This window comes from Acipenser ruthenus, chromosome 6, assembly GCF_902713425.1.
Source record: "Acipenser ruthenus chromosome 6, fAciRut3.2 maternal haplotype, whole genome shotgun sequence".
NCBI classification, from domain to species: Eukaryota; Metazoa; Chordata; class Actinopteri; order Acipenseriformes; family Acipenseridae; genus Acipenser; species Acipenser ruthenus.
In genome coordinates, this window is record NC_081194.1 from 81,282,069 (window position 1) to 81,487,969 (window position 205,901).

The 205,901-nt window shown below is 41.3% G+C and overlaps 4 protein-coding genes and 1 long non-coding RNA gene across 16 annotated transcripts; 2 read left to right on the forward strand and 3 right to left on the reverse strand.

Annotated features, from left to right (window-relative positions):
- Positions 1–20,088: 20,088 nt before the first annotated feature.
- On the reverse strand, positions 20,089–28,066 carry LOC117410977 (CCAAT/enhancer-binding protein zeta-like). Of its 6 annotated transcripts, XM_059025893.1 has the most exons (8): positions 28,006–28,066; positions 27,706–27,887; positions 25,984–26,122; positions 24,712–24,800; positions 24,243–24,296; positions 23,323–23,391; positions 22,915–22,996; positions 20,089–20,411 (listed from the first exon to the last, which is right to left on the reverse strand). In XM_059025893.1, exons 3-8 carry the CDS (start codon positions 26,086–26,088, stop codon positions 20,166–20,168), a joined length of 645 nt encoding a protein of 214 aa, XP_058881876.1. In that variant the 5' UTR covers positions 26,089–26,122; positions 27,706–27,887; positions 28,006–28,066; the 3' UTR covers positions 20,089–20,165. The 6 variants fall into 6 exon arrangements, with proteins under 6 accessions (XP_058881876.1, XP_033873855.3, XP_058881878.1 ...); XM_034017964.3 differs by lacking the exon at positions 28,006–28,066 and having other exon boundaries at positions 27,706–27,987; XM_059025895.1 differs by lacking the exons at positions 24,712–24,800; positions 28,006–28,066 and having other exon boundaries at positions 27,706–27,986.
- A 26-nt stretch (positions 28,067–28,092) lies between these two features.
- Positions 28,093–36,985, forward strand: LOC117410739 (protein arginine methyltransferase NDUFAF7, mitochondrial-like). Its single transcript, XM_059025892.1, has 10 exons — positions 28,093–28,294; positions 28,704–28,879; positions 29,299–29,379; positions 29,841–29,951; positions 31,791–32,004; positions 33,120–33,178; positions 33,714–33,827; positions 34,669–34,812; positions 35,808–35,981; positions 36,566–36,985. Exons 1-10 carry the CDS (start codon positions 28,225–28,227, stop codon positions 36,776–36,778), a joined length of 1,356 nt encoding a protein of 451 aa, XP_058881875.1. The 5' UTR covers positions 28,093–28,224; the 3' UTR covers positions 36,779–36,985.
- Positions 36,986–38,016: 1,031 nt separating this feature from the next.
- On the reverse strand, positions 38,017–148,866 carry LOC117410737 (serine/threonine-protein kinase D3). 5 transcript variants are annotated; one of them, XM_034017509.3, is made up of 19 exons: positions 148,766–148,866; positions 145,523–146,522; positions 84,137–84,275; positions 79,044–79,175; positions 77,943–78,100; positions 73,350–73,542; positions 71,983–72,060; positions 71,098–71,281; positions 70,254–70,377; positions 68,996–69,073; positions 58,616–58,892; positions 49,553–49,605; positions 48,832–48,904; positions 48,599–48,705; positions 47,932–48,093; positions 47,527–47,625; positions 45,884–46,157; positions 44,765–44,850; positions 38,017–42,949 (listed from the first exon to the last, which is right to left on the reverse strand). In XM_034017509.3, exons 2-19 carry the CDS (start codon positions 145,814–145,816, stop codon positions 42,776–42,778), a joined length of 2,685 nt encoding a protein of 894 aa, XP_033873400.3. In that variant the 5' UTR covers positions 145,817–146,522; positions 148,766–148,866; the 3' UTR covers positions 38,017–42,775. The 5 variants fall into 5 exon arrangements, with proteins under 5 accessions (XP_033873400.3, XP_058881873.1, XP_058881874.1 ...); XM_059025890.1 differs by having other exon boundaries at positions 148,325–148,834; XM_059025891.1 differs by lacking the exon at positions 148,766–148,866 and adding an exon at positions 147,125–147,212.
- Positions 148,867–151,399: 2,533 nt separating this feature from the next.
- Positions 151,400–154,189, reverse strand: LOC117410426 (uncharacterized). Its single transcript, XR_004545687.3, has 3 exons — positions 152,735–154,189; positions 152,213–152,320; positions 151,400–151,685 (listed from the first exon to the last, which is right to left on the reverse strand). It is a non-coding gene; the product is annotated as an uncharacterized LOC117410426 (long non-coding RNA).
- A 22,984-nt stretch (positions 154,190–177,173) lies between these two features.
- Positions 177,174–188,837, forward strand: qpct (glutaminyl-peptide cyclotransferase). Of its 3 annotated transcripts, none has more exons than XM_034921511.2 (7): positions 177,174–177,273; positions 181,197–181,343; positions 182,011–182,292; positions 184,276–184,443; positions 186,613–186,712; positions 187,674–187,790; positions 188,342–188,837. In XM_034921511.2, the coding sequence occupies exons 2-7, from the start codon at positions 181,218–181,220 to the stop codon at positions 188,485–188,487; spliced, it is 939 nt and encodes a 312-aa protein (XP_034777402.1). In that variant the 5' UTR covers positions 177,174–177,273; positions 181,197–181,217; the 3' UTR covers positions 188,488–188,837. The 3 variants fall into 3 exon arrangements, with proteins under 3 accessions (XP_034777402.1, XP_034777400.2, XP_058881880.1); XM_034921509.2 differs by having other exon boundaries at positions 177,189–177,350; XM_059025897.1 differs by lacking the exons at positions 177,174–177,273; positions 181,197–181,343 and adding an exon at positions 181,370–181,435.
- Positions 188,838–205,901: the final 17,064 nt, after the last annotated feature.

The window sequence follows — 205,901 nt, forward strand, 5'->3', positions numbered from 1 at the left end:
TTTTGTAGCAAAGGTTTTGCTTTTGTGGAGGAGGAAAAAAAGTTACAAGAAATAGATGACTAAAATTATTTATTTCAGCAGTTTTTTTGCAAAACTCCAAAAATGCTCATTCAAAAGTACTCATACCCTAACAAGGAAAATTAAATTAATAGCTAGTTAAGGCACCTTTAGCAATAATAACCTCTTTTAAACGATTAGGATATTTGTCAATGAGCTTTTGGCATGATTCTTTAGTGATTTTTGACCATTCTTCAATGCAAAATTGTTCCAGTTCATTCAAATTCCGAGGACTGTGCACAGCGTTCTTCAACTCATACCAAAGATTCTCAGTCGGATTTAGATCAGGACTTTGACTAGGCCATTCCAGAACCTTGATTTTATTCTTCTTCAACCATTCTGAAGTAGATTGCTTTGGATCGTTGTTGTGTTGGAATGTCCAGTTGCACTTTAAACCAAGTTTTGAAGCAGAGGGTTTTAGATGATTGGTCAATATCTTTTGGTATACTATGGAATCCTTTTTACATTGTATTGGAACAAAATTTCCTGTGCCATTAGAGGAAAAAAACAGCCCCATAGAAGGATATTGCCACCTCCATTCTTGACAGTAAGTATGGTGTTCTTTTCTTTGTACACCTCACCAGACTATCAGCATGACCAAATAGCTCGATTTTTGTTTCATCACTCCACAAAACCTTTGACCAGAAATCATATCCATCATTCAAATGCCGTTTAGAAAATTTAAGCGGCTGTCCTTGTGACGTTTTCCTAAGAGTGGCTTTTTCCTTGGCCTGCGACCATTGAGACCTTCACCATGCAATACTCGACCTATGGTTGAAATGGAAACCTCAGTCCCACTTGCAGCCAGTTCACTTTGAATATCTTTGGCAGTCAATCTCAGATTGTTATTAACCGTCCTCACAATTCTTCTACTTGTTCTTGTTGAAAGAACCTTCTTTCATCCAGACCGAGGGAGTGGTGTGACAGTACCATCTTGTGGAGTCTTGTACTCCTTGATAATAGAAACAATAGTTGAAATTGGGATACTCAAATGCTTGGAAATCTTCTAGTATGGAAATTATACATTTCCATTGGGGTATGTAAATTTTCGACTACAACTATATATATATATATATATATATATATATATATATATATATACAGTGCCTTGCAAAAGTATTCAGACCCCTGACCAATTCTCTCATATTACTGAATTACAAATGGTACATTCAAATTTCGTTATGTTTGATATTTTATTTTAAAACACTGAAACTCAAAATCAGTTATTGTAAGGTGACATTGGTGTTGTGTTGGGAAATATTTTTAAGAAAAATAAAAAACTGAAATATCTTGCTTGCATAAGTATTCAACCCCTGTGCTGTGGAAGCTCCCTGTTTACACCGATGAAAGAAATTGCCCTAACAAGGACACAATTACCTTACCATTGGCCTCTACCTGTGAACCATTAAAGTTGCTGTCACATTTTCTGGATAAAAACCCCACTGTTGAAGGATCATTGGTCAGGCTGTGAATCTGAATGGAAATGAAGACCAAAAAGCATTCTAGAGAAGTTAGAGATAAAGTAATACAAATGCATAGATTAGGGAAAGGGTACAAAATAATATCCAAGTGTTTGGATATCCCAGTGAGCACAGTTGGATCAATAATCAGGAAGTGGAAGCTGCATCACACCACCCAGGCACTGCCAAGAAAAGGCCGTCCCTCAAAACTCAGCACTCAGACAAGAAGGAGACTTGTGAAGAAGCCACAGAGAGGCCAACAATCACTTTGAAGGAGCTACATAGTTCAGTGGCTGGGAGTGGAAAAATGGTGCACCAGTCAACCATATCAAGAGCTCTGCATAACACTGGCCTGTATGGGAGGGTGGCAAGAAAGAAGCCGTTACTCAAAAAGTACCATCTGAAAGCACGTCTGGAGTTTGCCAGAAAGCATGAGAGTGACCCATCTGCAATGTGGGAAAAGGTTTTATGGTAAGATGAGACCAAGATAGAGCTTTTTGGACAAAACTCAAAGCGCTATGTGTGGCGCAAACCTAACACTGCCCATGCCTCAAGACACACCATCCCTACAGTGAAGTATGGTGGTGGCAGCATCTTGCTGTGGGGATGCTTCTCATCAGCAGGGACTGGGCATCTTGTTAAAATTGAAGGAAGAATGGATGGAGCAAAATACAGGGAAATACTGCAAGAGAACCTGCTTCAGTCCGCTAAAAAACTGAAGCTTGGGAGGAAATTCACCTTTCAGCAGGACAGTGATCCCAAGCACAAGGCCAAAACAACATTGGAGTGGCTCAAGAACAAAAAGGTGAATGTCCTACAGTGGCCCAGTCAAAATCCTGATCTCAATCCCATTGAGAATCTGTGGCACTATTTGAAAATTGCGGTCTACAAGCGTCGTCCAACCAACCTGGAGCAAATCTGCAAAGAAGAATGGGCCAAAATCACTCTGACACTGTGTGCAAAGCTGGTACATACTTACCCCAAAAGACTTAAAGCTGTTAGTGCAGCAAAAGGTGGCTCTACCAAATATTAATGTGTGGGGGTTGAATACTTATGCAAGCAAGATATTTCAGTTTTTTATTTTTCTTAAAAATATTTCCCAACATAAAACCAATGTCACCTTACAATAATTGATTTAATAAAATAAAATATCAAACAGAACGAAATTTCAATGTACCATTTGTAATTCAGTAATATGAGAGAATTGGTCAGGGGTCTGAATACCTTTGCAAGGCACTGTATATATATATATATATATATATATATATATATATATATATATATATACATATGTACAGGTGCACTTGACTTATAGTGGATCCTGTTACAATGGCGTTCTGTTTATAACATATTGAGGAAGCATGTCCCTGACAAATAACGTGTTTTAATGGGGAATTACTTTGGTTAAAACGGACTCGCTTATAATGTATATACTGTTTAATACATACAGTTTTCAGGTTCCATAAGCAGGTAGATATTTTGCGCAAATAAGGTACATCCGGGACAGTAAATGACAGTCACGACGGCATTTGTGATGTCAGGCATTAAAAACAGTTGCTGTTTACTTTTATTCTATGTTTTTGTTGGCACAGTGGTTGTACAGTTTAAAATGTGTAACATATACTTTTAATTAAATTTAGCAAAAGTATAATTATTGCACTGTACGGCCCACAGGCGTGTTTTGTATAAAGAATAAACTCCTGTTGGCAGTTAAGCTTTCTTGTATTGTTGATATTTAAGGTACTTATGTTTGCAGTTACAGACAGCATTTCAAATTGTGTTTACTGCGTACTTCGTTTATAAAGGACTGATATCCATTGTCCCTTGGAGTCCGTTAAACAAGCAATGTGATTGGTCTAGCAAGGTCTCAACTCCACCCCCTGGTGTATAAGAACATAAGAACATAAGAAAGTTTACAAACGAGAGGAGGCCATTCAGCCCATCTTGCTCGTTTGGTTGTTAGTAGCTTGTTGATCTCAGAATCTCATCAAACAGCTTCTTGAAGGATCCCAGGGTGTCAGCTTCAACAATATTACTGGGGAGTTGGTTCCAGACCCTCACAATTATCTGTGTAAAAAAGTGCCTCCTATTTTCTGTTCTGAATGCCCCTTTATCTAATCTCCATTTGTGACCTCTGGTCCTTGTTTCTTTCTTCAGGTCAAAGAAGTCCCCTGGGTTGACATTGTCTATACCTTTTAGGATTTTGAATGTTTGAATCAGATCGCCGCATAGTCTTCTTTGTTCAAGACTGAATAGATTCAATTCTTTTAGCCTGTCTGCATACGACATGCCTTTTAAACCCGGGATAATTCTGGTTGCTCTTATTTGCACTCTTTCTAGAGCAGCAATATCCTTTTTGTAACAAGGTGACCAGAACTGAACACAATATTCTAGGTGAGGTCTTACTAATGCATTGTAGAGTTTTAACATTACTTCCCTTGATTTAAATTCAACACTTCTCACAATATATCCGAGCATCTTGTTGGCCTTTTTTATAGCTTCCCCACATTGTCTAGATGAAGACATTTCTGAGTCAACATAAACTCCTAGGTCTTTTTCATAGTTCCCTTCTTCAATTTCACTATCTATTTATAATGCACATTTTTATTGCCCGCATGCAATACTTTACACTTTTCTCTATTAAATTTCATTCGCCATGTGTCTGCCCAATTCTGAATGCTGTCTAGATCATTTTGAATGACCTTTGCTGCTTCAACAGTGTTTGCCACTCCTCCTATTTTTGTGTTGTCTTCAAATTTAACGAGTTTGCTTACTATACCAGAATCTAAATCATTAATGTAGATTAGGAATAGCAGAGGACCTAATACTGATCCCTGTGGTACGCCACTGGTTACCTCACTCCATTTTGAGGTTTCTCCTCTAATCAGTACTTTCTGTTTTCTACCTGTTAACCACTCCCTAATCCATGTGCATGCATTTCCTTGAATCCCTACTGCGTTCAGTTTGAGAATTAATCTTTTATGTGGGACTTTATCAAAAGCTCTCTGGAAATCTAAATAAACCATGTTGTATACTTTGCAGTCGTCCATTTTCAATGTTGCATCCTCAAAAAAGTCAAGTAGGTTAGTTAGACACGATCTCCCTTTCCTAAAACCATGCTGGCTGTCTCCCACGATATTGTTACCATATAGGTAATTTTCCATTTTGGATCTTATTATAGTTTCCATAAGTTTACATATAATATAAGTCAGGCTTACTGGTCTGTAGTTACCTGGTTCGGTTTTGTCTCCCTTTTTGTGGATCGGTATTACGTTTGCTATTTTCCAGTCTGTCGGTACAACCCCTGTGTCAAGAGACTGTTGCATGATCTTGGTTAGCGGTTTGTAAATAACTTCTTTCATTTCTTTGAGTACTATTGGGAGGATCTCATCTGGCCCAGGGGATTTGTTTATTTTAAGAGCTCCTAGTCCCTTTAACACTTCTGCCTCTGTTTTGCTAAAGTTATTTAAAATTGGATAGGAACAGGTCGACATGTGGGACATGTTGTCCGTGTCCTCCTTTGTAAAAACCTGTGAAAAGTAATCATTTAATATATTTGCTATTTTTTTTTCTTCATCTATGATTTTGCCATTTGTGTCTCTTAGACATTTAACCTCCTCTTTGAATGTTCTCTTGCTGTTATAATATTGGAAAAATATTTTGGAATTGGTTTTAGCCCCCTTAGCAATATTGATTTCTATCTCTCTCTTGGCCTTTCTAACTTCCTTTTTGACTTGTGTTTGCAGTTCCAAGTACTCTTTCTGTGTACTTTGTTTTTGGTCCTTTTTAAATGCTCTGTAAAGTGCCTTTTTTTGCTAAATATTTTTTTAATTGATCTATTAAACCATTTTGGCCATTTTGTTTTAGATTTGTCTACTTTTGGGATGTAATTGTTTTGTTATTATTTATTATTATGATTTATTTCTTAGACGCCCTTATCCAGGGCGACTTACAATTGTTACAAGATATCACATTATTTTTACATACAATTACATTATTTTTACACATTATTTTTATATACAATTGCCCATTTATACAGTTGGGTTTTTACTGGAGAAATCTAGGTAAAGTACCTTGCTCAAGGGTACAGCAGCAGTGTCCCCAACCAGGGATTGAACCCACAACCCTACGGTCAAGAGTCCAGAGCCCTAACCACTACTCCACACTGCTGCCCTGTTTTGTGCCTCTAGTACTACATTTTTAAAAAAACAGCCATCCTTTTTCTGTGAATGTTTTCTCTATTTTACTCCAATCTACTTCTGTTAGTCTCTGTTTCATACCTTCATAGTTTGATTTTCTAAAATTGTAAACCTTAGCTTTAGTCATTACTTTTGGGTTTTTAAAAAATATTTCAAATGAGACCATGTTGTATCATTTCAATGACAATGTACACAATATAACAAATAAACTTTTGCTTGTTTTAATTTTCTCAGCTTAATTTAGTGTGTAGTTCATAGTTATAAATGGGACTACTTTATTGGTGTAAGGATATTTAATATATATATATATATATATATATATATATATATATATATATATATATATATATATATATATTTTGCCCTAAACATGATTTATGTTTTTTTTTTTTTTTAAATACTGTTTGACCTGGATTATAATGCAATAAGGCCCCTCAGGGTGTCTGTATACATCAGTTATACGTACTTCTTGAGGGTTGGAGGCACTCAACTTCATCTCATGCCTCACAACACCCTGAGGAGTCTGTATATTCAATGTATACGGACATCCTGTCGGGCCTTAGTGCATGAACACTCCCACAAACCACATTAAGAACATGTTTCAACAAGCTGTTTATGGATTATCACATGTCAAATGAAAGAAGAAGAACTTACATACATATTTAGTCATTTCCAGTCACAAAAGCATTATTACAGTCCTGATCAATAGGTCCATGTTTGGAGGGGAAGGTTGCTATAAAGCAGAGTTCATGGTAATATCACAATTTAACGTGAGTAATCATGGTTTTATTTGTAAAGTCATACCAGGTCAGTAGTTCAGAAACAGCATGAATCCAGTACCAGAAATACTCTCTTGAGAGTATTTTTACATCAAAATTTTTTTCAAGTCTAAAGACCCTACACAGCTACAGACATTGTGGACTGAGGGCTTCAGAGAGAATTTGAATCACATCTCAGATAACAACCCATAATGAATAACAATCCATTTTCTGCTGTTTCCCAAATTCTGTCAAGAAGCCTATAACCTGTTGAGTTGTGGCTGCGCTGTGCAAACATGTCAAAATAGCTAATGAAAAGCGTGTGTGCCTCTGATATCTGCTGCTGACTTACCGCATCACCCGTGACGTTTTTGTTCATTAAGTCTTTCTGGCATCTTTCATTTTAGAAGTTGTTTCTGACCACCCACAGGTATAGCAGGCAAAATTATGGAAAATTCCATAACTGAGTGTGTTTTACAATGATAAAGACTATATTTACCATTGACACTGTATTGCCACTTTATTGAAAGCACCCCAGTTCCAAATAGAGGTGGTTTCCCTACTGTGAATCTACACGTAAAATTGTGTATATAGAAGTTGCACACACAGCCGCTGTGTCTATAGACTCAGAGACCAGAAGGGCACATATATAAGTGATGTAAGAGAGATTGTGAGAGAAGAACTTGCTGGCGATCAGAACAACTCTATGAAATAACCTTTTTAAACTGGATAACAACAACATCACAAACACAGTGAGATGCAGGCCACCTGAAACTGTGGATAATTAAAAGAAGAGAACCACGAGGAAAGCATTGTCCAGGCTTCTCCAGGCTGCAGTTGAAAATATTACTGGAACAGGTATGTGTGGGGTCCTCTCTATATTGTCTATTCTGGCAAGTCTTCAGGAGCATTTACATTGTCACATCTTCTGAAAAGGGCATATATATAAAATGAAGAAGAAAAGTAATTGATAAAAACTCACTGTTTTAATAATTAGCTACAAAATTTTGGCTTCTGTCTGCTTCAAATAGTATGGTAGAAATAATCAGGTAGACTGAAGCTGTTTATGTCTGAAAGGTGTACAGCGACGTACCTATATATATATATATATATATATATATATATATATATATATATATATATATATATATATATATATATGTATGTATGTGTGTGTATGTGTATATATATATATATATATATATATATATATATATATATATATACACACACACACACATACAAAGCAGTGTAACTCAGTATTGTAACTGGGCATTTCCTCTTAAAGCTTCAATTTGGATGTAGACATTTATTCTAAAGGGCAAAGACCTTTAGTGTGGGAAGTTTTACCTCCGTTCTGAACATCTTTTTTTAAAGAAGAGAGGGCAATAGGTTAAGCCTGTAACTTGTCTAAGCAAAATTAATAGTAAGCTCCCCTTTCTTCAGAAATCCATGGAAGATGTTTGCTGCCAACAGCCTGCGGTGACAGTAAACATTCCAGACAGGGCTGCAGTTTGGACGTGCCTTTATCTGCCACAGCTGTGACAACTCCAGTTGGGTTCTGGTTTGAGGTCTGCCACAGTGTGTTTACCTGCAAATGAATCTGAAAAGCACAGTGACTGGGAATGCATACAATACAGTTAAATAAAATGAATACAGCTATTCGAAATCCAAAGAAGAGTGCAGTTATTACATAGGAACAGCCAGCCCCAAGCAAAGGCATTGCTTACCTCCATGGGTAAGAATTTCTACAAATAAACATCATTTATATTTAAAGATGTTGTTGTGTGTGTGGTGGGGGGGTGGGGGGCAGGATCCTATATCTTCTATGTGCTTGAAGCAAACAGGACTGGGTCTGAGACACTAGGTTTCAATGCCACTGTTTGTGCATCTGCAATATCTTATGCAAAATGCTGTGTTCCAAAACCCCTGCCGCTCTTTCAGATATTTTGCTGCACATCCTTAGATACGGCAAACAGGTTAACATCAATGCAGGAGCAGAAATCTGGAGGAGCAAGCTGACTGGCTTCTCAATGGCATAAACCACTGAGAAGCTGACTGGCTTCTCATTCAGCATAAACCATCCCAGCAATATCTCCATCAATCCATCCATTCAGCATAAACCATCCCAGCAATATCTCCATCAATCCATCCATTCAGCATAAACCATCCCAGCAATATCTCCATCAATCCATCCGTTCAGCATAAACCATCCCAGCAATATCTCCATCAATCCATCCATTCAGCATAAACCATCCCTGCAATATCTCCATCAATCCATCCGTTCAGAATAAACCATCCCTGCAATATCTCCATCAATCCATCCGTTCAGAATAAACCATCCCTGCAATATCTCCATCAATCCATCCATTCAGCATAAACCATCCCAGCAATATCTTCATCAATCCATCCATTCAGCATAAACCATCCCTGCAATATCTCCATCAATCCATCCATTCAGCATAAACCATCCCTGCAATATCTCCATCAATCCATCCGTTCAGCATAAACCATCCCAGCAATATCTTCATCAATCCATCCATTCAGCATAAACCATCCCAGCAATATCTCCATCAATCCATCCGTTCAGAATAAACCATCCCTGCAATATCTCCATCAATCCATCCATTCAGCATAAACCATCCCTGCAATATCTCCATCAATCCATCCGTTCAGAATAAACCATCCCAGCAATATCTCCATCAATCCATCCGTTCAGAATAAACCATCCCTGCAATATCTCCATCAATCCATAGGTTCAGAATAAACCATCCCTGCAATATCTCCATCAATCCATCCATTCAGAATAAACCATCCCAGCAATATCTCCATCAATCCATCCGTTCAGAATAAACCATCCCAGCAATATCTCCATCAATCCATCCGTTCAGAATAAACCATCCCTGCAATATCTCCATCAATCCATCCATTCAGCATAAACCATCCCTGCAATATCTTCATCAATCCATCCGTTCAGAATAAACCATCCCTGCAATATCTCCATCAATCCATCCATTCAGCATAAACCATCCCTGCAATATCTCCATCAATCCATCCATTCAGCATAAACCATCCCTGCAATATCTCCATCAATCCATCCATTCAGCATAAACCATCCCAGCAATATCTCCATCAATCCATCCGTTCAGAATAAACCATCCCTGCAATATCTCCATCAATCCATCCATTCATCATAAACCATCCCAGCAATATCTCCATCAATCCATCCGTTCAGAATAAACCATCCCTGCAATATCTCCATCAATCCATCCATTCAGCATAAACCATCCCTGCAATATCTCCATCAATCCATCCGTTCAGAATAAACCATCCCAGCAATATCTCCATCAATCCATCCGTTCAGAATAAACCATCCCTGCAATATCTCCATCAATCCATAGGTTCAGAATAAACCATCCCTGCAATATCTCCATCAATCCATCCATTCAGAATAAACCATCCCAGCAATATCTCCATCAATCCATCCGTTCAGAATAAACCATCCCAGCAATATCTCCATCAATCCATCCGTTCAGAATAAACCATCCCTGCAATATCTCCATCAATCCATCCATTCAGCATAAACCATCCCTGCAATATCTTCATCAATCCATCCGTTCAGAATAAACCATCCCTGCAATATCTCCATCAATCCATCCATTCAGCATAAACCATCCCTGCAATATCTCCATCAATCCATCCATTCAGCATAAACCATCCCTGCAATATCTCCATCAATCCATCCATTCAGCATAAACCATCCCAGCAATATCTCCATCAATCCATCCGTTCAGAATAAACCATCCCTGCAATATCTCCATCAATCCATCCATTCATCATAAACCATCCCAGCAATATCTCCATCAATCCATCCATTCAGCATAAACCATCCCTGCAATATCTCCATCAATCCATCCATTCAGCATAAACCATCCCTGCAATATCTCCATCAATCCATCCATTCAGCATAAACCATCCCAGCAATATCTCCATCAATCCATCCGTTCAGAATAAACCATCCCTGCAATATCTCCATCAATCCATCCATTCAGCATAAACCATCCCTGCAATATCTCCATCAATCCATCCATTCAGCATAAACCATCCCTGCAATATCTCCATCAATCCATCCATTCAGCATAAACCATCCCTGCAATATCTCCATCAATCCATCCATTCAGCATAAACCATCCCAGCAATATCTCCATCAATCCATCCATTCAGCATAAACCATCCCAGCAATATCTCCATCAATCCATCCGTTCAGAATAAACCATCCCTGCAATATCTCCATCAATCCATCCATTCAGCATAAACCATCCCTGCAATATCTCCATCAATCCATCCATTCAGCATAAACCATCCCTGCAATATCTCCATCAATCCATCCATTCAGCATAAACCATCCCTGCAATATCTCCATCAATCCATCCGTTCAGAATAAACCATCCCTGCAATATCTCCATCAATCCATCCGTTCAGAATAAACCATCCCAGCAATATCTCCATCAATCCATCCATTCAGCATAAACCATCCCAGCAATATCTCCATCAATCCATCCGTTCAGCATAAACCATCCCAGCAATATCTCCATCAATCCATCCGTTCAGCATAAACCATCCCAGCAATATCTCCATCAATCCATCCGTTCAGCATAAACCATCCCAGCAATATCTCCATCAATCCATCCGTTCAGCATAAACCATCCCTGCAATATCTCCATCAATCCATCCGTTCAGAATAAACCATCCCAGCAATATCTCCATCAATCCATCCATTCAGCATAAACCATCCCAGCAATATCTCCATCAATCCATCCGTTCAGCATAAACCATCCCAGCAATATCTCCATCAATCCATCCGTTCAGCATAAACCATCCCTGCAATATCTCCATCAATCCATCCGTTCAGAATAAACCATCCCTGCAATATCTCCATCAATCCATCCGTTCAGAATAAACCATCCCAGCAATATCTCCATCAATCCATCCGTTCAGCATAAACCATCCCAGCAATATCTCCATCAATCCATCCGTTCAGCATAAACCATCCCAGCAATATCTCCATCAATCCATCCGTTCAGCATAAACCATCCCAGCAATATCTCCATCAATCCATCCATTCAGCATAAACCATCCCTGCAATATCTCCATCAATCCATCCATTCAGAATAAACCATCCCTGCAATATCTCCATCAATCCATCCGTTCAGCATAAACCATCCCTGCAATATCTCCATCAATCCATCCATTCAGCATAAACCATCCCTGCAATATCTCCATCAATCCATCCATTCAGCATAAACCATCCCAGCAATATCTCCATCAATCCATCCGTTCAGAATAAACCATCCCTGCAATATCTCCATCAATCCATCCATTCAGCATAAACCATCCCTGCAATATCTCCATCAATCCATCCGTTCAGAATAAACCATCCCAGCAATATCTCCATCAATCCATCCATTCAGCATAAACCATCCCTGCAATATCTCCATCAATCCATCCGTTCAGAATAAACCATCCCAGCAATATCTCCATCAATCCATCCGTTCAGAATAAACCATCCCTGCAATATCTCCATCAATCCATCCGTTCAGAATAAACCATCCCTGCAATATCTCCATCAATCCATCCATTCAGCATAAACCATCCCAGCAATATCTCCATCAATCCATCCATTCAGCATAAACCATCCCAGCAATATCTCCATCAATCCATCCATTCAGCATAAACCATCCCAGCAATATCTCCATCAATCCATCCATTCAGCATAAACCATCCCAGCAATATCTCCATCAATCCATCCATTCAGCATAAACCATCCCTGCAATATCTCCATCAATCCATCCGTTCAGAATAAACCATCCCAGCAATATCTCCATCAATCCATCCGTTCAGAATAAACCATCCCTGCAATATCTCCATCAATCCATAGGTTCAGAATAAACCATCCCTGCAATATCTCCATCAATCCATCCATTCAGAATAAACCATCCCAGCAATATCTCCATCAATCCATCCGTTCAGAATAAACCATCCCAGCAATATCTCCATCAATCCATCCGTTCAGAATAAACCATCCCTGCAATATCTCCATCAATCCATCCATTCAGCATAAACCATCCCTGCAATATCTTCATCAATCCATCCGTTCAGAATAAACCATCCCTGCAATATCTCCATCAATCCATCCATTCAGCATAAACCATCCCTGCAATATCTCCATCAATCCATCCATTCAGCATAAACCATCCCAGCAATATCTCCATCAATCCATCCATTCATCATAAACCATCCCAGCAATATCTCCATCAATCCATCCATTCAGCATAAACCATCCCAGCAATATCTCCATCAATCCATCCGTTCAGCATAAACCATCCCAGCAATATCTCCATCAATCCATCCATTCAGAATAAACCATCCCTGCAATATCTCCATCAATCCATCCATTCATCATAAACCATCCCAGCAATATCTCCATCAATCCATCCATTCAGAATAAACCATCCCAGCAATATCTCCATCAATCCATCCGTTCAGCATAAACCATCCCAGCAATATCTCCATCAATCCATCCATTCAGCATAAACCATCCCTGCAATATCTCCATCAATCCATCCATTCAGAATAAACCATCCCTGCAATATCTCCATCAATCCATCCGTTCAGCATAAACCATCCCAGCAATATCTCCATCAATCCATCCGTTCAGCATAAACCATCCCAGCAATATCTTCATCAATCCATCCATTCAGCATAAACCATCCCAGCAATATCTCCATCAATCCATCCATTCAGCATAAACCATCCCAGCAATATCTCCATCAATCCATCCGTTCAGAATAAACCATCCCAGCAATATCTCCATCAATCCATCCATTCAGCATAAACCATCCCTGCAATATCTCCATCAATCCATCCGTTCAGCATAAACCATCCCTGCAATATCTTCATCAATCCATCCATTCAGCATAAACCATCCCTGCAATATCTCCATCAATCCATCCATTCAGAATAAACCATCCCAGCAATATCTCCATCAATCCATCCATTCAGAATAAACCATCCCTGCAATATCTCCATCAATCCATCCATTCAGAATAAACCATCCCAGCAATATCTCCATCAATCCATCCATTCAGAATAAACCATCCCTGCAATATCTCCATCAATCCATCCATTCAGAATAAACCATCCCAGCAATATCTCCATCGATCCATCCATTCAGCAATTGCATTTAAAAAGATGTATGGTCAGATGATTCATATTAGAAAATCAAGTACATTCAACAGTAAATATATATTCTATCTGAATGTTCCACAGTCATCTACCATGTTCCTATAATGAAGCTTCCCGATTGGTGGATGAAAGGTTTCTAATTACGTGATAGTATAGTTCCCTTGGAGTTTATGCTAGTGAGAGAGAATTCTCTCTGAATTATGACTGAATTATGGCTGAAAGATTCCAGTTTTCATATAATATGGCATTTCTAACTGGTAACTGGATATATCACTTTTAATTTGTATTTAGTGTGCTCAGTTTTTTATCTTCACAGCAGCAAATCCCCACACAGCTCAGGAGATCTGAAGGTTCAGTGGGCGTCCTCCAATCCCACGACCAAGCCAGTTTCTCGAGAGCGAGAGCTGATGTCAGCGAGCTACCGGCCTCTGAAGGACAAGGGCCAGCCCTGCAGGTGTCTGCTCTGAGCTCACTGGACGCCTAGCCAGCAAGATTCACTGTAGCGTGATGAGGAGAGCCAGAGCCAATGCGATGCTCCCTTCAGAGTCTCCAGTGAAGACAGGCAACTGCACAGAGCCAGGATGTGAACCTGCTCTGTACGACTCACCCTGCACACCATGACGGTGCTTCTACCAGGTGAGCCACTCGGGGACCTCCATGTTTTTAACTTTCAAATAAACATAAGTGAATTACAATGATTGTACAAAGACTCTCAGAGGTACAGTAATTGTGTTTGGTGTTACACCATTTATAAACTAACACATAATGGTGTAAAATAGCATGGATGAAGTTAGTGCTATTTAGTGCTCTGTAATTTGCCCATCAGTAGTACAACTGCTCACAGTATCTAAAATTAAAAAATTAAAAACAGGGAACACAACGTTTTAAAGAAGCAGTGTGTCCATTTAAACAGATACATTTATTGTATTGTGACTGGAACACAAGAAAGAAAATGACTAAAACTAGCAGCGGATCAGAGGAGCATGGTAATAAACAGAATTGTCCTGCACAAATCAACATAGCCATTCCTCTAACAACACATCTGAGACATTCATATGAATTCAAGTGCAGCAGTTATCCATTCCAGTAGTCTATACAATATCATTCATGTTGGCCATTCATATCTGTAACATCAAACACTGTCAAAAATGTTTGGCTACTGCCTCGATTTACACTGATGATGGGCCTATAGCTAAATCAGTGGTCTACTTTGTGTCTCTCATTATTATATGACAAGCAGAGTCTCATTGCCATTGACTTTCATTGATATCCTGCAATATACTGGACACTGTCCACATTTCATTTACAAGACGTCACAAAAGCTTCTACTAAAAAACAGGGCCTTGTGATGTTTGCACTCGGCTGTCACAAATAATAACTTCTTAATAACGGTCTTAATAACGATTCAGGATGGCCCAGGTCAAACTAACAGCACTCCTGTTTGAGTAGTTTGAGAGCTCTGCAGCCAATGGATAAAACGCAGTGTTTTTCAAATAAGTTTATATTCCAGCAGGGAAGAATACTGGTTTGTAAATTCTCCTGGAAAGTGATGTGCTTTAGATATCCAGCCAGTGCTGTCATTTCTGAAAAATGACAGGTTCCCCCAGTGCTGCTATCTTTTCACTTTCAAAAGCAAACAGGATTTTATAGCTTTAGAAGTTGAGAATATGTGCAGAAATATCTTGCATAGGGGATTTTCATAATCGTTTGGCAGCCGTTTCCTTCCTGTGTCAACCTGACAGGAATCCATATGCAGATCGGCAATTTGTAGTGTTTACTGAGAAGCAGCATGGAGCTGGGGCAAATTAGCGAGCTGCTCATAAGCTACGTATGCTCCCTGCCAGGGTGACAACATAAGTGTCCAATCTGTATTTACCTATCAAAGGCCACCCTCTGCTTAGTCTCAGGGAGGCTATACATTTTGGCCTCACAGACCTTGACATCTAACAGGCTAACTGTTCTGTACAGAATGACACAGCCACTCAACAGATTAGCACCTCATCAGCACCCTGGGGTTTTGGACAAGCATCTGGAACACAATGGGCTGCTTGTGATACACAGCTACCCTGCAGGAGAGCTCCAGCAGCTTCCTGGCCTATTCTCCACTGCAGCTGTCTCCCCTTCATTGGGGCACCTGAACCCTGCCTGGTGGAATCTGTGTATTACAGACGAACAAATATTGAGTTAAACGACTCCTTTAGAGGGATGTGTATTGGCCAGCTTTCAGGAAGCGTGTGTGGCCCGCACAGCACATCCACCTGGTTGCAATGAGGCCACATAACAGAATGTGAAGCCTTGGCTACAGCTGCTTCTTTAGCTGGTTAAGACTCAACTTTTATTGATTTTAATTGCATTCACAATTAGAAGCATCAGTAACATGAAATAGTGAATCACAATGACCTCCATCCATTTTGTACACATGCAAAAACAGGAGTTTGACACACAGATGTAGATTCTGACACACTCAGTATCTTCAATGTCCAGACCAGGTTTCATCATGACTGAATAGGCACTTCTCTAAAGGAAAACATAATCTTAGTTCAAACAGGGTAACTCCAACTACCCCTAGATTCTGAGCCTCTTATTAACATGTTCGACAGTATGTCCTCTTCAAGTCTCATCATAATTGAATATGCAGTCTTCTCGATAGGTGTAGTATACAGACAGGCAGGCCTCCTGTATATACTCCCAGTTTATGATAAACTCAATAATTGTTCTAAAGGATGTCTATGTTTCATCAGCATTTGGTAAAAGAAAAACATTCTGCCTGTCATACAGGGAAGCAGCTGGGCAGACAGAAAGGCTCTCACATTATGACGCACTTAATAACGAGAGCCACATTAGTGTTTATCACAATCAGACAAGTCAATCTCGAGACATCTGTAAACATGTAAGTAAGGGTGACATAGAGACAATCAGATGGAAAGACAGCCTCCTTATCATCACAGAGTATGATACCTTCATCTAAAGATCAGGCTTAAGGGTCTAATCACAATTGGACATGCAATTTGATATATATGCTACGGGCAAACCCCGAAACTGGGCAGTTGACGGATTGCCCGAGCAAAGTCCGAAATTAATCACAAATATCTTTAATTCTGGGTTTTGCCCGGGCGGATCTAGGAGTGCCCAACAATGCCCAGTCAAAGCCTGAAATTAATCTCAAAGATCTTTCATTTGATGTTTTCAGGGGACAGAGACAGAGCTACGATTGAAGAGTTTGTTTGACCCGCCTACCTGAGTAGCGTCACTCACTCACTCACTCTACACAGGACGTCCAGTTTCAGAAAATAAGCATATATTTAAAAATGTATTTTTTATTGATGACATGACTATATAAAATATTTAATTACATATTATTATTATTTATTTCTTAGCAGACTCCCTTATCCAGGGCAACTTAGTCATAAACAAAAATACACTTCAAGAATATATAACACTAATTTATTTTAAACACATTATTAAAATCTAGATATGTATTACGTACTTAACTTACACTCTCAGTCACTCCTTGATCAGAACAATGATGCCTTTGGTACCTGCTGTAGTATGCTGATATTTTTCACTATACTTTCTGAATATCACAATAGACTATTGTCACATGAATCACAATGAACCTGTCCTTTGGGGGCTTGGCCACACGTGTTGTCGTGATCTTTTATCTTATGCAGAACATCATATGTCATTAACTTCTCTACTATTGTGGAATACACATCTCCCACGGTTCCATCATCTCCCACGGTTCCATCATCTCCCACAGTTCCATCACGTTGTGCGTTTATCTATTCTTCTGCTCTGATCGTCAAAAGCTCCCTTACTTCTTTCGGACCAATTACTGCATGGGTCACTTGCCATTTTGTTGGAATTATTTCTTCAATCAACATATGGCGGAACAGGAAATTGCATTTACTTGGGGGAAAAAAAAATCCACCTTGAACGCAAAACGTGGTGTCAGTGGCAGCATTGCAGTTTAAACTGAGAAAAAGCTGTTTCAGTACCGGCACAGAGCCGTCTGTGAATCACCTCGAAACGTGGTGTCAGTGGCAGCATTGCAGTTTACACCGAGAAAAAGCTGTTTCAGTACCGGCACAGAGCCGTCTGTGAATCACCTCGAAACGTGGTGTCAGTGGCAGCATTGCAGTTTACACTGAGAAAAAGCTGTTTCAGTACCGGCACAGAGCCGTCTGTGAATCACCTCGAAACGTGGTGTCAGTGGCAGCATTGCAGTTTACACTGAGAAAAAGCTGTTTCAGTACCGGCACAGAGCCGTCTGTGAATCACCTCGAAACGTGGTGTCAGTGGCAGCATTGCAGTTTACACTGAGAAAAAGCTGTTTCAGTACCGGCACAGAGCCGTCTGTGAATCACCTCGAAACGTGGTGTCAGTGGCAGCATTGCAGTTTACACTGAGAAAAAGCTGTTTCAGTACCGGCACAGAGCCGTCTGTGAATCACCTCGAAACGTGGTGTCAGTGGCAGCATTGCAGTTTACACTGAGAAAAAGCTGTTTCAGTACCGGCACAGAGCCGTCTGTGAATCACCTCGAAACGTGGTGTCAGTGGCAGCATTGCAGTTTACACTGAGAAAAAGCTGTTTCAGTACCGGCACAGAGCCGTCTGTGAATCACCTCGAAACGTGGTGTCAGTGGCAGCATTGCAGTTTACACTGAGAAAAAGCTGTTTCAGTACCGGCACAGAGCCGTCTGTGAATCACCTCGAAACGTGGTGTCAGTGGCAGCATTGCAGTTTACACTGAGAAAAAGCTGTTTCAGTACCGGCACAGAGCCGTCTGTGAATCACCTCGAAACGTGGTGTCAGTGGCAGCATTGCAGTTTACACTGAGAAAAAGCTGTTTCAGTACCGGCACAGAGCCGTCTGTGAATCACCTCGAAACGTGGTGTCAGTGGCAGCATAAAGTGTGACTGCTTTTTACCGGCATTTCCCATTTACACTGAAAGCAATACCGCATCGGTGGTGGCACAGACACGGCAATTTGCTTCTGTGTGAACATGCCTTCAGATCGCTTGTCAAACACTATCGAATATGAATCAGCTAATCATTCATGTCAACCCAGTAACTGCATCCATCTCCCCGATTATTATTATTGGTTTTTATTATATTATTAATAATACTGGCCTTTTTATACGCAAGTGTCACTGGGGTTTCTCATGTCCATTCCTTGTTCCGAAGGTCTGCCTGTCACTCAGAACAGGAATGAATGAACAGAGGGAGTGATTCAGACTCTGCCAGTGAAGCAGTGGGCAGACCGTGGTTTGCCCAGGTAAAGCCCAAAATAAATTATTTTCATTTTTATTTTGGGGCTTTTCCCCAAAGTCAGCTTTGCCCGTAATAAATTAAAACAGACATACAGTCAGACTGACAGATAGCCTTCATATAGCCTGAGATTATGATGCACTCAATAATAAATGTCCTTAGCAACCCTCACCACACTCAGTGATTCTCCTGATGCATGGAAAACATTAACATGACATACAGAAAGACAGCTGGACTGACTGATTATGACAAACTGTATATTCGGTACCAAAGAAGGCCAGCCTCTTCAATATCCACCCCCCCCCCCCCCCCCGGTGATAATGACTGATGCTAAAGCATGGCAAATGACATTTCTATCTGTGCAGCAGCTTAGTCATGTGTTTGGTTAACCAGACACACAAGCAGCCAACTACACAACCTTTACATTCAGACCTGTTGTCCCCCCCCCCCCCCATGACCATTCTGTTGTATCGAGCGCCATCTGTTGGTTTATTGGTTTATGCTTACAGATGTGGGGTTGTTTTTACTGCCCTCTGGTGGCTGCCATGAGTTATGCTACACCTGTGCTTATCCATGAAGTGCTGTTTAAATAGTTTTTAAATATTAAAATACTGTATTTAATCGGTACTTCTAAAGGTTTGTATGCCATCTACTGTTCATTTTATAACAAAGCACTATATTGAGGGTACACATTTACCCACCGGTAGGGTCAATGACATCGTTGGCATGTACAGTAGCTCCTAACATTAAACACTATGAAGGCTTTCTTTCAAAATCATTTCATAGACTTGTTTAAATGCAACAACACAAAATACCTTTAAAAAAATTTATATATATATATATATATATTTGAGGCACAATTCAAATTCTACGACTGCACAAATTGTTTATAAATGAAACTGCATACTACGGTTCCATGCTAATTTACTATGTGAACCCAGTATGCAAAATGCTTTAACACAAAGATCAATACAGTGCATTTGACATTGGTGTTGATAGTACTTTTCTAATTACGGTAAAAAAAAAAAAAAAAGAAAAAGAAAAGGAAATTGAAGGAAATACCTGCAGTTAAACATAAGGACATGCACAGCGCTGATCTTTACTGTACCCTTTAGTTTATTACAAGTCGAATGAGTGGGCAGGGATCTATAGGATTAAAAGATCACAAAGCATAGTCAAAAACACTTTGAAAACCGCTCGCACTGTCCATCTGAAATGCATGCAACACACTTTGAGAACCGCTCACACTGTCCATCTGAAATGCATGCAACACGCTTTGAAATGCATGTTTTATTTTCTTGCTTTGAGCTTTCCCAGAGGTTTCTTTCTCTTGAACATCGTCTTCTTCTTCCGTAGAGTTTTGGCATCCCTGCCACACAGCCAGTCATCTCGCTGAGTCTCCCACTTGAGCTGCTTGATGTCTGAAAGAGAAGAGAAACAAAATCAAAATCAAGCAGCCATATCATTGAAATCTGCAAAGGACATCCCCTTACCAAGTCATACAAGACCACTGGTATCGGAGGGTAAGATTGTGATAATTACAGGGTGCATGGAATGTATGAGGAGTGAACGGCTCTTACAAGTGGAGACGGGAATGTGCTTTAAAGTACTACCTCTACCTCGAAATGGAACTGAATTAAAGTCAACGATCTCTACATTTGCACTGACTGCCCCCCTTCCCTCTACATTTCTGTTACCTATCTATGGAAGACATGGATGTTCTAATTCTAATTTGGAGATGTTCTCTTTAATCAGCTCTGGTGATGCTCCCGTCTCTTTCAGCATGACCCCAGCCCAGGTGCTTTTAACTGTAATCATTTTAATATAATTTAATATACAGTTAAAGATAATACATAACCATTTAGTTTGAGAAACTATTACCCTAGTCACAGTGCCTTAATCATACACCATCATCATGTGTTGAACAAAGTGAATGGCAAATCACATGGCTTCAATGCATGTTGATCATGCATTAGTTAATCATACAAATGATTTACACATTGAGATTAAAAAAGGAGAGCAATAGCTTTGCATATGTTTAGATTTTATGCTTGCGAGGAAGACAGGGATAAAAGTATACCTAGGAGTTCTGATTTTTGGTTTTAACTGATAAAACCTGATAAAACACCCCCGATATAAAACAAATGAAATCGGTGGATAGCCAATAAACACGGAAAACACCGGAAAAACTGTGGAAATGGTTTATCTATTCACGTTGACTTCACCCTTTTCACATTTAAAAAAATAAAACCTACAACAAAAATAATAATAAATACATTTCCCAGTGCTGCTGGGCAATGTCCCGCCTGACTTGTATTTATCATTGATTCGTTCTGAATACTTTAAACCCGCCCCAACTACTGAGTGACAGCACATCCCTACATTTCTATTGGAGACTCCGCTTGTGAGATTTAAACACGATTACAAATCAGGATGGAGGCTTGTTAGCAGGATTTAAAGCTGTATTACAGTTAAGAAACAGAGGATTTAAAACAGAATTGTGGCAAAATGTACAGAAATGCCTCCACACAAAAACCCCAGAAGAATGTGCCCGTGAACATAGGGATTATGTTGTGGAAGACAGCAAAGGAAAGTCAAGTTACTATACCTATTCTGACAAAGAAAAAATTACGCTCAAGCATTTTGGAAAGTAACCAAAAACACTAATTTCATACAGTATATCAAAAACGAAAGCCCCGAAAAAAACAATTTACATAAAACTCGAAAATAGCTAAAAATAACCACCGAAAAATAAAATTAATAAAACCCGAAAAACAGAAGCCCTAAGTATACCCTTTAAAATGTTTAGTAAAACGTGGCCTATTTTTTGACCTTGTTGGTACAACCAGCCCCCTTTCCTAATCACATCTTCAGTCTTTTTCTTCTTTTGTGGGGGGGGGGGGGGGGGGGTTGCAACCCTTACTTCAAAAGATACAACGTGTTTCAGTAAATTCAAAACGCCCAATAAACTTCGAATCCTGGGCAGAGGGAGAACACATTCTGGGATCAGTAAGCTACTAACAACCAAACAAGCAAGATGGGCCAAATGGCCCTCTCTCGTTTGTAAACTTTCTTATGTTCTTCTTATGTTCATATTAAGTGAGGTTGGCATTGCAGGGGAGATGAAGTGAGGTTTCAGTTTAATTCCGAGTGACTGTTTTGTAAGCATTATGAATGCTTATTTCACCACTGCTACACCCCGTTAGAAAATGTACTTTTCCTGCAAGACCGTGAACGTGAGAGTATACCTGTACATTTGTTTTAAGTACTCGCCCAGAGGACTGCTGAGACACAGACATCAACGAGTCCTCGTCAGATTTCATTCGCATCGGACGAGCAGGAGTTTAACCCGGTATACCCCATGCACTCTCCAGCTATTCGATGACAAGCGGTTCCTTCCCTGGTTTTGAATTTACATTTTAAAATTCAGTTTTTAAATTTTAAAAAGCACCTTTCATTACAATCAGATTGTAAAGGCCACCACAATGTTTCAAAACCCCCAATTTATTTTACCTAGCATTTACACAATTACACTTTTTTGTCTGTAATGTGGCTAGCATCTAGCCCAGAAAGTGGACACTACAGTATGTTGCAAGCAGTAATGAATATACGTAGAGAGAGATCATGAAATACAGAAACATCTGCTGAGATGTTCCTAACCATAATCCTTTAAGGAAGTGCCAGAGTCAAAATACTAACTGAAGCCTATCAATGGCCACTGGACCAGATGTACAACATGTTTGCACAGATCCGGTAACGGTATGTACTGTAAGCTGGGAGTCAACACTAAAAACTGTCTTGTAAATTTCTGTACAATTGATTCAGATTCCTTCCAAGGTGTATTTGTGTTGACATACAGTAGCCATGGAGTTGGTATTTCTACTCCACAAAAGAGTGCAACCAGTCATGCAATCTGACAATTACCTGCTTTAGCTTGGTTTGCGACTGCATTAATGCCAATATTGTCAAACTTCGATCCTGTATTTTCATCCAGCAGATAACCAAACTGCAAACAGAAAAATGTGTCTTCAGAAACAGTTCAATACATACATAAAATGTATACCATCTATGAATGTGAAGTAGATTGTCTTGATATTGATCAAGCTGGCAGGGAGGAGAGGTGTAATCAGGTCCTCAGGTTACCTGAAAATCATTGAAAGCATGTATGATCCACAACGATCAAGCATCTTAAACACATGCAGAGCAGATAGATGGGAGATGGAAATGATTTACAAATATTTATTAAAACGGCGTAATAACCGATGTCCCCTCCCACACTAGCACACTAACGGCTGCCAATAAAATGTCTTGGAAGAACTAGATTTTCTTTACCTCCTCTGCTGCACCAAACATGCTGCTCTCGTCCTTAAATCCTTTCTTCTTTTTCCATCCTGGTTTTGACTCTGAAACAGCAACAACGATCTTATTAATCTTGTAATAAGCTGACTGATACAACTCAGTGTGTGGGAGCGTCCTGATTTACCTCCTAACCTGGAGCACTTCATTCAATGGGATTTACTTTCATTGAATATATGAATTTTACAAATAGCAGTCTTATTAGTTAGTTATTCTAATTAGTGATGTCACGATATGAAAATTCTCAGGACAATTATTCTGTGGGGTATTATCACGATAATTGCGATACAGCAGGATATTTTACAAAGAACTACAATTTTTTTTTTTTTTTTTAAACTAAAACATGTTTTACAACATTATAAACCTTCAAAATGAAAAAAAAATATGGTGCTTAATTATAATTAGGGCTTCTGTTTTTAGGTGTTTATTCATTTTATTTTTCAGTGCTTATTTTTAGCTATTAAAAAACAGGAAGTGACATACGAGTTCAAGATATGTTCTTTTTATATTCATTCACAACCAAACCACCCTCATATCCGAGGTAAAGCCTTTTCTCTAAATAATTCATAACTATGGCGTGAACAACGACGACCCCTCTCCCCTTGAAATATGAATTTCTAATAGCTGGTACAGCAGTAGCGGGACAGTCTAAGCTCAACAGGGAAGCCTGGAAGTCTGGAAAATGTATTTCTAACCTTGAGGCGTGGCTCAGGAAGCTGTCCCTGAAGCTCATACTGATTGTGATGAAAAGATGCACCATACTGGACAGATGACAATGACAGCAATGCCTGCTTTACATGCAAGCTTGTTAATACATCTTGTGTAACTCTGCCAGTATACATTTTAAATCCGATCGGGTTACTTCAGCGCATGTGTTCAGGGTCTGGGTTTCTTACCTGCAAGACAGTTCTGACAAAAAGCACCACAGAGGGGTGGAAATGTTCAGAGAGCTGGAAGAAAAAGAAAGAAAACTGAATCCAAAACGACACAAAGCAGAATCCAGCAGTTCCACAGTAGTTGTGCGTACAGCATGTGGGTAAATGTTAGGGTTCAACATCCTTTTACTAATACACCACACAACATAAACAGATTGAATTGACCTTTATAGAGAAGATGTACTTATAATTATGCAGATATTAATCTTTAAACACACTAGCTGAGAGATTATTTCCTGGCCACATGGATGAGGAAATTGGAATCTCCCTTAAAGAACGGGATAGCTGAAAGGGTACAGGAAGAGGTGAAGGGGTGCTCAAATTAAACACAAAGACAGGAAGGTACATGTGGCTCTTTCATATTTTGCTAGCCAAGCAGATGCACAATGTGTTAGCAGGTTCTAAAGTTCAGAAATAAAAACTTGTTAACCTTCTTAAGCTCCCAAAGACTGGTGCTGTAGGCCCCGCAGTATAAAGGGTTTCTGTGCGCAGGGTCATAAACCCCCACATTCTTTCCACCTGCAGAACAATAGGAATCTATGTTAACCAATAACTGTGGAAACAGTGGTTGCTATAGTATGTACCAGTTTTTTTTTTCCCCAGGAGTTGGTTATAGCAGATTACTGGAAGACCCAGGAAGATCCTAGTTATGTTATGCAGTTCGATCATAAGGGAAAACTGCCACAATTCAGAGAAATCAGTGACAGCTTCTTAGTAACCAAGTATATTGTGAGAGAAGATGAAAATCCAAAAAGATATGGCTGCTGGCCCTTTCTACAAATAACATTTGCATTTCAAAAGGAATAAAACACACTTTTGAGGTTTTTGTGATGGTCCAGGCCCTGGTACTCTCCCGCCTAGACTACTACAACTCCCTCCTGGCTGGCCTCCCTGCGTCCGCCACCCGTCCGCTCCAGCTCATCCAGAACTCTGCTGCCCGCCTGGTGTTCTCTCTGCCTCGCTTCGCCCACGCTACTCCACTACTCCGCTCGCTCCACTGGCTCCCGATCACCGCTCGCATCCAGTTCAAGACTCTTGTACTAGCCTACAGATGCCTTGACCAGACTGCACCCAGCTACCTCCAGACCCTCATCTCTCCCTACACCCCCACTCGACCTCTCCGCTCCGCCTGCACTAGAAGACTGGCTCTACCTCCGCTACGCTCCCCTGCCTCCCGAGCCCGCTCCTTCTCCACCCTTGCTCCGCAGTGGTGGAACGACCTTCCTACAGATGTCAGGACTGCCCAGTCCCTGACCACATTCCGGCGCCTCCTTAAGACTCACCTCTTCAAAGAGCACCTGTAGAACTTCTCTGTTTGTATCCTGGGACACTACCACCCTTCATTTAAATGTGCTTTATTTTGCTCTTATCTGCCCCCTATTTTACTGCATTTAATCCTGTACTTCAGAATACTGTAATCTGCCAAGTGTTTAACCTGTAGTACTTTGTATTTAATCATATCCTGATGTAACTATCACTATTTAATCATATCCTGATGTGACTATCACTATTATCTGCTGTATTATTGAATTGTGGTTTGTCACACTTGAACAAAAATTATTGTATTTCTTGCTCTTATTGTATTACTTGTATTGTAACACTTGAATGTATTTGTATTTGCTTGCGATTGTAAGTCGCCCTGGATAAGGATAAATAATAATAATAATAATAATAATAATAATAATAATAATAATAATAATACCCATGATGCAGCTGGCTTGGGGCCTTCAGATTTGTCTGCCTGCTTCTTACTTTCTCCTTGACATTTTGTCCACATTCGTAAAGTGTTCCTCTTCATCATCCTCATCTATATATTTAAACTTCTCTTCTTCATCAGTTTCCTGGACACCAAACAAAACCCAGAAAAAGTACACGTATAGTTATTTTAATATCTGCAGGGCATAAGCCAGTAAAACTACAGCAAACAAAAACATGCAAGTTCATTTTGCTATGCGTTAGAATTCTATGGGGGTGATGTAAGTATAGGCACAGTGTAAATAATAGCGGAAGAAAAACTCAAATTGCGCCCTACGTAAGCTTAAGAAAAAAAATAATAATAATTCTGAGAAGGAGCCGAGTGTCCTTACAGCTGAGGGCACTCAGCATGAAATGGAGTTGTTTGGAAAAGCCTCAGCCAACATCAGTTATATGAGTATCCATAGAAAATGATATGTATTGGCCTGCCCTTCTCAGCATGACATCCTGAAATTTGCCGAGCACTCTGGAAAAGGTGGATTGGGCTCTCTCTCCAGACATTCCAGCTGTAGTGTGAACCAGAGGCTAAGTAGTGCAGAGAACACAGCAATTCAGCTATTCGGTAGGATGAGACGATAACGCTTTAGCACCACATACTCCGACATCCCAAACAAAGTGACCCTGGGATTGAATATGCAGGGTCTTCTTCGTCTTGCCCTTCTCCTCCGAACATGTTCCTGCCTCTCCTCAACAAGAGCCAAGTGTCGCTGCATCAGGAAGTGCAACACAGCAGCCATCCTGAAGCCAATGACAGGTCTCTGCAGGTGTGTTCTTTTATACAGCTCTTAGTTACTCACTTCTACAATGGCTTGCACCTTGTAAGAAGAGCTGTAATGTTTTTGGAGGGTCAGCAGTTGCCGAAGTGCAAAGCAAAATCCTCACATCACATTATAATATAGTTATAACATATTTTTAATGTTACACTTTAATGTTATATTTTTGACACACCCTAAACCAATGCCACGTATACTTTAAATTAAAAACAAATCTCCAGAATGTATTTCAATAGGTGTACTTTATTTTCTAACCCCCTCTACACGATCTATGTGACTGAAACGAGAATATAGCCACAATGCTTGTTTCTGTATAGGTAGCTGTAATATCGTACTTATCATTTCGACATGTAGATCCAGCAGTACTTTACCGTCTACAGTGACTTAAAAGCATTTTAGAATTTGCAAAAAACTTCACAATTATATATGGAAACATTTTGTTGCCTGTTTATAAACCCCATACTTCTTTGCAAAAACAGTTTAGGATTTAGGATTTTAAACTGTATATTGAACGTAGTTAGCAATAAGCAACAAACATACTGACTGTTTATATATATATATATATATATATATATATATATATATATATATATATATATATATATTCTACGTTCAAGAAAACGTAAGTATCTAATTAGTACTGTTCAAATAACTCGAACTACACAATGCGCACAGCTCCAGCGTAGTGTCTCAATTACTCTCAGTGACTTACAACTAAATTAAAAATGCTTTAAAATACACTTATAAACAGTTCTATAAATGCAAAGGTTTTCGTTGTTCAATAATGGAGTTATTTTGTATTGCGCTTAGTTGTATGTTTGAAAAGTTTCTGTGGTGTGAGTGAGCGTAGCACTCGCCATGTTCCGTGTAGCTATTCAAGTGAACGCGTTAGTTACCTTAGTTCCTGCCAGGCGTAGAACATCATTCAAATTAAAATCCTTGTCTGGTTCTTCATCTTCTCCACTATCCTCTCACTGTTCGTTTTCCTCCAGCTCGCCCTGCCGTTTCATAGGCATGTTTTTCAAGCATGGGGTTTTTTTTTTTTTTTTTTTAACACAGCAGAGAAACACATCTGCACCTAGAAGGGAACATCTATTAAATTGATTATGACTGTTACAAAACGGAAAAAGCAAAAACAACATTCTTAAAAAAAAAAAAAAAACATTAAAATGTCAAAAGAAAAAAATCAGCATTACCGTTTTTCACAGCATGCAGAGCGTGGAGGTTCTGATTTACTTGTGTTTGAGCGGAAGGGACCTGCATTGTAAGGGGTCAAAGTTCAAGATTGGTTCTTACATCCACGTGATCAATGATCACGGTACACAAGGAACCCAGACCGTTCTGAACGGTGTTAGTTGGAGGTTATTCAGAGGTCTGAAGCGCTGTTTGTTTTACAATCTTAACTGTACATAATAATGAAACCCTTCATGCTATTTCAGCGCTTATTCGGGGCAAGTAAATTGGTGTGTAACTCACGAAATATAGGTAAGTAAAGAAACTGAAAGAAACTCAGACTTCTGTCTTGTGGAGGATATAAGTGAACCATATCCCCATCATTATCACATATAAACTGAAGTCCATAGTGACAAAGGCTCAACTAGCTTCTGAGAGTTGGTAGGTTTACTCTTAAACGTGATAAGCAGTGATATATATGAGGAACGGCAGAGAAGTCCTCTATTCATCCAATTGGAAGCATTGATAATGTTATTACTATAGTACTGACAGCCAATTCATGTTGTGCGTCTTTTGCAGTAATATTGTATCCTAATCCGTCTATATATATATATATATATATATATATATATATATATATATATATATATATATATGTGTGTGTGTGGTTTAAAGTTTACTTAAATTGTGCCTAAATTGATATTCTTTCAATCTTTCCTAGTCCCTGTTGGACTGTGTCGCGGTCAATGGAGACGGATATGCACCTGTACAACACACAATCAAGAGGCACACCATTGCAGTACTCCAGTGTTAAAACACTTGACATCCAAAATCCGATCAACTGGTCCCATCTCCGTGGCAGAGTACATGAGAGAAGTCTTAACAAACCCAGTCTCGGTATGAGACACTTTCAAATATATCAAACTAAATCTACAGCCTTTATTTCAGGGGTCTCCAATCCCAGTCCTGGAGGGCTATTCCACTCCAGGTATAAAATGAGATCATGAACTCCTGCAGGGAGGATTAATAGGTTCAGTTAAACCATTTAGAACAGGGCTGGAACAAAGACCAGGTGTGGCAATTTTGGACACCTCTGCTTGATTTGCATTACAGTTGAAGCATTTTAGACAACAATCCGATCTTAGCACTGTAAGGATGTATAAATAATGTGGTGTCTAGCAAGGAAAGCTACTGACACTTCCAGCTAGGAATGCTCCTGCAGTCAAAGTAAAAAGCAGAAGAAATGTGTGTACTGTACCACCCTGTACAATGTTTAAATCCCTGTTAACATACCTAGCTTTGTTCTTTTTTTCTAGGGTTATTACGTACATAATGATATGCTGGGCGCTGAAGGAGACTTTATTACATCACCTGAAATCAGTCAGATCTTTGGGGAGGTATGGTAGAATGGTGTACTTGCTGTGTCTGTTTGAGAGTCCCTGGAATATCATGAACTCTCAAATGGCAGACTTGCACTCATTCATTTTGTTGAAATGACACCATGTACTTTTACAAATTCCCAGTAATTGTTGCTGAAGTGCAGGATCAATAGATTTCTGTAGATGTGTAGATTTCTAGATTTTTGTATTTTGTGTCGGTCAGGGTAGGGGCAGCAGTGTGGAGTAGTGGTCAATCCCAGGTGGGGGACACTGCTGCTGTACCCTTGAGCAAGGTACTTTACCTAGATTGCTACAGTAAAAACCCAACTGTATAAATGGGTAATTGTATGTAAAAATAATGTGTAAAAAATAATGTGATATCTTGTAACAATTGTAAGTCGCCCTCGATAAGGGCGTCTGCTTAGAAATAAATAATTATAATAATGCAGCTAACATGGTGTATTTTGTTCCATGGGTAGTTGCTTGGGATCTGGTGTGTGAGCGAGTGGATGGCTGCAGGAAAACCAAAGGAGTTTCAGCTGGTGGAGTTTGGGCCAGGCAGAGGTTCTCTTGCCAGTGATGTTCTGGGGGTGAGTCACCAAGAAAGCTGTCTGTGATTGGTACAGGTCTGAGAGGTTTCTGATGCTTCTGTGTCTCGAGGATAATGATGACTAACTAACTTGCAAAACTAACTAACCTGGGACACATTATCTCTCAAAATTCATTACAGTTTAAGAGCTCAGCGTGCTCATTATTTTAACTTCTTGATTGCAGTACAACAGAATTTCGGCAGAGGGAGCCATTGCGCTACAATAAAGTACAGCACAGTGAAGCTAAGAGGATTAAGAATACTTGTCTAAAATGCAGGCTTGTTTTTGAACTGTTCAGGTAAACTATTCAAGCAAATGTTCTTTAACAGAAGTTGGATCATTTTGAGAATTAAATTGAATGCTGTGCTATTCTTCTTTTAGATATGCTACTTGTTTGGCTCTGTGTACCTCTGACAACCTGTTTAAGTGCATGTAAACATGCAAACGGTGTCTCTCCTGGTCCTCAGGTATTGAAGCAGCTGAAGTCAGTGATGGGTTAATGGTGTCTCTCCTGTTCCTCAGGTATTGAAGCAGCTGAAGTCAGTGATGGGTTAACGGTGTCTCTCCTGTTTCCTCGGGTATTGAAGCAGCTGAAGTCAGTGATGGGTTAACGGTGTCTCTCCTGTTCCTCAGGTATTGAAGCAGCTGAAGTCAGTGATGGGTTAATGGTGTCTCTCCTGTTCCTCAGGTATTGAAGCAGCTGAAGTCAGTGATGGGTTAACGGTGTCTCTCCTGTTCCTCAGGTATTGAAGCAGCTGAAGTCAGTGATGGGTTAACGGTGTCTCTTCTGTTCCTCAGGTATTGAAGCAGCTGAAGTCAGTGATGGGTTAACGGTGTCTCTCATGTTCCTTGGGTATTGAAGCAGCTGAAGTCAGTGATGGGTTAACGGTGTCTCTTCTGTTCCTCAGGTATTGAAGCAGCTGAAGTCAGTGATGGGTTAACGGTGTCTCTCCTGTTCCTTGGGTATTGAAGCAGCTGAAGTCAGTGATGGGTTAACGGTGTCTCTTCTGTTCCTCAGGTATTGAAGCAGCTGAAGTCAGTGATGGGTTAACAGTGTCTCTCCTGTTCCTTGGGTATTGAAGCAGCTGAAGTCAGTGATGGGTTAACGGTGTCTCTTCTGTTCCTCAGGTATTGAAGCAGCTGAAGTCAGTGATGGGTTAACGGTGTCTCTCCTGTTCCTCAGGTATTGAAGCAGCTGAAGTCAGTGATGGGTTAACGGTGTCTCTCATGTTCCTCAGGTATTGAAGCAGCTGAAGTCAGTGATGGGTTAACGGTGTCTATCCTGTTCCTTGGGTATTGAAGCAGCTGAAGTCAGTGATGGGTTAACGGTGTCTCTCCTGTTCCTCAGGTATTGAAGCAGCTGAAGTCAGTGATGGGTTAACGGTGTCTCTCCTGTTCCTCAGGTATTGAAGCAGCTGAAGTCAGTGATGGGTTAACGGTGTCTCTCCTGTTCCTCAGGTATTGAAGCAGCTGAAGTCAGTGATGGGTTAACGGTGTCTCATGTTCCTCAGGTATTGAAGCAGCTGAAGTCAGTGATGGGTTAACGGTGTCTCTCCTGTTCCTCAGGTATTGAAGCAGCTGAAGTCAGTGATGGGTTAACGGTGTCTCATGTTCCTCAGGTATTGAAGCAGCTGAAGTCAGTGATGGGTTAACGGTGTCTCTCCTGTTCCTCAGGTATTGAAGCAGCTGAAGTCAGTGATGGGTTAACGGTGTCTCTCCTGTTCCTCAGGTATTGAAGCAGCTGAAGTCAGTGATGGGTTAACGGTGTCTCTTCTGTTCCTCAGGTATTGAAGCAGCTGAAGTCAGTGATGGGTTAACGGTGTCTCTCCTGTTCCTCAGGTATTGAAGCAGCTGAAGTCAGTGGTGGGTGAATCAGCCGTGTCTGTTCACCTGGTGGAGGTGAGTCCCAAGCTCAGTGAAGTGCAGGCACAGAGTTTGACTGGAGAGGACAGTAAGGCTGCAGACAACGAGAACGATCCTGTGTATCGCAGAGGAACCACGAAAACAGGGCATCCCGTGTACTGGTACAGAGGCATGGAGGATGTTCCAAGAGGTATTGTCAGAATGACGATTATTTTCAATGCAAAGCAATCTATAATACACAGTGAGCTTGTTCCTGTCCACTGGAGATTACTATAGATAAGATTCCATTAATAGTACAGTTCTGTTTGCTTCTCACTACAATGTTATGAACAAGGTTGCTACATTTCTGAGGAAGACTGAGATTCGAAGAATGTGTATTCCTTGTATTTCCATATTGGAAAATGTTTCTCTCATGTCTGGCATTTCTTTAATATGAATAATTGAATCCACTTACTTATATAAATAAGTAAACCATTAATTGAATGGTGAGCTGCTCTGGATAACATTCTGAACACTGGAAGCATTCCTCTTGTGTGTTTCTCATGTTTCCAGAATGCTGAGGGGCAATTAGATCTTTACTATGTGGAGCTGGGTTTACACTGTTCTCATGCTTCCAGAATGCTGAGAGGCAATTAGATCTTTACCATGTGGAGCTGGGTTTACACTGTTCTCATGCTTCCAGAATGCTGAGGGGCAATTAGATCTTTACTATGTGGAGCTGGGTTTACACTGTTCTCATGCTTCCAGAATGCTGAGATGCAATTAGATCTTTACCATGTGGAGCTGGGTTTACACTGTTCTCATGCTTCCAGAATGCTGAGATGCAATTAGATCTTTACTATGTGGAGCTGGGTTTACACTGTTCTCATGCTTCCAGAATGCTGAGATGCAATTAGATCTTTACCATGTGGAGCTGGGTTTACACTGTTCTCATGCTTCCAGAATGCTGAGATGCAATTAGATCTTTACCATGTGGAGCTGGGTTTACACTGTTCTCATGTTTCCAGAATGCTGAGAGGCAATTAGATCTTTACCATGTGGAGCTGGGTTTACACTGTTCTCATGTTTCCAGAATGCTGAGAGGCAATTAGATCTTTACCATGTGGAGCTGGGTTTACAGTTTTTGTTTCACTCCTCTGCTTTTGAACTTTGGATATCTTTCATTGTGAGGAAGAACTCTCCCGTTTATTCATTTCCACCGCTTTCAATAGGGATACATTGGGAACAGAATATATTTTACATTAAATAAATGTAAACATTCATTAAGATCAGTAACTGACGTAAACTCATCTTTTTTCTAATTAGGCTTCAGCATTTACCTTGCTCATGAGTTTTTTGATGCCTTGCCTATCCACAAATTCCAGGTACAGATTATTATTATTATTATTATTATTATTATTTTACCAAGCTGATAATGTCCATCTCATTTTCTCCCGATTCATCTTGCCTATAAACATGACTGTTGACGCTGTCCTGCCTCTCCTTACCCTGGTCATATATAGCTGGGATTCAAATCCAATCCATATTCAATATGCATAAACAATTCAAGCAGTAGCTGACTCTGTAAACTAATCCTCCTGCAACTCATTCTATACTGTGCATGGAATGTTTAAAAAACCCAAACCCAAACCCAAACCCGCCATCCTCCTGCAACTCATTCTATACTGTGCATGGAATGTTTAAAGAACCCAAACTCATCATGTACCTTCTGAAAAATGTGGGGCACTGCACCTTTATCTTGTGAATTCCTTTCTTTCTCTAAATAAGTTTGTACAACCACATACAGGAGCAGTATCTTATACATGAAACTAAAGGGGTGGTTGCATTTTCACAGGAAACCGATGTATCCTTGGTATGTCTTTCCTTCCCTGTAAAGGTGACCTGTTTTTGTTTTGTTAGAAAACAGACAAAGGCTGGCGAGAGATCCTGATTGACATCGATCCTGAAGTGGCCAACAAACTCCGCTTTGTTTTAGCACCATCTGCAACTCTGGCTTCCTCCACCCTTCTGCAGGTTAAATATTCATATGATTCATTGCTTCAGTCTTGCAGATTTGAATCATTTAAAAACAAAACATTTGTTTTCCATTAAAGAGTTTTCTGCAGTTCATGCATTAGAGCTCTATTTGATCTAGTTTAACAGACACTTTAAACGGAGTGCCAAGTCTTACATCATGCAGACGTTCTCAGCACAGTTATTAATCCCAGCCCCTGCCTGCCAGTGCTGGTGTTCTCCTAGATGCGTCGAGTTTACCTGATGTTGTTTTCAATTTGAAAACGGGCATTTTAAAATGGTGTTGCCTGAAGACTTGACAGGTCCCTTCACTTGGTTTTGCTTTACACAAAGATAGCAGAATGCTAAATAATAAAGGGAACAGTTCATTTAGCTGCCACTGCTGAAACAAAGGCTGTTGTGAACCGGTTACCACATTCCTCCTTAAGTGTGCATCTGAACCACTCAACAAAAGGGGTTCTAGAGCTTTTCACATTGTGTCTGAGTTTTAGAGCTTTTCACATTGTGTCAGAGTTCTAGAGCTTTTCACATTGTGTCAGAGTTCTAGAGCTTTTCACATTGTGTCAGAGTTCTAGAGCTTTTTACATTGTGTCAGTTCTAGAGCGTTTCACATCGTGTCAGAGTTCTAGAGCTTTTCACATCGTGTCACCTGCAGGGCTCCCAATGGGACGGCAGTCCACACTTTCACACACACAGTGAATTCATAGTCTTCTTTCACACAGTAGTGACACTAAGCTGTAAAGAGCATACATTAAAAAAGCTTACCCTGGTAAAATGTCCAGTGTATTGCTAAACAACTGGACTCCAGATTGTTATAAAAATGTTTATTTTGCTTGTCTAGGCTGATGAAGAGAGGGAGCATGTAGAGGTGTGCCCTGAGGGCGGAGTCCTGGTTCAGAGACTGACCAATCGGATCAGTGAAGATGGAGGTGCGGCTCTGATCGCGGACTATGGACACGCAGGAGACAAGACAGACACTTTCAGAGTGAGCAGAACAGCCCTGTGGCTCCAGATTCACTCCATGGTTAGCTAGTCTGTATAGAGCTGCATATACAGCAGATACACGCCATGGTTAGCTAGGCTGAGTCTGTATAGAGCTGTATATACAGTAGCTTTATAAACAGGAGGTTGAGCACCAGCTCTCACAGTGGACACTGTACATTTGGAAGTGAAGACAGAACATTTCTAGTCTGTATTTGTCATCTTTGGGTTCTGTTAGTATTTCCAAACATATGGAACAAATAACTTACTATTCAACAGAAAGACCATGGGTATACAGAGGGACTGTCTTGATGAATGCGATAGTGACTTGAAGGGGTGAGTGGGAACCAGCTCACTGTACTGTGTGTGAATTGATTTGTATGTTGAGGTTTATTGTTTTGGCCATCAATACTGCCCACGGTTTTAATATAATCAATCATTTAGCTGACTGTATTGTCACCAGTTAATGAAATAGTTAATAGATCATTAATTACATTTCAGCATTACAGTGCATATACTTTTTTTACCATGAGTCCAAAATAAATATGAATAAAGATTGTCTATTAAGGAAGTGTGTCTCGGTTGAGCAGGTGTTATAAAGGCAGAAGATCATCGAGAGGGTAGTAATACTATAACAGTCATGATATCGCAGAGTTTTAATATCGGAGTGGCAGATCTTGACCAGATAAGCTGAGTAGGCGATCGACAGTATCTGTTGTAGTCATAACATCTTGTCAGCTGGGAAAAAATGGGAGAATTTCACTAAGTGTGGTTAATACTCTAAATAGGTGTCTTTTTTAGTATCCCTTTACAAATAGTGGCACAAAGAAATGCATATTTGTGCAAATAAAGCATCTGCAGAAAAAGTTTGAACATGCGCCATGAAAACTGCTTGCGGTCTCTCTTAGTCAACACGGATTCTGCTGAAGGCAAGGGATATGTAAATAGCATCTGTGTCTTCATGTAATTACCTCTTTCATTTTCTGCTTTCTGGCACAGGGTTTCCGTGGTCACAAACTCCACGACGTCCTCGTGGCACCAGGAACTGCAGATTTAACGGCCGATGTGGATTTCAGATACTTAAGGAGGATGACGGAAGAAAGGGTGCTGTCTTTTGGACCAATCACACAGCAGCAGTTTTTGCGGAACATGGGTATTGATGTCAGGCTGCAGGTAGATGTACAGAACCCCTTAACGCTTTCTGACTGAAGTCACTTTAGTGACTTACACTAAAGTGATGCATCAATGTGCTCCAGATTAATAATCCCCATTCTTCCTAAATCTCTACCATATATATTCTACACACCGCCACTGTCCATAAATACGAAGACACTTTAAATGAACAAAATGAAGAAACTGTTTATGCACTAAACATGTTTATATTCTACACACCGCCACTGTCCATAAATAAATATGCTGAAGGCATAAGTAAGCAGTAGCAGTCAAGGCTTGGGGGCATTTTCAGGGGAGTTTGTGGCAGAAGCTGAACCCTGGGGTTTATGAACCACACTGAGATTACTGGAAATTAAAATAAGCATTCTCTCTGTCTTACAGTAAGATTTTAGAATGGTACTGTGAATCATTATTTAATCTTACTGCTATCAATCTGAATGATCCGAACAGCGGCAGATTTAAATACCACCGCACTTCATCCTGCTGTATAACCCGCGCTAGGCCAGGTTCAGGAGACTCAAGTATGGATTCAGAATGGAATTACATTGCAGATCTTTATGAAACGGATTCCCTTTCTTTTCCAGGTACTCCTGAGGAGCTGTACCGATTCATCCACACGGAAGCAGTTAGTTCAGGGATTTGACATGATGATGAACCCTGAGAAAATGGGAGAAAGATTTAAGTTTTTTGCCCTGGTGCCACACAGCAGAATAGCCGTTCAAACACGGGGGAAGAAAGCTGAACAGAAAGGAGGAGCCGCACCTCCTGTGTCAGGTTTCAGTGAGCTGGGGCTCTGAACCGACTCTCCAGCTCTTCCAGGTCTGGTTATCAGTGGAGGCAGACTTAGCTTCTGTTACACAGAGCAGCGGGCTTGTACACTTTCAGTGTAATACCAGGCTGGCTTGTACACTTTCAGTGTAATACCAGGCTGGCTAGTTCACTTTCAATGGAATACCAGGCTGGCTTGTACTTCATTAGCAATGAGATTACATTTTTTTGTGAAAGAGTGTGTTGAGGGCTAATTCACTTACATGTCTTCTGATGCCCGTCATTACCTCATATCTGTCTCAAGTTACAAGTGAAATAAGTCATGGTCTCACCCTAGCCCTGACTGCACAACAGCACATACTATATTATAAAACCATCATGCACATACCAGAATTGTCAGTCTGTGCTTGTAAGATGCCCAGGACTCAATGGGATTCACTGTGATTTTTGTGAAAGGTCTAACAGTATAATATGACCAGGTCTCATGTTGGGGAGTTGGGGAAATTCTTCATGTCTGGACAGGATTGGTCATCTGGATGGGGCTTCCACTTGATAGTGGCTGCCCTACTTTTAAAGAGCTTTGCAAAGCCCCTTTATAAAATGGTTAATCCTGTATTCTGAAACAGTGTCAACAGCACAGCAATGTGATTACAACATTTCAAACATTGCATTTGTGTAGCAGGAATAATAATGACACTCATTTCAGAGAAGTTAAAGTTAAAGGGTCTTTGTTCATGCAAAATGTGCATCTAATATTGTGTTAGATAGTAATAAGAAATGGTACATGTGTCCTACCTTTGGACATGCTTGGGGGGGGGGGCGTGGCTGTGGTCTTCAATTATGTGTTATATTGTCCATAAACTGATCATCAAAGCAACCACAAATGGAAAAATACAAGACTTCTTCATTATGCACCAAGAGGCATCTGGTTAGAGCAGCGCTTCACTTTATTGAGCACTGGTAATACAGTGTTCTTCAACTTGTTGGATCTGCAATGTGCTCAAAGGCTGCCCAGGTTTTGGAATGGAAAACTCATTTTCACCAGTCATTTCCAAGTATCTAAAGCCCCACTTAGACAAAGCAGGCCCTTTGAAACAAATTTATTTTGGGGCTAGCTTTCTCAAGCGGATTCCTGTTTTGGGAGTAGAAGTAACATGCTTTTCCAGCCACTGTGCTCTAGTCCCTGAAAGCCGATTCAGTCAGGGCTCACAAATGAAAGCTTTTTACTGTCATCGTCTTGAATACAAAATGGAACCCTAAAAACATGTAAAGATGCTTAGAGTTTTATTAAATCTGCAAGTACTGAAATATACAAAACACCTGCCAATCCAGTGGCAACTCTGATGTTCAAAAGATTCTCAGGAACAAGTCATTCAGTTCTCATTAACTGTTTTCAGTTTTGCCTATCACATCAGAGATCCTACAAAAAACTAAAATACATTTCCATTCAGACATTTCTATTGGTAGCATTTTGCTGAGCAGTGAAACTGCATTAAATAGCCCTTATTACATTGCCATTCGTTCATCACAGAACTAAAACTTCTTACAAACATTAAATAAAACGAAGTAAAAACATACAGCTCTTTCAATACCAACTCAAGGTTAACCCTTTAAGGCTTTTTTTGGCCTAAAAAATCTATTTTGTTTCAGCCTTTTATAAGACTTCTTACACCTTAAAAGGGGGGGGGTATTTTTTAAAATGGGCATTTTTTACGAGGTTCTAAATCCATTTCCTCAACCCTCCAATTAAATACAATTATTGTTGTGCAAGACCATACATTTCATATATTGGTTACACTTGGGCAGGTTAACAGATGGCAGGGCAGGCCTATGGTATCCTGCTTTCACCGTCAGTTAAGCCAAGCTGTGTGGATCAATGGTTTTGTTTTTAATCACTGGTTTGTACGTGTCTCCAGCTTCTGGTTTTAATGGATAGGGTATTGTATTATTGGGTAACAGGACTTAATAATACAGCAGGGATCATGGGATCAGTGTTGGTTCATGCTGTGCTGTACAAGCTCTATCTTGTTTCAAGATCAGACCTCTTTCACAGCAGATGTGCTACTTTCCACAGCACTGCCTGAAGTTGTATTTGGCATAGGCAATGTCAGAAGATGTTCTGCAGGGTTATGTGCGTGCGTGCGTGCGTGTGGTGGAAGTGGGTTATGTTGGCTCTCATCAGCAGCTGAAGTGTATCAGATGTGTGAAATTTATATACCTTTCTCTTGCCTCAAAGCTTTCGGAGATCTATGCAACTGCTGTGTTTGTAATACAGTAAAGTTAGGGATGCTATGATTCATACAGTGTCTGTGAGAAAGCTTAGCCATAAGCAGTGAAACACACAGTGTGAGAAAGCTTAGTCATGAGCAGTGAAACACACAGTGTGAGAAAGCTTAGTCATGAGCAGTGAACCACAGTGTGAGAAAGCTTAGCCATGAGCAGTGAAACACACAGTGTGAGAAAGCTTAGCCATAAGCAGTGAAACACACAGTGTGAGAAAGCTTAGCCATGAGCAGTGAAACACACAGTGTGAGAAAGCTTAGCCATGAGCAGTGAAACACACAGTGTGAGAAAGCTTAGCCATGAGCAGTGAAACACAGTGTGAGAAAGCTTAGCCATGAGCAGTGAAACACACAGTGTGAGAAAGCTTAGCCATGAGCAGTGAAACACAGTGTCTGTGAGAAAGCTTAGCCATGAGCAGTGAAACACACAGTGTCTGTGAGAAAGCTTAGCCATGAGCAGTGAAACACACAGTGTCTGTGAGAAAGCTTAGTCATGAGCAGTGAACCACAGTGTGAGAAAGCTTAACCATGAACAGTGAAACACACAGTGTGAGAAAGCTTAGCCATGAGCAGTGAAACACACAGTGTGAGAAAGCTTAGCCATGAGCAGTGAAACAGTGTCTGTGAGAAAGCTTAGCCATAAGCAGTGAAACACAGTGTCTGTGAGAAAGCTTAGCCATGAGCAGTGAAACACAGTGTCTGTGAGAAAGCTTAGCCATAAGCAGTGAAACACACAGTGTGAGAAAGCTTAGCCATGAGCAGTGAAACAGTGTCTGTGAGAAAGCTTAGCCATGAGCAGTGAACCACAGTGTGAGAAAGCTTAACCATGAACAGTGAAACACACAGTGTGAGAAAGCTTAACCATGAACAGTGAAACACACAGTGTGAGAAAGCTTAACCATGAACAGTGAAACACACAGTGTGAGAAAGCTTAGCCATAAGCAGTGAAACACACAATGTGAGAAAGCTTAGCCATGAGCAGTGAAACACACAGTGTGAGAAAGCTTAGCCATAAGCAGTGAAACACACAGTGTGAGAAAGCTTAGCCATGAGCAGTGAAACAGTGTCTGTGAGAAAGCTTAACCATGAACAGTGAAACACACAGTGTGAGAAAGCTTAGCCATGAGCAGTGAAACACACAGTGTGAGAAAGCTTAGCCATGAGCAGTGAAACAGTGTCTGTGAGAAAGCTTAGCCATAAGCAGTGAAACACAGTGTCTGTGAGAAAGCTTAGCCATGAGCAGTGAAACACAGTGTCTGTGAGAAAGCTTAACTATGAACAGTGAAACACACAGTGTGAGAAAGCTTAGCCATGAGCAGTGAAACAGTGTCTGTGAGAAAGCTTAGCCATGAGCAGTGAAACACAGTGTCTGTGAGAAAGCTTAGCCATGAGCAGTGAAACACACAGTGTGAGAAAGCTTAACCATGAACAGTGAAACACACAGTGTGAGAAAGCTTAGCCATGAGCAGTGAAACAGTGTCTGTGAGAAAGCTTAGCCATGAGCAGTGAAACACAGTGTCTGTGAGAAAGCTTAGCCATGAGCAGTGAAACACACAGTGTGAGAAAGCTTAGCCATGAGCAGTGAAACACACAGTGTGAGAAAGCTTAGCCATGAGCAGTCACACAGCTTGTAATGTTTTCCAGTTTAAGAGTGCAGATTGACATAGCTATGCCTTTGATAACCTAAACAACATTGGACAGATACATTAAACTAGACGACATGTAATACAACAATCACAAAGCTTAATTCAATGTAATCTACAGACTTTAAAAAAAGCCTTTTACTGAAAAGCGAATGAGCATGTGTTGAGCTCCACTGGCAGGGCCGTGTGAAACGCACTTGTCCATAAGCCAGTCCACGTCACAATCCTTTGCTTAGGTAAGCAGCTTAGCCTCTGTGGTCTACCTGTATTCTACTCATTGTAACTCAGACCAGCTCTTACAAGGTGAATCCGTGCAGTTTGTTTAAGGCACTTTGTTTCAGATCGTTCAAACTGAATGGTTAACCAATGCAATACTCTGAGAATGCAGCAAGTGTGCCATCAGATTCAGGCCTCGATCTACCAGGAGCGTACGGCTTTACTGCAGATGCAAGGTTTTGTAATAGTTGCTATGCTGTGTTCTCATCACGCTTAATGTCGTTTTTTTAATGTAAAATGTATTTGAAGCAAGAGGTCGTATCAGAGAAGACAAGCATTAGAATAGAGTAGAATTTGTCTCTGAATTTCATTTGGTCAGTGAATCTAAATGAAAAAGGCAAACCAGAACCGTATCTTCTGCTTAAGGCAATAATTGGGATTTCTTTTTTTTTTAACCCACTAAATGTTCCAGGCATGAAACAAGTATTACCTTTTATTAATCTGACACTGAGGTTAATTATTATGAAATACTTACTGATTTTGGAATTCATGATACATTTCCACATTTGTTTAATATGGTAGTTTTCCATTTTTTTTTTTTTAAATTACCACAGTGCTCAATGAACGTTCGCAGAGTATTATTTTTATATAACAAGTGTAATGTATGGAACAGAAAGTATGTTTAAGCCTCAATTAAACTGCGCTCAGAGAATTACTTTCCATAGATCAAGCTCTGCATCTCAGCAGCGTAACCTGGAACAATGCTTTTCACGAACATTCTGTCACTGGATTGGAATCAAACACAAGATACACTAGATTCCAAAATGAGACACTGTAAAGAATTACACACACACAGAAGTGTAACCAAAAAAAAACTAGCTTGCTATGTTTTTTTACCAGGTTCTTGTATAATAATTGGGATCAAACAACTGGCTTTATTTGTATGGTTATAATGGGGTATACCTACTGAGATGAATAAGTTTTAGTCTTCCTTTGGTCTGAAAACAAGATGTGCAATAAACAATAAACTTCCAGCACACATGGAATACTGACTGTGCTTCAGGTTAGTCCTTCAGGTGCTGCACTGAGGCTCTCTTAATTAGTTCAGAGCAAATGACCAATGAGAAGAGAGCCCTTACTGAAATGAGTAAAGTGAGCACTCCACTGCATATTGAGTTTCAGACTGACCAATGAGAAGGGAGCCCTTACTGAAATCAAATCAATATAGGATGTATTGAAAACAATAGCATAACATTATGTTGGTGTTCCAGTTTAAACTGTTTGAACTGGAGAAGAAAGCTTTGTCTCTCGTTTAGAAACGACCCAAGATTATTTCAGAAAGACTTGGTATGGCAAAGAATAGACATTTAAACAAGAAAACATGTATTTTTTTTTTTAAATACACATAAAATAACTTATTTATTTCTCCTCACATTCTGCTTATACTACGCTAGATGTTTCTATGGAATGGGACTGTCAATATAAATATCCATGCTCTGACTGTTTCATTTGGTCCAAGCTTTAACCCTTATCTGGCTTGTCCCACAGGGTATATGCACAGATAGAAAATATTTTCCTAGCCTAAAACACAGAGTTCAGTAAACTAGTATTTTATGGCTTGTAAGGAGGCAGTGAGATAAAAGACAAGCTATACCTCAGTTACAAGTTCACACCCACACCTGTGTGACATGCCTGGCCTTACCACACAGTCCTTAATAGCCCAGTTCACACGTGTCTGGTTGCTAGGTAACAGTCTGGCCAGGCAGTCCCAGCTGAAGCAGTGTGTGCTTGGTTCTGGTGCAGCAGTTCCAGGTTGCTTTGTGAGTGTGCAGTGCCAGGGCTTCTGCACTCTAGATTGGCCTGTGAACAGACTGGGTTTCGGTGACTAGGGATCTTCCTCCATGTCGTCGAGGTTGGGTGCCATTATGAAGTGCTTAGGGTGTGCAAGGCTGTGCTCGTCCGCATACTCCTCCCAGCGCGCATCGTCACTCTCGTGTGTGATGTAACGCTCTCCTTTCCGAGTCTCAAACTCCCTGAGATCCAGCCAAGTCTGATAATCCTGGGAGGGCGACGCAAAATTCAATCCATTAACAAACACACATGAAGCTTATATTATTAAGAGTGACATACTGGGGTTACAGTCACCACCACTTATACCGTACAGGGTTATTTCGGACAGCTGTTTATATAAGACAAATAGCGTTTGCCATTCCCATTGATTTCAATAACAAAGGCATCGTTTATACCGTGTTAAGCACGCCGTATATTTCAGGCAAACTCAGCTGTTTGGATCTCGTTATGTGCCATCCAATAACAAACACTGCTTATACTGTAGTAATCACTCTTACTAATCCGCCAATCAGATGTTTTCACGTTGTTACCTTGGCATTCACATAGATTTCAATAAAAAGGCAGCACTTTACTGTAGTACAAAAGTCTGACAGATCGATCAATCAGCTGTTTCCACCTCGTTACTGAGCGATTACCGCTGTACTGTACCTTGGCTATTTAATCCCTGTACGCAGTGTCAGATTTATTTACAGTTTGAAAAAACAGCACTGACTGCAACAGCAAGCAAGCATGACTGGAAAGAGAAAAGCAATGAGCATCAGCACAAAAATTCAGTGTGAATAAAATGTCTCTGTTAGCTGCTGTGCGCTTGCTAAGGCATGCACAGAACTCTGTCAGTCAGCAAACAATGCAACACTGCTTCAAAAAGCTGGGGACAGTGTGGGAATGGACCTGATTACGGAAGGGGATGGGAGTACTCTGTAAATAATGTGTGTTTGTAAACTGTTATTCTTGTACAGATCTGTTAGCGTTCTCTGTGTGACTAGAGCTGAAAGACTGCCTGTGTGTGTGAGTGCGTCACTGAGGGGGGTGGGAGCAGGTCTTACACAAGCAGTCAGAGATAGGGAGTGTTGGACCAATGAGTGAGGAAGGGGGAGGGACTTGGGTGTGTTTGTGAGTGAGAGGAGAGGAATAAGAGCCATCGTTCACTAAAACCTAAAATAATAATAAATACAGCAGTTTCCTACTGCTTTGAACCGCAACTGTTGTCTGTCTCATTATATCCTGGAAACCCCGCAGCTCAGCGCTACAAAATGTAAATAAATCCTGTTTATTTACGGCAGACGGCTACCCTGTCACAGGCATTAATCCCCTGTATCTTTCTAAACAAGGGATTCAGGGGAACTCCTTATTAAAAGCCGAATCTCAAAACAGTAATATAGTACAGTAATTGTTACAGTAATGGTATTTAAAACAAGACCCATCGCAGTCCGATAAGCAAAGGATTTCTGTACTTTATTACATTCATAGGTTATAATACATCTTTTTTATTAGTGTAATGAGTGTCTTAATAAAGATTTTTAACTGCATACATGGGTAACTGTTTTGATTACTGTACTGGTGATTGGGGGAATTTCTGAATGTCGGTATTGTGTGGGAGTTTATACCGTCCATCTCTTACTGCAGGTGAATCACGTTAACACAAACACTCCGGTTCTAAGCGGTGGCAACTGTAACTGAAACAATAGGACCCTTCCTCTGTGTGTGTGTGCGTGTGTCTGTGTGTGGGTGGGTGAGTGGGTGGGTGGCTGGGGGTGTGTGTGTGTGTGTGGGTGGGTGGGGGGGTGTGTGTGTGGGTGGTTGGGTGTGGGTGGGTGCATGTCTGTGTGTGTGCGTGTTTGTGTGTGTGTGTGTGTGTGTGTTTGTGTCTGTGTGTGCATACGTGTGTGTCTGTGCGTTTATGTGTGTGTCTGTGTGTGTATGTGTGCGTGTGTTTGTGTGTGTGTGTGTGTGTGTCTGTGCGTGTGTCTGTGTGTAGGGGGGGTGTCAGTGTGTACACACACACACACACGAGGTATATTACCTGTAGCCAGGGGTGGCTGAGGGACTTGTCCACACTGTACCGCTTCCTCATTTTCACTTGAAGAAGATTGTTTATCAAGTCAGTCGCTATTGAAAGGAAAGGAAAAAAAACATGTGTGTCAACTAATATAAAAGCATAAGAAAAGGATTTAAATTGAATTTTCATTAGTATTAGGTGGCTGGGTGGTCCAGTGGTTAAAGAAAAGGGCTTGTAACCAGGAGGTCCCTGGTTCAAATCCCACCTCAGCCACTGACTCATTATGTGACCCTGAGCAAGTCACTTAACCTCCTTATGCTCCGTTTTTCGGGTGAGATGTAGTTGTAAGTGACTCTGCAGCTGATGCATAGTTCACACACCCTAGTCTCTGTAATCGCCTTGGATAAAGGTGTCTGCTAAATAAACAAATAATAATAATAATATTATCGTCATCAGCCTACAATGGACAAAGTAGAGAAAAACATATTTTATTCCTGCAATCCTTTTTTTTTTTTATCTCATTTTACATCTGGGGGGGCGCACGTAGATTGAAGACGCCCCCAAGAGTATGTAGTGAGTCAAAGGCTAGAATCTCAACCCAGGTGACCTATGTGCTCATGAGAGTGTCCCATGACCTCCCATGACTTCCCACCCCGCTACACTAACAGTACTTTATCGGTACTTTCCACTCAATACATTTCTTATTCTGATTATGACTAAGTCTTGAAATACACACTTCGTGCCACATGGTTTTTTCTCTGCAGGCTTTTAACCGATATTGTCGGCCGCAATCACATTTGGCACTGATGACAAATTCATTTTTAAAAAGGAAATGGGCTTCTACAGCATCCTGCTTTAATATTTTAAATGGGTGATTTCATGTTTAAGAAAATAAGTTATTGGCCATAATATTCAGTTTTTTGCACATCTGTAGCCTAAGAATCCAACTACTTGAAATTTTGGACTTAAAATTTCTTAAGATGTTTAAAAAATTAAAAAGCACAGTTCACCAGTTTGTTTAGTCCTCAAATACACATCCATTCAGGAGGCTGCACAAGAGGAATCTGTATATCTCAGTAGGACAAAAATGTGGTAATAATAATAATAATAATAATAATAATAATAATAATAAAGACAGCGTACCTTTACCATCACCAGAAATCTCTTTCCAGGGATTTGGTGGGTACATGAAGGCTGCATTTTGAATCTGGTCATTGATATCTTCCTCCTCGTTGAATGGGAAGGTGCCACTCAGGCTCACATATACAATGACACCCACAGACCACATGTCCAAGGACCTGTTGTACCCTTTACTCCTGAGCACCTCCGGGGCGAGGTAGGCTGGGGTCCCCACCACGGAGCGCCGGAACGATTTCTCCCCAATGATCCGGGCAAAGCCGAAATCACACAGCTTCACCTGCAAACACAAGGCACACAATAAAGACGTCTACATAGATGGCCAAAAGTTCTGCATCACCTCCATGTTAGGGTTGAGACATCATTTAATTTATTTAACATCATGTAATCAGAGAAACTACAAAATTATATTGTAAAAGTCTACTGGAAGCCATAATAGTAGTACAGTATTTCATGTTAGATTTAGAAATGTCACATTTTTCAATTTTTGTCTGTTTTTCATTACTGTACATAATAAACTGAATTCATACACGGCTCTGTCAATACTGTACATAATAAACTGAATTCATACACGGCTCTGTCAATACTGTACATAATAAACTGAATTCATACACGGCTCTGTCAATACTGTACATAATAAACTGAATTCATACACGGCACAGACATGAAAAAACAACAACACTATTGAATTAGAAAAGGGATAAACAGGTGTGCATGCTTATTTGAAACTGAACCGTCATCTTTAAAACCTGCTGTTGCATCCTGCAAGAGAGAAACCCACTCCATCACCAAGGTCGTACATCACAGAAGAACATTATCCTAAAGACTGTATTTTTAATACCGGTACGTTGTGATTAACATTGTAAATGTAAAATAATAACACATTCCTATGAAAGATACAGTAAGAGTTAGTTCTGAGACCACGCTGGAACTGTTTTTGTGTTTGAAAATGAATAGGTGCACATATGATTTACCAGGACACAATGTGTTACTAACAAGTTGCTAAATTTCATTTTAAAGTTCAGACTTTCTTTCAGTTAAAGAAGAGAAGTGAAAGCGCTTGTTAATATTTTTAAAATGCATTTCATGTGGGGGGAAACATATCCTTTAGCTGGGTTTTAATTATAGTATGCTTAACTGATGAGAGTGGGTATATAAGGTTTAAACCAAGGGAAATTACTCTAGCATTTTAATAAGTGTGATTCAGTTAAATGCAGATACTGTAGCATTTATAAAACTACACTTTAATGAAGGTGTAGTGGGTTAGTCCTGGGGAGGTGCTAGTGATAATGGAGGGTACAAGTATCTGTGTAGAGCTCATTTGAGGGACTAGATTTGAGACTCCAGTGAGGCTGGAGTGACTGAGTGATTGAGTAGATGTGTACTCGGTGTAGAATATCTGTGTTAAATACAGGCTTGTGGATTTGTTTTGTTCATTATTTGTGTTTTGCACTGCCAATTTTCACCTGCGGCCTCAATAAAAGCTTACTTTTGGCATTTTAATCTTGACTTCTGACTGTTTCCTGCAAAAGCCACTTGACCACAATACTTTACGCATCCCTATAACAGGATTGTTATTGCTTCAAGTGAATGCTATGAAGGGAATGTGACAGTCCCTCAGTCTTGCACTACACATGCACAGAACTTACTTGAGGGAAAGGCTCAGCAGAGGCCAGCAGCACGTTCTCTGGCTTCAGATCACAGTGCACGATGTTTTTGAAATGCAAATGCCTCAAAGCCACGAGGATCTGGAAGACATTTAAAAAAGTCATTGTATTACCTTTCGTGAAACGCAGTTAAACCCACTTGACTCTGATTCCAGGTTTGTCCTCAGCCCTGCTACAAAATGAGCCCCCCTCTCCCCTTCATGCACACAAACAGGAATTATATATTTGACAAAACAGTGAAAAAAAAATGTGGCCAAAAAACAGGTATGCTTGTTCATTTAGGTATTTACTATTAAACATGACTATTTCACGGTCAGTGGCAGCATCAGTCTGTTTCATACCCATTTCTATTATAGAATGCACTTGACAATCAAAGAGAGAAGTCACCTGTGTCACTAGAAATTTAGTGATCCGTTCCGGCAGCCTGCTTTTCTCACTGGATAGAATCATCTCCAGCATGTCGCCATGGAGCTTCTCCATGACAACGAAGACCCTCTCTGGAGTTTCAAACATGCACTCCAGGTTCACAATGCCAGGGTGGTGCAGGTTCTGCAGAGTGAAGGAATATCTATCAGTATAGCCTAGAGAAACACAGACAGGGGTCTTTCCATTGCACACATGTGGGCAATGGGCCTGCAAGTCACCCATACTAGAAACTACAGTCAACATGCTTGTCAAAGATTGTATTTGTTTTTATTAGATTTTTTAAATGTTATTATTGTTATACTGTATTTAACAAGGTAATTGAACTAAAAGTTTTCTTAATTGAACTAATAGTTTGCTTAATTAGACGTTTTAGCTTTAAAACAGTTGGAGATTTCAAGTCAAGTATAACATTTTTTAAGTAGCTTGAAATCTGCAACTTTTTAGAAGCTGAGAACAATTAAAAAGGTCTAATTAAGCAAATTAGGAGTTTGATTAAGGGTTTAGTTAAGTAATTGAGAGCTCAGATGGAAAGCAGAAGACACAGGGGGTCCCCAGGACCGGGTTTGGGAATCCCTGGGCTAATGTATACATTGTTCAGGTCATTATATAAAAGGGAGCCTGTCCTTACCTGGAGGATCGCTACTTCATTTCTCAATTGGCTCTCCTGTTTAGTTGGGAACCTCATTTTGTCAATGACTTTGATGGCAACATCTCTCCCAGTCTTCCTGTGCTTTCCTACCCCATGTTCCACAATGCACAAAGGAGAGGGGACAGTTAGTATTGAATGCTGCTATTCATTGCTTATGGTTCATTTGTACATCTGCAGCTTGTCAGTTTTAGAAGTACTGTATTACATCTTACCTCCATATACAATTCCAAATTGTCCAGATCCCAAAACCTCATCTGCAAATATTTGGTAAACTGAGCTTATATCCTGCATTAAAGGACAAGGCTGTTATTAAAAACACATGTTTTTATGAACAGAAGAAACTCTAAACATGTACCCTTCTATTTCTTCAGCTTTGTTTATATTCTCAAACCTGCTGACTTCTCAGTCAACGCACCAATATATTTACAACTGTTACATTTAAGGAACTGGAAGTGCATTTCCAGTATGCATAATAATCAAGGCCAGGTGTATTAGTGTATGTGGTGAACACGCAGCATATTGGCATCAGAGGGCAGGCAATAGAGTCGGGACTATTGAGGCACAGACCAAACAGACTGCATTGTCAGATATATTGTGAATTGAGTGGTCAATATTATTTCAATACAGTACTGGGGGATTTACAATGCTTACTAATAAACAGAACACACATCTCTGAATATTCCTCAATTGTTCGGAGCAGTGCACATATTTTAAATGAATGTATTCATTTAAATTGTTATGATAAAAGGTGAGAAAGATGCTTCACACTTGTATTACCTCTCATATTGCTGCCTCTATTAGGATGAGTGTGTGTGTGCGTGTTACACAATTATTTACACCTAAAGTCATTGGACATCTGCTAAACTGGAACCACCACATCTGCATATTCCGAGCGTATTGCATAATGCTGCCAGTTAAATCAGTCCAACTTACCACATTCTCCTGAATCTGGCAGTTGGAAACAGATATGCTGATAGACAATTCCTCTGTTGGAAGATAGCAGAACTTGATGTTAACTTTATGAAGCCCATTTAAACCAAAGTGAGTGCTGCACAACACAGGTGTATTATTAGTATGTATGTGGGGACGCTAGTCTACCAAAAAACATTAACAAAAATATTGCTGGTTTGTGAAGCAATTGTATCCATCACTCCACTTGCTTATCAAATATCTTGCTATCCCTGAATAAGATAATGGTATACTCTTTAAATATGGAAATGATTTTAATAAGCAAGCCATCTCTGAAGTGCAGTGGTACCCCAAAAATGTATTCATTTCATAGGAATGTCAAAAAGACGGGGGCTGGGGTATTTGTAGCTCATTTAGCTGCAAGCAAATCTCTTTTTCAATACATATCCCTGAATAAATATTCGTCCACTTGTGAAAAATTGGACAAACTATTTTATTAAGCAAGAGCAGTAGTGCATGAAATTGTATCCATGCAATACATCTTAGAGATGAAGGTTAAGAAGTAAAACAGTTGCATTGTGGATTGTTTGACGTGGATTCTCCCTGTCATTCACTTTCATTGGGACAGTTTGGATAAGCGCACATCATCTGCATTTTCACTTTCACTGAAACAGTGACAATTCCTCACACCAAGTTATCAGCAAGAACTGCCAGACACACTATACAGCAAGGATAGTTCACATGTTTCAGGGTATTGGCAAAAGCACCATTTCACTTTTAATTTGTAGTTCCCAACACTCTTAGGTGAAATGTAGAAAAAAAGGTCAATACCTGCCATACAGTAAGAGAAATAAGTCACCAAAGTAAGGTAAAATATCCTTTTCCTTTTTCTCCCCTTTACTGTATTTGCAGACACCAGGCACTTTTATCCATGCATATGTATATTGCAGGACATCCGAGTTTAATGACAATTACCTTGTTTTGTCAACACGGTTCCTCCTCTCGATACTGGCTGATGAGAGTAACGCTATTTGTGGTCCCCACTGGACAAAAAAGAATGTTCATTTTTCTGAGAATTAGCCATGCTGAAGGATAGCCTATATACTTGGTAAAAGTAAAATATTAATATATATTTAAATAAATGAATACATAAATCAATACATAGACATTTCTTTCTTTATGTATCTTGGTATTTATTTATTTATTTTTCACTATCAGATATAAACACTGTCATTTAATACTGTATGAAACGAAAATAAATACTCAACAGTTCTTGTTCAATTGTATATTAGTGAAGATTTTTGTACATAAAGGTCGTCATGCTTTCATATATTTTTACTTTCAAATTAAAAAATATATTGTAACAACCCGGACAATTGCTTTGTTGCAGGACTTGTTGTCTGTTCAGTTTGTCTAGTCTGTCTTTTATGTTACACGTATTGTAAGGGGAACGAGTCATGCTGTTTCTTAGCATGGGAAGGGGGAGTGAGTGAATGAGTGGGGAGAATGTGTGTTGCTGTTCTCGGGGGTTGCAGAGCATGGATGTGACTGGTTGATGAGCCGGACAACAGCGGGAAACGATGGGAGTTTATATAATAAGGGGGTGCATGAGCCTGGGGACTGGAGACAGTCCAGCGCTGAACTTGAATGAGAAACTTTGGGTGTGACTGAGCGAGCGTGTAATCTGTGACCGGAGAGAATATGCAGTGAAAGTGCCTAAAATATAGAGTTATTATTTTGGTGCTGTGAATTCCGGCCCCTGACAGGAATTCTCTGTAGTTTCAAATGAAACAAACATTTTGAGAATTGAACACTGTCCCCCTGAGTACTACTTCCTAAACATGAAAACGTTACTATATACTAAATGAATGGATTAAGCTTATTATGATAGTTTGCAAAATCAGATGAAAGCTTTCAATACAATCAGGATAATACATAATCATTATTTATGAAATCTTGTTAATCTTGTTACTTGTTAAAAACTTGCTATACTACTTGCAATGTTGTAAAATGGAAGGACGTTTAAGTGGAGATATCAAAAACAAAAGCTAAGGTAGAAGAAACCATTGGGGCAACCTTGGCCAGCACCAAGCAAACAGGCACAACTGTAAAAGCAGTGGGGGTCAAGGTTGCCCCAATTGTTTCTACTAACTTGGCTTGTGTTTTTCAGGCACAATAAAAGCGGATCAAATGTATGAAAAACACAAGCCAGGTTAGTTTTCAATTAAAAGCGCAGGGATTCCCCAAACAGTAAACTCAATTTCGGCTGATCCGTGTTTTTCTGGACGGATTAACGAGGGTCTACTGTAATTCATTTTACAATCAGTTGTTAACTCCTCAACCCATACCCAATTTAGTTATGAAATATAATTTCTGAAGTGTGCCTTCAAGCGGGACTTCACTATCTAGCTGCTTTTCTGTATTAGGTATTTTATTAATGTTTGTATGTGATAACATGCATGCCAGCACCTGGAACATGAAAGAGTTTCTTCAATGTGCAGTACTGTGTGATTAGAGGATGGTGCAGGGTGATTGACTAACACCTGCTGTGGCATATCATGTCATTAGGGTTGTAAATCAGTCCACGCTGTGTCAGGTGGAGGTGGGGGTGGAGGGGTGTATGTATATTCCACACACCGCATACTAAAGACAGTGTCGGATACAGACAGTATCGGACACAGACATCTTCACATGGCCTTCAAATGTGAAAGTATAAAAATGTGCTATTTGAAGCATTGTAACAAATAAATGACAGAAATGCTGCTTAAAGACACATGAGTAAATATAACACTGCATTTCTGTACCTCTACCAGCTTGCTCTTAATCATGTGGCTGCATTAGTTGTGCAAATACGTTTAATATCTACAAAGATCACAGGCTGAATTATCCAGATTTAAAAGGGACACAGTGTTGAGAACAAATACTCACTAGATTTATCTTCTAACCAAGGTCCCCTTAATTATGCTGTACAATGTGTGTTTAATAACTCATGACCACAGTCACTGGTATAGACGTGCCATTACACTGGCGAGGAAAAAAAACAGTAATTAATAACCTTGTCCTATATTTATATTGGACATAAATACTGTAATGTATTTGCATTTCATTCATTTGAGCTAATCTTGCAGTTTGTTTAATCGCTTATCTTAATGGCTGCTAATTTCACAATGCACTGTATACTGAAGCGGTAACTACAGGGCACAGCAAGTGTAAAAGAAGAGAACTGTCTTCAGCTATAGCTATTAGAGGAGTGTATCCAATCAAAGACAAAGTCCAGGATGCTGTACAGCACTAGTGAGGGAGAGCACTGCATGCTCCCTGCAGCTATAGCTATTAGAGGAGTGTATCCAATCAAAGACAAAGTCCAGGATGCTGTACAGCACTAGTGAGGGAGAGCACTGCATGCTCCCTGCAGCTATAGCTATTAGAGGAGTGTATCCAATCAAAGACAAAGTCCAGGATGCTGTACAGCACTAGTGAGGGAGAGCACTGCATGCTCCCTGCAGCTATAGCTATTAGAGGAGTGTATCCAATCAAAGACAAAGTCCAGGATGCTGTACAGCACTAGTGAGGGAGAGCACTGCATGCTCCCTGCAGCTATAGCTATTAGAGGAGTGTATCCAATCAAAGACAAAGTCCACGATGCTGTTACAGCACTAGTGAGGGAGAGCACTGCATGCTCCCTGCAGCTATAGCTATTAGAGGAGTGTATCCAATCAAAGACAAAGTCCACAATGCTGTTACAGCACTAGTGAGGGAGAGCACTGCATGCTCCCTGCAGCTATAGCTATTAGAGGAGTGTATCCAATCAAAGACAAAGTCCACGATGCTGTTACAGCACTAGTGAGGGAGAGCACTGCATGCTCCCTGCAGCTATAGCTATTAGAGGAGTGTATCCAATCAAAGACAAAGTCCAGGATGCTGTACAGTACTAGTGAGGGAGAGCACTGCATGCGCCCTGCAGCTATAGCTATTAGAGGAGTGTATCCAATCAAAGACAAAGTCCACGATGCTGTTACAGCACTAGTGAGGGAGAGCACTGCATGCTCCCTGCAGCTATAGCTATTAGAGGAGTGTATCCAATCAAAGACAAAGTCCACGATGCTGTACAGCACTAGTGAGGGAGAGCACTGCATGCTCCCTGCAGCGATAGCTATTAGAGGAGTGTATCCAATCAAAGACAAAGTCCACGATGCTGTACAGCACTAGTGAGGGAGAGCACTGCATGCTCCCTGCACCTATAGCTATTAGAGGAGTGTATCCAATCAAAGACAAAGTCCACGATGCTGTACAGCACTAGTGAGGGAGAGCACTGCATGCTCCCTGCAGCTATAGCTATTAGAGGAGTGTATCCAATCAAAGACAAAGTCCAGGATGCTGTACAGCACTAGTGAGGGAGAGCACTGCATGCTCCCTGCAGCTATAGCTATTAGAGGAGTGTATCCAATCAAAGACAAAGTCCACGATGCTGTACAGCACTAATGAGGGAGAGCACTGCATGCTCCCTGCAGCTATAGCTATTAGAGGAGTGTATCCAATCAAAGACAAAGTCCAGGATGCTGTACAGCACTAGTGAGGGAGAGCACTGCATGCTCCCTGCAGCTATAGCTATTAGAGGAGTGTATCCAATCAAAGACAAAGTCCACGATGCTGTACAGCACTAATGAGGGAGAGCACTGCATGCTCCCTGCAGCTATAGCTATTAGAGGAGTGTATCCAATCAAAGACAAAGTCCACGATGCTGTACAGCACTAGTGAGGGAGAGCACTGCATGCTCCCTGCAGCTATAGCTATTAGAGGAGTTTGTGGATTTCTTATCTAAGGTCCGGAATTTTAATTTAAAATATTTTGCTTCCACTCTTAGTCTGACTTTAATCACAGTATTTATGATCTGAAACAAAACAAAAACACATTGGAAATGTGAAAAAAATGCCAATAGTTTCTACTAACTTGGCTAGTGAGCAACTTTTGATGCAAGCTCGATCCGCTTTTACTGTGCCTGAAAAACACAAGCCAAGTTAGAAGAAACAATTGGGGCAACCTTGACCCTCACTGCTTTTACAGTTGTGCCTGTTTGCTTTGTGCTGGTCAAGGTTGCCCCAGTAGTTTCTTGAAACTTGGCTTCTGTTTTTGATATCTCCACTTTAAATGGCTGGGCACTTTTGAGAACTTGCAGTTTTTTCACATTTCCAATGTGTTTTTGTTTCAGATATCACTTCTTTTTTCACACAGAAATTACGGGAATAGCAAAATTGTTCAACCTATATTGAGGCAATGTATTGCCGTTTGGATAGGGTAAATGTAAACAGTAGCCTAGTTTGTTGAAAGAGTTAAGATGTGAATCTGTAGCGTAGCGGTTATGAGTGAAAGTATGACTAGTTGGGGTTCAAATCCTGCCATTATATATATAACGATGGGACCGCTAACCTAATATTTTGTTGCACAACCTTGAGAGGCAATCACTGCAATCAAACGTTTTCTGTAGCTCTCAATGAGACTTCTGCACCTGTTAACAGGTAGTTTGGCCCACTCTTCCTGAGCAAACTGCTCCAGCTGTCTCAGGTTTCATGGGTGCCTTCTCCAGACTGCAAGTTTCAGCTCTTTCCATAGATGTTCGATAGGATTCAGATCAGGACTCATAGAAGGCCACTTCAGAATAGTCCAATGTTTTGTTCTTATCCATTCTTGGGTGCTTTTAGCTGTGTGTTTTGGGTCATTATCCTGTTGGAGGACCCATGACCTGCGACTGAGACAGAGCTTTCTGACACTGGGCAGTACGTTTCGCTCCAGAATGCCTTGATAGTCTTGAGATTTCATTGTGCCCTGCACAGATTCAAGGCACCCTGTGCCAGGCGCAGCAAAGCAGCCCCAAAACATAACCAAGCCTCCTCCATGTTTCACTGTAGGTATGATGTTCTTTTCTTTGAAAGCTTCATTTTTTCGTCTGTGAACATAGAGCTGATGTGACTTGCCAAAAAGCTCCAGTTTTGACTCATCTGTCCAAAAGACATTCTCCCAGAAGGATTGTGGCTTGTCAATATGCATTTTAGCAAATTCCAGTCTGGCTTTTTTATGTTTTTCTTTCAAAAGTGGAGTCCTCCTGGGTCTTCTTCCATGGAGCCCACTTTCGCTCAAAAAGCGACGGATGGTGCGGTCAGGAACTGACGTACCTTCACCTTGGAGTTCAGCTTGTATCTCTTTGGCAGTTATCCTTGGTTCTTTTTCTACCATTCGCACTATCCTTCTCTTCAATCTGGGGTCGATTTTCCTCTTGCGGCCACGCCCAGGGAGGTTGGCTACAGTTCCATGGACCTTAAACTTCTTAATAATATTTGCAACTGTTGTCACAGGAACATCAAGCTGCTTGGAGATGGTCTTGTAGCCTTTACCTTTACCATGCTTGTCTATTATTTTCTTTCTGATCTCCTCAGACAACTCTCTCCTTTGCTTTCTCTGGTCCATGTTCAGTGTGGTGCACACAATGATACCAAACAGCACAGTGACTACTTTTCTGCATTTAAATAGGCTGAATGACTGATTACAAGATTGGAGACATGTGTGATACTAATTAAAGAAACTAATTAGTTTGAAATATCACTATAATCCAATTATTTATTATCTTTTCTAAGGGGTACCAACAAATGTGTCCAGGCCATTTTAGAATATCTTTGTAGAATAAGCAATAATTCATCTCTTTTCACAGCTTCTTTGCTTTATTCTATGACATACCAAAGGCATGCAAATATACATGATAAAATAGCTTTTAATTTCATCACTTTTCAGGAGGAATGAAGCATTATTTCAATGAGCTGTAAGGGTACCAACAAATTTGAGCATGTCTGTATATACTGTATATATATATATATATATATATATATATATATATATATATATATATATATATATATATATATATATGCACATTAAGCTATGTGTGCAAAAGTATGTATGTTCAGGGGCTCCCCAGTGGCGCATCTGGAGTGCAGGATGCGCCCTATAGCCTGGAGGTCGTCGGTTCGAGTCCGGGCTATTCTATTGCCGACAGTAGACGGGAGCTCCCAGGGGGCAGCGCACAATTGGCCGAGCGCCGCCCGGGGAGGGGAGGGCTTAGGTCAGCCAGGGTGTCCTCGGCTCATTGCGCACCAGCGACCCCTGTAGTCTGGCCGGACGCCTGCAGGCTCGCCTGTAAGCTGCCCTGAGCTGCATTGTCCTCCGACGCTGCACGGTGAGTCTGCAGCATGAAAAAAAGGAGGACAGCCTGTGTTCATCTTTGCCGCTCCCGAGTCAGAGGGGGTCAGCCAAATTGGGAGAAAAGAATAAAATAATAAAATAATTTTTTTAAATTACTAAATTTAAAAAAAGTATGTATGTTCAATGAAAGTGTCATTCATATCAACTGAATTTTTTTCACATAAAGAATGTGTTTGTTACACATAAATAAAACACATTTCATTTTATTTTAAGTTTGCAATATAAACCCTGTGTGGGAATCGAACCCAAGACATGCTTCCAATGCAGACGCCCTAGCTTTCACACCACAAGGTTTGTCCTTCCATTTCACAACATTTCCAAGTAGTATAGCAGTAAAGTTACAGTTTTTAACAAGTAACGAGATGACCAAGATTTGGTAAATAATGATTATGTATTATCCTGATTGTATTGAAAGCTTTCATCTGATTTTGCAAACTATCATAATAAGCTTAATCCATTCATTTAGTATATAGTAACGTTTTCATGTTTAGGAAGTAGTACTCAGGGGGACAGTGTTGAATTCTCAAAATGTTTGTTTTATTTGAAACTATAGACAATTCCAGTTGGGGGCCAGAATTCACGGCACCAAAATAATAACCCTATGTTTTAGTCTCGGCACTTTCACTGCATATTCTCTCCGGTCACAGCTCACATGCTCGCTCAGTCGCACCCACAGTTTCTCATTCATGTTCAGTGCTGGACTGTCTCCAGTCCCCTGGCTCATGCACCCCCTTATTATATAAACTCCCATCGTTTCCCGCTGTTGTCCGGCTCATCAACCAGTCACATCCATGCTCTGCAACCCCCGAGAACAGCAACACACATTCTCCCCACTCATTCACTCACTCCCCCTTCCCATGCTAAGAAACAGCATGACTCGTTCCCCTTACAATACGTGTAACATAAGACAGACTAGACAAACTGAACAGACAACAAGTCCTGCAACAAAGCAATTGTCCGGGTCGTTACAATATATTTTTTAATTTGAAAGTAAAAATATATGAAAGCATGACGACCTTTATGTACAAAAATCTTCACTAATATACAATTGAACAAGAACTGTTGAGTATTTATTTTCGTTTCATACAGTATTAAATGGCATTGTTTATAGCTGATAGTGAAAAATAAATAAATAAATATCACGATACATAAAGAAAGAAATTTCTATGTATTGAATTATATATTCATTTATTTCTATATTTATTAATGCATTTATTTATTTGTTTTACTTTTATCAAATATATATAGGCTATCCTTCAGCTTAGCTAATTCTCAGAAATGAATGTTCCTTTTTGACCAGTGGGGACCACAAACAGCGTTACTCTCATCAACCAGTATCGAGAGGAAACCGTATTTCCTTGTGCAAATAGGGACCACAATAAGCATTACACTGACAAGAAACCAACATTTTTCAGAGATCAAGATCAGAATCTCAGAATGAAGAGATGACTTAAAAAATGTCCCTGGCAGTTCTCGCTGATAACTTGGCGTGAAGAACTACCGTAGGAAACTTACCACGAACACGTCATGCTACAGCACCAGCAAGCATATCTTTGAAAGAGATGATAAATAAATATAATGCCCTTTTTCTTGTACCAAACACAGTGTTATTCACTGCCTTAAATCTGTCTTTATAGCAATAAAAGGTTCCCCTTACAAAAAAAAAAAAGAAATAAAAGTTTCTTTAAAAAAATAGAAAACACATAAGCTTTACGGAAGGTTTAACTCATAGTATCAACTGCAACTGCAAAAATGTGTACTGCCCTGCATCCAAGTTTAAATGAGCCTTACAGTTCACCCTTCTGGCTGCTGGAAATCAAAAGCATGGTTGCTTACTGTGATCTTTTCCTTGTCCTGCAGCAGTGCCCACGCTGGCCTGAGGTGTAACAGGCATGAGTGCCTGTCGAATGGCTCTCTCCCAGCTTTGGGCCACCTCAAAGCCCACTCCTGAGGCAGCCAGCACAGGGTTCAGGTAGCTCCCTCCACTGCTTTCTCCCACATAGTACACCATGGTATCGGTAATGATCTCGAAGCAGTGAGGGTTGCTGCTCTGTGCCAGATTAGTAAAGTCCCGAGCCGAGTCCACCTGGAGAATCTCTGAGAGGGGAATTTCCTGCAGAGAAAACCAGCAGGAATCAAAAGCTTGTCTGAAAGGAGTCTGTGTTCATGAAGTGATCGAAATGTCCTTATCACTACGTGAGCTGCACTGAACTGCTTCAGCAAATTGTGCACAGCCCCTTTAGATAAGAGCTAGGTGGGTTTACTTTAAAGCCGCCCTCCCCATCTGCAAAGTAAAGACAACCTTCAGTTTGTCCGGCTTCCTTGCCACTTGTGGTGAATGTAGTAAATTAAGTTCTTGTGGTTTGAAAGCTACACATGTGACTACTACAAACTGTTTTTTGAAATGCTCTACATTGTAATTAAAAAGACACAGCTCAAACCTTTAATTAAAAAAAAAAAAAACATAAGAGGCAGGTAGTTATGAAGCCACGCAAACGGGCTTGAGCACAAAGTAAAACGTTGACTTGCGGATAAGAAACCAGAGTCTTGACAGAAATACCACGGGGGGATCCCTGGGCTGAGACTGAGAGTCGGTGGTAAAACCCCAATGCAAACGGCTGCTAAACCCCCTTTCAAAATAAAGTGTGGACTTTCAAGTTTCACTTCTACAACAAACACAGCTGTCTTAAGAAAGAAATACATTATTTTTATTAGCAAAATCAGGACTATTAGTTGCCTTCTTAATACAGCATACAGTATATGTATGTGAAATGTATCAGGCTGTAGCAGACTATACTCAAGACTGTATAACCCTCTAGTAAAGGCCTAGTTCAAATTGCTATAAAATATAAAGCCATGTCAAATAATATTACCCACAGGCATTTGAGGACTAGCTTGTGAAATCCAAGCCCAGTAAAGGAGATTTGTGATTAACAATGTGATTGCCCTTGTGTTTACAAGCCCCTGGTATCTGAGCAGGTGCAGCTATCTCTGGCTTTCTGCTGAACTCCCTGTGCCACTTCTGTCTGCTCTGCCACTTCTTAAACACACTATGCTGCAGGGAGAAGTATTCTGCTTGTTGTTGCAAATGCTTATTTTAACTGAATTTTTGTTCCCCTTTCTGTAACCTTTTCAGAATGTTTGAAATCTCTTTCATTCTGTTGCTCCAATGCTGGATTTCAATCATTTTTCTCTGCATCAGATTCTAGCTGGAATTAACTGCACTGTAGAATCCTAGTTGCCAGCTTCTTTTCAGTATTTCCTGATTGCAAAGAAATCACAGGATGTCATGACCCTTGAACTCTGCTGTCACCGTAGTAACAACTTCAAGAAGGTGGGGCGGGAGAGTTGAAAGGTCATTTACAGGCTCAGATAAAGCCAGGTGGATTGTGATATAGAGAAAAGCAAATGCAAATTCAATATTGGAGCAAGAGGACTTGAACCACCCATTGTAGGACTGTAAACATAAGAAAAAATGGTCTAAAATCTGTGAAGGTTTAACATTATTATTATTATTTGAAATTCATTACTGCAGCATTGTTGCCGATCACACTCAAATTCTTGTAGAGGTTGTTTTTATTTAATTGTTTTTTAACCATCTGAAATACATTTCCAAATGAGAGTAGAGCCTTTCATTGTCCCGTGGTCCTGAGGTGACAGCCTTTCATTGTCCCGTGGTCCTCAGGTGACAGCCTTTCATTGTCCCGTGGTCCTGAGGTGACAGCCTTTCATTGTCCCGTGGTCCTCAGGTGACAGCCTTTCACTGTACCGTGGTCCTCAGGTGACAGCCTTTCATTGTCCCGTGGTCCTGAGGTGACAGCCTTTCATTGTCCCGTGGTTCTGAGGTGACAGCCTTTCATTGTCCCGTGGTCCTCAGGTGACAGCCTTTCATTGTCCCATGGTTCTGAGGTGACAGCCTTTCATTGTCCCGTGGTCCTCAGGTGACAGCCTTTCATTGTCCCGTGGTCCTGAGGTGACAGCCTTTCACTGTACCGTGGTCCTGAGGTGACAGCCTTTCACTGTACCGTGGTTCTGAGGTGACAGCCTTTCATTGTCCCGTGGTTCTGAGGTGACAGCCTTTCATTGTCCCGTGGTCCTCAGGTGACAGCCTTTCATTGTCCCGTGGTCCTGAGGTGACAGCCTTTCACTGTACCGTGGTCCTCAGGTGACAGCCTTTCATTGTCCCGTGGTCCTCAGGTGACAGCCTTTCATTGTCCCGTGGTCCTGAGGTGACAGCCTTTCATTGTCCCGTGGTCCTGAGGTGACAGCCTTTCATTGTCCCGTGGTCCTGAGGTGACAGCCTTTCATTGTCCCGTGGTCCTGAGGTGACAGCCTTTCATTGTCCCGTGGTCCTCAGGTGACAGCCTTTCATTGTCCCGTGGTCCTCAGGTGACAGCCTTTCATTGTCCCGTGGTCCTCAGGTGACAGATTTTCCATTCGCTTTCTGTCTCAATAAAATCACTTTTTTGTGTTTGCTTCACTGAGCCAAATCAGGAAACACCGCTCCACACCGAGCATTGGAGGAGTTTACTATACCATCACACACAGCCCATGCAGTCTGTCATTGGAGGAGTTTACTTCTGGACAAGCAACATTATTAGTTTCAATTCTGAATGAGGAAAACCTGGACCAGATACATAAACCAACACCTAGTAGCACTTTAGTTTTAGGGGGTGTTGTCTTATACGGGAGCCATAAACCAGAGGGGCCCATTTGATCCTCTTCCAACAAACATGGGACAAATCTTACTGCTGTCGTTCTATTGTGCCTGTGAGATTCCCTTTCCTGAAATCTATACCTGATGCATACAAGCGATGCCAAGATGCTGTCAAACTGTTCTACTGTATCTTGAGTGTGGGATACTTGGTAACACTTTCGGTTTCACTAGTTGAACATAAAGAAATGGAAACTAGCGTGTGAACCACTGAACCGGAGTCAAGGGATATTTTGATGACACCTACCCTGATGACTAAAAACTAAAAGGTCACAACCTCAGTCATGAATGTCTGCCTAATTGTCACAGTGTAATACGCTTTTAAAAACGACCTGCCGTGCACGTGTCTTGCCTTGGCTCTGCCACACTGTAAACAGTCCTACAGTACACATTTACACCAACAAGCTTTATTAAAGGGTTCCCTCGTAGTCACAGAGAGCAATGGGACCAGACCTACAGAAAATCCACGGCTTCTATTTCATAGCCTTTACCACATAGCTGCTACAGTCCAAGACACACCGGTGGAGTGAACAACCGTCCCGCTTCAGCAAGCGTAAGAGAAGTGCAGTGAGACAACACGAGAAGTCGGAATAGCCCATTAGTACAGCAGACAAGGCGCACAGAAACACACATGAACAAGTAAAACTACTACTAATCACACGCAGATCAGTGTAATGTAAAGCATCCACAGGTGACGAATAACAAAAGCATAAAAAGTATTGTCATGTATTGAACAGATGAAAATAAAAAAGGAGTGAAATTTCAAAAGAACAAACTTCTTTTTATTTTGAGGGCTTCGGGCGAAGGCAGGAGTGTAGCATGTCTTGTACACAGCTTCCATTTCACTACGCTGCTGTTTCCAGAAACCTCTACAGCTTACTTAACATAACTGTTCTAAAATGTATCATTCTATTTCATAAACAGCCAACAGAATCAATATACGTATCACACAAATTAGGTGAACACCCAATAGTAGACTCAGTGCTTAACAAGGTACTTTTCAAAGAAATAGCTTTCAGCTGTAACCCTTTATACACTATCAAGATTATCAACATCAAAATTATGATTACATACCAATAAAAAACACGCAAATATGTTTGTTTTTATTCAGTTCACTCTGAATCGCAAAACGAAATCGCCACGTGACTCGTTTAGGACTACAAAGGGGGCGACATTTGCCAAGACAGCGGGATTCAGTGCAATCTCCCTCAAAAATCCCAATATAGATATAGGAAAGGGTTTTCGATCTTAGTAAAACAGCAGTTATAGCAAAGGTACAGGAAACAAAGCTGTGTGACAGCACAGGAGCTTCCTGAATTACACAATCATTGGGTTCTTTCTGCCCTACTTGTTGCTGTTGCCCTGCTACCAGAAAGAAGGTTTACAAGAACGGTCAATCACAAAGGTTTACAAGAACGGTCAATCACAAAGGTTTACAAGAACAGTCAATCACAAAGGTTTACAAGAACGGTCAATCACAAAGGTTTACAAGAACGGTCAATCACAAAGGTTTACAAGAACAGTCAATCACAAAGGTTTACAAGAACGGTCAATCACAAAGGTTTACAAGAACAGTCAATCACAAAGGTTTGATGAAACTGTGTTGATTCATCATGTGGTGAGTGAAAGGTTGCATCTACTTGTCACCTCACCTTCCCACGCTGTCACATTTGTTAAGATCACAAGACGTCCCACATGTCTGTGGTGAAAAACAGGGTTCATCTATTAATACATCTGTGGTTTACAATCTGAAGCAGCATTCGGTAGTGAAGCGTTGGTAAGTTTGGGGGGTTTAAGAATACTGTAAAACATGCACTCTGGAGCAGCATTGGGTCATTAATACTGTAAAACATGCACTCTGGAGCATCATTGGGTAATTAATACTGTAAAACATGCACTCTGGAGCATTATTGGGTCATTAATACTGTAAAACATGCACTCTGGAGCACCATTGGGTCATTAATACTGTAAAACATGCACTCTGGAGCATCATTGGGTCATTAATCCTGTAAAACATGCACTCTGGAGCAGCATTGGGTCATTAATACTGTAAAACATGCACTCTGGAGCATTATTGGGTCATTAATCCTGTAAAACATGCACTCTGGAGCATCATTGAGTCATTAATACTGTAAAACATGCACTCTGGAGCAGCATTGGGTCATTAATACTGTAAAACATGCACTCTGGAGCATCATTGAGTCATTAATACTGTAAAACATGCACTCTGGAGCATTATTGGGTAGTGAAGCGAAAGTAAGTATGGGGGCTCTAAGAATACTGTAAAGCATGAAATGTTTGCTGGCAAGAAACATTCACTAATTTTGCTTTTATTAATCTACAAAATATAAATCCTGCAAAACCAGCATAATTACTCAGTTCAGTGTATATACAGTACATGTATATTACATGTGTAAACATTTGTTGCTGTAAATATGTCAGCAGTGAGACATCTGCAAAATGAAGTTGCTGCAGATATTTCCTGTTTTACAGCTTTCTACAATAAAGACTTTGGATTCACAGAGTTTTCAGTCTTCCTGCATGCCTGTGACTGCTTGAGAACAAAGATGCAAAGATTTGGGGCAAAAAAAGAAATATATCCTGCTAGACCTTTTGCCAGTCAAGTTAAATGAAGCATATCTGACCAAAAGTTAAGGCATACAAAGATATGAATGTACAAATTGTGTACTAATTGCCTTTAAGTCAACATTTCCACTGTAGAACGAAGACATTGTTGAACTTCAGGAACTAAAGAAATCTCAGGCAGGTAGACACACATTTCAACAACAGAAGGTGTTAAAGCTGTGGATGGACTTTTTCAATTTGTTAATTTGAATTGAGTACCGACAGGACTGGTCCTTTTCTCATGTATACATTGCAAGTCCTAATGAAAACACAATAGCAATGTCTTTATTTCTTAGTTGTTGTGTAAGCTGCTATTTCCAATGGCTTGAAATGAACTCTTAAGCCTTGGTTTTGCTCTAAAGCTACTCTGCAATGAGCGTGATATAAAGGTTGCTGGCTGCAGCCTCCCACTACATGGCCTGTGGCGCTTACAGCGAGCAGCTCTCTGTCTGCTCTTGAGCCCATTGGTGCCTTTGTACAAATTACAGACGTACGTGTGTGTGTGTGTGTGTGTGTGTGTGTGTGTGAGAGAGAGAGAGAGAGATCAACAGACCCACAACACAAAGCTGCAGTTAAGACATTGTGTGAATTAGTCTCATGCCGACTGTCTCTGCTAAAAATAATAAGTACACGATTATCTCTGTCTAGTCATTATGATGCTCCTTTGTCTGTATTTTAAATCTCTCCAATGCACATGCAGCAGACACCTATATTTCCTGTTTCACTTTAGTCCTGTTTATATTCTTTTCAAAGAGAAAGGGAGCGCTACATCCAGATAGTTACTTTGTTTCACGTGGAGGTGCAGGGACAAAAAAACAATTCATCGATGAAGAACGACCCACTAAAAAAACAATCCGAAGCACTTAAAAGTACAATTAATATTCCTTTATTATTTCATTTCGGATTAAAAAACTCTTTTATATCCACCCCGATTCGGAGTGGAGCTGCAGACGAGTTTCAGCAAACTGCCTTCCTCAGGATAAGGAATCTCAGAACACAGCATCACAAATATGGTTTCCACTTCATTAACAATTAACAGTTAACAGATCATTTCACCCGTATCCATCAATTTAAAACACATACATTTGCAAAACACTCGATACGAAAACTGGATATAAAACAAAAAAATAATTAAACAATTAAAAACAATTAGTATCAATTCAAAAAAATATCAGTTCAAAAAAAAGTATCACTTCAAAAAAGGATAAATTCAGAAAAACTTAATGGAGCCAATTAAAGAAAAGGGGCAAAGGATAATTCTTCATTCACTCCCCAAGGGGCTTCAGTACACAACCTATGGATCCACAAAGCCTCTTTGTAAGAGAAACTGATCTCTATCCCCTCCTTTCCTAGAGGTAGGTACAATTTCTACGCTCAAAAAACGTAGAGAACAAACACCATGGTTGGTTATAAATTATATACATGGTTTATATTCTTTCTCATCACTTTGTCTCTATTTTGACTGACCTATGTCTTTCCTCCCTCTCTCCTTTATCTGAAATGTATAAGGCTACTAAATGTGACTGGTAATCATCATTGTAACTTTGATTAATTAACTAGAAATGGGTGTTTTTGTGAACAAAAGCACAGCATCTCCACGGGGATTGGATCAAATGGTTTGTAAAATGAATATGTGAAGAAGATCTGTATCTTTGATATGTTCAGAGGTTAAAACAACGGGGCAGTGTAACAGTGCGTTTTTGTTTGATAACATCTGTAACTGAACTTTATTGATAAAGTAATGATAAGACATGACTATTATAAGGTTAAACATGATGCTATAAACACAGTTTCTGTAATTGCACACCACATGTTCTGTATGGGCACATTGCAGACACATTAGCTCAGACAATCATAACTCAAGCATTAGATCTTTGTCATCCTCAAGCCAGTCACATGACCCCAACTGGGCAGCCATTTTAAGTTACAGGTCAGAGTTAAGCATACTGTTAGATTTTTGCCTGACCTCATTACATAACACTAGAAATATGAAGACTGCACCTCAAAACACAGGGCAAAAACACAATGTCTAGTCTAGGCTAAGACCTGATTAACATGAAACAGTTGCCTATAACACCAGTCATCCACACAGTGGGGGTGTTAACCTGGGCTGACCTTTACAAAAAAATGCTCTTTGTTGAATGACTGTAGGCAAAGTTCAAACCAAAAACCTGTGTCATATGACATTAACAGAAGCTAATTCAAGAAAATGGTACAGTGGCTTTCAAGTGCAGCCTTTCAAAAAAAGACAAGCAGATATACGTTACAACTCATTTCAGTTAAAATAAAACAAATCAAACCAATACAGTCAGCACTCAGATATCTGTTACCCAGATACATGTCAGTCGTCCTTTTACCACCCTTGTATTAAGAATAAAATCAATCCTCATTATATATATATATGTAACAAATGAATGCACTGACCCGTCACACGCGATTTCCGACTCCATCACCAGTGTTCTGATACAAAGCCCATCTATTCAATGTTACAAATGTACTTGCAAGATGGGCTGAATGGCCTCCTCTCGTTTGTAAACTTTCTTATGTTTATGTTTCTGTCACAGTCGTGTCAGTTTGTTTGTTTTTTTTTCTCCCATGCCACATCTTTGTTGTGCAGTTACACAGCGCTTCCTCCAATTTCACATGACGAAAATGCAGCAAAAACCAATCAAATGAGACAAGCTACGGTATAATGTAAAAGTTAATCATAAACAGTTTTAGATACTGTGATGCATTTTTTTTAAATCTGTGATCTTTAGTTGTTTTTGTGCATTTTCATTTGCAAGTGAACTGTGACATTAGGGCCTTATCGAGCGCTATATTCTGCAATTTTACTTCCTGACTTTGGATACTGTTTTAATTCTGGAAATTGGTGTTGTGTTTTTTTTATTTTTTTTTATCTTTTGCTAAATCGCATTACCTTTTACGTTGTATGCAGTTCTGTGCATGGGTAACATTTTGATTTAATTTCGCTGTTGGGTCGTTAATGGGGAATTTTACATACTGCTACAATACGTACTGGATTTAAAAGTATGTTCTGTATCACAGTCCACGTGTCGTCTCTTTTGGCAAATTATATTTTCAGAATCATATCGTTCTGAACTAAAATACTTCTGTTAAAAATATAGTACTGTACCAACAAAACCAACTACAGTACATCTAAATGGAAGCCTACTTATTTTAAAACACAATCCTTTCACCAATGCATTTTTGACATTGCATCTTTTTTGTGTTCCCTGAAAAAACGGACAAGGGTTGCAACGGGCCAAAATGAAATAATCAGATATGCATCACACTCGTTTAAACTTCAATGAAGTCAAAATTTTATAGGGTCGGATATGCGAGTGCCGACTGAAGCACATTAGCAAGGCCAAGGTGAGTGAAAATGACTATCAAATAAACCCAGTATATTTGGTGAACAAACAATAAGCACTACTCCCATTGGTAAACACAGGGTTAAACACATCCCAGTGATACTGGCATCTTGTTTAGATTAAATACCAGTTTAGGTTTTGACATACGTGCTGTGTGCTGGTCAGCATTCAACACACATCTGCAAATATTGTTATAGATGAATAACATAATAGAAACAAAACATTGCTTAGATCTTCCTGTCAATGCTTCTCCTTCAGTCTGCATTCACACATAGATATGTCCTATTTATTCCGCTCTTTGATTATCTCAAAGTGTGCACAGTGACAGTTCCTTTATACTGGATAAGATACAGAACTTCATTTTGGAAAATCATAGAATACAGCTGTAAATATTAAGACACTAACTCTAAAGTGACTACACCAAGTGATGTAACTTAAAAAAAAAGGATGGTGAGTAAGTAGATTCAAGAAACTGCACAGAGTCCTTTTCTTCAGTCAGTTGTTAGGTTTATTGAAATATGCAGGGAGTCTGGTCCCAGGTACAGGACAAAAAGAATACTCGTTCTTACAATTGTTGCATGACATTAAATACCCTTCTGCATAGGTGTCTCTCTCCTCCTCTTTCTCTGACACTTAACCAATAGAAAAGGTACAACTCATTATCCTGTTACCATATATTTCATTTAGTGTGAGTGTGTGTGTGTGTGTGTGAGTGTGTGTGTAGTCTAGTGTGACGACCTCTGAACTCAGTGCATTCCTCAGACCCCTGGTGCCCCAAAAAGGTCCATACATCTGGTTTTTGTCATCTTCCTTGTAACTATCTCTCCGTTTTGCCTTAGACCCTTTGAGTCCAGTGGCATTATCTCTTACTCTCCCTGTGAACCTTTGGGTCCAACGGCAGTCCCTGGGAGCCTTTTAGCTCCTTTATGCTTTGTATTCCCAAAATTCTTAAAGCCTGGCCCCTTCTGGTCCATAGCACTGTTATCTTGTTAGCTTGCAGTCAATGTTGGACAAGAAGCTTGTAGAAACAAGGTCTCTTATCAATTGTTAGCAGTACATGCAATTTGAACCAAACAGTCTGCTATCTGCAATATTAGTTTCTTTTCAGAAAAGAACACCAGTATAGCTCTGCCAGTCCACATGCGTAGCAAACTGCTAGTCAATTCTCGATCCATGTTTTCCAACACCAAGAAAAGTCTCTATACCCCAGAAACACAATAGTCACATGGCCTCAATACAGCTGCTATATTATTATTATTATTATTATTATTATTATTATTTATTTCTTAGCAGACGCCCTTATCCAGGGCGACTTACAATCGTAAGCAAATACATTTCAAGTGTTACAATACAAGTAATACAATAAGAGCAAGAAATAACTTTAATATTAGGTCAGATAGGTCAAAGTCATGTTTAGCCTACAGTGTTTAAATACTGGTGTATGGTGAGTATGAAGCAAGTATCTCAAAGCATCAGAAAGCACACTGAAAAGCAGGCTCTTACCTTGTAGTATTTGGCTCCGGTGTCATTCTGGAACAAAGTTAGGCATTTACTGTCCAGCCTCCAGTAATGTCTCTTTCTCTAAAACAGGCACAAGAACACAGAGTCATAATCCTGCACTGACACACATAACACACAAGAACACAGAGTCACAATCCTGCACTGACACACAGAGCACACAAGAACACAGAGTCACAATCCTGCACTGACACACATAGCACACAAGAACACAGAGTACACAATGAAAAGCACCTGTTTCGGTTCTGAAACTTGCAATAGGGTAAAACAGCTGAGGAATCCAGGGATTTTAGGTTTTAGTTGTTTCTAGATGTCACCTTTCCTAAGCTATTCTGGCCTGTTTCTTAATTGTTTTTGTCAATCACTATCACAGTTTATGTAAAATAAAATTGTGAATATTTCAAGGGGTTGATGCCCTCTAAAGGCAACTTACAGTACTGCAGTTGGAAACGGTTCTACTTCTCTAGGCAGCAGCTGTGTTGTTGACATATTGCTATGGAGACGCTGTGAGGTCATTAGTCAGCTGACGTACTATGAGGTCATGCAAACATTACACACAAAAACAGCACTGTCCCAAGAGGCAAAGGCATTTTCATAGTACCTGTAGTAGAAAACATGATGCTAAGATGACTAACTTAACTCTTTACTAAAAAGTTCAAACAAAAAAAAAAAACAACCTCTAAATGTTGGTTTCAGATACATTACAGTATTTTTATCTCATAAGACAAGCTCCAAACCAAGTGAGAGCACTAAACACAGATGGGATTTCATGATTTACCTTGTGACCTCTTATCAGATGCAACACTTTCCGATGCAAAACTGCTGTGGCATGGAACAATGCACACACATTATACTTGGAATAAACTGGTGTCTGACCAGACATTTGCTTAACTATTTTTATTGAGAAAAGGAGAAAAACACCCACAGAAGTAACACAGTTTGAAATAAACCACAGAGGAATTCAATTGAAGCGCTGGCAAGTATTATACAGTTATTTGTTTTTCTCTTTTCAGAAAAGAAAAATAGAGCAATTATCAAGTTTGGAATCCATTCCCTACTAACTTTGATATTGAAAACCCAAATGCAGGCCCATGAGACTCTCTTGGTTTTCCACTCCAGTAAGTGCCCACGTTCAGCTGCATTACCTATGGGTTCCATGTCCTTTGGTCACGGTTAAACCCATGACTTCTTGCGTTACAGGACTACAATACTTGATAAACAGGATATTAGAGGAGGCTCTTACCAAGTTGTCCCTGCTTGTGTAGTGCACCATCCAGCCCTCCCTCACCATGGTGCTGCTCTTCCTTTTCGTGTGCTTCATGGACTGTACCACTCTCATCAGAGGGATGTTGCTGCTTGTAGAAGGACTACCAGAGAAGAGAAGAACTGGATCAAGTCACTGAAGCCTCCCAGGCGCAGAGTTTCAATCACAACTGTTTGTCAAGCATTACAACAACTCTGTTATGTATTTTATGGATAGCCACATATAATCTGTTCTGTATGTGTGATAGCATTTACAAAAATAAATGAATAAATAATAATAATAATAATAATAATAATAATAATAAATAATTTACAACTAAAATGATTCAACGTATAAAGGATAAGGTCAGTGCAGAGGAATTTGAGTTATTTCAACTATTCATAGACTCCACGTTCTGAACCTGGAAAACAGTATATAAATCTCAAATCTCATCTCACTCTAATCAAACTGGGGCTGCCCGTTCCCTTCGCAATCTAAAATCTGGAGCTGGACTTAAGAGAAAAGGTCTATTTTCAACCCCATATTTCAAATATTTTTGTGCTATTACCATTTATAAATCCCTTCACCTACCAATATTTGATCGATAGTAGAATTAACTGTCGCTTGTTTGCCTTCACCCCCCCCCCACACACACACACAAGATTAATATAAATCCTAGCGATTTCTAGAGAGAGATTTCCACCCCATTTCAAACTAATCTTGGTCTGCTGCCAGTGAAAACAAACAGAAAGGATTCCCACCCTTTCCCTGTGGTAGGTGTATATGGTTCATTATCCCCAATGTGTCAAACTGAACCCTGCTCTTGATAAGGGCACTTTGATACCTTATCGTCTTCATTTGCTCTTCATCTTTCTCCCCGTCCAGATCAGGAGAATCCATGAAGAAGATCTTGTCTTCGGGGGTGGAGGGCTCCTCCGGGTCGTCCAGCCCTCTGCTGCAGTCGCTGCTCATGTCCCCGCTGTCCACCTCCATGGGCAGCTCGGAGTCCAGGCCTGGGCTGGCAGGCTCTAGGGATGAAGGGACACAGCAGGGAATAAGCCAGCGACTGTGCTGGATCTACACGCTTCACCAGCACGGCACTCCCAATGCAATCCGAGGCCCTGAAAGGCACTTTGAATCCAGCACTGGCTGTACTGTGCCTTGCTTTATGTTCCGATGCACAAGCAGAGGTGAGTGTTCAGCTGGTAATGAAAGTTGCACTGGCTCCATGATCGCTATCCCACTGCTTTCAGGGTTAGTCAGAGACAGACTGAGCCTGTTCTCAAAGCAATGGGATAGGTAACAGGATCTTAAAACTAACTCACCTTGCGATTCCCCCCAACACTGGCTAAGCCAGGAAAATACAGGGAAACAGAAGCACTGTTGGGAAGGAGCCTTCAGCTTTCTCAGCTTTCTCAACACACTTGCTTATCCTATTGAGCTTGTATGGAGCAAGAAGAAGCACAAGAGAAAGCAGTGCTTCCTGTAAGCTCTAGAGTGGGGGGGGGGCAGCCCTGGTCCTGGAGAGCCACAATCCTGCAGGATTCATACGTGTCTTTAAATCATCAAGGGCTAAAGACCTGGAAAAACTGTTAGGAAATGAAGTGAGACCCCGTGGCTCTCCAGGACCAGGGTTGGGAATCAGTCAGAGCTTGCACCGAGACATTTCACTGAACAGCAACTCCAAGCATGCCTCGCATGCATAGCCTATGAATAGAAATGTACTTGCCTCCATTAAAGAAAACTTCACCAAGACAGTCTCGGGGGACTTTGGATGCACAGCGCTTATGACAATTAAATTTGCAATCTAAAAATAAAATAATAAGATGAATAAATAAGTATATACACAAACAAAATAAATACATATATAAATAAATAAATATAAAAAGAGATAGGTGTACATTCTTTTTACATGATTTTAAAAAGAAACAGCGGGCAAGACGATTTAATAATAATAATAATAATAATAATAATAATAATAATAATAATAATAATAATAATAATAATAATAATAATAATAATGTGTTGAAGTGAGCCGAGGTCCGGTGTGTTAGTAGCCTGTTAGCTGTGGAATGAGGGGAGTTACCCTGCCTAGTTCTCTGTCCTCTCGTTCCTAGTTTTATTACAATCATTTCCCAACCAATGTATTTACCGCATTTAACATTCCAATATCAACATAATGGCATTCCATGCTGTTGCTGTGTAAAGTTGTAACCTTCCAAAAAAGTTAAAAACAGGTTGTCCACTACTACCCATTACTCAAAATATGTTACAGGTATGTCTCAAGCTGAAATAATCTATTCTGCACTTTCATAAATTAAAAAATAATAATAATACACCAGAAATCCTATTGCCACACATAGAGGAGCACTCTGCTGTAGCTGTGCAGAGTATCAGGTCAGCTTCAGTGTGTTTGATCCACACTGCTAACCCCCAGACAGACAGCATGCTCATGACGTACTGTTGCATAACAGAACTATAAACAGAGGACAGGCCTTCTTAATACAAGAACCGGTTTTGACTTTGTTTTCAGCAAATATATTTATGTAAGGCTATCTATCTCCACCCATCTTTTAACCTAATTGCTTTGGGATTCTACTCCGTTTTTATAACCACATTGAGCTTGGTGTTAAACACTGCCTTTTTTTTTTAACTGGTGTGTTCTGAACCACATGACCTGATAAAACTCTTACATCTTCAATCCAGAACCCTTCTGATAAAGCGAGTGGGTCTGAATGAAAAGCATATGAAGCCTCAAACACTGAGCTTCATCTCCAGCCCAGCTTGCTCGTGGATTCCTGCTGTTCACAACTCAAACTGCTGATGATCTCAGAGCAGCTGCTATTGCGCAGGTATCAAAAAAGGCATGAGTAACTACCATCATGTCAGCAGTTCCACACTTGCCAACAAAAGAATGATTAATGCAGGACAAGGTTCTCGCACATCAGAAGGCTATGAATAAATAGTTCTATCTGTATGCTCTATATTGAACACAGCCTCGTTTCTGCAGAGGGGCCTAGTGCTGATCACTATGCAGCAATCTCTCCTGTCAGAAAGCACAAGTGGGTGCTGCTAAGCCAGCGTGGTGGAGCCTACCTTTGCACTGCATGCCCTGGCGGAAGAGGCCCTTGAGCAGGCGCTTGCAGTACTGGCAGATGGTGGGCCGCGTGTAGGAATGCACAGCGAAGGTGTGAGGAACCTTCACACGCCCCAGCACCATCTTCTCCATCCAAATGGGACGGCCACTCCAGGAAGGGATGCGTTTGCCGGCCTCTTGGTGAGAGCGTTGCTGAAGCAAAGCACAGAACTTTAATCATACAGTTATAGCAGCGCGGGAACGTGAACCGGATACACGTAGACAAACGTCTCGGCGAGATAGCATTCTTATTTGTATTGCAAGCTGTGTCGTGTGGGAGTAACTGATCTGAATGTTTTAGACCCACAGTTTTCATGTTGAGAGAACACCACTGGCACACAGACATAGCTTGTAATTACATCTTCATTGACCACCTCCAAGGGCAAAAGAGTGCATTTCACTAGAACGGTTTATAAACAGGGCTGTGTACAGGAAGTTACTAGAGCTGCCAATTCATCGCAGTTACCTTCTGCGATTAACGCGTTCATTTTTTGGCAGATTATTTTTTTTTAACGCACATTAATCGCACTCCTGTCTTGTCCTTCTTAGGAGACCGTAATTCTTTTCCTGCGGCACCATTTTAATACACTGGAGTGCATGTCAGGATTGAATGAGTGTCGTCATCGTCGGAATATAAAATTAGTCACAGAGCCGCATTATGTAGCAAAGCACTCAAACTGAAGGACTGTGAATGGGAAGTTCTTTTTTTTTTAAAAACTTTCTGATGGTTCATTGGATAGAAAGAGGGTTACTTGTATCTACTGACAAGCCATTCTGGCTTGGAAGCCTAATAATAATAATAATAATAATAATAATAATAATAATAATAATAATAATAATAATAATAATAATAATAGCATCAGTAATAAAACAAACATAAATGAGATGGATGCAGTAATTGTATCAATTAAATATGCAATTAAAACCAAGATTAACTGAGATTAACATTTTTAATCTCAAGATTTTTTTTTTTTTTAATCACTTGACAGCCCTAGAAGTTACATAAGAAAAGCATGGGAGCCAACAACTAAACATTGTTTGGAAGCTGCATTTTCTGAAACTGGTATTTCACAAGATAAGTGGAAGCAAATTTATAAACAAAGTAGCAAGCAATTTACTGTAGCCAGAAAAACTGATTTGTCAAGAACATTCGACATCTGTTTGAGATGAATTTATAGCCACCTTCCAATGTGAGTAATATTTTCATTTTTATGAAATGGTGAGGCATAGGGTTTTGAAGTAAATACACTTGAAATGCACAAGAAAGGACTGGAACTAAATGTTAATTATTGCAATTGAAATGATGTACTTAGTTAAATTGTGCCAAATTGTTCAATTCGTAATGTCATATTTAAATTGAAATAAATGAATAATCTCATTATAAGAATAAAAATATGCGTTACTTACTGTTCTGAAGATTAGATCCAGCAAGGACATGAATGCGAGTGAACTTGGTCTATCTAGGTAGGAAGAGGCCCTATTTGTCATATTTAGGGCTGTGTTTTTCATGGCAAAAGAAAATGTTTATTTCGCTGCATTTCACAATTTAAAAATAGGTGTTTCAAGATATTTCAAGATTAAACATAATATGTATTAAAGCAGAAGATGTTTCCATAGCACTTAAAATATGAGGGGTCGATTTTCATGATCTAAAAAGCAAGTTGATTTATTGACCCACTTACTATATAAACAAAAATACAATGAAAAACACAGACATTATCAAGTTTATAAAATCATTAAAATAGACACAAAATGTGTGTGTTAAACAGTTTATGATGTACAGTAGGAGCCACACAATCTCATTCAGTACCAGATAAAGAGTCAGTCTAGTTTGTTCGAATTACCTGTCATAGAAAGAATTCTCTTCAGGCAAAGGGAACCTGTGTGTTCAATGGGAGCAGTACTGTACTGTACTGTGTGTGTCATACCTCCTCAATGGACACTGCTGTGTGTTCAATGGGAGCAGTACTGTACTGTACTGTGTGTGTCATACCTCCTCAATGGACACTGCTGTGTGTTCAATGGGAGCAGTATTGTATTGTACTGTATTGTGTGTGTCACACCTCCTCAATGGACACTGCTGTGTGTTCAATGGGAGCAGTACTGTACTGTACTGTGTGTGTCATACCTCCTCAATGGACACTGCTGTGTGTTCAATGGGAGCAGTATTGTACTGTACTGTACTGTGTGTGTCATACCTCCTCAATGGACACTGCTGTGTGTTCAATTGGAGCAGTATTGTATTGTACTGTGTGCGTCATACCTCCTCAATGGACACTGCTGTGTGTTCAATGGGAGCAGTATTGTATTGTACTGTACTGTGTGTGTCACACCTCCTCAATGGACACTGCTGTGTGTTCAATTGGAGCAGTATTGTATTGTACTGTACTGTGTGCGTCATACCTCCTCAATGGACACTGCTGTGTGTTCAATGGGAGCAGTATTGTATTGTACTGTACTGTGTGCGTCATACCTCCTCAATGGACACTGCTGTGTGTTCAATAGGAGCAGTATTGTATTGTATTGTACTGTGTGCGTCATACCTCCTCAATGGACACTGCTGTGTGTTCAATGGGAGCAGTGTTGTATTGTACTGTACTGTGTGGGTCATACCTCCTCAATGGACACTGCTGTGTGTTCAATTGGAGCAGTATTGTATTGTACTGTACTGTGTGCGTCATACCTCCTCAATGGACACTGCTGTGTGTTCAATTGGAGCAGTATTGTATTGTATTGTACTGTGTGCATCATACCTCCTCAATGGACACTGCTGTGTGTTCAATAGGAGCAGTATTGTATTGTACTGTACTGTGTGTGTCATACCTCCTCAATGGACACTGCTGTGTGTTCAATTGGAGCAGTATTGTACTGTACTGTGTGTGTCATACCTCCTCAATGGACACTGCTGTGTGTTCAATAGGAGCAGTATTGTACTGTACTGTGTGTGTCACACCTCCTCAATGGACACTGCTGTGTGTTCAATGGGAGCAGTATTGTATTGTACTGTACTGTGTGTTTCATACCTCTTCAATGGACACTGCTGTGTGTTCAATGGGAGCAGTATTGTATTGTATTGTACTGTGTGCATCATACCTCCTCAATGGACACTGCTGTGTGTTCAATAGGAGCAGTATTGTATTGTACTGTACTGTGTGTGTCATACCTCCTCAATGGACACTGCTGTGTGTTCAATTGGAGCAGTATTGTACTGTACTGTGTGTGTCATACCTCCTCAATGGACACTGCTGTGTGTTCAATAGGAGCAGTATTGTACTGTACTGTGTGTGTCACACCTCCTCAATGGACACTGCTGTGTGTTCAATGGGAGCAGTATTGTATTGTACTGTACTGTGTGTGTCATACCTCCTCAATGGACACTGCTGTGTGTTCAATGGGAGCAGTATTGTATTGTACTGTACTGTGTGCGTCATACCTCCTCAATGGACACTGCTGTGTGTTCAATGGGAGCAGTATTGTATTGTACTGTACTGTGTGTGTCATACCTCCTCAATGGACACTGCTGTGTGTTCAATTGGAGCAGTATTGTATTGTACTGTACTGTGTGCGTCATACCTCCTCAATGGACACTGCTGTGTGTTCAATGGGAGCAGTATTGTATTGTACTGTACTGTGTGTGTCATACCTCCTCAATGGACACTGCTGTGTGTTCAATGGGAGCAGTATTGTATTGTATTGTACTGTGTGCGTCATACCTCCTCAATGGACACTGCTGTGTGTTCAATGGGAGCAGTATTGTATTGTACTGTACTGTGTGTGTCATACCTCCTCAATGGACACTGCTGTGTGTTCAATGGGAGCAGTATTGTATTGTATTGTACTGTGTGCGTCATACCTCCTCAATGGACACTGCTGTGTGTTCAATGGGAGCAGTATTGTATTGTATTGTACTGTGTGCGTCATACCTCCTCAATGGACACTGCTGTGTGTTCAATGGGAGCAGTATTGTATTGTACTGTACTGTGTGTGTCATACCTCCTCAATGGACACTGCTGTGTGTTCAATGGGAGCAGTATTGTATTGTACTGTACTGTGTGTGTCATACCTCCTCAATGGACACTGCTGTGTGTTCAATGGGAGCAGTATTGTATTGTACTGTACTGTGTGCGTCATACCTCCTCAATGGACACTGCTGTGTGTTCAATGGGAGCAGTATTGTATTGTACTGTACTGTGTGTGTCATACCTCCTCAATGGACACTGCTGTGTGTTCAATAGGAGCAGTATTGTATTGTACTGTACTGTGTGTGTCATACCTCCTCAATGGACACTGCTGTGTGTTCAATGGGAGCAGTATTGTATTGTACTGTACTGTGTGTGTCATACCTCCTCAATGGACACTGCTGTGTGTTCAATGGGAGCAGTATTGTATTGTACTGTACTGTGTGCGTCATACCTCCTCAATGGACACTGCTGTGTGTTCAATGGGAGCAGTATTGTATTGTACTGTACTGTGTGTGTCATACCTCCTCAATGGACACTGCTGTGTGTTCAATGGGAGCAGTATTGTATTGTATTGTACTGTGTGCGTCATACCTCCTCAATGGACACTGCTGTGTGTTCAATGGGAGCAGGTCTCGGGACAGGCAGCCCAGGTCCTGGCAGAGAGACATTCGACAAGCGCCTCTTCTTCACTCCACTGCAGTTGTTTGGTATTTTAAAGGCACAACGTTTGTGGTAGTTCAGCCCACACCCTACAAAAATGTACACATTACTATAGCATTTTTGCCAACTGCTTAAATTATATATATATATATATATATATATATATATATATATATGTATATATATATATATATATATTTACAATAGCAATACATAAAGTAAGCACATACATAAATAAAGCCACAGGCTTTTTCTTTTCTGGTGAAATACTGTATGGTAATTCTTTACTGTATGATGTGCTTTTTACCCTGATATAAAATACACTATTGTGTATGTATGTTAATTCCTAAAAGTGTCCACTAGATGGCTCCAAAAGTACTAGGACGTTAATATGGAAGCAAAGGCTAATATTTTCACAACCGCAGTCGTAATGTACTCTCTCTCTAATGCTTTATTTATTTATTTAGTTTGCCTGAATATGAACAGTGCAGAAGTAGACAAATAAATCTGTATGATGTACAACGTTATTAGCAGTATAGTGAACCCTGCATAAAGAAACGTATCCTGTATATGGTCGGTGAGAACAGGTGACTGTGACTTTCCTGACACGCTTTTTTTATGTATATAGAATCACTTTGTGTAACAAATGCCTACGCAACGTCATTCTGATTTAACGCTGGGGCTCACCTGACTCATTCATTCTACGGGTTACACAGTGTGCTTCCCTGGCTGACTGTTATTACTGTGGATCAAGAATACAAAAACAACAAACAGCTTCCATGATGAGTCAGCATGCTTTGATGGTGGTCCTCTCCACCCATTCCATAACGTGCTGAGTCCCAGTAAAACCAGTGAAATCAGCTTCAAAGAAACTTGTTTTAAACAGCAGGAAGGCCCTGAAAGAACCGTGACATCCTTCAGAAAGCCTCTAGGGTTACTCCACCAGCAGTGTTTAAGACATTGGTGTTATTTCCTTTTCACTGGGTCATGCATCTTAGGTCCCTGCTCTCTTTCAGTTGTAAATACCCTTACCTCCACACTTCAGCCCCTGGCGTACAAGGCCCCACAGCATCTCCCCGCAGTAATCACAGAAGGTGGGCGCTTTGTAAGAGTGCACGTAAAGAGTGTGGGGTCGGATCTGGAAATCTTCCACTGTGGCCAAAGCTGGAATTAAAATGAAACTTAAAAATACCAAAACAAACAAAACAAAAAACACAAAAATACCAAAATGTAAGGCAAGCAAAGTCTGACATCAACAATAGTTCATCCTTATCTTAAAAAGGGTCAAGTGAGCAATGTTTCCATATTGCAATGTGAAACACACTGAAGCATGCTGTCTTTTTGTGTCATTGCTTGGCTTGAAGTGATAACTGCAGATGTTCAGTATTGCTTTTTCCAGAGCCAGTCACGTCTGTTATTGATCTTTCTTTGTTAGGACAGGCAGGAAGTGCCTGGAGATAGACAAATAAAACAGGTAGAAAGACACCAATGTCATAGTTGAAAGCATTTACTTAATTACTTTCCCTTTCAAAGAAGTAGCACTCCACATTTATTGACCAAAGCAAGTTTTTCAGAACGTAGTTGCTGTACCAGATGAGAAGTCACAGTAAGCAATTAAGAACACATACATGTCTTTAAATTTGAGTAAAACATGATGGTACTTAAGGCACTAGTAAAAACAAAATAAAAAAATACAATATACAAAACAGTTACCGATCTACTATATAACCCATTTAAATGGAGTCTTTCTTGAATATCAGTATTGGTATTGCACCAGTTGTGACTCAATCTTGCAATATGCTAGTTCTGATTTATTTATCTTTTGCCAAATGTTTAATACAAAACAAATGGCATAGTTTGATACAAATATTTTCAAACAGATCACGTTGCATACAGGCTGAAATGGAGATTTAAGAAAGCAAAAGGCATCTGGGAAAAAAACAAATGAATTGGCAGAAGATCTGGAATCTGGAAGAACTATGCCATACGACTTCAATTAAGGTATATTCTAGAGCATTTAGAAAGAGCACCTTGCTATTGCACTGCATGCAAAAATGTACTTTTTGAGATAATATGCAGCATAAACACTACTAGTATTTGTTATATTTATTCTGTAGTATATTGTAACAGCAGGGAGGGGGTTAATATCCTCCCTGCATGAAAACCATGTCCAAATGCACATTGATTAAATTTAATTGTTTTATTGTTTGATTAGTAATTATCCCCTGCACCGGGCTATCATTGTAAATTAGAGCCAGGTGCAGGGTATTTAAAGAAAGCAGCCACTCTGTTCCGGGCTGCTGAAGAGTGAAGTGCCTGTTTGGGAGTGTGTTCAACTGTAAAAAAAAAAAAAAAAAAAGAAAGGTAGTGAAACCTGAAAGTGTTTTGTGTTAAAACTCTTTATTTTGTTTTGTGTTACAGGTAAACAGCTTAGCTGTTCTGTTTTATAGTTAGATTCCTGTGTTGTGTTTAGTTAGTGCTCATTAGAGCTAGGTGTTTATTTTGTTTGTTATTAAAAAAATAGCGTGTCAGCGCTTTTGAAATCAAGTTCCTGTGTCCTTGGTCTATTTTTAAAAGGGGCAATGAACTGCGGAGAGTGCAAATAGTTTGCATACGGTGGCGTGACTGCGTGTTGCTCCCATCTCCGCCAGCAGAGGGAGAGTACCTGGTGGTCCCACCTCCACCAGCAGGGGAGCTGCCTCTCTCTTCAGGACAGGTCAGAACAGACCCAGGACACAGGAACTTGATTTAAAAAATGCTGACGTGCTATTTTTTTAATAAACACCTAGCTCTAATGAGCACTAACTAAACACAACAAAGGAACCTAACTATAAAACAGGACAGCTAAGATGTTTACCTGTAACACAAACCAAAATAAACACAGTTTTAACACAAAACACTTTATCAGGTTTCACTACCTTTTTTTTTTTTTTTTTTCTTTACAGTTGAACACACTCCCAAACAGGCGCTTCACTTTTCAGCAGCCCGGAACAGAGTGGCTGCTTTCTTTAAATACCCTGCACCTGGCTCTAATTTACAATGATAGCCCGGTGCAGGGGATAATTACTAATCAAACAATAAAACAAAACAATTAAACTCAATCAGTGTGCATTTGCATATGGTTTTCATGCAGGGAGGATATTAACCCCCTCCCTGCTGTGTTACAATATAAAATGTACACCCCCTGGTTGCAGATCAGCTCGATTCAGTATGTGGTGAGGTAGCAGGTCTCACTGATTGAGGGGCATTGCTGGCACACAGCTGGCAGGGAGGGCTTCTTCACCTTGCCTGCACACATGCCTGATGTTTCATGAGGAACAAGCCATTATGGAGGACATTTAAGCTGCATATTTCCACCACAAAAGTGTTAGTTAATGGATATATACATACATTCCACTATGAAACGTGAATGTTTAACATACACAACGTCAGTTAACAGAACTGCATTCATGCTGGTGTATCAGCAAAGGCTTTTCACCAGTTACAGTACTGACAGAGTAATACGCCTAATGTAATTGTCTTCATCTCCAAAGCACATAGCTTCAGCATTGGCCATATCGCTGTGCTTTTATATTCAAACGGGTCTGTCTGTTCAACACAAGCTATTGCTGACCTTCACGTACGTTCCAGGAACCTACTGAGCCACGAATCTCATAGTGCCGGTCTCTGCTATGATCCAGGACCACGGCTTCACACTAATTATTACAGTGTGTTTTAGGATTGCTCTGCACCGGTCTCTGCTACGATCCAGGACCACGGCTTCACACTAATTATTACAGTGTGTTTTAGGATTGCTCTACACCGGTCTCTGCTACGATCCAGGACAGACAAAGAGGCCCTCATCTAATATGCTGTCTTGAAACCACAGCCACCTGATTTATGAACCACTGTATCTTAAAAGTCTGAAAGTAAAAGACAAAACGGGAATACACAACACTAACTGCCAGCAAAGATGTGGATCCTTCAATCCAGACTAGAGACTCATCATTATACAGTGTGTCTGGCCTGTGAAACATGTTTAGAATCCTATTGATATATCTGATTTATATTCACCATGGGTTCCAAATGTTTTGGGAGAAAATGGAATGATTTATCTGGTGTCTATACTTTTGACAGCCATTGTATCCAGTAAAACATTTCCAGATACAAGCATTCTTTGAGTACAGTAACATGTAAAATCATGCATGGTTAAGTGCAATTTTCTACTATAGGCTAAACTGTTTACCTTCAGACAGCCCAAGTCTCCTGGGAGTCTTACAGAAAACCTCACGGAAATACAAGGCTAAATGCACTCTCCCTTTCTCTTTAAAACTTTACTGTATTTAGCGAGATCAGCGAACAGTTCACTCTCTATGCACCATCAGAACGTATTTGTCAAAAACACACCGTCCTAGTAGAAGGATTGGAAGTCAGGGAAACTGGAACCAAAGCATCTTTTATTCATGACGGTTACAAAAGCCCTCCAGGGTACCTAGTGTACGCAGCGCACCTGTGCACCTTGCTTTCTGTGTGGTGCAGCAGCGACAGCGTGAGGAAGTGGGCTGACTTCAAACCTGCCGTGGCCGCTGTGTTCAGGAAGCTGTTTGCTCAGAGGGGAAAAAACAAACTTGCTGCTGTTGGGGTATCAGGCAAGTGCTAATCACCTGTCTGCATCGAGAGCCAAACCACAGCAGGCATTTGAGATGGAGGCAAACCTAATTTGGCGACAGTTGTCAATGGATACTGCTGTACGCTTAACTCAGTCTAATTCTAGGGAAATACTTAAATAAAAAGCAGAAACTATACTGCAGATTTGCACTTTAAATCCTGATCCTCTACAGGGTATTCATCAGACTGGCTTCTTCAATCCTGATCCTCTACAGGGTATTCATCAGACTGGCTTCTTCAATCCTGATCCTCTACAGCAGGGGTGCCCAATCCTGGTCCTGGAGGGCCGATGCCCTCCTGGCTTTTGTTGCAACTGTGCCCTAAATTACTTAATTGAACTAATCAAGCCCTTATTAGAAGCTTAATTGGTCCAATTAATCAATTTAGTGTACAGTTTGAACAAAAACCAGGAGGGCATCGGCCCTCCAGGACCAGGATTGGGCACCCCTGCTCTACAGGGTATTCATCAGACTGGCTTCTTCAATCCTGATCCTCTACAGGGTATTCATCAGACTGGCTTCTTCAATCCTGATCCTCTACAGGGTATTCATCAGACTGGCTTCTTCAATCCTGATACAAGAGCAGACTACTTCTCCCTTGCAATCACTTCCAGCCAGGACAGTATCTCCACCAAGCAGTGGAGTAAATCCAGCCGGATTGGCATCATTACTTTTATACAGTATGTGCTTCCTACCTGTATGTTAACATTTTACTTGGCTTACCTGTAATCAAGAGAATCACATGAGAAAACAAGAAGTTTCCTTGCAAGTACAAAGCCATTAAAGACATTTATAGAAAAGAAAATGCAGCACCGGATCTTCATAAAAAGAGAAGTAAATATCAAACATTAAAACTACATCTAAAGCCATGCACCCTTTTTACTTATCCATTATCATAACAACAGATTTAAAAAGATCTGTGCAGCACTAGTTATAAGATTAAGGGTTTGAGCAGCCTGTGCTTCCCATACACAGGTAGAGCATGGGAACCATCAGGAGCAGGGAACAACGCTTTCCCATCTCATCTCCAGGGTACTGATTGTCAGCCAAGAGCTGTTCCTGTTTGTAGGTGAAGTGGGGCATTTGTACAACACACACACACAGACACACTCATACAGACACACGCATGCACACACACACGCACGCACGCACACACATACACGCACACAGACACACATACACACACACACACATGCACAAGCACGCACACACGCACGCGCACTATATTTTTATTTACTATTTATAACTCCAGTCTGACAAAACTCCATCGTCGTTTTTTCAGGAGTTACTATCTTTGTGGGGACATTTTCTCAAATTTTGTCCGCACATTGATAGTAATACCTGCCCACACAGAGACACACACACAGACAGACACGCACACATACACACACACACACACACACACACACAAAGCAGCAGCAGCAGCTCTGCCTGGCCCGCCTCAGTGTGGCTCCTGTAGGAAGGGAGTGAGGTACCTACCAGAGAGGACCACCTCAATCAGGTCTCCTTCATGGATCTCTTCCGCTGACAGCAGCCTCTGCAGGATGTTTTCAGAGTTCAGGTCATGGCGAAAGAGTAAGATTTTGTCATACATGCCAAAGAAACCACACTCTGGAAACTGAAGAAAAAAAAAAGATTGGGAATTAGTGCATGCAACATCTCAGCAGCCCCATAAACAGCATTGTTTTCTTATGACTGACGTTTTTGGGCTACAAACTTTCCACCCACAAGCCATTGATCTCCAGCTTTAATCACTGTATAGTTGCAATATAATGCACTATTTCAAACCTGTCAGGCATGTGGTTGCCTGCATGTGTGAAGGAGTAAAAGCATACCATGATTTATGACTTTGCCAAGAGGAAATTCATAAGAACATAAGAAAGTTTACAAACGAGAGGAGGCCATTCAGCCCATCTTGCTTGTTTGGTTGTTATTAGCTTATTGATCCCAGAATCTCATCAAGCAGCTTCTTGAAGGATCCCAGGGTGTCAGCTTCAACAACATTACTGGGGAGTTGGTTCCAGACCCTCACAATTCTCTGTGTAAAAAAGTGCCTCCTATTTTCTGTTCTAAATGCCCCATTATCTAATCTCCATTTGTGACCCCTGGTCCTTGTTTCTTTTTTCAGGTCGAAAAAGTCCCCTGGGTCGACATTGTCTCTACCTTTTAGGTTTTTGAAGGCTTGAATCAGATCGCCGCGTAGTCTTCTTTGTTCAAGACTGAATAGATACAATTATTTTAGCCTGTCTGCATACGACATGCCTTTTAAACCAGGGATAATTCTGGTTGCTCTTCTTTGCACTCTTTCTAGAGCAGCAATATCCTTTTTGTAACGAGGTGACCATAACTGAACACAATATTCTAGGTGAGGTCTTACTAATGCATTGTAAAGTTTCAACATTACTTCCCTTTAAATTCAACACTTCTCACAACATATCCGAGCATCTTGTTGGCCTTTTTTATAGCTTCCCCACATTGCCTAATTCAGTTGTGTTCAGCTCTGTGATCAGATGTGTCTAATCCAGAAATAGCAAATTAATTTGATACTCAGCTGAAGTTCACCTTTATCTGAATGTACTGCTGAAACACAAGGAAGGGAAATTGTGAAATGAGTCCTTAGATCCTGTATAAAGAATATGGTGATGTGGCAAAGTGGTTAACAGTGTGCAGGTGCAGGTGATCAATAATCAGACAAACAACGATAATCCAGGTGCAATGAAGGTTCAATTGTATAATCCAATGCCTGATGGCTAACAGCAGTAAACAATAACAATGTTAATGAAGCAATACAGCGGCGTGTATTGCTTGTTTATAATCCGTGGGTTTGCCCCGAAATAATAACAGTCCTGTTTCAGTTCACCCACACGGAACACAAACACAAACACAAACACCAGTCCACAGTGCGTGCTTTAGTGCTCGTAGTGAATACAGTTCTTTAGTGACAACAAAAGTGCAGTGTTGTTGATCCGGGTGCTGGCCTTAGGCAACAGCTCCGGACCGTGTTAGCCGTCCAAATAATTACAAACAGTATTATTAACGACAAACAAAAACAAACAAAACACTCACGTTTCACAGCACAGGTTCTCCTTCTGGTCATTTAACGTAACCATTCACAAAGGAACAGATCACATCACTATGTCCTCTTTTTATAACGTCACCCATGACCCCTTGGTCAACGAGCGCATCCGCTCCTCCAATCCGCGGATACCACGCCGTTTCTCATCCGGGTCATTGAATTCGTATACCGTAGCTCTGCCCCCTTTCTAGATGGCTGACTTCCACCTAACCCTGGGAATAAATTGTCGTGCCATTTAGTCCAGGGTATTCTGTTCCCTTTATGCAGCTGCCTCGCAGGTCAGGAGGGATATCTAACACCAAGAATCATTCGATCCCTGTCACAGGTGATACTTCTGCACTGTTATGATTATCAGTGTTAATACAGTGCACTCCGTTTATAAGAATCACATCCGTCTCAGAAGATTTGATTCTTATAAGCGGCTGATTGATTACTGTGGTGAAGTGCTTCAGAATCGGTATGTTACTTTGAGAATAACAGCTTGGTCCCTGCAGTTAATGGGTTGACCACTAGATGTCATGAGTTCCCACATGTATGCAAGCCGCCGGATAATTCATAGTTGTTTCCTTAACGAATCAAGGATAATGGTCAATTGGTTAACTGCTTGTTAAAGTTAATGACACCTCGATAAAAAGGGCTTAGCCAATAACTTTGTGAGGTGGGTATAGAGGGGTAAGGAAGCAGAAGTAAGAGAAAGAAACCAAAACTAAAGAGCGAGTGCGATGTTTGTTTCAGTTCTGTACTGTGCAAATAAGTAAAGCAGTCACAGTATTTGTGTAGCTCCGGAGGAAACGTATGAACTGTTTTGATTTGTATTTGTTTATTTGGTAAACGGCTTATCCGTCCTGACGTCAGACAGGGACCACACAAAGTATTGTTTAGTCAGAGCTCTAACTGAGAGCTAGCTTTATTCAGTTTGTTTTGTTTTATTAGCGGTTGTTTCCCCACCGCACTGTAAGAAAAATTAAACCAACACCGATTTTAAACTGTAAATCAAGACTCCAGCCTGATCATTTACACTACCCTCAGCCACGTCACATTGCAATTAGCAAAAGCGCCTCCGGGCATCAGCAGTTTAAATACAGTATACAAATGTCAATGGTGCTCAATCACTGAGGACAATTCATCAAAACAAGTCCTCGTGGGTAAGCAACTTGTTATATGATCACGATTATGTTTACTCAAGGCTACAGAATCCTATTTTACTACAGTATACTTGAGAAGCGATCGTCTTGTGAGGGTGCCTAGTTTAACTACCATGTAGTGTTACGTGTAATGGCCTTTGAATTAAAATGACATTACAGTACAGTATTTTACTGTTAGGACTACCACTGCATTTAAGCATTCATGGCTTATTTTCAGTTGTGATACAAATCGGAGACAAGAATATTTCACTGCAGAACGAAGGCTTGCACAACGTAGCTCTCGCAGTAAGCTCACACAGGGTACTGCTCCATTCGCAACTTGTAATTTACGTCATCCTCCTGCAGACAAACTGTGCAAGAGTGTGTGCTTCACAAAGAAACATCTGAAGGGCATCAGATGATTCTCATGGGTCAGGGTTAGGTTTTAGGGCTGGAGTTAGGGTTAGGTTTTAGGGTCGGGGTTGGGTTAGGTTTTAGGGCTGGAGTTAGGGTTAGGTTTTAGGGCTAGAGTTAGGGTCAGGTTTTAGGGCTGGAGTTGGGGTTAGGTTTTAGGGTCGGGGTTGGGTTAGGTTTTAGGGCTGGAGTTAGGGTTAGGTTTTAGGGCTGGAGTTAGGGTCAGGTTTTAGGGCTGGAGTTAGGGTTAGGTTTTAGGGCTAGAGTTAGGGTCAGGTTTTAGGGCTGGAGTTGGGGTTAGGTTTTAGGGTCGGGGTTGGGTTAGGTTTTAGGGTCGGGGTTGGGTTAGGTTTTAGGGCTGGAGTTAGGGTTAGGTTTTAGGGCTGGAGTTAGGGTTAGGTTTTAGGGTCGGGGTTGGGTTAGGTTTTAGGGTCGGGGTTGGGTTAGGTTTTAGGGCTGGAGTTAGGGTTAGGTTTTAGGGCTGGAGTTAGGGTTAGGTTTTAGGGCTGGAGTTAGGGTTAGGTTTTAGGGCTGGAGTTAGGGTTAGGTTTTAGGGTTGGGGTTGGGTTAGGTTTTAGGGCTGGAGTTAGGGTTAGGTTTTAGGGCTGGAGTTAGGGTTAGGTTTTAGGGCTGGAGTTAGGGTTAGGTTTTAGGGTCGGGGTTGGGTTAGGTTTTAGGGCTGGAGTTAGGGTTAGGTTTTAGGGCTGGAGTTAGGGTTAGGTTTTAGGGTCGGGGTTGGGTTAGGTTTTAGGGTCGGGGTTGGGTTAGGTTTTAGGGCTGGAGTTAGGGTTAGGTTTTAGGATCTGGCTTGGGTTAGGGTCAGGGTGGGTTGATGTCGGAGAGGTGACGAGCTCGGGAAGTGAAAGGTGGGAGTGCTTGACAAAAGCCTTAGAATCATCAGATGCCCTGAGGACAGTTTCTAGTGGATATTCCGTTCCGCTGCGCTTCATTCACTCCTGTAGCGTATAATGATGACGCCAACTACGCGTTGCACTACCCTGTGAGAGCTGCCTGTGAGAGCTATGCTGTGAGAGCTGCCTGTGAGAGCTATGCTGTGAGAGCTATGCTGTGAGAGCTATGCAGTGTGAGCTGCCTGTGAGAGCTATGCTGTGAGAGCTATGCTGTGAGAGCTGCCTGTGAGAGCTGCCTGTGAGAGCTATGCTGTGAGAGCTATGCTGTGAGAGCTATGCTGTGTGAGCTGCCTGTGAGAGCTATGCTGTGAGAGCTATGCTGTGAGAGCTGCCTGTGAGAGCTATGCTGTTAGAGCTATGCTGTGAGAGCTATGCTGAGTGAGCTGCCAGTGAGAGCTACGCTGTGAGAGCTATGCTGTGTGAGCTGCCTGTGAGAGCTATTCTGTGAGAGTTATGCTGTTAGAGCTATGCTGTGTGAGCTGCCTGTGAGAGCTATGCTGTGAGAGCTATGCTGTGAGAGCTGCCTGTGAGAGCTGCCTGTGAGAGCTATGCTGTGAGAGCTATGCTGTGAGAGCTATGCTGTGTGAGCTGCCTGTGAGAGCTATGCTGTGAGAGTTATGCTGTTAGAGCTATGCTGTGAGAGCTATGCTGAGTGAGCTGCCTGTGAGAGCTGCCTGTGAGAGCTATGCTGTGAGAGCTATGCTGTGAGAGTTATGCTGTTAGAGCTATGCTGTGTGAGCTGCCTGTGAGAGCTGCCTGTGAGAGCTATGCTGTGAGAGCTATGCTGTGAGAGCTATGCTGTGTGAGCTGCCTGTGAGAGCTATGCTGTGAGAGCTATGCTGTGAGAGCTATGCTGTGAGAGTTATGCTGTTAGAGCTATGCTGTGTGAGCTGCCTGTGAGAGCTGCCTGTGAGAGCTATGCTGCTGAGTGAGCTGCCTGTGAGAGCTATGCTGTGAGAGCTATGCTGTGTGAGCTGCCTGTGAGAGCTATGCTGTGAGAGTTATGCTGTTAGAGCTATGCTGTGTGAGCTGCCTGTGAGAGCTATGCTGTGAGAGCTATGCTGAGTGAGCTGCCTGTGAGAGCTGCCAGTGAGAGCTATGCTGTGAGAGCTATGCTGTGAGAGCTATGCTGAGTGAGCTGCCTGTGAGAGCTATGCTGTGAGAGCTATGCTGTGAGAGCTATGCTGTGTGAGCTGCCTGTGAGAGCTATGCTGTGAGAGCTATGCTGTGAGAGCTATGCTGTGAGAGCTATGCTGAGTGAGCTGCCTGTGAGAGCTATGCTGTGAGAGCTATGCTGTGAGAGCTATGCTGTGAGAGCTATGCTGTGTGAGCTGCCTGTGAGAGCTATGCTGAGTGAGCTGCCTGTGAGAGCTATGCTGTGAGAGCTATGCTGTGTGAGCTGCCTGTGAGAGCTATGCTGTGAGAGTTATGCTGTTAGAGCTATGCTGTGTGAGCTGCCTGTGAGAGCTATGCTGTGAGAGCTATGCTGAGTGAGCTGCCTGTGAGAGCTGCCAGTGAGAGCTATGCTGTGAGAGCTATGCTGTGAGAGCTATGCTGTGTGAGCTGCCTGTGAGAGCTGCCTGTGAGAGCTATGCTGTGAGAGCTATGCTGTGAGAGCTATGCTGTGTGAGCTGCCTGTGAGAGCTATGCTGTGAGAGCTATGCTGTGAGAGCTATGCTGTGTGAGCTGCCTGTGAGAGCTATGCTGTGAGAGCTATGCTGAGTGAGCTGCCTGTGAGAGTTATGCTGTTAGAGCTATGCTGTGTGAGCTATGCTGTGAGAGCTATGCTGTGAGAGCTATGCTGTGAGAGCTATGCTGTGAGAGCTATGCTGTGTGAGCTATGCTGTGAGAGCTATGCTGTGAGAGCTATGCTGTGAGAGCTATGCTGTGTGAGCTGCCAGTGAGAGCTACGCTGTGAGAGCTATGCTGTGAGAGCTATGCTGTGTGAGCTATGCTGTGAGAGCTATGCTGTGAGAGCTATGCTGTGTGAGCTGCCTGTGAGAGCTATGCTGTGAGAGCTATGCTGTGAGAGCTATGCTGTGTGAGCTGCCTGTGAGAGCTATGCTGTGAGAGCTATGCTGTGAGAGCTATGCTGTGAGAGCTGCCTGTGAGAGCTATGCTGTGAGAGCTATGCTGTGAGAGCTATGCTGTGAGAGCTATGCTGTGTGAGCTGCCTGTGAGAGCTATGCTGAGTGAGCTGCCAGTGAGAGCTACGCTGTGAGAGCTATGCTGTGTGAGCTGCCTGTGAGAGCTATGCTGTGAGAGTTATGCTGTTAGAGCTATGCTGTGTGAGCTGCCTGTGAGAGCTATGCTGTGAGAGCTATGCTGAGTGAGCTGCCTGTGAGAGCTGCCAGTGAGAGCTATGCTGTGAGAGCTATGCTGTGAGAGCTATGCTGTGTGAGCTGCCTGTGAGAGCTGCCTGTGAGAGCTATGCTGTGAGAGCTATGCTGTGAGAGCTATGCTGTGTGAGCTGCCTGTGAGAGCTATGCTGTGAGAGCTATGCTGTGTGAGCTGCCTGTGAGAGCTATGCTGTGAGAGCTATGCTGTGAGAGCTATGCTGTGTGAGCTGCCTGTGAGAGCTATGCTGTGAGAGTTATGCTGTGTGAGCTGCCTGTGAGAGCTATGCTGTGAGAGTTATGCTGTGAGAGCTATGCTGTGTGAGCTGCCTGTGAGAGCTATGCTGAGTGAGCTGCCTGTGAGAGCTATGCTGTGAGAGCTATGCTGTGTGAGCTGCCTGTGAGAGCTATGCTGTGAGAGTTATGCTGTTAGAGCTATGCTGTGAGAGCTATGCTGAGTGAGCTGCCTGTGAGAGCTATGCTGTGAGAGCTATGCTGTGAGAGCTATGCTGTGAGAGCTATGCTGTGTGAGCTATGCTGTGAGAGCTATGCTGTGAGAGCTGCCTGTGAGAGCTATGCTGTTAGAGTTATGCTGTTAGAGCTATGCTGTGTGAGCTGCCTGTGAGAGCTATGCTGTGAGAGCTATGCTGAGTGAGCTGCCTGTGAGAGCTGCCTGTGAGAGCTATGCTGTGAGAGCTATGCTGTGTGAGCTGCCTGTGAGAGCTATGCTGTGAGAGTTATGCTGTTAGAGCTATGCTGTGTGAGCTGCCTGTGAGAGCTATGCTGTGAGAGCTATGCTGAGTGAGCTGCCTGTGAGAGCTGCCAGTGAGAGCTATGCTGTGAGAGCTATGCTGTGAGAGCTATGCTGTGTGAGCTGCCTGTGAGAGCTGCCTGTGAGAGCTATGCTGTGAGAGCTATGCTGTGAGAGCTATGCTGTGTGAGCTGCCTGTGAGAGCTATGCTGTGAGAGCTATGCTGTGAGAGCTATGCTGTGTGAGCTGCCTGTGAGAGCTATGCTGTGAGAGCTATGCTGTGAGAGCTATGCTGTGTGAGCTGCCTGTGAGAGCTATGCTGTGAGAGCTATGCTGTGTGAGCTGCCTGTGAGAGCCACGCTGTGAGAGCTATGCTGTGAGAGCTATGCTGTGAGAGCTATGCCGTGAGAGCTGCCTGTGAGAGCTACGCTGTGAGAGCTATGCTGTGTGAGCTGCCTGTGAGAGCTATGCTGTGAGAGCTATGCTGTGAGAGCTGCCTGTGAGAGCTACGCTGTGAGAGCTATGCTGTGAGAGCTATGCTGTGAGAGCTATGCTGTGTGAGCTGCCTGTGAGAGCTATGCTGTGAGAGCTATGCTGTGAGAGCTATGCTGTGTGAGCTGCCTGTGAGAGCTATGCTGTGAGAGCTATGCTGTGTGAGCTGCCTGTGAGAGCTATGCTGTGTGAGCTGCCTGTGAGAGCTATGCTGTGAGAGCTATGCTGTGTGAGCTGCCTGTGAGAGCTATGCTGTGAGAGCTATGCTGTGTGAGCTGCCTGTGAGAGCTATGCTGAGTGAGCTGCCTGTGAGAGCTATGCTGTGAGAGCTATGCTGTGTGAGCTGCCTGTGAGAGCTATGCTGTGTGAGCTGCCTGTGAGAGCTATGCTGTGCGAGTCTGCATTCTGCAGCGATACTCCTCTCAGCGGAGATGCAAAGTGCTGCAAACACGGTGTGCTAACTGACACAACGCAATGACGAAAATCAGTAACCCCGCCCCTGGCCCGGCTCCGCTCTGAGCCACATTCACATGTGATGTGAGGCCAGTTTCACGGCTTGGTTCTCGCTCGGCTGGAGAAATAGCCTGGGGCCCGGACGGCTCGATTGTGCCAGCGGAAAAGGGGTAAAAAACAACACATTTCATATCTCTGCTTGCATCTTTTTTTTTTTAATACAAAGTTTCTTTCAGAATGAATGCTTGGGTGTTGTAATTTACAGTGAATATAATTATTCAGGAGATATTTCAATATAAACACACAGCAGTTAAAACCTCAGCCCACAGAAATGCTGGTCAAAACAACAGCTTGGTCATGAACAATCATTATGGGTTGACATTTTTACATGACTGCCAAACCACATTGTACCCCCACCACCACAAAGAGAAAGATAAAGACTTAAGACCACTAACATCCAAAAAGATCAATCGATTTCTATTCTATTGTTTTTTTGGGAAGCCAGCTTTAGAATGAATAGAATAGTTATCTCACAAAACCATACAGAACTGAAGTGCCTCAAGGAGAGTTATAAAATGTAAGGTTATTGTACAGCAACCCTGGTATTCTAAAGAGACCGTTAACATGATGCCTTTGTGCATAGGGCATGCTCTGTTGTGTTGGCAAACAGCATTGCTAAAGCTACACAGCTGAGATCTAAACCCAGCACCACCAAAGCAGATGCCAAGCTACAGACCACAACAGCCTTTTCATTTATTGTGGGCAGAACCCAGCATTGGTCTGCTGTGGCTCATCTAGGACAGACTGCTCCTCCTTTGCTGGGGGCTGGTAGAGGCAATTACAAAGTTATACAGCACAATGCTACAGGAATTCCACTAACTGAGCAAAACTACTGGCCACTCCAAGAACAGCATGACTACAGAGCCTGCTTTCACATCTGCTGTAATGACTCATTTAAACAGTTCAAAATATGATGCGCTTACATTTTCAACACAACCCGATAGGGAACATGTAAGTGTTCAGAAACGTGTTATGTATTAAAACATTAGCTGTGTTCAACAGGCTGAAATCTATCCTGTAAGGATATTATAATACTTGTGTTCCACAGCATCTTTATAGGACTCCCAGCTGTTAGTTGGATAATCCAGGTCTACAATGGTTCCCTCAGCACAGGGAACTGAAAATCCTGTCAGAGCAGTGGAAATGATACAAGCACCAGGGACTCAGGAGCTTGACGCTTCGACATGCATTCTCTCACACAAGCTTACAGTCTGCAGCTTTCCCTGGGCTAGTCCCCAACACAAACCAATACTCAGGGCTGCAATAAGGCAGACAATAAGGCCACCAACATACTTCAAAGCCAGTTATTTTTTTTCCACCGAGTCCCTGGGTCTTTATGTCATGTCAAATACACAGCATGCATGAAATCTGCTATCAACATTAAATCCAATATTTAAAATCCAAGCATGCCTGAAGAATAGGAGCATAGACGTTTGAAAATCTCTAGAGAGAGAGGAAAAAAAAAACTACCATGCCTGTTTTTCAGATTGCTGAAATACAAAACATTGATATTGTGTGAGCTAAGAAACATTCCTGAAGTATGACTACTGTAAAATATATAAAATTAAATTAAATACAATAAAAAAAACAGCTGCTTAAAGTGGCAGAGCTCTGAGAATTATCAGGGAAAGGCTGCTTTGCCTTATCAATAGGCTGGACATAGCTGTCCTGATGAGATGTTAATCTATGTGTGGAAAAACTCAGAGATCAGAGTCAGAACAAACTGTTAAAACTCTCTCTTTGCTGCAAGTAAAACAGTTATCCTGTTGTATGTTTAGAATGCAATAATCACCAGCCTATTACTGTACATGCACAGCATGTATAGAATGCAATAATCACCAGCCTATTACTGTACATGCACAGCATGTATAGAATGCAATAATCACCAGCCTATTACTGTACATGCACAGCATGTATAGAATGCAATAATCACCAGCCTATTACTGTACATGCACAGCATGTATAGGATGCAATAATCACCAGCCTATTACTGTACATGCACAGCACGTATAGGATGCAATAATCACCAGCCTATTACTGTACATGCACAGCATGTATAGGATGCAATAATCACCAGCCTATTACTGTACATGCACAGCATGTATAGGATGCAATAATCACCAGCCTATTACTGCACATGCACAGCATGTATAGGATGCAATAATCACCAGCCTATTACTGCACATGCACAGCATGTATAGGATGCAATAATCACCAGCCTATTACTGTACATGCACAGCATGTATAGGATGCAATAATCACCAGCCTATTACTGTACATGCACAGCATGTATAGGATGCAATAATCACCAGCCTATTACTGTACATGCACAGCATGTATAGGATGCAATAATCACCAGCCTATTACTGCACATGCACAGCATGTATAGGATGCAATAATCACCAGCCTATTACTGTACATGCACAGCATGTATAGGATGCAATAATCACCAGCCTATTACTGTACATGCACAGCATGTATAGAAAGCTCCAGTTTATGTTGCATTTACACAGTTCTGAATGGAGTCTGTTCAGTGTGGCAGATTTAAAAACTGACATGGTTAAATCAATAAAAACAGAGCTAGCCTTTCCCTGGTAATTAACACAGTCTGTATGCGCCTTAAGGATCTGCTCAGCTGAATACACTCCAGTAAACCCCCGCTGTGTCTGTGAGGCCTCATCTACTCTACAATCATTTCATATGCTGTGTACTTTCTGTATGTTTAATTAAAAGGCCCCAAATTCTACCATTTACAATCATCCCACCAAATCTGATGATCTTTTCCAATAGGATCTCTTTTCACTATATCATTCATTAAACAAGTAGATAATAGCACTGTATTCAACTATTTTATAGAGAAAGAAAAACAAATAGCTGGCACAGCAGCATAGCATCAAACAATGAACAACATGCAATGTGATAAACAGCTTTGAAAGCATCGTCCTTTTGTTAACCCCTTCACTAAAGAGGCACACTGCAAGGGGAAAGGCATCTCAAATGGAACCGTCTGTAAACATGAAATACAATGGATATGTGAAAAACATACCCCAGAGATTTAGAAGCCACATGACCTCAATATGGCAGCCATATTACTGTGCCTCAGCCAATATCATGGTCATTACTGTATCTTATTTAGTCAATTGTGACTCAATGGATGAAAGAGATAAGGCTTTGACACTGTAGCATCAGCAGCTTGGTAAAAATTACTTAAAAACGTTTTTCTTGTAAGAAACCCAAACAAAACTGATCTGCAGTAGAGAATCATAGAATACAGCTGCGTATTGAGTGTGAAGCCAATATCTCAAAATGTTGGGGCCCAGATATTAGAAGTGATGCGCAATCCCCTCACAAAATTAGTGCCTCGCAAAAATTAGTGATTTTGCACAAAAATTGATATTTTCCAACACGGCACAAAACAGTTGCAAAAGTTGGAAAATAGCAGTTTTTTGCTCAATTCGCAAATGTGTTTGTGCCTCGTAAAACCACCTGTGCATTCAATACCAATATAGCGCAAATGCACACTAGCTACACGTGAATGCGCAGAACTGGAATACTACACGACAATGGACTGTTAAGAATACCCTGCCAAGTAGCTATCATAGGTGTACAGTACATACCAATATTCCTCAAATGAGTCCCTCACTCACCACGTCCCCTGCTCCCACCACACCTGTATGGCATAGTCAATAGCATGTAATGCAGATCGTTGGTGTCAAGGTATGCTTATGATATCAATGAGAAATAAATAACAATACTTAAAGTCAGATGTGTCCTTATACCCGAGTGTGGAATTACCAGGTAAGGGGGATTATAAGGAAAGGGAGCCTTAGGAAAATGCAACTACAGGGATATTTTACAGATTGAGCCCTTGGGCACTGCAGCCTTTTGCCAGTGGATAGGGCACTTAGCTAAACCTATGAATTGGAAACATTATGCACATAGCAAGCCTGTCACGCTTATCGCAAAACTTTAGCCATTTCAATTCAAATAATTTAGTGCTTAAGCATATGAAATTTGCGCACATGCATACATTTGTATCTAATGTTTATCATTATCACAGGCATTAGCATGGCTAATAAGCTAAATATTTAAAGGGCCATCACAGATTCTACGGAATTCAAACAGATGTATCTATGCTGTTCTGTTTGCTGGGAAGTGAGTTTATGATTTCTCTACTTCTGTCACCATAATTTTGACAGGTGTCACACAAATATGAGTACATGTTAACTATTCTAATTCATTTACATTTTTTGACTTTCTTATTTTCTGTTACAGTACCATCTGTTTTTTTTTCTTTCTCAGTATTAGCAGTGATCCCGCTTATCAAACCACTATTGCTCTGTGTCTGGACTGATCTGATTTTTGTAATGTGTCTTTTTGTAAGAACTGTAAGTCGCCCTAGATAAAGGTGTCTGTTTTAAGAAAATACACACATACATAAACAACAACAATAATTAATTATCCAGCTGGAATCATCTGTTTTTTATAATATATATATATATATATAAAATGTATTTCTTAGCTGACACTCTTATCCAGGGCAACTTACAAGTGTTACAAGATAGCACATTATTTTTACATACAATTACATTATTTTTTACACATTATTTTACATACAATTACCCATTTATACAGTTGGGTTTTTACTGGAGCAATCTAGGTAAAATACCTTGCTCAAGGGTTCAGCAGCAGTGTACCCCACCTGGGATTGAACCCACGACCCTCCGGTCAAGAGTCCAGAGCCCTAACCACGACTCCACACTGCCCATATATATGTGTGTGCGTGTGCGTGTGCGTGTGCGTGTGCGTGTGTGTGTGCGTGTAAAACTTGCTTGACAAACCTGGGGGGCAATTAATTCAACTGAAGAAAAAAAGGCTGAACAGGCAGTGGAATAAGAAAGCACCTTTCGTACATTAACTTTACATTCAAAAAGCCAACAAAATTTACCAATACAGTAATCTGTAGCCTAGCCTACTACTGTATAAGCAGTGTCTTTGATATTGAAATCTATGTGAATGCAAGATCTGTGTGATCTAGGGTTGATATACTTCTGTATGTGTCTATTAAAGTAAAGCTTTCCTGCATTACACAGATAGTTGTTTAGTATCTGCCGGCTCGGTCTATGTTACATACCGATGGTATGTACTATGATACCGTGCTGTACTCTTGATTCTGTTTCGGGAGTTATTCTTTCAGCGTGCTTGGGAAAGTGATTAGTTTTCTTTCAGTCCGAAAGAACGATCATGACTGCAGCTTCCCTGTTTATTTTTTAAACATGTATTAAACCTAGTGATGCTGCTATCACAATCGTTCTTTTGAATATAATCATTATATAGATGTGGACGGAACCTTGTATGATTGCTTGGTGTTTTCCATTGTTGTAGTACCTCGGAAAACGCCTGCATTTCACTTCAGTGATTGAATGAGTGCTGGAGTGATGTGCGCGGAGTTAAGGCTTGCTTTTTAAAAGTGTTATTTTGCGCCTCGCAAAACTGGTTTTGTGCTTGGCACATAGTTTCAAACATTGCATGATCTCAGGAAATTGTCGGCCACTCCTGCCAAATTGCACTATGCATGCACAGCGCAAAACAGATTGTGGCACGCAAAAAGAAGTTTTGAATATGGCACATTTTGCATGTTCGCGCATAATGGACATTTTTGATGTGCATAACCCCTGTGCAGTGCGCAAACATTTCAAATATCTGGGCCTAGTTCTTTATCATCCAGAAAACAAAAAGTCACATGCTCACAATATGGTGCCCATCTTACAGTAGGTCACAGGTCAAAGTGAAGGGTGCTGTTAAGATTTTGTCTGAGGAGTCTCCATAACACTGAAAATATGAAACTGGCATCTTAAAGGGTTTCTGAGGATTTCAGGAGCTAAAGTACTGTAGATGTGGCATTGGAATGGCAATTACCCTCATAGACAGCACCCTCATAGACAGCACCCTCACAGACAGCACCCTCACCTCACAGGGACGCTCAGTAACACTGTGAGCACCAGACAGCACCCTCATAGAGAGCACCCTCATAGAGAGCACCCTCATAGACAGCACCCTCACCTCACAGGGATGCTCAGTAACACTGTGAGCACCAGACAGCACCCTCATAGACAGCACCCTCACCTCACAGGGACGCTCAGTAACACTGTGAGCACCAGACAGCACCCTCATAGAGAGCACCCTCATAGACAGCACCCTCACCTCACAGGGACGCTCAGTAACACTGTGAGCACCAGAAAGCACCCTCATAGAGAGCACCCTCATAGACAGCACCCTCATAGACAGCACCCTCACCTCACAGGGATGCTCAGTAACAGAATGTGAGTGTGAGCACCAGAGGCAAATTATGCCACCGACGATGTGGCAGCTGCTGTGTACTTATAACTAAACAGAGCACACAGTAGGTAGAGTAGTGAACCCCTCTGTGATTGTGTACCTCAAAGTAGATAGTTTACTGTACTAATGCATTATGCTCTGGTTCATTATCAATTGTCCATTGACATACGAAAGTTTGAATGCATACAATTCCTCTTAATGAATCTAAACACTGCCTTATTTTACACTGTAAAGGTAAACTTACTGTATGCAAAGAAGCGACTAACAATGTAACGTACAGAATACTTCAAGCTGCACCGAGTTTGAGTTCATTCATTAAAAAACTGAAGACTTTTCAAAGCCCTAAAAAAATCTAATTGAAATAGTTCCAAGTTTTCTATTTTGAAAGAAACAACTTAATTGCCATACTGGCACCTGAAGAGAATATGGTGAACATCCTGACAGTAAAAAATAAAAACGTCCACCCAATATTGTGTTGAGGATGTGAGCGAGCGGTGTTGATGGCGAGTCACTTCCTATTGTGAAGGGGCAGCAGGGCTCACGCTGCACACAGAGCTGGATGTACACACTTGCTGACCCTTTAAGGGTCATGTGACACACGAGTGCTCTGCAGCAGCTGTGCAAGCAGCCTCTTTAATAGGAAAAGCAACATCCTATTTCTTTACTTGCACTTTGTGAGAGGAGCTGAGCGTGCACCAGAACACAGCCAGGGAAATACAAACTCTGAATGCTGAAAACAAAAAAAAAAAAACATTAAAACTAAGTACAACCATTATTACACAATTGTCCAGCAATCCCCTTTCTATTAATTACTATGTCTACTGTATCCAAAAAAATATTCTTTTTCCTAACCTGCTAGGATTTATATTGCTAGAAGAATGTAATATGGGCATGTTGATGTTATTAGTTTTAGTTGTACTGAACTACTATGTTGATTAATATTTTTTTTTAAAACTTTGATATGTCCCATTTAATACATTTCTTAATAAATCGGCTAAGTGAGACATCTGATAAACAGGGCAGTGGGGGAGGGGGGCTGCAGAACTAAACACTAAACTAATAAGACAGGAAATAAACATGCACTATCCATTAGTGGGCTAATACATTTAATTACAGGCTTACATCAGCAGATTATGTTATAAAACATGCATTAAAAAGCTCTACAACAACGTAAGGATTTTATTTGAACATGAACGTGTAGGACTTTATTATTACATTCCTCCCAAATTACATACATTTTTAAAAGCAGCCTATATGTGTAGAGATGGACAGAGAGAAACACAAACCTGCACATAAGAGATCATTTCTGTGTATTTCCTTTTAAGAGGAATTCAAGTTACTGAAATATATTTACTGTTCTGCTAAGTGGAGCTAAGAGGTATTTGGTCCCTGTTAATAAAACAGCATTCATATGTGTGCTCAGTTAGTGGTAAAGCATATTCATCTGAAAACTGAAGTATCCAAAAGTACAATAAACGCAGAGAGGAGAATCGTGAAATCAAACTGCTGGCAAGACATACAGAAGTAGAAATGTATGTGAACAAAGAATCCTCTGTGTCTGTAAAGTGCATTCCCTCATCACAGCAACTAGTATGATACAGACACAGCAGCCTGGGACGCATACCTAGTTAAGACTAACACAAGTTTTTTTTTTAATATGCAATGGAAATTTAACTGCAGGTACTTTTAAAGGCAAAGACAGCAACTGTTTTGTTCCAAAAGGTCAGACACTTTGAAGAATGGCATGGTTTCTTATTGCTGGGACAGACACTTTGAAGAATGGCATGGTTTCTTATTGCTGGGACAGACACTTTGAAGAATGGCATGGTTTCTTATTGCTGGGACAGACACTTTGAAGAATGGCATGGTTTCTTATTGCTGGGACAGACACTTTGAAGAATGGCATGGTTTCTTATTGCTGGGACAGACACTTTGAAGAATGGCATGGTTTCTTATTGCTGGGACAGACACTTTGAAGAATGGCATGGTTTCTTATTGCTGGGACAGACACTTTGAAGAATGGCATGGTTTCTTATTGCTGGGACAGACACTTTGAAGAATGGCATGGTTTCTTATTGCAAGGTCAGACACTTTGAAGAATGGCATGGTTTCTTATTGCTGGGACAGACACTTTGAAGAATGGCATGGTTTCTTATTGCTGGGACAGACACTTTGAAGAATGGCATGGTTTCTTATTGCTGGGACAGACACTTTGAAGAATGGCATGGTTTCTTATTGCTGGGACAGACACTTTGAAGAATGGCATGGTTTCTTATTGCTGGGACAGACACTTTGAAGAATGGCATGGTTTCTTATTGCTGGGACAGACACTTTGAAGAATGGCATGGTTTCTTATTGCTGGGACAGACACTTTGAAGAATGGCATGGTTTCTTATTGCTTCTACAGACACTTTGAAGAATGGCATGGTTTCTTATTGCAGGGACAGACACTTTGAAGAATGGCATGGTTTCTTATTGCTTCTACAGACACTTTGAAGAATGGCATGGTTTCTTATTGCTTCTACAGACACTTTGAAGAATGGCATGGTTTCTTATTGCTTCTACAGACACTTTGAAGAATGGCATGGTTTCTTATTGCTTCTACAGACACTTTGAAGAATGGCATGGTTTCTTATTGCTTCTACAGACACTTTGAAGAATGGCATTGTTTCTTATTGCTGGGACAGACACTTTGAAGAATGGCATGGTTTCTTATTGCTGGGACAGACACTGAAGAATGGCATGGTTTCTTATTGCAAGGACAGACACTTTGAAGAATGGCATGGTTTCTTATTGCTGGGACATCCCCAGACCAGACACAGAAGCTGACAGAGAACACACAGGCAGGTGCAGCGCCGTTTTTATTAAACACATAAATAAATAAAAAGGCTGTACAAAAAACACTGCTCACACAGCAAAATAAATATTTAAACAAAAACAGGTCACAAATACAAAAACTGACACCAACTAAACAAGTATGGTGCAGTTGCTTCCAACACGTGTAGCAATTGTTTCTTTCTTTCTTATTTACTTTCTTTCGGTTTTGTTTTTCTGTCTTTACCTCACACACACGTTCCTCCTCTCGAACACCCCACCTTGAACACAGGAGCTGCTGGGTTTTTATACATGTGACCATCTCACAATAATTACAAACACTCAAACAATAATTCAATAAACAGCACCAGCCACATTCTCACAAGCTGTCTGGCAGAGGACGCTCTCCTAGCATCGCCTCTGCCAGGCATTCAAACCGAACAATAACAACGAAACACAACATACATTCAAATCATACAAAACAATACATTCAATCACCATTCTTAAACCCCAAACAATACATTTCCTTTTTTTACAATAATACAGTACACCACAATACAATACAATGCATTCGCCCATGCTGAATAAACACACTGTTTATTTACATGCAGGGCTTGGCTCTGCCCCCTCTAATTATGTATAGGTTTCTCTTCTGCCCTGCCACACATGGCATGGTTTCTTACTGCTGGTCTTATCAGCTGTTACTGTATGCTTTGAAATACATAATTGCCTTTTCTCAAGCTCCATTAAAATTAAGGAGAACAAAAAAAAAAAAGTTATATAATTTACCAAAGAGGGAAAAGGGTGTGGATTTGAATGGAAAACAGCTGCTGTTGAGCAATATTAATGACAATTCCAATCACTCCCAATCCTGGCAGGAGTTCTCCTGGCCCCATACCCTTATGATATGACAATACTGAGTGAATACAGGAGAGGTGCCTGTGCAACAAGGCTATGTCTCAGGGTCAGGCAGCAGCTTCAGCAGGACGTGCATGGCACAGTCTCTCACTAGGACAAGCCAAAGAATTCTTTTTGATGACTCCACTTAAAAGCAACACAGGGAATTCTATGCAAGTGGTGTGGTTTGTTTTCTTTTCCATCTTGCCTTAAAAAGAACAATTTTGTGAAATAGCTGATAAAGAAAATCTAAGCTTTATCAGGCATGCCACGATATTAATGCCTCAGAAAAATTGTCATTTATTTCTATGGTTTAGAAATACTTCATGGGATGATTGTGTAAGTTCAAGGCACATCCAGGTCTATGTATGCTTAGACTCCCTGTATTGTTGTAAAATGATGCAGTGAAATGGATCGAAGCATATTTTCCACTTATCAAAGCAAGTCTGCACAGCTGTTTACATTATAGGAACAGGGCTTTTACAAAATAATGTCAGTCAGCTGCTATTACCAGATATCTAAATATTATTATTATTATTATTATTATTATTATTATTATTATTATTATTATTATTATTATTATTATTAATAATAATAATAATAATAATAATAATAATAATAATAATAATGTGTCTTAATTCTCGCAGGATGCTGCACTTCAAAGGTTACATTGTTTGTATTCATTGTAGATTCAATGGTGTTGTGTGATCATTTTTATCATGGTAACAATTTTTTTTTTTTTTTTTTTTTAAGTCAATCATTAATAGCCCATAACCCATTGAGAAAGCTCTCTTTCATAGGTCTAACTTACTTTTTTATTATGATTTATACCCTCCATTACTGTTCCACTTTATAGAAATGAAAAGATACAGTCAGCACACTCCACTAGAGCTTCATTCTTGAGCTTACACCCAGTACCCACTGGGGCCAGAACAGAACTGCTAAAACATTCTCAAAACTTTCAAAGCTTCACTCATTTTGCACAGAAACCCTACATGTATGGCAACACACACCTGTTTCTGGGTGGCTTCTTTCTTTGTATTCTTTTTGTATTGCTATTATTATTTTTTTAAATCAAGTCTGCCAAATCCTATAGATGGCAAGCCCATCTCACACAGCTGTTCTCTCCAGGGCCTTGTGTACAGCATGTTTTTAACAATAGCATTTATAACAATAGGAATGTGTCCTCGGGTAAAAGCGAGCAATACAGTAAAGCAGGGACTCAGCAAATTAGTGCACCTGCAATTGTACAATACCCCCATGTCACAGGGCAAGGGCACATACAGTGGAAACAAAATAGAAATGGGAAACAGCTATAACTGAAATGTGAAACAGCTTTGCCCCGTATGATGCAGCACTGAACATTCCCAATTCCAGGCAACCACTTGACAGCTTGTTGAGTAGTTTTGGATGCCTGGCTCACCGCTGCAACCCAGCTCATACAGAACTCTGCTGCCCGCCTGGTGTTCTCTCTGCCTCGCTTCGCCCACGCTACTCCACTACTCCGCTCACTCCACTGGCTCCCGATCACCGCTCGCATCCAGTTCAAGACTCTTGTACTAGCCTACAGATGCCTTGACCAGACTGCACCCAGCTACCTCCAGACCCTCATCTCTCCCTACACCCCCACTCGACCTCTCCGCTCCGCCTGCACTAGAAGACTGGCTCTACCTCCGCTACGCTCCCCTGCCTCCAGAGCCCGCTCCTTCTCCACCCTTGCTCTGCAGTGGTGGAATGACCTTCCTACAGATGTCAGGACTGCCAGTCCCTGACCACATTCTGGTGCCTCCTTAAGACTCACCTCTTCAAACAGCACCTGTAGAACTCCTCTGTTTGTATCCTGGGACACTATCACCCTTCATTTAAATGTGCTTTATTTTGCTCTTATCTGCCCCCTATTTTACTGCATTTAATCCTGTACTTCAGAATACTGTAATCTGCCAAGTGCTTAACCTGTAGTATTTTGTATTTAATCATATCCTGATGTAACTATCACTATTATCTGCTGTATTATTGAATTGTGGTTTGTCACACTTGTACTTTGCTTGAACAAAAGTTATTGTATTTCTTGCTCTTATTGTATTACTTGTATTGTAACACTTAATGTATTTGCTTACGATTGTAAGTCGCCCTGGATAAGGGCGTCTGCTAAGAAATAAATAATAATAATAATAATAACCCCCAAACGAACACGGGAGAGAAGAGCACTCACACTCGCGTCCTCCGAAATGAATGCCGTCAGCCGTCCGCTTTTTTTTCACTGCAAGCCCGCCGTGCAGCCATATCCAGAACTTACAGCGTCGGAGGACCACACAGTTCTGAATTGCGTACAGGCCGGCCTGCAGGCGCTGGCCAGCCACAGGGGTCGCTGGTGTGTGGTGAGCCAAGGCGACCTAATCCCTACCCCGCCCAGGCAGCACTTGGCCAATTGTGCGCCACCCCCTGGGAACTCTCATCTACAGTTGGCAGTGACATAGCTTGGATTCAAACTGCCGATCTCCTAGCTATAGGGCGCTCCTGCAGTCCAGTGGAGTGCCTTTACTGGATACTCCACTCGGGGGCCCTTGGATACCTTGCTGTATGTTACTGTATTGTATTAGCACTTCCACAATATTCCTGTTGCCAGGTGGTAAATCTAACCGTCTGAAACTAAATCCACAAGAGATTGCATGTCAGTATAAAAAATAACACATGCCAATCAAGTAACATCTAAAACAACCTAGTGCATTTCAAATGTGCTTAGAACACTGTTTGTAAGGGACAGTCAATGGACTGCTGTAATGTTACATCAAAGCTTTCTGGAAATCTAAATAAACCATGTGGATAATTGCAAAGCATATGACATGGTTTATTTAGATTTCCAGAAAGCTTTTGACAAAGTCCCGCATAAAAGATTAATCCTCAAACTGAACGCAGTAGGGATTCAAGGAAATGCATGCACATGGATTAGGGAGTGGTTAACATTTAGAAAACAGAAAGTACTGATTAGAGGAGAAACCTCAAAATGGAGCAAGGTAACCAGTGGAGTACCACAGGGATCAGTATTAGGTCCTCTGCTATTCCTAATCTACATTAATGACTTAGATTCTGGTACAGTAAGCAAACTTGTTAAATTTCCAGACAACACAAAAATTGGAGGAGTGGCAAACACCGTTGCAGCAGGAAAGGTCATTCAAAATTATCTGGACAGCATTCAGAACTGGCCAGACACATGGCAAATTACATTTAAAAGAGAAAAGTTTAAGGTACTGCACGCAGGCAATAAAAATGTGCATTATAAATACCATATGGGAGATACTGAAATTGAAGAAGGAATCTATGAAAAAGACCTAGGAGTTTATGTTGACTCAGAAATGTCTTCCTCTAGACAATGTGGGGAAGCTATAAAAAAAGGCCAACAAGATGCTCGGATATATTGTGAGAAGTGTTGAATTTAAATCAAGGGAAGTAATGTTGAAACTTTACAATGCATTAGTAAGACCTCATCTAGAATATTATGTTCAGTTCTGGTCACCTCGTTACAAAAAGGATATTGCTGCTCTAGAAAGAGTGCAAAGAAGAGCAAGGTATGTTTAAAAGGCATGTCGTATGCAGACAGGCTAAAATAATTGAATCTATTCAGTCTTGAACAAAGAAGACTATGCAGTGATCTGATTCAAACATTCAAAATTCTAAAAGGTATTGACAATATCCACCCAGTGGACTTTATCGACCTTAAAAAAAGAAACAAGGTGTCACAAATGGAGATTAGATAAAGGGGCATTCAGAACAGAAAATAGGAGGCACTTTTTTACATAGAATTGTGAGGGCCTGGAACCAACTCCCCAGTAATGTTGTTGAAGCTGACACCCTGGGATCCTTCAAGAAGCTGCTTGATGAGATTCTGGGATCAATAAGCTACTAACAACCAAACAAGCAAGATGGGCCGAATGGCCTCCTCTCGTTTGTAAACTTTCTTATGTTCTTCTTATGTTCTTATGAATGTCATTACCCATAACAGATGAATAACCATCTCTTACAAGAAAAGTAGAACTGACCCTTCTGAAACAGCAAGCCTGGCACCTGCAGTGGCAATATAAAGAAACCACTGGCATGCTGAGGGGGACAACACAACAATGCATTTACTGTTTGTCGCAACCTCGCTTTGCTGTTAGTTACATAAGCAATGATAGGCTTCTTGAGAGCAACATGTTTGGAATAAATATAAAGTAAAAGAAGGGAGGCTGAGCTCTGAGCTGCACGTGAATGATCAACAACCTGTCCTCTACTATCATAGTGTGCTACTTCTATTTTTGTTCTAAACATCATCAGGCACTGGCGGTAATTTTCAGACATGCTGAAAAACATAAGCATGAAACATCTTAAACATCTTGTTAAGATCAATTTCATGATACAGTAACAGTAAAAACATGTGTTCTTATGAGTCTACGTCAATGAGCTTGTAAATACTGAACAATGATGTATAACAATATTGTGTTTATCTTCTCATAAATAATGTATAATAAACTGATAAAGAAGACATGGACAAATTCACTTTTTCTCAAGACCTTACCTGAAATAATTCTCTATGTAAAGTTGACACAAGGCATAATGTCTACAGTACTAGCCAGCAGGATTACTGCACCAGATAACTCTATCTTCACGTGGTAATACATCAACTACGCATCTTCCAATGTTGGATTCTTAAAACAGCTTTTAACTTCACAGAAAGACATAGGATAACTAATTTTATTATTATTATTATTATTATTATTATTATTATTATTATTATTTATTTCTTAGCAGATGCCATTATCCAGGGCGACTTACAATTGTTACAAGATATCACATTATTTTTACATACAATTACCCATTTATACAGTTGGGTTTTTACTGGAGCAATCTAGGTAAAGTACCTTGCTCAACGGTACAGCAGCAGTGTCCCCCACCTGGGATTGGACCCACGACCCTCCGGTCAAGAGTCCAGAGCCCTAACCACTACTCCACACTGCTGAAACGTTTCACTCTCTCACAGTGAAAAACAAATAGAAATAGCCATGCTGTAGATATACACAGTAGTATAATGGAGACTGGTCTGAAGTGTGAGTGGAGTCATCTCCCCAAAGACCTGCACACATGTCTGCTGTGTGAGTGGAGTCATCTCCCCAAAGACCTGCACACATGTCTGCAGTGTGAGTGGAGTCATCTCCCCAAAGACCTGCACACATGTCTGCAGTGTGAGTGGAATCATCTCCCCAAAGACCTGCACACATGTCTGCAGTGTGAATGGAGTCATCTCCCCAAAGACCTGCACACATGTCTGCAGTGTTCAGAGACTGCTCTGCAGTGTGAGTGGAGTCATCTCCCCAAAGACCTGCACACATGTCTGCAGTGTGAGTGGAGTCATCTCCCCAAAGACCTGCACACATGTCTGCAGTGTTCAGAGACTGCTCTGCAGTGTGAGTGGAGTCATCTCCCCAAAGACCTGCACACATGTCTGCAGTGTGAGTGGAGTCATCTCCCCAAAGACCTGCACACATGTCTGCTGTGTGAGTGGAGTCATCTCCCCAAAGACCTGCACACATGTCTGCAGTGTGAGTGGAGTCATCTCCCCAAAGACCTGCACACATGTCTGCTGTGTGAGTGGAGTCATCTCCCCAAAGACCTGCACACATGTCTGCAGTGTGAGTGGAGTCATCTCCCCAAAGACCTGCACACATGTCTGCAGTGTGAGTGGAGTCATCTCCCCAAAAACCTGCACACATGTCTGCAGTGTTCAGAGACTGCTCTGCAGTGTGAGTGGAGTCATCTCCCCAAAGACCTGCACACATGTCTGCAGTGTTCAGAGACTGGTCTGCTGTGTGAGTGGAGACATCTCCCCAAAGACCTGCACACTGGTCTGCAGTGTTCAGCCATTAATATGTAGTCTCTGAAGCAATACTAAAAGAAACTTCGCTTTCAACAACTTTCCTGAAGTTTAACTACAGGAGTACAGTGCTGAATGGGTGAATTGTATCAGGAGTGGTCATTTAGAGATGTGTGAATGTTATAAAACACTAAACGAAAACTACATTGAAACCAAATTGTGTAATTATGTACGCTATACTTTCGCAACAAGGTGTAGTATTTCTAATCCACATCACATACTGACATTCTGTTTAACAAGGTAAGATTAGTGCTGCACTGAATCCTTTGTACTTCTATCAAAGACAGTACCCAAGCAAACTAAAGCAGGATTAGAAAGGGGTGGGAGTGGGCTTTAAAGTTTCTAGTCACCACTAATTCCAATTAATCCAAGTCAGAGACTTTTGACATGCTAAAGACTGGTGAACTGGTAAACCACGTTTAGAAATAGTCACTCCACACAAACGCAATGCAAAATGATCCAGACAACCTCCCCCACACTCTCACTCCCACTCCCACCCATCCCCCCTCCCTCTCCTATTTGTGGTCCTAATCTTTGTTTAGAATGTATAATCCGACACTGATCTTGGAAATCCTCAGTCAAACTCAGTCAAAGAACTGCGGACTGCTAAGAAAGGTAACATTTCATGTTCCAGGAGGCTCAAATGACAAATTACAGAAGTACAAATGAATGATTTGTGCACTTCAGAATTAATACTGAAAAAGGCTGCATCACAATGCAACCAATAAAGTTACAGTACACAGCCACACATGTCATCACAGAGATTTCACATATTTGTAGGAACTGACGGCCTGTAACTGCACATGAGCCCGTTCTCTGTTGCAGTACACCAGTCCTCACACATCAACCCTTTAGCCCTTGCTCAGTGGCAGTAATCGAGCTCAAGCGCAAGGTGGACAGGGGAGCAAATGCTCTCCGCGTACGTTATCATTTAAAGCAACAACAACAAGAAAAATACTGCTTAAAACTAATTTATAGTTTTATATAAACAGTACTTTCTGAATAAAGATTGTTTTGAAGTGCTGAGCATTTTAGAAATATTATATTTATTTATTTAAAAATAAAAGTGTGTTATCAACAGTAAATACCTTTAAAATGCCACAAGCACAAATATAAACTACAAAAATAAACATGATTTTGTATTGGGAACAGAAGACAGTGTTCACATTGCCTTGTTACTGTAAGAGAAGTAAAGGAGCCACTGTGGTGCTCTACCTTCGTATCTTTATCATCTGAAAGCGGATGTTTGCTGACAGAGTAGATGTGCTTTTGCAAACGGGTGATTCATTACACTGTTACACAGGTAACAGCTGCTCTGTCTTTAAACAGTGCATGTCCCTTCAAGCATGTCATTACACTGTGATCTAATTGAAATTACGAGCTACAGAACTAAAAAAACATCATTAACATAGATTCAAATATTAAATAAACTAAACAATTAGTTACAATGCCATCACATGCCTATACTGTAAATGCCTCCCACTATTTGCTTTCAAACACGTTGCCTTGAAAAAGACATACAGTTTACTCTACTGCATACAGCATATGTTGTGCGTATGTGTGTTTAAAATGGAAAATGATTCTGATTCATCATTTGACTGAAGGGACATGCACTGTATAAAGACAGAGCAGCTGTTACCTGTATGTATTCTTCCACAGTGTAACTCGTCTATGTAAATGAGGTTTCTAGGGAGCTAAATATAAGGATGTACTTATAACGTACTGTGATAAAGCTTCAGTTTATATTGTTTACAGTATAAACACTTTACATGCATTAGCAGCTTTAACTGCACTAATGTTTTAAAGATAGCCGTTAATCACTTGAATGAAGGGCCCAATAAAACATTACAGGAAACTGCACTGAGTTGCTTCAGATTTTTATCAGTAGTGCCTGTTCTCCAGAATCTACCCGAGGTCTCTGGGTTTGGCAGAAATTCTAGATCAGATAATGTTGCACTGTTTTGAGTGTATCAAAAGTTAACCTGAACTCACTGTGTTTTAGACTAATTAAACCTGCTGCCACTTCAGCCCAACAGGAAGCTGAAGGGCACAGTAATTATCTCTGTGTTTTTTAAACAGACATGTATTTGAAGGAAGGGTGGGCGTGCTGATATGAATATAATATTTTATTTTAAAGGCCAACTACATTACCATCACCATGTACAATTCAGAGTGTTCATGAAAACAACTCGATATTTACTGAAGGTACAGCAACCGTGTGAAAGCGAGAGTACTCATGAAAACAACTCGATATTTACTGAAGGTACAGCAACTGTGTGAAAGCGAGAGTACTCATGAAAACATCTTGATATTTACTGAAGGTACAGCAACTGTGTGAAAGTGAGAGTACTCATGAAAACAACTTGATATTTACTGAAGGTACAGCAAGTACATTTACAGTATACTAAATGGGTTTGAGGGGCTTTATCTGCGGTCTTCATTCAAGTGTCACTGGCTCAGAGATGGAATACCATACTGGAATTTTTATTTATAAAATAACATTCCAGTTTCAGCACACCACAGCCAATAACCTGCTCGGCCCTTTCGTTTAGTGTACTGAACAGCATGCGAGTATGCACGTTCAGAATGCGAGTATGCACGTTCAGAATGCGAGTACGCACGTTCAGAATGCGAGTACGCACGTTCAGAATGCGAGTACGCCCGTTCAGAATGCGAGTACGCACGTTCAGAATGCGAGTATGCCCGTTCAGAATGCGAGTACGCACGTTCAGAATGCGAGTATGCACGTTCAGAATGCGAGTATGCACGTTCAGAATGCGAGTATGCACGTTCAGAATGCGAGTACGCCCGTTCAGAATGCGAGTACGCACGTTCAGAATGCGAGTATGCCCGTTCAGAATGCGAGTACGCCCGTTCAGAATGCGAGTATGCCCGTTCAGAATGCGAGTATGCACGTTCAGAATGCGAGTATGCACGTTCAGAATGCGAGTATGCACGTTCAGAATGCGAGTATGCCCGTTCAGAATGCGAGTATGCCCGTTCAGAATGCGAGTATGCCCGTTCAGAATGCGAGTATGCACGTTCAGAATGCGAGTATGCACGTTCAGAATGCGAGTATGCACGTTCAGAATGCGAGTACGCCCGTTCAGAATGCGAGTATGCACGTTCAGAATGCGAGTATGCCCGTTCAGAATGCGAGTATGCACGTTCAGAATGCGAGTATGCACGTTCAGAATGCGAGTATGCACGTTCAGAATGCGAGTATGCACGTTCAGAATGTGAGTATGCACGTTCAGAATGCGAGTACGCCCGTTCAGAATGCGAGTACGCACGTTCAGAATGCGAGTACGCACGTTCAGAATGCGAGTATGCACGTTCAGAATGCGAGTATGCCCGTTCAGAATGCGAGTATGCCCGTTCAGAATGCGAGTATGCACGTTCAGAATGCGAGTATGCACGTTCAGAATGCGAGTATGCACGTTCAGAATGCGAGTATGCACGTTCAGAATGCGAGTACGCCCGTTCAGAATGCGAGTATGCACGTTCAGAATGCGAGTATGCCCGTTCAGAATGCGAGTACGCACGTTCAGAATGCGAGTATGCACGTTCAGAATGCGAGTACGCCCGTTCAGAATGCGAGTATGCACGTTCAGAATGCGAGTATGCACGTTCAGAATGCGAGTATGCACGTTCAGAATGCGAGTACGCCCGTTCAGAATACTCATCGCTCAGTATGTCGGGGGCCCAAATATTGGCCTCATATTTGGATGTTTTTGTGGTCTCACATAAAGCAAATAACACGTTTCACAGCCCAATTTCATTTTCTCTCAACAAACCTGGCCTCAGGACCGAGGAGGATATGTTTCTATTTAAATTAAAAAATCATTCAGGTAATCTGACTTTCTACCCTGTTAAACTACTGACTAGCAGCGCTGCATACAGCTCTGCCCTTCCACCCTGTTAAACTACTGACTAGCAGCGCTGTATACAGCTCTGCCCTTCCACCCTGTTAAACTACTGACTAGCAGCGCTGCATACAGCTCTGCCCTTCCACCCTGTTAAACTACTGACTAGCAGCGCTGTATACAGCTCTGCTTGATTCAAGTACATTTATCAACACACCTTGCAGTTTTTAAGCTGATTTCAATGCCTAATACAGTATGTTGGTCAACCTACAGTATTTCATTGAAATGTCACTGTATTCTCAAAATGAAAAGAACTTCAAATAGAAAACTCACATCATCGCGGAGGTACATGTTCAATCACTGAGCTAGTGTTTGCATCACCTCCTGGGAAGGGGGGTGCATGTTCAATCACTGAGCTTCAATCACTGAGCTAGTGTTTGTATCACCTCCTGGGAGGGTGCATGTTCAATCACTGAGCTAGTGTTTGTATCACCTCCTGGGGGGGGGGTACATGTTCAATCATTGAGCTAGTGTTTGTATCACCTCCTGGGGGGGGGGGGTACATGTTCAATCATTGAGCTAGTGTTTGTATCACCTCCTGGGGGGGGGTCATGTTCAATCACTGAGCTAGTGTTTGTATCACCTCCTGGGGGGTACATGTTCAATCACTGAGCTAGTGTTTGCATCACCTCCTGGGGGGTACATGTTCAATCACTGAGCTAGTGTTTGTATCACCTCCTGGGGGGGGGTCATGTTCAATCACTGAGCTAGTGTTTGTATCACCTCCTGGGGGGTACATGTTCAATCACTGAGCTAGTGTTTGCATCACCTCCTGGGGGGGGGGTCATGTTCAATCACTGAGCTAGTGTTTGCATCACCTCCTGGGGGGGGGTCATGTTCAATCACTGAGCTAGTGTTTGTATCACCTCCTGGGGGGTACATGTTCAATCACTGAGCTAGTGTTTGCATCACCTCCTGGGGGGTACATGTTCAATCACTGAGCTAGTGTTTGTATCACCTCCTGGGGGGGGGTTCATGTTCAATCACTGAGCTAGTGTTTGTATCACCTCCTGGGGGGGGGTTCATGTTCAATCACTGAGCTAGTGTTTGTATCACCTCCTGGGGGGTTCATGTTCAATCATTGAGCTAGTGTTTGTATCACTTCCTGGGGGGTTCATGTTCAATCACTGAGCTGGTGTTTGTATCACCTCCTGGGGGGTACATGTTCAATCACTGAGCTAGTGTTTGTATCACCTCCTGGGGGGGGGTTCATGTTCAATCACTGAGCTTCAATCACTGAGCTAGTGTTTGTATCACCTCCTGGGGGGTACATGTTCAATCACTGAGCTGGTGTTTGCATCACCTCCTGGGGGGGGGTCATGTTCAATCACTGAGCTAGTGTTTGCATCACCTCCTGGGGGGGGGTTCATGTTCAATCACTGAGCTAGTGTTTGTATCACCTCCTGGGGGGGGGTTCATGTTCAATCACTGAGCTTCAATCACTGAGCTAGTGTTTGTATCACCTCCTGGGGGGTACATGTTCAATCACTGAGCTAGTGTTTGTATCACCTCCTGGGGGGTACATGTTCAATCACTGAGCTGGTGTTTGCATCACCTCCTGGGGGGGGGGTCATGTTCAATCACTGAGCTAGTGTTTGCATCACCTCCTGGGGGGGGGGGTTCATGTTCAATCACTGAGCTAGTGTTTGTATCACCTCCTGGGGGGTTCATGTTCAATCATTGAGCTAGTGTTTGTATCACCTCCTGGGGGGTACATGTTCAATCACTGAGCTAGTGTTTGTATCACCTCCTGGGGGGGGGGTCATGTTCAATCATTGAGCTAGTGTTTGTATCACCTCCTGGGGGGTACATGTTCAATCACTGAGCTAGTGTTTGCATCACCTCCTGGGGGGGGGTCATGTTCAATCACTGAGCTAGTGTTTGTATCACCTCCTGGGGGGGTCATGTTCAATCACTGAGCTAGTGTTTGTATCACCTCCTGGGGGGTACATGTTCAATCACTGAGCTAGTGTTTGCATCACCTCCTGGGGGGTACATGTTCAATCACTGAGCTAGTGTTTGTATCACCTCCTGGGGGGTACATGTTCAATCACTGAGCTAGTGTTTGTATCACCTCCTGGGGGGGGGTTCATGTTCAATCACTGAGCTAGTGTTTGTATCACCTCCTGGGGGGTACATGTTCAATCACTGAGCTAGTGTTTGTATCACCTCCTGGGGGGGGGTTCATGTTCAATCACTGAGCTAGTGTTTGTATCACCTCCTGGGGGGTACATGTTCAATCACTGAGCTAGTGTTTGTATCACCTCCTGGGGGGGGTTCATGTTCAATCACTGAGCTTCAATCACTGAGCTAGTGTTTGTATCACCTCCTGGGGGGTACATGTTCAATCACTGAGCTGGTGTTTGCATCACCTCCTGGGGGGGGGGTCATGTTCAATCACTGAGCTAGTGTTTGCATCACCTCCTGGGGGGGGTCATGTTCAATCACTGAGCTAGTGTTTGTATCACCTCCTGGGGGGTACATGTTCAATCACTGAGCTAGTGTTTGTATCACCTCCTGGGGGGGGGGAGGGGTTCATGTTCAATCACTGAGCTAGTGTTTGTATCACCTCCTGGGGGGTACATGTTCAATCACTGAGCTGGTGTTTGCATCACCTCCTGGGGGGGGGGTCATGTTCAATCACTGAGCTAGTGTTTGTATCACCTCCTGGGGGGGGGTTCATGTTCAATCACTGAGCTAGTGTTTGTATCACCTCCTGGGGGGTTCATGTTCAATCATTGAGCTAGTGTTTGTATCACTTCCTGGGGGGTACATGTTCAATCACTGAGCTAGTGTTTGTATCACCTCCTGGGGGGTACATGTTCAATCACTGAGCTGGTGTTTGTATCACCTCCTGGGAGGGTGCATGTTCAATCACTGAGCTAGTGTTTGTATCACCTCCTGGGGGGTACATGTTCAATCATTGAGCTAGTGTTTGCATCACCTCCTGGGGGGTTCATGTTCAATCACTGAGCTGGTGTTTGTATCACCTCCTGGGGCGTAGATGTTCAATCACTGAGCTAGTGTTTGTATCACCTCCTGGGGGGGGGGGGAGGGGTGCATGTTCAATCACTGAGCTAGTGTTTGTATCACCTCCTGGGGGGTACATGTTCAATCACTGAGCTAGTGTTTGTATCACCTCCTGGGGGGTACATGTTCAATCACTGAGCTAGTGTTTGTATCACCTCCTGGGGGGGGTTCATGTTCAATCACTGAGCTAGTGTTTGTATCACCTCCTGGGGGGGGGAGGGGTGCATGTTCAATCACTGAGCTAGTGTTTGTATCACCTCCTGGGGGGGGGGAGGGGTGCATGTTCAATCACTGAGCTAGTGTTTGTATCACCTCCTGGGGGGGGGAGGGGTGCATGTTCAATCACTGAGCTAGTGTTTGCATCACCTCCTGGGGGATTCATGTTCAATCACTGAGCTAGTGTTTGTATCACCTCCTGGGGGGTTCATGTTCAATCACTGAGCTAGTGTTTGTATCACCTCCTGGGGGGGGGGGTGCATGTTCAATCACTGAGCTAGTGTTTGTATCACCTCCTGGGGGGTACATGTTCAATCACTGAGCTAGTGTTTGTATCACCTCCTGGGGGGGGGTTCATGTTCAATCACTGAGCTAGTGTTTGTATCACCTCCTGGGGGGTACATGTTCAATCACTGAGCTAGTGTTTGTATCACTTCCTGGGGGGTTCATGTTCAATCACTGAGCTAGTGTTTGTATCACCTCCTGGGGGGTACATGTTCAATCACTGAGCTAGTGTTTGTATCACCTCCTGGGGGGTACATGTTCAATCACTGAGCTAGTGTTTGTATCACCTCCTGGGGGGGGGTTCATGTTCAATCACTGAGCTAGTGTTTGTATCACCTCCTGGGGGGTACATGTTCAATCACTGAGCTAGTGTTTGTATCACCTCCTGGGGGGGGGAGGGGTGCATGTTCAATCACTGAGCTAGTGTTTGTATCACCTCCTGGGGGGGGAGGGGTGCATGTTCAATCACTGAGCTAGTGTTTGCATCACCTCCTGGGGGGTTCATGTTCAATCACTGAGCTAGTGTTTGTATCACCTCCTGGGGGGGGGGTGCATGTTCAATCACTGAGCTAGTGTTTGTATCACCTCCTGGGGGGTACATGTTCAATCACTGAGCTAGTGTTTGTATCACCTCCTGGGGGGGGGTTCATGTTCAATCACTGAGCTAGTGTTTGTATCACCTCCTGGGGGGTACATGTTCAATCACTGAGCTAGTGTTTGTATCACTTCCTGGGGGGTTCATGTTCAATCACTGAGCTAGTGTTTGTATCACCTCCTGGGGGGTACATGTTCAATCACTGAGCTAGTGTTTGTATCACCTCCTGGGGGGGTGGGGGGTACATGTTCAATCACTGAGCTAGTGTTTGTATCACCTCCTGGGGGGGTGGGGGGTTCATGTTCAATCATTGAGCTAGTGTTTGTATCACCTCCTGGGGGGGGGGTCATGTTCAATCATTGAGCTAGTGTTTGTATCACCTCCTGGGGGGGTGGGGGGTTCATGTTCAATCACTGAGCTAGTGTTTGTATCACCTCCTGGGGGGTACATGTTCAATCATTGAGCTAGTGTTTGTATCACCTCCTGGGGGGGTGGGGGGTTCATGTTCAATCACTGAGCTAGTGTTTGTATCACCTCCTGGGGGGTACATGTTCAATCACTGAGCTAGTGTTTGTATCACCTCCTGGGGGGTGCATGTTCAATCACTGAGCTAGTGTTTGTATCACTTCCTGGGGGGTTCATGTTCAATCACTGAGCTAGTGTTTGTATCACCTCCTGGGGGGTACATGTTCAATCACTGAGCTAGTGTTTGTATCACCTCCTGGGGGGGTGGGGGGTACATGTTCAATCACTGAGCTAGTGTTTGTATCACCTCCTGGGGGGGTGGGGGGTTCATGTTCAATCATTGAGCTAGTGTTTGTATCACCTCCTGGGGGGGGGTTCATGTTCAATCATTGAGCTAGTGTTTGTATCACCTCCTGGGGGGGTGGGGGGTTCATGTTCAATCACTGAGCTAGTGTTTGTATCACCTCCTGGGGGGTACATGTTCAATCATTGAGCTAGTGTTTGTATCACCTCCTGGGGGGGTGGGGGGTTCATGTTCAATCACTGAGCTAGTGTTTGCATCACCTCCTGGGAGGGGGGGGGGTACATGTTCAATCACTGAGCTAGTGTTTGTATCACCTCCTGGGGGGTGCATGTTCAATCACTGAGCTAGTGTTTGTATCACCTCCTGGGGGGTACATGTTCAATCATTGAGCTAGTGTTTGTATCACCTCCTGGGGGGTACATGTTCAATCATTGAGCTAGTGTTTGTATCACCTCCTGAGCTTGCAGCAGGATCATATCTTCATATCTGCTCTGTCCAGGGCGGAAACATTTCTGATTGTTGACCATGTGGATTGTAACACTTTGCACCCTACGTTGTCAGTGTGGTGTACTTTCGTCTTGTGATGGGTGTTCTTAACCCTATATGAAACGGCTCTGTTCGGACTTAATGCTTTGGTTGGCTTCTGTTTCTGTGCACATGCCTTCACCTTGAAGAAGCGTGCTTTACATTACGTATTAAAACTAGCTGCTCCTATTTGCAGTGCAGAGCCAACTTAAATACATCACAGCTGGAGCAGAAGGCTTCAAAGAGCCAACTGCACAACACATCTGTACAACCATTACCATTCATCTGGTTTGCATTGCATACAGGGGCTGCTGGGATAGCTGGGAATCCAATCACAAACTGCACTGCTCAGTAACATATTAAACAGGGAATACTAGATTTACAGTAAACATTATTTGTGACAAGGATGACAGAGGTGGAGACTCAGAGACAGTTTGAAAGTTCAAACTAAAGTTTTTTAATAAACAAAAACACAAAATAAACCGGCACAAGGGCCAAACAAAAAGGTTTCAAACAGAAAATACACAAAATAAAACTTACAAACATACGGCTTCCAGGCTGGGCATTGCCTTCACTGGTTTCCAAAAACAAACAAAACAGAAAACCAGCACACACAGAAAACCAGCACACACAGACAACCACTCTCTTCCTCTCTTTCTAGAACTCTCTAAATGGGAGGCTGAGGCCTCCTTTTATGCCAGGTGGCTGGATGATAATTGAATAATTAATTAACTGATTGCTCCCACCTGACACAATCAACCTGGGCAGGGAGGAGAATTTAACTCCTTCCCTGCCAGTATTTCTAACGGCAGAGCCCTGCTCTGCCACAATATTATACAGGGAATACTAGATTTACAGTAAAAACGCCTTTAATGGTTTATAATGCTTCAATCAATGATTAATTTTGCCCTACAAATGATTTACATTTTAAACATGTCAATAGCCTACTTTTGCATAACATCTCACATTTAAAATATGTGATAACTCATTTTGAAATGTTATAATGCTTCAATCAATAATTAATTTTGCCCTACAAATGATTTACATTTTAAACATGTCAATAGCCTACTTTTGCATAACATCTCACATTTAAAATATGTGATAACTCATTTTGAAATATTCTAGTAAAATACTCAGTTAATGCACAATGTAAAATATGCAGATTATGATTAAGTAAAAATAGATTACGTATACTTAGTTGATTTGATCACTTAGGCTGGATATATTCACTTATGTTAATAAGTTTGAATGGACAAGTCAAGCTGTCTTCGTCTCATTTTCAATTTCTCGTCCCCTCATGTTGCACCACACTTAATCATTTTGTGAAATGTAACTGATGAATTTTTAAATAACAGGAGTTCAAAATCCTGTTTTTCTTGCAATATCACGTTATGTTAAAGTAATTGCAGAATGGAATCTGAGCATCCCATATCCAGGTTTGATACATACAATACAGTGAGGGTGAGCTCACACGAGTTCCATAGTGTACCCATTACAGTATGTGCTCCTGTACTTTACAGAGAAGTCATTGAGACATGCATTTAAAATATACAGTGAGGGTGAGCTCACACGAGTCCCATAGTGTACCCATTACAGTATGTGCTCCTGTACTTTACAGAGAAGTCATTGAGACATGCATTTAAAATATACAGTGAGGGTGAGCTCACACGAGTCCCATAGTGTACCCATTACAGTATGTGCTCCTGTACTTTACAGAGAAGTCATTGAGACATGCATTTAAAATATACAGTGAGGGTGAGCTCACACGAGTCCCATAGTGTACCCATTACAGTATGTGCTCCTGTACTTTACAGAGAAGTCATTGAGACATGCATTTAAAATATACAGTGAGGGTGAGCTCACACGAGTCCCATAGTGTACCCATTACAGTATGTGCTCCTGTACTTTACAGAGAAGTCATTGAGACATGCATTTAAAATATACAGTGAGGGTGAGCTCACACGAGTCCCATAGTGTACCCATTACAGTATGTGCTCCTGTACTTTACAGAGAAGTCATTGAGACATGCATTTAAAATATACAGTGAGGGTGAGCTCACACGAGTCCCATAGTGTACCCATTACAGTATGTGCTCCTGTACTTTACAGAGAAGTCATTGAGACATGCATTTAAAATATACAGTGAGGGTGAGCTCACACGAGTTCCTTCTTAGAAAGCCTTTTTACTCAAATCTATGAAGCTACTGATTACTGTACATGTGTATACTGTATAAAACACTGAATAAAAGCAAACTTACTCACCAATAGTCTCTGCATGATCAAGTGATTGACCAATCTTACCCAATTGTATCTGGCTAACCTTATTCTTACTAGAGTTATTGATGGCCATTTAACAGTGGTCTTGACAGCTTTTATAAGCAACCATTCCTTAGTTTGAGACATTTCTGGTTTTATTGATTGAACTTACAGTCACCAATATACAGATGCTAATCTAGACCCTTGTAAAGCCTGGATGGGATCAAACCGCTATGAACAGAACTCTTATTTCTATTCCTGATGCCTCCAATGAAATCCATGTATGTGTTAATTAATTAAGTATTTCAGTGTTTAAAGAGTGGTAGTACAGCAGGAGTAAACTAAACTGAAACAGGTACTGTACATGTAGGCTTTTCAGACAACAGTATTTCTAGATCAATGTGCTCTCTGCTCTCAAAACAGGCCACGCTTCTTTTCTATGGGATCCAGAAGCTAAAGCCAGATTACCAATGTATATACTATAATCTAAATTTAAAAAAAAAACTCCTTTGTTTACTGTAGGCATGGAAATCATTTAATCAATTCTACAATTTGGCCATAAAGGTCTGTCACCTCCAACAGTCATTCTAAAAAATAAAACTCTGATTCAGATGAAACCATTCAGACATCCCAGAACACACTAGTGGGAACACTGTTTGACTTCTTTAACACAACTTATTGTTGCCTCAGATGTGCTGTATATACTAAATACTGTACATTTACAAAAGCATAGTTCTGCAGGGTCAGACTATAAAATTAAGTTTTTTCTGTCCAAATCCAGTTTGAGGCAGTGAATTTACACCCGGACAATCACTCCTCTGGAACCCTGGATATGTCACATTGCTCATTTTAGACAACCTAGTGCACTTCCTTTCAAAATCATGAAAAACAGACACAGCAAAGACAACACTTCAAAACGTTGTCCCCTTTTTATTTGCACTTGTTTACTCCACCTCAGCCGTTTCCGTGAATACTACAGTGCTGAGTGACATAAAAGAAAAAGTGAAAATGCCACACATGGTTTTCATTGCATGAATCTGCAGCCATTAACATAATGGTTAGAAATGTGTCCTTTTCTGAGCACTAACAGTAACTTTATTGTATTGTCTCTGTTACATCTGTGACTACTGACCTCTTCTGAGGCATAACATTATGTCATTAGGAGAGAATTGGTACAGGGATAGAAAAGTGTCCAATTGCAGCAGTATAACAGTCTGGGACATGCTGAGCCGCCCTTTGCTCTATTGAGGGTATCTGGTGAAGTGGTGCATGCTGAGCTGCCCTTTGCTCGATTGAGGGAATCTGGTGAAGTGGTGCATGCTGAGCTGCCCTTTGCTCGATTGAGGGAATCTGGTGAAGCGGTGCATGCTGAGCTGCCCTTTGCTTGATTGAGGGTATCTGGTGAAGTGGTGCATGCTGAGCTGCCCTTTGCTCGATTGAGGGTATCTGGTGAAATGGTGCATGCTGAGCTGCCCTTTGCTCGATTGAGGGAATCTGGTGAAGTGGTGCATGCTGAGCTGCCCTTTGCTCGATTGAGGGTATCTGGTGAAGTGGTGCATGCTGAGCTGCCCTTTGCTCGATTGAGGGTATCTGGTGAAGCGGTGCATGCTGAGCTGCCCTTTGCTCGATTGAGGGAATCTGGTGAAGCAGTGCATGCTGAGCTGCCCTTTGCTCGATTGAGGGAATCTGGTGAAGCAGTGCATGCTGAGCTGCCCTTTGTTCGATTGAGGGTATCTGTTGCAGCAGTGCATGCTGAGCTGCCCTTTGCTCGATTGAGGAAATCTGGTGAAGCAGTGCATGCTGAGCTGCCCTTTGCTCGATTGAGGGTATCTGTTGCAGCAGTGCATGCTGAGCTGCCCTTTGCTCGATTGAGGGAATCTGGTGAAGTGGTGCATGCTGAGCTGCCCTTTGCTCGATTGAGGGTATCTGTTGAAGCAGTGCATGCTGAGCTGCCCTTTGCTCGATTGAGGGAATCTGGTGAAGTGGTGCATGCTGAGCTGCCCTTTGCTCGATTGAGGGAATCTGGTGAAGCAGTGCATGCTGAGCTGCCCTTTGCTCGATTGAGGGTATCTGTTGCAGCAGTGCATGCTGAGCTGCCCTTTGCTCGATTGAGGGAATCTGGTGAAGTGGTGCATGCTGAGCTGCCCTTTGCTTGATTGAGGGTATCTGGTGAAGTGGTTCATGCTGAGCTGCCCTTTGCTCGATTGAGGGAATCTGGTGAAGCGGTGCATGCTGAGCTGCCCTTTGCTCGATTGAGGGAATCTGGTGAAGCGGTGCATGCTGAGCTGCCCTTTGCTCGATTGAGGGAATCTGGTGAAGTGGTGCATGCTGAGCTGCCCTTTGCTCGATTGAGGGTATCTGATGAAGCGGTGCATGCTGAGCTGCCCTTTGCTCGATTGAGGGTATCTGGTGAAGTGGTGCATGCTGAGCTGCCCTTTGCTCGATTGAGGGTATCTGGTGAAGTGGTGCATGCTGAGCTGCCCTTTGCTCGATTGAGGGTATCTGGTGAAGCGGTGCATGCTGAGCCGCCCTTTGCTCGATTGAGGGTATCTGGTGAAGTGGTGCATGCTGAGCTGCCCTTTGCTCGATTGAGGGTATCTGGTGAAGTGGTGCATGCTGAGCTGCCCTTTGCTCGATTGAGGGTATCTGGTGAAGTGGTGCATGCTGAGCTGCCCTTTGCTCGATTGAGGGTATCTGGTGAAGTGGTGCATGCTGAGCTGCCCTTTGCTCGATTGAGGGTATCTGGTGAAGCGGTGCATGCTGAGCTGCCCTTTGCTCGATTGAGGGTATCTGGTGAAGCGGTGCATGCTGAGCTGCCCTTTGCTCGATTGAGGGTATCTGGTGAAGCGGTGCATGCTGAGCTGCCCTTTGCTCGATTGAGGGTATCTGGTGAAGCGGTGCATGCTGAGCTGCCCTTTGCTCGATTGAGGGTATCTGGTGAAGCGGTGCATGCTGAGCTGCCCTTTGCTCGATTGAGGGTATCTGGTGAAGTGGTGCATGCTGAGCTGCCCTTTGCTCGATTGAGGGTATCTGGTGAAGTGGTGCATGCTGAGCTGCCCTTTGCTCGATTGAGGGAATCTGGTGAAGTGGTGCATGCTGAGCTGCCCTTTGCTCGATTGAGGGTATCTGGTGAAGTGGTGCATGCTGAGCTGCCCTTTGCTCGATTGAGGGTATCTGGTGAAGTGGTGCATGCTGAGCTGCCCTTTGCTCGATTGAGGGTATCTGGTGAAGTGGTGCATGCTGAGCTGCCCTTTGCTCGATTGAGGGTATCTGGTGAAGTGGTGCATGCTGAGCTGCCCTTTGCTCGATTGAGGGTATCTGGTGAAGTGGTGCAAGCTGAGCTGCCCTTTGCTCGATTGAGGGTATCTGGTGAAGTGGTGCATGCTGAGCTGCCCTTTGCTCGATTGAGGGTATCTGGTGAAGTGGTGCATGCTGAGCTGCCCTTTGCTCGATTGAGGTATCTGGTGAAGTGGTGCATGCTGAGCTGCCCTTTGCTCGATTGAGGGAATCTGGTGAATTGGTGCATGCTGAGCTGCCCTTTGCTTGATTGAGGGTATCTGGTGAAGTGGTGCATGCTGAGCTGCCCTTTGCTCGATTGAGGGTATCTGGTGAAGTGTTGCATGCTGAGCTGCCCTTTGCTCGATTGAGGGTATCTGGTGAAGTGGTGCATGCTGAGCTGCCCTTTGCTCGATTGAGGGTATCTGGTGAAGTGGTTCATGCTGAGCTGCGCTTTGCTCGATTGAGGGTATCTGGTGAAGTGGTGCATGCTGAGCTGCCCTTTGCTCGATTGAGGGTATCTGGTGAAGTGGTGCATGCTGAGCTGCCCTTTGCTCGATTGAGGGTATCTGGTGAAGCAGTGCATGCTGAGCTGCCCTTTGCTCGATTGAGGGTATCTGGTGAAGTGGTGCATGCTGAGCTGCCCTTTGCTCGATTGAGGGTATCTGGTGAAGTGGTGCATGCTGAGCTGCCCTTTGCTCGATTGAGGGTATCTGGTGAAGTGGTGCATGCTGAGCTGCCCTTTGCTCGATTGAGGGTATCTGGTGAAGTGGTGCATGCTGAGCTGCCCTTTGCTCGATTGAGGGTATCTGGTGAAGTGGTTCATGCTGAGCTGCCCTTTGCTCGATTGAGGGTATCTGGTGAAGTGGTGCGTGCTGAGCTGCCCTTTGCTCGATTGAGGGTATCTGGTGAAGCAGTACTGTAACACTAATCACACAGTGCTTTTAGGACACATGTGACAGTTTCTGTATAACGAATGCTCCTAGCAACATACAGAATTGTATGCGAATTGGTTGCGTTGCGCAAACCTCTGATTGGCTGAAACCTCAGAAACCTTGGCTGTGAGTAACGTATCTTGTCATTAGACAGTACACTTGTAAAGTACACTGCAGGGTTACTGTACAAAACATTTCTAAAACAGGCATCCCTCAAAAACATAATAAGTACTAATGCTTTTATCTTTGTAATAGGGGAAGGTCCTTTTTTGTGATTTAAAATTAATGCAAATGTTTTTTTCCATCATTCTTCCTGTTTATACAAATGAAACCAAAGCCCTCGCTTGCTCATTACTCTCCTAATGCAGCATTGCTGTTTTTTTGTGACTGAAAGGTAGCTGCTTCTGTCTTGTGCAGATTCAGAGAGGATGTCTGTGCTGTATGAACACAAGAGAAAGATGCTGTGCACACACAGAGGAACTTGCAGCTCCAATGAACCAGCACTAGCAGCTCAGAAAGCGTGCTAGATAGCAGACCTGTTGAGATAGAGCAAACAGATCAGCTACACAACTTTTTTAACAGAGCAGTTCTTTTTTCAGAGTTTATTATTGACCATTTCTTTGATGGACTGTAAAAATTAAATGATAATAATATATTTATTTTTATATAGCGCCTTTTATAGTGGATCACCATCACAAAGCGCTTTACAGAGGTAGGCTGTGATCTGTGTATTATATACAGAGTCACTCACAATAGGACACTGATTTAAGATCTCATCCGCAGGACAGAGCACAAGGAGGTTAAGTGACTTGCTCAGGGTCACACAGTGACTGAGTCAGTCAGTGGCAGAGATGGGATTTTAACTGGTGACCTTGTGGTTACAAGCCCTGGACTTTAACCACTGGACCACACTGCCTCCTATAATAAAAAAAAAGGTTCCTACATAAAAGTCTCTTTACTGTAAAGCTTTATTACCTACCTATCCGGTTTTAGCAGGATGTTGTTCACAAAATCCCCTGGCTAAAGATTGCTCAGAAGCCTCAATGTGGTTAGATGCACTGTCACAATTACTTATGACTCGATCAAAAAATGAATTGGAAAGGTGAAATAAACCCTTAAAGTGCCCCTTGACCAGACTAAACACAGGAAACATTCAGTGTTAGTGAAGCTTCCATCCATACAGTGCATGCCCTGAATAAGTCTTCTGTAAACATTACTAGTATAGGTAATCTGATGTGTCGCTACAATTAGCCAAAGCTTTGCTGCTCCAATTACAAATACTTTAAAACGCAACTGCTATTGTATCAGATTTATTGCAACGTCATACAAGCAGAGCACCAGTTCAGGCACTCTGAATGGGAATGTGTAGATTTGTACACTTCAGACACTGTGAATAAGGATGTGTAGAATCGTACACTTCAGACACTGAATAGGGATGTGTAGAATCAAACACTTCAGACACTGTGGATGGGAATGTGTTGAATTGTCACTGAAAAACTGTGTGTCGAGCATGCTAGTAAATATGCTGTGTAGAGCTGTGACCTTTCAAATGGCATAATAAAGAATAAGGTGCATTAATATGTGTAATTAAATTACATAATGATTGTGCAACAAGTTGTTCCCGCACTTTCATGATAACTACTGTGTAATGACATGGAAATGTCAGTGTGACACAGGACATATCCATGCCATTACACATCCACTGGAAGTTACCATGCAAGAGCATGAATCACTGAATACTGTAGTTAGGGATTTATGATGATGGCGTTGCACTGGTTATGTATTCCCGGTAGTCTGAAGAGATGCCAATGTTTTTGTATTTTTGCAGATTTTCTACTGCATTAGACTGATTTGACTTTCAAAGTCTTTCTGCACACGTATTATTTGGCCTGCGTGTCCCATTATTTATCCACATTAGTGTGACGAAACCCATGTGCACAGGTCCTAAATCAATGCTCATCACTGCAAACCTGTTTAAGTGTTTTCATCACTCTGGCACTCAATGTGTATAAAACGCAGGGTCGACTGATTGCCCTCAATGTATAAAACGCAGGGTCAATTGCCCTCAATGTATAAAACACAGGGTCGACTGATTGCCCTCAATGTATAAAACGCAGGGTCGATTGCCCTCAATGTATAAAACACAGGGTCGACTGATTGCCCTCAATGTATAAAACGCAGGGTCGATTGCCCTCAATGTATAAAACGCAGGGTCGACTGATTGCCCTCAATGTATAAAACGCAGGGTCGACTGATTGCCCTCAATGTATAAAACACAGGGTGGATTGCCTTGCCCCTGATTTAAAAGTAAGACAAGCACTGGATGCAATGCAATCGAGTTTTGCCAGTGAACCTCTGATGTCATTTTTGTAGCACACAGCTGTGCAAAAAACACTGTTAACAAAAACCACAGTTTGCAATGCCTGTGTTCTCAGGCATTGTTTCTAGTGATGGACTAATAATGCGTAAAGAGCCCTGCATATATAAATCAGCTTGATCTTTCTTTTTTTTTAAGGCAGAAGCAGCATCATGTAACAGCATTTAGCATAACCTAAATCAAATATAAAGTATTACAAGCTTATATCAATTCTGAGCCTTCAGACATCCTGACTGAGCTGCCTTGGAAGTGTCCCCTCCACCACGGGTAGAACTTACATAATCACAGAATTTTTAAGACAAAAGGACAGAGTCCAGTGTGTAACTATGTATCAGGACAGAGTCCAGTGTGTAACTATGTATCAGGGCAGAGTCCAGTGTGTAACTATGTATCAGGACAGAGCCCAGCGTGTAACTATGTATCAGGGCAGAGTCCAGTGTGTAACTATGTATCAGGACAGATCCCAGTGTGTAACTATGTATCAGGGCAGAGCCCAGTGTGTAACTATGTATCAGGACAGAGTCCAGTGTGTAACTATGTATCAGGGCAGAGTCCAGTGTGTAACTATGTATCAGGACAGAGTCCAGTGTGTAACTATGTATCAGGGCAGAGCCCAGTGTGTAACTATGTATCAGGACAGAGTCCAGTGTGTAACTATGTATCAGGGCAGAGCCCAGTGTGTAACCATGTATCAGGACAGAGTCCAGTGTGTAACTATGTATCAGGACAGAGTCCAGTGTGTAACTATGTATCAGGGCAGAGTCCAGTGTGTAACTATGTATCAGGGCAGAGCCCAGTGTGTAACTATGTATCAGGACAGAGTCCAGTGTGTAACTATGTATCAGGGCAGAGCCCAGTGTGTAACTATGTATCAGGACAGAGTCCAGTGTGTAACTATGTATCAGGACAGAGTCCAGTGTGTAAATAATTTTTGGTTGGTGGTGGTGGTTGGCAGGGATGGGGTTAATTCTTGTCCTTGCCAAATACATGGGAGAATTTGGTTGTTCACATATTAGACAATTTTTGCTAATTAGGAACAGCCACATGATATAAAAAGGGAGCTAGAAGCTCCATTAGGGAGAGTTGTTGAGAGGGAGTCGCGAGTGAACACTGCTTCTCAGGCCTGTGAGTACTTCCAAGCCTCTAGCCTCTATCTCCATAGCAACATCTAACATGTTGAGAATGATCCTCTCCACGAACCTGCAGGAATATGATAAAGCTCAGCCCGTTACTAAGCAGTATGCAGCTTTTCCCTCCAGGCTTTGCCATGAATATTAGTATGACATTAAATCTATTAATTCAACACAAAAAAAGCACATCAAGGAAGAAAAAAAAAAGCTTCATAGAGTCGAATGAAACCTGCTGAATAATGTTACATTAACATATTGAATTACACACCGCTTTGTAGTTTTACAGGTACTTAAGGAAAAACTGACACAAATTGAAAAATGTGACATTTCGAAATCTAACATAAAAAACTGTACTAGTACAGTATAATGGCTTCCGGTAGACTTTTTCAATATCATTTTGTGGTTTCTTTGATTACATGATGTTAAATAAAATATCTAAATTCTGTTCACATAGTTTTATTTAGTTTTTTGGTATTATGTCTCAATCCTACAATTCTAAGTGATGCAAATCTTTTGACCATAGCTGTAATTTAAAACACCACACCAAGCAATATGACCACACCAAGAAGATTGGAACAACCCCTGAATTTAATGTGACGACCTTGCAAGTTGCTTTCAATTTATTTTATTTGTATCCAGAAGAGCTACTTGTACTTTTTTACAATCATATCTTGGTTATCAGACCACCAGTTGAAACGCAGGGTTACCCGATTCTTTATCATCAGTGTCTGTCCTCTGTTGTATTAGGTTTCAAATCATACAATCATCAGATACAGTACATAAATAATTAGGCTATACACTGGAAAAAAGGTACAGTCATTCTGGCAAAAGACAAGCACTTAATTACTGCAACAAGACATAGAAACATTCATAAAACTGCCTTTTGAGGAAACGTTTACAATTTTTCCAAAGCCAGAGCCAAAAACTGCAAAAATGTTCTTCCTCTGGAAGATTAATCATCTCTTCTGACAGAAAGGGAGCTGCTGACTTTTGAATCCCCTCTGTTTATCAGGCCAAGATATATACCAGAAAAAAACTATAGAAAAATGAATTATAAATCAATTACAAATCCTTCATATTTTAGGCAGATCACAAGGCTTAAGTCAAGTTTTGAAATGTGTTAGTCAATGACAGAGAATTTGCTTTGATTTGCAGTCAGCAGGCTGCACCTGCAGGAAAAGGGCTCTCTGATACAGTGCAGTACATTCTAGAATTCTGCAGTTGTTTCCGTCTACACCATGAAAGCAGTGTGTAAAACTCATTGCGTTCTCATCTCGTTCCAGTATCCAACCAGGCAGCTGCCAGTTCCATCTGCAGTCCATAATCCAATTTGCAACCGGACATTACTTGTGTCTTCAATATGTCCCCATATAAAGACCAGAAGAGGGGTAAACAGATCACATTGCTCCCTTGTGATACTTGGTTGGTACTTTATTTGTACAAAAGTATTCCACCAAATATAAAAAACAGAAATAATATAAAAATGTATCACACAACAGGTTTGAAATGGCCAGTTTCAAGATGATTCATAGAGACTGAAGGAAAGTAAAGCATTGCAAGTGATGCTGAAGTTGCACCCATTGTATATTCAATTGAATCTCCTATAGTGAGTTTATGCTAATTGCAGCCAAGTGACAATATATTAAGTGTGCTTCAAAGAAAGGTGGCTACATAGCACGCCTCTCCAAATACAATGGGAAACTCTATAGCACTCCTCTCCAAACACAATGGAAAACTATAGCATGCCTCTCCAAATACAATGGGAAACTATAGCATGCGTCTCCAAATACAATGGGAAACTATAGCATGCGTCTCCAAATACAATGGGAAACTCTATAGCACGCCTCTCCAAATACAATGGGAAACTCTATAGCATGCCTCTCCAAATACAATGGGAAACTATAGCATGGCTCGCCAAATACAATGGGAAACTCTATAGCACGCCTCTCCAAATACAATGGGAAACTATAGCATGCCTCTCCAAATACAATGGGAAACTATAGCATGGCTCGCCAAATACAATGGGAAACTCTATAGCACGCCTCTCCAAATACAATGGGAAACTATAGCACGCCTCTCCAAATACAATGGGAAACTCTATAGCATGCCTCTCCAAATACAATGGGAAACTATAGCATGCGTCTCCAAATACAATGGGAAACTATAGCATGGCTCGCCAAATACAATGGGAAACTCTATAGCACGCCTCTCCAAATACAATGGGAAACTCTATAGCATGCCTCTCCAAACACAATGGGAAACTCTATAGCACGCCTCTCCAAATACAATGGGAAACTCTATAGCACGCCTCTCCAAACACAATGGAAAACTATAGCATGCCTCTCCAAATACAATGGGAAACTATAGCATGCGTCTCCAAATACAATGGGAAACTCTATAGCACGCCTCTCCAAATACAATGGGAAACTCTATAGCATGCCTCTCCAAATACAATGGGAAACTATAGCATGGCTCGCCAAATACAATGGGAAACTCTATAGCACTCCTCTCCAAATACAATGGGAAACTATAGCACGCCTCTCCAAATACAATGGGAAACTATAGCATGCCTCTCCAAATACAATGGGAAACTATAGCATGGCTCTCCAAATACAATGGGAAACTCTATAGCACGCCTCTCCAAATACAATGGGAAACTATAGCATGGCTCTCCAAATACAATGGGAAACTATAGCATGGCTCGCCAAATACAATGGGAAACTCTATAGCACGCCTCTCCAAATACAATGGGAAACTCTATAGCACGCCTCTCCAAATACAATGGGAAACTCTATAGCATGCCTCTCCAAATACAATGGGAAACTATAGCATGCCTCTCCAAATACAATGGGAAACTCTATAGCACTCCTCTCCAAATACAATGGGAAACTATAGCACGCCTCTCCAAATACAATGGGAAACTCTATAGCACGCCTCTCCAAATACAATGGGAAACTCTATAGCATGCCTCTCCAAATACAATGGGAAACTATAGCATGCCTCTCCAAATACAATGGCAAACTCTATAGCACTCCTCTCCAAATACAATGGGAAACTATAGCACGCCTCTCCAAATACAATGGGAAACTCTATAGCATGCCTCTCCAAATACAATGGGAAACTATAGCACGCCTCTCCAAATACAATGGGAAACTCTATAGCATGCCTCTCCAAATACAATAGAAAACTATAGCATGCCTCTCCAAATACAATGGGAAACTATAGCATGCCTCTCCAAATACAATGGGAAACTATAGCATGCCTCTCCAAATACAATGGGAAACTATAGCATGGCTCTCCAAATACAATGGGAAACTCTATAGCACGCCTCTCCAAATACAATGGGAAACTATAGCATGGCTCTCCAAATACAATGGGAAACTATAGCATGCCTCTCCAAATACAATGGGAAACTATAGCATGCCTCTCCAAATACAATGGGAAACTCTATAGCACGCCTCTCCAAATACAATGGGAAACTCTATAGCATGCCTCTCCAAATACAATAGAAAACTATAGCATGCCTCTCCAAATACAATGGGAAACTATAGCATGCCTCTCCAAATACAATGGGAAACTATAGCATGCCTCTCCAAATACAATGGGAAACTCTATAGCACGCCTCTCCAAATACAATGGGAAACTCTATAGCACGCCTCTCCAAATACAATGGGAAACTCTATAGCACGCCTCTCCAAATACAATGGGAAACTCTATAGCATGCCTCTCCAAATACAATGGGAAACTATAGCATGCGTCTCCAAATACAATGGAAAACTACAGCATGAACCCGGATGAACACGATTATGTAAGTAAAACTGAATTGTTTCTGTAACATCATTCTAAGATCTTATAAAATTGTTGCCTACGCTTTGTAAACATGGATGTCGTAAAGTAATTGAGTGGTTGTAAAGTGGAACAAGTAGAAATGTGTTTGTTGTTACTGTTTAGTTGTGAAGTTCTGTATGTACAGTAGCACAAACACCAATAAGCAAAGGTGCCGAAGGGAATCCTGGAGGAATGTATAGCAAATGTGAAAACTCAAACCTGGTGAACACTGAACAAGCACGATACCTTGCTTTTTTATATATTTTTTTAAGCAGTGTACTTTCAAATATTCACACATTTCAAATATATTTTTGCTTGTACCGGTATTTTATAAAGAATACAAAAATGTTATTAAAATTAAGTGATAAAGTATCAGTTTCTAAAAGTATACACAAATCTAAACAAAGTCACAAAACCTAAATAAGCTGCCATATTGGTTCACTTCAAAGGTCAACAGCAAGGTCACTGGCTTATTTAGCATGCAGTGGTAAAAGAACATAAACAAGAACACTGTTTGACCCGTGTGGTTTCATACTAACAATGTCTGTTGGCCGTAAAACAGAACTTTGATATGTTCCAACAGTGTCAATTATTCCTCAATTTTACGTCTCCATCTTTTTCAAGATGCTAGTTTTCCACCTTATAGGCACTTGTGTGTAATATCAACGTTGAACCACCTGTAAATACTGTATACCTATACAAAAAACAAACATCTGAATAACCACCCCTTGGGCATATGTAACTGCTATATTCTCAAGTTCTCATAGGTGTGCTTCTTAAGCCAAAGTTGTTACTGCAGCTCACCCTGTAAAAAACAGCCATCCCTGTGCCTTCCAGTGTTCTTACCAACACGTTGATTATGCGATGCGGGCTCTTCAATATTTCCAGTGTTCTTACCAACACGTTGATTATGCGATACGGGCTCTTCAATATTTCCAGTGTTCTTACCAACACGTTGATTATGCGATGCAGGCTCTTCAGTATTTCCAGTGTTCTTACCAACACGTTGATTATGCGATGCAGGCTCTTCAGTATTTCCAGTGTTCTTACCAACACGTTGATTATGCGATACAGGCTCTTCAATATTTCCAGTGTTCTTACCAACACGTTGATTATGCGATGCAGGCTCTTCAGTATTTCCAGTGTTCTTACCAACACGTTGATTATGCGATGCGGGCTCTTCAGTATTTCCAGTGTTCTTACCAACACGTTGATTATGCGATGCGGGCTCTTCAGTATTTCCAGTGTTCTTACCAACACGTTGATTATGCGATTCGGGCTCTTCAGCATTTCTAATTCTTAACCTGTATATCTTCTCCACTGCATGGCATGACATTTGCCTGTATATCTTCTCCACTGCATGGCATTACATTTGCCTGTATATCTTCTCCACTCCATGGCATGACATTTGCTCACGACATGGTAATCCAGGATCCCCACTCATGTTAACACAATGGACAGTACAGTTATTATCTGCTAAAGGATCCATTAGGATTGATTATCTTGATGCAAAGAGTGCCTGAAATAATGTCTCACTTACATGTGTTATGTTTCAGGGCTTAACAAATGAGTAATATCCTTTTCTTAATTACTTGCTAAATAACCACAACAAGCAAACTATGAACACGGAAATACATGCTTCACCTTTATGCAACAGCATATTTATTGCTATGCATTAGTATGAGTCTTTAGGAACAGGTAATAATAATTCAATTTGTGCATGAAGCTCTCTGTTTGGACACCCTAAGGAAGGGAGACATTCAGAAGTACCTAGTGCTGTATGATGCCTGAATTCTTTGCAATATACACTATATGAATATGGTTTGATACTCAATAAATTGTTCTAGACAGGTGTTGTCTTTTCTAGTAGTCTAGATTTGCAACCTTTTTTTAAGTTAAATTAACTTTGTGAATAGAGCTAGTCATCTCAAAACAGAGCAAATACAAAAATAATCCAACCTGCTGCTTTCAAAAAGCCCTACTGTACTTTCAAAAAAACTTTTACAGCACTTTCTACAGAATGGGGGGAAAAGCTTTCACCATTTTTTTTGTTCACTAATTGCTAAGGGACGGTAATACACACTGGTAAGAGTTACCGGAATAAATGGTTAGCACCATATAATTTAACTCACAACTTATTTCAATTGTCACATATATGTAAAAAAAAGGTAAATTATTCAGTAAATGTAGAGAAAAAATGTGGTTTGATGTTAAACTGCCAAGACAGAACTGTAAAGCAGCAGGCTTTGACATGTGTTCCAGAACTGAAGACAAATAACTGTATATTGAGGGTATTTTTAATTTTTATTTATTTTTTAGTATATTGAGGTTTTTTTTGGTTTTGTTTTGTTTTTTGGTTTTTTTTTTTTTTTATATATATTTTTTGTTTTTTGTTTAGTATATTGAGGTTTGTGGAATGTTACATTACAAAGAGTTGTGGTGACCATATGAATTCAGAGATGGTGGTGACACAATCTGGAAAAGCACAATACAGGAAAACATTACAGACCTTTTAAATGAATAACAAACTTTCAACATAAAAACAGGTCCTAGGAAGTTAAGTAACTGAGCATTTAAATCGGGGGACTGAGGCACTCAAATCCAGACTCATTCTGCTGGTGTTTACCTATTAACTAAAAACAGCTGAGCTACTGTAGCCCCGGTATTTATAAGAATTAAAATACTTCTGTAGCCCCGGTATTTATAAGAATTAAAATACTTCTGTAGCCCCGGTATTTATAAGAATTAAAATACTTCTGTAGCCCCGGTATTTATAAGAATTAAAATACTTCTGTAGCCCCGGTATTTATAAGAATTAAAATACTTCTGTAGCCCCGGTATTTATAAGAATTAAAATACTTCTGTAGCCCGGTGTCACAAAGACGGCCGGAGTGGGTGGCGTCAGACCAGATGCAGGAAATAAACAGACAGAGATTTGGGGTTTGGTGAAGCTGGGCGCGTGATCGCGCTCAGCATTTAATAAACAGAACAGAAAATAAAAGGTTTGAAACACAAAACACGGGACACGGCACTTGCGCCAAAATAAATAGACAAACAAAACGTACTACACTTAAACAAACGGTGCACGGAGAGACAAACAAACACGGCGAGTACAACACTTATAGTTACGCTTTCTTTCACTATTTAGTTTCTCCTTCTCCACACCCGTTCTCCACTCTCGAACACCCAACCCCGACTGAGTGCTACGTGTCTCTATATATACTGTTGTGCTGGGATTCAATTACTAATTAATTACTCACTTGAATCCCAGCACGTGAATTAGTTCTGTGCAACCCCGTGCTCACATATTACATTTAACCAGCACGTGAAGTGATTTGTGCCCTCCTCGTGCCTAAATATAAATCTACACTTTTTAAATACACGTGAAACACAGACCCGTTTATATCCCGTGTACTAATCTATACACCAACATTAACACACACACGCAACATACAACACATAACACACAATTGCACACAGGGGCGGGGCACATTGCCACACCCCGGTATTTAGAAGAATTAAAATACTTCTGTAGCCCCGGTATTTAGAAGAATTAAAATAGTTCTGTAGTAATTTGTAACAATTAAAATACTTCTGTAGTAATTTGTTAATACATTCTATGTACTCTCAGTAGTAGGCAGAGGTTTCACTGTTAATTTGCATACGATATTGAACAGAAAATATCAGCAGAAAAAAAGTCTTATTTGAGATCAGTCTTCATTGGAGGCCTAGTGTATGCACAATTCAGGAGGCTGTGTGGTCCAGTGGTTAAAGTAAAGGGCTTGTAACCAGGAGGTCCCCGGTTCAAATCCCACCTCAGCCACTGACTCACTGTGTGACCCTGAGCAAGTTACTTAACCTCCTTGTGCTCCGTCTTTCGGGTGAGACGTAATTGTAAGTGACTCTGCAGCTGATGCATAGTTTACACACCCTAGTCTCTGTAAGTCGCCTTGGATAAAGGAGTCTGCTAAATGAACAAATAATAATAATAATAATAATTATAAGTATTCCATAATGATCCCTTTAGAACATACTGCAACGTAAGGAACAGTGGACTGAACTGCTATCAAACAGTATTACCTTGAACCCACAACTCCTCTGGATTGCTAATCTACCTGGTAACCTGTAATGTACAGTAGGACAGGGTTAATAGCTTGTAAAACACACTGCAACAACCGGTAAAGCACTTAACCACAAGTCTACTGAAGAGCTCAGAGAAATGACACAGCAACGCTCCCAACCAAGACCATGCTCACTCCACCGTGATATAACTGCATTAAACACTTTTCCTGTTCATTCCCCGACCACTCAGTAGTCTGTTTCATTTCTGCTGAACTCAGAGATCATGAGCAGCTGGATTGCTATTAGAAGCATGTACAGTCAGAGCCAGTCCCTTGGAAACTCAATGCAGTCAGAGCCAGTCCCTTAGAAACTCAATACAGTCAGAGCCTGTCCCTTAGAAACTCAATGCAGTCAGAGCCTGTCCCTTAGAAACTCAATGCAGTCAGAGCCTGTCCCTTAGAAACTCAATGCAGTCAGAGCCAGTCCCTTAGAAACTCAATACAGTCAGAGCCTGTCCCTTAGAAACTCAATGCAGTCAGAGCCTGTCCCTTAGAAACTCAATACAGTCAGAGCCTGTCCCTTAGAAACTCAATACAGTCAGAGCCAGTCCCTTAGAAACTCAATACAGTCAGAGCCTGTCCCTTAGAAACTCAATGCAGTCAGAGCCTGTCCTTTAGAAACTCAATGCAGTCAGAGCCTGTCCCTTAGAAACTCAATGCAGTCAGAGCCTGTCCCTTAGAAACTCAATACAGTCAGAGCCAGTCCCTTAGAAACTCAATACAGTCAGAGCCTGTCCCTTAGAAACTCAATGCAGTCAGAGCCTGTCCTTTAGAAACTCAATGCAGTCAGAGCCTGTCCCTTAGAAACTCAATGCAGTCAGAGCCTGTCCCTTAGAAACTCAATGCAGTCAGAGCCAGTCCCTTAGAAACTCAATGCAGTCAGAGCCTGTCCCTTAGAAACTCAATACAGTCAGAGCCTGTCCCTTAGAAACTCAATGCAGTCAGAGCCTGTCCCTTAGAAACTCAATACAGTCAGAGCCTGTCCCTTAGAAACTCAATGCAGTCAGAGCCTGTCCCTTAGAAACTCAATGCAGTCAGAGCCAGTCCCTTAGAAACTCAAAGCAGTCAGAGCCAGTCCCTTAGAAACTCAATACAGTCAGAGACTGTCCCTTAGAAACTCAATACAGTCAGAGCCTGTCCCTTAGAAACTCAATGCAGTCAGAGCCTGTCCCTTAGAAACTCAATGCAGTCAGAGCCTGTCCCTTAGAAACTGAATGTTACTCCTGCAGATTTACACTTACATGCATACTCATGTACAGGCATCACGTTCCGAGGGTTAGGTAAGGACAAAAAATATATGAATGCTATTATTAGACAATACTATCAGCTGCCGCAGTGGCATAGCATAACTGAGCACACCTGCAAACTAAAGGGTTGTGGGTTTGAAACCCAGTCATTCTATCACAAGCAGTACTAAAATTATAATTTATAGTAGGCATTCCTACTATTTGTTTTACTGATTAGCATGTAGGTTGAAAAAACAGCGATATTATTATTGAAGTGACCTCGAGTTCAGAGAAAGTGAAAGAAGGTGTGCTCTTTAAAGATTACCATTCAAGCAGGATAGCAGAATGTCCAAAATCTTCAGAGCACTGACTGGGGTTGGGAGAGAAAGCCTTTGTGAGCATTATTGTGGCTTGCAAAAAGGATATCTTATCTGTTTTAAAACAAACATTTTTATTGCTTTGTTTTTTGGAAAAATTTAAAATATGCCTCTTGTTTTCAGTGATGCTTTCCTTTTTGTTTGTTTCATTAAATATTTTTGCTACATTTATGTAAAAAGTGCTTTATTTTTGTAATAATGCACTTTTATCTTAGTTAGCATAAGTAATGTGATTTACCAAAAAAGTGACGTGTATAATACACACACGGTCGCATTGGGTAGTGTAGCACATGTGAGTAAGTAGCGGGGTTCCGAAAAATATAGCGTTACACGTCCCCACGTGTTGAGACAACTGTTTAATTACTGTACCTGCCATTTTTCTTTTTCATTGGTAACATGCTGATAATTATTTACACATACAACTTTAATAGTCCAGCAGCAAACTCCACAACATGTTTGAGGCGCCCAAACCGGCAGTAGAACACGTGTCAACCTAGATTAAAATGAAGTTCTGGCTCTCAGGATAAAGAACCTGGACCTCAGAAAACGTGTGCGAGCTGAGAAATCTGCAATGTAGCACCCTGACCCCCTGCACTTAAATAACAAGTGCACATACTACTTCTTTAAAGGCCAAATATCACGTATATTTACATATAGACAAGTGTTCCAAGCCCTGATTAGTTTACAGTTTGTGATCTGACGATGGAAGACATCACTTCTGGGAACATTTTAATATGCATAATCGGTGATGTTCCAGTGATATTATTGCACAACTTCATAAAACTGAACAATATATTATTATTATTTATTTCTTAGCAGACGCCCTTATCCAGGGCAACTTACAATTGTTACAAGATATCACGTTATTTTTACATACAATTACTCATTTATACAGTTGGGTTTTTACTGGAGCAATCTAGGTAAAGTACCTTGCTCAAGGGTACAGCAGCAGTGTCCCCCACCTGGGATTGAACCCACAACCCTCCGGTCAAGAGTCCAGAGCCCTAACCACTTCTCCACAATACTGCCTCTCTGCTTCACAATTATTATTTTATATGCTCTGTAATAATGCATTACATGTCATAGGCATGTGAAGAAACGTCATAAACAACTGATACTTATTAATTTGTGTGAAGACAAGTCAGCAATAATGCAAATCTACAAATGTCTGTCAGATGATAATTCAGAATCCTTTTTCAAACACAGAACATGTTGGCATTACTAAGATGTTCAAGGTGACTCAAAAAGACAGCAGGTAGACCAGGGCAGATCCAAAATCGAACAAATGTTTATTAAGTAACAAAAATATACAACAAAATAAACACTGGCTTGATGGGCAAAAACAGAAATAAACAAACACAAGACAGGTTCTTGTATTTCTTTGGATTTACAAACAGATTTATTTGACTCTCTCTCTCTCTTTTCATCTCCAAACAAAATAACTAATTAACATATTAATCTTAAATAACATATTAATCTTCATTGTCCTCATTGCTCTCAAGAAAGTCAAAAGCTTCTTTTGTCAATGGATTTGCACAGTTGTCTTCATCACCATGAAGTGTTGCCTCACATGAACAGGCTGCTGTACAAGGTTGATTATGCATGAAACAGGAACAATTTTCCAAGCACAAGTCAGAGGTGCAGTCACGTACACATTCAGCAACTCTGGTGCAGCTGCTGATTGGCTCATTAGCTTTGGCCTCAATTTACCATCCACTTTCTTCTCATAGCCAGAGTGTATTGGTGAAGGAACATCAACCATGCTAATGTCTGCATGCTTCCAAATGAACACTTGATACAGATATCAAAGCAGGTGCAGCATAAAGCTGTCATAAGTTGGTGGAAGCTTCTTAGCAGCATTCCCCTTCTCTGCTTGCTTTCCGCATACAGACAACTAACAAACGGTGTTCAGCCTTTTCACCATCACCTAGCTTGGTGGTGTCTCCCAATGTTTCCATGGCCTGAAATGTGTCTGCCTCCTTCATCATGATCCTGAATGCCTTTTTCTTTCCATGTCCCAATAGGGCACTGGCAGTGTCACATCCTGTTATGCCATAGACATGGTTACACTGCCATAGCTTGTGTGGATGGGGATGAACCTTGTGAGCTTTGCATGGTTTCCTTGCCTCCCTGTCATGAAGTAAATCTCTTTGGCCTTGATGGAGGGGGAACAATGACGTCTGCTCCAGCCTCTGCTGCTTTGATGGCATGCAGAATAATCTTTGTGTCTTCTCGACTGGAATCTAATTCTGTACGTTGTGGCACCAGGTTGGAGGTGATGGCCACAGCTATCGCCTCATGTCCACCACTGACACAACATGACTGGTTTGCAGTCAGATAATGTGCACTATTCTCTGTCATGTAATCTGTGTAGAAAGTTGGTTTGACTTGCTCTCAATCACACTGAGGAACAGTTTCCAGTTAGGTGGTACTCTGACTTCCCCCCGCACTCGATAAACACGGCTGGATTGTCCATCACTGCGTATCTCTCTCGTCTCTGACTTGATGATGTCCTCAATGTATCTGACAAATACAATATGCACCGGGGAAATGGTCTCAGTGCAGATGTTTTTGGTGGACTTCATGACAAGAGGCAGAAAGTTCTTAGCCATATCCTGGAATGTAACCCATAGAACTGAACTTGGAGCAGGTGAGACCTGAATTACTTCTATAAGGCTACATTTCTTGGGTTGATGTATGAAGAGTAACAGTTTTTCTTTCTGTGGTACCTTGCCTCCACTGCCACTAAGTCACCATTAGTGCCACGTTGACCGTTGTTTTGGGTGGCATACTTCTCCACAGATAAAACAATTACTTTTCCAGTCAAATGCAGATTCGCTTGTAACAGATCTAGTAAGGTATGCAATCTCATCTAATCTCATCAGTTTCTTGCTTCGTGCAATATGGATTTACACACATAGATTATGCTAAACTTGTTATGTTTTGTTGTCTACATTTTCATAGACCTTCATCTGTATTTTTATTTTGGCTTGTGTTTTTTTTTTTCATGCCTGTAATTTTTTGTTTCATTTTGTTAAAATAAATAAAAGTAATTGTTCACAAAAAAAAGTTATGCTAAACAAAAGTGAAATATTCAAAGATATTAAGATATTATTTATGTAATAATATTGATGAAGGGACATATCAATTGCCTCTGTATTAAATGATATTTTAGTGACATTTTAATCTAAACATTCATATTTGATAGCAAATGGAGATAAAAAGAAGATTGACTTATTTCTTAATGCAAAAAAGACACAGACTTGGATATTTAGGTTACCTTCATTTAAGACCCCACTCCAGAAATTGCACCGGTTTTATACAATGGCATCATCAAGAATCAAATGCTATACACTCTGATGGTTAACTTGGTATATAATGACCTATGCTGTACTGCCAGTTTGGGTTGCTCCAAAAATATGGCCCTTTTTTGTTCTGACAGTGCTTTAATATTTATTTGTAGTACAATAATATTTTTATTAGGACTGGACTGTGTTGATTGTGGTGCATACAGTACAGTGTAGTATCACGATTCAGGCTGTGCACATATTACATGACCAAAAGCGCTACATACAGTAGCTACATGCTGTACGCAGCAAGGTTATTAAAAGATGAACACGTGTGATTAATAGCGTGAACACATGCCTCCCTTATTTAAGGTTGGTATATATTTAATCAATTGGAAATCACAAAAATACATTAACCTAGTTCTGTTCATAAAGTAAAAACTGTAAATCCATGCAATGTAAATCATCCTAAGTTGTATCTTTTAACAAAACATTCCATAATGTATTGCTCATTTCATCGTATAACTTATTACAAATTGTATCATGACTTTAGTGTATCGTAATAATCCTACTGGAAGTAAAGACATTGCTGACACAGATAAACAGTACTGTAAGTAGGTTAAATGTCATTGTAATAGATTTTTACATTTCCCTTAGTGTTCTGTGGTGTTTGCCATCATTCTAAATGTCATTGTAATATATCTTTACATTTCCCTTAGTGTTCTGTGGTGTTTGCCATCATTCTAAATGTCATTGTAATATATCTTTACATTTCCCTTAGTGTTCTGTGGTGTTTGCCATCATTCTAAATGTCATTGTAATATATCTTTACATTTCCCTTAGTGTTCTGTGGTGTTTGCCATCATTCTAAATGGTTCTGGATTATGCTGCTCCAATATTAAGTAGTTATTTTTCTGCAGATCTGTCTCTCCCTGGTTTCGAGCTTGTCTGGAGATTCCACTCTGTACATAAATAGAGCAGGGGGCTGGCAGAGCTGTATAGTGTTGTCTTATGACTTGAATGCAACGAGAAAGTCTGTTCAGTCCAGGCATTTAGGGTTCTCCAGACACGCTCTAAAGCAAATTCAAAACCAGGTAAAGGCACATTTTGAGCAATAATGATTTCTGTACTGTCTGGAATTATTTTTTGTACACGTAGACATAACAATATGAGCAGGATGATAAAAGATACTGTACATAAATTGCATGTGTCCTCATAAAAACTCTGCATCACAACTAATGAAGAGGTGTATATCTTTATCGCAAAACACTATCTTAATCTTTTTGTTGCTCTGTGAAAGTTAGGGGCGTTGGAACGGGGAGAGACAGAGGGCAGGGGAGGGGGGTTTCCCTCCCAAGGTTTTCTTGCACATGGGACTGTCCCAAATCCATCAACCTCCAACTGGTATTACCTGCTCAAGCACAAGCAATAGCAGTGATGAATGCATGCAGATATTTGAAGGTAGCGTTGGGTAATTTAGCAGACTGTGTCCAACTGTAGCTCAGCTCTTCTCGATTTTAATACTGAACTTGCTACAGGTTAATTACTTGAATAGCTAGGTTAGGATTTAATAGTGTCGTGTGTGTGTGTGGCAAACAGGAATTCTGAAGGTTCTCTACACAATGTCACTGTATAGGCCATCTTTCCACATGATTTCACTCAATTTGCACCTGATAAAGATAAATCATTGCCTTGAAAGAATGTTTAAGTTGACCCAATAAAAATGTAACACAATTTAATTTAAAAAAAAGCCAGGATTCCGATCGAGACAACGTACACCTGATTTCAAAGAGCAGAGTTAGCCACATTCCTGACACTTCACCAGAACTCCCCGCAGTCATGTATAATCTCATCATCAAATCTCTTCACACTGTGCATTGTAATCACAAATAGTAGAACTATAAAGAAACAATAATGATAAAATGTTCAGTTATCTATAAAGAACAACCTGTTTCTGTTCATAGAACGCAACATTATGACAATGACAGTAAAAAAATTAAAAAAAAACATTCCAAGGTGTGTAAAAGCCTTATCCTTCGGGATTACCAGCAACTGCAGAATAATTTCCACTGGAAAGGGTTTTGATCTTAATTTGCTATTCTCATGTTGACTTCTTAGGAAAACATTTTGAAATGCTTTATTGCATGGTTCCAAATTAAAATACTACACAGCTAGCTTACTGTGTAACAAGTTCGGGAATTTGTTATATTACAGTAGTTGCATTTTTATCTTGCACAAGAAAAAAAAGCAGAAACCAAGTTAACCAAACCTTTATTTACACCTGGGCAGTCATTTTCAAAATCCTGTAAACATACTACACTAATACAAGGACCTGAGCAACACAGTGAGCAGCCACAGAGTTGCCATGTTAGATGAATGTCTCTGTACTAACACAAGGACCTGAGCAACACAGTGAGCAGCCACAGGGTTGCCATGTTAGATGAATGGTTCAGGAAGAGCCTCACTGAATTCCATTGTTTTCCATAGGTTTAGGCTGATAATTGAAAAGTTTTTTTTTGTTTGTTTTTTTTTTTTTCGGTGATACATTTTTATTAGAATGAGCTCCAATATGTACAAAACATATGTTGCTAATTCAAATGCCATGCTCCCTTGCTATCTAACTCCCATGCTCGGGTTCAGGAACCTCACTGTGCACTGCAGTAACACTTACAGCTTACTGTCCACACAGCCCGGCCGGGAATTGTCAGTTACCAAATACAGTAGTAAAAGAACATAGTTCATCACTTATAATAACGCCAACAACAATGCAACAGTAGAGGGCTCAATTGTTCAATGGATCCCTCATAAAATAATCTGGTAATTTATACAGTACTTTAAAACTAGCATGACAAGCCAGACAGGATCTACCAATAATATAACAAATTACATTTATTTGTAAATCCACACATAGATAAATGTTTACATATACATATATATTTTTTAAAAAATCCACATAACTATACAGATGTAGGTTTGTGATTGAGCAAACGCTTCCTAAGATAAAACTATTTGTTTTAATTTGCTGGTTTTCATCCTTTGATTTGACCATGTGTCTTTATCGTGCCAATGCAAACAGCTTCCACTTACAGAGTTTTTTAATCAGACGCATATGATCAAAGGAAACCGCACTTATAAAACTAAACACTGACCAACTTAGAAATCAACGTACGATACAAAATATTTAGTGTTCCGCGTTTCCGGTTAATTCCAAATTTTACAGAAAAATTACAGGGTTGTGTTTTTTTTGTTTTTTTTTAACTGGACGTTGGTTTTTACTGATTTATACCCGATTTTTGTCTATTATTCAATATTTTCCCGGTACTATTTTCTAGGAAATACACAATATTTTGATTAAAATGCTGTTTTATTTTGACTCAGACATTGTAATAAGCAGTCCTAAACGGTATCCTAGGATACAGAAGACGTTTAGACGTCAGAGGATCAAATAACGTTCAAACGTGGTTCTCTGTCACGTCACAAACACAGTATCACTTGATTATGTCGGCCAATCAAAGTCTGATTATTGTCGCAATTGCTGGTAGTAGTAACTACTAGCTTGATCAAAAACTAAATTGGAATACATGAAAATGTAATAATTTTAGTGGATGAGGAATGGAGAGAAAACGTAAATCAGTTTATGAATATTCAAAAGAAAACAAATGTTTCAAAGTATACAAAAAGCAAAAATAGCAGAAGTGGGTCAGATGAGGCAGAGGATGCATAGCGCTGCAAATACTGCTGCATTGAGGTACGTTCGCGCTGACAAAAGACGACTGAAAAATAAGCGACACTTCGTGCGACAGTACTGTCCATCAGCTAAAACACTGCCTAACGCCGACAGGCAGTGGTCCAGTGGTTAAAGAAAAGGGCCTGTAACCAGGAGGTCCCCGGTTCAAATCCCATTTAAGCCACTGATTCATTGTGTGACCCTGAGCAAGTCACTTCAACTCCTTGTGCTCCGTCTTTCGGGTGAGATGTAATTGTAAGTGACTCTGCAGCTGATGCATAGTTCACACACCCTAGTCTCTGTAAGTCACCTTGGATAAAGGCGTCTGCTAAAATAAACAATCTTAATAGGCTAGTAAATATCTGACAGAAAATGGTGATGCTTATAGAACACATTGATAGAAATGTCCAGTGTGATTTTTGACGCGTCTCCCGATGGCTTGCACCGCCGAGTTCTTTCAATTTTCTTTTTATGATTTCAAGGTGAATAAACCTGGCTTGTTTTGTGCTGATGTCATGTTCATACCTTCTGTAGATACTATTTCCGTCAGCACAGCGATTGCCCAAACGATCGCAAAGTACCAGCTAACTTGGGAAAATGTGGCCTCGACTTGCACAGATTCTGCTTCATCAATCATCATACATGCCAGGGACATTAAACTTAATCAGAAACCAGAACTGCTATGCATCATATTCCACATGTACAATGTGTATACTGAGATTTGTCCTCGCCGATTTTTACCGATAGCCTATTTCAATTAAAACCTTTTTTTTTTTTTTAACCGATTTTATCCCTATTTTAACATATGTAAAATAAACTCCGAAAAACTCTCATTTTTTTAAAGATAAACACCGAAAACGCGGAAGACTAAAAAAATGTTTACTAAAGTTGCGTAGCAAGATATAAAAACCTATAAAAGTGAAAACTACAGCTACTCCTACTGTATTCATCACTTACCCTAGATCAAGCATTTGAAAGAAAAGCACTAACAGTAGCACATGAAGCTTTAAAATAAGGATATTTGAAATGCGTGTGTTAAATACAATTTCATTAAATAATAATACTTGTAATGTATTGGCTGGGAAGTCATCCATCCGTTCGGCATCCATTAGATCAATGAAAACAAAAGCAATCGAATCTCCCGGCAGAACAGCTCTGAACTGACAGTCTGCTCATTTCACTTTACAGGGAAACGTTTTCATAAATTACATTTTCTGAATGACAAGGACCACAATCCCATTGGTGTGTTCTGACCTTGTCAGACTTGTATACAGCAGATGCTGCAGGATCAAAAACTATCGTTTTAGTATATTAGTTCATCGTTTATAGCACCCCCCCCCCCCCCCCCCCCTTTTTTTTTTGGTGTATACTAATATTATTAATAATAAATAAATGAATACTAATTTACCTTTTGGTCCACAATAGAACAGACTAGGTCTTTCACAGCGGGTAGTGAGGGTTCCTGAGATTCGATGGTCACAGTCTCCCTGGTCAGTCCGATTTGCAGGAGGAAAGATACCCCATGGACAGAACTTCGAGAGTTCGTAGGACTCGGAGCGCTCAGGCTCCCGTTTGATAACCGGCTGTAGAGAGCTGTCGGTGGGCTTGGGGACGGCGAAGGAGTCGGTGGAGCAGCTGGGTGTTGAGGATGGGGGTAAGATTTCTGCAGGGATGGAGGACAGCCGCTGCTACAGGAGGACATTTGATTTCCTTTTTGAGATGAATATACTGATGATAAAAAGTGTTATGTTTAACGAGCAGTCAAAAGGATGATTCAATGGGGGATGTGTGTATCGGTATATTGAACTAGATGTGTGTAGCGGTATAATGAACTATGTTCAGCGACCGCCTTTCGACTGTGGCACCCAGCTTTCGGTCTCCTCATCAAGATCAATACACACGGTTCTGCTACCACGATCCGCTACAGACGCAGATAAACGGATGCAAGCGATCGGCCGCGGTGTTGTTTTTTTGGTAAAAGACACCTGTGTTGAGCTGTTTAAATCCAAGGCCTTGGTGAATATTGCATTTATCGTCAGTCTTTTCACAGAAAGTTATTGCCGGTAGAAAGTTGTTTTTCTCATGTGTGCAAGTCAGCCGCAGCCTGTTGATTTTTGTCTCATTCTTGCTGCTCCTGTTTAGTTTTTTTTATATATATATATATATTTGCCTCCTCGCTCCTTCGCAATAAACTTTCAGGCAACAAACAAAAACGCCGCTTTTGCAATGATGACTTCTTCCAAACTCCACCAGCGCGTTAATGACTTTGCAGTTAGAGTTTCTCGGTTGAATTATTTGTGAAGCCAGCTTCTTCAGAACCGCATTCTCCCTGGATGGCTATTAGTTCTGGCTCCTTTCGACACGACGCCCCCCTCCCGGTCTTCACCGCCGGAAATCTACAGCAATGTCTGAGAGTGAGACACAAAAAAGACAGGGGTTTTGTTACGCACAATTAAAACATATACAGAATGATGTCAGTGCCTCTTCTTTAACAGAGGGGCACTGCTGTATGACAAAAACAACTATTACTGAGTTCGTATTACTGTAGGACAGAGTTAGGCTACATAAATGTGCCTGCGTTCACTTCCACGCTTCTTGCTTGTATACTCAGTGTATCTACAATGCAGATACAATATAAGCGGTTATTACTCCTAACAGTCTCATAGTTTAATTTATCCAAATGTTTTACATTAATATTTGAAACATATTGTTTAGCTCATGGGTCTAGTAGAACTTGATATAATATGTTTATTTACTGGATCTAGGGCAGGGTTGATTATGATTATCACTGTCGTTATTAAAATATTCAATATATAACAACATCACCTTACGTTTAATAACATTGCAAAATAATAATAATAATAATAATAATAATAATAATAATAATAATAATAATAATAATAATAATAATAATCTCCAAGTAGACCACTGGAAAACGTGAGGATTTCCCTATGCAACTCACAGAAACACTTCACAGATAATCAGCTGTTTACTCGCTGGATGTTCTTACCGCAAGCTATGTCCGCAAGGACTGCTCTTTAGTGTGTAATTAAATTACTGCAAGACTGGGGAATGCATTGACGGTTGCCTGGGTACACAGTCCAAATACAACAATATTATTATAGTCGCAGGCGCTAAAACAAAAGGAATGCAAAAACAAGTAAAGCATTACACAGTATATTACAACTAAGAGTATGTATATATATATATATATATACAGTATATATACAGTATATATACAGTATATATATAAATCTAAGATTAAATACAAAATGTGTGATATTGAACACACACACACACACTCACTCACACACACACACAGACACTCACACACACGCACACACGCACACAGACGCACAAGCACACACACAGACGCACACACAGACGCACACGCACACGCACACACACACGCACACACACACGCACACTCACACACACGCACACACGCACACACAGACACACAAGCACACACACACAGACGCACACGCACACACAGACACACACACAGACACACACACACACACACACACACACACAGACACACACACACGCACGCACACGCACACACACACACACACGCACACACACACGCACACTCACACACACGCACACACACACACGCACACACAGACACACAAGCACACACACAGACGCACACGCACACACAGACACACACACAGACACACACACACACACACACTCACACACACACACACACACACACACAGACACACACACACAGACACACACACACACACACACGCACACACACACGCACACTCACACACACGCACACACACACACGCACACACAGACACACAAGCACACACACAGACGCACACGCACACACAGACACACACACAGACACACACACACACACACACTCACACACACACACACACACACACACACAGACACACACACACACACACGCACGCACACACACACACACACACACACTGCTGTTTTGGTATATAGGGTTTTCAGAAAATGATTAAACCGTGAGTCCGAAAACAAGCATATTAAATGCAACCTAAAAAAATATATCGCTATTTATAAAAACAGCATTCTACCACACTCAAGACTGCAAAAAAAGACTTTATGATGAGAAATATTGAAAATGTGCAGCATGTCTTTGAAAAAAATACGACCAAACCTGTTACCTTTAGACACGGTGTACTGTACACGACTTGCAGAGTGAAATACTTACTGGAAAGCAAGGTTTTTCACATGTGGGGACCCGGGTTGCTCTCTGCCTGGACTCTCCCCACTAAGGCTGGCTGATGAAGTCTCATTCGTTACACAAAATAGTATGCATGCCAGCAACAAAGAATCGCACTGTTATGATAAGGAATTTTTCGTATCCATCCAATTGCTAATGTGTGACATATTATGTTACCCGCGAGACCACTTGTGTTAGAATAATTGCTTGTTTGTTTGTTTGTTTATTTGTTAAAAAGCCACTTCTTTCCAAAGGGCGGTTTTGTTTCCTTGACAAAAATGTTGCACGGAAAGTTGTAATTCTAATTTCGTATTCCACACAAGCACCAAATAACACAAGTTCATTCATAACGGTTTCTTTAAATGCTCTTAATTATCAAGCTACCCTTAGTGCTGATGTTTACCAAATTACGTAAAGCAATGCACTTACTTCTGTTTTTGCTTTTAAAACTTCTCTTTCTTTCTCGTAGGTACACTAGCTCATCATTATCCCTCTCATTCCAGATGTGTCTGTTCCCCCCTCCTCCCAGCTGAAGCGAAGAAGTGAAACGATTGGTAGTTGTAGTTCGCAAGACCATCTTTCCGTTTACGTATATTGGTTACTGCTCATCAGAAAACTACATCTCCCAGATAACATCTCGGGGTGGAATGTTTTCTCCGCGCATGCCAAACGCAGACCACTATTCCGTTATTCGCGTTGTGATTGATTTCATGATGGCTGAAGCGCCTGCGACCTCTAACGGCGTAGTAAGAGACTCAGCAGTAGTTGCAGATAAGCAGGGATGGTTATCAAAGCGAACACAGTTTACTTATCGCTTCGTGTTAAAAGAAACCCAGCGTCTGTATGGGGAGAATGAAAAGGTAAAACACAGAAGTGATAAGTGCTCGCTAGTTCTAAAGTGAGCGTAGCCTATGGCCACGCACTTGTGTTTCCAAGGCAACAACGCAAGCTAGCCCAGCGAGTACAAATAGTGCTTCCCAAACATACTGTACATGACATTGTGGAATTCGTGTTGTGTGCCGCGGCCATTTAATGTGAACCGTTACATTCTAGATTTTGCCTACCACTTCAGTCAGTATGAATACTGTTAACTGTGTTTGTTCTCAAAACCAAATTATGCTGCAGCAGATTAATCACAATGTCTCATTGTTGTCATTCCATGATGAGCTTTTTACATTACTGTACGGTACAGTTTTAACACCGTCAGAAAACACAGCCCTTAAAAAAAAAAAAAAAATCAGAATGCTATGTATTGTGGGGGTGCTGGTAGCTAAGATTAGATCCAGCACTTTGATTGTACATTTCAATTCCTCGGTAGCATTGTAACACTGGCGAGTTTGGACTTCACACTTACCTCTTGTTTATTTAAATGCAGGCAGTGCTAAAGAAAATCAGCCTTTTAGGTGCCCATGTTAAAGAAGTCGATGGCAATGAGATGATATTCACGTGGACAATTACTCCAAAGGGGGGCAAGAGGACATTCTTCCTGAAAGCAAACAGTGAATCCGAGCAGCGTGAATGGATACAGGCCATCTGTAACGCTTTGGTGAAGTCTTCAAGGGGACACGCCTCCACAGCTTGCACTGTAGAGTAGCAGTGATCACCAACTCTAAATATTCAATTGAGAGCCATCTACAATGGCTCTAAAAGTATGGCTGGTGCTTTACCCCACGCAGACTGCTTGGCAACTATATATCTTTGTATCCATGAATAGGGAACTGTCCAGTCTTTATATATAAAAATTTAAAAAATGCAAGGAATACGTTGTCCCCTCTCACCAGAGCAAGGAGTACACCCAAACTGTTACCTGTTTTCTAGGAATGACTAACGACTGAAGCTATATTAACTGCCCCCAACCCCTCTTGGTTGTTACCATTTTAAAAACAGATATCTCCTCCCTGAAATTCACAATTGGTAGTACACTGATAACATGTGGGGTGTAATGCTAATTCAAATCTTTCACTTTAGGTGATTATTTTCTATTTAGGGCTATAAAGATATTTAGTAAGCATGTGGGCTGAGTGGGGTAAAATGGGCAACACATGTCCAAGTGCCGCAATCTAACAGGGATGTTCCAATGCTTTTTGGAGCCACTGTGGGGTAGTTTTAGCTGTTGTGTGAAGAAACTTCAAAGCCAGTAGAATATTATTCTATATGCAGCATACAGTAACAGTTGATTAGAAAACACTATAGCACACCACAAAAATATTATTTGTGTATATCTTAGATCATTTAAAAATCTGGTAATGCTTTATATTGCGTGGCATAAATGAATATTAAATAGATATGCAATTGCATATTCAATTAATATGTAATAAATATGTAATAGCTGTTTTTTGCTAAATGTTAACCAAATGTTGAGTGAAAATGTAATTCCATATCACACCCATTAGTATTACATTTTGTTACCCTTGAAAATATGTAATCATTTCCCATTGTTTACATGTTTTTAATTGAAAATACAGTTAATCTGACTTAAATGTTAATGGAAAGTAACAAGGAATAATTGAATTGCATATCTATTAAATATTAATTTATGCCACACACTATAAAGGGTTACCAAAAATATTACCAAGATAGCACCACAGGCTTTTCTTTTGTACCACAAACAAAGCAAAAACAAATCAAACTTCTGTCAGGGTTTAAATACACAAGATGTGCCAGCCACACTTGGAGCAATTTCTGTTGATGTTTGCCACCCACTGCAGCTGGTCATTTTGTCTTAGTCTTAATACAGTACTTGAATCTATTTATATAGAAACAAGGTAGTTGCTGCTGCTATAACTGTTGAAACCTTCCACCCTCAGATGCTGACTTTCCTATATAAATATTTTAAATAGACACACACACACCTGCATAGTGTACTCTGAAGTGCTGGGATTCCAGTAGAACACCACACCTGTTTAGAGTACATTTGAAATATTCATACAGCATCATGCCATGCTTATTAAACAAAAAAAAAATAGCTACAATAAACCAAATCGAAACTGCAAACATAAACAAATACAATCAAAATGATCATCTGAAACTAGAATTGAAAGATAACCAATTTTAAGACTTTTATAATGTAGTAAGAATGGAAATTAACATTTTGCAATAAAAATGATCTACAGATGGGATCAACTACTAATACTGTAAACATGAATGACACTGAAAAACAGATCACATGTAAATATAAGCAAAACATGTCTAAAATTAAACTAAAAATGTAAATACTGGGGAAGAGCCCAAGCCATTAATACTCCCTGGATATCTTTTACTAGCACAGAATGCAGTTCTGTTCCCAACGTCATCTGCAAAATCTGCACTGCGTTCTGGGAATCATTTCCAAGTTTGCAGGTCACATAGACTAAAGGGAAAAGAGAGAACATATTGTCACTGAAACAGAAAAGGCAGTGCAGCACATATCAGATTGAGTCATGTTATTTGGATACAGTATAAATTTTTTTTTTTTTACCAAGTCTGGTGCCCTGGAATACGTTTAAAAGCCCAAACAGACAATGACTGGCTTATAAAAGGTGTCAATATCCCATATCTGGAGGACTGTGACAGTAAAGAAAGTTTGATATTCATTACACTTCTTAAAAAAAAAAAATATAATAATAATAATAATAATAATAATAATAATAATAATAATAATAATAATAATAATAATATTACTATATTGTGGAGTGGGCTTTAAATTGAAAGGTATCTGTGCTTGAATAGAAGGACCAGCATCAATTTCTTATGTTTTTTGCTGGATGATGTGGGGTATTCCACTATAGAGGGACCTTCCACAGTTTGCATCCTTGCTCTTACACAGATGCCTCAGTTTTCAGAGACAAAATGATAACTTTGCTTGCAAGAAGCCAAAAACGTAGTACTGTACAGTACCTGGAAAAACAGATTCCTGGTTTGTCTGTTGCTTCACTTCAGCGATTTTCTCTTTCAGAAGTTCTAGCTGTTGTGCTTTCCTGTCTTCTAAACTAGCAAGAGGAATGTCTGATCACGGTGTAAAAGAAACATTGCATATTACACTGATCAGAAAAAAGGGTACGCCAGAAGGAAGGAATATAAAAAAGAAATGCACCTAAAACTCCCTTTACATATAATTACAGCAAGAGGTTATAACCAGACCCAAAAAAAAAGGATTTTCATTTATTTTGACTACGTGTGTGTATGAAAATAGCATCCATTACAAAAAAAGTCAGCTCTTTTGCAACTTTAAGTAAACTCTTTAATTGTAACCCCTATCATTGTATACATGAAAACATGGATTTGTTTTATAAACATAAGAAAATATATATTCATTCATAATACAGTATCTATATTAACCAAGTGAATAGACAGGAACAATACTTGTGTTGCTAATAGGACTAGAAATGCATTACCAGGTAACCAGGCCACAAAGGATACGGATTGAAAAAGGCAGATGGCAGATGTGAACCTCTACAGACATCCACGAGAAGGGGAGGGATCCGGATATCCAATATGTGTTTGTACTACAGAACACAATGAGAGCAATTAACATGACCACATCTTTCAGTCTGGTCCACGAGAAGGGGAGGGATCCGGGTATCCAATATGTGTTTGTACTACAGAACACAATGAGAGCAATTAACATGACCACATCTTTCAGTCTGGTCTTGCTTTTTCCAGCAACCAAAAATAAACATTTCATGCAAAATGCCTTGCTACGAATGGCTATACAAAACAGGTCAAAATGATATGTTACCATTTGAAGTCAAAATGAAAGCCAACTAAAGCTTTCTGTTTAGGTGGGACAGGCGAGGATGGTAGAGGAGTTTGCACACACTGTGCTACCCAATGCACATTTAAAATGCCCATCCGCTGCCTGTATACAGCCACCACTGTACAAAACCCCAAGTGCATACCTTTGAGGAAAAACTGGGGCTCTGGATGAAGGATGGCTTGGAAGAGAAGGAACGTTGGTACCACAGACTGGTAAGACACAACAGCACTTGTTACCCATAGACTGTGGCTAATCAAACTCTTAATAAACCCTGGAATGGGTGAAACTTCCATGTAATCCCTGCATTGCTTCCCAATGATTGTCCAGGCTCCTTGGGGATGTAATTTTCACCCATCTGTGAAAGGTCTTATAGGTCAACTCAACTCGCAAACAACTGCACAACGGGGCTTAGAATCACATGCTGGCATCTAAAATATTCAATTTCAACCAAAAAATCACATGCAGGCATCTAAAATATTCAATTTCAACCAAAAAATCACATGCTGGCATCTTAAAATAGTCCATTTCAACCAAAAAATAAACTACAAGTGGGAGTGTGAACAAAAAGCAAAACATCCTCTGTAGCCTAATCAAGGAGGTGTATCATATTAGAGGGAACGGTTTGTAAAACAAAAAGCAAACAAATTCTGAAAAAAAAATTAGTCTCACATATATCCAGGAGTTAAAAACAATGCAGCAGTGAAGGTTTGTACTGGACACTACCTGTAACGGAACTGGATTGAGAATCATAGAATACAGCTTCTAAAGACACTGCGAGTGGTCTCGATCCTTAATATGGCCAGTTTAATTTTTATGAGACAACACTGGAAACAGAACGGATCAAAGAATACAGCCACGTACAAAACATTGACAATCACTCAAAGTGCACTTTGTCGTGATGGAGATGCAGCTTCAAAAGTGACCTTGACCTTAATATGGCACCTATATTGGGTCAGAGTTCAGCATCATGGTCAGCAACCCAACCTCAAATGGTTTCTGAGACACACGGCTTTGACACTGTGGTCTGCAATGGGTTAACACCCACAATCAGTTGACTAGGGAATCACAGTATATACGGGTGTAGTGAATATGAAGCTGAAAAACCAAAAACGTCACATGACCCCAATCTGAGGTCCCCCTTAGGTCACATGTCAAAGTGAAGGGTTCACGAGGAAGAGCTCCCACAGCACTGGCAATGTGAAGGGTTCACGAGGAAGAGCTCCCACAGCACTGGCAATGTGAAGGGTTCACGAGGAAGAGCTCCCACAGCACTGGCAATGTGAAGGGTTCACGAGGAAGAGCTCCCACAGCACTGGCAATGTGAAGGGTTCACGAGGAAGAGCTCCCACAGCACTGGCAATGTGAAGGGTTCATGTGGAAGAGCTCCCACAGCACTGGCAATTGAAGGGTTCAAGAGGAAGAGCTCCCACAGCACTGGCAATGTGAAGGGTTCACGAGGAAGAGCTCCCACAGCACTGGCAATGTGAAGGGTTCACGAGGAAGAGCTCCCACAGCACTGGCAATGTGAAGGGTTCACGAGGAAGAGCTCCCACAGCACTGGCAATGTGAAGGGTTCACGAGGAAGAGCTCCCACAGCACTGGCAATGTGAAGGGTTCACGAGGAAGAGCTCCCACAGCACTGGCAATGTGAAGGGTTCACAGGAAGAGCTCCCACAGCACTGGCAATGTGAAGGGTTCACGAGGAAGAGCTCCCACAGCACTGGCAATGTGAAGGGTTCACGAGGAAGAGCTCCCACAGCACTGGCAATGTGAAGGGTTCACGAGGAAGAGCTCCCACAGCACTGGCAATGTGAAGGGTTCACGAGGAAGAGCTCCCACAGCACTGGCAATGTGAAGGGTTCACGAGGAAGAGCTCCCACAGCACTGGCAATGTGAAGGGTTCACAAGGAAGAGCTCCCACAGCACTGGCAATGTGAAGGGTTCACAGGAAGAGCTCCCACAGCACTGGCAATGTGAAGGGTTCACGAGGAAGAGCTCCCACAGCACTGGCAATGTGAAGGGTTCACGAGGAAGAGCTCCCACAGCACTGGCAATGTGAAGGGTTCACGAGGAAGAGCTCCCACAGCACTGGCAATGTGAAGGGTTCACGAGGAAGAGCTCCCACAGCACTGGCAATGTGAAGGGTTCACGAGGAAGAGCTCCCACAGCACTGGCAATGTGAAGGGTTCACGAGGAAGAGCTCCCACAGCACTGGCAATGTGAAGGGTTCACGAGGAAGAGCTCCCACAGCACTGGCAATGTGAAGGGTTCACGAGGAAGAGCTCCCACAGCACTGGCAATGTGAAGGGTTCACGAGGAAGAGCTCCCACAGCACTGGCAATGTGAAGGGTTCACGAGGAAGAGCTCCCACAGCACTGGCAATGTGAAGGGTTCACGAGGAAGAGCTCCCACAGCACTGGCAATGTGAAGGGTTCACAGGAAGAGCTCCCACAGCACTGGCAATGTGAAGGGTTCACGAGGAAGAGCTCCCACAGCACTGGCAATGTGAAGGGTTCACGAGGAAGAGCTCCCACAGCACTGGCAATTGAAGGGTTCAAGAGGAAGAGCTCCCACAGCACTGGCAATGTGAAGGGTTCACAGGAAGAGCTCCCACAGCACTGGCAATGTGAAGGGTTCACGAGGAAGAGCTCCCACAGCACTGGCAATGTGAAGGGTTCACGAGGAAGAGCTCCCACAGCACTGGCAATGTGAAGGGTTCACGAGGAAGAGCTCCCACAGCACTGGCAATGTGAAGGGTTCACGAGGAAGAGCTCCCACAGCACTGGCAATGTGAAGGGTTCACGAGGAAGAGCTCCCACAGCACTGGCAATGTGAAGGGTTCACGAGGAAGAGCTCCCACAGCACTGGCAATGTGAAGGGTTCACGAGGAAGAGCTCCCACAGCACTGGCAATGTGAAGGGTTCACGAGGAAGAGCTCCCACAGCACTGGCAATGTGAAGGGTTCACGAGGAAGAGCTCCCACAGCACTGGCAATGTGAAGGGTTCACGAGGAAGAGCTCCCACAGCACTGGCAATGTGAAGGGTTCACGAGGAAGAGCTCCCACAGCACTGGCAATGTGAAGGGTTCACGAGGAAGAGCTCCCACAGCACTGGCAATGTGAAGGGTTCACGAGGAAGAGCTCCAACAGCACTGGCAATGTGAAGGGTTCACGAGGAAGAGCTCCCACAGCACTGGCAATGTGTTGTGGAAGCTCTACACCCCCATCCAACACACACAGACTGATTCGCTTTGGAAATCTTACCTGCACAGATATTCTTTGCTCTTTTGGAAGCAAATATAACCTCCTGCACTGTAAATGCCAGAACACCATAAAAAGAAAAAATATTATATATATATATTTTTGGGCTCTCAAAGCAGTAGTAATCCCGGCCCGGGCTAAGATCTCAGCTTTGAGTACGTCGTAACTGTCAGCTTCCTCTTGAGCCAGGTCAAAGTAAGCTTTTTGGGCCTCTCCAACCAGAAAAGGTGCGACAATTCCGGCCCACTTATCACGTGACCAGCCCTCTCGTATTGCAGTCCTCTCGAAGGCTAAGAGATAGGCCTCGATGTCGTCTCCGCTCGTCATCTTGTTCAGGACATGTGTTGACCTGATTGATGCATTGGTTGCAGATGGAGTAGAGGAAGTAGGGGCTGTAGCCACTTGTTCCAACCGTTGAAAAATAGCCACTCTTTCTACCCTTGCTTCATGTATCTGTTCATTCTGCAACCGGTTTGCTTCCTGTTGCGCACTGGCCATGTTTATCATGGTCTGTAGCAAGACGTCCATGTTTGCCATGTTCAGTGGTGTTCTACGGTCAGGTGGGTACTGTAGTTGAATCCTGCAGTTTTGGCAATCCCACCGCTGCCACCAAGTGTAACCGGTTGGTATTAGTTACGTAATATGTGTAGGATAGCCAGAAGGTGTAGAACAGGGTGAACAGATGGACGCCACACAGGAAATGCAAAACTACAGTAACTTTTATTGTGCTGCTGCTCTTTCTGCGTTATCCACAACACAACATAGAGTGTCCCTGTAGTCTTGAGGGAGTAAATCATACAAGTAATATAGTTCAGGATTGTCTCAGGTCCGTCGCTCACCATCCACTTAAACCTCCTGGCGTGGAACTGCAAGGTGAGTAGGTTCAGCTTTCTAGTGGGCACTCCCAACCCTTATAAACCACAGTTACTTTATTCCTGCGTTGCATACATTTCCTCCAGTCCCCTCTAGAGGCAGTGCACAAACAGGCCACCCCTCCTCCAGTGAGTACGTTGGTTCAGCTCTGCTGTTCCTGGGTTACAGAGGTCCTGTACTGCAAGGTGGACACGACTGCCCCTCCTGGTACTTGGTGGAAGTCCTTTATATGCCGCAGGTCTTAAAGTTAAAAAGTATACCGTCCAGAGACCAATCCTCACAACTAATAAAACAGTACTTCAAATAAAGCACACGGTGTTTTTTCTTCCACTGTACACCGTGTGCGCCAATCTCTGCTCCTCTCAGCCTTTGTTCCCCGTAGCTCAGAGGTATAACAGTCACTGACTTATATGCATTGTAAATCCACTCCGTTGAGTAAAAAGAATTAAACACGCTGTTACTTCACGTCTCACAAGAACAGACGCGCACTTTGCGTGCACAAGCAGTGTGGTACTTTCCAGCAGCGTCCTCGGTGTTGTTAGTGCACCGAAGGAATCTTAACAATCAGACAGTCCCACAAAGAACGCCAGTTCCCTGTACCACATTAACACAGGCCGTCTGTCTGGTAACAGCGACTCAATAACAATGCAAAAACCTGGGTTTTACATACCCTTCCTTCAAGCCTCTGTACTTCGTCCAACTTAAAAGACGTTTCAATTGCTGGTTGTTTTTATAAATCCGAAGTGCCTCTTCAGGTCAATAAAAGAAAGCTTACAGCTTTCCTTCTTCATAAACTGAACTGTGCTTCGTTGTTCAATTTAAATCTTCCACCGTACGCCGTCTCCAACTACTTCAACAATTTTAATATTGTAGACTTTCGCCGTCTCTACAATCAACACGGAACTCTCCACCGTTCCTACGACCCCCCTCTCATTAGCTTCGCCAGTCCATTTAAACCTGCGCTAATTACCCAGTATGCATTGACTGGTCACGCTAATGATTATGGGTTCTGTAGTTCACTCTATCCCTTACTTCTCACAACGGGATTTAAAAACAACCAGCAACACATTCATCTTAATACATCCCATTTATACAGCGTTTTCGTTTTGGTACAACCGTTCTTTTTACTTCATTTATTTTATTGTACCCTCTGTATACCTCATTCCTTCTACATATCCTCCCACTCAGCTCTAACCTACCGGTTCGAGCGACCTTACTACCCCAACAATGTATTCTAGAGAGGCCATCAGCATTGGCATTCTGCTTACCACTACGATGTTCAATTGTGAACTTGTAAGGCTGTAAAGCTAGAAACCATCTAGTTACTCTCGCATTCCGTTCTTTATTTTCCTTCATCCATTTCAGCGGCGAGTGATCAGTGACTAAGATGAATTCTCGTCCTAACAAATAGTACTTTAAGGACTCAATTGCCCACTTCACAGCCAAGCACTCCTTTTCCACTACTGCGTAACGAGTCTCTCTAGGCAAGAGCTTCCTGCTTAAATACATGACTGGGTGCTCTACACCATTCTTTATCTGCGACAGTACTGCTCCTAGTCCTATTTCAGACGCATCTGTCTGCAAGATAAATTTATTTGCAAAATCAGGTACCGTTAATACTGGTTCACTACACAATGTTCTACTGATCTCACGGAACGCTGCCTCCGTCTCCGTGGTCCAGTTAACCTTATTCAAAGCTGACTTTTTAGTTAAATCAGTTAGTGGTGCTGCAACAGTTGAGAATTCTGGTACAAACCTCCTGTAATACCCTGCCAAACCTAAAAATGCCCTCACTTGTTTTTTCGTTTGCGGGGTTGGCCAGCTCTTTATGGCTTCTACCTTACTGACCTGAGGTTTGATAATACCACCACCTACCACATACCCTAAATACTTTGCTTCTTTCAAGCCTACATAACACTTCTCAGGGTTCGCTGTTAAACCTGCGTCCCTTAAGCTACCCAAAACGGCTTCCACCTTTTTTAAATGATCTTCCCAAGACTCTGTAAACACGACAATGTCATCAATATACGCAGAGGCATACTCTAAATGAGGTCTTAGAACTTTATCCATTAGGCGTTGGAACGATGCCGGTGCGCCATGCAACCCAAAAGGCATTACCTTATACTGGTACAATCCCCACGGTGTGGAAAAAGCTGTTTTCTCCCGTGCACCCGGTGTTAATGGGATTTGCCAATATCCTTTGGTAAGGTCCAACGTTGTTAAATACCTCGCCTTACCTAGCCTCTCAATAAGCTCATCTACCCTTGGCATGGGGTAGGCATCAAACTTTGATACAGCGTTTAACTGTCGGAAGTCATTACAAAAGCGCCAAGTGCCATTGGGCTTAGCCACCATGACAATTGGGCTACTCCATGGGCTATGTGATTCTTCGACTACGTCTAGGGTTTTCATTAACTCTAGTTCTTTCAGAACATCTGCTTTCTTTGCTTCCGGTATGCGGTATGGTCTGACTCTAACTTTAACACCCGGGGCTGTCACAATGTCATGCTCTATAACACTTGTTCGGCCCGGTGTTAAGGAAAACACTTCACTGTGCCGTTGTACCATTCTACGTACTTCTTGTACCTGTTTTTCTGCAAGGTCCGGTCCTACGTTTATTTGACCCTTTTTACCACCTTTCTCCATATTATTTTCTACGGGTGTCTCTGGACTGCGAATTGCCTGTCCAGTTTCAACTGTTAAAGCTTCTCTATCTACCCATGGCTTTAATAAATTAACATGATATAGCTGTTCCTTCTTACGCTTATCATGTTGGCGCACCTTATAATTTACTGGCCCCACTGCCTCGATAATTTCATAAGGTCCCTGCCAATGGGTAAAGAGCTTACTTTCTGGAGTAGGGACTAACACCATCACTCTATCTCCAGGGTTAAACTGACGAACTTTAGCCAATTTGTTATACTGCACTGCCTGTTTCCTCTGTGCCTGTTTAAGGTGACTAGTGACAATGGGAGTGACCCTATCTATCCGGTCCTGCATTTGGATAATGTGGTCCACTATATTTTTACCTACTTTGTTTTGCTCCTCCCACGTTTCCCTGGCAACGTCTAATATTCCCCGTGGTTGACGCCCATACAACAATTCAAATGGCGAGAAGCCTGTGGAAGATTGGGGTACTTCTCTAACTGCAAACATTAAGTAGGGTAACAGTAAATCCCAGTCTTTCCCATCCTTGGATATCACCTTCCTTAACATTGATTTAAGGGTTTTATTAAAACGTTCTACTAATCCATCCGTTTGTGGATGGTAAACAGATGTTTTAATTGGCTTTATTTGCAGCAATTTACACAAATCTTTCATCAGTTTACTGACGAACGGGGTCCCTTGATCCGTCAGGATCTCTTTGGGGATTCCCACCCTAGAAAATACCTGGATTAACTCTTTGGCAATGGTTTTTGATGCCATGTTCCGTAAAGGAATCGCTTCAGGGTATCTAGTGGCGTAATCTAAAATTACCAGAACATATTCATGTCCCCTAGCTGATTTATTCAGCGGACCTACCAGATCCATAGCTATCCTTTCGAAGGGTACCTCTATAATAGGCATAGGCTGTAGAGGAGCTCTGAAACTAGGTCTGGGGCTAGCTCTTTGACATTCAGGACAGGATTTACAAAACCGTTCTACTTCTTTGTTAATCCCTAGCCAATAGAACCTTTGCACTATACGTTGTAATGTTTTCTCACTTCCCAAATGGGCACCAAACAAATGATTGTGTGCTAATTTTAACACTAGTAAACGATATGCCTTGGGTACCAACAGCTGTTCTACTTGATTACCATTAATTACCGTAACCCTATACAACAAGTCATTTTTAATGAGATAATGCTCTTGTGGGTTAACAGTTACATTCTCCACGGGCACATCATTAATAGAAACCACTTTCTCTCTAATGTTTACTAGCGTGGGATCCTGCGCTTGATCCCGCCCAAAATTCCTGGTTGAAGGAGAAAATGTATCATACCAATTATCTACCCCACCGTCATTTATCTCCACAACCTCTTCACCAGTTTCCTCTAATATGTCATTGGGGGAGCACTGGGTGCTTACACCTTTCCCCGCCCTTTTTCCAACTTCTCCCACCAAGACATTTCTACCTGGTGACACTTTCCATTTTTCTAGGCGTCTTTGTCGACGACTCTTATAAATTTTATGGGGCCGTGGCCCTTCAAACAAGGATGCATCGCTAAATGGAAACAATGTTGCTAGACTCTCATCAGTAGTATTCCCTACTGTATCTTTTAGCTTTGGGCATGCCAATTCCCTCTTTATGGTTACCAGGTCTTTGAATCCTGGATAATCTCTACCAAGGATTACACGATGGGGTAAACTGCGCACCACACCCACTCTCAGAGTGTACACTTGCCCTTGAAATAACACAGTAGCCAGAGTGGTGGGGTAACATTTCACATCCCCATGTATACATGTAATACCTATGGTGAAATTATTGTCCAATTGGTTTGTAGCTATTAAATCTGCTGCTACTAACGTTAATGAGCTACCAGTATCAATGAGAGCGTTAACTATGGTTCCATTTATACCTACTTCTGCTACATAGGGAGCTTTGCCTTCCAGCTTCCCTGGTATTACAATGCTACCACAAAAGTGATGCCCCATATTGCACTGCATAGGCTCTTCCGTCTGCGGACAGTGCCTAGCAATGTGACCCATTGCATTACATTTATAACATTTGTAAAAAGAGTAATCAACTCCCTCTCGTTTACATGTTATACCACGCCCCGCCCCCTGCATTTGTCCCTTCACGACTGTATGCCGCTCTTCATTACCCCTTGTAGAGGGCTTACCCGTCTTGAAGTAGACTCGCTGCTTCCTTTCCACCGGGTCAGGCGTTGAAGTTTTAGGACTGGGGTTCGCAGTTGTGCGCACCAACTCTTCGGCCGCTAGTTGGCGTTCCACCAATGAGATAAACTCATTCAGTGTAGTTGGATCTCCTTGGCCCACCCACTTTCTCATAGGCGATGGAAGGGCTCTGAGATATCGATCCATCACCAGGAGATCAATAACCTGGTGACTGCTGTTCTCATCGGGTTTTAGCCACCGCTTGGCTAAGTGGATGAGATCAAACATTTGCGATCTTGGCGGTAGTGACATCTTGAAGCTCCATGCGTGATATTTTTGGGCTCTCAAAGCAGTAGTAATCCCGGCCCGGGCTAAGATCTCAGCTTTGAGTACGTCGTAACTGTCAGCTTCCTCTTGAGCCAGGTCAAAGTAAGCTTTTTGGGCCTCTCCAACCAGAAAAGGTGCGACAATTCCGGCCCACTTATCACGTGACCAGCCCTCTCGTATTGCAGTCCTCTCGAAGGCTAAGAGATAGGCCTCGATGTCGTCTCCGCTCGTCATCTTGTTCAGGACATGTGTTGACCTGATTGATGCATTGGTTGCAGATGGAGTAGAGGAAGTAGGGGCTGTAGCCACTTGTTCCAACCGTTGAAAAATAGCCACTCTTTCTACCCTTGCTTCATGTATCTGTTCATTCTGCAACCGGTTTGCTTCCTGTTGCGCACTGGCCATGTTTATCATGGTCTGTAGCAAGACGTCCATGTTTGCCATGTTCAGTGGTGTTCTACGGTCAGGTGGGTACTGTAGTTGAATCCTGCAGTTTTGGCAATCCCACCGCTGCCACCAAGTGTAACCGGTTGGTATTAGTTACGTAATATGTGTAGGATAGCCAGAAGGTGTAGAACAGGGTGAACAGATGGACGCCACACAGGAAATGCAAAACTACAGTAACTTTTATTGTGCTGCTGCTCTTTCTGCGTTATCCACAACACAACATAGAGTGTCCCTGTAGTCTTGAGGGAGTAAATCATACAAGTAATATAGTTCAGGATTGTCTCAGGTCCGTCGCTCACCATCCACTTAAACCTCCTGGCGTGGAACTGCAAGGTGAGTAGGTTCAGCTTTCTAGTGGGCACTCCCAACCCTTATAAACCACAGTTACTTTATTCCTGCGTTGCATACATTTCCTCCAGTCCCCTCTAGAGGCAGTGCACAAACAGGCCACCCCTCCTCCAGTGAGTACGTTGGTTCAGCTCTGCTGTTCCTGGGTTACAGAGGTCCTGTACTGCAAGGTGGACACGACTGCCCCTCCTGGTACTTGGTGGAAGTCCTTTATATGCCGCAGGTCTTAAAGTTAAAAAGTATACCGTCCAGAGACCAATCCTCACAACTAATAAAACAGTACTTCAAATAAAGCACACGGTGTTTTTTCTTCCACTGTACACCGTGTGCGCCAATCTCTGCTCCTCTCAGCCTTTGTTCCCCGTAGCTCAGAGGTATAACAGTCACTGACTTATATGCATTGTAAATCCACTCCGTTGAGTAAAAAGAATTAAACACGCTGTTACTTCACGTCTCACAAGAACAGACGCGCACTTTGCGTGCACAAGCAGTGTGGTACTTTCCAGCAGCGTCCTCGGTGTTGTTAGTGCACCGAAGGAATCTTAACAATCAGACAGTCCCACAAAGAACGCCAGTTCCCTGTACCACATTAACACAGGCCGTCTGTCTGGTAACAGCGACTCAATAACAATGCAAAAACCTGGGTTTTACATACCCTTCCTTCAAGCCTCTGTACTTCGTCCAACTTAAAAGACGTTTCAATTGCTGGTTGTTTTTATAAATCCGAAGTGCCTCTTCAGGTCAATAAAAGAAAGCTTACAGCTTTCCTTCTTCATAAACTGAACTGTGCTTCGTTGTTCAATTTAAATCTTCCACCGTACGCCGTCTCCAACTACTTCAACAATTTTAATATTGTAGACTTTCGCCGTCTCTACAATCAACACGGAACTCTCCACCGTTCCTACGACCCCCCTCTCATTAGCTTCGCCAGTCCATTTAAACCTGCGCTAATTACCCAGTATGCATTGACTGGTCACGCTAATGATTATGGGTTCTGTAGTTCACTCTATCCCTTACTTCTCACAACGGGATTTAAAAACAACCAGCAACACATTCATCTTAATACATCCCATTTATACAGCGTTTTCGTTTTGGTACAACCGTTCTTTTTACTTCATTTATTTTATTGTACCCTCTGTATACCTCATTCCTTCTACAATATATATATATATATATATATATATATATATATATATATATATATATATATATATATATATATATATATAATGATTTCCATTACACGAGAGTAGATGTTAAAACTTCATGCTGATTTGAACTCGGCTCTCGCCAAGATAAGCACCAACTAAGACGTAGCTTTACAGTAAACTAATGTGATCCATATGTGTCTCCATCCATTTACGTTTCCTTCCATATGATGATGTAGATATCCTTCTGTCTGGTGTTAATGGCTGAAGTGTAATGCTGGCTCCAGGGATCAGCTTATTTTGCCTCCCTGGCGCATCAGCACACACAACGGCTGCGATGCTGGCTCCGGGGATCAACCAAAGTGCGGCCTCCCCAGCGCATCAGCATGACAACCGTCTGGATTGAGCTAAGTAGGGTACATCTCTGCACCTTCCATCCTCAGTGTTTCGTCGACTAGCCCACGACACCTCAAGAGGGCTCGACGGTGATTCTGGCGTCCCAGCATCACCCCCCTCCGTCCCCCACTCAACTCAGCCCAGCTTACTTACCTGTCCCCAGCCAGAATCTTTCCGTCTCAACCACAGCCAGTTGCTGCTCCTCTCTGCTGCTTCAGATAAGTTCTTCACTGTGCGACGCAACTCTTGGCCACTGAATCCGACGTCTCTGAGAAACCGGGTTGTAGAGTGTGCCACAAATCCTTGACAACCCACTTCCACTGGGTAAACCCGAACTCTCCATCCTCGCTGTTCCGCTTCAGTGGCTAGTTGAGCATACCGCAGTTTCTTCCTCTCATACGCCTCATCTACAGCATCCTCCCATGGCACTGTTAACTCTACCAGGTGAACAAGGCGTGCTGATCCAGACCACAAGACAATATCTGGTCGAAGGTTAGTGGTGGCAATCTCAGGTGGAAAAATAAGCCGTTGACCAACATCTGCCAGCATATTCCAGTCTCTAGCAGCTTCCAGTTGTCCTGGGCGAGGATTGGTTTTAACACCTTTTCTTGGTGGTTGCTCTCCTGGGCGGAGGAATGTTGTCTTTTGTGTGTAATGTTTTGATGGAACAGGTGGCAACTTATTGGTCTTGTTACGCTTGTCTTCCAATGCTAAGGCCAAACATCGCAGCACCTGGTCATGGCGCCAAGTAAACCGTCCTTGGCTAAGAGCCACCTTACATCCTGTCAAAATGTGCCTTAATGTTGCAGGTGATGAACACAAAGGACATGAGGGATCCTCTCCTACCCAGAGGTTTAGGTTCTGTGGTGATGGGAGAACATCATATGTTGACCTGATGAGGAAACTGATCCTGCTCTGTTCCATTGACCATAGGTCTTGCCAGCCAATCTTGCGTTGTTCCACACTCTCCCATCTCATCCATTCTCCCTGTTTGGCCTGGGAAATGGCCTTTATACACCTCATCCTCTCCTCCTGCTTTTGCACCTCGTTGACTACCAGCTTCCTCCTTTGAGCTGGGGCCGCCTTGTGCCATGTAGGAGGAGTTGAACTGAAACCAAGACCCCCTCTTCCATGCTGAACTTGCCCCATGATATCACCAATTCGAAGGGCAGCCTTTGCATCTTCCACAGCTTTCTTTGCCGCCCACTTTCTTCCAGTTTTCAACACAGGTGCTGCCTCCCTTACGCATTTATCGCGTGACTCTACTAATGTCATTTCCAGTCTGACCTTGGCGCACTTAAACTCCTCGGTTAGAGCAGAGACTGGTAGCTGCAGTATTCCTTTACCATAAAGTCCCACTCTGCTGAGGCAGCGTGGAACTCCCAACCATTTCCTGATGTATGAACTGATTAAAGCTTCCAGCTTCTCTACTGTTGTCAAAGAAACCTCGTACACAGTCAGTGGCCACAGCAACCTCGGCAGTAGACCAAACTGAAAGCACCAGAGTTTTAGTTTACCTGGTAGAGCGCAGCTGTCTATGCTCTTCAACCCTTCCACTGCTTGTTGTCTAACTTCTCCCACACGAACTGTGTCCTTTAGATCCCCGTCGTACCATCTCCCAAGACTCTTCACTGGCTTCTCAGACACTGTTGGTATTGCCTCACCATTAATGAAGAATGTTTTATCTACTACTTTGCCTTTAATTATAGAGATGCTCCTTGATTTAGTGGGCTTGAATTGCATTCGTGTCCATTCAATGTTATTGGTTAATTTGCCCAATAATCGATTAGTGCAGGCTACTGTTGTAGTCATGGTTGTCATGTCATCCATATATGCTCGAATTGGTGGTAGTCGCATTCCAGAAGCCAAGCGCTCTCCTCCTACTACCCATTTTGATGCCCTAATGATTACTTCCATTGCCATGGTAAAAGCCAGTGGAGAAATGGTGCATCCTGCCATTATTCCAACCTCTAGGCATTGCCATGTAGTGCTGAATTCTGAAGTTGAAAAACTGAATTGCAAATCTCCAAAATAGGCTTTCACTAAATTTGTTATTGTCATCGGTACACTGAAAAAATCAAATGCTGCCCAAAGTAGTTCATGTGGCACTGAACCATATGCATTAGCCAAATCCAGGAATGTCACATGGAGCTCCTTCCTCTCCTTTTTAGCTGATTGAATTTGTTGCCAGATCACATTGATATATATAAAGGTTTAAAAACAGCTGAAGTCCTTGCCAAAGTGTAATAAATGTAACAACATTCTCTGGGAAATGTGCATATATTAAAATTCCAATCCTTACACTTCGATGATCAATGATGTTCTCAGGAAGTACAACATAATCACTAACACCACCCAACCAACTTTCATTTCATTTAAAACTCTTATTGCTGCCCTGCATATGACCCCGTTCTTCAGCAGCTATTTTTTTGTATGGTACATTTGATCTCAGTTTGAAACTGTCCAATTTATCTGAAACAAGAATGTGTCAGTAACATACCCCCCCCCCATATCATGGCTATAAATACAATATTAGAGCTTTCACTATCATGAAAGAAATCACCAAGCCTATGTCGACCATATTCCAATATATAACTCTACCACACGTCTGACTGCTAGTCTCAACCTTACCATTGTTAATAGTCCCTTATGTACAATATTTAATCAGGAATAATCCCACTGAGAATATTCATCTCATTTCCAAGGATATCTTGGCTCCAAGAAGCAGAGAAAAACAAAAAGCATGCACACACTAGACTCACTGTATTAAAACATTCACACGATCTGCTTGTAATCGTGTCTGTATTTCCAACTATAAACAATAGCCTGCTTTTATATTTTCTTGCAGATGCATTGAGAATAGTAACAGATAGCAGTGTTTGTGTGGACTGTTCGCACTGGAATTATTAGCTAGTTTATTAGCATCATAATAATGAAGAATGTATTTCTATCTCTCTCAAAGGGGCGGGCGGGTTAAAACAAGGACAAGCTGTATTTACAAAGTCAAGCTCTTTGTTTTTTAAGCTGTTTTTTGCAGTTAAGGCTCGGATAGTTTTCCAGACAACCACAGCCTGAAACCAACAGACTGCCAAATGTGGATTCAAATCCCTGATCGTGCTTGATGAACTATAATAACTACTGGAAGGAAAACACCCCCTACAGTGTGGGTTCTTAAACCAAACAGAAAAGTATGCAGTAAGCTTGAGCATGCACGTGGCCAGTTTTGGGGAAAAAAAGGGCAACTGGAATACTGGAGCATTTATTAGAAGAGGAAATCGAGACAGAATCCAACCTCACCCAACAAGCATTTATCATACAGCATGCAGAACCTTTAAGAAACATGTTCTTCAAAACAAACACTTCATCACAATGCCTCCAGCCTAACATGCTTTATTTACACACAATAGTGTAAATGCTCAGTGCATCCTCAGGATACTTCCTGATCTTATCAACAAAGGAGCTCCCTTTGACACTTGGTGCTTCCCTTACAGAGCTAGGCAGACCAGTCCAGAGTTTTGTAATTTGTGGGACAGTAAGCAACCTGGCATTCTGTGATCTGAGTGGCATCTAGGAATATGGTATTAAAAGACCATTTAAATACCATTAAAAATAAAACAACACCTTAAAAATCTATCCTGAAATGGGACTGGAAGCCAGTGCAGAGATGCTAGCACAGCAGTAATGTGATCTCGTCTCTTAGTCCGGGTTCTAGCTGCAGCATTTTGTATAATTTGCAGTTGAGCTATAACATGGCTAGATGTACCAGAGAATAGAGCATTACAATAACCAATTCTAGAAGATACAAAAGCATGCATCAATCTCTCGGTATCTGAGTGGGAAAGAATACTTCTGAATCTGGCTCTCTCTTGGGTGATAAATACCTTTTAGTAATATTCCTGATGTGTGTCTCAGAAGAAAGATTTGGGTCAAAGATCACACCCAGATGTCATTTAGTCTGCAAGTTCATAAGAGAAGCCACCAAGGAGTAAATCAGACATATCACTTTGTTGATTCTGAGATCCCTTAATCATCACTTCAGTTTAGCATTAAAAAGTTTAAGCATACATTTTTTTTTTTTTATGTCAGCATGACAGGTGCTCAAAATATTTACAGCCGAGGTGTCCCTCTGTTTCAGGGATAACATTTAGCTGTGCATCATCAGCGTAACAATGGAAATTAACCCCATAGCTACACATAATATTGCCCATAGGCAGCATACACAAAGAAAAGAGTTGGGCCAAGAACTGAGCCCTGTGGGACCCTGCATGTAACCTTTGACAAAAACGAGGTCTCTGCCTCCGTTTTAACAGATTGCAACCTGTTCGAGAGAGAGGATCGAAACCAAGACAGAACACAACCTGACAATCCTACCAGATTTTCAAGCTGATCAATTAAAACAGAATGATTAGAGTTGTTAATACAAAACCTAGGGTCACAATCTTTCCTAAAGAGCAATACTTTACTTATTTATAACCTCAGAAACTGACTGGAACACATGCTCACCAGTGACTGAATATCATTCATATTATTGTACAGTAATGCACTGACGGCAAAATACTTCATGTAACAATGCAAGCTTTTCCTTTAAGACAGCTATTTCCTCGCAGTTCGACAACAACTGTTCCTTCGGGCTTTATACCTCGTGCTCCATAACAGCTTTATTCTTGTCTCTATAAAATGTAAATTTAGATCTGGCGCTCCCGCCTTTTAACAGTCATGTGACATTGCAAATTCTGGCAGTTTGTAGCTTTTTTTTTTTTTTTTTTTTTTTTTTTTTAACTTGTTGCCCTATATTTTTTTTGGTCTGGTGGAAACTAACTTTTTTTCAGTGTAATGCAAGAAAAACACATTTGTTTTTGTTTTTAAACATCGTACCTTATCTTTGAAGTTATGTGTATTCAAGATCTCAAGGTTTGGTAGTGAATCCTCTTTGAATCTTGGAGGTTTGGTTATATACAACTATATTATAGCCCTTTTACTATCATTATTACAGCAAAACGTTTGGCAGACATATGGAAACCATATGGGCTGTTCGTAATCGCTCTAATAAAATCATTTCAAGGTGCACACCAGTTTTATATAGCTACTGTTAAATGCGTATGATGTTGTTTTGAACTGACCGAATTAAAAACAGATCGTAAAAGAAAGCTGTTCAATATGCATAGAAAAAAAGAAAGACAAACTCCCGCACTTTAGAATGCATTCGGTTGTAAATATTATCGTTTCCAGTAGAAGGCAGACACATGTTCATGGAATGGCAGCATAGACTACTCGCGCCATAAATCAACCGATGTATGTTCTTCTGTAAATAGGAGAGGATTGATTCTGGGTTGGGGCTAGCCACAGTTTTATTGGACTTTCCAGAACACCGCGGTTCTTCTGCAATAGGCGGAGTAAATCAGCTAACTCTGCCAGGCAGACAGGGAAGACATAGGAACAAATGTGTCTAGAAAGAGTGGATTGTGCATTTGCGGTAGCCTGGTATTGAAGGATCCGACTGTTGGAAGCAGCATGCTGCACCAAATATCCAGCCGAGATCTTGGTGCTTTTATTATTGTGGTCAAACAAATCAAATGATAAACTGCATCTAATCCACAAGGTTACAATTCATTCAGTTTATTTGTTTAGACGAGATAAGAATGCAGCGGGGGCTTAGTGCTGTTAAATATTTCAGAATTCGTTTATAGCCGCCACCACCTTCAGATTAGGTAGATCTGTGTTTTTTGTTGGCACTGGAATGTATTTAGGCAAGAGAAACATAATGCAAATTTAACTTTTTTTTTTTTTTTTTTTTTACAAGGGGATTAATATAAAGTAACACACTATCATTTAAGGGGAGAACACAAATAACATACAATAAACGTTTAAAAACACAGAATAAAAAGTTACAAATTCAATGGGGGTCTCTCTTTGATTTCTTTTGCAGGCCCTGAAGCACCCTACAAATCAAGCTAGTCACTGCCCAGTCACACTTAGTATTTCAGGCGGCTCAACTGCACACTCGGAGAAGCTGTACAGGAATGGGGACGAGTGTCATCAGCACACACACAGCGTCAGACCAGGACCAGGAACCTCCAAGCACAGCACGCAGTATCAGGCCAAGAAGCTTGTGTTTAAAAGAGACAAGAACCATATAATAATTAAAACAAACCCCATACAAAACAGAAACTAACCTTCACGCACAGCAAGTCGCATCAGGCAAAGCAGCGCGACACTGATTCTGAACAGCTGGCTTTTGAATCTACCGGGAGCGAAGTTTGGGGGACCGGCCACTTGATTTTCAACCAATCGTAAGATCTTACAGACCAATAAGCCTGACTTCTATTATATGCAAGGGCGTAGGTTTGGTTTGAACATTGGTGGGGACACAATTTTGTAGGGGGGCAGAGTCACGGTCGCTAGTGGGGTTCGGGGGCATGCCCCCCCGGGAAGAAATTTTTTAGGAGACAGCTGTTAAATGGTAACTTCTGGTGGCTTGAAATGAATGCTGGACATGAATCGAGGACAATTTGATTGACATGAAGTTGGCTGGTATACACTTAAAACACTATGATAAAGTGTCCCTCCTGGAAGCTGGTTTGACATCCCTGCTGTAGAATTACTAATAACCTGAATTATAACCTATCCCAGCCTTACTGTAAGCTACCAATACCCCTACCACTACAAGCATGAGCACATGCACGCTCACGTGCTCTGCCTGCCACTCCTGTGTCTGTGCTGCTGCTCGTACCTGGGTGCATTGCTTCATTCACCTGATAAAATAATAAATTGATGCATGCCATATAGAGAGAAAATATATGGCTATGCTAACTTTATTTGCTGAGTATTACTATACAGCATTAGCCTACTATTATATCACAATGTGCCTCAAACAATAATATATCTCAAAACTGAGGCTAACACTTTCACTGTTATAATCACTAAGCCATTACAGACCTCACCTGAGACCCTGTTGCTCCACCTGCCTCTGTACTGTTTTTACCAGGTTGCACTGCTTCACTCGCCTGATAAAATGATAAATTGATGCATGCTGTTTAGAGAGAAAGTATGACTGCTAACTTCATTAGTAAATTATTTTTTCATTTGCTATGAGAATCATTATCAATTGTGTTTATTACTTTATTAACATCTTCCTACTTACACTTTGACTTTTTGTAAAAAAAAACTTCCTTATGTCCATCTTTCTTTTTTTGGTTGCTATTCTGCTTTAGTCACCTAAAGCCAAATTGAAGTGATTAGCTAACGTTAGTTGGATGACGATATCAAAACATGCTCACGCACACTCACTCTCTCTCTCGCTCTCTCTCACACACATAATGATTTAGCTGTGAAACAAGCTAGCTAGCCACCAAGGACGTTGGGTTAGCAGCTAGTAATGGGTCGCTAACGTAATAGGTAGGTAGGTAGGTAGGTTTATTCTCTCAAACGATGTTGCTGACGAGCTGACAATACCTTCAGCCGCGGTACCTGGCTTTCATTCAGTCAGTGGCTCACACTCATATCAGCCTGACCGGCAAGCGGCAACTTCAGATGAGCGTCTTTCCAGAATCCAGGCTAAACCAGCGGTTCTCAACCTTTTTTTACTCACGCCGCACTGAAATTTAGTTTTATATCTGTCGTCCCCCCCGTCCCGTCCCCCCCCCCACCATTAATTTGACTTTTTATATATTTTTTATTACTGCCTATATAATATAGTGCATTTATTTAGCCGCCTGGATAGTCACACTGTCCATTCAATCAAATACATATGTTCGTGTTCGCTTTTTACACACACGATACAAAAATATCAAGCAAGGAGTAAGTTAGTTAAAAAGGGAGGAAGGAGGATTGAAATAATGTGACAACGCATTAACCAACAAACAGAAACATCGAATTAAACTGATTATATTTATTCTTATTTTTTAAAATAAATGTGAAAATTGTGGCACAATGTACACCGTTTAAGAATGACTAGAATTTTCCTTATTTTAAACCCAGAGATTTACCTTTCACTCCCGAGTCCTTGTGCACTTTCGCACTTCAATGAAAACAACACACTCTGCTGGTCCCTGACCTCAGCCACGCACTGAGTCCGTGTTACAGTGATGCAGTATGGAAGGGCCTAAGCCAATCAAATTAGCGTTTTTTTTTTGTTTTGTTTTTTTGGAGGAGGGAGGAGTAACGAGGGGGAGGGGCGGGGGGCTTGAGAGAGTTAACCCTTTGTGGAGCAGATAAAATGACTTGACAAAAGACGTTTCAGATTTATCAAAATTATTGGTAGGGACAAATTCAACGGTCCCTTGACATTGGTAGGGACATGTCCCTACCGTCCCTAGCTAAATCTACGCCGGTGATTATATGTAAACTCTTGGAAACTATAATAAGATCCAAAATGGAAAATTACCTATATGGTAAAAGTATCCTGGGAGACAGCATGGTTTTTTGATGATGCAACCGACAATGGATAATTGCAAAGCATATGACATGGTTTATTTAGATTTCCAGAAAGCTTTTGACAAAGTCCTGCATACAAGATTAATCCTCAAACTGAACGCAGTAGGGATTCAAGGAAATGCATGCACATGGATTAGGGCACCGGCGTAGATTTAGCTAGGGACGGTAGGGACATGTCCCTACCAATGTCAAGGGACCGTTGAATTGTCCCTACCAATAATTTTGATAAATCTGAAACGTCTTTTGTCAAGTCATTTTATCTGCTCCACAAAGGGTTAACTCTCTCACGCCCCCCGCCCCTCCCCCTCGTTACTCCTCCCTCCTCCAAAAAAACAAACCAAAAAAAAACGCTAATTTGATTGGCTTAGGCCCTTCCATAATGCATCACTGTAACACGGACTCCGTGCGTGGCTGAGGTCAGGGACCAGCAGAGTGTGTTGTTTTCATTGAAGTGCGAAAGTGCACAAGGACTCGGGAGTGAAAGGTAAATCTCTGGGTTTAAAATAAGGAAAATTCTAGTCATTCTTAAACGGTGTACATTGTGCCACAATTTTCACATTTATTTTAAAAAATAAGAATAAATATAATCAGTTTAATTCGATGTTTGTGTTTGTTGGTTAATGCGTTGTCATATTATTTCAATCCTCCTTCCTCCCTTTGTAACTAACTTACTCCTTGCTTGATATTTTTGTATCGTGTGTGTAAAAAGCGAACACGAACATATGTATTTGATTGAATGGACAGTGTGACTATCCAGGCGGCTAAATAAATGCACTATATTATATAGGCAGTAATAAAAAATATATAAAAAGTCAAATTAATGGGGGGGGGGGGGGGGACTGGGGGGACGACGACGACGACAGATATACAAATAAATTTCAGTGCGGCGTGAGTAAAAAAAGGTTGAGACCCGCTGGCTTAGGCTGGACTCTGGAAAGACGCTCATCTGAAGTTGCCGCTTGCCGGTCAGGCTGATATGAGTGTGAGCCACTGACTGAATGAAAGCCAGGTGCTGCGGCTGAAGGTATTGTCAGCTCGTCAGCAACATCGTTTGAGAGAATAAACCTACCTACCTACCTACCTATTACGTTAGCGACCCATTACTAGCTGCTAACCCAACGTCCTTGGTGGCTAGCTAGCTTGTTTCACAGCTAAATCATTATATGTGTGAGAGAGAGCGAGAGAGTGTGAGTGTGCGTGAGCATGTTTTGATATCGTCATTCACCTAACGTTAGCTAATCACTTCAATTTGGCTTTAGGTGACTAAAGCATAATAGCAACCAAAAAAATAAAGATGGACATAAGGAAGTTTTTTTTACAAAAAGTCAAAGTGTAAGTAGGAAGATGTTAATAAAGTAATAAACACAATTGATAATGATTCTCATAGCAAATGTAAAACTAATTTACTAATGAAGTTAGCAGTCATACTTTCTCTCTAAACAGCATGCATCAATTTATCATTTTATCAGCCGAGTGAAGCAGTGCAACCTGGTAAAAGCAGTACAGAGGCAGGTGGAGCAACAGGGTCTCAGGTGAGGTCTGTAATGGCTTAGTGATTATAACAGTGAAAGTGTTAGCCTCAGTTTTGAGATATATTATTGTTTGAGGCACATTGTGATATAATAGTAGGCTAATGCTGTATAGTAATACTCAGCAAATAAAGTTAGCATAGCCATATATTTTCTCTCTATATGGCATGCATCAATTTATTATTTTATCAGGTGAATGAAGCAATGCACCCAGGTACGAGCAGCAGCACAGACACAGGAGAGGCAGGCAGAGCACGTGAGCGTGCATGTGCTCATGCTTGTAGCGCCAGGGGTATTGGTAGCTTACAGTAAGGCTGGGATAGGTTATAATTCAGGTTATTAGTAATTCTACAGCAGGGATGTCAAACCAGCTTCCAGGACAGCCACTTTATCATAGTGTTTTAAGTGTATACCAGCCAACTTCATGTCAATCAAATTGTCCTCGATTCATGTCCAGCATTCATTTCAAGCCACCAGAAGTTACCATTTAACAGCTGTCTCCTAAAAAATTTCTTCCCGGGGGGGCATGCCCCCGAACCCCACTAGCGACCGTGACTCTGCCCCCCTACAAAATTGTGTCCCCACCAATGTTCAAACCAAACCTACGCCCTTGGATTAGGGAGTGGTTAACATGTAGAAAACAGAAAGTACTGATTAGAGGAGAAACCTCAAAATGGAGCGAGGTAAGGCATGTCGTATGCAGACAGGCTAAAATAATTGAATCTATTCAGTCTTGAACAAAGAAGACTAGAAGGCTGTGTGGTCCAGTGGTTAAAGAAAAGGACTTGTAACCGAGAGGTCCCTGTTTCAAATCCCACGTTAGCCATCTCATTATGTGACCCTGAGCAAGTCATTTAACCTCCTTGTGCTCCGTCTTTCGGGTGAGACGTAATTGTAAGTGACTCTGCAGCTGATGCATAGTTCACATATGCTAATCTCTGTAAATCGCCTTGGATAAAGGCGTCTGCTAAATAAATAAATAAAACTACATGGTGATCTGATTCAAGCATTCAAAATTCTAAAAGGGATTGACAATGTCGACCCAGGGGACTTTTTTGACCTGAAAAAAGAAACAAGGACCAGGGGTCACAAATGGAGATTAGATAAAGGGGCATTCAGAACTGAAAATAGGAGGCACTTTTTTACACAGAGAATTGTGAGGGTCTGGAACCAACTACCCAGTAATGTTGTTGAAGCTGACATCCTGGGATCCTTCAAGAAGCTGCTTGATGAGATTCTGGGATCAATAAGCTGCTAACAACCAAACGAGCAAGATGGGCTGAATGGCCTCCTCTCGTTTGTAAACTTTCTTATGTTCTCGTGTTCTTATGTTCTAATTAACGTATGGACACACCTTAGGGCAAGGTGGGCAAGGCGCCGCCTAGGGCCCTACACCTAAGGGGGCTCCACGCGCGTCACAAATTGTATGACGTCTTCAGAGTCGAAACAATCTCGCCAGTATTATATCGGCCCCTCGCAGGTACGAGTCGGGCCATTGTAAAAGGGAAATAAAAAATATAAACAAATTCAAGTCAATTGTCAATAAGGAGCTCTGCTGCCGTTTCTAGACAAGCCGCCAAATAAAAATCTGCTTCGGGAAGCAAATTAATCCGATTCACAATAATTATCTTCAAAATATTGACTTATGCTTACCAATGTAACGTTACCACATTTGCACTTTCTGACCGACACAGTGGACGTATTTCCTCGTGTGAGCGTACTCGATCATAAGAAATGTATTTTTAAAAATGCAACATCTAAGGGTTAGCTGTCTGATAGGCTAATCAATAGCCTGTCCCTCTTTAGCGAATAAAACCAAGACACGGCGCAAGACAGTGTAGCATCGTCTTTTAAAGTGTTACTGGAGGCTTTTCTTAAAGTGAGTAGGCTACTATTAATCGATAATGAAATCGACATTGTGTGTATTAAAGTAAAACGGACCACCACAGCAACGGTCTGAATAGGTATCTGCAGCAAATTCCATGTTTGGAAGTACACTCATAAATGCAGCGTGGTATAAAATAAAGCTGCTTCTTGGCTATAATATTCAGATAAAAACGTCATGATGTTTTGTTGGGCATGTTGTTTTAGTGTCATTTACATGGCAAACATTAAATAGCACTCAAAACTGCAGCTGAATGTGCAGTATCCAGATGTGAAATGTTACAGGTGGATTCGAGAAGTAGATTGGCGGAATATGATTTTAGATTTATATAAAAAGGATACCGTTTGCACACAGTTTTTATTTCGCTTAAGTGACAGCACACAGTGTGGCTTGCCTACTTGATTACTGAAGAAGAGCAGTAGCCTACCGCTTTATTGATATCATGTGTGGTCTTTTTTTTTTTTTTTTAATTGGGATTTAATGAGCTGGGATACATAAATAATACATTGGAATGTGAAGACCGTTCTCTTAAAAACGCCCACTTTTCACTTTCCGTGCTGCGGGTGAATGAATGAATGAACGAATGACGTAGACGAATGCTCCGGCCCCTCCCTTCTGTGACTCGCATGATTGCTTTACATACTGTCGGTGCGGGGGGATGAGAGCGACCAGAGAGCGTGTGTGTCCAACAAGGAGAGATGTCTGGGTGCTGCAGGACCACTGTGATGTGTCTATTAGGTATTGCATTTTTTTTTACGGCAATTATCAGCCAGACCAGTGGGCAGACCGGTAAAATACCATGGACGCAAGAAAAGGTATTGGTTTTATCTTTGTCTTCAGTGGGGGTTTCCATAATAATAATAATAATAATAATAATAATAATAATCACTGAAACCTTGTTAACAGGGCTTTTAAAACAGAGATTTTGTCATATGAGCAAAGGCTGTTTAATTAAAGTACGACAATACGTTTTTGGTGTAATATGGAAACGTGTTTATTATTATTATTATTATTATTATTATTATTATTATTATTATTATTATTATTATTATTATTATATGTGTCATAATTCCATGTATTATTTTTTTTTACACGTCCAGTAATCAGTTCGAGAACAGCCATCAACACTAAATTAAAATAAATACCTACACTATATACATACATACATACATACATACATACATACATATACATACATACACTAGTCGCAATATTCAGTTATTAGCAGATTATTGGATATTGGGACTCATAAAATTAAGTGATAAAAAAATGAACTGTTGTATTATTTAGTTTATTGTTTATTGCCAGTACAAAACATCAGACAGAATGCTGCCAGGAGTTTAGCATCGGGGCTGAAGAAAGTGAATTGTTAGAAATGTTCAGAGAAAGTGAATGGGTAGTTGTTTTAATATGTTTTGTGCAGTTACCTACTGACAGTGTACTCGGCTGCTTCCTAAAAACTAGTCCTGGACCTACCTGCCTTTCTTAAAGAAACTGGAAATCCTAACAAACATGTATTATATATTTATTTTTTGTGTCACTTTCCTGTATATCACATATCCATGTTTTTCTTTTTCTTTTTTTGTGTTTTTTTTTTGTCTTAATCTGGAACCTGTAGGTGTATTTTGTTTTTGGTTATCTAGAGGTTCCACATGTGATACACTACAACCTAGAGGATCCACATGTGATACACTACAACCTAGAGGTTCCACATGTGATACACTAGAGGTTCCACATGTGATACACCACAGCCTAGAGGATCCACATGTGATACACTACAACCTAGAGGTTCCACATGTGATACACTAGAGGTTCCACATGTGATACACCACAGCCTAGAGGATCCACATTCGATACCTCATACTTAAAACTCTTTGTCTGGTGTTCAGAACACACAGGAACACCTTTTTAAGTGTGCTAGTTTACTTCAATGCATATTTCATATCTGTCTAACATAATCTATTATTTTAAAAATTAAAACCCCTTGCTTTTTCATAGGTTGCATACAATGTCAAATCAAAATGTATGACTTTTTGATGTTTTTTAATAAGTGTGCCAGATTTAAACACAAATGTAATGTAATGTATAGAATATCATTTGTTTATTTTCATCTAATAAAATATGTGAACATATGTCCTTTTTAGCAATGTATAGGTCCAGTGTTATATTACAAAGTAACACTGGTGTTAAATATTACTTGTAATTTAGAGAGCTGTTTAGCGTGCTTGGAGAAATGCCAGTACCATGTGGTCCTAGGTAAATTAATGAATCTATTTCTGAATTTCTCCTCTCGGTGTCTTGTTGCTATGGTAGCACACTGCATTCACCATTGATGTTATATTAGACACATTTGAAGCTGAAGCATTGCTGTTATGCGTTTTTTAAGAACAGTTTTCACCTAAAGAGCGTTTACTAACCTGAAATGATCACATAACTGTGCTATGCACTCTCAATGTGGTAAAAAAAAGCAATTATAATATATATATATATATATATATATATATATATATATATATACAGTATATAGATAGATAGATCCTAGTGCTATATTATTAGTAGTAGTAATCATAGTAGTAGTCTCTTTGGGTCCTACCTGGTAAAGAAAGAGTGAAAACATTGTCTTGCATGTTTCTCTGGAACTGGCTGACTTTTTGATCATTTAATGAGACCAATGAGAGCTCTGAACATAGCTCAGTTTGAAGGTCCCTTACAGCTCCTCACAAACACATCAACCTACAGTCATGCTCTTCATTACAGGATGTGCTCAATTCATTTCTGTTTCCTTTAGCATTGGAGGAGCTGGCGCTTCCACTTTGAACCCTGGATCTAGTATTCATAGATACATACGATACCTGGCAAGGCTCTCTTGCATTTGCCTCAACGCTGAATCAGATGTGTTCACACAACATGTTGTTGAGACATGACGACGTTTTGTTCATCCCCCTGTAGTGTATCAGAAAGATAAACGACCACATTTGAGCTTAGCACTTCAGAAAACATAATGAAATAGGGGATTTTCAGGCTGCAGTCACGCATCCCTTTGCTTTGGATAATAACACTTATTATATGTAATTATTGGCGTATGGACAGGCAGATACAGGTTTCTTTACTTAGTAAGTGGAACAAATAATATACATCACGCAGAGCACTGCAATTAGGGAACCATAGTCTGTGCTGGCAAATACAATTACTTACAATAATAAACATTACAATAATGTTTGTGGCATTAAAAAAAAAAGTTCAATTAAACATGGAACAAAAATATTTTTGTAATGAGGTGTCTTTGTGTTGTTCCAGTGAAGAGCAAACAGAATTATTGCAAAACTGCAACTACTAGTCTGGGCCAATGATTAATTCCATGTTAGCCAACCTCAAGAACTGAGTAAATACTGAGTCTGGAGCAAAGTGAAGAGGTTACAATTACAGTATCAGACACTGATCAGAAATGCTAAATATTAAACGATTCCATTCACCACAAACATCTCCTTATCGCTGCATATAAGGGAAAACATAGAGCTGAATTCTCCTGTGTGCTGTGTGGTTGCCTGGCTGGTTATCAGTCTCCCTAACATGTAAACAACAATTCTCAGTATTGGGACATAGCTGTTTCTTTCTGGTTTTGTTTTATATGAAAAGGTTAATTTGATAAAGGGGTAGATTTAAGGATACACGCAAAGTGATTTTCGGGTGCAAAACCCCCATAATGCTGCTGTAAATCGTGTTTAGCAGCTGTAAAATCTGATTTTACCGTCCATTAAAAATGAAGCATATGTAAAGAATGGTGTTCACCTGGCATTCTGCACCCGCTATCATTAATCCATTACAATTATATTGAAATGCATTCAAATGAAAAAAAAAGAGCACGAATTGGGCGGGATCTGGATACTAAGTGGCGCAAACATTATAATGTGATGCGAGGATCTTGCCTTGCACTTAGGCAACTGCTGACCCTCCACAAACTTTACAGCTCTTCTTACAAGGAGCAAGCCATTGCAGAAGTGAGTAACTAAGAGCTGTATAAAAGCACACACCTGCAGAGACCTGTCACTAGTCTCAGGATAGATGCTGTGGTACACTTCCTGATGCAGAGACGCTTGGTTGAGGAGAGGCAGGAACATGTTCGGAGGAGAAGGACAAGCCTAATTCCAGTTTAATGGAGTCACAGTGACTGGCTGTTATCTGTAGGAATCTACCGTCCAAAAGTAAATCAAAAATGCAAAAATATCACGGAAAACAAAATGATGAAAAAGCAAACCATGGACAGAAACATGGGGAAATATATTTCAGAGGTTATTCAGACAATAGGCTGTTGATTACAGTATAAAATAACCTAGTTACATTTCTAAAGAAGTTTTAGTTAAGTTCTTTCTATAATGAACACTAGAAGGAATCCAATTGGAAAGAGCATGCAGCATCCCATGGTGTGTATCTGCTCCATAGATACCTCAGTAACTGGACGTTGTTACAGATATGAGGAAGCATTCCCAGTGTCTGTACACACCATTGGTCTGCAGACTGGGCTATTGTGGAAAGAAGTTCAGGCGTGTGTGCATTGCATTCTAAACCTGTTCTGTTACTGATCTTAGCTCACGATTTGAAATCTGTTATATAGTATACTGTATGTAGTATGTAATATCTGCCTTATTTGTCTTTTGTATCAGCTGTTCCACAAGCCAAGCGTGATGACTACACGAGACACCAAGCGAGTCTTAGCACAGACTGATGTCACCCGGATGTGGCAGAATGATCTCCGACCCCTGCTGGTGCAGAGATACCCCAGCTCATCAGGCAGCCTTGCTGTGCGCCAGGTCAGTGACTATCAGGATCTGTGGGTTATGAGCTCTGACCCATGCTGGTGCAGAGATACCCGGGCTCATCGGGCAGCCTTGCTGTGCGCCAGGTCAGTGACTGTCTGGATCTGTGGGTTTGCCAATCAGCTTCCAGCTGTACTAGGCTTCTAATAGACAGTAGATGTCTGCTGAAATGTCATCGCATCACCTGTGAATCAAATTTAAAATCAATCCGCGTAATAGCAGCTTTTTCATTTTGACTTGCCTAAATGAAAGCTCAGTTCACATCTATTAGACAGAAAATTCTAAATCAAATAAATACTCTTTTTTTAAAAAGAAAATAATGCAAAAAATGGTTTTCTATAGTGATAGTGGTCTCTGAAACTGGCCGTGTAAATTTTAAAGATTAAACTGCTGCTTTCCAGTTCCCTATTATTTCTGTGTTGCCACTTCTCATTGGATGCCAAAGTGAGTCTGGAACTACAGGATTGAGGGACAGGGTCAGCTGATGTGAGGTTTAAATCTGTAGCGTTGTGGGTGGAAAATACACAAATGACAAATTTAAATTTTAAAAAAGTGAAGAATATTTAAAAGCACAATTAAAAGAGGAGTAGTGGTAATGCGAATCCATGTCTGTCTGGGTTACCCTGTTTTTTTCAAATCCCTTTTTATTTATTTTTCCCAGCACATTTTGAACAGACTGGGATCACTCCGCGCAGGCTGGGAGACAGAGGAGGATACATTCCAGGCGGACACTCCCTACGGTCCGCTGACCTTTTCCAACATAATCGCCACCGTGAACCCGGCAGCCAAGCGGCGCCTCGTGCTCGCCTGCCACTACGACTCCAAGTACTTCCCTCCACAGCAGAGCGGGCGCCAGTTTGTCGGAGCCACTGACTCGGCAGCACCGTGTGCCATGCTGCTAGAACTGGCACAGGCTCAGGACGAGGAGCTCCTGTCACGAAAGGTGTGGCAAATACATTATCAACACAGTCATCGCTGGCACAAGATGCCTTCATTCCACACCTGCAGTATTGTGTTCTCTGTGTAGTAAGATCAGAGATGCTGTCATGCTACACCTGCAGTATTGTGTTCTCTGTGTAGTAAGATCAGAGATGCCCCATGCTACACCTGCAGTATTGTGTTCTCTGTGTAGTAAGATCAGAGATGCTGTCATGCTACACCTGCAGTATTGTGTTCTCTGTGTAGTAAGATCAGATATGTCTATCATCAATCATTGTGCTAATGTTTAGTGAGGATGTCAAAGGTACATGCTGGAGTCCATGTGCCAGAGTTACTGTGTTTCTGTCCCTGTCTACTTTGAAAGGGTACATGATAATGTCAGTGACTCATCTTTAAGGAATGTCAGCTGTTCACTAATAAGGCATGACTATTGAATTCAGTTATGAAGGAATGAGGATGCTTGTTGTTATTGGAGCTCATTGAGGCTGCAGTGTCCATTCAGTCTACTGAGACAATTAGTTGGAGGCTTTAAAAGTCTTATTCATTTGCCTGTTATATTAACCCATTTAAAACAATTTGCAAGTTTTTTGTTATTAAGCCTTGTGGTCGCTTTCAAACACAGTTAGACAGGCGCACTGTTACCTAATGATTGCTTTTTACTTTTTCGTTCAAACCTTGAACTTTTAGTTCTCTTTCCCAGATAATCTTTGGCCTTTGTGGGAGACAGCCTAAAGGATGCCGCGAAGGTCATCTGATAGTGGTTTGGCAATCGAGGCTGTTTTTCACAAAGGCCACCAGCGCTCATCAGAGGTGAAAGACTTCCTTTACCATTGTTTACCGATGGAGCCCTTTAGCCTTTATTCCAAGTTGAGCAAAACTGCAAGATTCTCTGAGCGAAACAGGAAGATGTTGATTGATCAGCTTGGTCAGTATGATCCAGGAGTCAGTGACACAGGCAGTGCATTAGTGTACACAGCATTACGAGGAACCTGTTCTGTGTGGGATTCAGGGGCTCTTTGCCCGATGTGCATTTGTTTTTGTTAAAGGGTTATGTAAAGGTTTCCTACCCGAGTGATGAACCTGTTCTGTGTGGGATTCAGGGGCTCTTTGCCCGATGTGCATTTGTTTTTGTTAAAGGGTTATGTAAAGGTTTCCTACCCGAGTGATGAACCTGTTCTGTGTGGGATTCAGGGGCTCTTTGCCCGATGTGCATTTGTTTTTGTTAAAGGGTTATGTAAAGGTTTCCTACCCGAGTGATGAACCTGTTCTGTGTGGGATTCAGGGGCTCTTTGCCCGATGTGCATTTGTTTTTGTTAAAGGGTTATGTAAAGGTTTCCTACCCGAGTGATGAACCTGTTCCTGGTGTCTGCAAGCTCAACTTGCTGTGTAAGACATTGTCAATAATGTAAACTCGCAGATTCCAAAAGCAGATCCATTTCACATTAAACATTTTAAAATCTTACTGCAACAGGGAAGCTGAATGCTTTAGTTTTAACAATCCTAATGCTATCCTTAACAAATTCACAGTATTTTAATATTTATTATTAATAATAATAATAATAATAATAATAATAATAATAATAATGCTGCAATATGCATTAGATTCACTCTAAACATGTTTTTTTTTTGTTTTGTTTTGTTTATTTGTAAATCTTTTTGCAATTAGTAACATATGCCACAAGGTGAATATTTAGCCGTGCATAAGATTAGCATTTCACCACAGCGCTGATTTGAACAAAATTTTAAGAAATTGATAAAACAGAATTGTAATCTGACAATACTTGCAAAACCCGCCACAGTCCCTCGGTGCTAATTATACTGCATTACATCTTTAATCCAGTAGGTGTCATCATCCCCTTTTGATTGAAAAGGAGCAGCACTGAGGACCCAATCATCACACAACTTATAAAGGACTATGGACCTTTTGTTTTGCTTTTCCAGCTTGCGAGTTTGTAACCATTGTAAAAGAGTTTTGTTTCAATTGCAGACTTCCAATCCAGAGCTCTCTCTGCAGCTGATTTTCTTCGATGGAGAGGAGGCTCTGCACCAGTGGTCCTCCACAGACTCTCTCTATGGTTCACGACACCTGGCCCAGAAGATGGGAACCACTTCACACCCGCCTGGTGCCAGGGACACGAATCAGCTGCATGGGATAGTGAGTACAGAGCGGTCATGACAGCGGAGCACAGCACATACACTCCCAGATCCCACGGGATAGTGAGTACAGAGCGGTCATGACAGTGGAGCACAGCACATACAATCCCAGATCCCTCTTGTGTCATGACAGTGGAGCACAGCACATACAATCCCAGATCCCTCTTGTGCCATGACAGTGGAGCGCAGCACATACAATCCCAGATCCCTCTTGTGTCATGACAGTGGAGCACAGCACATACAATCCCAGATCCCTCATGTGTCATGACAGTGGAGCACAGCACATACAATCCAAGATCCCTCTTGTGTCATGACAGTGGAGCACGCCACATACAATCCCAGATCCCTCTTGTGTCATGACAGTGGAGCACAGCACATACAATCCCAGATCCCTCTTGTATCATGACAGTGGAGCACGCCACATACAATCCCAGATCCCTCATGTGTCATGACAGTGGAGCACAGCACATACAATCCCAGATCCCTCTTGTATCATGACAGTGGAGCACGCCACATACAATCCCAGATCCCTCATGTGTCATGACAGTGGAGCACAGCACATACAATCCCAGATCCCTCTTGTGTCATGACAGTGGAGCACAGCACATACAATCCCAGATCCCTCTTGTATCATGACAGTGGAGCACGCCACATACAATCCCAGATCCCTCTTGTGTCATGACAGTGGAGCACAGCACATACAATCCCAGATCCCTCTTGTGTCATGACAGTGGAGCACAGCACATACAATCCCAGATCCCTCTTGTGTCATGACAGTGGAGCACGCCACATACAATCCCAGATCCCTCTTGTGTCATGACAGTGGAGCACAGCACATACAATCCCAGATCCCTCTTGTGTCATGACAGTGGAACACGCCACATACAATCCCAGATCCCTCATGTGTCATGACAGTGGAGCACAGCACATACAATCCCAGATCCCTCTTGTATCATGACAGTGGAGCGCAGCACATACAATCCCAGAACCCTCTTGTGTCATGACAGTGGAGCACAGCACATACAATCCCAGATCCCTCTTGTATCATGACAGTGGAGCACAGCACATACAATCCCAGATCCCTCTTGTGTCATGACAGTGGAGCACAGCACATACAATCCCAGATCCCTCTTGTGTCATGACAGTGGAGCACAGCACATACAATCCCAGATCCCTCTTGTGTCATGACAGTGGAGCGCAGCACATACAATCCCAGATCCCTCTTGTGTCATGACAGTGGAGCGCAGCACATACAATCCCAGATCCCTCTTGTGTTCTTTCATAGGAGTGTGTGTAACTTACAAGAAAGGTAGATAAGCCTTCTGGCTAGTGCTTTACAATAGGAGAAACATGCGTTACCAGGCTGTTACCCAAGAAGCAGATTCAACTTACCATTGTACATGTAAAAGGCAATTGTCTAGTTAAACATCCCAGATATTACAACTACAGTATAGTCTCAGTAACTCCCTTCTTTGTAATGTGTCAGTGTGACCACCACAGGGCATCATTGTCTGCAGGTGTATAGTTCACACTGGCATGAACTTGGTTTTAAATATGTCAAGAGAATGGCTTATTTAATTGGGATAAAACCAGAGAACACTATTCTACAACTATTCTACAGCACATATTGAGACTATGAGAATCTGGGGATGTGGAGGAGCCTGTGCGTCTGATCTATACTTATGTACAGTATGTCACGCTTATATTTGTACATACCTGTGTATGCGTATGCATGTCTCTGGATCCTTCAGAGGACTGGCCCCTATAGGACCTGTATCTCTGGATCTTTCGGAGGACTGGCCCCTATAGAGCATGTATCTCTGGATCTTTCTGAGGACTGGTCCCTATAGAACCTGTATCTCTGGATCTTTCTGAGGACTGGCCCCTATAGAGCCTGTATCTCTGGATCTTTCTGAGGACTGGTCCCTATAGAACCTGTATCTCTGGATCTTTCTGAGGACTGGCCCCTATAGGACCTGTATCTCTGGATCTTTCTGAAGACTGGTCCCTATAGAACCTGTATCTCTGGATCTTTCTGAGGACTGGTCCCTATAGAACCTGTATCTCTAGATCTTTCTGAAGACTCACCCGTATGGAACCTGGATTCATCTGTTCAGAGAACTGCAGTCCATTCCTCACTAGTGCTTTTTTTCTTTTTTTTTGTTATCAGGATCTGTTTGTGCTGCTGGATTTAATTGGTGCTCCTAATCCCCGCTTCGGCAGCCAGTTCACAAGCACTGCGAGATGGTTCTCCAGACTGCAGAATATAGGTCAGTGTGAATACTGCTGATAGGTCAGTGTGAATACTGCTCTCATATTACTGATAGGTCAGTGTGAATACTGCTGATAGGTCAGTGTGAATACTGCTCTCATATTACTGATAGGTCAGTGTGAATACTGCTGATAGGTCAGTGTGAATACTGCTCTCATATTACTGATAGGTCAGTGTGAATACTGCTCTCATATTACTGATAGGTCAGTGTGAATACTGCTGATAGGTCAGTGTGAATACTGCTCTCATATTACTGATCGGTCAGTGTGAATACTGCTGATAGGTCAGTGTGAATACTGCTCTCATATTACTGATAGGCCAGTGTGAATACTGCTGATAGGTCAGTGTGAATACTGCTCTCATATTACTGATAGGTCAGTGTGAATACTGCTCTCATATTACTGATAGGTCAGTGTGAATACTGCTGATAGGTCAGTGTGAATACTGCTCTCATATTACTGATCGGTCAGTGTGAATACTGCTGATAGGTCAGTGTGAATACTGCTCTCATATTACTGATAGGCCAGTGTGAATACTGCTGATAGGTCAGTGTGAATACTGCTCTCATATTACTGATAGGTCAGTGTGAATACTGCTGATAGGTCAGTGTGAATACTGCTCTCATATTACTGATAGGTCAGTGTGAATACTGCTGATAGGTCACTGTGAATACTGCTCTCATATTACTGATAGGTCAGTGTGAATACTGCTCTCATATTACTGTGTATTATCCAGTAAATGATTGAGAACAGCACCTGAACACTGGCCTGGCATTGCATGATGTAACATATTGATTCATCTTATTGCACAACTTCGCTGGCCAGCAAACACAACATGTGTCTATGCCCTTTTCCTGCATGTGAATTCCAGTAAAGTATGTCTTCCAGCACATAGAAGCTGTCTTGATGCCTGACCAGCTAATGTATCTCTTTGCTGTTCTTCTTCTTTATACAATACAGAGCGACGGCTGCATGGGATGGGGGAGCTCAAGAATCACCACGCTGAAATTGAATATTTCTGGCCTAACATTCGTGTTGGGCCTGTTGATGATGATCACGTACCGTTTTATAACAGAGGTAATTCAAGTCATACTGGAAAATAATATAACAGAGGTAATTCAAGTCATACTGGAAAATAATATAACAGAGGTAATTCAAGTCATACTGGAAAATAATATAACAGAGGTAATTCAAGCCGTACGGAAAAGAATATTTATAACAGAGGTAACTCAAGCTTTACGGAAAATAATATTGGGGTCCCAATAAGGAATAACATGGGGGGGGGGGTTAAAATTGTCACGAGTTTTGAAATCTGTAATTCATCCTTTACTTAAACGTAAAATCTGCGGAAACCTAAAAAACATTTTAATCTGGTTGAGAAACGTTTCAACAAGGGCCTTCTCTTAGTTTCTGTCGGAAACATGAATGTCTTCATATGGATTGATCTCACCACATATTTCAACGTAAAACTTTAGTCAGTACTGTCCAAAAATGGTGGTGGTAGACAAACACGTTACCAAAATGATCCTTACCAGACTAATGATTAAACGAATCCAGTAGTAGTTCATTCCTGTCACAGAGCTGTCTTGACACACATTAACAGCACTGTTTCTTTTGTCTTCCTGAAGGAGTTCGGATTCTGCACTTGATACCAACGCCTTTCCCTGCAGTCTGGCACACCATGGATGACAATGAAGAAAACCTGGACTCATCCACCATTGAAAACTTGAATAAGATTCTCCAAGTCTTTGTGCTGGAGTACCTAAAGCCGTAAGGCTACAATAGCAGTCATCTGTGGGGCTGAGGCAATGAAATATCACTACATACAGACTGGGGGTCATATGTATGAACATCAGAAAAGGGCAAGATGAGTGCAACAATGCCAAACGTGTTGGCTCACTCTATAGAAATAACTACTGTTCCTTCATAAAGTTCTGCTAACATATTGCATTACACACCGCTTTGTAGTTTCCCATATAATGAAAAACTGACAAAAATGTGACATGTCGAAATCTAACGTGAAATACTGTACTACTGTTACGGCTTCCGGTAGACTTTTGCGGTATCATTTTGTAGTTTCTTTGATTACATGATGTTGAATAAAAGATCTAGATTCTGTTCATATATTATGTCTCAATCCTAACATTGTGAGTGATGTAAATCAGCTGGGGTGCATCTTCCAGTATGAAGGGATATGTTTAGTGAAATGTGTCTGATGTAGCTGTGGCTTTAGTGTGAATTCAAACACAGCGGTCCTGTTGAGGCAGACACCATTAACACAAACTGCAGTGTAGTAAATTAAAAATATTCCTAAACCAATGAAAAGCCCTCAGAGTAGCCAGTATTCATCATGTTTGAATACATTTCTGGTAATCAGCCAGTTTAGTCAACGAATAATCTTACCACCTCTACTTACAACAAATATTAAACAACAGTTGAATAATCTTAACTTGTAATGGAACGCACATTAAAAGTTATTTCCATTGGAAAATCATCTGTGTTTTTAACATTTTGCAGGCAAGGTTGATGCATACATTTGAAAAGTTGCATTGAACTAGTTTTTTTCCGCTTGTTTTTATTTAATCCTTTTCTTTTATTTGCATAACTCAATTTCAGAAACTCAACACACATTTGCATCCCACTGTTGCAGACTTTGGAAACAGCACCCTCTAGTGGGATGTGGAGAGACTGCAGTCAACATCCTCGCTGTTTACAAAGGCCATGAATTTAATCAACTGGCTTCCTTATTTATAAATACACATACATGAATATACATAACATTACTTTTTTAATGAGTTATGCAATTGATCAACAGTTTACCTGTGGCGACGTCGCTTTTCAAATAACTGAACCGGTTTTATAGTGAATACAGTTTTAATGTATTGATTAGCCAGCTCTGGTGCAGACCGTGACTACGACAACCACTTTCTTTCATTCCTATATCTTGACTCATTCTCCAGATTCCCTATGTGTTCTTTCATTCATCAGATTCACTCATCAGATTCCCTATGTGTTCTTTCATTCATCAGATTCACTCATCAGATTCCCTATGTGTTCTTTCATTCATCAGATTCACTCATCAGATTCCCTATGTGTTCTTTCATTCATCAGATTCACTCATCAGATTCCCTATGTGTTCTTTCATTCATCAGATTCACTCATCAGATTCCCTATGTGTTCTTTCATTCATCAGATTCACTCATCAGATTCCCTATGTGTTCTTTCATTCACCAGATTCACTCATCAGATTCTCTATGTGTTCTTTCATTCATCAGATTCACTCATCAGATTCCCTATGTGTTCTTTCATTCATCAGATTCACTCATCAGATTCCCTATGTGTTCTTTCATTCATCAGATTCCCTATGTGTTCTTTCATTCATCAGATTCCCTATGTGTTCTTTCATTCATCAGATTCACTCATCAGATTCCCTATGTGTTCTTTCATTCATCAGATTCACTCATCAGATTCCCTATGTGTTCTTTCATTCATCAGATTCACTCACCAGATTCCCTATGTGCTCTTTCATTCATCAGATTCACTCATCAGATTCCCTATGTGTTCTTTCATTCATCAGATTCACTCATCAGATTCCCTATGTGTTCTTTCATTCATCAGATTCACTCATCAGATTCCCTATGTGTTCTTTCATTCATCAGATTCACTCATCAGATTCCCTATGTGTTCTTTCATTCATCAGATTCACTCATCAGATTCCCTTTGTGTTCTTTCATTCATCAGATTCCCTATGTGTTCTTTCATTCATCAGATTCCCTATGTGCTCTTTCATTCATCAGATTCACTCATCAGATTCCCTATGTGTTCTTTCATTCATCAGATTCACTCATCAGATTCCCTATGTGTTCTTTCATTCATCAGATTCACTCATCAGATTCCCTATGTGTTCTTTCATTCATCAGATTCACTCATCAGATTCCCTATGTGTTCTTTCATTCATCAGATTCACTCATCAGATTCCCTATGTGTTCTTTCATTCATCAGATTCACTCATCAGATTCCCTATGTGTTCTTTCATTCACCAGATTCACTCATCAGATTCTCTATGTGTTCTTTCATTCATCAGATTCACTCATCAGATTCCCTATGTGTTCTTTCATTCATCAGATTCACTCATCAGATTCCCTATGTGTTCTTTCATTCATCAGATTCCCTATGTGTTCTTTCATTCATCAGATTCCCTATGTGTTCTTTCATTCATCAGATTCACTCATCAGATTCCCTATGTGTTCTTTCATTCATCAGATTCACTCATCAGATTCCCTATGTGTTCTTTCATTCATCAGATTCACTCACCAGATTCCCTATGTGCTCTTTCATTCATCAGATTCACTCATCAGATTCCCTATGTGTTCTTTCATTCATCAGATTCACTCATCAGATTCCCTATGTGTTCTTTCATTCATCAGATTCACTCATCAGATTCCCTATGTGTTCTTTCATTCATCAGATTCACTCATCAGATTCCCTATGTGTTCTTTCATTCATCAGATTCACTCATCAGATTCCCTATGTGTTCTTTCATTCATCAGATTCCCTATGTGTTCTTTCATTCATCAGATTCACTCATCAGATTCCCTATGTGTTCTTTCATTCATCAGATTCACTCATCAGATTCCCTATGTGTTCTTTCATTCATCAGATTCCCTAGTGTTCTTTCATTCATCAGATTCACTCATCAGATTCCCTATGTGTTCTTTCATTCATCAGATTCACTCATCAGATTCCCTTTGTGTTCTTTCATTCATCAGATTCACTCATCAGATTCCCTATGTGTTCTTTCATTCATCAGATTCCCTAGTGTTCTTTCATTCATCAGATTCACTCATCAGATTCCCTATGTGTTCTTTCATTCATCAGATTCACTCATCAGATTCCCTATGTGTTCTTTCATTCATCAGATTCCCTAGTGTTCTTTCATTCATCAGATTCACTCATCAGATTCCCTAGTGTTCTTTCATTCATCAGATTCACTCATCAGATTCCCTATGTGTTCTTTCATTCATCAGATTCACTCATCAGATTCCCTATGTGTTCTTTCATTCATCAGATTCACTCATCAGATTCCCTATGTGTTCTTTCATTCATCAGATTCACTCATCAGATTCCCTATGTGTTCTTTCATTCATCAGATTCGCTCATCAGATTCCCTATGTGTTCTTTCATTCATCAGATTCACTCATCAGATTCCCTTTGTGTTCTTTCATTCATCAGATTCCCTATGTGTTCTTTCATTCATCAGATTCACTCATCAGATTCCCTATGTGTTCTTTCATTCATCAGATTCACTCATCAGATTCCCTTTGTGTTCTTTCATTCATCAGATTCCCTATGTGTTCTTTCATTCATCAGATTCCCTATGTGTTCTTTCATTCATCAGATTCACTCATCAGATTCCCTATGTGTTCTTTCATTCATCAGATTCACTCATCAGATTCCCTATGTGTTCTTTCATTCATCAGATTCACTCATCAGATTCCCTATGTGTTCTTTCATTCATCAGATTCACTCATCAGATTCCCTATGTGTTCTTTCATTCATCAGATTCACTCATCAGATTCCCTTTGTGTTCTTTCATTCATCAGATTCCCTATGTGTTCTTTCATTCATCAGATTCACTCATCAGATTCCCTATGTGTTCTTTCATTCATCAGATTCACTCATCAGATTCCCTTTGTGTTCTTTCATTCATCAGATTCCCTGTGTTCTTTCAGTCTCTATATCTTGACTCACTCATCAGATTCCCTAAGTGTTTTACACTGCAATATGACGAATGTCAAGCGATGTAAAATTCTGAAACTCATTCTGTTGTCACTGTGCCTCTGAAATATTGTGATGATGTCTGTTAAAAATACACAGATGTTGTGTATGTGATTTTACTATAAATATGTGGTTATGGCAAAGTTGTGTTAAGTTTGTACTTTTTCCCAATGTTTTGTGCATATCTCTTTATATGTCAGTGTTTTCCTGTCTCTATCTGCATTACTGTACGTAACAACAGCATACAATCTGAAAGTCCATTCAAATGATGGGTCCATACTATAAACAAAGCAAATGTGGTAATATCCATTTGAATTGAATTAACCTTCCAAATGTAAATCACTCTATTTACAGGCTTGATTGTAAGGCATTGGTTTTTGCTGTATTTATTTATTTTTAACTTCGGATGATGCACAAGTCAATAGTTTTGACGTGTCCTTTATCCTGCCACCTATCGTTATTGGAAGTTGTGAGCAGTGTCTGTTATTATTTGTATCCAAAGGGCTTGGCTGCATGCCTCCCATCAGTTAAGCAGCTATTGTGTGATTCCAGAGCGGAACAGGTGTTGTGACATCACAGGAGCTGCCATGGCTCTGCTGGGGATTCCGCTGGGCCTGCTGTTGACTCCCTGACAGGAAGGCCTGTTGTGATAACAATGGAATGATTCACTTGTCCCAGACAGGCCTCTCTCTCCATATTCCACAGCAGCCAAGTTTCCCAAGTCATTGCATCCCTGAGCCATGGGAGGGGCCTCTTCTATGAAGTGCACAGTGACACAATTCTGTGGGGCCTAGCAACACTGGGTACCAACTCAGGTATGTTCTGCAGGGGAGTTTCTAAGAACACAAACAGACATGTAGAAATGCCAAATACAGTTAATTTGGTGCTGGAACCTTTAAAGTGGAGGAGTCACACATTCTAAGTATATTGACATCACACCTGGAGGAAGTAGCACACACATAGACAGCTTGACGTCACACCTGGAGGAAGTAGCACACACATAGACAGCTTGACGTCAGACAAGTGGTGTTAAACAGGACAGGTAATGGATTGTACGCAGTGATGTTAAACAGGACAGGTAATGGATTGTACAGTGTGTGATTGAATCACAGTGATGTTAAACGGGACAGGTAATGGATTGTACAGTGTGTGATTGAATCACAGTGATGTTAAACAGGACAGGTAAATGGGACAGGTAATGGACTGCCTTTGTGATCAAGTGGTATGTGGTTTGCAGCCAGCTGGTTCCAGCTGTTTTCTAATTTAGTTACAGTCCTACTTAAACATGAATGTGCAAGTACAGCTATTTCCAACAGGATAGTGAACATACTGTAAGTGGATTACCAAAACCTCATCCATGAAAATAGGAATTTCACACATTTCAGAGACATTAAACAACAGATGTACTTTGCCAAGCCAACACACTACTTTCAGGGCCCTGTTTTGAAATAATTTCAAAAGCAGAGACCAATTTTCAGAGTGGAATTTTTTTTAAAAACTCTACCAGCCCTGTATCAGCCCCCCATCATCTCTGCCAGCTCTGTGTCAATCCCCCCATCATCTCTACCAGCCTTGTGTCAGCCCCTATCATCTCTACCAGCTCTGTGTCAATCCCCCATTATCTCTACCAGCCTTGTGTCAGCCCCCATCATCTCTACCAGCCCTGTGTCAGCCCCCATCATCTCTACCAGCCTTGTGTCAGCCCCCATCATCTCTACCAGCTCTGTGTCAGCCCCCATCATCTCTACCAGCTCTGTGTCAATCCCCCCATCATCTCTACCAGCCCTGTGTCAATCCCCCATCATCTCTACCAGCCCTGTGTCAATCCCGCCATCACCTCTACCAGCCTTGTGTCAATCCGCCCATCATCTCTACCAGCTCTGTGTCAGCCCCCATCATCTCTACTAGCCCTGTGTCAGCACCCCATCATCTCTACTAGCCCTGTGTCAATCCCCCATCATCTCTGCCAGCTCTGTGTCAATCCCCCATCATCTCTACTAGCCCTGTGTCAATCCCCCATCATCTCTACTAGCCCTGTGTCAATCACCCCCATCATCTCTGCCAGCTCTGTGTCAGCCCCCCAATTACTGCCGCTAATTACTCTTTAAGTGTCATTGCTCTACACTGCATACTGCATATCCATGAACTAGTAAAATGCCTTTTGAACCATGTATAAAAGGTGAATCCCATTTATTCACATCATAATAAAATAAATACCAGCAGACAGAATCCCCAATGACTCTTCCTCACCCCCTCCCTGTACAATCACTGCTCGTAGCACCCTATCATTTAATCCTGATTGCTATTCCACTAAACTACTGATAGCCAGAAATATCACCCACACCCCCATAGAAACATCAACCACACTCCCATAGAAACATCACCCACACTCCCATAGAAACATCACCTACACTCCCATAGAAACATCAACCACACCCTCATAGAAACATCAACCACACCCCTAGAAACATCAACGATACCCTCATAGAAACATCACCCACACTCCATAGAAACATCACCCACACTCCCATAGAAACATCAACGACACCCTCATAGAAACATCAACCGCACTCCCATAGAAACATCACCTACACTCCCATAGAAACATCAACCGCACTCCCATAGAAACATCACCCACACCCTCATAGAAACATCAACCACACCCCTAGAAACATCAACGACACCCTCATAGAAACATCAACCGCACTCCCATAGAAACATCACCCACACTCCCATAGAAACATCAACCACACCCTCATAGAAACATCAACCACACCCTCATAGAAACATCAACTACACCCTCATAGAAACATCAACCACACCCCTAGAAAAATCAACAACACCCTCATAGAAACATCAACCGCACTCCCATAGAAACATCACCCACACTCCCATAGAAACATCAACCACACCCTCATAGAAACATCAACCACACCCTCATAGAAACATCAACTACACCCTCATAGAAACATCAACCACACCCCTAGAAAAATCAACGACACCCTCATAGAAACATCAACCACACCCCCATAGAAACATCAACCACACCCTCATAGAAACATCAACCACACCCACATAACATCAACCACACCCCTAGAAACATCAACGACACCCTCATAGAAACATCAACCACACTCCATAGAAACATCAACCACACCCCCATAGAAACATCAACCACACCCTCATAGAAACATCAACCACACCCACATAACATCACACACACCCTCACAGAAACATCAACCACACCCCTAGAAACATCAAATACACCCTCATAGAAACATCAACCACACTCCATAGAAACATCAACCACACCCCCATAGAAACATCAACCACACCCTCATAGAAACATCAACCACACCTACATAACATCACACACACCCTCACAGAAACACACCACCCTTTGCATGTCCCTTTCAATGCACTGGTCTTTTTATTTGACTTTCTAAATGCTTTTGGATTGCACTGGTATTGACTCCGGTCTAATCTTCAGGAACTAATAGCTGATACAGCAAAGGCCAATTGGTTTTGGATTTCTTCTTCTAACCAAATCCAAATTCCTAAGACAACTGCTGTCCGCTGCGGTGTAGACTCCTTAGAATAACAAGGACAACTGCTGTCCGCTGCGGTGTAGACTCCTTAGAATAACAATGACAACTGCTGTCCGCTGCGGTGTTGACTCAGTTGATCAGAATAATGAGGAGGAAGGGGGTTAAGATCTTAATTCAATTAGTCTGGAGTCTTGGCTGACTTGAGGGATTGGGGCAGCAAGCTTGGCCGGCTTAGTGATCTAACACCAAAGATACCAGACTCCTGCGACTAAGCCTTTCTTACTGGGTTTATTCATCATCCATCTCCTGCCAGCAGCCTGCACAAGACAACAGAGCCCCTGACCTAGTAATTGAGTTTCAATTGTAATGCCCAGAGCTCTGATGTGTAGAGGACAGGATGAAAAGTCTGGTGGTTATCCCAGTATATAGTTGTTATCCTAATACTAAGATAACAAGACTCCTTGTCTACCCTGTTAAGGCTTAGCAAAGGGATTTGATTTGGTTATTTGGCATGTCTTATGGGAAGATGTCAGGATCAAACAGAACGGGCTCTTCAGATAATTTACACCACATGTGCCTTACCATGCACAGCAGGTATTCTTCCACAATAATAAAAAATATATATATATTTTTTTTTTAAGAAAAAAACTTTTTAACTACTTTTTAGTGGCGGATCTAAACGTTGACTCATCGACCCCCATGTAATGGATTTATCTTCAGTCCAAAACAGCAGGTGAAGCATTACAATAGAGAATTCTTATGGGTTTGTCTGTTGTGATAACAAGCAACAAGCATACCAGTGATAGTGATCACTCTGACAATACAGGGACAACATTATATTGCTGTGTCAGCATAAAAGCTGCAAATAAACAAGGTTGCATTTGTTCTACGCTAAAAACACAATGTAAAAAATGTCTCCTGTTTAAACTATTATACAACTTGATGTGTGCAATCCAGTGGCTCTTTTTGTATTCAATAGAACCTGTCATTCGATAGAATTGGTTCCAAGGGTCCATCCTGTGAAAATATCGGATCTCAGAGGGAGTCATTAAACTACATTGTAGTTGCTTCATTAACGCTGTCAGGTACAGCAGTGTGTCTAAAACACCACAGTGCAGTACTGCACGTATACTATACAAAGAAAACCAGTGAAGTATTGCAACACAAAGCACTGTAATACAGTATTTAGCAATTTACAAAATAGCATTCCAAAACCAGAAAGTGAAAGGCAGGAGGAGCTGGGCCGAAATGGGTTTTTATTGGGTTGTTGTTTTTTTTTAAAAACCAAATAATTATTATTAACTTCAATTCTAATCTCTCAAGTTTAATTCCCATCTTTAAAGAGGCTTGGAATCAGGTTTAGAGGAAAGAGCATGTCCCGTCAGACCACAATAAATGACACGGATGGTACTGATTACTGAGGACTTTGGGATGTGACCTCATGTGACCCAAGGCTTTGGCTATGACGAGACCCATTTGACCCTTCTAACTGGCTCAGTGATTTAAAACTGATCAATGAATGTTCTCTAACAGCATGAGACACGCATGAGCATTCTGCTTCCACAGAGGTCTGGGGATTCCATCCATGCCACTGGACATCAAACAGCTGCCAGGCCTGCCCTGAGGCCTGCTCAAGATGCTGCTGCTTTTTATTGCATGCTTTTACCATCTCTGGCTCTCTAGCAGGTGACTGACTGGCACCACTAACTGCACTAACATCATATACAGGGTTTTGTTGTTTTTCCAGCAGAAAAATTATTAAGGATACATTGTCCCTTATCTAGGATATTGGTTTAACCATGTTAAGCTGCTTTCTGCAATATCCGTATCCTCAGTGGTACCCCAAATATTATCCATGTACTATGAATCCAGAAAGACATGTTCTTTATTTTCACCTCAGAATGGGGCTTCTGCCGCACAGTCATTCTGCATTTGTATATCTGTGTCGGGGTGAAAACTCCTCACTTGTAAACAGGGTTTATTTCTGTGGTTTATTTTGTTTTGTACTGGTACTTGTTTTCCTTCGTTCCCATATTGTGTAGTATAAATGTGCAGAATTCCACCAGCTACAGCTAGCCCCTTGTGCTGCAGTTAGTTCTGTTTTCTGTGTTCTCCTGCTCTGCTAGAGAGAGCCATTGCAGGGGAGGCTGGCTCCCTGCGTGCTCTCCTGCTCTGCTAGAGAGAGCCATTGCAGGGAGGGGCTGGCTCCCTACGTGTTCTCCTGCTCTGCTAGAGAGAGCCATTGCAGGGGAGGCTGGCTCCCTGGGTGCTCTCCTGCTCTGCTAGAGAGAGCCATTGCAGGGAGGGGCTGGCTCCCTGCGTGCTCTCCTGCTCTGCTAGAGAGAGCCATTGCAGGGAGGGGCTGGCTCCCTGCGTGCTCTCCTGCTGTGCTAGAGAGCTATTGTTGTTAGAAGCCTGTTAAGCCGTTAAAAGTATTTTATTTTTGATTGGTTTGGGAGTGTTGTACTGTATATGACAGATTACACTGAAATGTGCTGCTGTCTGTAGTAATACTAAGGTCCTGTACTGCATTGTTTCATGCATAGTGTCGACTAGTATAGGTCAAAGGGTTGAGTCAACAGTGCATCCTGACTATTATTACATTTTTCTGGACTGTATATAGAAACATTTCTGTCACTAAATGTACATTGAAAACAGTTACCTGAAAGCCCACAGCAGCAGAAAAGAAAAGTTTACATTTCTAGCATGTCTGTCAATCTTTTCTTCAGTGTGTAGAAATGTGCTGGGGAGAAGCTTGTAAGAACATACAGCATGTCCCTGGCACAGACCATATGGACAGCCTGCCTCCAGCAACACAGCTGTAAATAGATCCTCACACCTTGGGACAATGCGCTATCAGTGGGATACCTGCCCTAAACACTGTTTTTACAATACATGCCATTGTGTGTTTCTGTTTGTAAACAACCTACTAACAGTTTGCTGATGAGCCGTCTGTAATTATTCTACCGTTTCTAAATGTAGCTCTTCACAGGTTTCCATCTGTATGTTGTTATTATATATATATATATATATATATATATATATATATATATATATATATATATATATATATATATATATATATATATAATTCATGTACAATATGACAATAACATTCAGTGTTATTTAAAATATTTATACTGTATAAAATGGCACTGATAGAAGGTCTCGAGAATCAGGCTCTGGATGCATTAAACCCCTTCAGTATCAAGTTTAAGATGAACACTTCAGGATACATTGTACCTTATCTCGGGCATTGGTTTAACTGTGTTAAGCTTCTTTCTGCAATATCCTTATCCTCAAGGAACACTTAAGTAGAAAACTAGCAGGGAGTTTAACTTAAGGGCACAGACCTTCTTTATGCAACGCTCCACTTCAGAGCATGTTCTGTTCCTTCAAGGATGCCAATTCACTGCACATTGTTTAACACAACAGTAAGATGCTTTTCTGATCATGTTTTAATTGGCAGTGTGGACTAGATTGTGAAGTCCAGGAGCTCCTTTTCAAATGCCACTTGTGTAGAGATCATTGAAATGCTTGTTTGAAAGCAGGGCTCTATGCTGTAGATGTATGTTGTATTTTAGTATTGTATTGTTTACAGTGCGTTTGCAAGATTAAATACTGGTTTTTCCATAGCTAGCACAGCATTGTATGGATCGCTGTATGTGTCCTGCTGTCCTCATGCTCTCTCTTCTCAGTTTATCTTGCAAATAAGACCATGCAGGACCATACAAATGTTACAAACAACAGCAGTATTACAGTTACATACATTACAGTTAAATCTGTCCCCCCTACAAGCCACCACAACAAAAGCTCCCCTACAAACAATAATTGAAGATGACACCTGTACAAAAGCTAAGAGTCATCAAAAGCTGTATCTTGGAGCTGCTTGGTAAAGACATCAAAGACTGTTTGTTGTTTTGCTGAAACAGTGACCTGCCCAGAAATGGCTGTGAAACAGATGTTCTCCTGTCTGAGTGTACGGCTTCGGCTCATGGGCTTGGTTTTAAAATCATAACAGAAACAATGTTTTTCATTATTGTTTTGCTTCCTGAACCATTACAAATCGTGAAAAATGAATTTCTACAACTGCAGACACAGAATGTATGCAGCTTTTTGACACCACGGTTGAGAATGGGGGTAAACAAAGGATTTTAGAGGGAAGAGAAATATACAACTTAAAACTTACTTTAGAGTATGTAAACAAGGCTTTCCTTCTAATGAAAAAAAAGACAAGGCCGAACTATAGAGGAATGTACTAAAAGACTTTAGCTTTCCATTGGGTATTTATTTGGGATTTAGAAAGGTTGCATTATATAATTGTGGTCTCAATCATACTTTAATGGCGCTGGTAACGATAGTGTAGATAGCTTATTTCATTTAGTGTACAATCCAGCAAATTCATGAGTATGCACCTTCTAATAATAAACGAAACTCATTGGTTAAATGTGAATAGGAGAATATATAATTGGGTTATTAAAATACAGAAGCATGTGCAGACTAGAAGCACTAAGGGTCCAGGTCTCTGACCATCCAAGCTTTCACTATAATAAATGAGAAAACAAGAGGACCCAGAAATAAATCACTGTTAGGATGGCAGATGAATCAACACCAGTTCAATACGTACAATACCAAACACATTATCGGTGTCAAGGGTTAGCAGTTACCACAGTTTCTAATACAGTAGAAAGGCTACAAGATAAAATTCTGGTACCAAGGAAAGAGACTTCTCTATTAGTATTCTAGTAATCTAAGGCATAGAACGTATTTACAATGTACTGCTTTTTCTTCTAGTGGTAAAACACACAACTCTTTGTGCGTGGTAGTGATTTCTTCTCCAGAAGAAACCCACATTTGTATTTTCAGAAAACACACTGTACAGTTTACTTATGCAATCAATTCAGTATTTGTTTCAACTACTACTGACAAAAAGCACAGCACAAACATTTAACAGGGAAGCTTGGGAGCCTCTTAACTGGAATCTCTACAGAGAGCCAATTCCCATAAACCTGCTACTGAATCTTAGCATGTTAGGTCATTTGCTGGTACCGGTAAAATGGAAATTAGTAACCCATATTTTTCATGATTAATCTGTGATCAAAGTACCCCTAGTGTTTACAGCTGCAGCAAACAATAGGAAGTATTTGTTTCCACTGTATAGTCTATTGTTTGTGAAAAGGATTGCAGAGAGAACTAGTTTACTAACACCTCCAATGCAGTTCACAGTTAAACCCCATTGTGTGTTTTATCAGTCCCTTCAAGAGCACAGGAGTAGCCTAATCCCGGGTTCAGCTCACAATGATGAATGATGCAATCCATGGTGATTAGCTGTGGCTTATCTTGGCACAATAGTGCAGGTTGATAAAATTAACCCTTAAAGCAGTTAGCGTTTTACAAACAGGAATGACCCCTTCTGTGCGTCTGCATCGATCATTATTTCCCTACAGGCACCGTCAGCTGTTCACCAAAGACATCTCCCCTTAACTGTATATGAACCACATAAAGGTTATAATTGGTGTGTAAACTGGGTTTAGCACTCTAACAGTGTAACATTGTGCTCTAGGGTAAGAGAGCACATTCTGAAACCAAATACTCCTGGCAATGGAGTGCTGTAGGTCAGCAAGTTTTACTTTAATACTGTAATTTGATAAGCTCGAAATCAGCTATATTTATTCATATTCGTAGTCCTGTGACTCATTTACAATCAAGTGACTACACACATTTAAGGGATATTTACAGTATATGTACAGTATATCTACACTTCCATAATATTCAAATGTTCTACATGTTTGACATACGGTATTATATGTTTTCATTGTTTCTGCTTATATCATTATTAACCAGGTTTACAAACCCAGCAAAATATTTTCATCAGGCTTGCTAACTGTGAGCGGGTAAATGGGAAATCTAGCTACAAATTGACAGCTGTAGAGGAGGCAGAAATGACAGATGCACACCCCTGATGTAATGGTCATTAAAATAAAACAAAAACCACCTCACTTAGGAATTCATTTTTTACATGTCTTCAGTTGTAAAGCACATTAGTTAATAAGCCTAATAAATACTGGGATGGGTATAAACAACAACATAGAATTATAAAAAAACACATAGAACAGGATATTAAAACAGGTCAAAAAACGAAATATTCCAAACATATAGCTGCCTTTAAGCTTTGTCTTCTCGAGTCTGCACATCGTTTCTCTAAAGGACACTTTCTTTGTTTCTTCGTTCTCAATCAGATCTGTTTATCTTTAAATTCAGACACCAAGCATGAGGGCTGCCTGCATTTCTTCCTGAAAGATTACAACTCTTTTGTTCATGGACAGCTGCTTCTCCGTGGAAGTACCTGCCCCCTAACCTAAAGAACAGTAAATATGTTTAAAATGTCCTGTATTAGCTTACACAGCCCACAATAATGCCAGCGCACAGAATACTGGCTGATAGAGAGGGCTGCTTGATACGTAAAGGTAATGTTTACATCATTGTTCCCACTCCACGACATCTCTGCAGGTCACCTCCAGTCCTGCTAGTGGACAGGGGGCTATCTGCAGGTCACCTCCAGTCCTGCTAGTGGACAGGGGGCTATCTGCAGGTCACCTCCAGTCCTGCTAGTGGACAGGGGGCTATCTGCAGGTCACCTCCAGTCCTGCTAGTGGACAAGGGGCTATCTGCAGGTCACCTCCAGTCCTGCTAGTGGACAGGAACCTATCTGCAAGTCACCTCAGTCCTGCTAGTGGACAAGGGGCTATCTGCAGGTCACCGCCAGTCCTGCTAGTGGACAGGAACCTATCTGCAAGTCACCTCAGTCCTGCTAGTGGACAAGGGGCTATCTGCAGGTCACCTCCAGTCCTGCTAGTGGACAAGGGGCTATCTGCAGGTCACCGCCAGTCCTGCTAGTGGACAGGGGGCTATCTGCAGGTCACCTCCAGTCCTGCTAGTGGACAGGGGGCTATCTGCAGGTCACCTCCAGTCCTGCTAGTGGACATGGGGCTATCTGCAGGTCACCTCCAGTCCTGCTAGTGGACAGGGGGCTATCTGCAGGTCACCTCCAGTCCTGCTAGTGGACATGGGGCTATCTGCAGGTCACCTCCAGTCCTGCTAGTGGACAGGGGGCTATCTGCAGGTCACCTCCAGTCCTGCTAGTGGACAGGGATCTATCTGCAAGTCAACTCCAGTCGTGCTAGTGGACAGGGGGCTATCTGCAGGTCACCGCCAGTCCTGCTAGTGGACAGGGATCTATCTGCAAGTCAACTCCAGTCGTGCTAGTGGACAGGGGGCTATCTGCAGGTCAACTCCAGTCGTGCTAGTGGACAGGGGGCTATCTGCAGGTCACCTCCAGTCCTGCTAGTGGACAGGGATCTATCTGCAAGTCAACTCCAGTCGTGCTAGTGGACAGGGGGCTATCTGCAGGTCACCTCCAGTCCTGCTAGTGGACAGGGGGCTATCTGCAGGTCACCTCCAGTCCTGCTAGTGGACATGGGGCTATCTGCAGGTCACCGCCAGTCCTGCTAGTGGACAGGGGGCTATCTGCAGGTCACCTCCAGTCCTGCTAGTGGACAGGAACCTATCTGCAGGTCACCTCCAGTCCTGCTAGTGGACAGGGTATTATAAAGATACTGAACATGATTTCTCTCTCTCTCTCTCTCTCTCTCTCTCTCTCTCTCTCTCTCTCTCTCTGTTCCACTTTCAAAAGCTTTTTTATTGCCCCTCCCACCCTATTTCTGTTAAAATGGTTAACAGCAGGAGTCACAAATGTAAAAGTTGTGTTGAAGCAGTTTTATTCTAAAAAAAAAGATTAGTTTCAAATGTCATTCTCTGCTCTTTATCTTTGTATGATGTTTACAGACATGTATTATTATTATTATTATTATTATTATTATTATTATTATTATTATTATTATTATTATTGTTGTTGTTGTTGTTGTTAAAGCTCCATTGAAACACATGGGGTTTCTACCATTCATAAATCTGACAAACACTGATGCTGTTTGAAAGAAACGTGATCTTTTTTTCTGCTGATACATAGTTAAAAAAAAGTTAAACTACTGTACAAAAGGTCATTTTTTCTAAGCGTTTCCTCCAGTGCTTTGAAAAGCATGGCGCATTTAATACATGAAATGCAAATAAAAGAAATGTTTAATTGTTTGATGAGGTTAATCTACAGTGAGCAGCACCCATCTTTTAAAAATGTAGACCATAATAACTACTGCTTTGTTGTTAATATAAATCCTATTTAAAATAACACTTCAGACGTGCTTCGGTTTTGTTTTAATAACATTGTATTACATTAGCAAAGCAAACGCTGTAGGAGTTGTTACAAAGTTCAAATCCTGATACAGGAGTTAATAGATAGATATCATTATGATTACAATCCTGATACAGGAGTTAATAGATAGAATTCATTATGATTACAATCCTGATACAGGAGTTAATAGATAGAATTCATTATGATTACAATCCTGATACAGGAGTTAATAGATAGAATTCATTATGATTACAATCCTGATACAGGAATTCATAGATAGATATCATTATGATTAAAATCTTGATACAGGAGTTAATAGACATCATTATGATATGAGTTATATTCAGTTACGTTACCCCCTTGTTTGCAACATTTGTTTGCCTGCAGTTTCCCGTTTCGCCAACAGATGTCCCCACCTCTGTTTCTGTTGACCTCAATAGGGCAGTTCCCTGGCAACCTGTCCCCACACCAGAAGATCACACGCCACCAACTACCCATTCATTACTAAGCAGCTTTAGAAGTTCCCCAGCCCTTTAAACCGTGAGACACTGCACACCACACTACCGTTTCATTAAAACCCTCAGCCCTGAGTTATGTGGAGATTATTAGCAATGGAATATGGAACAAAAAGCATTCAAATAATAACTTTAAACCTTTTTCAGCCAGAAGCAGAAAAACAAAACCCCATTGTATCTATGGTATACACGTAAATATCGGCTACCGGCTTCACATAACTCTGGCCGCCTTTCTCCTCAGGTCTGTTGCCCCGGCTCTCTGTTGTCAAAAGCGCTTAGGGAATCTCTTTAGGCTACAGAATGTGCTGCATATGCACAACACAATTGGAAATGTTTATATTATATATAAATAAATATACCTAAATAATAATAATAATAAACGCCCAGCTTTGAATACACAGTCTTAAACTGTGAAGCACATTTTCCAGGGCCCCACACACCAAAAAAAGGGGGAATCACGTAAAGTTCGAGCAACTTCATTATGAACTACAGATGTAGTGTTAGAAAGTGGTATGGCATCAGAAAGTGGTACTTTGTCACACTGAAAGTGGTACGCAGTCATATTTTGGTACAGGTGCAATCAATTGCGATCTAATGGGTGTTTTCCTATTGACAAACAGGTACCTTTACCATTAATTATACTTTTTTCTTTTCTTTTTTTTTTTTTTGCAAACTTAAACTGGAAACAGACAATCAATTAATCTAAGAAAAAACAATTCAGAACTAACACGACAAAATGAGAAGTCCATCGCAAATTTGCACAAGTAAAAAAAATGTACAATAACTGATGTATTGCATATGATAAATATTCTCATACTATTATCTTAAGGGTGGAAAAACATGATAAATTCAATTTAAAAAGATGTAAAAACAAAAACGTACCAGGTTTGAATAGCGCTTTTCTGCTTTCTTGTTTAGGCATGCGCGAGCTGAGTACCACTACAGCGTACCTGAAAATAATACTACACCTTGTCCGTTTGCAGACTGCACTGTGACTGCATATATTAACACAAATAACAAATTCGATCACACAAAACATTAATATTATGTCAGGTTTGATTACAACAACGATGTTTATTTACAGCGCCACTCATCAAAGTAC

What these genes read in the sequence shown, in the direction of transcription:
- LOC117410977 (XM_059025893.1), bottom strand. Translation starts at nt 26,088, where the DNA reads ATGAGGATGATGAAGAGGAACACTTTACGAATGTGGACAAAATGTCAA. An exon ending in CCAAGCCAGCTGCATCATGG is followed by an intron (nt 24,801 to 25,983) that starts GTATTATTATTA and finishes ATTGTTCTGCAG; the next exon opens with GTGGAAAGAATGTGGGGGTT. An exon ending in CGCAAACCAAGCTAAAGCAG is followed by an intron (nt 20,412 to 22,914) that starts GTAATTGTCAGA and finishes CTTCTCTTTCAG; the next exon opens with ACATCAAGCAGCTCAAGTGG.
- LOC117410739 (XM_059025892.1), top strand. Translation starts at nt 28,225, where the DNA reads ATGAAACCCTTCATGCTATTTCAGCGCTTATTCGGGGCAAGTAAATTG. An exon ending in TTGCCAGTGATGTTCTGGGG is followed by an intron (nt 29,952 to 31,790) that starts GTGAGTCACCAA and finishes CCTGTTCCTCAG; the next exon opens with GTATTGAAGCAGCTGAAGTC. An exon ending in GTATTGATGTCAGGCTGCAG is followed by an intron (nt 35,982 to 36,565) that starts GTAGATGTACAG and finishes TTTCTTTTCCAG; the next exon opens with GTACTCCTGAGGAGCTGTAC.
- LOC117410737 (XM_034017509.3), bottom strand. Translation starts at nt 145,816, where the DNA reads ATGTCCTCCTGTAGCAGCGGCTGTCCTCCATCCCTGCAGAAATCTTAC. An exon ending in ACACAAGCAGGGACAACTTG is followed by an intron (nt 69,074 to 70,253) that starts GTAAGAGCCTCC and finishes TGCCTGTTTTAG; the next exon opens with AGAAAGAGACATTACTGGAG. An exon ending in GATTTCTGGTGATGGTAAAG is followed by an intron (nt 44,851 to 45,883) that starts GTACGCTGTCTT and finishes TCCTTTCAATAG; the next exon opens with CGACTGACTTGATAAACAAT.
- qpct (XM_034921509.2), top strand. Translation starts at nt 177,234, where the DNA reads ATGTCTGGGTGCTGCAGGACCACTGTGATGTGTCTATTAGGTATTGCA. An exon ending in GCAGCCTTGCTGTGCGCCAG is followed by an intron (nt 181,344 to 182,010) that starts GTCAGTGACTAT and finishes TATTTTTCCCAG; the next exon opens with CACATTTTGAACAGACTGGG. An exon ending in CTCCAGACTGCAGAATATAG is followed by an intron (nt 186,713 to 187,673) that starts GTCAGTGTGAAT and finishes TATACAATACAG; the next exon opens with AGCGACGGCTGCATGGGATG.